Source organism: Scomber scombrus, chromosome 10 (genome assembly GCF_963691925.1).
Source record: "Scomber scombrus chromosome 10, fScoSco1.1, whole genome shotgun sequence".
NCBI lineage: Eukaryota > Metazoa > Chordata > Actinopteri > Scombriformes > Scombridae > Scomber > Scomber scombrus.
The window spans coordinates 21,735,260-22,023,617 of NC_084979.1; the positions used below are offsets into that span (position 1 = coordinate 21,735,260).

General features: G+C 39.8%; 1 protein-coding gene across 1 annotated transcript; it reads right to left on the bottom strand.

The window, feature by feature from the left end:
* Nucleotides 1-2,383: 2,383 nt before the first annotated feature.
* On the bottom strand, nucleotides 2,384-237,596 carry LOC133987214 (cadherin-4-like). Its single transcript, XM_062426509.1, has 17 exons — nucleotides 237,422-237,596; nucleotides 236,034-236,145; nucleotides 135,612-135,635; nucleotides 78,423-78,649; nucleotides 66,645-66,842; nucleotides 44,287-44,442; nucleotides 38,315-38,459; nucleotides 35,820-35,992; nucleotides 27,564-27,701; nucleotides 22,989-23,174; nucleotides 17,422-17,678; nucleotides 11,371-11,513; nucleotides 5,581-5,820; nucleotides 5,090-5,326; nucleotides 4,126-4,265; nucleotides 3,862-4,026; nucleotides 2,384-2,590 (listed from the first exon to the last, which is right to left on the bottom strand). The coding sequence occupies exons 1-17, from the start codon at nucleotides 237,476-237,478 to the stop codon at nucleotides 2,384-2,386; spliced, it is 2,805 nt and encodes a 934-aa protein (XP_062282493.1). The 5' UTR covers nucleotides 237,479-237,596.
* Nucleotides 237,597-288,358: the final 50,762 nt, after the last annotated feature.

Sequence of the window (288,358 nt, forward strand, 5' to 3'; positions counted from 1 at the left end):
TCATGAGATTCCTACCCTGTTAACCTGGTTAATTATACTATGAACCTCCTTATCTTGTTTATAGTCAAATCACACTCTCATCCATATTTGTTTTATAATGAATATTTGTATTAACAGCTATACTCCAAAAGTATAGTTAGGTGTTTTTTGGTTTGTTTGTTTTTTACAGTGGGCTCCTTTTACCATTTTTATTACAATCATTAAAAAATAAAGATTTTTTAAAATCTAAATATATTCAAATGAACAGCTGAAAAGCATCATGAGAACAAGGAGCATGTGTGGAGGATCCTTTTCATAAAATTACTCATTGAACATAGCCTTTAGATTGAGACTTCCTCCAAGCATTAATCATATTCACAATTAAATGAGGCTCTGGTGAATCCACATCAAGTTGAAGCTAGCAACCACAGACAAGAGTTTCAGTGGGCACTCAGAATATGAGGAATGATTAAACCTTTCTATCATTCACCAGCATCTTCCCGGATAGTCAGAGGAATGTTTCGCACATTTAAATAATTTTGTACAAAGACTAAAACTCTTTATTTCACTTCTCTTTATGCAATGCTGGGGTATATTCTGAAAGATGATTACAAAAGCCCATGGGTAGTGCTGCTTTTTCATTAAGTGGCAACATAACTGTCTTTTAAAATGTCTGTCTTTTAAAGCTCTATTACTGAAGCTTTAGTTTTGCAAGTCTGCTTTGATAAAATGCATAACTTCATGACAGACTTTTGCTTTCTCTACCTTTAAAAAAACAAACAAACAAAAAAAAACCTCTTGAAGTTGCAGCCACATTTTTTTCAGGAGAAAATTTCAGATGAATGAAATGCTGCCTGAAGAGAGACAGATTGTGAAGGCGCTAAATCCCTGGCTGAGGCTCAATTCTCCCAGTTTCCATGACAGGGACCAGCACCAAAGTTTGTATATTAAAAGTTTGTGAAGAAACAACAGTAAATCAACAAAAAAGGAAAAAAAAAAGAAGAAAAAAAAGACAAAACAACTAAGAATGGGGCTCACACAAACTCACAACTCTGGATATAATGCTATCAGAGCTATTTGAAGTCATCTAGTATTTTCTTCGCCCTCATGTTTGTACAGTTTATATAGTTTTCTTTGACATATTTACCACACAATAACTGGCGATGTTACTTTTGGGTGTAGGGATAAACATGCAAACCTTAAATGATCTTAAAGGCAAAGTCTCCTTAAATAACCCTCATGTGTACTTCATATACAGTAACATTATAGGGGTAACACACTTGACTTGTCAATTCTTAAATTTGAGTAACAAGCCTTATCAAGTTTTAGGTGCAAATACTGGAAAGCTCAAAACAAACACAGCTGCTATTGAAGCCACAATGAACAAAGACAAGCAATGCAGTTCTTCTCTACGACAGTCCCATTATGTATTTTTGTGATTTCAGCAATCACATTCAAGTTGGCTGTGGTCTAGGAGCACAGATATGCCTGACTTGAACAGTTAATGATTTGTCCATAACTTACAGACACACTGTAGGCCTATGTACAGTACGTCTACATAAAGCGCCCTCTTAAGCCAGTGCTCCTCTGAAACCAGCACTGACATCTCCCGCAGCTACCACAGCCCTGCAGGACAATAGAAATGACAAGGGAAGGTCTGAGTTAAAGGGTCAGGGGTAATATGGGGGCATGTTAGCCCAGAAAATGGCAACCAATCCTGAGTTAGCGGGAGTCTGCTAAAATACGCACCACTGAAGGCACTTTTTAAACAACAGTGCTTCTGTTCTAAGTAATTCAAGTTCAAGAAAGAATAAACCAGAGCCCTCCATGCAGGAAGGACTTTCATATCATATCTGTTCTGTTCTTTTTTCCCCCCCTCTCCTTTTGTTCCCCTCAGACAAAGCAAGCAGCTCAAACCTAAAGCTTCTGCAGAGAGTCAGGCGGGGGCTGACAGCGAGGGAAAAGTGAAAACCCTCAGGAATAGGGAACGTCTCGAATCGAAGGGGAGTGAGGACAAAAAAAGCTGCACAAACTAAAGGAAAACAAAATCAGACAAAACTAACTTAAGCCTACATCTAGCATAAAACTGAAAATGAAACAAAAGCACAAGAGTTTGAAAATACAAATTATGAGAAGCCTGCAATTCAGAGCTTCTGTTTCAGTCTTAGACGGGCTTAGAGCAGGAGACGGTTGAGAAGAGCACCCAAAACTGACTCATGGCTCCGGTCCTCTGTGGTGGGTAATTTGATTGGTTGGTTGGTCAGTCAGTTGGTCAGTGTGAACATGTCATTGTTAACTTGTGTTCAGTAAGGGTGTAACAGCCCCACGTGTTATTAGGGACAGAGCATGGCAGGCCAGCTGACGGGACGAGGGTGTGTGTGTGTGCATGTGTGACTGGGTAGATTTAATCATCATCCCCTCCTCCGTACATGTCAGCCAGTTTCTTGAAGCGGGGGCCCCAGTCATTGAGGTAGTCATAGTCCTGGTCCCCCGTGCTGGAGGAGTTGAGGGAGCTGACAGAGCCGGCGGTAGAGCCGCTGCCCTCGTAGTCAAACACCAGCAGGGAGTCATACGGAGGGGCTGTGGGGTCGTTGTCTGCTGCTCGCAAACCCTGAACAGGAAGAAGAGGAGGAAAGGTAGAGGTCAGTGTTCACATGTCTATACAGTGTGATGGAAAAGCAACACATTGTTAGTAGTAAAACAACTACAAGAACAGCAGATTTTCTATAATGCATTAGACCCCCCTTTCTGGTAAATGTCTCTATCTTTCAAACTCCATGCCCCAAGTTTTTTCATGCAGGAGCAACAGAAGACACAACTGTGCATCAAAACCTTCTTTGTAACATGCCAATGATCACTGTGTCTGCGTAAATTAATTATCAAAATGCATAAATAAGGAGATTCCAGTTATTGTTTCTGATATTAATATTTATCAATGTGTGATCAAACCCTCATCATCAATATCTGTTAGTGTTTCATAAATTAGATGTGAAGAGGTCTGTATGTTTTTTCTGTCAGTGCTGAAACCCGCGCTTGTTTCTAAAAATGACAAATGCGGTCCATTAACCTGAGGGTTAGGCAGGTGAAGAGAATGGACTTCATCCACTTCACTGGAATACAGAGAGAGGCTACTGACAGAAACCTAAAAAGCCTCAACCCCCAGGAGTACAGTGAGTGGTAGGAACATCATGTGTTTGTTGTGCTTGTGTTTTACCAGACTGCTGGAGCGAGATCAGGTGAGTACATATGTGAGAGAGGGAGAGGCAGAGAGGGAGAGAGGGAGAGAGAGAGAGGGAGAGAGAGAGAGAGAGAGAGAGAGAGAGAGAGAGAGAGAGAGAGAGAGAGAGAGAGAGAGAGAGAGAGAGAGAGAGAGAGAGAGAGAGAGAGAGAGAGAGAGAGAGAGAGAGAGAGAGAGAGAGAGAGAGAGAGAGAGAGAGAGAGAGAGTCAAGGCTGGATGGATCAAAGCTGAACAGCTGCCAACACCTCTCGAGTGTGAACGTGTTGTTACGAGTCTGTCAATCAGCATTTTCTCGCATCACTGTGCCAGCGCTGGAGTTATGTGTGTGACAGTGTGTGTGTGTGTGTGTGTGTGTGTGTGTGTGTGTGTGTGTGTGTGTGTGTGTGTGTGTGTGTGTGTGAGAGAATAATCCTGGCACCGTGAGAGAAGCTGTAAAGTAAAACAAAACTCTATGTTGTTTCTATCACCATACTAGAGTTTACATATTGAACAGCATCCAGAACGAGTAATCACATTAAATGTCAGATCAATGGAAAGTGAAAGTGAGAGGCCAGGTCGCCGTGGGGGAAACAATCTAATGACTGTTGAGCTCTCATGCATGCGAGATGTGATGTGTGTACATCCACGGCCTTGTTAAATTCACCTCATGGATGAAGTCCCCAATGTCTCCAGGGTGGGGCACGACAGGTCTGATTGGATACTGGGACTCTGGGATGATGGGACGTTCATCCACCCTGCGGACACCAGGCGGCTTGCTGATGATGTGCTCCAAGGAGTCAGGCTGCTGCAGCTGGCTCAGGTCGTAGTCCTACACAGCCACAGGGGTATACAGATGTAAGCAGGGCACAGTTGGGTCAACTCAAAGTGTGTGCAATTGTGTGTATATGTGTGTCTCTCAGGATCTCACCTGGTCCTCCTCTCCTCCTCCCTCTTCATCGTATTTGAGTATGTTGTCTCTGACATCGTCTTCAGGGTCAATAAGCAGCTGCTTGGTCTGCCTCTCCTTCTCTCTGCGCTTGATCCACATCACAAACAACAGCACCATACCTGCAACAACACACATTTTTCAGCACTGTTTAATTAGGGGGTGATGTTGTACAGACACATTGAAAACACATTGTTGTGCTTTTGTTTTCAGTAAAACAGTTTTAGGGTTGTGTCTGAGGGAGAATGTTATGGTTGAAGCTGAAGTACTGTTATCGACACAAATCTGTCAGAAAACATGGCAATGTGAATATTCTGTCGTTTAGTTTGGAGTATTTGCTGCACTCTTCCTTTTGGTTCCCATCTGTCTTTCTTTTCTTTTTGAAATTTATTTGTATTATTTAACTTTATTCTTTGTAGCTTAATGTTTTGTGTGTAACTTCCATTTCTGTTAATAATAAGAACAACAATGATAATAAACTTGTAAAACTTGTAGTAGTATTAGACAGTTGTACTAGTAAAAGGATCATTCACATACAATATGACATTTTAAAATACTTCAGTTGGAGGTGAATTTGTCTATAAGACTTATCTGTGTGTATGAACAATGCAACCCACAGCAAGAAAGTGAGCCAGCAGCATAAATCACAGGCTTGATAGCACTACCAGGAAAAGAAAAGAAAAACCTCCCTGTCAAGAGATGCTCGAGAGGAATCCAGCAACCAAGGCATTCATCCATAATACAAACTATTGTTCGTGTTGTTGTATTACAGCCTGGTGAATGTTTAATGAGTGTGCCCTGAACTGCCCTTTTTTGTCAGAGAGGCATATCAAAGCCAATCACAAGCAGCTAAACCTCTTATGTTTTATATGTGAGCTGTATGTGTAATATACTATACATGTGCATTAGTGTGTCAGTGGATGGATGTGAAACGGCTGACACTTACTGAGCAGTATGATGATACAGATGAGGATGGAGATGATGGCTCCAGGTCCCAAACCAGCGGCTGCCACGGCCCCAACAGTGGTGCAGTCTCCATTGTGATCGCACGGACACACCTTCACTTTGATGACCGACCTGTTGGACAATGGAGGGTTCCCCGAGTCCGACACAATTACAGGTACCTCATACACCCCTGGCTCTAAATATACCTGGTACCGTAGACCCAGACGGCCGTAGTTGCCTGTGTAGAGTGAAGAGAAAAGTTACTACATGTTACTAATAACCTGGGAGCTGGCTGTTACTAGTCACAATTATTGACATCTGGAGCCTAAATTTGTTTATTCTGACCAAAACCTTAAAAATGGCTGGTAATAAAGGACTAGACTAGTGCTACACCTTTTGCTATACATTTATGCAGGAGTATGGTAAAACCTTTCATGGAATGATCATGAATTCATTTTTATCTATTCTGTGGTATTGCTGACACATCCTCACCACTGATCCTAGAGATCGTCCAGTTGCGTCGGATGCTGTTGGGAAAGTTGGGCAGCTCGAAGACAAAGGGCCCAGCATTGGGGTCTGTGTCGGCATCAGCGGCAGTGATGTTGACACCGTTGGCGTTCTTGTTCATCTGCTCACAGATCTGAGACTCCCTAGGTATGAGCACTGGGGGGTTGTCATTAATATCTATCAGATAGATCTGCAGCGTGCCTGTGCCGCTGGCTGCAGGAGATCCTGAGAACGGAAAGAAAGGAGAGAAATAGTATCATGACAGAAGGAAAAGACGACGAGAAGATGTGTGTAGCAAAAAGGAAGAGGGACAGGAATTGAAGGCTGACGGAAAAAGAGGCAAATAATGAAAGAGAATATAAAGACAGATTAAAAAAGGGATCTGAAGAGGTGAAAGGAAGACTGTTTATCTGCAATGGTGATGTTAGAGGTAGGGTGCTGGAGAATATCTGTCCTTGACTGAAATACTTTTGACAGTTGTGCTCTCCAGCTCTTCTTTTAGCCTTACAGCCAAATCAAACCCATCACAGTTGATTCAGATGCAGGCACAGCTCATCCAATTGCCTAAAGAAGGCTTAGGCACAATAATGATGACTGTAACACAATCAAACAAGTCCTTGTCTTTGTGTATTTACAGATATCTATGATTCTGTAGATAAAGACACTTCTCCCTGCAATATTAACTATGTATTTCTGAAAGCTGAACAGTGCATTTTGATTGTGGTGCACTCAGTCCTCCCTTCTTACATCAAACACACACACACACACACACACACACACACACACACACACACACACACTGGAAAATGCACATACTGCGGGCTTAATCATTAAGAGGATACCTATACCGCACATTCAAATACATAAATATAACTCACTCTTCCCAGATAATCAAGCACCCTTGAAAATAATGTGCGATGCTTTCCATGACCTTTAGAAAGATCTGCAAAATTATTTACATTGTTACCTGAGCAATTCAGAGCGATGTGAAAGCAACTGCTTTTTTCCCCACACTTAGAGGCTATAGAAAATACAGGCTATAGAAAACCATCTCATACTGTATCTACTTATTTGACAATCACTATTCTGTGATGGAAATGTGTCACAATGAGCATAATAGAACATTTTCGTCTGCTCTCCTTGGGTACAGTAAGTTGAAGTTAAAAGTAAGTGGATCCAAACTACACATCCTAACAAGTATAACAAGTATTTTTCTTTGCCAGTTCAAAAATAATAATTTGCAGATATGGAAAGATTTCTTGTTAGGCAGTTATTAAAGTGATAGTCTCTAAAAGGAAATCCTGAAACAGATGTTTCACCTGAGTCTATATTGTATGTCTACAGTATGGAAACTGTTATGGCGATTGGAGAAACTTGGTCTGATGTGATTTTAGGCAGATATTGCAGGTACTGGATCACTAGAATATTGTCAGCCCTGGACAGTAATAACATGCACTGGTGCACACAGACACACACACGCCTCATCTGCAGGAACAATCCTGAAGCCCTTTGCATTGATTGAACAGAGCAACAGACAATCTGCAACCGCATTTATAGAGAATTGGGAGTAAGGAACAGGCTTTAAACAATCAGAGACTGAGATTGCAGAGCCGAGAGAAGAATGCATGAATGTGTATGTGTGGTATGAATGTGGCAAAGACAAATCTCAGGAAAAAAAGAGTGCTTAGCAGTATAAAGCTCAGAGCTGTTTATTGAGTGTGTGTCAAGGGGTGACAACCCTTAGCTGCCTCCAATTACGAGTCATTTCCTCGCCATGCCCCACTGGCCGAGCCATTGGGTGGAATCAAGCAACCCCAGGGCCCATCTCTGGGATGCGATAAAGGCGATGTAATTTACAAAGATTTATGCAAAGCTGACAGATCTGCCAATTAAACATGGCAACAGAGCAAGACATTTGCCACAAGAAGAGTGAGACACAGTTAAAGACATGAGGGGCTGTAATGGAGTGTGTTGACAGTTTGAGCTCTATCCAACTGGTAATGCTACGATTAGTATTATAGATCACAAAATAAATTGCAGCTGATTGATGAAATCCCATCAAGTGATCACTCATGAATGTGTCACCAGAGTCTCATGGGATTTGAAAAATAAATTGCAAATTTTTAAAGTCTGGTCAGTGTTGGGACAAGAATAAGTTTAAATTTTCACAGTGAAGCAATAAATGAAATAGACAAGTGACATTTGTCATCTCCTTTAAAAGTCAAAACTGTACTATCCCTATCCACAATACTGTAATGTAAGCAAGAAAGTCTGTTAAACTGACTGGTTAGTTTATCAATTCACATTACATAAGGGGAAAACTGACAAAATAATAGACAAAAAATTAAAAAACTTACACATTCTTCTTATATAGTTACACAGTACATATTATCCAACAACACCTAATGGCACTAGTAACACATTATCCAACAGCTTTATCGTTAGTGGCTACTTGTTATGTTATACACGTACATACTTAATATACAGTGTTCAATGCAATAAAGACACGCACGCACGCGCGCACACACACACACACACACACACACACACACACACACACACACACACACACACACACACACACACACACACACACACACACACACACACACACACACAGTCTTTCTCATTCTGCTTGTTTGTTAATCCCAGCCATGTATGGGGGACATGTGGAAGTAGCTTGCTACAGCTGATAGGAGAATTATGGGGGTTTTAACCAGCTAAATAAATAATTATGTTTGTGTAAATTCCTCAAAAGGATTTGTATTAACTCCTTTTTTTGATGGTGGCTTAGAGATGTGAGGCATGGTGAAAAGACTTGTAGAAAGCCTACCATATGTTCTTTGATGAACACATAAGCACATAAACAAATGCATAGGTGTTTGAAAAGGAGTTAAAAACAGTGTGTCGGAAGGGTCTGAGGCAGTCAGATTGTGTCAGGGGTGAGACATAAAAATATGGTAGAAATACAAGTGTACTTCTCACCATGCTGTCACTGCCTCCTCATGTCCCATCCTACTATACTTACTGTCTCATAGTACTTCTTACCATAATCCCACTCACGTTATGATGGCTGACACTCCAGCACCACCCACACAGTTGGAATAAACCACAAACACAAACACACAAACACACAAACACACACACAACCAAACCTTGTAACATACCTGTCTAAACTGTGCTCTTTACAGAGGCCAGGGGAAGAAATCATAAAATATAATTATGACAATAAAATTTTACAACATCCACAATAACTGCACACCCTTATAGCTTTGACTGTATTCCGGGGAGCTGGCTGTTGCTTGACTGGCAGGTGTAAATGGAGGTTTATGGAATCATATATTTCTAAAGTGCCTATAGGTTCTTGTAGCAAATAGGTAATATATTGAAATGATAAAGGCCCGCAAATAACAAGGACAGAAAAAGAAGGAGGTAAATAAGATGTTTGTGAAGTCCAAACAACAGAAGTGTGTGAACCTCTAATCACTCTGCCTCCTCTTTCCTTCTAACCTCATAGCAGGTTGCACATCAGGGTGTCTGACATTGTCAATCATAGTAAAGAAATGTACAGAAATACACACGTGCTTACATAAATGTGTGACAAATGAGAACATTCACACATGCTCACACCTATAAATAAACTAATGCCTCAAAGCCAACTTAAGGTAAACACACCAGTGCACTGCACGTCACTGATAAGGCAATTTGGGAGGGGGAAAAAACATTTCCTTTTTACTTTACACTTCCACTGAAGGAAAAAGGGGAACTTATTTGTTTGCTGTGATTGAGTTTGTGCTTGGTTAAGCTTGAGTTTCAACTTTGAGGCAGAACAAATAATATATGCCACACGGATTGTGAAGGAAAGGAGAAGGCAGGCATGGACAGATGATAAGGAAGAGAGGAAAGAGGAGGAGAGGAGAGGATCAACAGTGTGACCAGCTGTGTGAATCCTAGATTTCCTCTAACTCTAACATAGCACATGAATGCTGCCGAACTTCTGTGTTCTTATATGCCTCAAAATCCACATTTTTATAATATATATTTAACTAGCTTAACTAAGATCAACTGAGATTTTGTTTTCAAAATAAACCACATACATTTTATATATTTTTTTTCATTCCAACCTGTATATTTTTTTTAATGATTAAGATTTACACCATTCCAAACATTCAATTGCAGCTCCACTGAAATAAAGAATAAAGTGCCACTTTGACTAATTATTGTTTGAGTGATTACTGGCACTATTTCACTATGAAAGAAAAAATGTGGTACAAATTAAATGTATTATTATTATTATTATTGTTATTATTGTTTAATTTTTCCTCCTTGTCACAAGTCATGAATATAATAAACATCCATGATGTTGCAGACAGTATGATATTACCTCAATTTTCTGTGTAGGTCTATACTGTAGTACCCAAACAGTCTAGAAAGGTCTGAAAAGTGAAGCCAATGCAGAAGTGCCTCATACCTGCATTCTCTCAAATGACCAGCAGGGGACTAATCCACTGACTCCAAAAAGAAGTCCAATTGTACAGAAGTGAGAACATGACCCTAAAATGACTACTTTTCATTTGATTTATTACCTCAGTTAACACTTTCCTAATGAGTTTTCTTCAGTACAGCATGATGTTCATTTAGTTAATTATGACACCTTTTAGAGTAAAATAGATGATTAAGCAGGATATGCTTTAGGGCAGTGGTCTCCAACCCTGCTCCTGGAGAGCTACTGCCCTGCATGTTTTAGGTATCTCCTCACTCTACCTCGTTATCAAGCAGCTGAGGCTCGTCAAAGGGCTTGATAACGAGTTGATTATTAGAATCAGGTGTGTTAGAGTGAGGAGATACCTAAAACATGCAGGGCAGTAGCTCTCCAGGAGCAGGGTTGGAGACCACTGCTTTAGGGTGTGTCTGCATTGTGATTCACAAGTCCCTACCATGGCAGTGCATGAGTTGCTTTAGTTGGACCCTGGGGAGCTCCTCCCCTGCTCCACACTCTTATCCAAATATGGTCACTTCTCATCACTTCTGGCTCCAAAAAAAAAAGATGGCGAGGGTCAAAATGCGAAACTCAAGCTTCAAAATGCGAGACCACAAACCCATGGATGACGTCACAGTGGCCACGTCCATTATTTTATACAGTCTATGGTAGTACTAGATAATTTTGTAACAATTCAGACTTCTTTCCTGTTCTGTTTCATATTGTATTTACTTTCTTCTTTTTGTTAAAATGATTTATTTTAGGGCTTTTTTGTCTTAATTTGACAAAGGGTAGCATAGCGGCAAACAGAAAACAGGGGGAATGACCTGCAGCAAAGGTCCCAAGCCATAATCAAACCAGGGATGCTGCCATTATATGGCATGCACCTTTACCACTTAGCTACCAAGGCGCTCTGTATTTACTTTCTTGAAGTTTAAGATCAGCCAACACTCTGATTTATGATATTGGTTTATAATGTATTCAGTAAGAAGGGCAACATTTTTGATCAAGAGGTCTTTATAATAAAGAGTAGATTGGACAATGTTTTTTTTTCACTTTTAGTAAATCTAAGATTTATATTAATAGTTTTATTTTAATTCCTAATACAATTTTAACTTATCTTATAGTATTAGCTGTTGGGGCTGTAAAATGAACCATGCAAGAATGCATGGATGAATGTGGGAATAAATAGAAAGGATAATGAAAACAATACATGAGACTGAAGCAACAACTTTGATCACTATGATTTTGAAGTATGTAAGTGATAAAATATGTGCATAAAAACAGGCTCTTACCATTGTCTGTTGCCAGGAATGTGGCTTCATACATGTTGTTTTTGACGTAGACAGACTCTCGGTCGAGCATTGCTGTGGTCACTATCTGACCATTGGTTCTGTTGATGGACAGCCAGTCCGCAGGGTCGTTAAGCTTTGAATACCTAAAGACACACAGGCACAGATCGATGGAGAGGTTAGCGCTACCGTTTCCATGTTTACAAGCAATTATAAATTTTCTCTTGCATCTGTGCATGCATAGATTGCCTACACTTACACACAGTCACAAAATCACAAAAGCCTGACCTTCACACAGTTTAATTCTTCATTGACTTCTCCTCTAGAGCCTGCAGCCTACAGTCAATTTCACCTCATTTTTCACTCCTGTGTATCAAGCATTGAAGTCAATTACCTCCCTTGTTAAGCACTGCTGCAACTGCTTGTATGTGTGTTGAATGCACATATTCTAGAAAGTGTTTGCTTATGTTAGAGAAGGTTAAACTGCCTGACAGTGTTATACAGTATGCATGTTTTAGTGCTTGTATGTTGGCAGTGGGGAAGCTGTGCATAGGGTGGAGACAAGATTCTGTCAGACAAGAAAGTGGATATGGTAGCAGGTGGTGACACTCCCTAGGGATAAAGAGCAGGGAAGGAACAGGGGATCATCTCCAGGATTGAATCCCAATCTCATTTTGATCTAACTGTTCTTGTTTCTCTGGATTTTGTCACTTTTGGCTCATTCCACACTTTCAATTCTATCTGATCTCTTTCAACCTGTGGTGTCTCGACCTCATCTTGCTGTGCTTTTGTATTCATACATTTTCTTATCCCTGTCTGTATCTTCTCATCCTTGTCTCATTCCCTCTGTGATACAGAGTTCATCAGCTGCCACCTTGCTTGGCTGCAATCTCACTTTCACATGTGCATCATCATCCGTTGACATATGACACTTTGGCCTTACACAACAAGCTTTTTACATCAATCCAATTTTTTCCCCCAATGAATGCCAGTTTGGGCAGTAAGGTCATGTTGCTATGTGACAAGCACTTCCAGCTTTTAAATCCATCTAAAATGAAAAGGATTTGACCTTAACGTTGCTTTTATATTCTTTGAATTCTAGTGTACTTAATGTCAGTATACAGCCCACTTGTTTATTTGAGTTCGATTAAATACTGCATGTGCATTTCTACTTACAGTACATGGAGGAGAATGAAAGCCTGGAGGGGTGGGTGGTGGTATGGAGGGGTATGGGGTGGACAGAGAGTATAATCTCTCTCCTGCAGTGAGGGCGGTGGGATTTTCCCAGCAGGCAGTGGGCATGATCCCAGGCGTAGCGCAGTGTGGGGAAGGGGATCACAGAGATGACATTCCCACACTCTAAACGGTTTCACACAGACTAGCCAAGCCCACAGCCACTAAGTGGTGGACTGTGAAATTACCACCAGGACTACAGTGAGTCCATCACAGTGGGAGGGTGGGATAAAAGGGTGAGGGAAATGATCAGGACTGGGTGGGAGTGGAGAGAGGGACAGGGAGAGGTGACATTCGGAAGTAGCAGCATGGCTGTATGATCTGGTTTTAATCGCCTCATTAAGACTAACTTGATACCTACTGCTATTGTGTGTCCAACTGTATCTCTCTAGGCTTTGCCATGCCAAAAGTGTTCAGAGTCCTCCCATTGAAGGCCAGACAAACCAGTTCTGTTTGCACTCAGCAGGTGGGAAAAAAAGTTATACTGATAAAGAATATATATATTTATATCCATATATAGTGTATGTTTAAATATATATTTAAAAAGATCACTTAGCCTCTCTGGTATCTAGCTCTGCAGATAATTGTTTTTTAGATATCCGTGTCTGATATTTCTGCCATACCTGCAATACAATGAGATGAATGGAATTGCTTTTGTTGTACTCAAAGCATTGAAAAACCTACATTTTAAATAATCCAACTTTTCCAGAAGCAGTGCGCCAGCCGACCTGTAATAATCCACATAACACACTGTTGTCAAAGGGGATATTTCTTCAGGTGTAAGTACTTCTAAACAACTGTCATGTCGGGTTGGGTGAATTATCCAGAGTAACAGGACATTGTCCCTGGAAAAAACAACGACAACAAAAACAATGTTGCTGTTAAAGTTATGAATATTTCAAAATTTTGAGAATTGCGTTTATTTGATGGCTTGTAAAGAGCAAGAGCAAAGAGATAATTTGGGCTTCTTCTTTAACTTTTGGCAAGAAAATGAATAAATGCATTTCCCAAATTGCGAAACTATCTATGACTAGACACCACTGAGTTAAGTGACAGCACTAAGTAAATGAGAAAATACTTTTTTTTTTTTGTTGGGTTAGCTGACCCTGAAAATTCAGGAACAGAGTATTTAAAAGACAGTGGAGAAATTAGATAGTTTTTTTCCTTCATAATGGGCTATAAAATACCACCAGAGTCTATTCTTTCCCAACCACACCGCATGATAACACAAGTTGCATGGCCTCCGATGATAAAAGATGTAACGCAAAGGTCTGCTCCCAAAGCAGAGGGCTCTGTCCACCACCCCATTTAATTAAGTCTCCTAAACACTCCTCACTGCAGATATATTAAACCTTATATAAGGCAAATTAAGTCTTAAATTAACAATCTTTGCAGCCAAGCTAATTTCCAACACAGTGAATTGTCCTCTGCATTATTAATCCTTTTCGTAAGGAAAACTCCAGATAAGTTGTGCTTCAAACAGCCCTTTTTGCTTACTTTTCCTGATGGTGCTCAGTAAACAATAAGGCTACTTTGGCCATTAGAATGATGCCTCTGAAAGCACCCACAGTGTTTTTGATTACAAGTCCCAACTGTCAACATTACTGTTGGCAATTGGCAAGACCTCATCACTAGCTTTTTAATGAAGTGCTGTGCCAATTTATTCTCTTGGTAAACAGTTCTTGTTTACTCTAGTGTTATTTTGAAATGATAAAAAAAAATGTTATACTCTGTGTGAAAGTTTTACTAGTCCTTATTTCCAATGCTTTTCCGAGCTCTCCTCTATCCAAAGGTTTCTCCCACTTGGGAGTAGGCTGGTGTGTGAGTGTAGCTGGATGTATGATTAGGCCTGGCAGGTTAGTGATCTTAGCAAGCAGCAGGGAGAGGTATGACATTTATTTTTCAAACCCCCGACCCTGAGGATGAAAAATGCATGTCTCAAGCTTAGCCAAGGCGGTTTGGGTAATCATTTATGCCAGTGTCTCCAGTCCTATGTCTCGACCTTCCTGGTCGGATATCTGACAGGTGATGCATGATGCCTCACTCCTCCCATCTCCCCCTCACCTTGCTCCTGTCCATGTTGCCTTCTTCCCATCCCCAACAGGACACTGTCAGTCTGTCCCTCCTTTGATAAGCACCTGTCAACTTCAAACCTTGACCTGGAGTCAGCTCACCATCCTCAGCCCCCACTCGTCCCCCTCCATGGTGCCTTCAGTCTTTTTTCAGCTTACTCTCTTTAACGTCTCCCTCTAAATCTTCTCCTCATCTCTCTTTGCTTTATGTATCCCCACCATCTATTTCTGAAGACATACAGCTCTTTGTCATATGCAAAGACGTACGCCATAAATTACATGTAACACAAAGTGCACTGTCACATTTAAATGTCTCTTCCAAACTCCCACACAAACAGTCGTGTCAGCTTACAACTTGATTGATGGGATTTGAAGGTATCTACACTGAGATCAAGTCCGTGTGATGAAAGTTTGATGGTGAAAGTTTTATAAGGTGATGCAAACATTTTTAGCTCATTGGAAAGAATGAGCCCACGAATGTTTCTTCATAATAATGAGGATTTAAGACACAGAGGGAGCAGCTGCGATCAGTGTCCTTGCAGTATCGCTATATTTTGCTGGTCCTTTGATTTTGTACTAATTTCCTGGAACGTTTCTGAGTTGTTTGCAGGTATTTTGTCTGACTGTTTAGGTTACAGAGAGGTTGGTGCATCTGGCACAAATTAAATGAAAAAACAGAGAAAGTGGTTGAGTTGGTAAGTACCCGCTGAGTTTTGTGTGTCAAACTCCATATTAGCATATTAGGTTGTTTCTTAAACAACCTAATATAAACAAAAAAATACAATCTCAATAATGAGCACATTTCCAGTATACTACCTAGTTAGATAACCCTTTCAAAGAAATGTGTAAAGATTTGACAGTCACACAGCACTTAAGAAAATATTGAAAAAAAATCCCGGAAATTACTAGAAAAGTGAAAGATCCGTAAAATAAAGTGTTACCGTGCACATTCAATCATTATACCAGTCTAATATGCCAACATATCATTTGACATACACAACTACACACTATTAAGTATTTTCTGTCTGTTAAAGAACTGTTACGAATCAAATTAATAAATGCAAATTAGCAACAGTATGAACTCAAATATAATGAGTGGGTATTTACCAACTTTGCGCTTTTTCCTTTTTTTTTCTTATTATCTTTGCCAAATTGCACCACCCTCTCTGTAGAATATCCTAAAAAAATAATTGTTAAATACCTGGAAATTACAACACATATTTTAAGGAGAATAGGTATAAAATTAAAGGATTTCTAAAATTAAGTATTGCTGTCCTTGCATTAGAATAGATACCTTTTATGAAACTGGTGTAAAGCAGGGGGATTGACAGTGATCCTATCCATATGGATGCAAATTAATGTTGTGGAGGATTTGCCATCTCTACAGCCCTGCTTCCTCACATGGTCATCGCAGAGGAAGGAGATTGTGCTTGTCTTAAGGAGATTGTAATAGACCACAGCATGCTTGTAAAAGGCTAACTTAATTCCAAGATATGCAGAGCTGCAGTCTTGCACTGGTCATGGAAAAGCAGAGAGGAGACCAACGAGGTCATAGTAAATTCAATGGGGATAGAGAGAGCAAAAGAGAGAGAGAGAGAAAGAGAGTGAGAGAGAGAGCCCAGCTGGGGACTTTGGCGTCTTCCTAAATTATAATGTACACCCAATTTACTCTCATTTGCTGTGAAATTAACTGGGAAATTTGTTTAGATCCTTTCCCCAGAGAAAATGGGAAAGGAAGGGGCTGGTGGAGTGTGAGGGTTGAAAGGAGGTGGCATTAATGTCACACCAAACAGCCGTGTTATCAACTCAATTGCTGTACTATACTGTGCCAGTTATAAATCACACCAATAAACTCACTATAATCTATATGGACACTCTGCACAAGAGCATGAGTGGAAACACATGTGATCCTGCAGTGTGTAATGGCCTCTCTTTGCAGCATCAATACTAAGCAAAGCGTACTTAATAGATTACCTCTAAGTTTGCCATAATGCAGTCACTGCTACTGTCAAATTGACAGCAGGACTGAGGAAAGGTCTGCTGGTCATTTAAGGTTGGTTTACATTTAAAACCCAGAGAGGCTTAGAGCAGAGAAAGAACACTGCAGGTGGGCATAATGCTGTGTCAGGCATTTGGGCTTGAGCCAGATGTTCTCTTTATTCTGCCCCCTCCCTCCATCTCTCCTGTTCTCTCTCTCTCTCTCTCTCTCTCTCTCTCTCTCTCTCTCTCTCTCTCTCTCTCTCTCTCTCTCTCTCTCTCTCTCTCTCTCTCTCTCTCACTGTATGTGTATGTGTGTGTGTATGTTTGTGTGTTCACCTGCATGTATGTGCTCATGCAATTTACAGAATGCACACACTTCTGATTACACCAGAGGCTATTACTCCCTATTAACCTTCTTATCCTCCTTACTCAGAGTTCTCCGCTGGCTCGTAAACTTCGCACAGTAAGACTTTGAGGGATGGGTAATGCCAAAATATAGCCCCCTTGTTGAACTTTGACCCCTAACTACTGACATGGAACCTATCCAAGAAGCTCTTTAGCCTGCTGCTGGTGCATATGGAGGGATTTCTGCCAGAAGTGTACTCATAATGCAGCTAGCGAGACCTGAAAGCTCAATCAGAGAATCCGTTTTTTGGCTGACCATATGTATTATAACCTATTTAACTGGATCTAAATGACTTTGCACTAGAAGATTTAAGATTAAAATGTCAGAATTAACCCAAAATTTGGTCTATTGTATCCACTCTACCTGATTGTCTGCTGCATCTGTAGTCGGTCGGGATCTGAGGCTGAGAAGGTTGTCAGGCTGGTACCAGCAGGGACACCCTCCTCAAAGCGGATGTGTTTCGGGTTCGTAGGGAAGTAAGGGGGTTCATTGACATCCTGGACAGATATGGTGACCCCAGCTGTGGACTGAAGCGAGGACTGGATCCCACTGGCAAGGTGGGCCTGGTTGGACACGACCACCGTCAGCATGAAGGCACGGTTCATCTCAAAGTCTACTGGCTGGAGGATGGAAGGAAGAGTTAATCAGTGTGAGAGAGGAGAAGGTTTGATTGAATTAAAGTGGCTTAAACATTATAAAGCTGTTGGCCTTCAGTCCTTCTCTTGGTAAACAGTCAAGGCATTTGTAGATAATTTGATTTACTGTAGTATGAAGGATCAAATTGGGATCAAACCGTGTCATTAGTTATATGCGCCTGAGCACTGGAGCAACTGGAGCAAATGCATCTCCATTATTCAATTTTGAAGTTATGGTTTTGCTACCCCGCTTTTTTGTATCATCACACAGTCCCCACAATCAGGTGATTATGTTGAAGCAGTCTATATCAATGATTATTTTTCAAATTTCAGCAACGGACAAAAACAAGTAACAAGCCTGTAGTTAGTTCAGTATAACCCATCACTGATTGATCAGAACAGACTGGTAGCACAGAGAGAGACAGAGCTTTTCTTTACAGCCTGAAAGTGTCTGAATTAACAAACAATTAAATGTTCAGCAGTTCAGTGACTCATTTAAACATCTACAGACTACTTTGCTTTAGTTTAAGTTATAATCAGACTTTGGATGGAATTATTTTCAAATACGATTACGCACCTCTGTTTAATGATCTCTCCTTTCATCCAGGCGCTCTGTACTGTGCTTTCATTATTATGATTTTTCTCTAATTTTCTCATACAGGGTAAAGAAGTGCACGTTTACTCTACGGGGTGGTTTCACAGTAAGGTCTAGTCCTTGACTAAAATGGCCCTTTGATGTCTTGCACAAGTCCAATGAGTTGTGCATTAAAATAGCCCTGGATTTGAAATAATAAAGGTTAAAATGATCTGTTTTTGAAGTTATGATTAATATTTCCTGTATAACATTACAACTATATCAGCTAGTGTTGCTAGTGAGAATACTTACCACTAGAACCAGTGTGTAAAATAAAACAGATGGGATTGGAATTAAATAGTTGTTGTGAGACCATTTCACTCTTCCAAATTGTTTGTACTTTGTTGTAATTTGAAGATTAAAAAAAAAAAATCAAACATGAAATAGCCATTTTTCTAATAACCATTTCTTGTCCTGATCTACCCAATTATATACTGTTCTTGATGAATTCTTGGTTTTCATAGCACACTCAATCTAACTAATCTGGACTAACTAGTGCAGGTGGTTGTTTCTCTTCCCAGATGTTAAATGGTGTAGAAATGCAGGAAATGTGTTTAAAATTACATTTTAGTAGAGTATAAAAAATATAAAGCAGGTACACACAATAAGAACTCCTGTAATACAATCCAGTACTACTCCACCACAAATAACAGCGTTACAGAATATCGCACAGGTGAATAATCACCACAATGACTGTTTTACATTATATGACATTACATTATTATCTATATTTATATGTTGTTTATTGCATAATTATCACTGTATTGCATTGTATTGAGTATGTCCTCCTGTACACATAATTTTATCCAGCCTTTTTAGTGGGAAAAATATAACAAGAAAAAAATGTTCTTATCTCATTTGGACAGTGATTAAAACACCATTATTACCATTATTCCTTTTTATATGCAAAGCTTGTCAAGAATTCAAGCATTCAAGTGTGTACTGTGAATATTATGTTCTTTGTAGTGTTAAAACCCCTGTCAATGTTTCTTTCTCCGCCTGTGGCCAGGGAATCTATGTTGAGCCTTCTGGATGATACGAACAGATGCTATGTCAAGTGGTTCCCTGATGAATTGGACTCATATTCTTTCTACAAAAAACAACCAACACACACACATACACACATCCTGAGAAGAGTTAGCAGGGCTGAGACTATTCAGGTGCTGTCATTGCTCTGCTTTTAGAACGAGTCTGTGTGTGTGTGTGTGTGTGTGTGTGTGTGTGTGTGTGTGTGTGTGTGTGTGTGTGTGTGTGTGTGTGTGTGTGTGTGTGTGTGTGTGTGTGTGTGTGGGTGTGTTTAGGTGTAATCTACAGGGTGTTTTGCCAGCTGAGCCTAAACCAGAGTGACAGTTCCGTGCTCCCCTAATGAAGACTACACGATCAGGTTCAAATGACAACAACAACAAGCAAAGAAATAAAAAAGAGAACAAATATGCTGCTGGTAGGTACTGCTGGCACCTTTCTAAATAGGCAGATGATGATTACCGCCGCAAGGCTTGTGTCTGTGGTGTGTGATAGTGATGTTAATGACTTTGAGCACATCTGTATGGTGCATTGCCTGAGTGTTATCAGTGGACAGTGGTAGCATCGCTTTGATATTAAAAAGCATTTGTAATCAGGCAGCTTGGTTGACAAGGGCACTGGAGTGGATGTGTTTGAGTGCGTGTAAGTTAGTGTTATAGCTTGTATGTGCACGCACATAGGTATGAGTAAATGTAAGCACACGGATGTGTATTCATGTGTGACCCCATGGTGCACTGGAAACCCATTTGCAGGCTAAACACGCTCAAGGCTCTTTGATCTACAGCCAGTGGTATTCAGAGCACAGGGGGGTCTAGAGTATAGCTGTAGGCTAACCAAAAAACACATAGACACTCACACAGGCCCTGAGGGAAACCAAAGGGGTGAGAGGTCAATAACACAACTTCCATCTTTTGCCCATGCTACATCCTACATCTCCTCTGTATTGCTATACTCGTTCCTCTTTTTTCCTTTTACCTAATTTGCTCCACCATACTCCAACCTCCTATCCCCATGTCTTCTCACCTTTGCCCCCCCAACACTCACTGTGATCTATGCTCTCTGCCGTCTGTATCTCACAATCCTCGGAAATCTATCTTCGCCTCACTTCACTCTTCCCCTCCACACCCCCTGTCGTCTACTGTGCTTATCATAAGCTGTGATTTACATATCTTAATGACTCATTCGAAACAAGCAGCTCTGTTTGTGTGTTTTTTATTTATTTACGCATGCTTGTTTGTCTACTGGCTCTATTACCATGCGCCAAAATGAGAATGCCATCTCATAAACTCTCCAAAGAGTGATGTAAATGCGTGAGATGTTCTGGTTAAGACCTTAGCCCTTATTTACAGAAGAACTCAGGACCCTTGTGGGAGATTGCCACATACCTGGTTGTCAGTGTGATTCGATGTGCCTGTGCTACCACTCGCAGATACCTTAGTAAAAATAGGAATTCCAATGTAGCACCTTTTTATGGCTTCTTGACTTTACCTATCTCATGTTGTCTGATGTGAACCATTCCAGCTCCCTTTCCCTGAAGCGAGCCAAAGCCTCTCTGTTTACTTGTTGAGACAGTCTATTTCTCATTCTTCCCAGGGGGTGTCCTGTCTCTTATTTTATGATTCCCAGATAACCTCCCATGGGTCTTGATGGAAGCTTATGGCTACCCGGCTGCCTGCTGAATTTTACATCAGGGAGTGCGAGGAATGGATTATAAAAGGCAGTCATCTAGAGATAATGAAGAGAAGCAAAATGCCAATGCTCATTGCTCAGGGTGCTGTGGGAATTATAGGGAGATGTTATTGCTGTTTTTCAAACATTATTGTAGGATAGGAGATGAGATTTGCAGAAGTCACATACACGAGAGAAGAATACCCCCGGGTCCTCAGGGTCATGCCAATAAACAAGTTATTTCTACAAACCACATGTGACATGATGAACACATTTACAGTGAGACACTCATGGATGAACACACAAATACAAATCCTGAAGGCTGAGGCAACCAGTGGTGGTTCGTGGCAAATATTACTGCGGAAGCCAGTCACCTTGGTATGGAGATCATATCGTCATATAATGGCGATCATATGGTGATAAAATCTGAATATAATCACATGGATATATGATAGTTACTTGCCTTCACAAACTAAAATGAATGAGTGCCCTCACTGAGGTAATGCTTCACATGCGCCTTTATATTCTGTTCTTAGCATTCACAAGACTTTAGTGGAATAAAAAACTAAACGAGATGCGATTTATTTTTTGTCTCCAAATACTGTTCGACACATGTGTAGACTTCTCACAGCCATAGCCACTGGTATTCAGTTACAGAGGAATTATGTGCATACCCCTATGATGGGACATCTCCAACAATATGACTGCAATCAACAAGAAACAGTACGATTTGCTCAAAGACACATGGACTATCATACACAACATGATGCTGCCTCTGAGTTTCTTCTCATTATCTAAAGAATAAATACATAGCTGAAGGTTGTGTATAAATATTACAATTAATTGGATATTAACACATTGTTACTGCGTTATGTTGCTATAATGGCCCAGTGGGTGGCACTAGTACAGAAACTATGCACCTCTTGTGATAAGAGTGGATGCCGTTTCTGTACAGTAACAGAATTAAGTAATTAAGACAACAATTAAGTGATCATGCTCCCCAAATTACATATAAATTATGTATGTAACCTTTTTGCAAAATAACAATAATAATTATAACAAGAAAATATTTTTTAAAAACAACAACCAACATTATCAAAACAAAGGTTACTTACTGCTAAACATAGGTGACTCACTGATGTTAGAAACGTTTGCCAAATCAACAACACTTCGTTGCATGGGTTGTTTAAGGAACAGCTTGACTTATCAAACAGGAGGCAATGCCTCAATCTGTTGGCTAAAACTTCAACTATTTTTCACCAAGGGAAGCCAGGCAAAGCTGGCCTCCTTGGAGCAATGCATTTAACTGACCACTAGACAGAGCAGAGGACATCAACGATACATTGTAATGCACGCAGTAGAGGTTTACTGTTTCCTGCAAAGAATTGGCAAAAATCAGTACAAGACACGTGTTGGGATAATACATTTTGTTTTCTTTATTGGAATATATTTATGGGGAGGCCAGGCAACAGGACGCACATCTACACTCTATTACTGTCCATTTTCTGTATTTTTTCCTGTTGGTAAATGGATTAAAACCCTCTGGACATCTTCCGTCTGAGAGGTTGAATGCTAACATAGCGGTCTGTTACAAGACAAAGCTTTCTTGTTGCTGTCATTTACCACAGCAGCTAGAACATTATGAGTGAATAAAAACCGTTGCCTTTGTAATTGAGAAATCGATAACTCATTTGCTACAGAGGCCTCGCCAGCCATTGTGTTTAAGTCTGTGTGAGTGTACTGTATGAGCTGTTTCTAAAGGGCGCAGCAGCCTACAATTCCTCATTTGGACAATAAGGGGCATTTGAAAGGCACAGACCCCAGCCTGTCCCTATTTAACTCTGTAGTCTATTATTATTTCTTGACTAAATCCGAGGGGATCTGACATTCAACAGAGAAAAATAAATGACTTTTACAGTGACCTCTATAAGGCCAGAGGCTGAGCATGGTCTGATAGAGTGATGTCTTACCTTGACAACGGTCACCATGCCATCGTTGCTTACAGGGTCGGTGCGAATGGAGAAGTGCCCGGATGGGTCTCCACTGATGATTCTGTAGATGGCATTCCAGTTGGGGGAGTGTGGTTGGTCGGCATCTATTACAGTCAGATTAGCCACCACAATATCCACTCGGTTCTCTGGGACCTCACCAGAAAACTGTAAAACGTAGAGTAAAATGTTACTTTGTGATATATTGCTTCAAAATATCTTTATTGTGACTGTAGCTGAGGTCTTTGGGGATCTATTGAGCCATTTGAGTGTTGACATTTCTATAAAAAGCCACTGAGTGCCTTTCTCTCTTTTCATTTTTTTCCTCAATAGAGGCAGTACTCATTTCAGGTTTTCAGGTAGAGTAAATTTGACGATACTGCTTTCCCACTGCTGAGTAGTAAACACGCAATAAACACAGTTGCACACCAGCAAACACATGCACACAGGAGTGTTGTTCCAGTTTCAGTGTTCCCCATCCTTGATGAGAAATAATATTCTAGTTCTTTGAAAGCCAAAGTGACAAAGAAGGAGAAAGGGGATGAGCAGTAAGTATTCAGCAGTGGGGAGGGTTAAAACAGCTGTTTGAGGGTATACGAGTAGCTTTCAGTTGTCCCCTTGCTGTACAAACACATGTGCTTTGTCCTGATAAGCCTGATGAGGAGTGAGCCGCCGTCTGTCATGTGTCTGTTATAGTGGGGATTGATCAAAGCCACACAGGCTCAGGGGATAAAGCCCACAAAGACGAACCAACAACAGCCATGACTGTACAGCTACCCTGTAAAACACAAGTCGACTGCAGCTCCACCTACACGAGCAACCCATCAACTCCTAATTAATCATGCGAGGACAGAGGGTGATCATGATGCCGTACCTTCACCTCATCTGGAGGCAAGAGGCATGTAGCCTCATACAGTCACAATGTCACCATGGGTAACAGGCGTGGAAGAGCCACTGAGCCGCTTATGTGAGTGTAGGATATCAAAGAGCAAAGCCCCAGACCAAACACTCCAACGGACCATAATACTCTGCCTGGCAACCCTCACAGCAAACAGCCGACAGCAGCGGGAAGATTAGGGGGCTGCATCAGGAGAGTCATTCAGAGACTCAATGACATTCTTAAGACAACAGACAAGTCCGGGTGGTCCTGATGCACTGCCTACACTGGATAAGTAGGCAGGCTGTCATATGTTTGTGTCAGTGTGAGTGTATTATGTGTGTGCATGTGCGGTTTATTACTGTGGTTTTGTTGAGGGACGCCCCAATGCCAATTCAATAAAATAAAACTTCAGACATGGCTCTTGAGCTCCTAAGGGCCCTTGAGCAAACAGTATACAACTGGGCAAGTGTTAACCAGATCTGATGGGTGGACTATGAAGGGTCTATCACAGCTCTTATTGTCAATACCCCAGTTTATGATTCCTCCTCTCATTATTTCTTGATAGGGTTGGGGTGAAATATGTCTTTATTTATTTGTCCCATAGGCAATGTTTGTTCCACAGCAGTTTAAGCATCACCCACACTCCATCTTCAGTACAATCAATTAGCAAATGAAAGTGTTGAAAAAAAGGGTATCATATAATACTGTGAAACAACTTTAGGAGGTACAATAAGTCAACTATGACTCCCAAAGAGCATTGCAGTAAATTAACTTCAACCCCTAAACTTAAAATTATATTGTCTATTATATGATAAGTACATTGATAAGTGCCAGGTCTCCAGAAAAGCAGAAACTTTATCACCCTCACTCCCTGGATTGGCACATACAGGCTACTGTACATTCACTAGTTCTACATTATGTCTATATGACCAATTAAGTGTGTGCTGTGGGGGTCTGCTGACATCAAATATCACAACGCTCAGCTGTTAGAGATCCTCTGGTATTACGTTGCCCTTCAGCACCACAAAATAAGAACAGAACATGACAATTGCAGTTGACATGAACAATTTCTAAGAGACAATACGCTTTCCTATCTTTAATAGTATTCAGGCTATACTTAGGAGTAAACTGAGAAATATTAGCACCAACAGTTTCTTTTTATTCTCCAGTCAACTTTATAGTTTTCTCCTTAAGGGTTTGTGGGGTCAATACATTTTTGGAAAAAGCCTTGGGTTTTGTTCTCTTTCTTTCACTCTTTAAATGATTTATAACTGACTGCTTTGACTGCTATTTTTTAGTGGTTTTGGGGCTGAACTGCAGTGGTGTTTGTTTCAACAGTAGATTTTTGTACTGTGGTGTTTTTCAGCAGAGCTTCAGTTTTTCTCTGATCAGGTAGTTTTTCTTTCCATGATGTTGTCCCAAACTGCTGGACTAAAGGAAAGCAGTGGCAGGCTCTTTGATCATGATTGGCACCAAGTGCAGTTGGCTTTCTCACAGCACTTGACAAAACACCTCTTGCCAACACCCTCGCCCTTCTGTCACTATTTTGGCAGTGGGGCAAGACTAAATGAGGCAAGCGGAGGTGAGAGGAGAGAGAGAGAAGTGACAAGGAACTTCATCATAGGAACTTTGTGAGGACGGTGTAGGAAGGAGGCCAAAGAAACACTGCAGTAAATCCTGCACAGAGATCCCTCTGATTGCATGATTGTAGGTCTCTTACATACAAAACATCCCATACCGTATGAGATACAGTCATTGCTGCTGTATAATGTATGCATAAACAAAAGAGATAAATAACTTTTTATATTTTATCTCATCTATTTGCGCCACAGAAATAATGCAAGCATGTGCACCCTGAATAAGCATCCAAAGCCCTCACATCCGTACACAGACACCACCCTTTGCCGCCTTGAAAAATAGGCCAGCCTCTGATAGGCGTGATGAAAAATTAATCATCAACATTAAAGACAAATTCCCCAAACTTTATATTTCTATGTTTATTGCAAACAGTAAATATTTGCATAATGGCCTGTATTCTCAACAAAATGGCTTTTATGTTATCCCACCACTAAAATGGGTGATTTATGAAGGGAGTGGGTAAAAGTGCTTCGTTCATCATGGCTCCAAAACCTCCACTAAAGTTTATCATCAATATCCATGATAGTATTAACTTCCCTCTGTGGCGATGATGGAAATGCACTTAAACACGGTGGAATACAGTTAGAGAATATTAATCTATTACTGGCCACTATCATCAATACGCCACCATCAGTGGAAGACATCTAATGCAGAGAGGGGGATGCCGAGTCAGGAAAGGTCTCTGATTTACAACAGGGCATGTCTATGCTTTATCACTGCTGCTGGAGAAAATAGCTCACGAGACCAAATAATCCTTCATTCGTTCTCCTCTCGCCATCATTCTATCATCACTTTTTCTTCTCCCCATTTTTCGTCTTGCAGTCTGCGTGGTGGTCCACTCATCAACTCCTCTCCCCTCTTTGTTCTTTTTCGCCTCTGTGTGTTCTTTTTTTCCTGAACTGCCCTTTCTCTGTACATTTCCTGCTGTGTATGATGTAGCAGCTCTCTGATGAGCTCCATGGCTGACACATGCTTAAAGCCAATGCTAACTCATCATCATAAGGGTCTTAATAGCCCCCAGGGCAAATGCTAATGCTAACTCCGACCCTCCTGCACTGCTGATACCGCCTCATCCGCTATTCCTTCTATTGCAGAGCTAAGCACCTTATCTACCCAACAGGCCCAAGCTCTCTTCATTACAGACAAGAAAGCACACATATTGAATAATTCACCTGAACACCTGACGCCATACAGACAAATAGAGACATTTTTCATCATAACATGAAACTAGAATGCAAACAAATGGAGTCCACCATGGCACTTTTTCTTCACTTCCCTAAACAAATGCATATTACTGCCACATCAAATAAGACCTTTTTGCTCTTGAGAATTTCAATCAAAATTAACATATCTGAACCTTTCCACTCTCTGCTGTCAGTAAGAAATACTGCAGCCACCTCACCTGAACATTTTAAACTGCAAATGTCCAGAATAAGATTAACCCAAGAGGGAGTAGAATGAACAACAACTTTTAAACAACACTAAATCTCCTTCCTCACTAATTCAGTCAGTGATGATTCTGCTGAATTGTGATACATTACGTACAGTACATTACTTTGGACTTTTAATTTTTACCTCATTCTCAATAATGACCCTCTGTAATGTAATCATCATTCTAAATATCACTATCACGACAACAACCATTAACAATTTGCTGGCTCTAGTTTTCTTGCTGATGAAAGTCAATGACATGGATTAGTTATTTCCTTGTGTGTGTGTGTGTGTGCATCCCCTACAAGGAAATGAGTGAGTACCCTTTGCACTTCACAGCCCTCCCCCTAACTGTCCTTGTATAAATCTTCCTGTGTAATGAAATAACAGTGTTATCATTTCCTTTCTCCTTCCCTCCTTCCACCGCTCCCTTCCTTTTCATTCTAATTTCCATCTCCTTCTAATTCCTTCTTTCTTCTTTAATATCTTCCCCTCTCTACATTGTTTTATTTCTTTGTCTCCAACATACTCATCATTTCCACCCTCCTCCTACTTTCTCCTTCTTTGAAATGTTACCCTTTCCCATTCCCTTGTTTGTAGCAACTCACAGTTCTGGAGGTCAGCATAGGAGGATTGTCGTTGATGTCCGTGACAGTGATGATGGCAGTGGCCGTGTTGGAAAGGCCAAAGTTCAGGTTGCCCTCCATGTCAGTGGCCTGCACGATGATGGTATACTGGGACACTTTCTGTAAGGGCAAAAAAAAGAAAAGAAGGAAAAAAACAGTTTTTCATGAGTAAAAAGCTCTCTCTTCCTTAAGTCTACAGCACACCACAGACTATGACTCCCAGAGGGAAAAAAAGCCTGTGTGCTTTTCTATACCAGCTGTTCATGGACTTATTTGAAACACAGAATCATAAAGGTGAAGTCTTTCATTCGAGTGAGTTGAAACCTCCTCAGTCGATTGTAACCAGACTTCACACAATGTGAAGGCTACACTATGAAGCCTCCCCGTGGGTATGTCATCAAAGACATCACTTACTCAGTGCCACTGATGGACAGATGTGAAGACAATGATCCAACTGACAGAGATTAATAGACTATCTATGGAGCAATAATATGAGGGAATGATGAATGCGATTTCATCTTTTGAGATGACACAGTGTCACTTCGATGGAAACTGAAAAATATGGTTCTCTTATTTTATAGTTGGGTGCATTTTTGTTCCTCTTGATGTACATCTCCCTTGCTAACCCTTTTCCCTCCATCCCTCACTCTCTTCACCGCCATCCTCTTTCTCTTCTTCTGTCCCATGGTGCAGTTAATGGGCTGCAGGAAGGATAGAGCCTGGGAGCTGACTGTCTGGATAATGGGTTTTGTCTCTGAGATTCCCAATTACATTCCCAGTGTCTCTCTCACCTGCTAATTACTGCGTAAATATCCCAATTAAGCCAGGACGCCACATCGTGAGGATTAGACAGCGCCTCTCAGTTTCTCTCATCTTGATGCTAGACGAGATGCTGAACTCCAACCTTGTACAAACACCCTCATTAACACCCGTACACAAACAGGAGCACCCACAGACACACATAAACACACACATATCAGATAATAGTCACTTTTGGGGACATTACATAGACTCTCAATCATTTCATTGGGACTTACCTTAACCCTATCCTCTACTTGCTTTTGTCCCCAGTAGGACAAGCCATTCCCAATTGTCTGGTCTTAAGCCTTAAATGTGTCCCCAAAAGTAGCCTAAGACAGACCATACACACACGCACACCTCTCTTTCTCCATATCTTGTTTAGAGGCAGTGCTTGCTTGACTGTCCCATCAACCAGTGTACAGCATGTACACAACACTCTCACTAATTAGACAAGGGAGTAATTATGTAGAGCTCCTCTGAACCTCTCAGCATTGCAACAACACCGCAGAATACTCGGATTCCTCTGGAGGACTGAGGTCTGTTACTGTCAACAAGCTCTTAAAAGTCCACTGCAGACCGGTGGAAACCTTTAGATGAGAATCAGTGTGGGAGTTTATAAAGAAGAGGAAGAAGACATTTCAGAAGTGAAGAACAGAGGAGAGGATAAGAGACAGCAGGGGATGCAGCTTAGGCGCAAGGGAGGACTACCAAAAATAGATGCCTGTGTGGTTTTTTTTGTTTTTTTGTAGTTCCTAACATCTCCAGCACCCCAGCCAAACAGAGAGAGAGGGGAGACACAGTAACTTTCAAAGTTTCAAAGGGCCAAAGTGCTGACTAAAAGTAGACCGGGGAAGCACCACAGAGTGCTGTGTAGCATCTTCCTGTGAAAGTTGTGCACAGTATATAAGTTCTAGTTCTAAGTTTTCTTTTCTGCTCTCTAAGAAAAATGTTATAGGAACACAAAGTGAATGTATGAGTATATTCATAAAATATGTTTACAAATATAACTGCCAGGGGTTATAATTGGGGTCCAAGCAGATTAAGGCTTGTTCGATTCAATATGACCACAATAAGCGCTTGAGAACATACCACATGCATGAGCAGAACAAGAATCTAGTCAGTTTATACAAGTAAAGAAGAATTTGGTTTACCAAAAGATGTTAGTAAAGCATATGTTTACATGATATGTAGTGGAGTGATTTTTAAACTCCCCCTTAGTCAAATCCTTTAGGTGGATGCTGAGGTTGTGGTGGTGGAGCTGAAATAGTGGGCAGCAATACCAATGAAGGGCAGCAGTGGCATTGACAAGGCAGAGGGAGGGATGGTAAATTTTGCAGCTTAAATAGTAGGGCGTGTTTGGTAGATGATGTGGAGAGTGAGGCATATCATGTGTGTATGTAGCAGTGCAACTTGAGTGGACTTTCTGAGCTAGCTTGCAGGCGTCACTCCATTCCAGTCAGACAACTCATGTTTGAACTGTTTATTACAATAGCAGAACATATTTTGAGTTTGATGTCTAGGCTCCAATGTCATCGCTCCCTGAAGATATGTTTACATGAAATGTTGGGGAGTAATGATTAAATATCTTTCCCCCTAAAGGATTTGGAGCCTGACGTTCTTGACGTGAGGGTTCTCCTATGTGTGGGCCTAGGCACCAGCCACCGTGTGGCCTTTCCCCATGAGCTCCTCCGAAAATAACAGAACACTCTATCTAGTGAAACTGCTATGTTTGGGCCTGGCACCAGCTGCTGTGTGGCCATTCCCCATGAGCTCCTCGGCCATGAGGGGACTATGCTATCTTGTGAAACTGCTATTTGTGGGCCTACACACCAGCCACTATGTGGCCATTCCCCATAAGATCTAGTGAACAGCCGTCCTCCTGTAAGTGCAATGACAACAGATATGAAATAATACAATTAGACAACAAAATAGGTATAAATATGTATTAATGCATTACGGGGTGCAGGGGGCTCATGAACTTTTGCATGGACAGGACCTCTTTCTTATGGAATCTGACATAAAGTTGGTAAGCAGAGGATAACCAGCAGCCTGGGGATTTTAGTGTTGAGGTAGGCAGATGGAGAGCTGCAGTAGCTGTGCCAGTTCTTAGGGGGTTAGGGGAATAGCATTCATTGGGTAGGCTTCAGCTCGGGCAGAGATCACACAGCTTTGAGAAGAACCAAGACCTCAAGGGTTTGCAACCATCATTGATGAACAGGGCTGCTGACAGATGGGTCAAGAAGTGATAAGGCAGGAATTTCATCATGGAAGAGAAAGGACAAAAAGTAGTGATGATAATGATAATTTGGGTGCCTTGGCCTGACTTTGAGTGTTTCAAGAAAATAGAGTACATGTGCTCTTCTTAGGTTAAACCAGAGAAAGGGAGATCATGCTGAGGATTAACAGAGAGAAACCTGGTTCTACTTTCACCGCACCTGAGAAACTTATAGAAGACCATTTGCAGAACTGCTTCCAACATTATAACAATATAAACTGAAAAACGACCTTGCCTTAACCTTGACACCAACTTATGCACTATGAAATAGTGAAAGGAAGTATTTTATCATTGACTGGAGGATGCGCTTTTTCAAGGCTGTTGAGGAGCAGCTGAATGGTAAGATTCCCAAGAAGGCTCTCGGATGCTGGTTCTCGGCATCAAATTTGAATCTGAATCCCTGCTGCATGGTTTTGATACTTTGCATTTAAAGACTGCAGGATTCAAATGAAAGCACAATTTAAATGCACAACCTACAGAGATATCTACTGGTAAAAAGGAAGAGAAGAAAAACCATAATAATCTTAGACTTTAACTGTGCTTTTCACTAAACCGAGTCTCATGTAATAGGAGTACAAAAGATCCTGCAGAGGAGTGGTCATGCTTAATGGAGAGTCATCTGATGGAGTGGAGGATATGGCATGCTGGAATGAAAGTAACTCGCAAAATGACGTTATTGAGAATGCATGCATGACCAAGTTAAACGTTCCAGGCTGTGTATCATTAGTATATTTGAACATCCCTTATTATTTATTTCTACTGTAGCAAAATTATCAAAAAAGCGCCATAATTTGTTTCCTGGTCCATCTGCTGCTGCATAGTGAGTTCGTGACAACTGGGTAAAGCTCATAACGAGCAGTGAATTTGTAATCATTGTTAAGGGACAAAATTTCAGTTGGCCAGACATCTGCAAACCATTCATTATTGTAAAATCCCCCAAAGCCAACAGAGGGGGCCGCATCAGTAAAATACTGGAGGGAATCCAAAGCGTCCGTGAAGTCATTATAAGAGGCCTATGTTTTTGTTTTTTCTGAAAGAGGTACATCTAACTTCTTGAACAAGGAAAAATCGACTATAAAAAAATCTAACAAATGGGAATTTGCAGGTGTTGTAGAGAATCGAGTCAAACACTTCTGACAAGGTGTCAAAAGTTTCAATTTAACAGAGAAGTAAAACTTTGAATGCCAAACATGACATTGCGAGGGGTTGAGTGGCATGGCATTGAAGACATCTGCAATGTCTGCTTTTCCCAGCCCTGCAGCAACCCCTGCTGACTTAATCATTTGCACAGCATTGTCTACACTTGTACATGTGGGTACAAGTGTAGAACAAGGAACACGTTTCTTGAAGAATTAAGGTATTTATACTCTGATACCTTTTTAACCATTTTTTTGATTTGGTATTGAGTATATCTACTACTGGCTCCTTGAGGGCAGACATGGGTCACTTTTGGGAGCCAGCATAGACCTGATAAGGATCCTTAAACAAAACCGGTGATAAAGTAATTGACAAAGCATCTATAAGGGTGATTTGAAAGAGCTTTGGGAGAGCTGGGACACTCACTGGAGTCCAAAGATGATTCATATTTATTTCGCCAATTTTGCAGGACAGGACCTCCTGGGACACAGAGCGGAGGAGGCTGTATCCAAGCCAACTAGACACATGCATACATTTACTGTTAGAAAATGTACAAACATTCTCATTGAAATGAATGCAGAGAGGAGACATAAATCCTGAGAGAAAAGGCACCTGTTGCGTTGATGGATGACTTGCAGAATTTAAAACTGAATTTCTTGGCTGAGGTGGAAATTTCAAGGTGGACAGTTTTTGCACAGCAGTGCTACAAAAAGAGAGAAGTTGTGTGGGAGAAGAAACTGCAGATGGAGTAGGCTGGAATTTTGTGCACAGTAAAATGTCAGCTCATTAGGGGCAGGTCGGCTACAGACCAGTCTAGTCTCTGATTAAATTTTTGGATATACACAGTAGCTTTGGCAGATATATAGATGCTAAGGCAAAGGTTTCTTTTATGTATAGGCATTACACCTCTTTTCTGTAGCTTTAGCTCTGGGAGGAGTGCTGTTTAAATTAACGGTGCTCATGTTGAACTCTTGGGCATCAGCGGAGCTTTCTTGAAGGTAACTGAAGACCTCCTTAAGGTTAAGGCCAGATGTAACTGAGATATTGTGGGTAAATAACACTTCCAGGATGCTGCGCACAGGCCATCCGGCAAGTTGTTAGCAGGTGATGTGGGAGCTGTGGCAGACAAGGGGTGTCTGATTCATTCTTGGAAAAAACCTAGACAAACTGAGCCTAGGTTTTGGGGATGAAGCCAACTTCACATGACACAGCGACCAACAGAGCCAATAGATAGGATGGCAATCGCCAGAGTAACAATAACAGTCTGCACTTTGAGAAAACTGAAAGAGCAGGCAGCAATACCACAGCAGTTACAGCAAAAAAATGTAGACAGAAATGAAGTAAGTAAGAAGGTTAAGTTCAGGGTTGAGGATTTAGGCATGTAGTCTTAATTGTAAAGGACCAAAACATTAGAGAAACAAGCTGGTAAACACCCATTCACTTTCCCCAGGGTACAACCCCAATTTCACGCTGGTATTAACATTAAATGGATATGTGATCTGGATAAATACATTTGATCATAAGTCTTCGTGTTTACACCTGGTATTGACAAGCATTCTTGTTATCTCCGTTAAGCATTCATTGTGATTGGATCTCAATATGTAAATAAGGTAGGTGGGGCTGCATTATTTGTCAACAAACATGACACATCCCCAGTCAAGCAAAGTGATGCTGCTCTAGGAGCTCTATTTGTTCCTTGTCTGAGGCATTTAGCAAGGCTAGTTTGAGATATCAGATAGAGGCAGAGTTGATGACTTTTCAACTAGTTGCGCAGATGTTTTTCTTAAAAAGATCTCATGCACATTTCAGGTCTATATTTTTATTCTGAGGCTGTACTGGGATATTTTTGCATGATTTACAGTAAAAAAAAACAACCCAAAAAACCATAACACCATCATATCATCATATATTCAGAAACACATTTATCTTATACTGGCCCTTTATGCAGTGCCTCAGCCTCTGTTTGAATCTTGTTCTGATTGGTTAGGTCTTTTGGTAGACTTTTGCCGGCTCAGGAGGCTACATGAACAAATTGTATTAGTAGGATATTACTTCTTTTTCTTGCTCTTTACTTGAAATCTAAATTCTCAAATACATCTGGGCATGTTTGAGCCTGAATACACTCTGAAATATGTGAGTGGGTGAGTGGACAATGTAAACAACCTATCAAATAACCTTAGCAACAAAGGCTGTGGAACCATTTGATGGAGAAGTAGAAGTAACTTTTTCTTCTTTTTTTTCTTTTTTTAAGCTTTTTTACATACTTTCACCTTAAGTTTGGGAAATTTGATATTTGATGTTTAACATAGACATCTGACATTATAACAATATGAAAATAACAAAATCACAAAAAGCATGTCCCCTCTAAGAATGTGGGCAATATCTACATATTGCATTACACCTCCAGGCTGACATCCGGTGACAATGCAAGCCTGGATGTAATCTATCTAATCTATCCATTCTGATCACAATGCATTCTACATGCATTTAGTGTTACAGCAATTATTTTCATTATATAGATTAATTGAATCGGTTAATACAAATTTTATTTTTCAATGAGTAATGAAATAACCTAATAGAGTTAAATGAGAAAATGGTTAAAAAAGAAATTGTCCCCACAAGCTCCCAGAGTCAAAGTGGTGTCTTCAAACTGCTTATTTGGTCTGAACAACAGCCCTAAATCCAAAAATATTGAATTTACAATGATATAAAACAGATTAAAAGGCAGATAATCCTCATATTTGAGAGACTGCCCATCCCTCATTATCACCACTGAGGTGCCCTTGGCCAGTGGAGCTGCTTAGTGGTCAAGTTGTCACATCTGGTTGTAATGGCCAGCTTACCGATGTAAATGTGTGGTACTGTGTGTGACAATTTCAATTCCTGAAAAGGTGTGCACTGCTCTCACCGACTCTGGATAAATATAAGAAAATTGTTAGGGGCTAAATATGAATGTGTGTGTGTGTGTGTGTGTGTGTGTGTGTGTGTGTGTGTGTGTGTGTGTGTGTGTGTGTGTATGTGTGTGTGTGTGTGTGTGTGTGTGTGTGTGTGTGTGTGTGTGTGTGTGTGTGTGTGTGTGTGTGTGTGTGTGTGTGTGTGTGTGTAATCCTACATTAGGGGTGGCTGGCTGGATTAGTAGAGTACAGGTAAAACAGAGTAAGAAGCAGAAGATGAGCTGAGGCATTTTTATACCATGTTAAACCCACATTTCTCTGGCATCAACATTATGTTTCATCCTGCTTTCCTGTCTCCATCACTGTATCTCCACTGGCAAATTCACACTTACTTCCTCCCGACTCATTGTAAAGCCTGTCTGCCCAGCTCTGCTTTTGTTCTATTGCTCCTTTACCTTTCTTTCTTTCCCCTACATTGCTTGTGTTTTATCGAGTGTAGATGTGATTATATGGGCTTTTGTGTTTGTCTGACAGGTGTCAAGGGCATTCTATTTCACATATTTCCGCTCTATCTTTGCCACACAAACACACACACACACACGACATAACACTACGTAAGCAGCCCACTGCAGCGGGATGTGTTGCTAATAGGTCTGTCACTGGTGACAGTTTGGGGGGATGATCTGTCTCTGAGATTTCTTTGCACAGTTGTCACAGACACATCCATGTTGCGAGAATAAACACATTTGGATCTTGTCACAACTTTTATAGCTCCATAAACAAGGTGACCGCAGAAGAAGGCAATTTACTGTAAAAAAAAAAAAAGAAAAGGATGAGTACGTGTGGTGACAAATGGCTACAACACATTTGTAAGTCACATCTCAGTGTCATCAGAGTAAACAATGCTGATAGGAAATGTGCGCCATAAACAAAGATAAAAGTGCATCTTCTGACCAGCGATACCTCATTCAGACAGTGTGCACACTACTCAAGAGCGTTGAGTGTTTCATGATTAGAAGCATTGTGCTCTCTGCAGTTGTGTTTATTTGTTTGCTTAGTTTTATATTTTACAGCCATAAAACATTTGCTTGACAATCATTTTGTGAATGCTTTGAGATACAAAAGACTAACCTCTCGATCGAGACCGGGTGCCACTGTCACTATATCTCCATTCTCACTGTTGATGGTGAACATGTTAGGGATGGGGCTGTGCGGTGTCTGGGACAGGATTCGATAGCGCACCATTCCATTAGCTGTGGTGTTGTCGTCAGCATCGAATGCTGACACGTGCATCACATATGTTCCTGATGAAGACAAAAATATTTGTTAGTGCTTCTGTTCAAGTAGAAAACCATACTGTGATTGTTTATAACATTGTGAAAATCTTTATTTTAGCTTTAATTTGTTTTAGAGCCAAAGAGAAAATATAAAATAACACGATTTGACAGTTTGCTGGCTTCATGATTTTTCTGTTACACTATATTTCAATGTGTTACAGATAAACATTTCAAAGGTTTTAACACACAAGGATAAAAAAAGCAACTAACTCAAAAGAAGCTTGAAAAATGAAGGAAAATTATGTCATTTTCAGAAAAATGAATATACAGTGTCTCCCTTCCATTTCTTTTATCGAATTACTCTGTCCCTATGCAATTTTTCATTCTTTGCTAATGTGTCTTTTATTGGGTAGTTTAAAGTGACACAAAGAGAGGTACGGACTCTGAATGCACTGTTACATAGCTAATAAACCACCTGGTTATTCCATAACAGTTTAATGACTCTTACTATAATGTACACACTCACTGAGCTCTTCATATTTATGCCAGCAGAGACATTTTGGACAACTGTTCTGTAAATAATATTGACTCAGTAACAACTATACTCACTGGATAATTAAAGGTGCTGCAAATGTGGTGTATATCCGTTTTTCATAATTGACTAATGATGATTTTGGTAAGCCTTAATCACATTATTCTGATATTGATCAGTCGGTACATTCATTTAGCAAAAGAAAAACATCTAGATGTTTGATAATACTTTCTTAAATTGATCTATGCAGATTTATGTTGGCCTTGAAATAGTTGGAAACCTGTTCTGTAATGAATAATGACTCCTACTACAAGCACAAATAAGAAAAGTCATATATAGACACAGTTCTGTTACACAGAATAAGCCACTATCCCTCCATGAACGCATCCCTTGTTTGCTTTCCTGCCTCCACACACTCATATAACTCTGTCGGATCATTGCCTGTCACCCAATCTCTCCATCTCTCTCTCTCCTTCTTGCTCTCCCTCTCCCGTAGCCGATTCTAATTGTCAGAGATAGTGATATCATGCCAGTGACAGCCCCTGTCTGAGGATAATTGTAACCGCAGCTCCCATTTCAAACTTCATTACATTTCAAAGCAACATTTGTCAATGACTCGGCCAGAGGGAGCACTCTAAAGGCCTCTCAGCGAGACGAGAGAGAGAGAAAAAAAGCCGGCAGGAACAGAGTAAGGGAGAGGAAAAGAGAAATAGAGGACAGACATATTTGGTTTGATTCCAAGTGGAGTGACTATCAGTCCTCCACCAATCGCTTTTTTTCTGAAGATGGAGGGATAGAGAGAAAGAGATGAAGAATCACAATGTGTCACACATCGCTGGGGTAATTTCATTAAGCTGCACTCTTAGGGGGTTTAATGTGGACCCTTTGTACGGGCGTCCTAAGCTGTGCCTGACAGGATTAGGTCTCCATAATGACTCTTTAATTTGCAAACTAATTCAAGTCTGTAATTGGCCTTCCATTGAAACCACTGGAGCTCTAAATTCTAAAACTCTCTTTTCTATGATTATTGTTCAGCTGAATGTCATGCATGCCACAGAGAATTGTCTGCTGTATGGGGCAAGGCTGAGGGGTGTGGGGGGGTATTGGTATAGCAAAAAGAAAGAAAGAAAGAAAGAAAGAAAGAAAGAAAGAAAGAAAGAAAGAAAGAAAGAAAGAAAGATAGATAGATAGATAGATAGATAGATAGATAGATAGATAGATAGATAGAAAGAAAGAAAGAAAGAAAGAAAGAAAGAAAGAAAGAAAGAAAGAAAGAAAGAAAGAAAGAAAGAAAGAAAGAAAGAAAGAAAGAAAGAAAGAAAGAAGCATCTGAACACCTCCTGAGATCACTTCAGGTGCAATAAACTCAGGCTCATCAGGCTCACACACACGTGCATGCACACAGAAAGCTCATCTCCACATTTTTTCCGCTCTGAGGTTAGGCATAAAATGACCCAGTGGTGCTACAGTGTGGTACATTTAATCCTCAATCTCCTCTCCAGCCTGAGCACCCTCTTTGGTTTATGGCCACTGCTGCAGCCGGCTAAATGAAAAGCCACTGTAGGAGACGGATTCTCTGCCTGTCTGCTAAATCAAGGGGAATGGAAAATTCTCTGTTGCGTCAAAGATTCACTGGTGTAGTCATACTTTTAATGACACCGATCTATCCTGATATACTAATCGCTTGTCTTCTGTTCAGCCACGTTTAAACACCTTCACCCCCTTTAATCTTTAAATACATCCTTCTGTCGTTTGATTGTTCCTACTTCTATTTATTCGTGTATTGTCCATCTATCCATCCATGCATACTTCAATACCTGGTTTAGACCCTTCATCCACCGAACCATTGTAGACCTGGTTTTTGAACTCGGGTCTGTTGTCGTTCATGTCGATAACGAAGATGTATAGATCAATAGGGTTCTCAACTTGGTTCCCATTCATGTCCACGGCATGGGCTCGCAGCTGGAAGACAAAAACAAAAGCCACAAGAGGTCTGATTATGAGCCACAATTTTTATTTACATGACAGCAGAAAGCGATGAATTGTTAAATAATGAAGAGTCCATTTTTTTGTTTGACGTGAGGCTTATATGCTTTTGTGCTTGTATTGGTTGTGTAAAAGTATTTTTTAATATATAACAGGGAATGAACAAGGTAAATTATGATAAAAAAATGGTCTTCACTTTTACCCTGGTTTTTCCTGTCAGGTTACATACAGGCTATTCTAAATTTCTGATTGATGGAACTTGTTAGGGCAGCCTAACAGGAAGCTCTGCAGATATAACTCAGGACCTCTCTGTATCTTTTTGGAGAAAAAGAAAATTAACTATTGATTTTTTGTGACTAAAACTTTACATTCAGTATCTATTTTAATTAATTCAACTTCTTATATGTGTGGTTTGTGATTAGAGGTGTAAATACTCATATATCTCATGTGAATTATTTATCAGTTAAACTAAGAGTCAAATTCAGATTTAGTGCATGAATAATAAAAATGCCACGATTCATATTATTTTGTTTAACTTAAAAAGGCATAAGGACCAGTTTCATTATAATGTGTTATTTTTTTCCCCGGGCTGTTGAGGTCTTTTAGCATTGTTTTAGCACCTCGTAGCGGTAGTTTTGTTTGAACATGTAATGGTTCCCATGTGACCTGAAAGCAGCCATTTTTCCTCAAGCGGACTGTGGAGCAGACACACTTCTTCTCTGCAACCATCCTTTCATTTATGTAAAGTGCAAGTGCATTATCGTAATTAAATATACATTTGTAGTAGAAATTAAGACATTTTGGTTTATTTAAAATTCATGTAGTAGTAAACCATAGCTGCCTTTTCATTGTACCAGCTTCAACACTATTTAATTACTTGTGTTTTGTGTTTTTCTACAGTTTGACTCTTGATTCATGAATGCATCTACAATGGCATCTTATTAAAGGCATAATGAAGATGACCCCTCATATGTATTTACTGGACAGAGTTTGGCTTGCTGTTTTTTTTCTGTTGATTTTGGCGGCTCCTAGGGGACAACAACAGTAGTGTTTTCCCAGAATGAAGACTGCATTTCCCATGAGTGCCACTGCCTCATTTTGTTGACGTCTTGGCTACACTGTGCATTTATTTTTGAAGCCAGTGAAAAAAGCTTTTTTTTCATACACTTTTTTTCTTAATCTTTCTCAGCTGTTAGCAGGATGTATAGCAATGAGGTAATACAACTATTTGTGGCTATGGATGATTGCAATATGATGATGGTAAAGCAAAGTAAACTTTGCTTAGTGCTGTTCATACACTTTGATTACATGAGGCTGCATTCACGCCAAATCAAAGCAATGCAGCACATTCCTGCAGGATTGTGAGGTGTGGGCATGTTCATTTGTGCTTTAGATCATAACTGCAGTGAAACAATCAAAAAACAACTTTTATTTCTCAGTTTCACTTGTTTATTCTTGCTACACTGCCCCTCTGTTTCTCTTGTCTTTTTAAAATGAGTCGGGAAGCCGACAACAAGTCTAACTTTACTTATGATGTCCCAGTAACCTCTTTGTAATCCCTCATGCTACAATGCTACATGTGATGCAAACATAGGCTCTTCTGGTCTGTGTGCCGTAAATCATTTCATCTTATTTCGTGGGGAATCTGACCCGGTGGCAGTCATTTAGAATAACTATATAGAAATAGCCAATCTTCTCACCAATGGTCTCATTTCCTTTTGTAGGTCATATAGAGGCATCAGAAGCATCATGAGACTGTTTCATAACCACTTGAGAGTTCCTTGAAGTAACTTTAAATTCTGTAGCCACATAACGAGAAGAGCAGAGTGCTTGTAAAGAAACAGATAATAAACCAAACATGCACTCTTGGTCTATTAAATACAGGCTTATATGGCTCATTATAACAGCAATTCTTAAGTTGTTGGCATGTTTGAATGACACTCATCCTCTCAGTGTATTTCCAACTGAGAAGAAACAACATGAATAAAACACCCCCAAACTGAAAGCAAGTGTTTTTATCCTTCCAAACTGAATGTTTCCCCAGCACCTCTAATGCCAAACGGAAAAACCTCCAAACCTCCACAGTGTTTTCTGAATTTGTTATTTAACCCAGGTCATGAACACACAGACTGACTCAATCTGCATATACAATACAATCTTATTAATTATATAGTATAACATTTTCAAAAAGACTTCCTGAAACTAAACAACATTATTATGTAGGGTCAGAGGTAGAAACCCAAAAATTCTGGTTATTTTTCTTGCAGAGATCATGTATTTTCTCCAGACCTCTTATCTCCTAGTCCCCAGTAGTTTTTATCTCAGCAGAAACCAAAACAAGAAACATTTTATTGGAAGTTGGCTCTGTTGTAAAAAGCAAGATGTCTGTTTCAGGATCACTGCATCGGATCCCAGGCCAACATTCTGTCTTGCTTTTGTTTGAAAGAGAATTTTCTGAACTTCCCTCTGACTCCACAAACACAGCCAGTCCATCTCAAATTCAACTCAGCTGTGCTCTGATCAATGGAATCGCCAACTAGGATTTCTCACAAAGTTTGGACATGAAGTTGTTAATTAAATCAATACGTCCTGCAAAATGTATCCTGACTGCTTTGCCTCTTATGAAGTCTGGAAGACAGAAAAAGAGAGCTGAATGAATGACAATGAGAGCAAAGAAAATGACTAAATTATCAGAGATATTATGAGTTTGGGAAAAAAATGCTTGTGGTTTGTTTTTTCACTCCATACATGAAGGTCAACTTAAAAGACAGATATGGCATTATAAAATGAACTCCTCGGTTCTCTCTAAAGTTGTTCTGATTCAGTTCACCTTACCTGGGAATGTTTATATCCCCGCACATGACTTATTCAGTGATGTTACTGTCAGCTGGAAGCAACAGGGATGTTTAGTTTATATCATATGAGAGGGGAAAACAACTCAGATACTATCTACATCCTGCTCCTAATAATATAGGCTGGTAAATATTCATTCTGTTCAATTTCAGGCAACCTGTCTACGTAACACATGAAGGACCTTCTGTCTTATTTGAAGCTAGGGATATCTATCCAAAGGGAGGCCAAAAAGAGAGAAAAAAATGAAAATGAAAAATGACAAAATTGGAAGAAACTAAGGGAAAATTTAAAACATGTTAGGACGAGATAGTGAAGAAAGATGAAAAACTGTAACACAAACAGATTTTATGTCTCCATCATGTGTGGAGAATTGAGGGAATGGTATTCCTTCCATCTGAGCATGCCCGATGGGGAAAGTGCTACCTGGTCACTGCAAAAGCATAAGAGCCTGATAAGTGAAATAGCCTCCGGGCTCGTTGTGGCGGGAAATAGAATAAGTAGCATTCTCTGTCGGCTTCTTTTCCTCAGAGAGGTGAAGATCCTTTTCACTGCCGCCCATTCTCTCCTCTCCGCCTTCTGCTTCCATTCTGCACCTCCACTGAAATTGCGCCTTCAGGTCTCCGCGAGGTTAATTTGACTTTACTTTTTCCACTGCATTGTCTGATCTGTCCTGCACCCAATATCCGCACGCTGCCATCGCATATCGCATCTTGCTGTTCTGTAACAGGCTAGGAGCCAGGCCCCTTATCTCTACCCACCCTCATCCCTCCATCCCTCATGTACCCACACCCTAATTCAATAACAGCAGGAGTCAGAGATTACCGCCATGTTTAAAGAAGGCAAAATGTAATTCTGGGTCCACATTAAAGTTATTATCTTGAAAGGCAGGGGGAGAAAACAGACCATACCAGGCAGTGCTCTGCATTTGGCAGAGGCAACATCCTGATAGAGATAACAGCGGATGCTCCAAGGTGTATTCCTCATAAAAATGCATCTTGTTGCATGGCCAGTTTTGAATTTCAGAGTGCTCATTCTTTGGAAATAAAATAACCAGACCATAACTTTGTTCTGTTTTTGAATGAAATTTGAAGTAAACAAAAGAAAGAGCACAAAGCCACATTCTAACTTTGTGTGTGTGCTGTAGTTTTCCTCGATAATGTTGTCCAGCAAAGAAAATCCAAATTGCAAATCATTACAGTTCTTGGATTGAGGATGTTTTATTTTCATACAGTTGAATTGCTTTCCTGTAGCTCTCACAGCATCTAGTGTGAGAGGCCTTTAATTGATTTGCAACACCTTTCTTCATCTTTTAAAACGTACGTCTTTGCCTTGTCTCATCTGGTTTCTCCTTGCACTTTGTATTCCACTCCAACTAACACTTTTCCTCTACAACAAACACAGAGTTTAACTTAAGCAGCCTTTAGCAAGCCTCTGCCTTCCTTAACAAATCACCTCATTGATTGGAGCTTCCCTTGGGTATAAATCTTCTCAGCTCCCAGTAAAAGGTTGGGCTTGCTAGCTCCCCAGGACTGTAACTCAGACTATAGGTTCCCATATAAATACAGGGATAGGGACAGAGACAGAGACAGAAAACCAGAGATAGAAACTTAAAGTGATGAACCCAGTGTGGTTTCTCACTATATCAAAGTGTTGAGGCTCTATTTTCATGGCAGCAGAGGGACTAGCTCAGAGATTATCTCAAAGACTAGCACAAGCAGCAATACAACAAGTTAGTACATTTTGCCAGACTGTTATAATCAAGCACAGCACAAAGGTGGGAAAGGAGGTGCAACAAGATTTGTGTTTCAATCAAATGAGGAAGCAGCGAGAGGTGTTGGTATATGGGCAAAAATTGTTAATATGAAAATATACACTGCTTTGTATATTGTATTTTCCTACCCAGTCCAGTTGCAGAACAAAGGTGGCATTCTTACCAAACAGTGACAAAAAATTGTCAGTGTTGTTTATGTATGGGCTAAACAAACAAGATACAGTATATTCAATAGGAACCTTTGGAGGTGTTGGCAGGTTGTTTTTTGGACAGAAACATGCTAGCTGTTTTCCTCCGCCCCCTGTCTTTATGCTAAGCTAGGCTAAACTCCTTCTGGCTACAGCTTCATAATAAACATACATGAGATTGCATCAATCTTCTGATCTCACTCTCAGAAAGAAAGCAAATTTGTTCACCCACAATGTTACTCACACCTTGTTACTCTGCACCATCCAAACTATGGTATTAATTTCCTACTTACAAAGCTGTCTCTCTTTCCTATTTGGTGAGCTTTTTCATCATGCACCACTGCTATTTGCACAGCAGTAAAATCTACGATACACGTAATGTGACTGGCTAAGAGCAAAATGATTATTTAGCACATTCTCTGACTTAAGTCACCTCTATATGAGTAAAAAAAGTGCAATAACTCACATATACACACAGAAATGGTTTGAATTGCTATCTGTCAGCATGTTTATTCTTGATGTAATAATGTAGTATTTTGATGTAATGTTTATAGAATGGATTCAATTGAATATTTTCTCTAAAGCTTATTTGTTTTCTCATAATTTGTCATATTAAGCTAATAGGCTATATCCTAAAATAAAATAATAATTCACATATTAAAAATATTGTCCTACTAGTACTACATATCAGTAAGTTAAAAGTAGCAAACATAAAAAATTAAGTGAAAAAAATGAAGGGACCATGAGAATGTAGATCTACACTGGTTTTTATGTAGACCCCTTTATTGAAAGGTGGTAAGGAGATGGATGGTGTCAAAGGGTTAAATAGCAGTTTAATAATGCTTCTCGGTTTCATCTCAAAGGTCAAAGCACTTCTGTGTGTGTGTGTGGTGTGTGTGTGTGTGTGTGTGTGTGTGTGTGTGTGTGTGTGTGTGTGTGTGTGTGTGTGTGCGTGTGTGCGTGCGTGCACAAGTGAGAGAGAGAGACTCACATGGTAAGAAGACCGATGTTCTCGATCAAGAGGTTTGGTGACGAACATCTTTCCAATCACAGGGTCGATATTAAACACCTCATTGGGTGGTTGATCTGCTCCCACCCCGGTGATGCTGTATCGAATCGAGATATCTTGGTCCTGGTCTGAACGAATCTGCATCACAACAAACAAACAAACACAGGGACACTTAATCAATACAAGTTCATCAAAGCCTCATACTGTGTTTCAGCGACACACAATTTCCAGTCTCTATTCTTCTATTGTACTCAGAAAAAAACAAATCAAACACAGTTACCAACTTACGTCTTTTGGTGCAGTGAGCTGTTTATTATTCAAAGACCAGTTTGTGATATGCAGCCCTGGAGTTTAATAATTTTGTCCTTACACAATCATCTCAGAAACCTGATATTGCATATTATTCACTAGAACCATGCACAAACACACAAACAGAGATCGAGGGCACGCACTCTCACACACACACATTCATCACAGTTTGGCATTTCTAGCTACCGCATATTCAAGGACTCCATTAGTGCTGCCGCAGGGAGCACTATGCATTCTGTTTGGCAGAATTGGACTGCATCAAAAGAGAAATTTGAATTCAATATTTTGCAGTGGGAGAAATGAAATCAACATAATATATTTACTGCTAACGTTTACATTCAGATGGTGATTGATAAAGACTAGCTGGTGCCACGCTGCGAATACAGACAGGTTGTGAACAAAAATGACAATTAGATATGAAATGGAAAATATGAGGTTGTAATTGTTGTGAAATTAGGGAAGCAACAACAGGACACATAACAATAAACACATTTCCAGGTGGCAAAGATGGGCCAGAATAAAAATAATAGTCCCACAGAGCCCCAAATCCGGTGGTGCACACTAGAAGAAAATTGTATAATAACCATGGGGGATAAGGACCAGGATGTTCCTCAAGAAATATTCCTGTATTTTGGCTCAGTTTTCCCTGCCAGATAGACAGCTAATAGGTGCATTAAGTGCACTGCCAGGCCTGTGATTTGGACTGAAGTGCTGTGTAACTGGGACTCATTTAGAGGAGTTTTTCAATTTAGTGCCCAAATAGAGTCCAAACCACCAATCTCTGTCCATTAACTACATGACAACATGTGAACATCACTGGGTCTATCAAAATGACTCAATCATACACTTACTCCTGTATGTGGGTACATACTGTACACACACACACACACACACACACACACACACACACACACACACACACACACACACACACACACACACACACACACACACACACACACACACACACACACACACACACACACACTGGAATAGCCAACCTTTTTCTTCTAATCAATGACTATTTCAGTAGAGAGCCTGAGTGCACCAGAAGAGTAAGACTGTCCAAAGTTGTCTCCATCTTTCACCACTCGAGGAACCAATTTAGCCACACTTTTGACACACCAGGAATTCTGCCCTGCTGAGAAAATAGCTGGAGCAACTAACAAGGACGAGAGAAGGACATACAGTATGAGACAGGTGTCATCCTGACTCTCTCTCCTGGCGGAAACCCCCCCCTAAAAAACAAAACCTGTCACTGTTACTGATGCTGCTATTACCTCTATTTTCCATCTCCTCCTCATCATCAGCATCAAGATTACCATCAACCCTCAATTAGAAAGATCCAGTTGAGGTGTGGCTTTCTAATCAAACAAATGTGATCAGTTATAGACACCTTCCCTGTAAGAATGCAAGAGGAGCTGTCAACAACATCCTGCTAATGCTATTTGTGCATGTCTGTATGTGTGTTTTCTTTGGGGAATAGGGGGAGGAGAACATCAGAATGCTCTGCACATATCTCAGCGAATTACTGCTGACAGTTATGATAATTAACGAGCTGCAGGCATTGACTGCCATTACTTCAAAGAAACTCTACCCCTTAAACACCAACAAACTAACAAATATCCAGCTACCTGCCTAGTTGAACTCTCAGTGTACCACCATTACCCTCCTCTATAGGCAAAGCAAAGAGACTGCAGCATTCTGACTCCATCTACCAATCCTGTCGCATTAGAAAATACAAGCAATTATTACACATCTGACTGCCAAACTGTCTCCCCCTCTCATTCATCCCCATTTTCTCCTCCTCTCTCCTTGTCTATCCTTTCCGCTCCCCTCCCTTCTCCTTTCCAACTCCGTCTCCCTCATCTCTACTCCTCCCCTTTCCTCTCATCTCTCCCCTCTGCTGTACTCTCACATCACTCTGCCTTTCTGTCTCTCTCACTCGCTTTCTTTGCTTCAGGTCTCCTTTGGGACAGAAGGCATGCATGAAAAATGAAATTACTTCAATCCGTTGGCCTTGGCAGTGGCGTATAAATCCTCACCAGTTAGGAAGTGATAGCTCTTCATAATTCCATTTGGGGTTTCCCCGCCCCCCTGATTTCTCACCCATTTCCAAGTCTTCCTGCTTGGGGGGGAAAGAGATTCAGCTACACGTTTCAACAGTCATTCCAGCCAATTAGCTCTCCCTCCCACAACGTTAACGTAGACACTTTTAAAACTGCTGAGGGACAGCGCCAGAATCCTCATCCTCATCTGTTTCTACCAAATATTTGTGCATGGCTGCATGTGCACACAACACCGAGCATCCAAGCGTGCACATTTGAGCTTTCTCTGGCGCTCAGAGATTTTGTTTATGCCAACTAATGATTACAAGAAAGGCTTAGACTTAAACATTGTTTCACCACCACTTCTCACACCACGCTTGTTTTGACAGTTCAGAGTTGACAAAGAGTGAAGAGATGACAAACTGCTGCTCCCATGATCACTGGCTCATAATTAGGAATGTAATAAATCACATGCATATATACATGGTTATGCATTAACAGATCCAATAAAGGTTGTCAAAGGAAATGAATCAGCTAGCTGTAGTTGCGTTTATCAGTCTCCTCCTTTTATCATAGAATATAGTGACAGGCTGGATGTCATTTCAACAGTGAGCAGCTCTCACTGTAATTCTACCATTTTCGCTTCAGAAAAGGAGGGAAAAAAGATCAACATGTGAAGAACACAAAGGGCTTCTCATGACTGCATATAAGTACTTTTTTATTTCCTTTAATGAAAAGAGGGAAAGTCTCTCGCTTGCTACACTCCACTATCTTGCACCTCACACAAGAACACACAAAAGACACGCACACACACACACACACACACCCATAAAATGTCTCCATTGGGTAATAAATAACAAAGGAATTCATTTTCAACCGCAGAAATAATAATCAAAAACATTTTTTCTTTCTTTCTCTTTTTTGCTCACATTTTCCTCTATTGTCTTGATAGCATGAGTGTGAATGTGAGAGAGAGAGAGGGTGAAAGAGGAGATGAGAAGCGCTCAGCTATAGTGAAGAGAACTTGATAGTGAAAGAGAGAAAGGGAAAGAAAGAGAGCGAGAGAGAGAGAGAGAGAGAGGCAGAGTGAGAAAGAGGAAGAGAGAGGGAGAGGGAGAGAGAGAGAGTCATGACTGTATCATCCGGCATCAGAAACCAGACACTGTCTAAATGACCTATTTGTCGACAGATCAAAGCAATTCCCTTCATTACTGACAACTTGTCTGGTTCTTAAGGAGATCTTATCAGTGAGCTTAGCTCCCTTCTGCCAGGCAAAACTAAATCAAATGAGAAATTATCATGCCACCGGGTCTTCGGGGAAAACAGAGAAGAGGAGATGAAGAGAAGGGAATGAATAACACAGAAGCGCTGTTCTACCACCAACGTCACTGGGGTGCAGAGGAATTAAATCCCACTGAAAAATTAATGTTAACTAACACTTTTAAAAAGTATTCTATAAGTGATTGCACAGCATGGTGTAGCTATATGTTAATATAGTTAGATAATATATTCAAATTAAATTAATGTAAGTGTGTTGACACTGTAACATTAGTTAGAATATAAGTTAAAAAGAAGAAAAGGAAACGATAGAAAGGATACAATAGAAGAAGTACTGTTTATACTGAGTGACCATCTTGTATGGTGTAATGCAATAGAAATAGAGCTCTGCAATATTTCAACCACACCCATAAACACACATGGGGTTATAAAAACTACTACGAACATCTAAACTACAGTGAGAAGTTATCATAGTCTGACTATGATAACTGACCATCAGGAACACCTGAAGAAATAGAGGTGGGCCAGTTGCTATGTGAGCCGCTTGAGCAGCCCATTATACAAAAACAAGAGCGAGTGTGCCGCTTGAGCAGCCTGTTATAAAAAAACAAGAGTGAAAAGTTATCAGTTCAGCAGTAGCAACAACAGCAGCAGCAGCAGCACCCCTACCACCACCTACCACCCTTCATCCCTCTTGGCCAAGCTGGTTTGTGTAAAGGGCTGTTTTCTTTTGTCCCAATCTGGTCACAAAGTCTTGTTGGGGGTTGAGCTCATGTTGCTTCACATTAATACATTAAATATGTTTAATTTAACCGTGGCTAGCTCTTCAAAATGTACCTTTAGTTGTTATTTAGTTGAGTTGTTTTCTAAAGTTATTATTGGGTTTCTAGCAAATTACCAGTGTTTAGTTTGAGATATTTTAGGTATTTTGTTATGTCCACTCCTCATGTGTTGAAATGTTTTGGCTGGCCAGAACATAGTTCTCCCTGTTTGTCATTTAGTTATGTCAGTTTGCTGTATTTTGCACTTAGTTCTATTTTTCTGACCCATAGAATTTAGGGACCAAATTTAATTGTAATTTACTGTTTCCTTATGTATATTATTTTTATGCGTACATTAAAACCCACCTTTTCAAATGTTAAACCTGTATTCTTGTGTCTACCTGCTCAGTCCCTCAAAGCCTTACTCTTTAGCCTGGCTGGACATGGTTGGCTCTATCCTGTTGGTTTTTAGTTCAAACTCAGCCAACAGTTAGTGTTTCTGTTTTGTGTGATACCAGAGCGTTCCTGAGCATATTATCATTGCATTTGTTTGCCTCAGCATTGAAGCTTTTCCTCAGCCCACGTAACTCTCACCATAGCAGATTAGGAGAGAAAGGTGCTACATGTAAACAAAGGGGAGGGACATGGAGAGGCTTGTGGCCCCAGTACACAGTTTGAAATAACAATTGCCACGTTTACAGACACTGGCGATGCCAAAATGCTCATTGCTGTGGAGTTGCTGTGATGTTAGCAGAAAAACTTTTGAGGTGAAATTCAAACCAGATAAGACTGTACTAGACTGGACATACTACAGCTGACAATACAAGAGAAAAAAAAAAGTTGGTTGAGAAGCAGCCCTGCTGCTGTTTTCACAGAAGCACAAAAAGAGAGATGTTTGTTCTCTATATCAAACAAGGAGATGGAATAGAGAGGTTATTGTAAAGATGATTGATGGGGAGGTAAATGTGTGCCAGAACCAGTGACCCCTTTCATTTAAAAATTTCCAATCCATCCATCAATTATGTTAAAAAGCAGTCCCTTGAATTGACAAAAATGTAGTCATGAAATAACAAGCTCCATGTCACTAACTTTACTCTATTAGAAATGTATTTTTAACATTAGGAAGCTTCACAGTATTTGAGGGAGGCACAGAAGTCATTTTATAGTCACATGTTCTAAAACTTCAATCATGTATTTCCACAACCTTTCCCTTTCAATTATCAATCAATATAAATATATTGTACTCATTCATTCTGCATACAATGCTGAGCTCTGCATCCTTGCTGCTGCCTGATTTCAGGGATTTAACTCCCTCCACCTCCACAGCCTCCTTGTTGTATTAGCATTTTAGTTGTTTGCGAATTTAGAATGTTGTTTTTCATGTGTTCATGTGTGCTATGTTTAATCAGTAGCTGCATTTATATGCATCATTTTTCATTTCGATTGAAATTGCTCCATTTGAAAATTTTGGGCCAACTGTTTACATGGGATGTAATCTAATGCGTTCTGGTGTTTACATGCACCGACATATTTAATTGGAACCGTTTTGTGACATGCGGAAAAGTGATGAATACATCAGTGAAATATGTCAATATGTTTCTACCATCCACCATCAGCCCAACAAAAGAGGGGTGGGGGGAGAAGAGGGCTGAGTATAACTGGAGAGAGACTCAGCAGCCAGACATTTCTCCACTCTCTGTTTAGAAGCAACTGAGATTGTTATTACAATGAGAATAGCTGTTCCACCTGAACTGGTCAGGTTAGGCTAATCCATTGTCACTAACTTTGGTGCTAACCCTGCTTCACTTTAATCAGCAGGTGGCAAGGAGGACACAGGAACTTGCTGAGTTGTGGCATATACTCACTGACAAATAGCCTCAACACTATACACATTGCACTGCTACATTCACAGCTGTTGCTTGTCACACACATGCTCTCTCTCTGTCTGCCTCTCTCTGTGTGGTGTCTCTCTCTGTCTCTCTCTCTCTCTCTCTGTGTGTCTCTCTCTGTCTCTCTCTCTCTGTCTCTCTCTCTCTCTCTCTCTCTCTCTCTCTCTCTCTCTCTCTCTCTCTCTCTCTCTCTCTCTCTCTCTCTCTCTCTCTCTCTCTCTCTCTCCCTACCATCATATCACTAATGTTACCCATGCATGGGGCAAACGTGCACAGAAAGAATACATTCATTCCAACCTGAGAGAAATGATCAGATCAAATGTTTGCATGGTTATAAGGTGCTAATGTTTTCCTATTGAACATATTATGTGAGGTTTACATCACCCCTCTCAACCCAATTGAACATTTCTTCTGATTACTCCAGATCGGGCCAGTCTCTTCCGACTGATGATGGTACATGAGGCATTTTTATTCTAACTGGGCTAGTATTCCTATAATTAGTGGAATATTCGGGTCCATGCAAACATAACTACTGTTTTAATGAGTGTGTGAGTTCAGGGACTGTCTATGTCTGATTGCCATGATTTGTTCCAGAGCATCACATGAGCAGAGCCAAATAATGATTGAAATGATTGAACCCTTAATGTAAGTGTTTTAAGTTAAATGATTAACTTCATATTAGTGTATTCTGTACTTTTATATTGACTATACACAAGATTCAATTTTAGCTATGCTAGTTTTCTATATGCTAAATTTGATTAACAGTATGTGTTCTCCAATCTGCAAACTATCTCAAAGATACATAAATAAAAGAACCGACCAAGTGTTTTCTATTCTTTTTCTTTAGTGAGCCGGTTCATGTAGGTAAAGCCATTACACTTTACATCAGCAAAATACATATTATAATTGATATTTTTCACCAACTTGAAAGCTATTGTACAGCTGTTGTTGCTGAAGTACAAGTACTATTAAAGATAATCTGTGGTTTAGTATGCACAGAAAACTGCAATTACCATATGCATTGATATAATGTTGATGGGGTATTGTGAATGGAAGTGAAACAATTATCATAGAAATGATAAAATGTGAAACAGTCTTGGTAGATCCTTTAGAAAGTTGTTTCAGAAGATGAGTTTCTTTTTTAAGTTGGCTGGTGTTCAACAGGAAAAATGTTAGAAGCATAACTAATTACAGGCTTTTGTTTTAAAAAGTGCCGCTGACACTTTCATTTTTAACTCTATAGAGAGCAGCAGAATATTATATTTCTATTATTTACTGTGTGGAGGAAACTGTTGATATTTTGAGTGTAAACCTCAGCTAAGTATTCTCCTTTACTGATCCAAGTCAGTCAAAGCACAACCAGCCTTCATCATAGTAACGTTAAGTAAAACAAAAGCAAAGGCCATGTGCACTGGATTAGTTTCTGGCATTGCCTCAGCATTTGGATACATTTTTAAAACCATGAATTGATTTGTTAAGAGAGAAAAGCTTATGTCCTATGTTTATGTCCTATTTTGTTTTTACTTATTCTACTTAGCTGAAGCATATCAAATAAGACAGCAGATATATCAGATGTGGCTGACAGTGGTTTTAGCATGGAAACAAACTGGCCACATGTTAGAATTCATGTGCAAACAGAAACCACATTCAGACTCGTCTACAACAACATTACGCATGAGGCAGACATTTCTTGAAATCATTCTGCATTCAGCTGAACAAAACCTTCAATTTCAAACACATTAAAATGAAGGTGTCCTTTCAACTTGAATTGTCTTGCAGCTTTGTGCATTATATTTTACAGACAGCTTCAAACGATTGGTGAGCTGCCTTTGTGAAGCTCTGAAAACAGAAGACAATTCAAGTTTTTAGTTTTTTAGATGAATGTAAAGTAATCTTTACTCTAAGGTTTTAAAAACATAAAACAGAAATAATACCCTGCCAGAGATAAACAGTATGACTAAATACCTAAAGCATTCATATTTATTAGGGCATCTGATATTAATAACACATTAACACAAATGAATTTTAACAGTGTTATTTTTTTAACACACAATTAACACACCTGGCCAGTAGTTTGGAAATAAAGAAGTGATGCAGTAATGTTTTGGATAACAAGCAGAAATGTATAAAGAAAAGGGTCTTATGAATGGCAAATTCAGCTCCAAAGCCTGCCAGATGTTCTATCGACATGACCAGTTATTGACCAAAGTTATTTACTTTACGGCGTACCATAAGTCTCAATTACCAGTCGCTCGCCAAGCAGCATATACAGAGATACCTCCTCCTGCTCAACAAAGGTGTGTGTGTGTGTGTATGTGTGTGGAGAGAGAGAGAGAGAGAGAGAGAGAGAAGAGAGAGAGAGAGAGAGAGAGAGAGAGAGAGAGAGAGAGAGAGAGAGAGAGAGAGAGAGAGAGAGAGAGAGAGAGAGGGAGAGAGAGACAGACTATGTGTGTGTGAGAGAGAGCAAGAATTGGTGAATGAATGAAACTAGTTTCTAACTGATATCATAACTGACAGCAGATTTTTGGAGCATGCAGTATTTCATTGTTCTGGATTGTTTCAATAATAATAATAAACATAATAATAAGCATATGTATCCACTCCCATGTTCATGAGATTATTTAAAACTTGAAAAATATCCCCTTTAAAGTACATTTAGAAAAACATTTAAAATGTGTGATTAATTTACAATTAATCACAAGTTATCTCATGACAATCATGTGATTAATAGCAATGAAATATTTTAATCGATTGACAGCCAGCCCTAATATTTATACATTGATACTGTGCCACTGTGACAATGTGCAAGAATGACACTAAGCAAAACTCAGCTACGTGTAGTACTTCTAGATAATCTCCAAAGAATAAAGCACCACTATCTGGCTTTAGCATGTCACAAACTTAAAAAGCAACATACAGGCATACACACAAACACACAGAGTGTCATGACTGTGCCAATTAGGTGTGCAGTGGTGTGCTGGTGTTTCAGAGAATGACACTGGTTCAGTGAGCAGTTGGACAGTAGAAACGATCTGTCACTTGCAGACAGTGAAGTCACAGGATAGTACCCCTAAAGAGCTGAAAGCCAGGCCTTTCACGGCTCTAAAGCCCAACACACAGGGATAGCTACTCCGAACCCAAATACAGTAAAGCCTAATGGGCAGAAATACAGGTATGGGTCAAGAGGTCACAAACAGACTGGTTAACGCTGAAGAGAAGGAGCCTCTACAAGAGAAAGGGTTTTAGGTGGCATTGCATATCACACATACTCTATCTGTCAAGTGCACGTACAAAGATAAAAAGAAACCTTGTGTGTTTTGCTGTGAGTCAGCAAAATGTCTTTCCAAAGAGCAAAGAGCTTTCCTGTGGCCTTTTTAAAACACAGACTTTTAGGCTTTGATGTTGAGCATTGTATCTCTTCAAAAGGTAGGGCAGGATTGATGTTTAGTATCTTAGTCTGAAGTTGGGATTTTAAAAAATGCACTTACCACCTTCAACATAAAACACACTACAAAACATCTTGTATTCATCAGCTGGCCAGTATTTCATAGAGGATTTCATGAACAAATGCGAGAGTCTTTGACATCAAGGTGGCTAAATCTGAAAATGCAGTTTATGCGTGAGAATGGTGTGTGTTTACACTAGGGATGGGAATGTTGGTCTTTCGATTGGCCCTCTACATTTTTTTTTTTAGACTGAAATATTTCAACAAATATTGGATGGATCGCCATCGAATTTTGTACAGACTTTCCAGGTGCCCAGATGGTGTATCCTGACCTTTCCTCCAGTACCACTAGCTGGTTGACACTTGTGGTTTTTTGTGAAATGTCTTGAAAACTATAAGATGGATTGCCAAAAATGTTGGTACAGAAATGTATGTCCCCCTCAGGATCCCTTAACTTTCCGTCCAATGCTATAATCAGGTCAGAAATGTATCCAATGCTGTGGTTTATGACAAAATACCTGCAAAATGAACAACATCCCCTGCCATCCTCAGCTACATTTTGTAATTGATGCAATTAGCAAATGTTAGCATTGTAATTATGATCATTTGCATTCTGACGTTAGCACTTACCTCAAAGCACAGCTGCATCTAAGTATGGCTGGCTAAGCTGCTAGCTTGGTAGACTCAAATCTTTATTTCAATTGCACTTGTCACTTGTCATCAGTGGATGATTTGATAAACTTGGTGCATTTTGGTTTGGTTTGGTTTGTTTTGGTACAGAGAAAAATCCAAGCAAACCAAAATGCACCAAGTTTATCAAATCATGATGATTACTGAGCTCATTGGTCCGATGTGTCTGAGGCAGGCATAAAGAACTTGAATATAAGAAACTTGCTTATCTGCATCACAGTCAGGAATCAGACAAAATAAACATAAATGCAGCTTACTGACAATTGCTTCAACACTCAGATTTAACCTGTCCACACTAAAATGCAAGAAGGCTGTTTTCAGCTTTACAAAGTGGACAGAGAGGACAGAGGGCCAAAAATATGCATTTTCGGAATTACCCGGCTTAGTGGTCTATGTGAGTGTGTAACAGAGTGAAATTGAGAGATAGTGTGCTCAGTGTGCTTTTGTATCATTTGAATGATAGCTAGAAGTGACGCAGGTGAGATTATTAAAAGACCTTCCTCCACATTAGTGAAAATAACATGGAGTAATGGAAGTTAAGCAGTGAATGACTTTTCCAATTATTGCAGTGTGAAAGGAGTCTGGTCTTTAATAGTGCAGGCTTATGGCAAATTAGAGGTGCTATTCTCCCTGGAGGTAACAATGGAATGACTCGCCCTCCTCACTCCCCTGTTCCAAGCAGACAGAATGAAAATAAGGCAGCCATTGTAGTCGCAGACAAAGAGTGGCCGCACCCTTTAGCTTTGAGTCTGAGGGCCATCTCAATATTACCCCTCTCTTCCTCTCTCTCTCTCTCTCTTTCACTCTCTTTCATTAGGGAATTGATTAAATTGTGAAATCGGGAGTGTGATGGATGCATGAATGACTTCTGCAGTCGCTCCCCTAGGCTTTGACAAGGACAATATCAAGGACCCCCCTGTTACTCCCTTTTCCTCCCTTGTCGCTTCATCCCCAGAAAACCCAATCTGGGTAATTAGAGTAAAGAGTGTTGGAGACTTGTAGGGTAGAGAATAGCAGAGCAAGAGGGTGACAGTGGCACAAAATTTGCTGCTATTGCACTTTTCCAGCCATTTACTCCCCCACTCCACCAACACTGTCCACCTTTTATACACACTCTCTCCCTCTTCTTCCACCCCCTACCTTCTTCTTCTTATTCTCACTTTCTAAATCCGTCAGGCAGAAGTGAAGAGGAGAAATGCAGACTAGAGAGAAAAAGGAGGGAAGAAAAAGTGGGGAGAGTGAGAATAAGGGGGTTGGGGGGATGAAAGTGGTTGCAAATTTAATGCATCAGCAAGAACTCTGTAGTAGAGCATGAGCCCCTTTGGCTAGAAAAACTGGACACAGGAAGTATGGAGACGTTGCCAGACTTGTTTGATAGCACTTCAGTCTAGTGGGATGAATATATGTTGTGAGAAAGTAGGTAGAGTTTCCCCTCTTGACCAGACGTGAACTTTTTGGGATCCTATTCCGTTTGTATCGCATTATCTTTGTCAATCTAGTCAGAGAAACATCCAGTTACATCATCGTACAGACAAATTTCAAGTGGACACAGCTGAAGGACTGTTTGGAAGGAAAAGCATGCAGTACATTTCTCCCAGTCTACAGGGACAAATACTCTGGGGGTATCATGAGGTAAACAGATGTCTAAGGACACAGATGTGAAGAGCGAGGGGAGGGAGGAAAGGTGTTCAGGTAGAGCAGTATACACGTTTGATGTTGACTGGAAGCCTGACAAAATGGGCTGCTCCCTGCCAAGCCTGCTCCTGCCAAGCACAGGCAGGAAACTGAAGAGGGGCTGGACCTTGCCATGCTGCTGCTGGGTGTTTTGAAAAGTTGCACATTCACACGTGCATTCACACAAACTTGAAGGCACACACGCTCACTCATGTGAACACGCACACATACATACACAGTCACACTGCAGCCTCTAAATGTGTGTCAGAATGTTTCCCAGGATGTTCTGGCTCCCACTAACCAAGCGAGGGATTCTGCTTGGCAAACTCCACCTCAGCAAGAGTCCAGCTGTCATCTTGACAAATGAACCTTGGAAGAGTGAGGAGGTGTGTGTGTGTGTATGTTTACGTAGTCATGCATGTGTGTTTGTGCATGAACACCTGTGTGTTTTTGCTTGAGCATAAGCACATGTATGACAATGATGGCATACAGATGGCTAGCGTACATTTGCTTTTTCAAACTGGCCTGTCATGCCTTGGTTGATACAGATCAGAAAGTGGATCTGAGACAGCAGAGGTCAGTTTCTGTGTATCTCCTTCTTGTACCGATAGTCACCATGAAAACATGGCAGAAAATCTGGACATGCATCAGCCTCCCCCAGCTGCTTGGCTTGACACTGAGTCCTCTTTAAAGTGAAGTGACTATAGAGCAACCAGTACAAATCACCTTATGTAAAGAAGCATTTTGCAGGGCCTCAGATGAACCATAACATCATCTCCTGTATGCCATGATGCCAGGCACTGTGCATCACTCTGGTTTTATGAACAATGTGGGATGTTAAAGCTTTTATAGGGTGTTAGGAGGAAATGTTCTTTTCTCTTGAAAATGAAGAACAAATAAAAATGTGTGGAGCAGCATCGAGGAGCATCGGCTAGAAATACTCATAAGCGAAAAGCAATGAGAAACCTGCAAAGTTAAAAGGAGAGTTATAAAATACTGGCAACTTTTTATCTGGTACTAAACTGCTTATCTTAGGAGCTGTTTCATCTTGAGATGCTGTAAAGCATTTCACTGCGCAGTGAGGAACTTTATTACACACATACACAGGGATGATGTATGCTTGCTTATACCAGATCTTGTGTGAGAGTCGTGTGTTTGTGCTCTCGTGTGTCTGCGTGTGTGGTAAGGGGGTTTTACCAGCATACAAAAACATGATCACCCCATGACAGTATCCATTATACTTGCATGAAAAGATTCTGACTGAGGCCTTTCATTGTAAATGACAAAGTAAATAGGATCAGAATATTCTGGTGCAGGCCTCAATTTTGATTTCCCTCACATTTTAACTCCAGGAAAAAAGGAGCCAAAGAGGGGAAAATGGAAAAATACAGGCACATTAAGTGAGATTAGAATTTTACATCACATGACTTGCATCCGAAAACGCTTCAATTCAATTCAATCTCATGCCCAAGGACTTTTCCTCTTGCAATTACTCTTTTCTCCCATTCCTTCTAAATGCCGTGGCATTATGTTGAATTAGACTTTATTTTGTTAGGTCTGTCTCTCGGGCAAACATGCAAGCATTACTGAGCAGAAGCGAGAGGAGAGTATTACCTGATGGGACAACTGTCATGTCTGCGTGTTATTCTTCCCCTCTGTCTGTCTGTCTTTGCTTGATCTGCTTGTCTGTCTGCATGATTTCCTCTGTACCTACTTTTTTGGCTCTACTGTTGTCAATCTGTCCCTCTGCCTATCTGACTGTCAACTCGTCCTTTCTATTTGACCGACCTTGTCTCATATCACCAACAATCACTGCCACTCTCGCCCCCCACTTCATAACCGGTCCCTACCTCCCTGAGTCCCTTTCCGAATATCTGTCTTCCAATTTCACTGCACATTATTTTTTCATGTCTTCAGAGGAATTGAGATTCTTGGCTCTCCTTCATCCCACCGATCCACAGGGTCGCTGAGGCCAACCTCCAGGGGACCAGACAGAGGCTGTTTGTTAAGCTGTTATTTATCTCCTTCATAAAGTCCTCCTCATCTCCTATTAAAGAGCCCAGAACTGTTGCCCTTGACTCACACATAACTCTTGTGTCTTTTGGTGAGATGATTTACTGTTTAATTTAAGACCAACTGAACCCAGGAGGCAGCCCGCCTGGTGCTGCCTGATGTCATATCAGAGAAGAATGTGTTGAGGGGATTTGAGTGAACATGTGTGTGTTTATCTGTGCGTGTGTGTGCGGTCTGCGCTGTCTCAGTGTGTGTGAGTGGGTGGCTGGTTGAGGGAGGGTTTTAGTTGTTTGTTTTGTAAAGCCATAGTAGCAGCTCTGGGCCTGGGTGTGTGCAACAAGGCCACGGCTGGAACTCTGTTCTCTTGAAAAATAAACTGAACTGAATATGCCTGATGAACATGTTTACCGAGACTTCACGCCACTAATTTCAAAATAATGAGATATTAAACAGTGAAAATTACATTTCAGTCTCACTTCCCTGAACACAGGAGGAAACAAAGGCCAAATGCTGCTGACGAATACATGAGTGTAGTAACAATTTGTTTTTCTCGTCAATACCTTGAGAGTATAGGAGACTCCATTTCCTGGGGCTGATAAATGTAATTACATTGATCTCCCTAATTTCATTAGAGAAAGGGAAATGAACTTCATAAGGTATTTGCTGTATGCCAAGACAGGATTGCACAAAGAGTTGGGGGTTAGGCTCTTAGCAGTGGATCACTGAATAGGAACAATAATCAGAACTTCACATATAGAAATTGAGCTGTCAAAGAATCTATTAAGTGATTCTCTTCTTGTTTCATGATTGCCCTCAAACACCTCTTTGCATGAGATATTAATGTGTCCTCATGTGCTCAACCTTTCTCTTGAATATCTGAGTCTTATGCTATTCAGAAGATGGGCAAATTGCTTTTATGGTCAAATGTTTCATTAATGATCTGACCTGTCAAAAAAGACAGGAGGGAGCATGTTCTTCCATCACAAAGACTCCATTAGCAAAAGTAACAATGTAAAGCACTCTCCTCAACTTCCACTGGTGTTTTAGTCCTGCCATCATAACTTATGGTTATCTGGCTTTCATACCAGCTCTCACAAGAGGAGATATTGGAAAAAACACTTGTGTGCATCAAATGTCGATGTACCAGTTCATGACTACTATTGTTATTATCTGAGATTATATATATATTTCCAAATAAAGCATTCTTTTAATGACAAAAAATAAACACCAACAAAAAAGACTAATAGTCTACAGCCATCTACAGCCAATCTTACTCAGTGGATCACCAAAGCCATTAGGGTTGATCCTCTGGAAACCATGAATGTCCATATAAAACTTGGAGCCAATCCATCTTGAAGATGAGATATTTCACTGGATAATTGAAAACTTTGATGTGTCGGTGGCCAGCAAGTGAACAGGGGATCACCAAAGTCGTTATATTAATCTTCTGAGAAACATGCATATCTGTACCAAATTTAAAAGTAATCCATCAATTTAATCCATCTAATCAATCCAATAATCCATCTAATACCCAGTGTCACTAGGATTAATCCCCTGGGTACCATGAACATGGCAATAATTCCAATAGCAGTTGAGATATTTCAGTTTGGAATCACTGACACTGCTGTCCTTGATCCAAGCTTTTGGCTAACCAAAAAAAAGAGGATCAGTAAATATCAAACTTTAATGTGATTTGTAATGTCTCCAAACAGCGATTGCTTGTGCTGGAAGAAACTTCACAGCTGGGGTTTGGAAAGGAAATATATTGTGTGAATTCTTGAGGAGGTGAAATCAAACAGAAGCCTAGAGTTTAAAACTAACCAAGATGTGTAAAACAAAGTGCATATAAAATGCTGACATGACTGTTTGTGCAATACCCCAGAGTAGACATGAGGTCTCTCCCTTAATTTCCCCCCTCTTCATATTTTACAGGAGGTTCACCCATATCTGAAAGAAGTCTATTGTTTTTTCCTTTACTTCCCAGGTTTGATATAGTTTATGTAGTGTGTCCATAGTGAGTACATGTGTGTTGAAGTTGTATGCCTGCTAAGGACCTTAGTAGCGCAGAGAACACGAAAAGAAAACAAGAGAAAACATAGCCCCGAACTAAATATGCTTGAATATATATACAGCAGTGCACATCCTGTACCGTTCATGTGTTTGATAGACTTAGTGTAGCCACACATTTCAGTGTTTTCACAGCCTGAATTTATTTAGCCCTGAAAATGAGTTCTGTGCAGTTCGACATTCATAAAGCGTTCCATATGGGCAGCAATGTGGTTTCCTAGTGACCGAGCTCTGAAATGGACTGTGATCCTTAAATACTTGCATCCCTGTGTTTCACCATCCTGTGGTTTCTCTGGTGGACTAGGCTAAAAAAACAACAAAAACAACAAAAACAACACAAGATGGAGTCCTGTTTTTCTGGCATAGCTTTTCTTCTCTTTGTTCAGGGATAAAGCAGTAATGCGACCAAACAAAACCCCAAACAATGAGCATATACAAAAGCAATAATGCGGCACATGCGCTGCACTGATTGTTTGCTGCCTGTGTAGGACAACTAATTTCACTCTCTGTCTGTGTATGCATGTGTTTGTTTGTTTGTTTGTGATTGAGTGTGTGTGTGTTTGTGAGCGTATGTCTCAGCAGGAGGGAGTGGAAAACGATGAAGGGTGCAGGCTGGAGCAGTGCAGTGCTGGTGTTGGCCGGGTGGTGGGGTGGCAGATGCCAGAAGGCTTCATTAGACTCGAGGGAAGAGGCCGTGAAAAGCAGTTCTCCGGGAAGTCTATCAGACCTAAACACAAACACAGACGTGCCTCTAATCCCGGTCTAGCCCTACATTCCCTCTCTTGCGCCACTCATTTCTTTCCGTTGCTTTTTCTTGTTCTCAATCCCACCCACCCGTCTTTGTCCCCCCTTAAATTCTTCATTGCAATCAGCTCCAGCTCACTTGTACAGTATGTTGCTTTTTGTTCATCCTATTCTTGCAGAATTCTGTTTTGTCTGTCTTTCTGGTGTTTTTGTTGTTGCCGTGTCTGTCAGTGGAGCGGAGCAGTCATTAATCACTGGTAAATGTACACAGAGGAGAAAACAGACACCTCAGGGGGGTTTGCTCATTCTGCTCCGAAAAACGCTTTTCTCAACGTGCTCCACAGAGAGAGATATAGAAACTGGAGCACAGGTGCTGCAGTGAACACAATAAACATCACCAGATGCACTGCAACACACACCAAATCAGATACAAATGATATTTCGTGCACTATTTAACATGCAGCCTCCATTTTATTATTATTGGACATATTCTCAGGAGCTACAACCAGGAAATGCTTACAACAAACTACTGAAGTACAGGATATTTAACAAAACTATTTCTCTTCATATCAGTCAATAAAGGGCTTTAGGCAAACGCCCCCCCCCCAAAAAAAACGAAAACAAAACATTTATTTTGGCTTATTGCTCTCGCGGCTGCTGTACCCCCTCTAAGGTATTCCTGTCAATATAATGGCTTGTGATTATTGAGGGATGCAGCCACACTTTATTGGAAAATATCTGGCTTCTCTGTCTCAAGGACAGCCGGCAGAGAGAAAAAATGTCTTCCAAGAAATGTTATCCAATAAAACAACAGTTTAGCTGAAATTGTAGTCATTTTCACATCCCTTATTCCAGCTCTCAAAATAAATACCTACTCTCTCAAAATCAATTCCGTAAGACAAACACTTACACAAAGTCCACACTAATATGTTTTCAATTGATAACAAAAACGATCTCCATCCATAAGAGCATTTTAGCACCATTTCAGAAATATTTTCTTCCCATACTAAAATGCCTGAAAATGCATATCACATGACCATTCACTGGGCATGCACCTGCTGGTGTAAACAGGAAGCAGATTGTTTACTCTGCAGTGGGTTGCTTAGTTGCAGAAAATACTACAAAGGAAACACAGCAATGGTGAAAAGTAAGACATCTGTTTGCTTGGACTGACAACAATGTGGAACTGTTACTGAAAGTACCACATGAGTCGAGTTGTCAAGAGAGCAGAAAAACACAGATTGGGAGTTGTCAGGTGATAGAGGTGTGACAAATCAGTGAAGGACACACTTTTTAACTGATAAAACCCCATCAAGGAGTGAACGTGAGCGTCCTCGAGTTTTCAAACTAAAATGGGGTCAGAATCATTTTCAAAAGTTTCCATTTTAGGGTTTGAAGATCCTGAAGTAGTGTGGGCGCTAAGTGTAAATGTAGCAAAATGTATGGATTTTCAAATGAAAAGTAGAAAACGTAGCGTGTATGTAGCCTAAAATGTTACCCAGAGCAGGTTTTAGGAAAGAGATTCTGAAAACAGGAAAGTGTGGGGACAAGAAATGTTTGCGATGGGTGGAACATCTACCCATCCTCATTGTCATCCATCAACCATGTCCTTCTTGACCTCCATGCATGCTGTTATTATTATTATCATTGTTGTTGTTACTGTGCCTCTCTGCGTTTCCCTCTCTCCTCTCTCCCTTCCCCTCTTTCTCTCTCAACCCAACCAGTCAAGGCAGATGGTCAACCACCTGGAGCCCAGTTCTGCTTGAGATTTCTTCCTGTTAAACGGGAGTTTTTCTTTGCCACTGTTGCCAAGTGCTTGCACATGTGGGAATGTTCGGTCTCTTTAAATTAAGTCTAGACCTGCTCAATGCAAAAAAGCGCCTTGAGATAATTTTTGTCGTGATGTGGCACTATATGAATAAAATTGAATTGAAAATTGAATAGAAGGAAAGACATGGTGAGAAAAGGATGACAAAAGGTAAAAAATATGAACAAATATTTTTGCACCAACAGTAGATGTCTAGATACATGTGGAAGATATAACTAAAACAGCTTTAAGTCACTTTTTATGTCTTCGGTGTTAATAATATTTAGCAATGAACAGAATGTGTGAAAAGCCAGATTCATTGCATAACAGTATACTTTCCTTTTGAATGTGGTAGCATGACCTGATCTGCACTAGCAGATCTGACAGGCCTAAACCACATATCTCTCTACCCCTCTCTCTCTCACACTCTCGCTCCCTCTCTCTTTCTCTCTGTTATTTTCACACAGACAAGACTCAGCGAACAGTGCAATGAAAAAGGTATTTTACTGGACAAATATTTATTCATACCCCATCTTGCTCCTCGGCTAAATTGTTGTTTCATCAGGCTTTTGTTCATTTTTCTGCTGACGGTTGTTTTAATAGGGGGTCAAGGGAGTTGGGTGATGGTGGAGAGGAGGGGGGGCGGTTACGTTGAGTCTTTATTTACCCGAGCAAAAGAAATCGATGCCTCTCTTGCTGTAGGAGAAGTGCGTGGATCAATGGAAGGTTTCAAAAAGCCCCTGTGAAAAATCAATGTCCCTTACATGCTATTGATGGCTGTTTGGCCGCAGAATAAAGAGAACGATAGAGAACACCTGTTTATTGTGAAAAATTACTCCCCACATTCCTTGTTTTTGTCTTTTAACTATCATGTGTTTCTGTCTCTTCTCCATTGCTCTCTTTGCTAGCCTTTCAGTTTCACTTTTTGTTAAAAGTTATGTTCCAATCATACCCATCTGTTGGAAAGAGATGTCCATCATCTTGGAAAAAAAGAGGAGAAACCGGTGTTGTTACCACCACAGCGCTAGAGCTAAAAAAGGTCTAATATTAAGCCCAAGAGTTGCACTGTGCGCTCTAGATCTTCATGCACAGTCAAGGAGTCTGAAGTGCTGAAGCAATTATTTCAGCGCTGCTATTAATAAAAAGCAGTCAATAACATCTCAATGAGCTCTGACACTGTCTTGGCTATAAAGAGCGATGGGAGTACAGTTCTGCCAAGACTTTGCAGTCAACATTGCCCTCGAGCCACGTCAGGCTGCAAGCTCAGAGGCCAGTCGGTAGGGCCTCTGTCCTGACACCTGCCTGATCCTGTGCTGGCATGATCAAAGTGACAGTGCTGCAGACCTGCGGAGATGCAGGTGAGGGCTGCTGACACCCCGCCTGTCCAACTGATGGCAACTTGGTCGGTGCAAGGAGGATAGCGGCAGGATGGTGGGGAAGGCCGCTGCCTGCATGTCACTCAGTGCTGCGCTGGATGACAGAACAGCCCATTAGGAGAGGGACTGACTTCACAGGCCATTAGGGGAGGCATCACACAGCCACAGCACACAGAGCACTGATGGCACAGTTGGAGAGAGACGGAGGAGGAGTATACAGACAGAAAGAGAGACAGACAGCGTGTTTCATATAAAATAGAAACTGTGATTAACATATTAAATGTCATAAATAAAAACATTTTAAAAATCTATCTAAAATGTTCCATCTTCATGACATTAAATATTTATCTTTGGAGTTTTGATGGAGGGAAATGAAACAGACATGCATAAGCCTCAATTCTAGACAGAGGACAAAAGAGGTTATAAAAGTGGACTAAACACATAAACAATAAATATGGCAAAATCATCCCCATGCCATCCACCCCCCAGAGCTGTCTCCTTGTTAAAATCTCTAGTTCTCAGTATGGCCCTGCCTGCCCTCCAGTCATCATTAAAGAGAAAGACTGGAGCCGGAGAGCCCAACAGAGGCATCAACACGCATCACTTCTCTTCTCCTCTGAACGTTCCACTCTCAGCAATCCACCAGCCCCTGACGGACTTATTTACTGCACAAAGTGGATTGTGTTTGGCTGCCCACTATACTTCCAAATGTTCCTTTGATACCCTCTCTATTTCTCTGTACCCCATCCTCTCTGGTTCTGACCAGCTCACTGAAACAGCAGAACTGTCTGGCCAGTTTATGGCCGGTGTAGCACTACTGAAGGGCTCAGTGTGCTCATATGGATATGCCACACTGTGCCAAACTGATGGGACCACAGCTGTAAAAGTACTCCAACTCCAAAAACAAAGACAAACTCTCCCCTCTTTGACTTTTTTTTCTCACAGTAAAAAAGTAGAATAAAAAAGTTTCCTTCAAGCAGCTCCCCAGGCTTTTCCCTGGGGATTGGATAAAACCCTGTTGAAAAACAAAGAACAGAAACAAAAAGGAGAAAAAAAAATGCTTCTTTTGCACAATTTAAGACCAAAAAGAGATAAACTGTGAGAGTTTTGTAAACAGCGAGGAAAAGCTGATGGCTAGATATTCTAGATAAAGAGAGAAGGAAAGTGGGAGCAGGGAATGAAGCAGCGGTCTCCTGGAATGATGTTTTTTGATGAATTACAGTGCGCACCACAAGCTTAAAGCCTACAGCTTTGCAATGAGAGAGACAAACCGCGCATTCTGTTGTGACAGAATCTCTGAATTTTAAACACTCTGCAGCTCGAGCCTTTGCACAACAACACATTTACACAAACCTTTATTTATTCATGTTTTTTTTTTCTCCGACAGGCTTGTACAGGCTCAACCTCCAACCCTCTTCATGTTGTGTTCATATTTTGCACTTGTAGTTTCACAGAAATGAAATTTGCCGTGATGGGAGCCAGTCGTTGTTGCCACATTCCAATCTTGAATGCTAAATGAAGACAGGTTTGTTGAATAATGATTAGGTACCAAGAGCTGAGGTGTTACTACTTGTATATTCCTCGTCCTTTAGATACAGATTTACATAGGGACACACATGCAAGATGAGGTTATAGTCAGGACATTTTTCCTGCTGTCAAGGTTGAATAAAAAAAGTTACGTCTGATTTATTTAAGTTTTAAACCAACATGCTCTCTGAGGCCAGCTTTTTATACTTTGTCCTTTATATCTCACAGGAGCCCCAGAGTTATGACTTCAGTAAAGATTCTGTGACAAATTGTATTATTATAAAGGCTCTATAAAAATAGCATTGAATTTCAGCCAACCATTCTGAAATAGCCTGATAAAGGGAAGAATGAATACATAAAGGAGCAGAAATAATCATTAGTTTCACTGTGAACCCAATGGACCTCACACTGTGGGAGAGTTTGGCAGCTTAGCTGTTTTGGAGCCTACTTGGTGTCTGAGGGGGGAACTTCTTAGGGGCAATCAGGGCTGTTTAAATACCTTAAGATTTTGTGGCTATAATTAAATCAGAAGAACACAACATAATCATCTGCAAGGATGTGGAGAACTAACCAGTTATGCTAATGTGTTTCTGTTCCTTATCACCGTCCATCACACACCCCCAATCAGCGTGAACCATGAAGTGCCCTCAAGAAATCCCAGCTGCAAATTCAGAACAAATCAGTGACGCGGCCCATCAAATTTGTCACTTACGCTGACGAGCATCTGAGGGAACGGTCCTCGAGAATTTTCTGCCACGTTGATTGGTGGGATCACCCAGTCCCTCTTCTGCCTCCGTAGACCCTTGGAGCTGTTCAGGCCTGACCCTGAGAACATGATGACAGGAGGTGGTGCTTGGAACGCCTCCTTCTTCTCTTTTCTCTCAGCTACTTTCCCCTCTTCCTTTGTGACCTTTAAAACAACACAAGGCTTCGTTTAGGAGAATGGATGTGCTGTTAATGATAATGGCAAGTGATGTGATGCCCAAGTATCAAAGTAGAAATTCACAGAACAACAGTAATGACATTTTACTTTTGTTAATCTGGTTAAACAGATACATATTTTTTGTGAACAATTAATTCCAGTTATTTCTTTGTAGCAGTTGGTATTTTTGTTAGTCAATAAGTGTTAAGACTCTCTCAGACAGTGAATGGTTAGCACAGCATAAGCCACCTGGCTTTGCACAAGGGCACATATCACATACATTTGATCAACCTTCTCTAATCTAATCATGCAGCCAAATATAACAGGTTGCAGCTTAAAATAGAGGAAATGGTTTGATTGATACAACACGATTAATATAGCAAGTTAGCTAACTAATATCCAAAAGTCCTCCAAGTTAACCAAATATGTTGTTTGGTCATTGGTTAGAGAAACAAGTGGTGTGGGTTTGCTAAATTTAGGCAACCTCCATCGTCATGGGTACAATAATAACCATTGGGTTAAGGGAAGAACATAGTAGCAGACTTTTTTTTTTAAATGTCCTGACCCGCTGTTGCTGACAGGAAACGAACAGTTGTTTCCTGTGGTAAAGTCCATTGTTGGGTTATATCCTACATCCATCTATTCCTTTTCTGAATGAGGGAAATTGTTGACATACAGTACCAGTCTAAAGTCTGGACACACTTTCTCATTTGAGTGAATGGGAAGGTGTGACTAACCTTTTGTCTGGTATATTAACTGAACTGCACCAACGCTCTGGGGCATAATCACTACGGCTTCTAGATGGTATTTGGCACTCAAACGTAACAAATGTTGTTGCTTTTGGGCAACTGATATTACAACCTGTTGTGTCATTTTTCTTGGGAAGACAGTCTCCTAATATCATAAACCCCACATAATCAGACACTGAAGGTGATGTTGCTCCAAGACTGCTATTGTTCAGATGGTAGCGACAAATACAAATGCAGCCATGCTTACATTGGATAACAGTAGAAAAGACGGCAGCAGCATCCTCTCACTGTCTTAAAATGCCTTTACTTCTAATATTAGTAACTGTATTGTAGTAATAACTGATGTGAAAGGATTGTGTAACCTACAGTAAGTCATCACTATACAGCTGAAACTAATGCATAATGTTACCATGGAAACAAAGTGCATAATGCACATCATTTATTTTGAATGTGGATCACCTAATGGATGAACTCACACACTAATTCACTCTTTTACTCATTCACTCACCCGCTGGCTCACTCACTCAGCCACTTACTCACCCATTCATTCACTCACTTACTAACAGGTGAGTCTTTTAGAACCTACAGTAATTGGCACCTACAGTAATTGGCACCTGGAAACTTGGTAACTCACTTCCATACCAATACTTCGAATAATGCTCAAATACTTATATAAGTGCTGTCTACAGCAAATACACTATTTGTTTGAAATGATGCTGGAAAGGAGAACAGCAGGTGTATATAGCTAGAGCTACATAAATGTATGGTACTTGACCAAGTCCTTGACAAAAGGCATATATAATTGTTAATTGTTTTAATTATTTGACCACATTAATTGGAACTGCATGGAAATTAAGGAATACATTTAAGAAATAAAATAGAACCTAAATACAAATCACAACCTATTTCCTGTTTGATACATAATCACTGCAATATTTCCAAAACCATTGGAAATCATCTTAAATTACAGTCTCTCCAGAATCCTGTGTTCCATTATTTCCCCCCTCAGACTGGCTTGATAGAACTCCTCAAGCTAACCAACAGGGTAAAAAACACTTTTAGCAATTTAAACTCATAACTATATAATGAATGGTCTCTAGTGACCTGGATAAGCAACAAACACAATGTATCAAATCACGTTTGTTTAAAATATTAAACAAACATGATTCAGTTTATTTGTGCCATCATGCATCAGGCCTGAGCAGAACAGAGCTGTAAAGTGTGAGCACACAGGTACTGTATAAAGTCTTGAATCCTGTGTGTGTGTGTGTGTGTGTGTGTGTGTGTGTGTGTGTGTGTGTGTGTGTGTGTGTGTGTGTATGTGTGCATATATGTGACAGAGACCATAAACCTCAGACTTTTACAGCAGGAATAAAAAGCCTATTAACAGAGAACATGTCTGAGGTTGGATTTACAGTGTCTTTCACTAGACTGTGACAACTGAGTCACAGACACACGTTTCAGTCCAACGGTATGCTCCCATCATACACTCCCCTCACATACACCCTGCAGGCGGAGAGAAATGACCACCACAAACCTGTCTTTTTGAAAGATGCTCGAATAAGGAACATGAAAGGAGCACATTTTCAATCTCCTCATGAACATTAACTCACTCATGAGTCAGAAGAGATGCTGGGTCTATCAAGCATATCACCTATCTACATGAATGCCCTCATGTAGAAATATTGCAAAATACATTAATGCAGTACAGACATTCTGCTCCATTAGAGATGCTTCCAGAGTGGGTAGAAACAAACAAAAGTCATTGACAATGCAGTAGGAGAGTTTTAATTGTGTACCTCAGGGCTAGTTAAGGCACCCACGTGCAGAAAATGAGATACAGCATGTTGCTTCTTATGTTCAAATACATTACACATATCAACACGTCTATGTCAAGGTCATATAGGGTCCATCATCTCAGGGCTTACTTTTGAACAACTACACCACATGCTTAGCGTCCCAGGGGCTAAATTAGATGTGTTGTATATAAGCGATCTAAAGGTTATATTAAATTGACAATCTGGAGAGTTGTTCTACAGCAAGTTTACCAACATATCTCAGGGTTACAAGCAGGAAAAACATGTCAAAAATTCAGTCACGACCATCATTGCTGAGACAGAGCTGCACTCTCTGTCTCAATCACATTCCCCTGAGCTATCCCTCGCTCCCGTGCTCCCCTCCTTGCCCTTCTCCTGCAATGTTATTGTTTTTCTCCCAGTCAGTGGGTCCTGATAGCTTGTCTCAATAACATTGAATCCTCAAGCACTGTGTTGTATTGTGGCTGCTGGTGCAACAGCAGTTAAACAGCATATTGTATTAACATGTGTGATTGCTAAGAAAAAATGAAAATAAATAAATAAAAGAAAACATGTATATAGAGTAGAGAGTACATGTATGTAGAAGTGGGCAATAGATGACATATCTTTCCCCAAATAATGTTATCAATCCTAAAAGTTAGTTAATTATGCCCATCATTTTTTAACTATGATTACTGTGTGTTTGTTTAATTTCAGTCCTGTGCTACCCTAGTTACAGGAACTGTTTGACATTTTGGGAAAGAGGCTTATTCAATCTTTTGCCGAGAGTTAGATGACAAGATCGATACCACTCTCATGTCTGTCTGTTCCTGCAGTCTTGTCATCACTGTGAGGTTGGCAAGCAACCAGAGGAGACTCTAGGAAGTCATTGCTCCCAGCCAAAAAATAGTCTGGCACATAAACCCCTGTAAAACCAAAACCTGTCATTTTAACACTTCAGTTTTTGTATGGATTACAACAAACACAAAACATGTTAGTCAGTGAAAACATTTTTTTACCTTTGGACAAAAAACAAACTGTTAAAATGTTTCCTGGATCCAGCCTCAAATTTAATAGATATACGAATGGGATCAATCCTCTAATCCAACTCTCTGCAAGGAAAAAAATAAGCATATTTCCCAAAATGTCAAGTCATTCCTTTAAGGGAGAAGATTTGGAAAATATTCTACATGAGGTGAAAGGAACAAGCGCATGTTGATGTTCTACAAACAACAGGAAGTTACTTGTTGTATTTGGCCCAGTGATTTGACTCACTGACATAGTCAGCAGTTGTGGTAGCAGCAGCATTTGTGAGACAGCAACATGCATTTGAGCTACTTTTACCTGATTGTATACAGTACTGTATGTCAAAAATCACACTCCTTGGAGGCATAACTCAGTAAAATCTGTAACCCAGAGCATGATTATTCCCAAAGAATAATATTGGGTGTGAAGCTATCTTGATGGTGTTCTGGGAAGATCCTCACAGGGTCACAATTTGAATTTGCTTTAAAAGTGTGCTTTTTAAAATATCAAAATCAGTGCACCAGAACCAGCAATATAGTCATTTTTATTCTTTGTATTCTTCTTCTTTATGAAAACCTGACGCCTACACTAGACAACGTGCAATTCTACCACCAACAGTTTGGTCGTAAACTCAGTTTATGTGAGTGGTTGCTAATGTAACAAAGATGAGAAGCAAGTACAGTACAGATGGCAACTTCTAACCTCACTTATTTTAACGCCTAACTCTTTTTATTTATTTTATTTTTTAAATTTTAAACTTGTAGACTTCATGTGTAAAACTGATGGAGTTCCCCCTTAAGCTTTCTTTGTTTGCTGGCTGAGATCAAGCAACAAATAACTTAAAACTAAAGTGTTTTATTAAATGCCTGCAGTAAATAAAGGCAGTGCTTAAACTGAGGATTATGGTAGTGGTATAACTGTACACCTTCACAGTAATGTTGTATGGAAAGAAAATAGGTGACAATGTGAGACTGGATATGGGAAAAAACTAAACAATTTAAAACCATTCACCAGAGGTCATAATACTGTTCAGTTCCATTACAGAAAAGACAACAGTGCAGGCAGAGAGTGGAGAATATGTGGATGATCCATTTCTGAATCTGTGTGTGTGTGTGTGTGTGTGTGTGTGTGTGTGTGTGTGTGTGTGTGTGTGTGTGTGTGTGTGTGTGTGTGTGTGTGTGTGTGTGTGTGTGTGTGTGTGTGCGTGCGTGCACGTTAGTGTTCATGTCAGAGTACAAGAAAAATCTAGGCTTGTGAATTCAGGAGAATAAGAGAAAGAGGTTCAATCACCATACATTTACATATAAAGAGGCTAGAGTTTTTAATACCTCTTCCAGTTTTTCATTTTATATTACTTCTGTGCAATATGTTGCATTTCAGTCCCTCCCCAGCAGTTGACATTTGAGAATAAAAATAAAACACAACACAGGAGCAGGCTACAGTGTTGGAATATGGCAATGGCTTCTGGCACATATTGAAAGTTAAGGGTCCTGCACAATGTAGTCTATAAAAAGTTCTCTTTGTCTCTCTCTTCGTTTGTTCTTGCCTGGTCAAGGCCCCTCAGAGGGTTGGCTTGTATCTGCCAGCAGAAACAATGCTTTCAAAGCTGACTTCATTAGATGGACGCCCAGGAGAAAAAGCTTTTAAGGCTGCTTTAAAGGAAACGTGTCAAGCAACCTGGCATTTAGTGTGTATGTGTATGTGTGGGTGGGTAGGGCTGTGGGGTATGATGGAGCATGGGCGAAGGTGTCATGTTCAGTTTCATCAACCAAGTGGTATATTTGAGACATCATGTACAATCCAGGGCCCTTAACAGGGAAGAAGAGGTAGGCTAAAGGAATGCGGTAGTAGAGGAGATCAAATGTTGGCATTAAGCTGAAAGAAAGACAGGATTTAATGCTCCATCTAGGCATGAGGGGGCGGAACAATCTTGATTCTAAAGCCTTTAAAATGTGTAGTCTCAAACGGCTGCAATATTAAATGTTAACCAAACTGTGTTTTTGAGCTGTTAACACAACAATGACATATTAGCACATTATAAGTTAAGCATTTGCCAGATATGGTACACTTGTTACTTGTTAGTATACAGTTGGTTATTGACACATAAAGTGGACGCATGGAAAATTAATATGATGAAAGTGTGCCTATGCTTAACCTCCTTTAGCTCTGGTTTGGTCATTAACATTTTTAAAATCTACTCTAAGACTAGGAGCCAATTTAAAACCTGTATGATGTGTACCCTCCTGTTGGCTGTTGGACCTGATTATGAGTCTGGCTACAACATTTTGAATCAGCTGAAGTTTAATAAGGTTTTGATGTGTGAGGCATGAGAAGAGTGCATTGTGGTAATATAACCAGGACGAAATGAAGGGATAAAACACTGTTGTTACTTCTTGGCAGATCTGATTTTTAAAACTGTTCTTAGTTGGAAAAAAACATGAATGGACAACAGCATTAATATGCAAGTTTGAGTGGAGATGGTCATCAACGATATTACAAAGGTTTCTGCAAGAATTAGTATGTTAGATGAGAGGGGACCATGATGGGAAGAAATGTAATTCTGTGATGAGTCTGGACTTTTCCGAGTTTAACTGTAGGAAATTTGGTGCCATCCAGTTACTGATATCTGCAATGCACCTGTGGAAGTTGTAAAACCAAACCTGAAATGTTCACCCAAATTTTAAAACATTCAGTTAAAATACTATGATCAACAGTGCCGTAGACAGTTCCAACAGAAGTAATAAAGTGTATTGAGCACAGTGAACTGCTAAAAGATAATTTAAAACCAGCTATTTTACCTGACCGAAATTTCTCTAAGAGACCATTACTCTTCATGAAAGAAATGATCTGCTCTGCTACAATTTTTTCAGAGATCTTTGCAAGGAATGTCAGTTTTGAGATTGGTCTGAAATGATTAAGAGTACCTGGGTCTAGTGTGGGTTTTTTAAGAAGAGCTTGTACTACTGCTGTTTTAAAACAATCAGGAACAAGGCCAGATGAGCGTAAGGAGTTGAATACATTTAAAAGGAATTGACAGATAGGGTAGGATTGGAATGATATGAAAAGAACAGGTGTAATTCTTCATTTTGGCAATGGTCTAAGTTACATTTTCAATTGTTAGTTTATCAAAGGAAGTGAAAGCACAGTTGGTGCTAGGAGGAGAGGGTTCAGTGACAGCTTGGGCAACAAATAAAATGTTGTTTTTGATTTTTTGATTTTGTAAGACAAAAAATAAATTGTTCATATTTGTCCGTTAATGATTCAATGACAGCAGGGGGTGGACTTAATGTGCGACTTACAACGTTGAAGAGGAGTCTGGAGTTAGATCCATGTTTTTTAATAATGAGGTCATTATAATATGTTTTCTGCAGCTGTTTTCACTGCTTGATTAAAGGTCTTCATCAGATCCCTCAAACTCTGCAAGTCTACAGGCTGTCTAGAACCTCTCCATTTTTGTTTAGTCCTATGACAAAACTTCTTTACAGATCTGAGGTCTTTGTTTAGCCAGGGATGAGGTGTGTGTCAGGTTATATAAAACAGTACAACATAACAGCCATTTTTATTTCAACTAATTATATTAAAAGTGGAGGATGCAACAACATTCTTAAAACCATTAAAACTATCAATCAACACAGCCTGCAAACCACACGCATTTCTTTTTCTAGTCTTCTTTGCTGTGACAGTTTCAAGGCAACTCATGAACCTATGCCCCTACTGTATGTGCATGTTATATAATGATGTCTATGCACAGTTTTAATCTTTCAGGATTTCAGGAACAGGATTGATATTTCAAGACTCCCCCATAGCACCTCAAAGGTATGCATTTAAAAATACATTTACGGGTGTCATAATTGCTTTAAAATGTCAAAATGGTCCAAATATGACCAAAACAGTATGTCAGGGTTAAGTGCTTATACAAGTGCTAATACACCCTGGGGGTGAGATTCTTTTCCTTACTGCTACTTCTAAGGCCAAGAATGAACTTTCAGTCTTAACTATATGAAATGGGTAGAACCCTAAGCCTAGACTGTGAAGATCAGGTTCATAATACATTTAGTAATAAATGTTATTTGTATAGACCATTTGCAGCTGAAAATGCTTTATATAACATTGAATCAAATAAAGATGCTTTCATAATGCAGCGAAATATTGGCTCTGGTTAAAGGATGGGTTTACATAATGCACTTACAATGCAAGTGATGGGGGCCAAAATCCACAAGCCTCCTTCTGTGCAAGAATATATTTAAAGTTTATCTGATGCCAATACGAAGCTTCAAATGTTCAAATTCCTCAAATCAAGAAGATATTTTCATTGTTACAATATATGATTCAGATAAACTTTTTTTTTTTCTTATTTTCTTTTTTAAATATATGCTTTATTCTAGGAAGTGTATAATATGGCATACAGAGTTTAACATCTAGTACTTCCATTTTTTTCTATTTTGCAAATCACAGACATCACGCATAAAGCAAAACAAAATAAGGAAAACAAAAAAACAAAACAAACAAACAAAAACAAACAAACAATATATATAAGATACACTTTTAAATGCATTTTTGCACAAAATTACTCTGGATTTTGGCCCCGCATCACTTACATTGAATGCACATTTGGCGTTAGTATAAATAGGAAGAATGATTACAGTGAGGTGAACCTCTTTCAGTGTTTACACAGGCACCACGCTGTTGTTTTAAGACAGACTTGAATAACTGTGAACCTATCTTTAAAGTATGGACATATGCCAAGTGTGTGGAAATAGCAGTAAAATGCAGCATGTTTAATTTCGCTCTGTTTCCAGTTGCCGGTTGAGGGAAAGCAGCATATTCTAATCTGCATTTGGCCACTAGGGGAGCAATAACTATAAAAAAAAAGATCATGCTCTTTTTGGATTGTGAGCCTGAGCAGCTTGTTCTCATACTCACAGTCCAAAAAGCACCAGCTCTCACCCTATCCTCCACTTATTATGTTACCAGTCTGCACAGAAGACAGACTAGCCATTCAAATACACATGTTGCCATATTCCATGTTCGGTCTACTGTGTGACAAGTTCACTGAAACATGATCCTTTGCATTCAGTCCATATTCAGGAGACCAACCTCTGCCAAGCGCAACATTCCTGTGTGCACAAACAGGGTTTGTCAGCAGAGTGGGATGAGACAGATGTGAGCTGGGTCTGGACAAATGCATTCTTTTTCTTCAGAGAGAGGAAGGCTTAGTCGGGTTGACTGCAGGGTATGGTTGCCCCACATCCCACCAGTGCGATGAGGGGAGGAAGAGGTGGTGCGAGACATGTTTGGGATGGAATGAGAGGGATGACGAGAAGGGTTGTCAGAAGCAGATGTGACCCCCCAGCCCCCCAACCCTCCCTTGCCTAAATAAGTCATGCTCCAGATCCTTTTATCTACACATGCTAACAGGTACTAGTGAGTTCCCTGAGGAGAGATGTAGAGAAAAAAAGATGTAAAGGAAAAAAACACACAGAGAAAGAAATGCAGAGAGATAGAGAAAGAGTGGTACCCATCACTGCTGCAAGAGGCTTACATGGGCTTTTCTCTGGCCATGCTGTAATTATAATAAAACCATGCACTTTCTTATTCATACTCACACAGAAACAGAGAAGGAACAGGTGATGAAATTGATCATAAAAAAAGGTTAAGCGGAGATGTCTGTGCACTTACTCACACTATCATGAAAGATCGAGGAAGAGCAGAGGCAAACTGGAGTCAGATATCAGAATTTTTAAAGATTTAAAGGTTGAGTTATTTCCCTCAATCATATTGAGGGGGGACACACTTTCTGACAAGCAGAGCATGTCTATAGTCAACCTATAGGTTTCAAACCTAAGATAATATATTCCCTAATCAAAGGCACAACCACTCATAGACCAAACACAGCAATGCAAATGTATTGCAAAATTAGCATAATTCACACTTGATCCAAAATAATCTTTCCACCGAAAAAAAATACAAACAAGTAACATCCTCGCACACATACCAGATTCACATGCTTACACACCCTAATGCTATGTGAACAGGAGTCACTGAGTGTGAAATGGATGCGGCCCCCCAGCCCTGGTGCCTTCAGCCTTAGCCAGCTGGCGGTGGTCCCAGCTCTTCCCCTCCATGCCAGCGCCACCCCAAAACCCTGCACGCTTTGATATCAGCCAGCCCCTGGCTACCCAGACATCTGGAAGTTATTATTCAACAGAGCACGCCACAAAGCGCCATTTCCATAATGAAACATCACATTTTGTTTCAGTGCCCTGCTTTCTGCTCCTGCTCTTTCATACATGTTTGTTCCAATGTGTAGCGTATTTCTGACTTCTGACTCTGACCCTGCTCTCTCATCATTTGTCTGTTCATGGCACCTTAAGCTTGTCAAATTGGTTGACTCACTGGAAACTGAGGTAGAATAGCCAGTCATTTGACCTTTAACACTTTGTAGTTTAATAATGAAGCTCACACCATGCTAACCAGTGAATCATTTGAAGCAGTGTGAGCTACGGAAGTGTGAGGCCAAACTATTCAGAGCCAGAACAACATACTCATCCCTACACCCACTCCCACTAATAGATCCTTTGTTGGCTGATGTCCCACTCCGCCTCCCTATTTGTCTCTATGAGTCTAGGACTGACTTTGTGCCATCTCTTCTGTTTTCTGGGCATGCAGATTCCAATGAAAATCCAGCTGAAACTATTTATTTTCTGGTTTTAAATAGTTTCAAGTGTGGGCTCTAAAAATCCAAAATTCTAAAAGAAGTTAATCTAATTAGAGAAGTCATATATTTCCAGTCATTCAAACTAAACACCAGAGAAGTTTTGAAGTCTTTGTAAAATGATGTCAAGATCTTTCTGCAACAGTGACTTGCATGTGTGGGTGCGTTCGTCTGTTTATCTATCTGTACATATGCTTTGTATTACAATTAAGTGGCCACTTAAAACCATGTTTCATTTAATAATACCCTAACACTGGACAACGTGATGTTTTTCTGCAGTAACAGCAACAGATTTTTGGCCATAAAACACAACACTGCTCTCCTTATAAGTTGTGTTTTTGTCTACGTGATGAATGTGAGTCTAATACTGACTCTCCTTTTAGCTCTAGTTTGGTCTTCACCTCAGGGAAATTGCTGGTTAGCTTTGTATGTTTGCCCTTTGGTGTTGGGCAGGTATCATACAGTGTTTTTCTTTTTTTGCTGAAATAAGCTACCTGCAATGACCCAAAAAGACGAGAGCCATGATTTTGAATCCAGACAGTTAAGTTGTGGGCCAAAAAATCAAAACTACGAGCTGAAGAGACACTTTAGTTGTTATTGTTTAACAGTGTTCTCATTTTATTTCAAGCACAATCTTAAACTGCTACATGTTTCAGCAGGTTTCTATGGTCAGCTGATTCCTACTAAAAATCAAGTTTGCTTATCAAGATTAAGAGGTGGGTGACACATCTGACTCAGCTAGTTTTGATCTTGTCAGGAACTTCCTGGTCCATCTCCTCTATGAGATGTTGAAAATTTCACTGTGTGAACAAGGGTCCTTAATCACGTGTGTTGTTGTTACCTAATTAATTAACATTGATATGCTGATATCGATCACAGATGGTGATTATGTAGTCATGGAAACAGTTAGGGTCAGGCTGCAGTCCTTCCATGACCTCTGACGGCTTTTAAATAGAGGAGGAAGAGTCGAAGACCCCTGGGGTATCCAAGGCACAGGATGTTTTCCAATAACAGCTTATGGCTGAAGGGAATCATACTCTCCCCCTGTGGCAGTGTGATTCTATCACTTTTAACCATGTGCTACTGCTACTTCTTTATACCCAATCTCTCGCTCACTCGCTCTCTCTAAAACCCCAAGGAGTTTTGACCTGATTCTTGGCTGTTACTATCACCAGACCACTGGAGAAAATGTGATAGGAAGAAGAAACTCTGGGATGATAATTGAAACTTGAAGCATGTTATTTGAGTGTCTGTGCTCATACTCAGGAAGTGCATAACTCACCTCATTTTCATTTTGTTGGGGGGAAGGAGGGTCAATCAGTGCCAGTTGGACCACAGTCTCAAATACATGTGTGTGTGGACCACTTGCTGTCAGTTTAAACTGGACTGGTTCATCCAGGCTGGCTCCCTCTCGCTGAGCAAAGATGGACCCATCTGCCCGCACACTGAAGCTGGGGTCACTGCTCTGGAAAGCCACCGCCTCATTCCCCATGCAGTCGTCAAACTTCACTGTAGACAAAAGAATTGAGAAGATTTACATGATTTCAGTGATAACTAAGCAAAGAAATAGACACAACGTATGTAATGGCAAAGTGTGGATTACACACACAGACACGCAAACACACAGACACACACACACACACACACACACACACACACACACACACACACACACACACACACACACACACACACACACACACAGAGAGGCATGCAAACACAGACACACAATACACCTACAGTGCAACTCAGTATTAGAGATAGATAGCAGACCTACAGAGGCTATTGTGCCTGGTTTGACACTGGTGCATCTCTCCATTAGTCTCACCATTAGTTGTAGGTCAAAACATCACAAGGACAAGACTCTGAGGATTCTTCTCTACAGCTGCATGTGAAAAAATAGTCAACTGATAGTGTGGGGTGCTGTTATTTGTGGAGGGGGTGGGACACTGGTGTTAACACAGCTTGCATGACAATTTATTTGTAGGTGGACCAAGCAGGATGTATAGTAATTAACTGCTAATTAGAGAGAAGAAGATCTAAACTACAAATAAAACCCTTATTAGCAAACATAACCACAACTTTGAAAAACAACAAAATACCAGAGTGAAATTGAGGAGGACATACTGATTGTATTTGTCTTTAATGGTACTACACCCCCCCCCCCCCCCCCCCCCCCCAGTGTAAAGGTGCTTGAGGAAACGTAAAACCTGCTTGAGATAGATGTCAAGTGCACCTACATTTATCTACTGTAAAAGGCCTGTTGTTGTTGAATGACAGCCTGTTCATCTTTATTCAGGATTCCACAGTTTTCCTCCTTTGCTCTCATACCTGATGGCCCAAATCTACTTTTTTCCTCCTCATTGGCTCAGTCTTTTTTATGAGAGGATATAAAACCTTTTATCTTTGTTATTAGTTCAACCCACTACACAACAACTTTCTGGCATTAATACAATCGTACTAATCCAGTCACAGATAATAATAACTCTGCAGGGGATTGCTTACCAGGTGGCCTATTTATGTACTGTCTGTAACAGTATGCTACATTATTTAATGTAAACTAAAAATACTGCTTTGTGGTTGTATGCCTCCACCAACCAGTCAAGTTGCAGTTCATGTCTTTCCAGACTCATATAATATTTGTAGTGAAGACTTTGAGGGAATGTAATAAAACATATTAAAAGTTTGTCCTATGACCTCTGACCACCACATTCTAATCAGTTCATCCTTGAGACCAAGTGGACATTTTTGCCAGATGTAATGAAATTCGCTACAAGCATTCTTGAAATATTGCGTAATATCATGTGAGAATGGGACAGAAGTTAGGCCACAGTGCCCTTGACCTTTGACCACCAAAATAAATTGCGCAAAACTTAAAACATAATTTGCGAATGAATTCTTGAGGTATGGCCAAACATTTTTTTATGAGGTAGCAGAGACGTTGACCTTTTACCTATGACCAACAAATTCTAATGAGTTCATCCTTAAGTCCAAGTGGATGTTTGTACCACATGTAATGAAAATCCCTCCAGGTATTACTGAGATATTGTGCTCACAAGAATGGGACAGACCTGAGGTCACAATGATCTTGACTTTTAACCACAAATATCTAATCAGTTCATCTTCGAGTCCAAATGGATGTTTTTGCCAAATTTGAAGAAATTGCCTCAAGGCATTCCTGAGATATTGCGAGATATAACAAGAATGGGACGGACAGATAGACAACCCGAAAAAATAATGCATCTAGCCACGGTTGTCACCGGCACAGAGGCATAACAAAAATGCATGTTACTGTTTTTATGTCACATGATCGTTTCAAATGGTCATCTGTGGACAACAACAAAGACACACTCACACGTCACATAGTACAAAGAGCTATGACTACATTGAGACAAATATAAGTTTGTAGTAAGAAAAATAAACATGAATCGACCCATAATGACTATTTGTACAAGATGAATATTAACAATCATGTTAATCACTGTCCAGCTAGAACTCTTGAGAGAAAAGACCTACAGTATGTCTATATCAAGTTTCAGCAATTAGGCAGAAACATTAAACAGAGATATTTTGGGATGCATGCAGGGACTGAATGAGCAAGACTCTAAGAATCCTTACACTACACTCAAACTATTGATTTGCAACAGTAGCTAATATGCAATAAATTAGCTTGAAATATAAAACATGTCCTTGTCCACTTTCTTTTAAATGGAACATTACGTACAATAGGATGACATATGATGAGGTTCAGATACTTTAGAAACATCTGTGATGTCAGGGGCATTCTCCTGTTTGATCTATTATGAAACTCTAACACAGTTCATGGGAAGATGAGAAGATGACTCGCAGATAAGTAGCCCATATTGGAGTCCCATCCTAACTTCCTTCCTTCCTTCCTCATGGCACCCGCAGCCTTCTCTCTCTGGGATTACAACGTCTAGACAGCATATTGTACGAAACCCTAAGCTGAAGGCAGTAACTCACTTCAGTTGCTTCACTTTTTTTCTTCCCACGTCTGTATAACAGCTGTAACAGGGCTTCCATTACAGAGAATAAATGTGAGTAAATCCGGCCTTTTGTTTTGTCCGACCCTTAATATGTCTGTGATCATGTCAGTGTCCTTCTATCTAAGGCCAGTGAGACAGCCACTCGACGCTCAGTCAGAGGGGACAGCTCTTAAACAACACTTAGTCCACTCTGTGAAGCAGGTGTTGCACACAATGTCCTGGTCTAGACAGGAGGGTATGAGGCATAAGAGATGGATGACATCAACCCAAGAGGAAGAAAAGCCTCTGCTGTTCAGCAGATTGTGTCTTTCTTTGTGTAGCTGAACATCTCTAAAGACAAACCCCTAAAAATCACGCTTTCTGTTTTCTGTTTGTCTAGTCCCTTCTGTCTAATGCTAACTCATTTCTTATACCATTATTTTTTCTCATTTTTAAAGATTAGCTTTGGAAGTGTGGGGTGGGAGACAATAACAAATACACCAGTTGGCAAACATGTGTCTGTGCAAATAGATTTTTGGATGGCTGCCTGATTATATTAACAATGAGAAAGTTAGAAGTCGAACTCAAAGCAAGCATTGTTGTAATTCTAAGTGTTTGTATCTGTGAAACAGTCAAACACTGATAAAATAAACAAGCAGCAGGTGGTCCGTTGCCCCTTATCTTACTGTCCTCCAATCATGGTCTCATATCTCTCTGAGCTAGGCACGCAGCCAGCAGTGCAGCAGTACTGCGGTCATGGCTGTAGAGGCCTGTAGGCTGAGGCATCAAACTGAAGTAAAGGCATCTTTAATCATAACTACAACATAAAGTGTTCCATATTCATTTATTGTCTCAAAAGCTTGTTTGTCAATGATAAAATCAATCAGCAACTATTTTAATAACCAACATTTCTCTGGTTCATGCTTTTTAAATGTAAATATTTTCTGCTTTATTGGTCTTCTATGATAGGAAATTAAGGAAGACTTTTGTCCAACCACTGAACAAATGGTCGGACAAACAAGAAATTTGAAGATGTAACCATGGGCTCTGGGAACTTGCACTGAGCATTTTTTTGCAATTTGCTGATATACAAATATACTGTTGACCATAGACCGATCAATCAATGAAGAAAACAATAGGTAGATGAATCAATATTGAAAATACTCTTGGGTTCCATCCCTGTACCATTAAGTTTGTATTTCATTTTATTTCTTTTTTTCGTATTATTTTTTCTGATTTTCATTCTACAATGCTAAGACGCACTAATGATGAAAGGAAATAGAGCCGCCAAAGGACTAAAGACTTACTATGTAAGGGCAAACACCCTTACATACTTTTAATATGTAAAAGTAAAAGCAGCACATGAATCGAATTAAATCAGTTTACATCAATCAGTTGTTTTTCGGTGCGAATTGGTAAGAAAGGTAAAAATGATAAGCCAACAATAATGATCCTAGTAGTATACTGTAGGTGTATAAGCAATCCCTGTGTGTAGGCATTTATTTCCTATGATTGCCGGCATGTTCAACAATGACAAGCTGAACTAACTGCACCAATACCCACACACAAATAGTGACAAGCTGTGCATAGAGTACCCAGAGGGTCTTGTTCTTGCACCAATTAAAGAAAAAGACAGTGCCAATTTTACCCCTCCATCAACACACTCACGCACAAACCTCCAATAGCTCCTCTTTCACTCACTTGGGTCGATACTGCTATAAGAGAGATTATAAAAATCTGCCAACAACAGAGCAATGAAGCCCAACGGCACAGTGCTGCGCATTAACACGTCGTCTACAGCAATGGGCCCAGGTTGTGCATTGATCTGGCAAATAACAAAGACACCCCAGTGTGCCAAGCAGCCAGCCCAGTACTTCTCCACTGTCTAGTCAATGTGAGCAGCCCTTGAAATGTTATAAATACTACTGTGGTATGTGCATTCCCCCACAGCAGGATATATATATATATATATATATATATATATACTGTATTACTATATTATTTTTTATCACAGTTGCTTGGAAGTGGTGGTGAAATAGTGCTTTGTGTTGCTTGGAGTATATCATACCCCAAACCCATCTTCACTTTTCTAATTAAAGTTCCCTTCTCCGTCAACAGACAAGGACAAGGAAAAAGGGAGTGCTGAAAAGAGTTGTGACCTTCTTGTGGTGTTCTCTGGACAGCCTGACAGGAAGTAGGTGACAAGTGTTGAAAGGGAAGTGAGAAAGGGACACAGTCAGGGGAGAGGGAGTGAGCTTAGGAGTGACAGAAAGAAGGTGAGAGGAGAGGGAGAGAAAGGGCAGAGAGAGAGAGAGAGAGAGAGAGAGAGAGAGAGAGACAGAATGGATGAGAGGATGGAGAGTGAGTAGAGGAGGCATCAGAGTGACAGTGGAAAGAATGGAAGAACATTAAAGAGGAGAAATGAAACGGGAAAGAGCTCATAGGCAGATTGCAGTTGCTAAAGTGGGGATCTCCAGAGACAGCAGAATTTAAAGCTGCCTTTGAAATTGTTGAAAGTATGGTACATTGAATGCGTCATATGTCACCCTGCCCTACAAAACAGAGAAAGAACCACTCTAAGCTGTCCAGATCTCTATTACAATCAGACTCATTGAGGACAAGAGAGGGGTAAGTAAAAAAGGGGGGGATGAAGATGAGGAGGAAAAAGGAATGGGAGGTGCAGGTGGAGGCTGGGGAGGGCAGCGGATGGGGGCCTGGCACTGGGATCCTGGCTCTCTCTCACACAGCCACATTGGAATGGATGGGATGCTCAGATGGCTGTTTAAACAGGTTAATTGGGCTGGCCTCCCGAGAGATCGGGACAGATGGAAAGATGGATAGAATGAGTGAGGAGAGAAAGAGAGAGCAAAAGAACGACAAAGGGAGAGCGATGGAGCTCAGAGAGATGGAAACAGAGAGCGGGATGAAGAGATCGATGGTGAGAGACGAGTATGGCTGCTGATCAGAGGCACCACGGGGAGTGTGCAGTCTAATCAGAGTAGAGCGGAACTCTACAGTAGGCTGGGCCCTCAGTGACTGACTAAACAGAGCCAGGTCCACTGTCCACTACTGATAGAGTATGAAAGGAGAATAAACTTGTGATGGAAGGGTGTTAAAGCAGTGTTAAAAGCCCATCAGGGACGCTGGATGATTGAAGTCAATCATGGAGATGGACTCATCCCTCCATCTTTCCCAGAAACCTACAAAAGGACGATGGCAGCAACCAGCTCCCATTACAAACATGCTCACAGTGTGCAAGCACACACAGACACAAACTGAAAGGGAACATACACAGATCTGTTTCAAACTTTGTATGACCATTCAGAAATTTAGTTCAGTCACAATCCACCAAACATATTCTTTTCTGAATTGAAACAGAAGATGTGCATATAGCACAAACTACAAATATTAGAAGTATTAAACAAAACTGAAAGCTACTTATCTATCGAACATGCATCAAAGCAATGGTTGCATTAGCACAGCTTTTCAAACCTGCTTTTCTGTCCATAAGCCTTCAGGAGATTCAAAGAATGAACTGATGTTATGTTTGACAACTATAATGCCACAACAAATTCAAAATAACACTTTCAATGAGAATTTTGAAAGTCTTTTAAGTTACCAAAGGCAAAAAGTGTGATGTGTAATGTTAATCACAGCGTCACAAAGTTTGCTGTTTCACTGTTCTACTTCAGTGGTGAAAGAGACTGAAAGAGACTTTGTTTGGTTGGGAGGAAATAAAGAGCTTGTAAGTGAAGAAAAAATCGTTTGTGTATCCATCAGGCATAGGCTGAATATTCATTGAGAAAGAATAGAATTGGAATGAAAAAAAGTGCTATCTCATTAGTTTTCTTTTTGAAAAGAAAAAAGAAAAACACTTTATTGTGGTCACTTTATTATCTTCTTGTTTTGAATTTTGGTCATGTAACTAGTTTGTTGTTTCCTAGTTTTTGTTCCTCTAAACTTTCCCAGCCTTGCTTATACAGCAACACTGTACTGCTGCAGCGGACCATAAAGTGAATGTAAAATTCTGTGTCCTGGTTATGGATGGCCTGTGGTGTCTTACTGTATGTAAAATTAAGCAGCTTTACTCTGTGCTTTGTTTGGTTGAACACCGATACACTTTACTTCACCGTTCTGCTTTCTCTCTGTTAAAATCCAAAATGTCAGCCTGAGATATTAGGTTGTAGATAGAGTTTGGCAACTTCTCAACAACACCTCTCTTGATTTGCTAGAAAATCCTATCTGTTTTTATCACTGTCATTTTACATTAAATGTAACTGAATGAGGGAAGACTTGCATTTAAATACAGACTTGAGGCTAATAAAGATACTATTAAGAGTATGTGGGAGCACTTTTACAAGCGTGGAGGTCATACACCTCCTCACAACATCTGGCCTTATTTTTAACCTCTTTGTCAGCAATGGATTAACACCAATTAAAAGTTGCTGCTTATTTTTGGCTTTACCAGCTCTTTTTTGATGTAGATCAAGTAAAATATTGTTGTTACAGTTTTTTTTTTTCTTTAAATTTAATGTCACTTGAAATAGTGTTGGGTGTTTTTAATTGGTGTGAAATTACGACTATCAGTTGCCAGCCTTCCAGCAAAAATGTTACCACTATTCTGATCAAAATGTCCACTTAAATAGTGAGTATAGAATGTAAAATGATTTAATTAGCCTACCTAAGCACCTTTATTGGCTTTTGTCAGAGCTGAAGCACTGTTGGATGACTAATCATGGGGCTGCTGCTGCAACTGTAGGTGGTAAGTCATGGAGGATGGTCCCCTAGTGTTGATCTCAGAGCTGTTGGAGACTTGGCATGCACACTGCTGGCTAACAACAGACTGAGAGAGCAACATTATTTTTTATACACCTAGTTTGAATTCAGATTTGTGTTTCAGTTTTCCAACATCTCTGCTCTGTGACTAAGCAGTAGTCAGTTCAGAGTTGAATCAGATGCAATTTGACCATGTTTTGAAATGGTCACAGAAGTGCTTGATTGGCCTTCATCAATTCTCAGCCATCTCTCCCAGTGAAGGGAACTGAACTACTGCATGAGCTGATGTCAGGACTCTAAACAATCACAGTGTGCTGCTGCCTGAACAAAACAAAAAAACCTACATATCAACACACTATGCCTAAGGATGCCTGTGACCATGCATGGATTAACTCTTGAATGCTAAATGAATCATCAAACAAACATACAAACACAAAATATCAGTCACACAAAAAACTGCCAACCAATGTTTTACATTAACATAGTCATCTCGATACTCCCGTAGCTATCAAGATATAGCTACATATGTCACTGAAATGACACCCAAAACTCATAATTGCTTCACTCTGTATTAATTCTAACATTAATTTCCCTCTTTTTCTTTTAGTTTGCATTGTGTGCTTGTGGTAAGGTATGGAAGACAGACGAAGCAAGAGCTGGACAGCAAGTGAGAGAAAGAGAGACAGAGAGAGAAAATCGAGTCTTCTGGCAATTAGGGCTGGCTTTAGTGGTGATTAGGAGAGAAGGCAGTGAAAGAGAGAGAGGGATCAGGCAGAATAAAGCCTCTCCCAGGAAGAGAAAAGCCCCTTTGTAGAAAAAGAAAAGGAAATAACAGCAGAATTAAAGTAAGCACAAACTTCCCCAACTTTCAATGGTAGTTGGACCAAGCCCCCAGAATGTGCGCCAGGCTTTGAAGCTGATTTGACATAGAAGCCAAACCATGGACTTATAACCTCTGGTTCTGCATTGGGCCAAAAAGGTTTTTTTCCCACACACAATCATGGGAAAATGAGTGGCTGTAAAATGGTAGATACATTTTTTGAGTGTCTCAACTCCTGTGAAATGACTTGTTTCATGATAAGAATTTGATCCATTCGGACAGATAACATTAGTCTAGAGGAGCTGTATGATTGAATTATTATATTCAATTCAAGTTAGTGCAGGACTAAACTGGAAGTTAGCCAAAGTCTAAGTCTCTGGTGCGCATTCTTTATGGATGGACTGGGCCCATTGAGCATTCGCAGTATGCAATCATACATGTACATGCAGGAAGTGGCTTTTTGGCTTCATGCACCACTGAGCAACTTTCAGGGCCACGCCTCTGATGCTGTTTCCAGTTCTCTTTATACATTCAAGGGCTGGACAGTAAGTTATTATGGAGCTAACACACACACACACACACACACACACACACACACACACACACACACACACACACACACACACACACACACACACACACACACACACACACACACACCGACGTAGTAGACACAGCTAACACAATCAAAAGGTATTTACACAGCCAGCCACAGCTTATATCCCTATGCTCCTCTCGTTCTCTCACAGCAGTCATTTGGCCTTTTACTCTACCTTTCTGTGGTTATAGGGGGGAAAAAAAGTAATGTCTAAAACATTCTGGTGGTTGCTGTCCAGCCTACAAATTCAATGATGGATTTGATACGTAGAGTATAGGTTAGTGTTCCCTGGAGCCTTGGCCCAGATTTTGTATCACTATTGTATGTACTGTTATACTGCAATGCCCAAAGCCCTGCAGCAGGAGATCTGATACAATCCGACCAACCGGACTCAACACAGAAGAGTGCGGTAGACTTCAGTCAGAATGTGTGCGTGTTTGTGTAACATAGGCTGCCGTCTGCAGGACTGTTCATGGCTCTTGAGAATGAGAGTTGATGATGGAGGTGGTGTTAATAGTTATGCTAGGCTGGAGAAAGGCTGAGGAGGGATGATGGCCATCTTGTCTTTGAGAGTGTACAGTTTACTCTGAGGGGGTCTGCTGCTGTCAGCAGTTTGCATAAAATCAGGCTCTGCAGGATTTGGGTTTGCACTCATGCATTTTAATTTAGTTAATCTTTTTTTCACCCCATTTGTCTATTTAGTCTACCCTCAAGAGTCACCAAGATTCAGGTGCCATTTGTCTTGGACATAAATCTCAAGGTCAGTGCAAGGGGCACTTGCTGGACTGTAAATCTTCAGGGGCTGTGCCCAGATTCTTCTGCATCAAAAAATGTTTTAAAAACGTAATAGAAATAGACTGTTTCCATGCATTTTTTTGATAGCATGTGATGCATAGAATATGTGAAAATACTCTATGTGAAAATTGGAGAGGGAAGGAAAGGTTTGGATTTGATTTACCATGTAATCTGCATATGAATATTCCAGCCAATTTAATGTCTCAAACCAAAATGAGCATCATATCAGATAACTACACCATTATTACTTGGCCTATGTGATGGCTGGATCCTCAAAACTAATAATACAATGGACAAATGGGAAGTTGAAAATGGGTAACTACTCAAAGTGATTGATTGAACGGTCTTAATTTGGTTGCAAAATCATTGCTGACCGGCCTACTTGATATGAATCACAATTCCTCCCTCAATGGTACAGGTAGTAAAACACGAGAAAATATTGTTGCCAGTGGAAAAATGAAGACAGTGACTGAAGTCTGTCAGACATAAGACTAGGCTGTTTTGGTGTTACTAACCAAGGGTAGGCACAACTACGTTATAATTACTAATGGTTTAGCTGGCTACAGTGCATTGCAAAGTATGTTAGCTGTATATAACCTATGGTCTGCTCATATCATGTTCATGTAACGTGGAATTAATAAAGACATGTACACACCTTGTTCTCCTCGGTCAGAATTTAAAGGATGTTTGTGCCACTGCTTCACCCCCTTTTACTGGTAAAAATCTTTGTGTATTCATTTTTTCCTCACACTGACTGACTGACTGTGTGAGCTACTGTTTGGGATAGTAACCCCAATGAAGAATCCACAGAGACCTGTGAGCCAATAAGACACATGTATTTCCATGTATTTTCCTTTTAAACCCTGTCGGATTGGTCTTGCCTTCATTCAGTTCACTGAAGATACAAAATTACAACAAGCCATCTTATTTAGTCACAAACCACTGAAAGTGAAAAATGATCTGGGGTTAAAGAAAAAAATCTTCAGGGCTACAGCCCCAAGTGTCCAGGCAAGGTTATGCCCATGGTCAGTCCATATTTGAGTTCCAGCCTCTCCAATATACTGTATCACCTTTCCCTGAAAAATTTACCACTGCATCTCTGTATATCTGATGTCACACTGGAGAAGAAAAGGAAAAATGCAGATACACAAGTATAAAAAAGTAGCTTAGTAAAGGCCATGAAAAATACAGGCTTCAACTTTGCTTTTATTTCAGTGTTTGCCTCCGAGCATCAAATATGCTTGTTGTAAAGAAAAAGAAATCATTTTCATATTGTTTTCTCAAGCTTCCCCAAGGAAGCAAACAGCACAAAATTGCTTTCCCCAACTGCTGGAGGAAATACAGGCTGTATTTCTCAAATCTAATCAACATCTCTCCATCAAAACTTTAAGAAAAGGTTCTGTTTTTCCAATTGTAGGGGTCAGAGCATACACTAGAGAAATCCCTCTAGCCTTTAAACCATGGAAAAACATACATGTAATTACGCAATCTGTTTGGAGGATAAGGAACATGGTTTTTCAGCAGTACAAGGTTATAGCACTTCTTTTCTCCCTTGAAAGATAGCCATTGGGTTCTGATCCCTGAAATCCGGGGGCTGATGGTGGACTAGGATGGCTGAACCATGCAATTAGTGGTTCTGAAGTTTCACTGAGAAAGGAATTGAGCTGAAAGTTCAACAAATGGCCAAATTAGTGACACGATCAAACGCTACTTTTGAAAAAGATGGCTGTTCCTGTATGAACAAGAATATCCTCCCAAGAAAAACAACACAATAGATCATAATGTCTGTCACCCAAAAAGTGACGTATAGTTACGTTTGAGTGGCAGATGCCATCTGGCGGCGCCACTCAACCTTAACCCTGTAGTTATTATAGTAGCCATGATGATGAAGGTTGCCTGACTTTAAGGAAATAGTAGCTTTAACCCACACCACATGATTCTCTAACTTTATCAAAGTATTAATTTTAACCCAAACCATAATTTTTCTTAAACCAAAGTTTTTTTTTTGTTTTTTGTTTTTTTTTGTTTTTGTGAAACCCTCCCACTTCAGATGTTATTAGCCTTTTAAATTGACATTATCAGTTGTCATCAGGACCCATAGATTAAATGCAGTATGGGGACTTGTTGGTATGAAGCACTTAAACTTTAAAAAAATAAAAATAAAAATAAAAAATAAAAAAAATGAACAGAACTGATACACTCATGGAAATGAGCTATTAAATGTTGTTTGTTATTGCTAATGTAGCTGCAAATACTATGGCTGTTAGATTGACTTAAACCACCCTAGTAACCCCTACCCCCCTACTCCCACTCTTGTAAAGCGACCTTGGGTACCTTGAAAGGCGCTATATAAATCGAAGTCATTATTATTATTATTATTATTATTAACCCTAGGATTTACGTTCATATTAGAGAATTTACGTCCAATTCCAATAGTTCAGTCTTGGTACAATAAGCAGCGTGCCCTCTATTTAGTGAAGTATAAAACAAAGGTGTGGAGGTGCTGGATAGGTGTGTAGTGTGTCTGACTTTCATGCAGGAGAGTTTCTGTCCCATCATATATCTGAAATTAATGTTCAGCGTTTTATTCAATTTTACTAACCGTAACCATAATCTTTGCTTAACCTCAAGCAAGTAGTTTTTGTTGCCTATATGTCAGCATACTGCATCTGCAGGATATTTCAGTACTGACATTTTTGTCAACAGGATTGAACTAACCACTGTAGAAATTGAGATCCTGATAACAAACATTTACATCTCTATAGGTAATTGTGGTAAGCTATAATGGCTCAACAAATGACAGAGGTCACCAATGTGGGTGCATGTTTGAGTGCATTCAGGATTGTGTATGTGTGTGTATAAACCTTTAAGCTATAGTGTCATAGAGAAAGCTAAAGGAGAAACATTAGTCACTGATGATTACTAACATCTACCCGAGGGCATCTGTGTCATTATATGTGTGGAAGTACATGGTGTGATTCTATTATGTGGCAGCACTAAGCCTTCCTGTGGTCTGAATGAGCAGCATTTTACAGAGAAGTGAATGATGGGTCTTAAAACTGTCAGCTAAATGTGTCTTAAGGCTTGTAGACAATCACAGGGCACAGCCTAAGGAATGACTGAGCTGAAAATGGTGTATTTGTGTGTCCACATACAGTAAGTGTGCGTGTGTTTGTGTGCACACGTGGATTGCACACAAATATATCTCCTGTGGGTGAAAAGTGTGAAGTACAGGAACACTTTGCTGCAACTGTTGATAAGGTGCACACTGATATGACGGGCCTGTCAGGTAACACCCATACGCTGGCAAACACCCTTCTTCAAGTCTGTCTCAAAAACACACACACACACACAGATACACATGCACACATCCAGCATGAAGAGAGAATCACAAAAGCTAGGGGCTGAAGGAGGCTGGCAGAGAAGAGCTCCCAGAGGTGCAAACAGACAGAGAGTGAAACAACCCACCGTCTTATCTACCTCCCCAAAACAAATCCTCTCCTACACACAAACAAACACATATGCTTTGCAAACAAATGCACATATATCATTTGTCAGAGTGTCAGGGTTGCTGCACTAACATTCATTGCAGCTAATTGTTGTGCAATCTAGCAAGAGAAAGCCCTGGAGCTCTATTGGATCTGCCATGTGGTGTGTAGCTTTTATGAGAGCAGGGCACATGTGCAACGGGGGAATCTATGTGAGAGATATACACATAAATGTGCACATGTGATTCATCTTGAGTTGAATGTGTGTGTTTGTGGTCTGCTTATGGTATGTTTTGTGCATAAAGGGGAAATAAATTAGCAGTGCTAGCAGGTTGCTCTGACAAGTCCTATTAATGAGAACATCCTCCAGAGCCTTTTGGGTTGGGGAGAGAAACCAAAGGCCGTGATCATCTGTTCAGCCTGGAAAATAGCATGGAGGGAGGGAGGCTGCAGAACAGCAAAAAAAGAAAGGAAAAAAAGGCTTGCACAATTAGACCACACCATCTGCAAAAGTGGTGCTAATGTGTATTTGGAACTACAAGTGGAAAAAGGAAAAGAGAGAACAACTATGCTGTAGAGAAAGAAGACCTGGAAGAACTGGAATACAGTTTTGCATAGATGGCTAGTTGTAAACTTAACAATAATTCAGAATTATGTATTTAATATGGATATTTGCACTCAATGCACTCCTAAAACTATAAAAAACCTAAAAAAAAAACATATGATGCTTTGAACTCAGAAAGCCTCTAGGCAAACATGCTTTAGTGATGTACAACAATGTGGCAAAGTCATAAATTGCCAAAGGCAGGTTGTCCCCATGGGGTGCAACAGCTCCATTTGACAACGTGAAACAGAGTTAAACACATTATGACTAAGTTGTATTATACTGTTGTATTAAAAGTCTGCAAAGTAAAATAATATAATTTGAATATTGTTCTATTGTAGTGTTCTTAAATGTGATTTATGTACTGCATGTAAGTGTACTATATGTATCTATATCTATGCATCGATGTGGGTGTGTATCTATGTGAAGTGTATTTGATGGAACATGTGTGCATACAGTATGTGCACACACTCACGCATTTGTGATAGGTTGCCAATTTGGCCAGATTTGACTCACCTGCACCTGGCTTAGTGAGGCAAAGCCAACTGGCTCCTGATGAGTTTGGAGAATCAGAAAACCAAGTAGAGAGGTTTAGAAATGCATGAGGCACTTCACTGTGTAGCATTACCATGATTCATCTTCACAAAACTGCGAAAGCTTGTGATAATCGCTTTAGCTAATCCTTGCACGCTTTGGGCAAACACGCATGGAGAGAGTGAAGGGGTGGTTCTTTTACCCTAGGGGGAGGACTGAACTGGGTGATGGTGCCTGTGTGGGTGCAACATGGTCAGGGTTGGAGGTGTCTGTTTTTATGTATGTGCAGTCTGTGTGTCATAGCATGTCACCTATAGTCCTCACAAGCATGTCCAAAATAAGTTAAATTCAAAGTATGGAAATTGTCCAGTGGAAATTAAACCTAAATGCGAGATAATTTAGGATGTTGGTATTTTATTATTGGATGAATTGAAATGTGTGTCTGTATGTGTGCTCGTATTCGGTCAAAAAGCACACTTACTGTGTATGCGTGTGTGTTAGCATAGTTGTGCATCCTACAGTAGCATCTCTATCCAGGCATATCCATCATTATCTATCACTCTTTTGACAAAAACATCTCTCTCTCACCTCTCATTCTCATCTGTGTCTGGTTCCAAAGCCTCACCTGTGCTGCTTCTATTCCTAGGCTTTGGATGCCTCCAGTTGCGTGAAAGCACAAATGTTTACACCCTGACTGACATCTTCCTGGGATATGGCCTATAGACATGGCCACAAGATCACCTCATTAGCATCAGAAGATACTCTGCTCCCTGACAAGTGAGATTTCACTGCAATGCTCTCACAAAATAATGAGCAAATATAACCTCTAATGGCTAAATATAGGTAACTGTAGACTCAAGAGACCTGGAGCAGAAACCATACACTGCAAGACATACAGGGCCTTTCGAAGTTTCGTTGCGATGTGGGCGTGAGGAGTGCACAAAGTAAACAAAAGACTTTAAGAGGAGGAAGTGATAGTTGAACAGTGTTTGATGAGAGCTCTTAGCCTGTAGCTATAGCGCATTAGGCACAGATGAGCCACAGCCAGCTCCCACACTGTTAATGTGGAACACATTACAACTGCACAATGAGTTATGATTGCCATTAAAGAGCAAATGGTTCAGACTTCACAGCTGGATTTAAAGGGCTGCCACTGCTGTGCCCTGTCCTTTCTCATCCCTGCCCACGCTTACTCCAGCGACACTCCAGTGACAATCACTCCATTAAACTCACTTGCTGAGTTTGTCATATTTGGCAAGTGTTTCCACCTTTGTGAATACACATACAATTTGTTTGCATCACTATGTATGGAAATAACATTGAGCAGTGAAGTGCAGGACTACACTGACTGTGCAACATATATGGCTAGTTGTAAGTTGTAAGTGCTAGTAGTAACAAAATAAACAGCAAGCACCATATCAGTTTCAAAAACTTGCAAACACTCCAAAAGTCTCTAGTTTGAGTACTGGCTACTAGGTTAGCTTGACCTCCTTTTTCTCTCTTGAAACACCCCTTTTCTTTTGCTCTCTCTGCCTCTTTCAGTGCTAGCGGGAGACTTAATAATGGCATCATGCATTTTGGTAAACCACTAAGGAGCAGTAGATGAGGACTAGTGGCGAGAGAGAGGGGGAAGAAGTGGGAAAGCGTACAAGCACAGACGAAGAGACCTCTCTTCCGATTGCTCTCTCTTTCTCGCCCACATGATCTATCTCTCCCTCTGGGGCCAGGAGGCTAGCTGTGAAATGAATGAGAGGCAAAGCGTGGGCAGGCGCTAACGCTAAGATAATGACGGCGTTTTGTCAGCCCTGGCCTAAAGCTCCCTCTCTGGCACATGAAAGAGGAGGGAGATGGCAGGACAGTGTGATGGAAGAGAGGCTATGTGGTTGTAAGCTAACAGTACTGACTGTGCATTTCTCAAGTCTACAGGCGTCTGCTGTAGACAGGACAGAAAAGCATTTGATTCAGCCATTTGATCTTTGCAAACACAGCTAACAGGCTGAGAGAGCTTTCACACTGTGTCATGAATGTCAACAGTCAGAAACCTCAACCACTTCTCTCCATCTAGACCGCATTTAGGGAAAGCTGTGAGCAATTACGGCAAAGTTTCCCTCCAAGAACATGTAATGAGAAGTATTGAGTTAGGAGACAATTCTTACAGTCTGTTTTAATATGTGGACCCCAGTGAGCTGGCCTCGACTGCTGTGGAGAAAATAAAGAGAAGAAACCTTCGTTGTGTTATTAGGCTGCGATTCGAACTGTGAAAACCTAACCAAATGAAACCATCAAAGCAACTATTGGTACTAATTATCACTGCTGTTAAACATCAGATAAACAAACAAACAAACACACTGCAAATATTAAATGTGTTCTCCATGGGTTAGATTGAGCCTCATTTATTTTAAGTCCTGCTGGAATGTGATTTGTGGCTGCGAATGCCCATGCTGTGCTTCAGATACCCGGCAGATGCTTAGTTACGACTAAACCGGTAAAGACGACACTTAATGGTACAGACTTGAAACCGCGAGGGAGAGGGGTGGGGGTGGGGGGTGGGGGGGTGGGGGGGGGGGGTGGGGGGGTGGGGGGGGGCAGAAAAATGATAAGCTGAAAGAAAAATCATAAAGAGAAAGGCTTTGAAAACAGATAATTAGATCTGTAACAACAGAGCACAATAACAGTGTCAGCAGGGATGGAAATGCCTGCATTGCATGAGACACCAGCACAATGTGCCTGTCTGAACGATTATAACATATATCATGTTCAATGACGGGGTCACATTTTGCATTGTGTGACCTGATAATATGACTAACGATGCCAAGATAAAGAAGAGAAAAGTTTCTTGTTCAATAAATCACTGAGTTTTTGGCAAGTCTCCCTGAGTCTTGGGTCTTCTTCCTCTGTCACAGCTGATCACTGACTGAACAACAGCACTGTAAGAGACAAAAATCCTGTCAGTGCCTCATTAGGCTGCTCATTAGGAGGCTGGCTGTATATTCAAACATTCTCTCCGGCTGACCATTTGAGTCAAGGCTAAGTCATCTCTCTTGCTCTCGCTTGCAAGGCTAAGGGCACGGGGTCAGTAGGATCCATCATTATTAGTTCCGTTACATTTTCTCTGACTGGTTTGGATCTAACGACCTGATCCCAGGGTCGGACAGCCTCAGGCCCTGTCTGCACGCCTAACCTCCTCTACTCTAAAATACAACTTTGCATCAACTTGATGCTGTAAATCCCTTCCTTTGATTTTGTTATGTGACCCTTGCCTGCAGGCTCCTGACACTATAATTGGAACTGAACCATGCACTTCGACCATTCCACTGTCAGCACTTGTTTTCTGTTCATGATACTGTACATGGCTTTTTATTTATCTGAACTACAGTAAAAACAAGCTCAAGGATTGGCCTAAATCCTTTAAAAATTGAGAGAAAATCAAACATTATTGCTGGCTACTTAAAAGAGATAAAGACAACTGTCAATCATGACTGTATCAGGTCTGAGAGCATAAGTGGCTTGGTCTGGTGGGTTTTGTCCCAGATGCTGCATACTCCAGTATTGGCTGCAGTGAGAAAAGGACGTGGAGGAGGTGACACTGTCTGCAACTGCCAGAACAAGCTTTCTGCCCCAGTGTTTTGCACCTGCCTGCCTAGCAGCCAAACTACTGACTCAGCATAAAAGCTTTCCTCCATATCTCTTCCCAAATAATCTATATTGCTCTATATCCCTCACTATTTGTTACCTTTTCTGAAGGATGCTCACCTTATAGTTGAACACGCCTTTTATCAAACTATGAACTGTATGGAGATGGTCAGCTGTAAATGAGCTTTGAGAGGAGTGTTTATAGTTAAGTGTAAAGGGGGAGATGGTGGAGGTCTAGTTTTGTGTTTCTGACCAATATTGGACCTGATCTCATGATAACCATTTTTGATTTTGTGGCTGTTTTTTGTTTTTATCAACAGTGAAGGGAATAGGTACACCTAGTGCGCTGATTGGCAGAACATCTGAGTAGTTAAATAAAACATTTTAAGTTCTATATTACCTCTTGCTTCAACCAATTTCTATGGTCAACCCTTTATGTTCAATTTAAGTGTGCTGACTTAAAACAAAGCTACAACATTGTCTCTTTGAAACATTCATGTGTTTGTGTGCAAGCTTCTTTTTTTCCATGTGTACTGTATATATCCAGCCTACACACAGGAAAGTTACAGGAAGTGAAAGTGATAGCAAATTACAGGAAAAAACAATATATGGTGCTGGGCCAACCCAGTCCATCAGATCAGCTTCAATGCTCATTGGCATAGATTCCTCAGCTCTCCAGAACTCTACCAGAGGAATGAACACTATTCATCTAAAATACATTTAGTGCTTTAATGATGGTGGTGGAGAGCATTGTCTAATGTCTCAGTCCAAAATGTCCTATAGATGTTCAATTGTGGTATCTGAAGCTTTCTGCTTCCCAAAGACTTGCAACACTGTAACAGGCTCTCTTATAAATAAATAGAACAATGTTTAAAGCCCAAATTGACTCTTCATCAGTATCTATCTTTATATGGGAGCATTTTACTGTGTCGTAAGTCCTTAGGGGCAGAAAGTATACAACTTTTTGTGGGGACTCAGCATCCATAGGCCATAGCATATGTTTCACATCATTTTCAAATTCAACAAACCCCTCATGCCCTGTATCAGCATTTTTTGTGCTTCCTCACTCAGTTATTCTGTTTTTTCCTTTAATTTATCACCTGTTTAAAGAGAGAGAAAAGCATTGGAACTAATTCTTTGCAAATCAATATCAATTTGGCATTGCAGGACCCAAAACGCCTAATAATGAGGTAAACAGAAAGTAGTAAAACAAATCTATTTATTTGCGTCCGTCCATTTTTCCATCACGGCAGGCCAAAGACATAGTAGTAAGGAACACCAGGCAGGACTTACTTTAAATTTGAAGGATGAAAACCTGTTGAACAGTGGTGTTGTGTAGAAAAGAGGGGGTGGAATTAATAGAAAACAGGGGACTAAAACAGGACGATGAAATGCCAGCGAACCATCAGCTTGATCCTGTGGACAATTTGGCCATGTGGTGGAAGCATCTGAGCTGAGGAAAAACAGCAAGAGGCAGGAGTGGAACAGGAGGTGCGGATGTAATTAAAAGGCAGGGTCAGGGGTGAGAGAGGATTGTGGGTGATTAATGCCCCAAACACGACAGACAACCCCCTGACACATATACACACATACACACTCAGAGATAACGTCTATTTCAGTGCTTTGTTTTCATCTCCTTTTCAGCCCACTCTTGTATTTAAAAAATCTTGTAGGGCCTACTGCAGGACACTGAACGGAACTGTAAAGCTTTTCATTAAGTGAAAAATAAAAAGAATGAACTATTTTTTAAACATATTCACTGCTAACTGTGGACATTCAGTGGTGGCTTGTGGTTTCAAACCACTCTGGGAGTTTACTACAACAGCGATCTACTGTAAGTTGAAAAGCCCTTTCCGACACAGTCCATTATAAATTAAATTACATTGGAAAACCAAGTCCCCAATCACAGTGAATTGGTTTTTCACACTTAAATGGTAATATTGAATAGCAGAATAAAGAAGTGCAGATGCCTAATTTGTGTGCTCATTTGTTTTTATGTATTTTGCTTGCTTAATCTGCTTTTTCCCTTCACAGTGGGTTAGAGCAGTGGTACACACTTACAGAGACATAATGAGTGTATCGTTGTGGCATTGTGGCATAATTACTGGGTGCAACACAAACTGTCGATATACTTGAAAGAGTAAGTTTACACACACACACACACACACACACACACACACACACACACACACACACACACACACACACATAAGTATAGGGAAATGGACAGGCATACACACATGCTTAGGCACAAGCACACACACAGAAATACATTCGGAGCAGAATGTATAAGCGTTTTCATATGATCATTGATCTGTTCATTCAGCTGCCTCAGAGCCAGACAGGAGGTGAAAATAGCACTTTTGTTTATGCCGCTGTGAAAGGTGAGCTTGTGTAGAAAAAGAAAGGGAGGAAAGAAAGCCATGTCGATATCAGCCAAATGGCTATTTCTTGTTATAGCCCAGGATACTGTGTGTGAGAGAAGAGACAATAAGCCTTGACTTCTACTATATGAAAGTGCTGGAGGAAAAACGAGGTGAGGGGCAAAATCAAATTGATACAGCTCACAATAGGATTAGTCATTGGCTCAATTACTAAATGATGATTTAGTGATTTATTGTATGAGGAAAGGTAGGTGTGTTGCTATTCGGCTGGGCGAGTAACTTTTTTATGATATCCTGTGAAAATATTATATTTAATATACAGTCCAGTCAACTTACACAAACCTTCAATCACGCTCCCTCACTGGGTGAAGGGAGATTAGACAATAATATAAGTAAAAAAAAACATTTTGCATTTTGCATTTTGATCCTCCCACAATGGAGGCTGCAAGAAAAATATCAAAGATGTAGTTAAATCTGGATTGAAATCATACATCACAGCAAGAGAACATCTCTGAATTGTGGGTGTTACTGGTGCTCTAAAATAACCCAATATATATAATCTTATGTTATGTTACATTTAGTGCAACACAATTATTAACTCGTATAAGTGAGTTTGGACCAATTGCAAGTTCACTTTCAAACATTGAAGGAATAAGTGGAACTACTGTCTACGTTCATGGTGGGCAAAATATAAAAAAACTAAAATACTTTGGTAAAAAGGTTATTTGCAGTAACAAAATATATGTGATGTAAATGTTAAACCATGCTAAAAACAAACAAAACAAAAAACAAAACCCTGGCAAAGTCCATAATCAAGTCTGAAAACGCCTTAGTACCAAACCTAATGAAAGAACTGATTACATGGAAAACATGTAAACAATGGCAGCACAGTTAAATATATGCAAGTCCAATATCCATACTATCATCCAAATAAAACGTAATGCCATGGCTGAGCCAACTGAGACTGCTTTCCAATTAATGTTACTTAGCAGCACTCCAGTTTTAAGTACCAATTACAACTGGCAAAACTTGAAGATGTTCCCAGTGGAGCTCTTCTTTTCAAGTGAAAACACAGTTCCCACAAACACCCTGTGTGGACGGAACAATGAGTAGCTACAAGTGGAAGCTACTACCTATTAGTCAGTTGTCAGTGGCCTAAAGGAGTGAAGGATGTGATTTTGTCACAGCTCCTGTAGGGTAAGAAGTGAATCAAGCCCTTCTGGTTTCCCTCTGACGTCCTGGGAAACACTGGGTAATCCAGAATAGAGCTGTCACTGACAAACCTGCTGGACACTGCTGCACACCTGGAATAGAATCGAACTCCTACTACTGCCTCGTAATAGTGACTGATGAATTAAGAATGAGCCCAGACAAATGCTCAAAAAAGCCATCTCTTGTAAAGCTGGACTGCTGGAACGGTGAGGGTAAGGGAGGAGGGTGTAAGGTTTCTAACATGGGTTTGGTTGCATCGCAGGAGAAAAGAGGGTCAAAGTATTGTAAAGCTGTGTCTGTGAGGACTGTGCACAATGATTTTCCTGGTCACAATACAGGAAAATTATGCTACATTTTCTTATCTTTATTTCTACCACTTGATGATGATTCTGTTAAATGGACAGTGGTTCTATTATGATTAAGATTAACTTAATGACTGACAATGATAGTCAATGAAAGACAGAAAATAGCAGTGAGGAAAAACGTGGAGGAGTGCTGCAGTGGAGGCAAGAGATAGACGAGAAGAAATGTGTGGTCTGTCAGTGGGTTACTCTGTAGGGAGTGTAATCAGAGGGAGGGAGCGGTGCATCATTATTCAGAGTGAGAAGCCGGCGGAGAGACGCTGAGAGGTAAACCAGGTGATGGAGGAGCCTATGATTCCCCTACTCCCCTCTCTCGCTGCCCCCGAGTCCACCCCTGTTAAACCCTGAATCTGGAGCTGAGAAACGAGGACTGCGCAGCAGCAGGCACAGTGCTACCCATCACTATCACGATGGGGAACATGGTGCCACATTTACTCTTAAATCAGAACATGGCAGGGGGTTGAGTGAGCTCATTGGTTTGTGTGTACCATATGTGTGTGTATATATACAGTGTTTGAATGCATGGATGTGTGGAATGCCATCTATCTATCTATTCTATATCTATCTACTTATTCTATCCATTCTATCTATCTATTGTGTGTATTTATCGATCTATCCATGTCTGACTGTCTATCTATCTTCCTTCAAAGACAGGTAAGCAGTTGGGTATTCAGTGAAACGGTCTGTTCTCCATCTATATGATATGAATAGAGATTATTTGAAGAGATACTCTAGTCCATTCTTGAATTACCCTTGCACCAGCTCACAGAAGCCAAAAGAATTACAGGCTACACTAGAACAATTAAGTCTGCCTCCTGTCCAGATGCTATCAGATCTGCACACAGTAAACAAGAGCAGATAGCACCAGGCCCAAGGAACTGAAATGAATCACAGTCTAGGTCTGATACAGATGCTCCTCTCTCTCTCCCCCTCTCACTTTCGATCTCTCTCTTCCTCTCTCTCTTTCCTTCCTGCCTCGTGTGACGAAAGTGTGCACTGTGTATGTAAGCAGGTGTGTGTGTGTGTGTGTGTGTGTGTGTGTGTGTGTGTGTGTGTGTGTGTGTGTTTGTGTGTGTGTGTGTGTGTGTGTGTATGGATACTTGCATGTGCAAGCAAGCACAAAAAATGGAGATGGAGATTGTGGGCAAGTGTGCCTGAATATTTATTTAGGGTTCCCATTAGTGTGTGTCCTGTCAGTGTATGCCACTGTATGTGAGCTTTTACAGTGCGCACAAGCTGTACAAAGTACAAAAAAAGGGAGATAGAGATGACACATGGGCAGACAGACAGAACTGAGATAGGCTCTGTCAATCCAGAGGTGGCTATCTGCTGCTTCACAAGTCTTCTCAGCTCATCCCGTCAGATTGACTCACTGGCATGCACAGCCCAGCTCTGTAACAGACAAATGTGACTCTAAATCACATTTATGACATTTATGTGACTTATTTCTTAGGGTTCATCTATGCTTCCAAACAGACAGAAGCACAAGAACACCAACAATGCAACAACTCTTTTACTTTCATACTCAGTGGTTGGCTTCTGGAATTGAAATTTCTGGCTAAAAGAGAGAGAGTTAAAGTAATGCAACCATACACTGAAGAGGAGACAACACTGACAGAGGTCAAATAGCTTAGAGCGATAATGTCTTATGTTGGAAAAGACCAAGACTCCATGATTTGCTCTTCAACTGTTTTACTGTAATCACGCGAGCATTCCTTCAGCTATTATACATTTTCATTCATCTTTTTCTTGCATTGAAATATGTTTGCTTGGTTTGGCTAGCATAACATGTTCTGTTTCTGTGCTAAAAACAACATTTCACACAAATAACACAAAGCAATGGGACATATCTATGGTCCTATGATTTGCATGTTCAAAAACTTGCAAATTGACAGAATTGAAATGTTAGAGCACACAGGCAAAACATTTAAAAGAGTTGTTCACATTTTCCCCACAGACATCTGGAAAAGTGAACACAGTTTGCACCACATCATAATATCGTCCCTCACATCAGCAGCATTCAAACCATCACTTCATGAATAGAGTAATGTTTCATCGCTGTTGTGAAGAGGCACTCTGTGTGCTACATAATGCTGCTGCCTACAGTTGTGCAGGGAACAGGATGCAGTTGTAGACCTGTGAACTCTGTCATCCGTTATTGAAGATGACATGTACTTTTAGCACACATCGCTCCCAGGCTTTCTCCCCTGCACTGTCGGTTTTAAACACACAACTGGGAGTGCTCACTGAAAAACAAGAGAGCACTTCAGAAACACATAAAACACACAGGGGCTCATAGTCTTTGATTCTGCAACATAAAAAACACTTGGATGCACACACACACACACACACACACACACACACACACACACACACACACACACACACACACACACACACACACACACACACACACACACACACACACACACACACACACACACAGATTTAACTGTCTCCTGGGTCATCCTTTTCTGTACAATAATCCTTGTTAGAGATGCAGAGGCGTTGTAATGACAGCCATAACCATTCTGAAGCAGTTAGTCTTAGTACCACCTCAACCCCCAAGTCTTCTGGGAAAACTACTTCACACACTCTTTTATTGCCTTCATGACCATTAGTATTTCCACTTTATTGCTGTCATCGTCACCATTTACCTGACAAACGCAACCTCAGCAGGATTCCTCTTCCCTCTTTCTGTGTCCCTCTATCTTTTTCTCTCATATGAGTGCACACACACACACACACACACACACACACACACACACACACACACACACACACACACACACACACACACACACACACACACACAGATTCAAACTTTTCTTATTCGGTACAACAAACAGATTGCGCAAGTACTGATGAATCTGGTTGTATTCACAAGGATAAGCAACAATCAGTAACAGGTGTATGGTATTTTCACAGTTGTGATTAGTATTTGGATCAGACTAACCATATGATCCTGGGCGTTTCGTGCTCTACTCCTTACCAAATGCTTTGGTTAATGCTGAAACAAGTTATCATTTAATGGATTACTTGTTTGTCAGAAAATGTATCTGACAATTTGGAGAATCAATTGATACTTTAAGACATTTATCAAGTAAAATATAAGCTGGTTAGGGCCTTATTAAATTAGCATTTGCCAGCTTCCCTTCATTTCACACAAAAGTAAATTGAATTATTTTGTACAACAACAAAAGCAAATTTATGAAATTTCCTTAGGCCCTGGTAATTTCAGATGAATATTGTGATTTTTTACTTATTTATACATACTTCAACCTCAACAGCGAGGCATGTTGATTTCAATGTTGCCATGCAGAATGTACTATAAGCAAAATGTCTTGTCTCGACTGCAACTTGTGAACACTGTTTATCAACCAATAAATAGTTCACTAGGGTCAAATAGTCTAATTCTTACTGGAGAGTCTTGCAAACATCCAACCAGAAGAGCAGTCTTGATGTATTTCCATTGCAGTTGATTGGTGGCTCTTTAAGGACTGTGGTAATAAAAGATAGCAGTGCAGAGGTACAGTTTTGGGTCATGTAGAGCTGAGATCAATACTGACTGATCCTTCTGTGCTGACAGGCCACTGCACATTCCTCTATGGACACTTATGTCTGGCCCCTGGCCTGATAAATGCTGACATCCTGAAACATGACACTACTGTGATGGACAAGCAGCTGTGTGAGTGTTCCTGTGTGTGTGTGTGTGTGTGTGTGTGTGTGTGTGTGTGTGTGTGTGTGTGTGTGTGTGTGTGTGTGTGTGTGTGTGTGTGTGTGTGTGTGTGTGTGTGTGTGTGTGTGTGTGTGTGTGTGTGTGTGTGTGTGAAGGAAGATATATGCGAACAGCAGGATCTCCAGGACTGCTCATATCTATCCAGGGATTGCTCTGTTGGCGTGCATTGTACGGTGGCAGTGTTTAAGTCCAGTCTGGCTGTATTTCTCGGATGTCAGGGATATACTTTCCAGCCCTATAGCTCAATTTCTTCATTGGAGCTGAGATTACTCTTAGAGACAGCACATACACTATAATCCACAAAACACCTCTGTTCCCGTGGCTTTCTTAGGGCAGTGGGTTTTTAACTGATGCAGGTGTATGACTTGTGTTTGTGTGTGTGTGCGTGTGTGTTTGTGTGCATTGTACCAAAATGCAATTATAGAGAGATTAAAGCAGATGATGTGCTGGTCAGAAGTGACAAATACACACATACTGAATCTGAGGATTAAATCAGAGAGGGGAAAAGTGTGTATATTTCTGTCCTATGGTGCAGTAGTGTGTGTGTGTGTGTGTGTGTGTGTGTGTGTGTGTGTGTGTGTGTGTGTGTGTGTGTGTGTGTGTGTCATAGATTTGTGTAGTTTTATATTTGTGTGTGTTCATTCTTGCCTTTATCTTAATCTATCTTTCTTTCTCTGCCACCTCTGCCTCTCTCTCTCCATTTTTTTCTCTCATCATCCCTCCATTCTTCTGTGACACAATCTAATAAAGACAATTTTAAATTCAATTACAGATAACAGATATTAGAGATCTTTCGTGTCCTTTATCTTGTCCTCTTTATGCAGAAAATATTAAAACAATCAACTCAGACATGAATGATACCTATTTTGTGAGTAGCAACCCACTAAATGGACTTCATAAATGTATTTTTATTGAGTCAAAACATTAATTCTCTAATAATCATACCCTGAAACCTGTTGTTTTCATAGATGTCATCACATGTGTGGTTATATCAGTGATAATACACTTGGGAACACTCAGAGTTGTGGTGAATTCTCTGTGGGCTCATCATTACAAGCAACCCCTTTCATATACAGTTTGTCATTTGAGCCATTTTTAATGTAAGATATTGATTAGTGCAGCTGTGAAGATACATCTCAAGGCGTCTCTTGTTGGCTTTCTGCAAACATGGTAGGAATAATGAGTGAACTGTGAAATCTTAATCTGGGAATAAGCCACAGTTGATGGTTGCGAGAAATTGTTTTGGATGAGATGTGTTAAAATAAGTAGCTGAGTGTCATTCATATTCCATTGTAGCACACAGCTACACAGTACACGGGCTCAATCACAGTATTGCAAACTGCAGTTTTTTTATTTACAATCCTTGTATCTTTATGTCTAATGATAAATTCTAATGAGCAGATCAAAGGTCAACTGGATGTAAGGAAAAAATCATATTATACATGGTGTATAACTCCTTCATTTGGGGTGCATACGCCTAATTGTCTTTATTATGTCCAGCAGGACATGATCACTTCAATTGTTCAGTTCATTTCAGAGCCAACAGAGAAAAACAGGCTCTAATAAACAATGTTTTAGTTAAGCAAGAGGTGAACACTTGGAGTGGATAACCAGGGAAACATGCTGTTAGATAATAGATTCTCCATGTCAAAGAACATTCTGCCTCAGGCCATTCCCTGCTCTTTCTCGGCAGAATGATCACCTCCCTTTCCAGAGTTGGAAAGCCTTGGAAGTTCAATGATAAACAGTCTTCTGACAAGTTAGGTCTCAACAGACTGTCCATCATTACTGTATCTTACAAGTAACCTTTTGATCCTTATTGAATGAAATAAGATCTCACAAAATGTGTGGTAGTCAAAGTTTGTGTGCAAATAAATGTGAAGCTCCCTGATTCTTAAAATGAGAGTATCAATATGATGTTATTGACACTGAAATATGTAATTAGCAAAGTAGTTGTATTCATTTTAATTTATTTAAATTTAAATAACAGTTGATATTACTTTACTATTACTATTACTACATTCAACTATTATGGTGGCAGGAGTTGTGTAATCTTCTCAGTAATCACCAATTTAGTCCTGACTGAAGTATTCTAACAACTATTGAATGGATTGCCATACAATTTGGTGCAGGCATTCGTGGTTCCCAGAGAATGAATCCTGACTTTGGAGATCTCTTGATATTCCGTTATAGCAAAATCATTTTTAGTGAAATGTCTTGACTAGGGATGCAGTGAAAATTCGGCCACTGAAAATTTTGATACACTGTTATGTTGTAAGCCTACAGAGAAAATATTGTTATATCTTTCAGCAGTTGCACTTTTTCTACAGAGAAAATTTTAAAATGCACTTGACTTAAATGCACTTTGTGTTTTTATGAGAGAACATATTTAATTTTACAATCTTTCAGCAGGCCAGTCAGTTATAGGCCTGTACATTATTATTTAATGTACACATGAGTGGGGTCAAGTTTAACATTTTATTTTGAATTTTATTTTATTTTATATTGTGCATTGTTGTAATGTCAGTGCTAAATAAATATTTTCATACTTTTGTAATCAGTTTATTCTTTGAATTGCAATGCCTTGATTTTAGTGAGGTTAGTACACAGTCATAGCCATAAATGCAATGGTTCTAATATTGGCATAATAATTTATTTCGGTGTTTCGGTTTTCGGCCTTGGTTACCTCATTTTCGGTTTTCGGTTTCAGCCAAGAATTTTCATTTCGGTGCATCCCTAGTCTTGACAACTATTGGATGGTACAAATATACATGGGTCTTAATGACTTCGATAACCCCTTAACTTTTGGATGGATTTCCATTCAATTTGATTCAGACATCCATGTCTCTATGACAGGATGAACTGTGATGGTACCTGCAAAACAGCCTCAGCTGTGCTTTGTGTTTAGTGCTAATGTGCAAATGTGGGTATGCTAAACCACAATGAACATGGTATACAAATTACCTGAAAAACAACAGCATACTAGCATTGACATCGTTAGCATTTCAATGCAAATAAATAGAATAATAAAAATAATACAAAAATTAAAAGCATAGAACTGCTGTGGATAGTACACATTCACACAGAACTGCTATAGCGTCTTTTGGCCTTGCTAATCCATGACCCTAGAACTCTAATGTAAAGCTTGTATTGTACCTTTACTTCAAACTAAGTTTTATAATACATGTAAATCCTGTAAGCTGTAGCTTTCACATTTTGTATTATTACAGGCTGTTTCCCATTTTAGATCAGTTTTATATTTTTCATTTCAACATTCATTCATCACAGCAGGTCTGCTATGTGTCTACAACACTCAATTTTTTCTATATTTCCTATATTTTTTCTCTAAGGTATAAAGTTTTCTGTATTCACTGTATTATACAAGTCCACATCTATTACAAAATGTTGAATAGAAGAATGATAGATAGAAAACACAATGCAATGTATGAATAAATGTCTCCTCTGCTAACCTAAATTACAATATGAGAAAGGAATTTTAATTATAAAACCAAATTTGGAAAAAAAATAACTGAAAATTAGATTGAATTTATTGTATTTCATTTGAAATTGCACCTTTCAAACTCAATCTTGGAATACATTCCCTGAGCAGATCTTTTTTTATTCAATTTCTGAATGCAAAAGCACGATATATTAAAATTTCAGCAATTCAAATAAAGACTCTGCAAGCACAATTCGTTTTCTGTAGCATAGCAGGTTAGACTGGGAAAAAAAGACACTAATTTTCTGTGCAGTGCAACTCATCAAAGAGTTGGACAGGGGACAGATAGAGAACAGAACCTATGAACATGATTTACTTATCCATTCTGGAGCACTGTTGATATAAACTGTCAAGTCTAGAGAAGAAGGAAAAATTAAGCTAACACAACTCTCTTCTCCCCACCCTACCTCTGCCATGTCGTTGAAGAGAACGCTTTGTTCAGCCGTGTTATTACATTATCAGCTGACAGACAATTTGTTTGACAGTGCTTCTAGAGAGAACTGTGATGTGCAGCACACATTGCCTCATTCCCCCTTTCCTGGTTTCAATTAACAGTTTTCTGCTCTCCAAAACAGTCAGCACACTTTTTTCCTCATCTGTCTTTTCAGTAAGTCAAGGACAGGATATTAGGAGTCAGCAGAGCCGGCAAGTTCGCTCACACGTTAATTGCTTGAAAGAGGGAAAAAAAGTTAAAAAAATGTAAGATACAGTAGAAAAAATAAGCGCACAAATCCCTGCAAAACCTAACAGGGTTAACAGCTTTGAACAATACAATGGGTCGAAGGAAGCGTTGACTCATGATGCTTTAACACCCTTTAACAGACAGCAAACTCTAAACACAAACGCTGTGTTGGCATGATTACTTTTTTCCCTACTGTGTGTAGTAGATATCATATTCATTGGCAGATTGTCAGCATTAATATGCGGATGATAGGGAGCTGTTAGTGGAGTCAAGCATGTTGATTTGGTCTGACTGTGGCAAACAGAAAATGCAGCATGTTACATGTGAAAAATTCTCAGATGTTGTGCGACCAGGTGACTCCAAATTAAAGCTGAGTGAATATCAGATGTTGCAGTTGACCTATTCCCTCTCACACTGTCAGTGTAGCAAGAAGACATCCATTATTTATATTTCAAATGACAGGTATGTCAGAAGAATGTCAGAGACATACATGTCCAGTGTTACCACTGCTTCTCCCTGTTGTTTCCTCTCCTTTTGAGATGGAAATATCACGGAGGTGCTGGAAAACATGTAGCTTTACAGGTCTGCAACCATCGATTATCATTATCTGTTAATCTGTCAATTATTTTCTTGATTAATCAAGTAGTTGTTTGAGTCCATACAATGACATACAATGGTGATAGAATGTTTCCCAATGCCCAATATGACATTCTCAAATGTCTTGTTGTGTCCACAAACTGTCATAGAAGACTAAAGAGACCAGAAAATGTTCACATTTAAGAAGCTGGAATCAAGAGAACCCTAACCCTAACCCAATCCTAACCCTAACTGTTAATAAATTATCAAAATAGTTTCCAATCAATTTAATAATTGACAACTGATCTAGCGATACTTCATTATGATTCCTCACTTAAAACTGTTAACACTTCATAGGTCCCACCTTTCCCTTTGAGGTGTGCAAGTGCAGTAAAACACACATACACAGAAACACAAGCATGCAAACGCAGTGTCTGTATGCTCTGAATGACAGAGTTATACAGGCTTTGCATGATAATACAGATAATGCAGTCAGATGGCGAGGGGAAAGCGATGTCAAACAGACAGGCCTTCAAACACAGCACTGAGTCTCCCTCTCCCTCTCAGTGAACTGACAGCCTCTGGCCTGAGATTCAAGCAGCGTCAGGATGTCAAACTCCACTATGTTTTGACACCCATTGCTGTCCTCAGCAGAAAGAAAGAGGCAAAACAGCAATGAGGGCTTTTGTAAACATAAAATTCACAGTCCATTTGTGTTTTAGGTCCTATTGAATGCACAAACAGACTCCACAGAGGGGCACACACATGCACAGACTGAGGAACAGCAAGACACAAGTCCTTTCCAGACATTCACAGCAATTAGGGAACAATTTTCTGTAACATTTACATGACTCAGGCAGGAATAAAAGTACTAATATTGCCAATAAAGACAGACAACATTAAGATGTTCTCATGTATAACATTTTGCTTGAAATGTGCAAACCAGTTGAAATGGATGAGGAAATGATGCTATTCGGTGCCGCTCCTTGGTCACAGAGAGTTTTGAAATGGCAGATTGGACTTTGAAGTGAGAATCTGCTAGATACGCAATGCTGATGGCAAAACTACAGAACTGTTTTCCCTCCATGCCAAGGATTATATAGCAAGACATCTTGGCATCACTCTGCAGTAAACAATGTCTCACCTCATGCATTAAACTCAACCTCCGCCATTGCTTAGTCTCCTGTACCAGATGCCAAATGTCGCATGAGAATTGCAGCTGTTTCTGTAACGGTCCTCTCTGTTGCAGCAGAGTCAACATGTAACTTTATCATAACTATCACCTATGTGTGACAGCCTAAAAGTCATTGATGCATCCAGCAATGTTACAGACTCTATGACTGAAAGCAGTTCGGGACACACATGGAGGTAGAGAGACAGAGTGAGAAAGTGCTAGAAGAAAGGAGATAGAGGGGAAGGGTGACTGAGAACAAATCTATTACTGATAGTGATTTGGTGCTTGCTGGAGAGGATAGGAAACAGAAGGGTCCATTCATGTGTCTCTTGTCCCAATAGAAGATATAAGAGTGTAGTGAAGCTCAACTAAGTCTGTAATTACACTGCACACAAGTCTGTAGAGAGATGTTTCTTTTCCTTGTGCTAAGAGCTTCATATAACACACTCCAACAGTCACAAGCAAGGGTTAAAGGGATTTGTGGTTTAAGTAATAACAACTATACTGTATCACCTTTACCATCTGATATAATTTGTGTGTCCAGGAGGATTATGTTTCCAGCATATGCAGCATAACCGTCCTTTGGCCCCACCAGTCTATGTGAATATTTGTCTTCACTAGCTTTCATCCTAGGTCCCTGTGCAACCCTTTCTCCTCATCGGCTGTCATAGGAGCACTGACAGGAGGCAATTTTGTGATGTTATTTGGGTGATTTTATTTGCTCAGTAGGGCACCATGCCCCCAACCACCACTGACACATTTTTAGTTCTTCAGTCTCCCCAGCGCAAAGCCCACCTGAGACATGGTAAAATCAGAGTAATGAAGTATGCAGCACACTGGCAACGGCATCAATCAGATGACAGCAGGAGGACACACAACAAAGGAAAAGAGAGGTGGAGTAGCAGCATAGAAAAAGAGAATGGAAAAAAGAAAAGCTGAAAATCAGCCAAGGGATGAAACTGTAATGTGAAGCAACATGGGATGAAGACACCCACACATGGCTATAAAATATTACTCAGCCATACATTGTAAATAGTGAATGTAAGAGACAGAGAGAGAGAGAGAGAGAGAGAGAGAGAGAGAGAGAGAGAGAGAGAGAGAGACAGAGAGAAAGTGGAAGATAAATGTGAATGGTTCTGGAAAAGAAGAATAAAGCCAATCATTTGAGACCGGATATACCCTTTATGGACAGTGTCTGGTTAGGTTCCCCTTTCTGACAGCTTATTAAAGTTTCATGCTAAAATGAGTCAATATGACATTTTCAGGGTGAACTAGTCTGGGGCGGATATGGGAATAGGGTATGGTTCTCGTTGCCATGGTGGCCAACTGTCCAGTTCTGGTCAGAGGGGACTCAGACAAGAAGAATTGCACAAAGGTGCTTCCATGTAAAAAAAAAAAAAAAAAAAAAGACCTTGACCAAACACTCAATAAAAATGATGGTTCTTGAAACATAATGAGGATCAACAAATCTATTTATAAGCTCTGTTTCCATTTGAATAGCAGTTAACAAAGCCACTTTCTCTGCCTCTTATTACAGACACACACATGCACAAACAGATGAAAAAGCATACACACCTTTTGAAAAAACAAAGCTTTGTATGGTGTATCTTGACACTATTCTCCTATTCCTTACATTTGTAACCTCTGATTGCCATGTGCTTCATTACTTCCCTTTTGTCTTATTCTTGTCTTTAAAAAAAAAAAGAAAAAAGACGCTGTCTTGATCATAGGCAGCACAAAGTGACTTGGATCAATCTGTTCTCTGCAAACCTCCAATGTGAAAATCAGTCATGAACAGGGTTGTACAAAGGATCCCTGGGTATTTCTTTTCCTTTGAGAAGATGGGAAGAAAGAGAAGATTACATTTAAAGCTAAAAACGCTCTCAACCTGACACAGGCTTATAATTCACTGCATCGTTTGAAGATATTAAAAGGGAAAGCATACTCTCAAAAGACAAAGCATTATATAGAAAACAGTAAAGTGTGGAAAAATAATGATGCTTAAGTTGTGTGAGCGACAAATGTCATCCTCTGCCCTTTCAGCAGTGTCTCCTGCTCTTCCTGTCGAACCTTTATGGAGGTTGTTTAACAGACCTAAAGCAGGCCACACTGGAACCAACCAGCTAACCATCAAAGTGCCTAACCTTTCATTTCAGAGATAAGGGAAGTTAAAAGGGGGAGGAGAGAATACTTGAAGACAGGTGGGAAACGTGATTGACAGTAAAAGACAGAGGTGACAGACTCAGCAAGAATGCTCTTTATTCACTCAGAGTAAAAAAAAAAAGGTTGTGATGGAACAGAAGAGAAGGAGCAGGAAGTCAGAAGAATTGGCAGACCAATTAGTTGCAATGGTTCAAAGTTCAAAATCTGCTTTCAATTCACATGTTCTGCCTTGAGCTTTCTTCACTCATGAAAGAGCACACACATACTGTATCTTCACACACGATAAAAGCATAATGCACCAATGCACATGTACATGCTCAGGGACTCCTGTTAAGTATATACAAGCGACATTCAGTACGATGGGACTGATCAGAAAAGTGAGTTGTCTTAATTAGAGGATGAACTTATTTACGTGCTGTTTCTTTCATGTGGCATTAGGACTAAAAACAAATTAAACATGCCACATGCAAATGAATGCAAATCATGACCGGAGGTGTGATCTCATTGGAACAGTTAGCATATATGTGTGTGTGCACTCAGCAAGGACGTCTTTTTTCACTTTTGATACACTATCCACTCAACATGCTTTGATCTGCCAATACCAATCTACATGGCTGCCCACAAGGCCAGGACCACAAACTAAATCAGACATACGCGCTTCTTTTTCATCTCTTCTTGTTCAATCAGTATACATTTGAGGAAGTTTCTGGAAATAGCTAATGATAATAAAGTGAGTCAGTACATTGACAGCTGCTCCGGTTTTAAGTTAGAGAGGAGGAGATGGTGTTAGGTTTTAATTTCACACCTTAACTTGTATTCCCACCATTTAGTCTTTTTGGAGCTCTGGAGCAAATACAGAGAGAAATGTTTAATTTTGTTTCTGAGGAATTGGCAAATGTGGAGGGTAAATTAGAGTCTTACCAAAGGGGGGGGAAAATCCCATTTTGATTAAAAAAATTGTGAGGGTGTGTGTCTTTATATATGGATGTGTGTAACCACACAAGAAGGGGAGAGACTACACAGTTTCCAGCGTGTGTCTGCAAGGAGAACTGAGATGTTGGGACTTGGCATCTCTCCTCTTTAATGAGTATCTCTGGAGATGGCAGGTGCATGTTCAGCCATTATTTTACAAGCTCAGCAACAAACAGGCCAGTCCTCTCTCTCCCACTGCAATTACCACTGTCATTAGCAGAATCACATTATCAACAACACCAAACAAGCAATATTGTTAATAAACCCACACAAAACACTTTTGAAGTACTGTAATCAGCATACACACCTACAGTATCACAGGAGTAACAGTACAATAAGAATACATGTAAGACAAAATAGATTTTTTGGTTTCTGATGTGTAAGAATCCACAATTATTCAGCTTTCACCATCATGGGGTCTTTGCTTTATTCCTATTTTCCAGAATAATCTGCCTGATGAATTTGGTTGGCTCATTCAGTATCATCTGTTAAAAGCCATTATTAAAAGCAAACATTTACTGTAATTATCTTTACTTAATAGTCCTTGAAACGCCTTTTTGTGTTTTACTTTAATGATTACTATCATGGCTAAGTTGCTGTCTCATTTTTAATGTTAATTTAATTATTTGAGTTTTCTTTTACATTAGTTTTCAGAAAGTCACTTAATGTGCTTTCAAAATGGCCTTGCAAATAATGATGATGATGATGATGATGATGATGATGATGATGATGATGATGATGATGATTCATGGTAGTAGTAGTGTCATTTGAGACTTTTACCCTAATTTTAGTCTTACTCTCACTATGAGGTTAGTTAACAAAGAAGCGTTTAGAACTGTGCATCCCATAGTAATACTGAATGTGACTGGGCCCTCCGCAAAGCCCCAGACACCAACAGGTGAGGACTATTATTATGTTTACTTTTTAAAGCCAGAATGGTAGCAGGGGAAATCATCCCATCTTCTCTTTCACTGCCAATTTCCCTCTCTGTGTTTTCTCTTTCTAGCTCAACTTTGTTCCTTAGACTATAGATAACAAATTCCTCCTGTGAGGTGCAAGGAGGCATTTAAAAATCAAATAATGAACACATTTCGAACTGAAAACTCCAAAGGGGGACAAATCGGTGGTGGCATACAGAGGACTTTCATCAGCTATTTTAAGCTTCAAGGTTGAGGTGAGTTTGTGGCCCTTCAGGAAAACCACAGGGCGGGATAATTACTTGCTGTGCATCCTGAGGAGGTGTTTGTGTGTGTGTGTGTGTGTGTGTGAGAGAGAGAGAGAGAGAGAGAGAGAGAGAGAGAGAGAGAGAGAGAGAGAGAGAGAGAGAGAGAGAGAGAGAGAGAGAGAGAGAGAGAGAGAGAGAGAGAGAGAGAGAGAGAGAATTGCAGGCAGGTCTGTCTAGACAGATAAATGGTAATCAGCCCAAGGCAGCAGTTGAGAGATGGTGAAGATGTCACCTGTCATTATTGGTAAATTGATCTCTGGTTGGCTTTGTTTCCTGTATGGTAGCACATATGATGGTTTTGCAGACATCCCAACATGCAAAAAGTCATTTCAGGGAGGTCCGTTCCGGGGGGGGGGGGGGGGGTGGGGGTGGGTGCACTGGGTGCATCTGGTTATCTCATTTGCGGGCGTCAGGGAGCCGCTATCAATAAGCGGGAGACTACCAGAACTTCCGGGAGAGTTGGGATGTCTGGTTTTGCATGAAAAACAAAAGGGTAGAATCTACTTTGCTGACTTACGGATTTTTGCATGTTGCAGACACATTTATGTAAAGCCTTTTGTGGCTCCAGGGGGAGCTGTGCAAAATCTGATTCAAAACTGCTTCATATTATATCACTTGAATGAGAATCGGTTGCGACTGAAGGCTGCAAGTTTGCAAATGAAAAAAAATCTGGGGAAGCTTGCTCATCATCTGTGCTTGAGGCTATGGCAGCTTGAGGCTACATTAGCCGCTAACACACGCTAACACACCTGAATCTCTGGCCGAACTGTCAGCTTTTGGACTGCATCGTAGGTAATGTTGTCAGCAGACTTTGACAAGGAAGATGAATACCTAGAATAGAAAAGACAATATCTCTGGTTCTGCTGGATTGAATTATGATCATTTTTTCACTGATACAATACACATAATTAATACTTCATTGACAAACTAATGACGGACTGTTTGTACAGTGCTGTAGGTGCTAAATCAGTGGGGTTATTTTAAGGAATACTTAACGCAATGGGAATAGAGAATAAAGCAAAAACAAGTTTATCATGCCATAGTTGTTATGTGTTGGTTGGTTAATCTGCTCACACAGTGATGCAGAGAGCACAGGGACCATTAGCCTCACTTGGTGGTAACTTCTAGATGGAAGATTACACACTCCACACAAACACGCACATAGCATCTACCCACCTCCCACTACCTCCACTGGGTTCTGTGATTCAGCCAAGCAGGAGTGGAAGGGAGGGTTGAAGTTAGTGGGTCTTCATCCCTTTGAATTCCATGAGTGGCTGGAGTTGAAGTCTGTTCTGTGTTTTCTCCCGTCATAGCTTGCCTGGGGCTGCAGGGGAGCTTTATTTACTGGAGCTGACATGCCAGGGGCGGCGGTGAGCCCTAATTGCTTCACAGCCTTCTTGAGCTGTGCGATGCATTCACTCTGAACATGGATATCTCAGAGAGAATTTAAGGGGCCGTGGCGGAGGAACGTTGCCCGTGTCCACTTTTAAAGACAACCCTGATGCACGCATGCACACAGCGATGCACTGACACACACACAAAGACTTTGCTCTCTGAGGTGTAAGCAAAGAGGTCTCTAATAGCCTGACTGGACCAGACTGAGTACCGCAGAGGGCTAAAGCCTGCTATGCACTCGAGAGAGCAAGCAGAACTCAGAACAGACTCAACTCCCAAGTTTACAATGTGTTTTAATGCTTTATACTATCATAATAGACGCATTATTAAAATATCATCAGTTTTACACATTATGATGATGTACAGTGAAACAAATCACTGCGCATAATGCTGATCCACTGAAACTGCTCAGATACTGCATAGACCCTGTTTTAATCTAGCCTAATTGTCGAGATTATAAAGACTTGTGTATGTTAATGCTTCAACAAACACCAGAACTGGAACAAGTATTGTCCCTAAGGAGGGTTTACACATTTTCGTCTGCTATTAGTACATGTTAAGCTGCGAGTCAGCTACAGACAAATATGATAATAGCTACAGGATTAAAGTTGGCGCTGCCTCATAAAAAGTCATCTGGCTTTATTCATGACTTCAGCTTCAAATACTTTATTCTGGGTCAAAGTTGTGACTTAGAATTTTTCATGAGCATGTTATAAAGGATTAATAATTCAGACATGTTTTGTGTGTCGCGTACAAATATGTGTTATGAGCTAATTGACTGAATCAAAGACAGTATTCAGCACTCTCTAGTATGCACTGTGGAGACACCGGCATGTCTCCAATTACCCATTCACTTTCCATTTGCGCCATAGCTAAAACTTTATGCTGCAGCCACTTCCCTTTTGAACACTCTCATCCAAACAGATAAGAACAGCATCTGACAGGCTAATTAATAATGAAAGCCTCCCTGCAGCCTTGAATTCTATTCTCCCAATAGGGTTTCTATTAATGTTGATTGACCCTGGCTCACTCACTGCCACTCTGGCACAGCTCACTACTACCCCTGTGCCTTCTTAAGTGCCAGTGCAGGTTAGCTGATACATGAATAATTCCCAGTGGACATTAACATTAAGAAGTAGGGCAGAGGATTCAGTGGTGTGCTCCTCTTCCCACCCTCGCTCTCAATCCCCTCATCAGCAGGCTGTTAATATTTAATTATACAAGCTTCATTTCACACTCTCCGGCTGAAACCATGAGGTGGAGATTGAGGTGCAGGGGACCACTCTGCTGGAAGTGATGAAATAGAATACTGGAGGTTGATCCAGGATAAAAGAAAAGAAGAAGAAAAGAAACAGAGCGTGGAGGAGTAAGATGCAAGTGCCACTATGCCTGGAAGTTTAACCAGGCAAGTCAATTAAATGCTCTGATACTGTATCTTTGGTGCCGGACACTTGAGAGTCCTGTATATTTCTGTATTCCCATTTCATTTTATTTTTTTTTTAAACAAGACCCTCAATATTACCTTACATGGAAACACACAACTCTCCCAGATAATGTAATGATTTTGAAGGGTTAATATTATGACCATCAGCTTCAATTACTTCAACTTTGTTACTGAGAAATCAAGCTTTGTCCTTGATTTTGGCATGGTGGACAGCTAAAAATACTACAATACCCTTGAGCCTCTGAATTCAAAATGCTTTGTTATTGAAGTTGTGCCATGATCGTTGAATTCATTCAAAAGTAGTCCAGAAATAATAACCAAATCAGCTCACACTCAGATTGTAAAATTTGTTTTCTCAACACTGTAATAAGTTTCTTGCTGAAATGGACCTTGGGAGTCGAAGTTAAAAGGAATTAACTACGACTTTATTTAAAGTATTTTTACCAACCTGGACCCTATTTTTCCACCTTTTTGTGTAATCAAAAAATGAAAAAACAACAACACTGGCCATAAACCTGATGAAGGTTAGATAGACCAAAACATTACGACTCAATAAAACATATAAAAGTGAGCAAGACAGTGTGCCTGAGCTTTTTTCATTTTTTGATTACACTTCTCTCCTATGCACCTGCCAGTACCAAGGGTGTGCAGAGATTTCTTACTTTAATTTCTTAACTTCTTGTGTCTAAAAAAAACTGTCCAATATTGAGTGAAAGCACTTCAGCCAGCAGCCACTAAACGGGCTACAATGTAATCAACAAAATGTAATCAACAAAACAAAACAGACTGTATCAAGTGAAAGGTAAAAATAAAAAAAACATTTTTCTCTGTAGGGTACTTTCCAAAATATTGTCAGACATTTATAATAACAATCTGAGCCCATCAGTGGCAAAATTAAGCACTCTCAGCGGGCGTACATTTATAGTGCACATTGCAGCCCATTTAGCGGCTGCTGGCTGAAGCGCTCTCAATCAATACTGGATCAATTTCAAAAAAATGTTGTCACTTAAAAACAAAAGATGAGAAAAATAGGGCAGAGGTTGAAAAATGCTTAAATTTCCCTTTAACTTATATCTCGAAAATGTTCATGATGACAGCATTTCGTACCTTCAACTTTTTGTCAAGGAACCAGATATTTTCTAATGCAACTGTTCATCTTTTGTGCCGATGATTCAACCAGGAGAGTTTCATGCTGATCCAAGGTAGAAGTGCTCAAACTGATTGTAAGTCACACAATGTTGTCTATGGGATAAGTTAATGGTATTTTACCGAAACCAGGGGTTCCTGAAACTCTATTGATGGAAATCCAAATCCCAGTCCAATACCAGAAATGCCATGAAAGTTCTGTCAGTATCTGGCAGCTGTCTTTTATGTTCAGAAAACACTTTAAGTTTTTAAAAAAACAAAGCAACAAAATACATAACTCATTATTTTATCAACATCACATGTGCAGATTTTCAATATGAACATTTTTCATTTTTATCTTAGATATCATTCTGCTAAATCTTTATCTTAACCCATACTAATGAAACACATACTACTGCATTGTGACAAATGGTCTCACAGATTTGGTTCTGCTTATCATGTATCTATTCCTTTTATCTTCTAATATCAGGCTACATGAAGGCATTTCAGACCACGGGTGCTTCTGTTGCCCGCAGAATTTTTTTTTTTTGTTAAGTTCAAAGTATAGACTACAGATAACTCATTGACAGAATAGAAAGTTTCTAATCTTTGAACCATAATTAATTCTAATAACAGGGGATAACTGGGTGAGGGTTTTCCTAAAATGTTTCCCTGTTCATATTGCCTTTTTTGGCAGATAAGTGCTAGGGCTTTTCACAGATTATCTGACAGAGGATAGGACTAACGATATAAACAGACAAATTAGGCTGCTGTGTACATTGGCATTCCTCTCTGTCTGCCTCCACACTCTGTTTACATTTTATACATGACCAATTTAGACTAGTGGTCGCCTGACTTGTTCTACAAGCTAATGATGAGTAGGTTCAAGGCACTGCTAGAACTTTTCTAGCAATGTCGAGGTAATGTGTACAGTTTTAACAGAATTATTCAAGAAATGTGGATCGCACATGTAGAGTATTTAATGTTGAAAATTCATCCTAATATTAGACCTTTGGGTTATTTCCTTTTTAACAAATCTTGGAGGAGTGAGATCTTGCAGATGAAGTGGTAGGGCATTAATAATTTATGTGTGGGCCTTTTTATAGAGCACAGCCCTTGAGATTCATAATTCTATTCACATTAGGCCTCAGAAAAAAAGTTTAAGTTTTAATAAATAGGTATTAAAACTTTAACTGATATTAATAGCACCAATTAAAGGGCATACTGTGGAGTTATGCATCATTTCTGTACTGGTAGAGTGGAAAACCCACTCAGCAGAACCTCCCTTAGCTTTCTGTGTCTTTCATTTATCTTTCCCTGTCTCCCTCTTTCTAATTCCTACATCTCAAAATAAGAAATGATGCACATAATTGACACTCCATCGCAGGCATTGTGTAGACATTAACATCTGTGCAAATATTTTATGGCCATTATATATATATATATATATATATATATATATATATATATATATAAATCAGTCCACTATAAATGTGTGAGAGACAGCATTTTACTCCACCTCATCATTCCATAATCAATTCAATGAACATTACTACTACAAGATGAGAGCGCCTGACCATCCGTGGTGGTGATTGATGAACAATTTTCCTTGTCTCCCACATCATCGTTTCCTCTAGTGTGCCAGGTCAAATGGTGTGTGTTAGTCAGCCAATAGTCATTCATTTCAGTTTATGAAGTGGAACCTGTGCTGAATGGTCATGCCATTAAAGACGTTAGCATGCACGCCGTTGCTGCAGGTAGCTGAGTACATGCATATCAGGCAGTTTTAACCATAGCTCTATTTCACAGGTGAATGAAAGAGCCAGCATGCATGTTACTGCTGTTTGTCTCCACTGACTCTTACTGACAGTACAGGACTTTCGCCATTGCAGGCTTTAGTAGCACTGTAGCAATCTCTGTCAGATCCAAATTTTCTTGCTTTTTTTTCCTGACTGTCTCTTTTTGGTTTGCTCTGATGCACTACTCTGCCCAGGGAGATACGGTGGAAGGGGGGAAAAAAGTCTGTTTCTTTTGTTCTGCATTTCTGAACACAGAACTATAATTTTCCTTGCTGGAGAAGGGGTTGACTTAAATAATGGCTTCTATGTTCTAATTTGTGTAGGGATTTGTCCTGCTGCTTGGCTTGTGTAATGCTTGAGTGTCGTGTGAGCTGATCAGTACGAGCAGTCACAGAGGAATGAGATAGCAGAGTGGGGGAAATGAAGATAGAGAGAGACAGAGAGAACAGGACAGAGAGAAAAAGAAAGAAAGGGGAAAAAAGAGATGATCAAAGAGAGAGACAGAGAGAGAGGTTCTGCTTCTTTGCTCCAGTGATTCCCGATGAAATTGATTCTCGTACCTCTAGAGATTTCCCACTGTCCCCCTTCTCCCCGTTCGTCCCGCCTCTATTACATACCTGTCCACAGGATGAATGATCTACACATTACCCATGAGTATCGCTGACCGGTACACGCATCAGTGACTCCCAGAGCTCAGGGACCTCACAGACACGCTGAAGAGACAGAGGGAGAGATGGGGAGGGAAAGGGTAAATGGACACGGGACGAATAGATCGAGGAAAGAGAAATTATCAAAGCTGTCGATGGGGATGAGCAGGTGAAACAGAAAGTCAAAGAGAGTGAAGGGGAAACAACTGAAGTGACAGGGTTGAAAAAGAGTGGAGGTGTGATTAGGGCAGCAGATGGAAATGTGCAGGTGACGGCGGTAGCAGGAGAAGGGGATAATAAAGGCAGTTAGTGTATTAAAAGGTAGGCAGGGGAATGAAAAATTTAGTTAAAAACAGATTTAGGGATTCCCACTTAAATAATTGAGGGTGGGATGGAAAAGGAGGCACTGGGAACGGGTATGCAGTGTTTGTGAGAGGAGATTGGAGTTAGGCTCTTCTACCAAATAGCTCAGAGGGAAGCAATCAGGGATGGTGAAGGCTATGCCTGTGGCTTCAACTCTGTAGTTCACCGCTGCTCTCCCAGGGGATGGGTTTCACTCGTGTGGAGAAAGAGAGCAGCCACTTTAATGAATGGAGCTCTTTATCTGAGTCTGAACAGCGAGTTATTACCTACTGAGTATAGACACTACGGAGCAGGCTCTTTTTCCGCGGCAGTGATCCCCAGGGCAGAGGGAGAGGGGGAGCGGGGAGCGGGGAGCAGGAGAGAGGGAGGGGTGGAAAAGGAAAAAGGAAGTTCATATTTGGTGCCTTATTTGTAACAGGGTATGACATCTCTGGCCTCCATGCTATAACAAAGCCCCGAAGCATGGTCGGGCATCACTGACGAGAGGCGCATTAGTGTGGAAGGCTGCAGGAAAACCACACAATAATAACACCCACTGGGAAGGCCTCAAACTGTGTTGAATCTCTGTTCCTCCTTTCTGCATTTCTATTAGGGAGAAGGCAATGCTTTAAGAGTACTCAGAAAAATATCCTTATAGCACTGAAAACGTATTTTTTTAAAATCAACTATTTATTTTTAGTTAAATAAAATAAAGCTTCTTAAAGCTGAAATCATTCAAAGGCAACCGTTTCAAATGTTCTGATGATGGATCTCCTGCTTTTAGTCAATTCTTGTTTTATTTTTTTATTTTTTTATTTTAATTATCATTTTACTACATACACTTTATTATCCTTATAATAATATTATATCGTATTGCTGTACGATCACTGTCTCTGCTGCTGTATTTAATTTTATTTTTGTTTAATGTATAATTTATGTATGCACTGATGCACCTCATGCCCAAGACAAATTTCCCTGATGGGACAATAAAGTATATCTTATATTATCTTAATGAATTGGGACACGTGATTCATAATAAGGTAATGTACACATAATTTTTTTCTCTTTTGTGAAATAAATGAAATATACTGGAACATGTAGAATTCATGAAACAATCATCTACAGCCCTAAGAGGCTTAGTTGGAAATTGCCCTTAAGAATAAGTATGAGCAATCATTTGCAAAGATGTGTTAACTGTGTAAATGACTGACCTGACCTAAAATAACAACTATTATCATGATCTTTATTTATAAAGCATATTAATGCAAATAGATGCAATGCACTTTACAAGAGATGAGAACTAAACCAAGAGAAAAACAGATCCAAACAGTATTAACAATAAATGTATTAACATCCTTGTCTCATTTAGTAATGTGTATTCCTGTAATTGTCTAAGGATCTCCCTGTACTGCCTTTCTGCAGGCGGTGCAGAGCTGATCGTGGAGGATGGAGCCAGTCTAAACCCTCTGTTCTCCAGCTCCGCAGGCTCTGAGAGCAGCTCAGCTCCCCCGACGTTGCCTGATGGCTTTAATTGGTCTCCTCTGGCTAGGAGCAGAGCACAGGAATCCCTACCCACTAATGGAACGAGCTGCAACAAGAGTGATAACTCTCGTGGATGGAGTGTGCACATACATGTACAGTACATGCATCTACTTTTATCTGTGTGCACATACACACTTGCTAAAACATGCTTACACAGTTACACACATAGTAAGCATTGAATCCATCCAGGAACTCTTCAAGTCTTTCTATTTTACTCCTGCATTGAAACATAAATGCATACGCCTGAAAACCTGCCATGAAAATCTGATCCTATGTGAATATGCCTTCCCCCCCACATACTATGTTGGAAAGACGAGTCACTCCCTCCAAAACTGTTTGGTTTCTGCCAGTTAGAAGTTCAGGGACTATTTACCACATCCAAGCAGGGGTTAAGGGAAAATAATGAGTGCCACACATTCTAAAGTTGGAAAAGCACTATTGCAAAGACTTTCCCTTGTCTTGTACTTGCCTGATATGGTAATTCTCAGGTTCAACTCTACTAGAAATCCCATGTTGGTGAGCTGATAAGCTATGCTTCAAAAGATGTGGGGAAGAAAAAAATGTAAAATATGTAGTAAGAGAGTTTCTTACAAGAGATAATGTAAAATTTGTATCACTACTCATTTGAAACTGATGGATTTTACAGAATATCCAGTGTGTGGTGTTTTTAAATCATAGTGAAACTTTGAGATGCAGAGTTAAAAAAAACCAACAACAACAAAAAAACAGACAAGAAAAAAAATCTGTTTTCCACAGTTGACTCTCTGGGGAACGATTATAGATGTTATTATTCTCCCGGACAGATGCTGTTTGCACTGAGTAAACCATCTCCAGAGCATTGCAGGATGAGAGAAAGAGAGCAAGAAAGAGAGAAGTACACACAGAGATTGTAATACCACTGGTGGAAGTGCAGTACATGAACCTCCACTTTATCTAATGAGCATCTTAGGCAGACATAGACACAGACCACTCCCTATCTTGCGTTACTCAGGTGGGAATTACAGTGCTGAGGATCGGGAATTGCTAAAAGCTACGTAAACATACCACACAACCAGCAACTCCCAATAGCCTTAATATCACAAACAGACCTTGAAACAGCACATAAAAGAAGAAGGAAAGGAAAAGAATAACTGACTAAATGGGAGGGAAAGCCAGTGTGAAAATTATATAGCAAAAAAGAAGAGCAAAAAAGAACTATACAGTGAGAGCATGATCCTCTTTAGCATTTAATCTATGTGCATTTAGTGACTGAATAAAAGTGCAAGTCTGAAATGCATAGAAACAAAGCTGACAGAGAAAATCAATCCACAAAACTCAACACATCCCAGCACCAGCTGTCATTCTAATTGCCTTCCACTACTGTCATCTTTAGCATCAATTCCATGCTAATGCTGCACCAGGTAGTAGCTTACTGGCTATACGTCTGCAAAAAGCTTCAACTTCCTCTAATGAGCATTAGATTTCCATAAAGAGCACAAATATGTTTTTCCCGTAGTGACTACAATTCCTCTGTATTTGGAGTTAAGTCGTGTACAGTATTTGTGCCAATATGGCATTGCGCCAATCTGGATTCTTAATGGGCTAAGTAGTGTTTACTTTTCAAAGACTTCCATATGAATTATTGATGGTTGCGTGCTGAATTGTGCTTGAAATTAGCCTAGAATAAGCTATCTGGGTCTACCTCACTTCCGAGGTGCAATGTCTCTCTCCAGGGTAAACAGGGTGATTGCAAAGTTATATAGCTTTGCACAATAATTTGTTATCCTGATGTTGCTGAGTTTAAAATGGTTACTTTATGTGGTACAATAAGCTAAGCTTAAGAGTACCATGGAAGGGTGACCAAAGGGCTTTAGTTATCTCGCTGAACCTACAACGCTATAAGACATGCATGCAACTTTTTAATTAGTACAGTACCTGATCTCAGATCATTTTACAGCAGGTAATCCTTGATCCCATCAAGACATCAGGGGACATTAGCAACATTTCAGCAACATTAGCAATCTTTTGCTCCAGCGGAAGACTTAGTGACTGCACCAGGTAGTACTGATCATAGATCTGCAAAAGGTCCAACTTATTCTAATGAGCATTGGATTTCCCTTTAGAGCACAAACATTTTTTCTGTAGTGACTACAGATCCTTCATATGCGGAGTTAAAGTCTGAGTGAAACAGAGGTAAGACTGTGTTTAGTGTCTGTAGCTACTGTGACATATTTCCCAGTTAAATGGAATATTTGAGCACAGTACAATTATAAATAGGGTTTCAATCAAATCTGTTGCATTTGATTGGACCCCTAAAAAGTGGTCGGGGCTTACAGAGTTAAGCATGATACAGAGCTGCAAAGAGAAATGGAGCTACAGAGGACTGTTGGCTCCACAAACACACCTCCCCCACCTGTTGTTAGATAAGGTGGAAGATGAGCGAGAGATGAATAAATTAAACGTCAGCCACATTGTTTTGGAAATGAAATCAAAGTTTTTGCCCACTGATTTCCAAACACACATATCTCTCTCGATATTACTCTGTTAGCTACAAAGACCCCAAAACAGAGAAGTACGGTTTTAAATGACAAGTGTGGTCAGCTACTGACCCAAAGTCACATTTGACTGGATGAACGTTTGTAAACACCCCAGAGTGCAGGATGAGTCATCGAACATTTTAAACCGATTTACAGGAAAATACTTTTGATGTAAAATAGTCAGATTCAGATTTTTTATCATATATTTAGCATATATCAATAGATAAATTAACAATGAACACAATGACACATGATTAAAACAGGATATTTTTCATTTCAGGACTTTACTGTAAGTTTCGTACAGTATTCATGCTCTTATGGCACTCCGCCAATCTGGATTCTTAATGGGCTAAGCAGTGTTTACTTTTCAAAGGCTTCCACATGAATTATTGATGGCTGCGTGCTGATTTGTGCTTGGAATTAGCCAAGAATAATCCATCTGGGTCTATCTCACTTCCTAGGTGCAATGTCTCTCTCCAGGGTAAAAAGGCTGACTGGAAAGTTACATAGCTTGCACAGTAATTTGTTATTCTGATTTTTGCTGAGTGCAAAACTGGTAACTTTAAGTGGCACAAAAAGCTAAGATTAAGAGCCCCATGGGAGGGTGACAAAAAGGCTTTAGTTCTCTGGCTGAAACCATGATGCTATATGACATGCATGCATTTTTTTAATTAGTCCCTGGTCTGAGTTTATATGGTTGACTAATAATTTTGCAAATATTTTTCATCATTTTCCAGCAGGTAATCCCATCAAGGCATTGGGGAGCATTAGCAACATTCCCAAAGGGACCTTGTGCTCCAGTGCAAACCTCAGTGATCGCCCTAATGATCCTCTCCTCTCACCCATATCCCTTTTGTAACTTATAATGTAATTTAATGAATGATTCTATTGTCTCCTCTAAATCTTTAACCATTTTGTGTCATTTTTCTTGTAAGGCATCAATTTCTGCTTGGTAATTAAATGTCACATAATTTACTGTGGTTGTCTTCTCTTGCCCCAGTGGTCTCCTGTGGAGGATGCATCTGGAGCCTTTCATTGTTTGGTTTCAAAGAAGGGAGGGAGGTGAACCCTGGGGATTCTTCGATGTAGGGAGAAGGAAATATGGGGCCAGAGTACCTGATGCAGCAAATATACCACACAGTGTGATACTTTATTACTCTCTCTCTGTTTCCCTCTGTAATATAACTATATCTTATTACATTAGCCCAAAGGGAAGACAACACTAACATAACAATTTGCTTTAAAAGTATCTTTACAATAGCTTGCACAATACACTATATACTCAGCAGCGTCTCTGCATACACTGTGAATTGTAAAAAATAGAATAGTTATCAGAAGAATTCTGAAGAAATGCTGGAGAAGAGTTGAAGGAAGACATGACTTCTACATTTGAGTATTTCTTCCCATTGCGCTCATGTGAGTGATGCCAATTTGTCCAGAACCCGATTCATTTTCTTGGCCCTCTTTGGTGTCAAAAAACGAACAGGCTTTGCATCTGAAGTTCGATAATAAACTCTTGGATTAGATCCATCCCTCGGACAGAAATGAACCAGGCCGAGGAAAGAATAAAGACATGTTTCCTCAGCAGTCTGTCAGAGGCAAATGGCTCTGCTTTCTTTCCTGTTAGTGTGTGTGTATTTTAACCATTTCAACTTTCTTATTTGTGTTTGGCTTGAAAATACCCATCTGCCATTACTGTGGTGACATGCCTTTGAGCAGTTGACAGGGTTTGAGAGCACAGCACTGTAGAAGGAATAAGCCTGGTTAATTAGTGTGACAGTGGAGTCGGGAGAAGTGTTTACCTCATTATGGGCATTTTGAATGTCCTCACTCAGATTTTTATAGCCGTTGTTATATTCAAAAAAAAGTGTGAAAAGGTGCAAAACTATTTCAAATGATAATGTGGAATCTAATGTGGAATTTACTGCTGATTAGTGTAGCTCTGGTTGTATAACAAAGCACTGGCAGAGGTTTGGGTGTGTATTGCGCAACAGTGTATGAACTAGACTCACCATGATCTTCAGCAGCTCTTTCTCAGGTTTCTCAGGTGTCTGTGTACTGAGCAGAGATTGATGTACTCTGTCTTCTCCTCCCTGTCTGTATCCCTTTGTTTCACCCTGCTGGGCTAATCCCAGCTGGCCAAATCCCTCTGCCCTGCAGGCCTACACAGGAGCTGTCCTGCTGGTTGCAATATGCCACCCGCTTCCCTGGCAATGCCAACCCTGTAGAGCTTCAAGCCCAACTGTGGTGCTTTGTCAGTAAACAGACAAAGATGTATGAATCATCTAAGTGACTCGGAGCAGGTAGTCCTGTGACAATAACATGTTGTTGAATCATGACAAGAGTTATTTGGTCCATGGGATTGCCAGTTTCTGGAGGCTGCCAAACAGCTACACAAGCATCCCTGGGCTTGCGACCATGCTCTAATCTTCCATATACCTGCCACACACCATCAGATACAAAGTTGATGAACCTTTAAGACTGTCTGTTATACCAAAGAGAGAGCAGTTATGATAAACTGCAGTATCTCTACATAGTCAATTACATTTAGCTGGTATGGATGGCCGGAAAACTCCATCCATAGGTGCAATCAGTGTTGCACCCTACTGAGCAGAACACAGGATATCAAATTAAGTTCATCTGTCAAGGGAACAGACTGTTCCCGGATCTAATTGGCTGTTTAGGCTTAAGAACAGGATTCTATACGAAAGAGTGGTGATCAGTTTACTTCCGTCTCCATTCTTTTGGTTTTACTTGTCTCCGTTTTTATCTGTGCTCTGTCTCTGCCTAAGAAATGTTTCAATGCCCAGACAGCCTTAATGAGTCTAAGATGTGGGTCTTCTGAGGCCCGCTTTGTGTGGTTTAGTCTTTATCTCTGGCTAACACTCAATTGGACATGTTGCAGGGTTTACCCCGGCAAACAAAACGCATTATCAACCTCTTGTGAGCAATAACGAAGAGCCTTTGACACTATTACAGTTACTGCTTATAATTGAAATATTTGTGACAGGATTGGTGAAAAAAGACGTAGGTGGTGAGTACTCAACACCTACCTAACTGTCACAGAGATTACAACTATACTTGTCGGGGGGTCTGTCCTGAACCTACAATATCATCTGTTGGCATTTAAATCCCATATATGCTGAGCCTTATTAGTTGGCTTTAGGAAAGCAATGTAGACAAGATCATGTCAAAAATGACCCTTCTCCTGCAGAAAAGACCCAGCAGTAGTAGAAAAAAAAGAAGAAGGTCAAAATAATCATGGCTCTCGTCACAGGGATCCAGTGAAGCATGAGCAGGACGCAACACAAAACAAACCATGGCATGTTCGCACATACTCATTCAGTCATTACTGCCACATAGGAAGCCTGAAAGCAACTCCTGTTATTTGAGTGGACACATCAAGCTCTGAGTGAGTTCACTTCGTCTGATAGAAATGTAGGAGTGAGTTGATGGAAGTTCAAATAAATTAAATTAAATTAAAATTGCAGTGCGTTATTTGTAGTTTTGCATCTTGGACAGCCAGAGCAGAATTTTGAGCTGGAATGAAAACTTAAAAGTTAAATTTAAACTGGCTTAGTGATTGTATTTATATAAAAGTCATTTGAAGAGGGTTGTAAAAGTGGATTGTGATGCCAATCCATCTTCCACATTCAGTGGGCTTGTGTCATACAATATACTGTGTGGTGACGGCAAAGGGAGACTGTTGGAATAAGAGGTGGCAGATGGAAGACTAAGAGTATCTGTACTCCTTTCCAAAACAACACATTAATTTAATATATTTTAACACTTAGAGCTTACACAGTTGGGAAAACTTATGAATTGCAGTAAAACAAAGCACCACCTGTATCACCATATGATACTATGTCATCAAAAAGCTCTATAAACTTCACTCTGTTATGGTTAGAGATGTCTGAAAATAATTAATACCATTGCATTATATTATATTATTATCATTCTTGTCATCAGAATCATACAAAGGCAGTCAGTTGACTTTGCGTTATATAGATAAGTTCTATTTTTATGTTCATGTTCCAATCATATTATCTCTCAATTTTCATTGTGTATTAACTGTCACCCAATTAAGTCAGTAAACACAGAAATAAAACAAACATTGAACTATAAAAAGAATACATACATTTATTACAGGTCTAAATTATCAAAGGCTAAAGGCATCTGGCTCAATTCAAGAGAAAACTATATGAAAGATAATGAATTTGTTCAAATCATAAACTATGCTTGAAGTTGTGACGCTCAAGGCTATTATTGTTCATCAAAGTAACAGATCCTACCTACCTATTGATACTACTGTTTGGAACAAATGGGAGTGATGATGATTAATAACGACAAACCGTTCTGCACCTATAAAACAGGATTATATAAATAAAGTGGATTTCACATTATATGTTGGAATACACACGATGCTTGGGTATTGATTCCTTTATTATAAAAATAAGATTCAAGATAACTAGGCTACAAATGTATTCTGTGTTGCTTCTGCAGCAACTATTTTAGACAAATAAAGACATTTAAAAAAAGATACCCACACATTAATAAGGGCAGGTTATGGTCCGTGCATTAAAATGACTCAAATTAATTTAAATTTGTATTAGGTAAATGCAAACACAGAAAAGTGTGTTTTCTGTAGAAAGCATTGTTCTTGTAATGTTTGCTTACTGATTTTTAACATAATTACTGATGACAGAACCACAAATTCCATTGCAAGTGCAGTTATCACTAATGAAGATTTTGCTGTATTCTGAACTTTATATTGCATTATGAAGATTTCACAAGTGAAAGTAAGATGGAACATGAGGTTGACAGGCGGATCGGTGCAGCATCAGCAGTAACGCAGGTGCTGTACCGGACCGTTGTGTTAAAGAAGGTGCTGAGCCAGAAGGCAAAACTCTTAATTTACCAGTTGATCTACATTCCACCCTTACCAACAGTTGCAAGCTTTAGGTATTTACTGAAAGAATGAGGTCACAGATACAAGTAGCAGAAATGAATTTCCTCCAGAGAGTGTCTGGGCTCAGCCTAAAAGATAGGGTGAGGAGCTCGGACATCTGGGGGGAGCTTGGAGTAGAACAGCTGCTCCATTGCATTGAAAGGAGCCATCTGAGGTTGTTTGGGCACCTGGTTAAGAGGCCTCCTGGACGCCTCCCTCTGGAGGTTTTCCAGGCATGTCCAACTGGTAAGTGACCCTGAGGCAGACCCAGAACACACTGGAGGGATTACATATCTCTCCTGGCCTGGAAATACCTTGGGATCCCCCAGGAGGAGCTGGAGGGTGTTGCTGGAGAGAAGGATGTGTAGGTTTCCTTACTTAGTTTAATGTCGCTGTGACCCGGTTACAGATAGGTAGTTGAAAATGAATGGATGGAAGGAAGATATCTATTTCTATTTCACTGGACATCATGGAGCTGGTCAATTAAAATAACCCAGTCTTACTAATTGTGAGCACATGGTGTGAATTTTCAGGGCCATGTTCTGCCACATTTAACCCTATGACATCTATTGCTTTAGCTGGGGCTGTGTCAGTGCTGTAGCGAGTGTGTTAATCTAAAATTTTATATCAATAAGGTTCGAATTTAGCTCAGCAAAACCCACTAAAGTGGATAAAAAATGTTGTTGCTTGTGAAGCATTTTAGAGGTTAAGATGTCAGTTTTACAATAGCAGCTTTCAGGTAATGACCACAACTTCAACCACCTCATCAACTGAACATGTCTATATAAAACGGTGCCCAGGAAATGCATCAAGGAGGCAGTATGAGGTTTTAATTACATTATTTTCTACATGAGACCAGGCATGGTTCCTCAAACATAAAAGCTTGTACTCAGCTTAATGTTTATTATCTTGTCAGTGAACGGTATTGCAAACTCATCACACTCTGCTGTGGCAATAGTGTCAGGGAGGCTTTTTCACAGCCGAATTTATGAAGCTGTTAATAGCTGAGAAGATCACATGAGGATTACTGTATTGTTATTTTCAGAATTAAGCTCACTGGGCGATTCTAAAAGCTGAACAAAACAGAGAGACACTCATTTAGACTGCCAAAAATAAACCAGTAGTTTAACATTTTGTGTTGTGTTAAAGATTTGATTCTCAAATGAGAAGTAGCCTTTGCCAGAAGTAGCCTTTGACTATTTATCAAAGTTACCAAACCATCACAAGACAAGGCAAGAAAGATAATTTAATAATATACTTGAAATATAATTTAAGAGCCTCAGGCAAAAGATACAATTCCTTCACGATCATCAATTACAGTGAATACATCAATCATTGGACCACATGTGATCTTTTGGCTCTTCATACGTAAGTGTGCACATAAACATGTTGTGCATATCTCAACATACTGTATATTACATGCAGGACATGCCATAATTCCCCCAGTCCTCAGGATAGAGTATAGTAATCCAACTATAGCCTACTTCTCTTAATGGTAGCTGTGCTGTAATTGCACTTCTTTGGATGTGAAGAAAGTGCTTCCCTGTAAAAATGTACTTGGAATAGTTTTCCCAAGTAATTTTAAGGAGGCTTTGCAAACCCAGAGATACACGAGACTTTTGGAGCAGCAGCAGCAGCAGCAGCAGCAGCAGCAGCAGCAGCAGCAGCAGCAGCCACACACTAGAAGAAATGCACATACATTCAATTTAAATCGTACGTTTTAAGATTCCTCAACTGGAGCTAAACAGGTACTTTCCCATGAGGGAGAGGAATTACTGGTGTGAGGACAGAATATGTTTCCAATTTAGCAGCAGAAGAGAGATATTGAACAAAATGTAATGAGAGAGCGATCTGGACATAGAGATTTAGACAAGAGGGAGATGGGGAAGAGAGAGACAGACAGAGGGAAGTTGAAAAGAGTATAGGTTCCTTGTGTAGATGTAACTTGACAGGAAAATTAGCATGTGTGGCTAATAGGGCAAAAAGCGGCCAAGCCCTCATAGGCACCCTTTCACTCTCACAAACAGGCAGCTTGTTGACCCAACTATTGCCTCTGTCACTCTATTTTTCTGTTTTAGCATTTAAACACATAAACAAACACCCTCCTACTTTGACAATGACACACATACTGACATACTAAAAATACTCCCTACCAACCACAACCACACATTAAACTGCCATGCGTGGGCACAGACAAGGATAACTCAATTTAATAGGATTTGAATTAATCAGAGATTAATCTTGAAATGTTCAAAAAGGTTTTGAGATGCTGGCCTTTTGATTGATCCTCTATCATACTTTTTTAGCAGGAGTGAGACGTGGTGAAAAATCATGGATCACAGCATGCATCTTGAATAGGGCGTGTGGAGTTGTTTACAATCTGTTCATCAAGGCGAGAGGAAAATCTCTCTCATGCAGCTTACTTTTTTTCTCCACCTTCCTGCACATAGCGGGAATCAATAGCCAGATTGCTCCTTCTCTGACTCTCACTGTCATTCGTTTTTTATCCCCATCACTTTGCTGTGTATACCCTTGATGCTATGTTTGGGTCATATATCAATACCATTGCACATTGGGAGGAGTGGGAGCATATGTGAGCATGCACATGTGAGTGTGTGTTGGTACTGTATGTATCTGTGTGTGGCGAATACGTGCACATGCATAAATGTTTGTGGATCTGCCTAAGCGAGACCATGGTTGGGTATTACAACATATCAGTGTGCCTGTCTTCTCGTAGCGGGTGTCTGAATGTTTCATCTAATCATTAAACGCTGACGGGCTTCACAGAGTAGGGCCACTGATCCCCGTCAGAGGAATACGGGGCCTGACTTCATTAGCCCTGTTAGTACTAAGCTGCTTTACCCTCACTCACGCCTGGCTTAACCTGCACAACGATAAATGCTAAGAAGAGAAGGAAAGATAAGCAGAGGGAAAGAGGGGTGAAACAAAAGGAAAAGAGGGACGAAAGCATTTAGAGAGTAAGGCAAGGGTGCCAAAGTCAGGTAGAGGAGATGAGGGACTGAGAAATAGGAGGGGAATGGGAGGGCACAGAGCGTGTGAACCTGGAGTTTTCAGAGGCAAGAGAGAGGATCAAGCTCAAAGTGGTGTTTGAACTGAGAGGGATTTACAAATGCAAAAATGAGCAAAACAATCAATTAACTTGTACTGTCATTAATCAATTATTACGCTGCCACATTGACAGCCAAAGTGCTTAACTGAGATTCTAGCATGAGCCTCCTATGTGTTGAACAATTAGCATTGACCTCTATGCATGCATGCATCCACACTCTCGCACAAGCTAACACATGCTTGTGCATATGCATTTAAGCACATAAAGATATGCACACACATCTTTGTTCTGCGCATATTTCTCCAATACATTCATCTGGTTTCCCCCCTACCAGGAACCCCCTCCCCTCTCAACACTCTGTCTTTTTCTCCTGCCAGCAGAGGTTTTTGGCTGGCTTAAATACGCCCACAGGCCCCTGGGGGACAGCCCATGACGGATGGCACTGCGTGTGACTCCGATTCGATTCAGCCCATTTGATAAATTTATTGCTGGCATTTTGAAAATGAAATTAGAGGGACGACTCCTAGAGACTGTTTTTCCAGCACAGGTGCCATAAATATACTTCATTTGGCAGAGAAGAGGGAAGGAGAAGAAGAGAGTGTAGGGGGGTGGAGAGGTGTTAGATAAAGGATGTCACGGTAGGGGGGTAGATAGTGGGGATGTTCCACAGAAGCATAGAACTAAAGAATAAGGTCACATTATAATGAGGTCCTATATTAATCATGATATTGGTGTGGAGCAACAGTAAAGGTTATTTAACCACAGCCAGAATAATATCTGGACCTAACTGGTATGTCCTGCCCTTCTGTTTAACACATGTAGCAATGAACACTTTTCACAGACACCGAGACCAGAGACCAACATCTGTCAGTGCACAAAAATCCTGCTTTCTAGATCGTTCATGCTCACAAACACATGCAACACACACACATACAACATTGTAGTCTTTTGAGAGATGTACACACACAAACACATGGTTTATGTACATTATCTTTGCCTCAAGGTCCCATGGCTCTTCAGTACCGATGGCCCTGTCATAGCTGCATAGCCACCTATAACTCAGAGTGTATGAATGAATAGAGCGGGCTATTTTTCTCCCTAGCACTCTCAATGTGTGGGACCGAGAGACAGACAGGGAATGTTTTTGTTGATGCTTCAGACTAAACAGGTTTGAATTGGACATATTGAATGAGCAAGAAAAGAAAGACATACAAATACACTAAAGTCAGACACGGACATGGACACAAACAAGTTCACAAAAGTGAGCATTCATTCACCGTCAGGGTAGTGTGGCCTTATTTATCTCCCTCTAATTCAGAAACATATGTGAGTGTGGCTGTGGAGGGATGATGTACACCACGCCAGCCTCTGTTCCCCTTCAACATTCATCAAAGAGAGAGGCTCGGGCAACCGACATCACTTACCTTTATAGGCCTATCTGACAGCATCGTACACCCATAGTCATCACATACATAGGCCTCACAACAGTGTGTGTGTATGTGTGTGTGCATGCATGTGCGTGTGCATGGGGGGGGGGGGGGTAAGTGTAACCTGTCACAACCTGTATGCTATCAATGCCACCGGCACTGTATCAACAAGCAGCTTCGTTACATCTGAAGTTTTGCAAGGTGAAAAATGTTGTGCACATTATATCAGATCCAGGTGACAATGAAAATATTTTCACCTGCGTTCTGTTCTGTTCTGATAAGAGTTTGTGCAAAACAACAACTAAATTCTTATAAGCTCAGCAGGGATTCAAAGAAGTTTCAACAAAATCAGCAGGGAGTTCTCCTGGCTGATTGTCTGCTCGTGCTTTACAATCACTGAGGGTGACACACCCTCTGCCATTACTGTATCTTCAATATGAAGAGTAGAGGGATGTGACTGGTTGGTGCATACACCTGCAGGCTGCCACTCAGAAAAACACCCCTGGAGCTGTTTAGACAGTTTGACTGTCTGTCCCTATCATCATGCCAAATCAAAACAGCCTACAGGTACATTCTTACAAAACATCTTCCCCCCTTACTACATCTCCCGCCTCTCTCTGAAGATATGCTAAACAATCACCTCCCCCAAAACTCAACATTAACATACACATGAAAGTGTGGAGGAGTCAAAACAGAGCTGTGATTAGTCTGAACATAACAGAGACTGTGGGCTGTCTGTCATCTTGGGATAGCAGGATAATTTAGTCTAGGTGTCAGTGGGTGTGAGTGATTGACTTTGTAATCAAACTGATTGTTCTGTACCACAAACACTGAATGACTCAATTTCAAATCAACATCAACAACACCATGAAATGTTTTTCATCTCATTAGCGAAAACTGAGAGCGCACATAGCCACACAAAGTAACACGCCTGCATGCCACCCATCTGAAAATGCACATAGATCCACAGGTGACTGATTGAGCATTGTCTTACCTTTTTGTGATGACACTGTGGTATCTGTAGATAAAAGAGAGGAGACACACAGAGGAATGTGTTAGGAGCTGACAAGCTGCTGTATGGCAGACACACAAGATACAGGAGATGACAGCCAACAAGGCAGTGATTTTCCGGGTGTTGGGGGGGGGGTTGTACACAACCAGGGGGGTCTCTCATCTCAGACCTGCAAAGAATATCTATTTTACCACATTCATTCACGCTTAGTTGTTCCTGAATATGCAAACTCAAGAGTGTACAGTAGAAGTAAGCACAACACACAAATACACACAGCAGCGTTTCTCTAATCCACATGGAGAAACCAGATGGAAGAAAAAAACAAAACATCTGTAAACACATTGCAGAGAGGCCTCAAGTAGCAAGACTAGAGTCCAGACCCTTGGAAACACTTGATCTCTTAAACAATTTACTCTGAGTGAGCTTTCTGATAAGTAAAAATAATGCCATTGAGGTGCAGCGAGACAGAGCAAATCAAATCCTTTCAGGAAGCATTTTAGGTTTTTACTCAGAACCCACTACTCCTGGCCCACAAGATGTGGATCAAAACATTGCTTGGAGGAAAGGAAGTACTGTAGCTCTTTTTTTAACACAACAAACAACATTTTCCAAAAAAATTTAAAAAAGGAGATATATTTGTGAAGCAGAAAAATACTGTAAATTTAGCTTATTGTCCTCATTAAATATTTACCATGACAGTGTTTGGAAGCTCCCAAGGTTTTCATTTCTATTTAATAGACTTGTCAAACTTGCAAGAATAAAAAACAACAACAAAAAAACTAATAAAAAACAATGGAAAAGAATCCTTTAAAAAAAAAAAAAACTTTTTACTTTCAGCATTCCAAACCCTTGACAACAGTTCTCTGCTGGCCATGTGCCCAAAAAGCCCAAATGTCCATAAACATGGAAGGGGAATAATTGAATCCGGATGGATTTGTGGTGTGCTGGGCTGAGGAAGTGATAATCCTAAGCTTGGCCTAATTGCCAGAGTAAAGATGGCGTCCATTGTGGGGGTGGCGTCTGTGTTTATCAAGGCAGTGTGGCGTGGGATTGGACTGAGCATTAGGGCTTTACCCACTTTTGTTTTGTGAGGTGTTACAGTGGATTTGAGCAAATATTGGCCCTCTGGTTATTACATGGTCTGATTGTCTGCTATGCGACTGTCCAGAAGCTCTGCATGTCTACCCTAATCTGAGAGGAGGCTTCAAATAATTAGTTAGTGAAGCACTCTCACAGCCCAGTGCAGTCAACCTTATCACTAAAAGAAAATCCTTGGTCCATTTCCTTCTCACCCAAAAGGCTTACAGTCTCTCACCACTGTTAAAACCTTCGGGGTAGCCACATAGCTGATAAAATATTACCCAACATGTCACAATCACTGGCTCCTATCCTTTTCTTTTTGTCATTTGTGTAAATGAAAGACAAATAGATGTCAAATAGAAATGTTCTGGCAAGAGCTAAGAGTACATGCAGACTGCCTTTAAAAATGTGACAGCTAACTTCTCTATGTACAGGACAAAAACTTCCAAAGAGTATCAAACATTTGATAAATGTACCGACATGCAAAAATGGCCCTAATGTTTGTGTTAGACTACGATCTTTGAATGTACACATTGCTTTATGGCTGTGAGCTGTAAAAAAACAGTGATGTCAAATACTTGAAAAAACAATTAGATCTTTAAATGTGGTTTAAAACAACAACAACAACAACAACAACAACAACAACAACAACACACCTACTAATTTATCTTATACTGCCCCTTCAAGCAGCCCCTCAGTTCAGCCTCTGTCTGGAACAGGCCATTTTAGCTCCTGTCACTTTAAGCCCCCCATTGCACCGTCACAAACAAAGTGGTCGGAGTGGGTTAAAGTCTGACCTTTTAAATTGCATGGAGCATTTCAACATACATTAAATACAATTTTTGGAACCTTGACCATGTTTGACATTGATATCTGATATCATAACAGTATATAGATATCAGAAAACCACAAAAAAACACATGTCCCCTTTTATTTTAGTTAAAAACAGTTACTGGGTGAAATTTGATCTTTTACCCTAATTAATATACAGTTTATATTTATATAACAATATAAAGATTACGCATTGTGGACACAAGTTTGTAATGGCTAAACAAAATGCTGGAGACAACACAACTTGTATAACAAGGCATAAATTGAATGATGGATTAATTAATTACCCCTGTGTTACCTGAAGTAAACAGCAGGGCGCTACACCGAACCTCCCTCTCTGTGTGCACACAAAGATAATAGATTGGGTAGGGGAGAAATTTGTAGAAAATGTAGTAACATGCTCTGCAACACTATTTTAATAATGATAAACAATGAACAAACACTAGGTAGATGATAATAAATAGTCAAAATAAAGCACTTTTTTCCATTTGTTGAACTTGCTGTGTTGTAGCAGAGGCACCATGCTGATTGGTGTCAGTACACATAAATAACTGTTGTTTAGGGATGTAAAGAAAACCTCCGTCATTGATTCCTACATTCCTTCCCAGCTATCACTGGCTTATATGGATTTGGAGACTAATTTGCAGTGAATATGTGAGTGGCGTTTTGATATGCTCATTCACCCACAGCAACACTCCTGTGGGTTTGAGTATTATGTAAAGTAGGGCATATGTCAATACAGGTTTCCCAATTCCGTGGATGTATACAAGCCTAGCAAAGTTAAGGCTGCCTGAAAGCACGCCCAAGGACACTAAAAGCTACATTTTTTAAGATGCATTTACGAATTAAGGAAAATAAATGTCTCCCTTCTGTTTTGCTTTACCTTTCAGAAATGTAGCCTCTCATTGTCAATATGATGAAAGAAAGAGGAAGAGGAGAAGAGAACATGACTGATTCTGTACTCTCTTATCATTACACTTTAATGTAATATGATTTCTATAGTTTGGAAAGAAAACAAGTCAACAGGCAAACACCGGCCAAACCACATTTTAGTATTTCAAATAGCTAATTAGGCCTTGTTAAAGATTTTTTTTGTTGGCGTTTATTACATTCACTGTAAAATCACATCTATTTGCCCAATGGCAACTTATACAGAAAAGCAATAAACACACAGGTTAAACATCAAGGAATAAATAACTGTCAACTTGAAATAGCACAAAATGACTACATTTAAGTTTTTTCTGCAGCAGACAGTGAATGCTCCAAGAACAGCCAGTCTGTAACTGATATCTGCAAAAAAAGGGTTTACAACCAACCTCTGGAGCTGAAGAATGATCATAAATAAATAAAAGTATGTGTGGTGCTTGCACACAGCCAGCAGGTGCCACCAACTCTTTTACCCTGTGATGTTGGCTGTTGCCATTTTGACTGAGAGATGACAATGATGCTTTTGTGGGGCACATCCAATGACGCAATATTTACAGTGCTAGCTAAATAGATAATCGGTAAATAAAATACACACTGTTTCCAATATAAATAATCCAGCTCAGAGACTGAGGTTGCCCCAGATCTAATGTTTTAAACATTGTTGTTCACTGAGAAAGATGTATCACATAATTCAGGTTGTGGTTCCTATGGTTGCTATAGACATGCTTAAGTGGCAGTTTAGAAAAGATGAACAACCACCTAATCACTAACCTCTTTCTACTTGCCACTTCAGCCTGGCTCAGCGGGAGGAAGCTTATATTTGAAACACTAGATGTGGCAGTGGTGACCAACTGCTAGTTGGAGAAAATGTCTATATTATCTCATCTCATCTTATACAGCAGTACAGTCTATCTTTGTGTACAGTAATTTGGAGGAGACCCACATGCTTTTTAGAGAAAAAAGAAAAACACTTATATATCAGGTTGAAGCTGCATTTTTGTACTCTAATGTGCTCATATGACAAATACCACAAAAGTTGGTCAACTGTGCAAAAAGTGCTGTGATGTACAAGTTGGCAAACACTTTGTACCATAAATGATTGTCGGCATCAGTTTTTTGTCAGCACTTTTTTGCACAGTTTGGCACTTTTCGTACCATCTGTCAGATGTGAGCATCAAAATATAGAACATTATATGCAAGGCAGGCTTCATCTTGATTGAGAATGCTTTCTCTCGTTTGTGACCAATGAGCTGCTTCTTTCTACCTTTACCGCATGTCTAAATGAAAAATTGCCACACCTGGACAAGACTAGATTGAAGCCATAAACAGCATGTGATGGATTTGACTTTAGTTAATGATTATAGTGATGAAATGATGCGACTGAGATTGAGTCCTCTTCTCTTATCTTACCCTCTTCTTCCTCTTTTCTAACCTTATTATCACAAACCCTTACATTGTGACCCATTCAGTCTGTTGATGTGAGGACAGCTGGGTCAAATGCTGAAGAACAGCTGTTTCTAATTGGTAGGTTACATCGTTAAAAATGTAACATCTCTGAAAATACATTTATATTTGTTTATTTGGCCGACTACAAATTATCAATTTGAAAATGAAAAGGAAACCAAGTTTATTTTTTGAACTGCTCGCCAGCTTTTTTGAAGTCATTCAGTTGAATTTCAGAGGTTTTCAGATGCTCTCAGGTCATTAAACTCAGCACAAAAAAGATAAAGTGAACATGAAAATAAACTATTAAATAACTAGTGTAATATAACCACATTTTAGAGACATTTGAGATCAAACAAACCCACAGCAGTCACTGACAACCTGTAGTGTTTAATAATGTCCATTGCAGATAATAATTAGCCAGGCGTACAGGTGAGAGACTGTAGATGCATGCTGGCTCGTTGATACTGCAAATGTACACTCAGAGCATGCTGGTGATAAGAAATCCCTCCCTGATTCTTTATATACAGTATACATCCCAGACTGATTGAATTAGACTGCTATTGGAAACCTGTCTTCTATTGACCTCTTAAAGTTGTGGCCTTCCAGCAGTCCACTATGGGAATAGTTTTAATTATACAGCCAGAAATTGGGTTCGATTTTATCCTCATCATGAAGTGAGGAGTCCTTACAGCTAATCATCACTTCATCAAGACAAAATATCATTAATGGAAGGTGCTGCAAGAATGCATGTATGAATATAACGTTATGTGTGCGTATGCCCATAGATACATTTATATACTGTACATATGGAGCCACATGGAACGAAGTGTGCAGTAAAGTGTGCAGACTGCGGCGGAAACAAATGTGACTGTCTTCAGATGATTAAGCACTATTGATATATCATCACTATAATGTAATTAGGATAAATTCCAACACTGTAGCTGTTCGTCTCTTAATCACACTCACTGGTAGACAATGACAGCCCATCATTTAAAGTTACGAACTAAAGAAGCCACTATGTGATGGATAGTGACACCAGTCAGTTGTGACCATTGACCTGGATGTTAATGACTCCAAGAATACTAAACGATGATACAGCTCATCTCAGCAGAGCTAAATAATTCACATGAAGTCATATATGCTATAGACAAAATCATATGTTTTCTGCTAATCCAAACATTGTTCCCTCTCAAAATGTCCTATATGCCACAATGCCCATGGGCGATGTACATTTTAACAGTTGCTGAATTGTTGAATGGCCAGTTTTCACTCCTCAGGAAATTACATCCTGAATGTCCATCTTGGATTGTTTTTTCTCCACATCTCTTGAGGAAATAAAGAAAAAAAAAACACCACTACTCTTATTTAACAAGTGACAACAGGTGATTGGACTTAACAGGAAAATATCACGTTTAGGAGAAATTTCTAAAACTGCAGTCCTGATGAAAAGTCACTGACAGACAAAAATCATCATCCAGACAGATAGGGGCAGCTTGTCACTTCCTTTAATCACTACACTTGAACTTTTCTATGTTTAACCATTGGTGCAAGATGGATTTAAACTTCAAGTTGGTGGGATTTAAAAGTTTAGAGTAGCGACCAGCAGTGTAGAACTGAGCTTCAACTTCACTGAATTTCAGCTAATATTCAAAAATATAAACTGCAGACATTATAACTCAAATTATAACTAATAAATCCATTATAGTGGTTTAGAATGAACTTTTTTACCCCTGTTCAAATTTAAACTATTAATACGACTATATCTCTTTCATAAAAGAGACAAACAAATGGAATGAATGAAATAACAGTCACAACAATAGAAAACTTTTAATTGCACTTGTTGTAATTAACAGTTTGGACTTTAGTTGGAAGTTGTTGTAGGAAGTGATATACAGACACACATAAACATACTGCAGATGACTCATGTTATGTTTTCTCCTCTGGTAGGTAACACTTACATACCATGATTCATTAAGCTTATGTTTTAAAGATACATCCCTGTGCTCTTTCCAGAGCACAAAACAAGGAGACAGAACACAATTCGAGGTTTTAATTAGCTGAGTGTAGCGCATGCTCCTCTGCTATAGGCTACTGCACAGGGAGAGTGGGGACTACTGCCTTCTTGCTCATTATGTACTAATGAGTTGTCTATTAATGAAAATGGAAAGCATTTATTTTGTGAGCACAAAGGGTTCAGCTGGATTAATTACTGCACTACAGCAACAAAATGAAAACAGAAAGTGCAGCATCACTCTTGTGTGGCACATTACCCATTAACCAACTGTTATCAAGGCCTGGCGCATGGCGCTGCACGACACAAAGTAGGAACAGAAAGTGTTTGCACAGGCCATTAAAACTTCATGTGAACTCCACCGATGGCATATTCCACAGTACATGCCTTATGTGATCCATAGGCATGCCTACTCTATGAATCCATACGTGTCCGCCTCTTGTCAGTATCAACATTTTTAGCTAGATCATAATCAGTGTTGGGATCATTACAAAAAAAAACCAAAATGTTATGTATTAAACATTACTCATTACTTCCAAAAAAAATTAAGTAAAATTGAAAAGCATGATTTTTTAAAAATCTGCCAACAAGACTGATTTTTTCCAAAGCTCTTTTTTGTGTTGTGTTGTGTTTATATAAAAATATGTATAGTAAAATTCAGGGTATTCCACGTTGTGGTTCCTATTGTTGCCATGGACACACTAAGTGGCATGTGAGAAAAGCTGAACAACAACCAAAACACTAACCTCTTTCCACTTACCACTTAAGCCTGTCTCATTTGAAAAAAACTGCCATCAAAACATTCAGAACTGATCCAGCTTATTATTTGTGTTGTATGTTCTACATTTGTGAAAAACAAGATGTGCAATGGTAATACATCAGACAGTAATCAACAGTGATGAAGTAGTTAAACAAATACTTGCTGACCTCTGGAGGAGGAGAAACTTTGATAAAACTTGTCACTTCCCATGGAACATACTGAACCTGTGAACAGCAGCTAAGTGAACTATATCCTTTTTTTTTTTTTAAATTTGCTTTTTGGCACTGCTGCACTTTATTGTTAAATGTAGCTACATTTTCTTGCGTTGTGTAAAATTATTGTTGTATTGTATTTGTACTACATATTTTAAAATTAAATATTTTATTTTAAAAAGCAGTGGTAACCACCGGCTAGTTGAATAAAACTAATCATCTACAGCAGTAGAGTATTTCTTTGTGAATTTGATGAGGCCCACATGCTTGTTAAAGAACAAAGCAAAACATTTATAACTGAAGTTGAATTTTTGTACTGCGCACATATAGTAAATATACAAAAATTGACAAAAGGTGCTGTTGTACAGTTTGACAAACACATTGTACCCTAGATTATTTATTTTCAAATAGTGATCAGAATCATGCTAATAGCTTGATTTCCCATTGGGATCTCCTTGGAGAGGTCAGACAGTGGGAAGGGGTGCTGGAAGCGTGTGGGCTCTGGAAGCCTCAGCAGATGGTTCTTGATCAGATATTAGAGGCTGGGCAGCAGCAGGTCGTCTGGCCATGAGCATTTTGCCCTGCCTGGGGGATAGCAACCCCGTCTGAACCTCCAGCTCCAGCTCTGGTTCCAGCGCCAGACGAATATCTCTGTGTCCCAGCCAGACTGCAGGGACTTTGGAGCCATGACAGACTGCTGTCCTTAAGCCTTGTGACAATCTGGGCAAACCAAACTCAGAAACATGCTGTCTGCTGTAGTTTATTTTTCCTCCAGAAATTTGTCTCACCCCTATTTGGGCTGTATATGATTTGATGACAAATGGTTATGTAATTGCTACCATTGTCTGTTCTCTCTTGTAAAAAATAATCACACTGATAACCAAAATCCTTCTTAGCTGGATTTGAAGAAAAGCTATCCTCTCATCCCCATCACTCACGATCGCTATTGTCGCAATGTCTGGAGGAGAGACAAATCTTTAAATAACAGGAATGCATTTTAAAAACTGATCAGTTGGGTTGAATTAAACAATGGGAAACACTATAACAAGGAAGATCAAGTCTTTGTTATTAGAACTGAATATTAATCTGAGAATGTCAGTGCAAGAACATCTTTTGTGAAAAAAATACGTACTGTACGATAAGATAAATCCTACTTAGACAACTCTGAATCATTTATTGGCATTCCTATTTTCCATTTTCTTCAACCTGCATCATCTGTCGGTCTCATTCCCCTCCTTCGACAACGCCACAGAGAAAGCAAGGTGAATAAACACGACAGTCTGAGCTTTATTTATCCTTTCCCTTGCGACAGTGGCAGTCTAAAATGGCAAGACTTCGGATGTGACCTTCAGTTAGAGTGGTTCTCCATCAGTCATTCCTGCCACCCACAGATCATACAGTGGATGAGAAGTAGCAGCACCCTCCCTCCTCCTCTACTCGCTATCTACTCTCCCTTTTTAACCCCCCCACAGCTGTCCACAAGAGATTTCTTTCTGCCATGTTTTTTTCTTTTTCCCCTGTCCCCTATTTGTATTTTTCCCCCTACCCTTGACCTATCTTAATGTGGCACTGATGTCTTTCTCTTCATAACCTCGTCCCATTGTTTCATCTCTGAATGAAGTACAGTCTTGGCAGGTATCTGGTGTAAATGGTGAAATTAGTGGATGCATATTTTGCATATTATAGACTTCACTGCAAACAACATATACTGGAGTGAGATAATGAAAGAGTAAGCAGAGGGAAGGGGAAGTAGACGAATATGAGAACAAAAGGAAGCAGGGCGAAGCAGAGTGACATCCTCGCTTGTCCATTTGTCAACCCATTTCATCAGCCAGGATGCTGTTGAGGCCACTAACCTAATGTCTGATTATGTTATACTACAAAACACTAACTTATTATTTTTAATGGTTTGTGTTGTTGGACTCTTTTTTTCATCTGTGTGAATCAGCCATGATGAGCGGCTAAGCTGTAGCTTGTCTGATTACAGTATTCAGAAAGAAACAATAGTTAAGAGTGCCCATTTTACATAATGTAGGAATAAAACCCTCATTCTAATACTCTTGAATCTCCTCGACAGCCTGAAACCTCATCCTGTCCACAGTTTTCATAAATCTAACAGCTTGTCCTCCATCAAAGATATTGTTTGTGTGAAAAACAGTAATAAAAGAGTCCACTCTACTTAATAACAGATATTTTGCTGATGACACACTCTATATTGAGTTTCATAATCAGAATCAACACACATAAAAACAAACTCTCAAAGAAGCTTACACTTACACACACACACACACACACACACACACACACACACACACACACACACACACACACACACACACACACACACACACACACACACACACACACAGTTAAGAGACACAGAAAGCTTAAATGTCAGAACACAGACAGACAGCAGCAACAACAAAATGCTTGAAATATGTTAGAACATTGTTTTTTATCTGTCGCCCAGTTGAGGATAGAAGGTTTTATTGATGGTACAGGAAGTGGGATTTTAGTTAACTATACATTTAATTAGAAACATTCAAACTGATTATTTTAGCTTTCATGACTTAACATTCATTATGATAGTATGTGTATTATAACATTGGTGTTCTTTCCATGGTTACTTGTTAATTTATCAAATTAATTGATAGTACATGCTTCTGCTGGTGTTTGTTTTATATCTGTTAGGGTCTGTTCGAATTTTTTACAATTAATTTATGCATGTTGGGTTCAGGTAGGTTTTCCACAGATCCAGTAAGACCTCTACATCAAATATACAGTAGCTAGGAGAGGATGTAGACTTCTTTTTTTTATAATAATGCTGTTCAAAGCATGACCATAAATGTGTTGGTTTCTTCCATGTATATTGTGTTAATCTCAGTGTCATATTTTCATGTAATTTGGTGTCAGATACATCTACTTTAGCCACATGAAAGATTGAAAGAATTAAACAGAAGTAAGTAATTAGTCTCAAATAAATTAATCATCTTGTAAACCACATTTTCAGACCCCGTGCTGCAACTTTTATCAAATGTTTTGGAGAATTGTTGCACTCCTCAATAATTGTTAACTGTCATTTCATATATCCATCCACACAAATGCTCATAACAATTGTCAATCACTCTTGGTGCAGTTGTCTATAAAACAGTAGACAACAACAGTAAAGACTAGGTTGGAGCATGAGACAAGAAATTACACAGACTGGAGGATAGATTATGCATCTTCAACCAATTCATTCAGTCAGAGCACACATTTTATGGCTGCAGGAAATGAGCAGCTTATAGTTTATGTAGGACATTTTGGAATTAAATATAATGCCAGCGTTAAACATAAATACTGTCCTATTATTTTTATTATTAACTTATGACAAAAAGCCAAAGAACTACAGTTAGGTATAAAGGTCAATGCTTTTAGGCTGCCACTATAATATAAAATATGACTAAGAAAATGTTAAGATTTACAATGATGGTTATTGTTGAAGTATTCATAAAAACATGTAAAAAATGAAAGATTTTTTGTTAATGTTGCAATCCTCCATTAAAACTGCCCTGTTAATGCATGATAACACATGCATGGTCTAGAATATTTAAATTTGCAAATTGCAAATCAGTATTCAAAGCCTTGTTTCTTTTATTTATTTATTTTGAATTGTGGCATAATCCATAATGGCCTTACATTCTACAACTCAATAAAGCCTGCTATAAATCCTACAGCTATAATATTGAGACATTGATTCAACTTAACCTTGAGTAACCTTACTCAACTTAACCCCCTTTCATGCATGCATTATAATAACTTCTAACTCCTAATTTTTTTCATTTCTCTTAAAGCATGAATAAACCCATTTTTTCAATGTTCAATGTTCAAGGCTGTAGTTTGTGATACTGTTGAATTATATAGCATTTACTATGTGAACACAATAATGGCTGGGCTGCATGAAGATGGCAAATACTGTAATTCAGGTATTCTTGGGGAATTGAGTTGTTGGGACATTCTCTGCCTAAAATGAGGACTGTCTTGTTAAAACTGCTAAGTGTGCCATATTGATTAAAATATGTGATTGAAAAAGCCCTAAAGTGGTACTAGTTTCTGTACATTTGAACCAAAATAGATAATTAAAGAAAGACTTCTGTGGCTCCCAGTTCTGACAAAATACCTCCAGTGTGCTAACGGCTGCTTGTCCTCACATTCAAGGCAAGTGTGAAGGCAACAAGTCATCCATATTTATATATTTCTCTTTTTGTTGTTGTTGTTGTTTTCTGGGATGTTGGAGGATTTGACACCAACCTTGTGGATCTATGTCTGCCAAAGTACCACAATTCTACGTGATAACACTGAGTCATGCTTCCTTGAGTTGCACGTAATTCACAAGCCATTGAGGGTGATTCACATGCATGTTTGAAATTCGGTGAAGTGGCAAAGTCAAAGGTTACACTTTGCTACAGGTTCAAGGTCTAGTCTACTCTCAAAGCTTTAAACAATTTGCTCTCACGGTGCATTACTCAAGATGGGATGAATACAAACTGGAAATTAAAATTTGAGATGTAGGGTAGCTCATGAATGCTGTGTTGGATGGTGCAGCCTCAGCTCCATCATCACCAATCCCCTCAAAAGGATGCCAATAAATCATCAGCCAGTAGTAATCACTGTGTAGGACAGGTGTTTTTGATAACCTTTTCATACAATGAGAGATATAGAGCAAATAAGAGTAAAGAGTCAAGACATGCTTCCTTCAAGTCCAAAAATAGCAGTTAACAACAGATTGTCTGACTGTCAGCGTCCAATGAGACATTTCTGGAATTTGTTGTCTGTCAAAATGTGAAACAAATACTTCTAGTTTAGTTCTGTAGCATGAACATGAAAAACAGCAACACAACAGCTTCAGGCTCGACAGTGGCTGTTACCTGAAAGTCTAATTCAGAACCGAGGACAGCTCCCCAGGCTTGAAGCGGGTGGGGCAGTGCTGAAGTCTTGACTGTTAAAGGCCAGATTTAGTCTTCTCTGTCAAGGTATTCCACCAGTCACATGATGCACAAGCTTCCAGTATATGAATTAATTTTTATAGCTCAGCATACAGCATTAGATTTAATATGATCATGGTCAGATTACCTTTACAATTGTCATGCATTAGGCTACAGTGTGCATTCATTATACCTACAGAAATTGTGCTCATATTCTTTTATTCACTTTATGAAATAATGGGAAGGTTGGAACTGGAAACTCATATTAATACAGATATGAGCGAGGGAGCGATGAGAAAGTTCACAATGCAAATGGCTTTGTTAGATCACAGAACGCAAATTTGTCTAGCATTATCAGAGCCTTTCTTCGACTTACTTCATATTGTCTTCACTGTCAAGAACAGTCAACATTTCTAGCAGTGTTGAAAACATGGAAGAAAAAACATATTCTGCCCGAGCTGCCCCATCACAGTACCTTTTGGTCTCCAATGTGATATCTCTGCAGCATAATTGCACTTTATTTGGTGACACACTTTAGATCTGGCAGTACCTGCAGAAGCTTCTGTAACACCCTGATGCAGAAGAATAAATCCAGCTTTAGCCCTGGACACATCTGAGGCCCATCATTTTATCAGTGAAGCCTTAAATCGCCCAGTGTGTGGAAAGAATGGTTAGTCGGTTGGAAAGAAAGAGCCAAGCAGACAACAGCTCAACAAGTACAGATCAAGTGAATGAGTCCTGCTGAAGCTCAGATGTAGTATTTTATGAACTTGGAAAACTGGTGGGCCCCCTTGTGTTTTTTTGGCTCTGGCAATCAAATGTCTCTCTCTCGTATTCTCTCCATACCTCCTCACTCAGGTACAGAACCAATGTGCAAGGTTTAAGAGGAAATCCTAAAACAGCCGATCTTTCAGAGCTCTGCTCTCTCTGCTGTCCTCTGCAGGGAGAACTGTAGCACTCCCCATGGTGACAAGGGCTAGGGAATTAGATGAGACTGTGGGATTGCTAATAGCGATAAAAGACATTGAGGACAACACAAAGAAATCTAAGACATATTCACCCTGTGGAATTAAAAAGAAGACATACACAGAGAGATGAAGGGAGTGAAGTGATGAGAGAGGAGAAATGTTGTGATGCAGGGCCTGCCGAGGGATCAGCACACTCTGTCACACTGTCACACCCAAAAGGCACCACTGTCAATCACATACACATAAACTTAAGGAATAGTACACCCTCACAAAACACGCACATATATACCCAAAGTGCACACATTAAGTAACACATAACATGCTTATACTTATTAGAAGGGACACTAATACATTGACTGCCTTCAAGGTTTTTAGATTCCTCTTTTTATGCACATTTCAAAGTGCAGCAGTGTATCATGGCTTTTCTGAATCTCAGTTACCACTGATTAATACAATGTGAAATGAAGATATGTATCCATCATGCAAATAGAGAGTTCTTTTCTTTCATCAATAACCTAGAGAAAAACAGAATGATGAACATTGGATGAGAGAGGTGAGAACATGAACTGTGTCTTTCAAAGTGAACTTATCTAAATAGAGTGATAAAAGATGGAATTACTTATATGTGAGCTGAGCTGCTTTATAATTTTTATTGCACTGAACTTTAGTCATACATTTGATGATACAAGTTTTTACGAGTTAGTTCTTGTGTACGTGTTACTTAATTACTTGTTTCTGTAAGAGTTAGTAGACATAAACTGTGTAAATACTTTATTATCTGAACAATCTATTTACACAAAAAAATATTGCTGCACTTCATGGCTGAAATATATTCAGTGACGGTATTTCTCAAATAAAGTAAATCTCACACGATGTGAAGAAATATTCAGAAACCTCTTTAAATGCACCTTTGGTATTTTCTTTTTATCCCCACAAAGTAAAACTTATATCGACAAACAACATTGACACCTGCACACTTCATGAAATGATATGCGCTGCACCAAAGCCAAAAAACACTTGAAAATCTGCTCCCATAAAGACTTCTGGGAACTAATTTTATTCACAGCATTAAAACTGTTATCACATGCACATATTAAACTGTGCCAGCTTGTCCAGAAGTACAGAGGCAAAGCTTTTAAGCAAATGGCAGTTGTGTAAACTAAAATGGCAATGTTGAAAGTCAATTCAATAATAGCTGAAAGCCATTACAACATTGTCATTAACAAGGTTGCTGGAAATGCAATTAGCCTCCTCATATTGCTCACGGCAACAAGCAGGGAGACGTTTCAATTTGGAAAAAAAAAAAACACAAATAAATGAAAGAGGAGCCTGAAAGAATGATGATAATAGAGAAATTGAACAAATTCACAGGAGATAGCGTGAATCCATATCATAGAGATGAAGGAAGGGAAACCAACCTTCAATAGTCAACAATCCCCTTCCCACGAAAACCTTTTATTAACCTAGGAACAAAGCACTGTTAAAGTCCTGTGTCCTGAAGTGCAACCAATTATAATACATTTTAATACAAATGCAATTCCACTTTTATACACATGTACATACAGAGAGGCAGAGAGAGAGAGACAAAATGAGGGAGAAAGAGTGAGAGAAAGGCAAGCTGAAAGACACAGACAGATGAGATAGACTGATGGATATTACTTAATTTTTCAGATTTCTTGGGGTGCTGCTATGTAAATATATTTAGGTGTTGAAGGCCCTTGTTGAGTGAGAAGTCTTTTCTTTTCCCTCCTCGAGGGTTTAGATGCTGTGAGACTGCATTTGTTTAGATCTTAGTCAAGGAGGATGAGGTTGTGGCTAAATGAATGATAGGCATCGCTGTCACACGCCAGACTTCCAGCAGGTCTCCTTGGAGATAAGAACCAGATGTTTATCCCCAACACACTGTTGTCAAGGTCACTACTGTGCATATTATGGAAAAGCCACAGCTTTTTAATTCTGAATTACAAGAATATGCAGGTTGCTTAATGGCTTTCTTTTTTCTCTCTCTCTCTCTCTCTTACCTTTTTAAAAAAATGTGTATGTTAATCACTACAATATGGCTCTAGATCTTAGTTTGGCAGCAACACTGCTTTGTTAAAACATCACAACAGCCATTTTTACATCAGTAATATCCAAGGAGATGGGTCTAGTTATTAACACTTGTGCACAATTCAGCACCGTTTACACAACATTTATACCAAACTGTATCAAGGAAATTCAGTGTGTACTCAGCTTTTGATTGTGTGGCTACTTTTCAACGTCAACGTGGGTTTGTAAACATAGTAAAGCTATCTGAAATGGCATCAGTTCATAAGGAGTGCTCCTAGCATATAATATTTGGTGGTGTGTTGTTCTTGTATGTGGGGGGGATATTTGGCTGCCATTGATATCCCAGCGCAGCACTAAGGCAGCAGACGGGAGGGTAATGAGGAGGCAAATATGATTAAAACCATCTCTTCAGGCTGCCTTGGACCTGCCATTAAAGCAGCGGACATTCCTCATGCCTAATCCATCACACTGCTTAGCTCCCACTGAGAGCAAGGAGAGAGACGACTGTTTGTTACAGCACCCTCAAACCTCCAATCTCTCCTGTCTAAAACATAACTAACACTCCGGGAGGTTCAGTCTTTATTAAAGATCTGCCACTGAAGCCCCTGGCACAGGTCTGGTGGTAGAGGGTTGGTGACATCTTGGGTAGAAACTATGACATCCTACATAGTAGGTATAAATCTCTGTGGGGAGTAAACGCTTGTCTCAAACAACTTTAAAAGACCAAGCCTACTATAAATCTGACTATCAATATAAACTATCACCAACCCAAAAAAAAAAAAAAAAAATGTAAAAAGAAAAATACTCAGATAGAAACACAAACAGATCATTAAAGACATAATGTGTAATATACAGTAGTTGGTACCTCCAGCCATATGCCTTCAGTGAAGTGAAGACAAAACAAACTAATGCTGTTTAGAAAACTAAGCAATGTTTCCAGTGATAGAGATTTGCTGCCAAGACACCTAAGTGTGCACAACAGTGTGTTCCAGAAACAATAAATTACACAGGAATTTAGCCTGAGATAACCAAGCAAGCATCTCATCAACCCCCCCACAGACTGCATCTACTCCCACATAAAACACCAGGATCGACATAATGTGCTACTAGGCAGATGTGGTGAAATAGGCACGTGTACTGTGCTAGTGTTGGTCTATTTTTACTCTAGAAAATGTACAACAGACTATTTTGGCTATTGACGGTAATGCTGATGTGGATGTGGAAAATCTCATCTTCTGTTGTCCACAGCCCCTTTTAATTCATCCTCTACACCAGAAACTCCTGCAGTCAGACACTGAAACACCCTCATATAATCCCCTAAAGACACAAGAATCATGGATTACAGCTGGAGAGAATCCACAGGCGGCTCACTGTTGAGCAGTACATGTTGGATTGTTGTGCAAAGCCTGTAGGATAATTATCAGCGGGAAGCACAGCCTGTGGAGAAATAACGCCTCTTGTGCCCCAGGCCCTTTAAATGAGCCCTGCAGACCAGCTGAAAGATGCTGATGCCTCTTTTTATTGAGGAAACAAGAGGCAGTTCCATTAAATGAATGAGGACTCCAGGTTTGCACAATCTGAGTGGAACACAGGAATGCTATATGAGTGTGACTGCAAATGGAAGTAGCCATAACTGAGAATGCTATAGACTTGTGTGAATGGCCAGCACATTATACATTATATACAGTATATAAGGTTACAGCATCAATAAGAGTTACATTAACTCTTTGTAAAATGGTGAGTATTGATATACAGAGTCTATTAATACTCACTGCCTGTGGATTCATAGCATGAATACTAAAGTGCATTTGCAGCTGTACAATACTGCAAAGTGGATAATAATGCTGAAGCAACTCAATCGCCACTAATGCATATATTTGTGATTTCTCAATGACAAGTAATGTCTAAAGAAAAACATCTAAGGTGGAGTGCCTTGGTAGCCTAGTGGTTACAGTGCATGCCACATAATGGCAGTGTACCTGGTTCCATTCCATTCCTTGTTCCCCTCTCTCTCTCCCTGTTTCCTGTCGGCCTGTATGTCATGCACTCTCAAAAATAAAGGTAAAAAAGCCCAAAAGTAAGGTTTGAAGAAAAACATCAAAGGCATTTGAGTAAGTTTTAGTTTAATGGTTAAAGATTACCCTTTTTATTGCACTTACAATACTTAAAGGTTGTCGTTTGTCTGTAACCACCTTCCCCCATATATGTTAACACACTGAACAGCAGAAATCAATACCCCACTTCACTTGAAGCAGATAAGGTACTGTCACAAAGCCACTATGGCAGCCATAACTGCATCACTTTCCAATGTCATTAGTGTACAGAAAGCACCATTGAAGTAAGTTCATAACTTACAGACTTTTCTGCAAAGCAGAGCAATTACAAGGTGTGTAATGTTACAGCTCTCCTCAGCTTTATGGAGCATTATAGCAAGTTTCAGCTCATTGTTTGGCTGTCCGGGCCAGAACTTTATTGTTCTTACACACTAAGCTTAAAATAAGTAAAATCATTAAAACACCTTAATAAGCATATTTCAATTTTAAATGAATGCCAATGGTTCATTCCACAAACCCAAAGAAGTTTCAATATAAGTACACTACTCAATAGACTTTTCTAATACCTAAACAGTGACACATTCATCTTGTGAGACACAACTTAATTATAACCTGAGAATCAGATACCATGGAGAATTGTGAAAATAATTTGACAGTTACAGGCATTTTGCTTTTCTATTCATTCTGGTGTTCTTTTACCTTTCTCATAAAGACTTCAAGACATTTCGTTATCCCACAGGAATTAACCTTATCTGTCATTGCTTATGAAAAATACTGCAATTATAGCTCAGCACAGTACATTCCCTCCACTGAACACAGAAGCCAAGACTAGCAGTGTCATTACCATGTTTTCAAGGAATCAAGGAAGACAGTGTAGTTGGGGCTGGCAGAGAAGTCTGACCGCCCAGTTTAGTTAGGCACAGAAAATGGGGACTACACACTGTCATGGAAAATTTGGTGATCCAAATTCTGGCTCTTTCTTGTTCCTGTGTTTGATGGAGAGTTGAGAAGATGTAGGCGGTTTGTTTTACAGCTATTACTTGAACCAGAGCCATATGTTTGAGCTGGTCCTGATATTTCCCGTCATGTAAGAGGTTCATAATTCAATTTTTACTGCCTAATGATGACAAGCCAAGTATGTCACCTTTGTCAGAGTGGATCTTATGCCAACACCGGGCCAAGTTTCCCAATGAAAATATTTAGCGGGTTGAGCATGTGTGTTGCATTAGCACTCTCCCAGGGGCAAGTCAGTTTAGCTGGGACACAGAGAGAGATGAGAGCCAGATAAGTACAAGACCTTAATGTTTCATGACACCCAAGGATGCTTTCATCTCCTCTGCACTGACTCACACATAATATAAACACTCACACATGGAACACAGAAGCATATGTGCTCGTACACACACACACACACACACACACACACACACACACACACACACACACACACACACACACACACACACACACACACACACTTCAGCCGCCAGTTACAATTTAATCATTTCAGTCAAGCATTGCATTGCTTGTCCAACCAAGCATATCTCTCCATCTCTTTTTCTATTTCTTTTCTTCACTTGGAAGAAATTTCAATTTTATGTGTGTGCTCACTGCCACTCTGTCTACTTTCACTGTCTGTACTTCCTGATTCCGTTTCCATAGTGACTGAGACAGAACATTTCCTCTGCAGTGATGGATTCTAAACTAACGTAGCAGCCATGATGACACGCAGATCAACTCTGCTGACAGCAGTGATAACTTCTCCTCCTGGGCCTGAAACTCCCTCTCCCTCTCCCTCTACCCCTTTCCTCATTCCATCCACTCATTCATTTACATGTAAACATTTCGAGCACTGATGGATATGCATTTTACATGCTGAGCTGCAGCGCATGCCAGCCACTGGTAAAATATCTAGTTACAGGAAAGAGTATAATCATCAGGCTTTCTGGTTTGCCATCAAAACTTCAGATGACAGGAAAATAGAGTCTACTCATAAGTCAAAAAATGCAACATGCACAGCAATAAATAATCTGTAAATCTTGCAAGGGAAGCAATAAATCCCAAGACGGATTTTTCTCATACACCTGCTCTGTTGGAATAGATTTACAGCTCAATACAGTGAATGCTATAAGACATATTGACATTTACATGCAGCACTAGTATTCACCTACACCAGCAGACCCCTGGATGACCTATATGCTATTTGTTGCCAGCCTAATGAATTTGCCATTATTAATTATTTCTTGTGAGTGGGAACAGGTATAGCGCAACTGTATGCTGCAGGGCACTAATGGGGAGACTCCACTCCACTACCCTGTGCCTGTCCCTTTTGAAGTGGTAATGGGCTTAAGGTGCGTGTAATTTCCTGCCGATAGCGGATGTGGGAGAGGGCCACACCTGAGTGCGCAGGATAAGGAAGTAGGACTCGGGGCTCTCCCAGCGGCACTGCTCACCATCCCTGCTATCTTGTGGCTGATAAAGGAACAGGTGTGGCACAGAAGTAGGATACTGATAACACTAGCAGAAGGGGTGTCCTTTAAACTGTGACAAGATGAACTGCCTGAACACTGAAGCCGGGATATGTTGAGTTAACAGTTGCTGGGATGATTAGAGAAACCAGTGACAGGAGGTGAATGGGGGAATAAACGGTAATATTCTGAGGTCATGTGTGGCTACATGGGATTTTGGAGAAGCATGTACTGTATATAGCAAACTCATGAATATTTTTTTTAATACATAGGACATGATAATGATACCTCAGATATTGTGTACCGAAAAGTAAACTTGTGCTTTTATAATATTTCCTGCTGACACATCACATTTAAGGGAGACACAGTGATGCAGTGCCTTGACAGTCTGACACACCAAATTATAGATTATAATGAAATTGACCAAAAACATCATACTGTATAACATGGTCCAGAATAATACCTTTGTTGTGTATTCTAAGGTATGCCCGGATGCTAAAGTGCACAGTAGAAACTCAAGTATGCACCACAGAGAGTGCAATGAGAGTTTAGGGTTATGTAGGTGGCTAGGAGGATGGATGGCAGCCTCTGTGTCCTCTAAAGTCTCTTGTTGTAGGCCAGAGCTGAGTTCACCTTCATCTATCAGCAGCATCGCTGTGACCATTATAACTCATCTTCACCTACACAACAAGATATGGAGGGTGAATGCGGAGGTGGAGAGAGAGGACAGAAAGTAGAAGAAATAAAGGGAGAGATTGTGGAGAAGAGAATCGCTGGTGCCCTTGGTTGAATATTTTGAATGTCAGGTTTTGTATTAAATGGGTATGCAGATGTTACTGTCTGTATTTCATGTCACATAAAAAAGTGGCAAAAAAAGACACTTCATACATAGCTAGTCATGCCCAAATGTAAATATTTACACTCTCTCACACACACACACACACACACACACACACACACACACACACACACACACACACACACACACACACACACACACACACACACACACACACACAATGTGTGTCAGAGCTGGCCCTATTGGATTACCTGAGGACACACTGTCTGTCTTTATTGCAGAGGTCCTTGTCGATTAAAGTTGCTGATAAATTGATTATGCCTCAAGGCCACCTGCTGGGCACCGTCTGGCAACAATCAGGCTCAATAACAAATCAATATTGCATAAACTGGTTATCATAGCCCATATTGACCTTATCAAGGTATATGGAGATAAACATCAGGGCTTAAAATATGATCAAAATAAAAAAAAGGACAGGGTTAATCACGTCTGACCCATTTCTTTGTATAAATGCTGGAAAATGCTTGAATATAAAGCTAATGTACACCGAAAGCTTTGCCCACAGTGACAATTAACTGCATCTTCTGGCTGTGAGTTTCAGAACTCAAAGTAGAAAGATTTGCCATTTTTGATGTAAAGCAGACAGAAACACATTGTGTTGATGCTTGTGTGTGTGTGTGTCTTTCTTTCCGAGCAGGTGTTCCCCATCTCATGAGGAGCGTTCTACATACAGTCACCTTGGGCTGTGTCTGTCCTGGTACTGAGCACAGAGAAGCGGGACAACCTGACTCAATAACTGGGGGATTCCTGGTTATTGTCAACAACAGAGATGCAGAAAGGGGTGGTGAGAGAAAAAGAAAGACATAGGGTGGGAGAGAGTGAGAGAAAGAAGGCTAGTGAAAGATTTAGAGACAAAAGAACTAAAAGGCACACAAACTACCGGTTTACAGAAAGGACCATTCGGTAGAGGATAATACGTGCTACCTGTCAACATTTTGATGTAGTATGGCATGTTTGTGACTGTTTGACGGAAAATATGATAGCAGTGCTGGAGATTGTGTGTAGATGAAAATAAAAGGGACAAAAAAAAAAAAAAAAAAGGGCAGAGTGGACAGACAGAGGGATTGAAGGGTCTCTGTCCCTGTCTCCAACTTTCACCCTCCTCAGCATATACTGTCAGATGAGAGCAGGGAGCAGAGCTGTGAGTGAAAGTGGTTAGTGGAGCAGAAAGATGAGCAGAGGAAGCGAGATAGGGAACGCACTGCAAAAAATGTCCATGTTAACGACTCATTTAGTCTCACATACATTTTTAAATCTGTCGTAAATCCGGTTTTAATTAAGAGGAATGAAACATTCTGGCCAAATGGGCTGTGTTAATTCCACCTGTTTTCAATGCAGCTTCATTTGATTTCTTTTTTCCCCTACAAAACAAGTGTAAATAACCCAAGGCAAATATATTAAATATGACAACTAATTTACAAAAATCCCTCAATGATTGGGCTTGTATCAGTACCAAGTAAAGTCATCTTTCTGTTCTGTTTTTTTGTTGTTTTGTTTTTTTCACAAAAAAAATAAATAAATAAATAAAAATTCAATGCTATCTGACATTGTTTTGCAGTGTGGAGTGACAGCCCTTGGGTTCTTAAATCAAACTAAAGGTGGTGAAAAGAGAAAGACAGTGATAAGTTGAGACAAGTGTGACTAGAAGAAACAAAAGACAACACAAGGCATAGCAGAGGGATGGGAGGGGGGTTGGTGTTGAGGAAAGTGGGGTCCATTTTCATGCAGTGTGGGGATTAGGGGCATGACACCAATCCAAAAAAAAAGCTAAAGACTACAAAAGGAGTTAATGGAGCACAAACAGAGAGAGGAGTCAGTGCTACGCGGTCAAACATGTGTACACACACACACACGCACACGCACACGCACACACATACACACACACACACACAGACATCTGCCACTTGGAGGAGTGACACACAATAGTTGCTTTGGGTCACGAGAAAGAGGAAAACAAGGGGAAGAGGAATGCTGAAGGAAAGACCTTGGGTCAACCATGGAAGTGAACAGAAAAAATATGAGATCACGGACAAAAATCATATTGTGCTGAAGCATTTCATTATCATAGAGGTGGCTGCTTGAGAGGGAACACATGCACAGCAATAGTTGTGGGTTTCCTTATAGGGTGGTGCTGAAGCATCCCCTCATGTCCTCAACATGTGATTGGGTCTCTGAAGCTGTGATGATGAGTGATGAAATGATAACGTCGGCCCACAAGATATGCTCTCCTCCAAAAGAGAAAGGTGCTTCTGAAGATGCAGAGATATAGCAGTCGTCCAAAGAGAGCACAGAGATATGAGTGTGAAGATAACAGGTGTACAGAGGAGAATGCCCCTTTATCATGTTTTAGAAGGGTGAGAGATGAGAGCCCGCGTCTCTGTGATGAGACCTATCTGTTCAATGGTATCTATAAAGACTGACACACCTGTCTAGTGACGTCCTCTCCATTCTTGATCTTTCACTTACAAGTATCTCAGCAGTGATATTTGTTGCCAGTGCAAGAAAATATATACAAAAGGTAGACAAAGGGGTAAAGGAGATAAACTGCTTACATTAAATAATGTTTAACATATATTTTAAAAATATAAAAATCATTTTCTTTTTCTTCTCTTCTGTTCAAACATACAGTCTTAGTGCCGATGTGTGGGGAAAAGTATTTCTGGTTCAGGGGAGATCCTGCTTGTATATTAGTAGCAGCAACATATAGGCTAGCAGTTTTCTGTAAGCTTTCAGATGTAGCAAAGTGCAAAAACAGAAAAAAAGAAAAGTGAAGAGGAATAAAGAAAATGACAGAGAAGGGTTTTACACAAGTTTCTATCAGGTCCTGTAATTTCAAAATCCACAAGCCAGTCTCAATTACCTGATGACCCTGCGCACCCGAAGACTCGGCAGCAAGGGCAGGTGATTTTAGCAACAACTTTACATGAGTTATAGAGCAGCAGTGGGTCAAAACTTGACCCACTGCTACTCTACAATGACACAAAAAAAACACCATAAACAACATGGATAGACAAGCAACAAAGACAACACATCAACAACAACATCAGCATTGATATCAAAGGACAAGACAAAGAATGTGAAACAAATGTTTCTATTTTACACAGAACCTCTGGACCCAGACAGGGTGATAGCAAGCTATTCATCTGACCCTGCAAAGTGGAACAAAATTGATGACATAATGTGTGAAAATATTCAAAATCTTTCTGGATCACTGAGGAAATATGGAGACACTAAAAAATCTGAACACCTCTGCCCTGTTGGCATTATAGAATGGATTTACAACCTCCCTGGATCATTGAGGACTTCACCTCATTGAAAGTCAGGAGAAAGAATCTATAAATGTATATTTTTATTATCTAAATATCTAAATCTGAATAAGTAAAGACATAAAAGGTAAACTGCATAAACAAAATGTATATATATACTGTAGGTCTATACTTTCCACTATAATAAATTAATAACAAATTGCATATAAATAGTGGAATATAAATAGATAAGTTAAAATATATACCTAACTAAATTAATTATCATAATCACGTGGCAGTTAAAAGTCATTTCGTCTGTTTACCAAAATGTGTGTTTAAGAGCCCCTAAAAATACAGTCTACTGATGACATTTTATCAAACTGTTTAGAACAGTGATGTCAGCTAACAGGTAATGCAGTGTTTTAAAATGTTAAAAAGCAAACATGATGGTCTGTACAAGTGGAGTCCAAAGCCAAAGGGTTTTTTTGTTGACATTTTAACCTCTCTCCCCATTTCTACATTATTTAGTGCACCTCAGAAAAACTTCCTCTCCATTCTGAAATGACAGCTATAAAAGCAATGTCCTTTGCCTTGGGCAGAATTGAATGCCACATACCATACAAGCCCATAGTAAATGCCTGAATTGTGCCATCTAGCAAAAACACCTTCACTCTCTTCACTGGAATGCAATACAAGAAAACTTGCTTTTTGTTATTCCATTTCCATTTCCATTAAAACTGACATTTCATCTAAAATGAACCCTCCAGGGTAATATAAGAGGTAGGGAGGAGATGAAGCAATAAAGATCTATGTGTGTTCATATAGTATAGATATGTGTGTCTGTGTTCTGCACACTCTAAGAAATAAAATTATACATGTAATTACGTTATTTATGTCAATTGGTCCCACGTAACTAAGTTGAATAACTGAGAAAGAGAACAGAAAATATATCATTATTAAATACTGTCAAGCAAATCTTACTAAACTATATTAATTACATGCTACATCATTAAGTTATGTGGAATTAACTTAACTACTTATGTCAAATTTACTTAAGACATTTAAGTTGGACTTGTAAAATGTAGTTATGTTCAATATGCTGAATGAATTAATGTTGCTGTGATTGTATTAAACATGACTGAATACAACTTCAGTAATTGCACTTTACCTGACTGTATTTACCGGGTCAGAAAATGTAGAGAAATGTACTTCAAGAAAGTGACATCAATACATTTCCCATAATACATCAGGAAACCAAGGAAGCAAATGCAGAAAGATTTACCATTTTGTACCAATTGGCCCACGATCAATCAATCAATCAATCAATCAATCAATCAATCAATCAATCAATCAATCAATCTTCATTTATATAATGCCAAATCTCAACCAAAGTTATCTTAAAGCACTTTCCACATAAAGCAGGTATACATGATACTCTTTTGATGCCACCTTTTTGACAATGTCAATAAAAACTGAAAATGTATAAACTTTGTAAAAGTAGAATTTATGGCAGAGCTGTTACATTGTATTGCTCATTGAGTGTAATACATCAAATAAAATGGAGCTTAAAAACCCCCCAAAACTTAAATGCATTATTTGCACACCCTGGAGTAATGTTTCACATTTTGCCACCTCATTGTCAGATTTGAACTCTTACAAGACAAACCTGAACAATGGAAACATGTGAGAGTTAAGCTAGCTACAACAGTCTTTTCAAATCTAACATCAAAATATATGATCAATCACATAAAAGTAAAAAATACACATCGCCTGTTGTTGTTAAAACACCGATAAATTATACTGTTGAAATAACTCACACAGTTACCGACAAAATTGATGGACTGCTGTAGATTGCGACAAAAGTTTTCAATCAATGGTTGCTGTGAACACATGGTCCAGTTGCTAACCTGCATGTAGACTACTGCACATGAGCAGAGAAGTACTGAAAGCCTGTTAGGACACTCTTAAGTCCAATGCCTGCAGTATGTTTTAAATAACTTGATAATGTAGCTTCAAATCAGCACAGTTATTGTTTCTGGAACCTTACATTATTATGTTAATGCAACAAAATATTCTTGTTATGATGGTCAACACTGTAATTATTTAGTAGTTTTACCATAAAAACAACTTTGTAATGCAATCAACATCATAATTTCATTTCTGAGAGTGCATGCATGCCAGTATTTATTTAGTCTGTATCTAGGGCTAGATGGGAGGAGATGATGACCTGAATGTGTATGTAGGCAAATGTTTTGGTGTGTGTATGTGTGTACGCCTGTGTGATATAATGTTTTTAAAAGGCATCATGAGCTAGAGTCTAAGCGCATGTAAGAGCCTGTTCGTATGCCCTTGGGCCTCACAATCCATCCTGTTCTTCCTCTGGATCAAGAGAAATGTCAGTATTTGTAGCCATCAGTAAGAAATCAATGCAATTATGTTGTGAGTCTCCTCTTGGCTCTTGCCTATAATGCATAATTTGCAAAGTCATAAACGACATTAACACATGCTCCCTCCAGAGCTCTCCTCTCTTAACCCTTGATGGTATGATATCCTTTGATAGAAAATTAATTATTCTGTTTGCAGTTGAGGCTTGTGAGCCTGTTCTGCTTTTCTCCACAGTGGTGGGGACTAAGGATCTGACACTATGATGGCACTGGTCTAGTCAAAGCTTTTGTGCATTTATTCTTCCAGCAGAGAATGAGTGACAGGGGTGGAAATGCAACAAATATACGCAGAACCTCATAGTCAGACATGCACTTAGTTTCAGTCACACAAACCACTGCAGAATGTGGAAGTAGATATAGTACAAGCTCAGTGGCAATGTAACAAAAAGAGACATGCTTCTGTTAGCTTCAAGCAAGCAAAACTCAATCTGTAGTTAATCCTCAAAAACACCCTGGAGTTTGTTAGGGGCCGAAGTGTAAAGACACGATAGAGACATGCCTCCTGTATATACCCAAGGATAAGATCAGTGGAAGCTAATTTAGGAAAAAAAAAAAACGGAAACATTCAAATAAAGCCTGTTTCATTAGTTTTGCAGGAGAGTGGGGACAAAATGATATTCTGACAAGCAAGACCGAGGCAGGGAAATATTGATGAGGACATTCTTGTACACTCAGACAATAATTAATCATGAAGAACATACCAATTAACTAGTTGTGAATTCTTAGTTCTGTATTGAAATAGCATGTACTATCCTTATCCCACTCACTCATTAATAACATTGTGAATTAATAAAGTAAAGTAAATGTAATAACAACACAGCCCTTAAATGATTTTGTTAAAGAAAAAAATCCCATTTAGATCTTGGCAACATTATTGTACATGTTTTGGATTTTCTGTCTTTTGTTGTATTGAGCATGGAGATTCAATAGCAAAATATAAATTGTGATACATTTTTGCTTGTGTCACAGTAAACAGTGAACACTGATGTGCCACACTGAGTACTATATTGCAGCTGTGCATTCTGACAGAAACCCAAGGCAGAAGATGGAGGCAGATAAAAGTACCAACCAGTAAACGAGGAAACTGAGGCAAACCTTATTTAGAATGGCAGCAAAACTAATTTTGGCACTGCCTGTCAAGCAACCAGTGCTATGAATCATGCCAATCAGATCTTTTTATTTTCAAAAGAATGACAGCCTGTTCTCCCAAGAAAAATGACAGTATAGGTTGTAAATTCAGTAGTCAAAAACATAATATAGTTACATTTGAGTGACAGACACCATCTAGTAGCCATAGTAATTATGATCTGGTGATGCAGTTCAGATAACGTCTACTGTATATTAGGAAACCATATTTTGAGGTGGTGGATTGGGTGGAAAGGTGGATGGCTAGAGAGATAGATAGATAGATAGATAGATAGATAGATAGATAGATAGATAGATAGATAGATAGATAGATAGATAGATAGATAGATAGATAGATAGATAGATAGATAGATAGATAGATAGATAGATAGATAGATAGATAGATGGCAACAAGTGGACTTAGCTGCAGGAAAACACTATTTGCTTCCTATTTCCAACCCTGAGTGTCATGTTTCTAACCATCCAACCATCGATTAATGGTGCAGATGCAACCAACCTCAGAAGCCGTATTCACATAATACTGTAATTTGTGGTAGTTACAATATAAATACATCTAATAGCTCATATAATTCCCTAACCAAGCGCATTGTCTGATTTCTGGAATATCCATCTACTATCTACTGTAGACATTCTTAAAAAAGTCAGTGTCAGAGTGAGTATCCAAGCATTTGTTCACAATGCTGGTTTTGGCAGTAGTATGCCAACGAGTATATGCACTCCAGTATTTTTTTTATAATTTCCATGACACTCAATGCTGTCATGCAGTCCACCAAAATGACCATCAGCCTCTCAAATCCATCTCCCTTTCGGCAGAGAAGAAACGAGACAGAAATGAAGAGAAATTGTACCATCATTGAACATGTCACATAGCTGACTGTATCACCCTCCAAGGGAAGATGGGTAGAGGGTCCTAAGATGGGCTTTAGATCTTCAATTTCCCAAACAGAGTTGAGATGTGGTCTGCAGGATGCTGCCTCCTTGACATCTAGCAAGACTGCCTCTTGACAATAAGTCAGTCTTGCATCACCAAGCCACACGTGAGACAGTGTGCACAAGCCATACACTCCTTAAAAACATTGCTTATTCTGGTTCTCTATTCTCACTAAAGGACTGACAGGATCAGTCAGTTTACATGATCTTGTTCCCTCCAAGGGCAACACATTTACAGCTGACTTCAAGAGAAAAAACCCTATCTGCACTTCTTTATAGTTACCTAGTGGTTGAGATGTTAAATGAAATGGATGTAGTTATCTGGTGCTGGCTGTACCAACTTAATGTTGCGTGATAGATCAAGCCATCTCCATAACATCTTTCAGGGTTCCAGGTTTGGATCAAAATTGTTCTTTTCCTCCAGCTTATATAAATAAACATCAGGCAAGTTTCCTTGATCTGTGCTGTGGTTTAGATTCTATAGGTACACTGATTTGTCCTTGTTTACTCTGTGCCACTGAGGCATGAACTTACAATTAGTGTCCTTTGGGGTCTATGATGCTGACTTAGTCACCAGGATGTACCAATACCATATGCACTGAGGTTATTAGATTTAGTCATGACTATAGAAGCTAACATGGTACAGGTGCATCTAATTTTATTAACAAGCATACTGATTGGTAATTATCTCTCTGGTAGTGTGAACCACATCTGAGATGATCACCTTGCAACACAAATTCAGTATCATTTTAATGCCTCCAGTTTTCTTGTATTCTAGCCAATATCATTTTAAAGTGAAAGTTAAGAATCTCACTTTTGCCTCTGATCTCTCCCACTAGTCCTCAAAGAGGCAACTTCCCTGCAATTAATGTCTTTTGCATGGAGAGACACCGCAGAGCACAAACGATTACTCCTACCAATAAGGATGAGTCCTCATTTGGTGTCTGCAAAAATCAGCAACTGGTCAAGCGCAGATTAACAGCAGGCAGTAGGAGCCATCAGCAAAAACTTGTTGCTCTCAGAATGTGAGTGTCTATCACTGGTGAGGTGTGGCACAGCGCTGACAGCGTCCGTCTGTGGTGTGAAAACACAGCAAAGAGGTTTCATTCAATTTAACCATCTTTAGAATTGCATTACCAGAAGATAATGGATAGGGGGATTTATTTGCCCCTTCTGCAAAGAGTCGCTCTACTTGAGCAGCAGCTGGGATGAGGACATTGCCAAAACATAGAACAGCTGGACACCCAGCATTGGTGTGATATCTAAGCCAGGCTCAACAGCCTCCACCAACCACTGGAATATTTGAGCTGCTATTGAGATGACAGCTCCAAAAGACAATCATATCAAGTCACACAGTATTGACTCAGATAGTGGACAGGGATATGACATGACACCTAATTGTAGCAACAGCCCTAGAGGGTGTTTGTCTATCTCACCACAAAGGATGATAAATAAAGACTGTAAGCTAAAATAGATGTGTTGCCTGTCAGCTGCTGTGACACACATGCATAATAGCTCCAGGATAGTGGTCAGTGTTGTTGACCAATGCCTCTTAATGGAATATATTCCCCGGTAACTGGCAAAAATGCCTCCACATACAGTACATGAGGAAGTCATCCAGAAGGTCATATTGCCACCACCTGTTAATCCATTGCCCTTTAAAAGAAAAATAAGGTAAAGTATTAGGGTGGAGGTGGGGATTGAAAACTGTCTGAGAAGGAAGAGGTGTGGAAAGTGCACTTAACATCTCTTGCTATGATAAAGCCAACCAATAGAGCAGCAATGTTTAAGACAAAGTTTGATATTGTAGAAGAGGATCACTGAAGAATGTTCCATATCAATAACCCACTATTTTAACACAAGAAATTGAAAAAAAAGAAAAGATTATTTAAAAACATTTTAGTTATGGGCTGCTCACACATCTGACACATCCTGAAAGGCTCCATCAAACAGCTGTCAGACCATAATCTCAGGTCCTTCTCTGTGATCTAATTCAGACAAAGTTGGTGAGCTACATAAATCACGGGATGGAAGCTCTCAGTCACAGATGCCACACTGTGAAAGCTTTCTGCATGTTCACTTGGAGAAGATGACTGAGAGAAGATACATACAGATCCTGAGGCAAGTGATGAAAGTAGACACACACAGCGTAAAATTTACTATGGTTTTCCAGAATCAAGATGCTGTGCAGCTATTGTTTTTGTACAATATGTATTCACTGATAAATCAAGCGACAGAAAAGTAATCTATGATGATCTTTGTAAGGAATTAATGGTTTGCTGCATTTATCAAATACAAATAACACAAACTACTTGTGAGATACCTCGAATTGTTCGAATTTGTGACTGTCTGTTGTATCTTTTTGTAACTGTTTGTAGACTGTTGTTAGACAAACTAAGACATTTTCAGACATCACTTTTAACCTTATAAATTTGGGATGTGAATCTGTCATTATTATTGACATTTTTTGATTGACAGTGCAGTTCATAAACATGTTTGTTGTAAGTTGTCTATGGACTGCGAGGCAGCCAGAGTCTGGGATCAGTCAGTTGTGAGATTCACTAAACACCAGACATAGATGTCTAATGTATTTATGTGTATACAATTGCTTTATAATTCATTACCACATGCTCCCTTATAAAATCGAAATGAAAGTACACTCATAGGCTTATTGGTGTACTACACTGTACTTACAGGTCATTATCACAGTTGTAGACGTTAATTTATCGATTAAGTAAAACCTTTCCTGCCACGTCCCTTTAACTCCTAGCTGCTGCAGGTGAAGCCATCTCTCCTCTAGACTTTGAAATATATCCTTTCATCTACATCTTTTATTTTTGTTGGGATTCAACAAAGTCTCTATAGTGCAGTAAAGGGCTAACCAAAGTAAGCTTGCTTAAGACTTGGCTAAATTAGGAGTAGTTCAGTTTAGTGGATGGAGAAAAGCACATATAACCAGTGACGTCTTCTCGGCATGAGGTTCATTTATTTAGAATTAATTGAAGTGTCCTTGCTTTATCGTGATTATAGTTTCAATATTCATATTATAATATTCACTCCAAAAAAAATAAAAAAAATAAAAATATATATAAATGAAAGAAAGAATAAGATGGAGAAGAGAGATGTTGAATCAAACAATGGAAAAAAAACTGTAGAGTGACAGAACAGGACACAGAAGAGGGGAACACAAGGACTGTGGAGACTGCTGAGTCTTAGTGGAGGTCAGAGTTCAAGTCGTTCAATGAACCCTTAATGGAGGCTAAATTAGTGGACTGAGAGGTCAGCTAATTAAAGGTGACTGAGGCTAGCATAATTCTACCTTAATAATTCAACCTCTTTTGTAAATTATTCATTAAAAAACCTGCATGCATGCAGCAAGCCCCCTTTTTGCAAGGGCATAGCAAATACAAACACATACACACATACCTCGGTGCACATAAACATACACAAATAGTGCTGGAAGTGGCCAGATTTATTGGGGGAGCCACTGTGAATTCAAGGGCATTATTACCTTTAGAAATACTATAAATAGACTCATAACAGTATCATTTTTTATCAAATGTGCACCTTTGATGTATCTTTGTATTTTTTTCCCTTTAGTATAAATTCTGAAGGTCATTCAGTTGATAATAAGTCATATGGTTTATATCTGCATAGTATCAACAGGAGAGCTTTAGTGATTTGGGCTGACTTTTTTCATGCCTCATCTTCACCTTTTCTAGTAGTACTCAGATATTTTACTTAAGTAATACTACTTAAGTGAAAAATGTTACTGAATTATTATCGATAAAATGTACTCGCATTTACTTAAAGTCTTTTTTTAAGGTAAAGTTAATTTTAATCATTTTATAAACTGCTGGATCGTTGAATCTATCATAACAAATCTCATTTTATTTGTTAATCATACAGTTTATCTATAAAGCTGTGCAAAGTAACAAACTGTAAGATAAATGTGGTAAAATAACAAATACAATGTTTCCTTCTGAAATTTAAGGCACACTGCATACAATGGAGATATTGACGTATACAATTTATCAATTTTGTTCTCTTATATTATCACCATTATCTGCGTCTGTATTCATAGGGATAAGTGTGAGAAGGGGGTTGGTGCTCCCATCATTTAACATCTGAGTCAGTCTTGCAAGAAATCATTAGTAATTCTGGCCCTGCTTATTAACATTGGGAGTTTTGCAATCAATACTTTATTTTTCCTCCTTTTCCTCTCTTTTTTTAGTTATGAAATTTTCGATTGTGATAAATCTGTTACTCTTTTGAAGCTGTGTAGAATAGGGCATTACCTTTGGGCTTAAAACACTGGAGATGCAGCATCCTTAGCAATGTGTGTGTGTGTGTGTGTGTGTGTGTGTGTGTGTGTGTGTGTGTGTGTGTGTGTGTGTGTGTGTGTGTGTGTGTGTGTGTGTGTGTGTGTGTGTGTCTGTGTCTGTGTCTGTGTGTCAGTCGGTCACATTTTTACATGTAAACATTTATAAGCTTTGCAATTCAAAATGTAGCAGTTACAAAAAGAAACACCTCTGTTTTTGAAAACATATGTACTTGATAGGTTACATACTACTATTCAGTGGACAGCAAGTGTATATTTTAAAATTTGTTGTTAGCCAGTACACATTTTGATCATCAACTTAATGTCTCCTTAAATGCCCAATTAACCCAGCTCTGACAAAATGGCTCTGCTGTCAGCGAAAGTACATGCAGGCTAAACTGAGCAGGTATCAACAGTGAAAAGTTAGGATACAAGTTAAAGGACAATTGATTGCATCCTGATGTTCCACGCATGCAGACTGGAAAACAAGGTGGTGACCTCTCTTCAGCAAAAGAAGGAGTAAGAGAGTTCCTTTTTTGTTGTATATGGCAGAACAACAAGAATAATTTGAAAAGAGAAAATTATGTGTGTGACCATTTGTACATACTGTACAATACACAAAATAGGTGTTCAGTGCTTTTCCAGTTCATGTGCACTTGTTTTGCCTATGGTCCATGTGGGTCCGTTTGATGTTCATGCAGATTGTGCAGTCATGTGGATACTTAGGCAACTCTTTGCTCATTATGTCTTTACCTACACATCTTCTTTCTTTACAAAATTCTTCACCAAATTTGGCACAACTTATCACACAAAGGATATTACTTTTTTGGATTGTTTTTCTTGTTTGGTACTTGTCACTATGCAGCTCTGGCTCCAGATGCAGTTTATAAACTTTGAAGCATTTTGTATTATGTGTAATCATTCACTCTCTGACTGCCGTCTAGTTTGATCAGTGAAACTTGCTGGGGATGCTACACAATCAGACAGAGGAAGAAAGTGCCTCAACCAAACTTTGTTCTTCTTTGAGTTTTACAGAAATACACACAAGCGCGCGCATGCACACACACACACAAATGTTGATAAGTATAAAACTGTCCTTTCATCACAACCTCAGCACAACATTGGATGCTTTGTGTTGAAGTGTTAAAATGAACTAATCCAAACTACTTAAAATTCTGCTCTTATTGCACATAAAACATATTAAAAGCATCACTTTCAATTGATTCACCTTAATTTGACTGCACCAGTAAAGCAAGGCCCCCAAAACTCCATTCACATTCACTCTCTCCTCCTCATTTTCCCTAACATGTTGCCCCAGATAAGTAATGTAATCTTGGAAAAGGTTACATCTCTAAAACAGGGCAATCATATTAAAAGCTAATGGATACATAAAATCAAGAGCTCATAGGTGATGATTAATCAACTGCTGAAATGCACTGGGTTTAAATCAGTTTAGACTGAATTAATCCCCAGCCAGCCACTGTTCTTCTCCTCTGGGCAATTTAGTGAGAAAATACAATTATGGCCTATGAGTTACACCTCACTGGTTCATCTCAACTCTGTGTTCCTCCAGTGTGCAAACCGTTGCCTGTATGACTCAGTGTGTGCCTGCCACAGCCCCAGCTCAGTGGTGACATGATTAAAAAGAAAAAAATATATATATTTATCAAATCTTATGATGGAACCTTTTGAAGCAATGCATGTACAGGAAGTTTAGTGAGTGTCTCTATACTTAATTCAGTAGATTTTTTTCTGACTCTGCCTTTCATGTCCATATCTCGTCACTCAAATTATGACAGCCTCTGCTGAGTGGGAGACTTGAAACTATACTTTTTGGAGCATGATAAAGAAGGGAACACATGCTGGCTCTTTTTTTAATGTGACTTGGGTTCTGCTATTGCCTTATTTTAGGATATACCACATAGTTTGAGGGCTGGGGGTATTCTCAGAGTTCCTTCTTCATAATCAGACTTGTGCAAACTCTAACAACGTAAAGCCACACTTCTCACACTTAGTTTCCCATTACCCACCATACCAGCGAACCGGAGATCTTTCTCCTCTGGGCCTTAATGCAGAGTCGGTCAACATACATAGCTTTGCCCAAGGACAAGCTTGGTGTTTCTTTGATCCCACCCGTTTTGTTGCTATATGAAGAGTATAGGCTTGTGTGCGGTTGTGTGGTGTGTGCGTGAGTGTGAGTGAGCATGTGTGTGTGTGTGTGTGTGTGAGTGTGAGTGTGAGTGAGCGTGTGTGTGTGTGTGAGTGTGTGTGAGAGAGAAAGAGAGAGAGTATGTTTACAACTAAGTTACAGAACTGAAAGTATTAAAGCACTGAGTTGCCAAGGGAGAAGAGGCACTTCTACCTAAATCCTTTAGCTGTAAATCCTGATAGCAGCTTCAATAGTCTGACCATACCTTTATATATCAATTCTCCAGTAGACATTACAGTTTATGTGTCCCAAGTGTTAGAAAGTAAAATAAAATTTAGAAAAAATTAGAACTTGATCTCTACAACACTCTATCTTTCTATGAACTGAGCTGTCCTGTGAGAGGCACTGCTTACATTTCTATTCACCAAACCGCAAGCTAAATACATAAAAAAATAGCAGGTATGTGAGAATGGATATTTACCAGAAGTTTAGATAAATGAAAAAGGAATAACGTGATAACTAAAAAAACACTCCACTAAAGCTGGTTTGCATGACAGCTTGAAAATCTGTATTTGCATTTACATTTCTCATCCAAATTTGTTATCAAATGAATAAAGACTGGTTTAAATGAACCCACTTTGGTGTAGTAAACCCTGAATAGTAATTCTACAATTGGAAACTTTTACAATTAGTTTTTAGTAATTGAGAGGGTCTGCTGCTTTCCTCTTTTATATAGTGAAAAGCAGATTTTCTACAAAGCTAAATTTGGATTTTTCATTCACATCTGAGCCATAACAATGTCTGGAAATGACTATAAGCATTACTTACCTCCTCTTGAAACTGAGGATGGTTTTAATGTGTTCCTGGAGAGGGGCACTAGCATGATTTGTTAAAGAATTAATGGCAGCTAGACAGACTGTCTGGCATTCACACACTCCACACAGTATCACAATCCTTACAATTCAAAAATTTAAGTGAACGTCTCCACTTCAGTGAATAACCTCTCTGGTCCATCTCCATATTTCTTTGCACGTCTTTCTCCGGCCTTTCATCACGCTAACAACTACAAGATGTGTCACGCTTGTTCTCATCTCCCCAGGAATTTTAAAACGGAATAGGGCAGTGCTCGACTCCTTTAGTACGATTATGTGTGTGTTTTTGTGCACATATCTGAGAGTCTAAATCACGCATTCTGTTTATTGGTCGCTACTTGTCTTTTAAATGTGTTTCTGGGAGAGTGTGTACTCAAGTGTGTACTCATTCTGTCATTCTGGTTCCCCGTTCTCTCAGATGCCCACTGAGAGAAACAAATCCACTCAGAGAAACGAAAAGTTCCCCTGTTGTGAGTGTGAAATGGCCATAAAGAGAAAAGGCAGAGTGAGAAACAAAGGAAAGAGAGAGAGTGAGAGAGACCAGGTGCCTACAAGTGAGTAGTGTTGAGGCCAGGTACAATGTGTACTCTCGCTCTCCCTTCTATCATCTATCTCTCCTTGTCATTCTAGTTTCCCTTTTGCCTTTACCTCCTGAACTCATTTGCATGCTTTTTCATTGGAAAACATCCACACGTTTGACAGTGGAAATGAATTTCAGTATCGCTGAATATACTATAAAGAGTGAATTCTACAGTGGTTTGCTGAGGAAAGATCTTGCTTTGGAATCCATTTATCCTTAAGAAACCCCCATAACTCAGCTCCTGCTTGCTTTGAAACACACAGATAATAGCACGCAATGTTGTGTTAGGGGGTTTTCTGCCTTGGCTTACAGTTTAGTCCTGCTGCTGTTATTACTGTGGTCAGTCTCTTTGTATTCGGATCCATATTCAAATATTAGGGATTTATGTGTATTGATGTTTTTAACCTCCTTCTGCTGACATGTTAGAATTCAAAACAGCATTCCTGGGTAATGGCAAAGCAGTGATGCAGAAGCATATTTTATGGATACTGTTTGAATGTCAAACTGAGAAAACCACTAGCGCAGCACAAGAGACAAAAGCGTAGATAGAGAGCGAGAGGGAGATGCAGGAGTAAAATACTGAAAAGGGGAGGCAGTGAAAGAAATAACAAAAAAGACAAACAGAAACAGAAAAGACATAGAAAAGGACAAAAGAAGAATGAAAGATTGAGCAGATTAAGAGAGCATTGCTGTGTGTGAGCTTCATAGGCATATAAGCTGTATTCATGCAAATCAATGTGGATGTCAGCATCTAAGACATGACCACAATGGTCCTTTTATGCTAGCTAAAGCTCAGCACTCTTCTTGATCGCTACAGGGCAATGATTATTGAACATATCCCGCCATACGCCATGTCTCTAGTTACAGAAACTGTCAACCCCCACATTTAAATGACAGCGGCTCGATAATACTGGAATACCAAATAGAAACGTAGCTTTGGTTCATCAAGCCCATGTGCACACACACTCCCTTCTCTCTCATTGACTCCTATTTTGAATTTCATTCTGTCAGCTCTCTGAGCATGGCTAAACACCAGCAAATGAATTCAGTAGGTGGTGATGTGTGTCGGGTACTGCATGTAATAATGCATATTAAAATTCCATAATTGGAGTCTAATAAGATAGGTAATACAGTCAATTCAAAACTGTAATGCAGTTTTCTCTGAGCAAAGTAAGCAGACGTCTAACTTCCCTCCCAAGAGGCACTTGAAGGCAGAAAAGAAGGTGCTTCCACCATGCTGCCATGGTGACACAGCTCACCTCGGATCAAATTTTACTGTGGATGTTTCTGTGCTAAGGGTGAGTACTCAGTGTTAAGACCCCAAGCTTTGTTTTGTTTTCAGGAAGAGACACTGTAGCCACCAAAGTACCTGCAACAGCTGATGCAGAATGACCCTGGGTAACAGCAATCTATCGGCCATCACTTCAGTGCTTCATGTCTATCAAAAACTAAACTACAAAATAAACAAACACTCATGAAAAATATACAGCACCAGTCAAAAGTTTGGATGCACCTTTCCATTCATTTGAATGAGAAAGTGTATCCAAACTTTTGATTGGCACTATAATTCATGTCATAAAAGCTGGGTGTGATCACAGGCATCCACATGTCCGTGAGAAAGTCCATTGACTTTTAAAAGCATTATTAGCAGAAGACATTGCAGTAACATCCTGCACACAGAAGCCACATCCTTGTGAAAAGATACATTTTCCATCTCAAACAAATGTGAAACCAATGGAGTGACGCTGGCAGTGTTTTGGCTGTGTATGGACTGTACACCTCATATACTACTCAGCTCTGTTTCATCCTGTCAGCAGTAAAATGCTAACACCTTCTGCACCATGTCCCAGATTTGGACCATTTGCATAAACTGCCATCTTAAATTATTCACAGCTGCTGTCTTGGCTTTTCTGACTAATTATATTTTGAGCTCCTATGCTTTCTTTCTACCATTTAGACAGGGAGAGAGTCCCAGCACAAACTCCTGCAAAGCCCATCCCACTCCCTACACCGCACCCAACTTATACAGGACATGCATGTTAGCACCACATACTGTAACCACAAAGATGATCCATGGTTATTTAACGCTAATTTGTGTTTTAACGTTAAAATAAAAACCTGAGAGTTGGCAAGCTTGTGGCGTCTGTTTGAGGATGGAGAGGAAATCTCTAAATTATATTTCTTTTTAGGAGCTACATAATATCAAACATCCCATACGTTTGTAACTCAGTTATTACATTTTCATTATGTCTTGAATTAACGGCTACTTTCTCCCATAAAGCTTTGCCTCTTTAAGAAGGGAACATGACTGCATTTCAAATACATTTGCTTTATATATTGGTAGAAGAAACATAGTAGAAAACCTGTATTTTCTTGTGTAAATAGTCTGCCATTAAGCCTTAATTAACAGTAGCACATTTAAAGTTGCTCTGCTGTGGCTGTGCCCACTGTTGATACATACCCCACTAAATTAAAAACATGTGGCTATGTAAAAATTGGACTCTGAAGGTAATTTGCAGTAGGCTAAGTAAATCAACTCAGGCGTCTGAGTGCTTGTTATACCTCATAAACAAAAAAAACAAACAACAAAAACCAAAAAAAAACCTAGTGCAAACACACATGCCTTCACAGTTTGCACATTTAACATGGCTGGTAAACATTTATTCCACTTCTTAGCAACATATGCTGCAATTAATCAAACCAGGTTATTGCTACGGTAGCTGACAATCTGGCATACTTGTGTTGTCTCTAGAACCTCAGCTTTTCACCGATTTTTTCATTATCAACTAATCTGAGTTCAGTAGATGAATTCAACAGAACTTGACAATTATTTAATTAATATAAAGCCTCCTTATCCCTCCGAGCAAATACTGATTCATACTTTTATAAAAAAGCATTAGGTATATTGTCTTTCCTTCTCTCCTTCCTGCCCACTTTTATATAGTATAATCATTTTATAGTATAATGTGTATATAGTAGTGTGTCAGCAATAAATGTACCGCTGAAGGGCATTAGTCATCATCTTGTGGAAGTCACAGATAAACACTACCATGAAGATAACCAGTGTTGTCTCAGAGATTGCACACATGTACACAAACACTTAAACACCCTGTTTAAAGGTTTATTTTACGCACCACCTCCAATAAATAATTGTTTGTCAATTTGAGAATGCTTTCTGAGTACAGACTAGCTACATAAGAGCCATAGCAAGTTTGAAGAAAACAGAACCAGAGAAATGTTTCAAGATGTTTATTCTGGCATGTGTGATTAAGACTCCTCCCTTTATTTCCCTTTCCTTTCCCTCACTGTCTCTCTTTCTAGTCATTGTAACCTGGGGAGCTGTTTTGCTGAATAACTATTTCCACATTAACATATTCTAATGCCCGCTTACCTGTTTTGTTATGCAGGAGGCAAGCACTAATATTACATATTAAACTTAAGTTCCAAAAACGACGATATGTCGCCTTTCTAACTGTAGATACAGGTGACTTTTTTTTGGGCATATTATGACTCTGCAATCTATAAAAAAAATGCAATGGGGTGCAGAATAAAACGTGGCTTAAAGAGGTGAGAGTGAAAGCACAGCATGAAATCACCCTCATAAATCAAAGTGTTTACCATTGATGGCATATCTCATTCATCAGTCTGAATAAATCAGTTGATGTAAAATATGTCTGGGCGTGATAATGAAGCTGCTGATGTCGGAGTCAACAATAACCTTGTGTGACTGAGCATGAGTGAGTGTGTACTGTGTTTGGACGGAGCCATGTTCTCTGATGGTTAGAGCTGATGATAGTTCAGTATTGGACGATATGTTTTTTCTTAAGATATTAAAAGGGACACTGTTGTGAAACCCAATAAGATAACACATTTCACAGGGCCTTTTTAGAACTGAAAAATGTTGCCAAATATATTGATTTTGCTGAGATACTCAGTTTTCCTGGGGATTTGCGGTTTGACCAGCAGAATTTCCTATTAGAGCAGGAATTTGTGGACATGCTGTCAGTTTGTCAGCTGTAGCAGAGATAATACTGTAAACATCCTTTCACTCTAGTATGAATAGGAGTCGCTTTGCTCTCCACCAGCCCCTCTGTTGTCCTTGTGTCACAACATTGGTGGAAAATATGCTGGGTTTCTGTCTCCCTGCATGTATTGAAGGCTCAGAACATCTGTGACTGTGACTGTTTGTAACACTAGCAGACGGATGACTAGCAGCACATAATGACAAACCTTCATGCCTAATGTGGAGTCACATCATCATAATACATAAAGTCCAACTGCTAATTCACATTTAGTCATCATTTTTCCAGTTTGTATGTTTTTCTTTTTTGTTGTTAAAAAGAAAAAAAGAAAAAGTCTTTCAGGAAATATCAGAAATGCCTCTTTTCAATCTCAGTTGCTGTAGCGGCATGTTGGTTTCTTTTATTTATATAACCTATCTGCGTTACCTTCCTATTTGCAGTATTGTACACTGTATATGTTTTGTATGTTTTTAATGGTGTGTTATGCTATGCGTAATTCTTGTGCCTTTGCTGTACTTTTGGAGAAACCAAAGAAAAATCGATAAAGTCAGTCAATCAATAAATCAGTCAAGTGACACCATTTGGCAGGCTCATCTCTGGCAGGCTGATGCGAGACAAAACAAAACACTTGTGCTGTAGCTTAAAAGCTATGGGCAAATAGTGTCCATGTATATTGTGGTATGGTCCTTACTCCTTAATATATTCATGGCAACATAAATACTATTGCTAATAACACAAAAGTACAAATGTCAAATTAAGTAATTTGGCTGTATGGAGACAAGTTCTTAATCTGCGCAGACAGAAATGGATTGGAAATAATGCAAATAAAACAGGTAACATTATGGATTAAAAGTATGGAGTTCATTAATAATACTTTTTATCTGACAGAGGATCATAGAGTGTTGCCTTAAGCCAAATCCTTGAGACTGTCATTTATCTCGTGCACACACCAACATTGGTGGTTCAAAGAGAGAGGGGCTTTCTGGTCACATATGAAACATGGCAGCAAGACAGAGCTTGAGTAAAGAGGGAGTGCTTAGAAACTGATACAGTTACAAACACTAAATGTCTCATTCTTCATCCAGTTTATTTTCCATCTGTGGAGTGAAGTGTTCAACTCGCTGCACACTGTATCAAACTCTGTGATAAAGCACAACCAACAACAACCTCATGTGAAGTAGACTAATTTATACTATTATTTTTACTAAAATAAGTAAATATGAGCAGCCCACTTACTTTTTGAATATAATTTACATCACATACTCACACACTCTATGAGAGTAAGTAAGTATGGCTCTTGGAAGCAGTCAAAAATTATTTTCTCTGGCAGTTAGCATTTATAAGTCTGCCTATTTGTCTTTTTGAGCTCCTTATCATCTGTGACAGTGGTATTTGGCAGCTTGACGTATTCTGCAGTAAAGATGTGGGTAGAGACTTTGGACTTATTTTCACTCATGAATTTATTTCCTCCATGGCAGAAAAGCACAAAACAAGCCTTCAGAAACATCTGCAGGTCAAACTGGACTAACAAAACACTAAGTATTAACTGACTCTAATACACTGATGATCAGAGTTTAAGATACTTGCTAGCCTTGGAACATGTAGGCTACAAACAACCCATAATGCAACACTCTATGTAGGAGTCAGTTTTACACCAGTGCGTTATCTATTTAAAAATAATATCCGAAGTTGTGAACGCGTAACTGTCTAGCCATTAGCGGACTGTATGCAAATGAACCCGAAGACCAACATGTGTAACCAGTCAAAAATATTCTTGGTAATTAACAAATTAATTGTTGACATCCCTACTTTGAGTGTGGCTTTGTGGCTTTATTATGAATGAATATTCATTTTAGAAATACCTTAAGTAGTCAATGTTATTCAGCAATCATGCTGTGTTGCTTTATATAAAAGATGCTGATAATGTAAGAGAGTGAGGGCAGGAAAAAGAAAATAAAACATGCATTATAATGTCCCTCATTCCCAAGCTAATGACTATGCTGAATGTGGTTACTCTCAGGAGGCTTTCTAACCTTTACTCCTCCCTAAATAATAGATCTAACTGCCGCTAGTTCCAACTCTGTAATCTAAATATAATTGGAGGGGGAGCACCACTTCCTTAAGCGGGGAATATGAGTCTTTATAGCTATCTTCAAATTAAAGCCTCCCTGCTGCATATCAGATCAGTATTGCCTCAAATGCAGCTTGTGCTCGCAAGGCTGTGATAACATCCGTGGGAATTTGTCACTTTAGTCTGTGGATAGGCTTACGCATTCAGGCGTAGGCATTTTACTTTCACCTGGCATTAACATGCATCTTTGTATGAGTGTGATACAGCAAAATTGCATTTACAATAGATATTAAATTGCATCAGTAGTACACATATTTCTCTTTCCCTTACAAAACAGAGATTGGTATATCACTTCACCTCGCAAATACAAGCTTACTACATAATGTACAGATGCATGCAATCCCTGCTTGTTTTTAGTTCAAATATACCATTAACATAAAATAAATCACTATTTTTTGGATGATGACATTGTCACAAAACTGATTTTGTTGGCTTTTGCCAGACCACATTAGCCTGATATTTCAGAATCCTAAATAAAGACACCTATACAATTGTTGTCATACTGCCACAACTATAACCATGTGAAAGCACTGGGTGTGTGAATTGCACTGTGACTCTTATGAAGCAGGTGCTAAGATCTTCTGGCAGTGAAGAGGGGATTGTTGGAGCTCTAGACAGAGGCTGTGAATGCGACGGGTGAATACCAAATAGTTAGTAAATGCAAGCTAAGGCTAGGTGGTGCTCTATGACACTGATGAAAGAACTTCTAATCCTAACAAGGTGGCTGCTGCCATTTCACAGAAAGCCTCTGTCATTTGTCGTAATACACACACACACACACACACACACACACACACACACACACACACACACACACACACACACACACACAAAACTACTGTATATACAAATAAGACAAACCAACATGCATTCAGGCGCACAAGGAGTTCCTCTTCAATGATATCATAAAGGAGAATGGAATTTTTAGTTACCACACAGCTTTTAAAATTATTGTGTGTATTTTCCCAACTAAATCAATACATGATTTTTTTCATTGGAGGTAACGCTGGACATGTATATGTGCTCCTGTCAGAAAACAAGCCAAAACAAGACTTCGCCCATCACATATCTAACTATATAGGCTACGATTTCCCTCAATCAGTTCCTCTCCTTCAGCAATCATGCTGTGTTGAGTCAACACTTCACACTGCTGTTAGCCCTGACATCTGTTGGCCCTCACTTCCTTTGTCACTTCCTCTGGGGTACTTACTGACTTACAAGACAGAAAGAGCATGGGAAGAACACAGATAGCCAATTTGGATGGGGAACACATAATGTTATTCTTACCTAGTTTGGAAGAAGCCAACAAGGTGGAGGGAAAACATGTAAAAGAAAGAGTTTGTGTTAGAGATACATTTATAAATACAGACATACATCTGAAAAATACATAGGTATGTCAAAATGCTTCTAGTTCGATTCAGTTCTAAATATAGGTGTGCCTCAGCTTTGTTGTATTTGTTTTCTCTACTGAATACTGCATTGGCAGCTGAACGTTGGTAACATCAATACCGCAAGAGATCAAGCCCTGTGTTTTTACTTTTCTTTCTTTTCCCTTGTTTCCCCCTCTCACTCACTTTCTTTCTTCTTCTCTCTCTCTTGCACTATTACACAGATACTTACACACACACACACACACACACACACACACACACACACACACACACACACACACGAACACACACACACACACACACACAGAAGTAACTGGGAACGGTCCCACACCTCTCAAATATTCTTCAACAGATAACACTCCACAGAGGCTTTCCTCCAACAAAATATCTATGTGTCCTCTAGCACAAACAGCCATGCACCAAAACAGCATAAAGTACTGGTGTGAATAATTTACAATCTGTGATTGTAAAACTCGAGCATAGTGTATGCATTGTTACTTTTTATCTTGACAGATTTTTGGGGTTGCCCCATTAGCTGGCACTGGACAGATTGTGATTTACATTGTTCAGCCATGCAGCACTATTCTCAAGCCTGGACAGAGGGCTAATGGAGGCACACACACAGCTTTTATTAGCTGTGAAATCCAATGGCATCAAATATTAAACACTTCATTATGAAGCACTGCTTGTCTTGTTCCACAGAACAGCCACTTAAACCTACAACAGCCAGGAGAAAATAAAGAGAAAAGGAATATGCAATGACAGCAGTAATTACTGGAAATCTATTTTATAAGATGTGTTTGTCATGGGAAATTGCACTGTGTGTGTGTGTGTGTGTGTGTGTGTGTGTGTGTGTGTGTGTGTGTGTGTGTGTGTGTGTGTGTGTGTGTGTGTGTCTGTGTGTCTGTGTGTGTGTGTGTGTGTGTGTGTGTGTGTGTGTGTGTGTGTGTGTGTGTGTGTGTGTGTGTGTGTGTTGTGTATGTATATGTACTGCATGCGAGTGCATGTGCTTGTGCCGTTTTTGGTACTGCTCATCACCGTGTCAGGCATAACAAGCATAATGTTGTTTGTTAATAATTAATCCTTAAACATCAAAACAACAATAATTTTCTCAGTGGACACAGCGAAGAGTGTGTAATAAAATTAAATGTTCCCAGTATGTCTGACATCATAGCCTGTTGGAGCCTGACTTAGCAGCTATACACCAAGCATAGTGGGCAGCTATGGTGAGGGCTGACCAGATGAACAAGAGGAGAGAGACAGAGAGTGGAAGAGACAGAGAGAGAGAGAGAGAGAGAGAGAGAGAGAGAGAGAGAGAGAGAGAGAGAGAGAGAGAGAGAGAGAGAGAGAGAGAGAGAGAGAGAGAGAAGGCAATGTAAAGAAAGAGTGGAGAAGAATGGACAGACGGTGAGAGAATGAGACAGGGAATTGGAGAACAACCAGACAGACAGTCGTCCAAGCACATGAGTGACAGCTTCACTGATGACCTCTGAATGATTTATCCCTGGACATGCGTCTGTCTATCGGAGCATCAGAGGCCATTAACATCAGAGAACACACTGAGTGGGGACAGAGTGGAGCCTTGGCTCATCTGTCATTACTTAAAAGTTGACCCTCAGGATGCAGGGACGAAAACGTTCCCTCTCAACCAAAGCCCTCCTGTCCCTTAGTATGCAGACATTCTTCAGAGGAAAAGTTACTCAGAGTTAAAGGTCTCCTTATTTCTTCTTTTATTTTTTCCCGTAAAAATCCAAGCCTTTGCAGTGTAGAAATTTAATCAATTGTAATCTGGTCCATCTTGACCATTGTATCACAGAGCCTGAGGAGCTGTATTTGATTTTAAAGAGCACAGGCGCTCCCTCTGGCTCCCAAGTGTGATTGATATTCATAGAGGTTTCTTTCTAGCAGGTCTTATTTGTCTGCTACAGCAGGGGTTAAAGCCCACTTTTGAAAAAGCCCTGCAAAGAAGTACAAAGAGTTTTAACTTTGCTCGTGCTGAGACCGTGCTGGTTCTATTCATTAACACACTTTATTTTATTGAAAATTATTTAACTTCAGTAAGTGATTTGGCCTTTAGGCCCAACAAACTGCAGGAAGCTGTGGCAAGATTGAGATCACAACCCCAGCAGCTTTGGAGCAAACTGCTGAAATCCCACTTTTCTGTGAATGTACAAAAGAAGAACAGCGCAGTGTGATAGATGTGCTGACATCTGTTTACGCCAGTGAATGTTATGCAGTTACAGTTCTGCTCATACATTTTGATCCACCAAATTCAGTGCGAACATACGTGAACAGTAATAGGATAACAGCAATTAAGCCCTGGGCCATGGGAGGGATGGAACCACCAGAGATAAAAGTGATGAGGGGAGGAAAGAGGAGACGTGCAGATGGGGAGAAGGAACAAAGACAAATAAATGGAGAGACAAAAAAACATTAAAGAAATAACAAAGTCTAAAGAATGATGTTGTGTTAACCTAGTAGTCTGAGTGTTAACCAATCCCTCCAGTGGAGGTGGGAGATCCAGGGGTGATGGAATTAAAGACAGTGAAAAGCAGAAGGAGAAAGTGTTTAGGATCCAATTAGCCTTGCTTCTCCTCATTAGACTGGGCCAGCACTGACAGCTGGTGGGGAAGGCAGGGAGGCCGACAGGCACATACATTCTTTCTCTACTGTGGCAGGTGACATCTCAGCCACTTGTAGCATTATCATGTGGGAAAGTGTAAACAATATCTACAAAGGCTTGTTTACACCTATCAGCATCACTGATTGAATTAAGCTCTGTCGAAATGAACGCGTCTATCCGCATCTGAGTACAAGTGCTGACAGATCTGAAACACATCATATCAACTTGCACAGTCACATAAAAGTTATCTCACTGCACAGCATGTCAAATTATTTGTGTACAACTTCTCACCAGTCATGGCCATGAATCACAGGATCAAACCAGAATGTCAGATCACAAAGTTGTTTTTCCTCCATCTCCCACAGAATCAAAATAATACATTCCTGCTTTAGGGAGGTGAATCTTTTCATCATCTGAGCTTGGCTATTATGTGGACACGAGGAAGAAGACAAATCATTGATGCCAAAAGACCCTGCCAGAGTGCTGATGTTTTGCAGTTAATGCTAAAGTGAACTATGGACAATAAGACCTGACCCGAGGAGGCAGTGGATTATGATGGTGTTCCTCAATGAATAATATGGACAGGGCCAATAATGAAGTCATAAACAGGATCCATCTCCTGCCCTCGGATCAGTTAGGAGCAAGCAGAGATGGGAACCATTGATTTTTCTCCATGGCCCTGGATGTTCTGTGGATCTTGTCTGCAGACTGCCAACTATATTCATCAATACAGACGTGCCTTGCGTAGCCAATGGCACCCTTCAAAAGACTGAAGGGAGAGGAGGGAGCCTGTTTGTGTCCAGGGGTCATCTTAGAAGATGTAACTTGCCCCGGTTAGCAGTCGATGAGAAACTCACTGTCTCCAAGTTGATAAGGACAAGTGTGTGTGAGTGTGTAAATGTATGTTCATTTCAGAAAAGTGAGAGGTAAACATAACATGCCTAAAAGCCAGCGTGAGTCTTAATTGGGAGCATGATTTTTTAAATGTAAAATCTGTAAATCATGAGTGATAATTATGTCAAAATATGATTAAAGATCCCCTACAGACATGTATTAAGACATAAAAATACTCTGCTTGGAACAATAATGTGTGCCTGATATGGTTTTTCCCATTAAGTATAATTACTACGTTGAAATCCTTAAAATGTTATCTTCTTCCCCCTCATTAAAACTTCCAGAATCTATAAATATGCAAATATACTTCAATTCAGGAGTTTAACTGCTGGACAAAAGATGACTCCTACATCACTTCAGTTCATTCTAAGTGTTACTGTAACCCTGTGCACTGAAGGCTTCAAGTTTCAACATTGCATTTGTGTAACTTGTATACTAGACCAGAACTATCTTCAAAACTAGTTATGATGTCACAAATCATGCTCATTAGCCCACTCCTTTAAGTGAGATTTAGTGAACACAGATACACTTTCCACTTTCAGCAGATTAATGTGAAAACAGTCTTCTAGTGTCGTTTTTCACAGTGGAGCTAAAACATTCAATTGTAAGAATAAGAAGACCAAGAAGATGTTTTTGAGTGGAAGGGGACTTTAAATTGAGATAGTGACGCATAATACTGAATTATCACCCAAAACTAAATGACAAATAATGCATAGACAACCACTTGATAATAGCTACATCTGAGTGATTATTTGTTTCTGATGCCGTAAATTGTTTGTCAACGATGTTACCACTTGAGAAACAAACAAAATGTTTATATTTAATCTGAAACTCAAACTCTTCAGTTATACATTACTCATAGATTACATGTGTAATCTACCACAAATATTAAGCTAAACATTACTGTTAATACTGAAGAGCAATTAACAATAAATCAAGAATTATGTCCTTGGGATAGATTAATTACATTTTCTTTAGTTTTGATTGAGACAATTTTTATTGTCAATGTTAATTATATATATGACTTATCAGGCTATAGAGGCAGGTTGTGTGTGTGTGTGTGTGTGTGTGTGTGTGTGTGTGTGTGTGTGTGTGCGCGCACTTCAGTGTGCATGTGTTTCCAGCTGTGCCAATGAGAGACTGGACATCTTCCATTAGATATCTAATAAAGCTCAACCAGGTACGATCGAGCTGCCTAATCAACCCTGTCACTACACACATCTCCACCACTGTTTATGCTTTTAATTAGGCTTCTCATTCGCCCAGTGTTTTGTGTGTGTTTGCGTGTGTGCGTCTGAACCAATCACTTGTACAGGTTCCGGTGCACGGCACTCAGCAGGTAATCATGGGACTGTCACTGACATGCCATCTCTGATGGGCATCCACCATTAATATTTATGGTTCTCTGAATCAGCCTCACACTGAGCACTGTGACAGCAATCACCCCAGTTTTTTAATATCCCCATCCAGATCAATTCTGATTAGCATTTCAAGGGCTTGGTGTAGCCATGCAGTCTGCTGAACTTCGTATTGTTCTCAGAGATGAAGAGAGAGAGAGGGAGGCAGAAGAGCAAAATACAGCTGACACCAAGCTAAACCAGAAATGAAACATTTGCCATGGAACAACCAAAGTGGAGGGAAACTGATGTCTTGTTCTTATATGAAAAAAATGGAGATGACAGCGTTGGGATTTAAAATATGAATAAAGAACCAAAGCAAACAATAAAAAATATATTCAGGCAGTGAAGCAGTCACATGGTGAGTCTCATGCCAGCAGCCAGATGTAAAGCCATGACAAAAGTACCTGGTTAGGAATTTGCATGTCTTTATTGTCGATATGGGAACTGACATTTTCTGGCATTAGAGGTAGGCTTTGGAGGCTCCTGCGAGCTTGGTCTCTTCTCTACTACTGTGGTGGTGCCATTTTATAAACCTTTGTGTGGACTGAGCTCCTTTTGTCTTCTCCAAAAGACAAACCAATCTGCTTATCTCAGAATCCAGAGGGAGCGAAGGCGTTTGTTTCTGCAGATCGAAATAATACGCAGGAGAGGATAGTAACCTTCTGAACAACCGAATGGGTGGGAGGAGGTGGATTGTGTGTCAATGTGTGTGTGTGTCTCTGCATGTCTCTGCATCTATGTTATCAAGAGTGTGTTTATGTGTAAGAGAGAGCCTCTGCTGGCCTAGAGGCGCCCCCACAGATGTTTATTTGTAGTGACAGCAAGGTTTGTTCTCTCTGTGTTCCTATTTATCACACTGAGCTGATTGTATGGCTATGGCCATATCCCACAGAGAGCACACAATCACCGCCACAACAGATATACAAGCAATACAGCTCTATGAATTCACAGACATAATCTATCAGCTTGGATCAGCAGTCCTCACTGCGAAAAATGAATATAAGCAGAGAGGGGCAGTAGACCATGAACTGAATATGGAATGTTAATTTGTTCCTTTTTACAATGTATTATTTATGAGGAATACACTGAAAGGTTTGAGGTAAATCATAAAAGATCATAGACATTCCCTGAGCTCCAAAAGTGGAAAAATCATCTGAAAAACAAACAAATGATAGACACTGGCATTCTGGAATGAAGGAATGGGAAAGAACAGGCAGGAAGGAGGAGTGGGTAGGAGCAACTCCTTTGGGGAACAAAATGCTCTTTGCGGCTTTAGTGAAAATAATGACTCACCAAATGGAGCACTTTAAGGAAATTCACACTCAACTCTCTTGGCTCTCTTCCTTTTCCATTCTCTCTCTTCTCTGCTTCCCTCTCGATCCTCGCTTTACTCTTACATTGTCTTTTTGCCTCCCATGAGGAATATCACAGGGCTTCCAAAAAGCAAATACAAGCACTCTCATCACTGCCACTCTGCCGTTTGCTAACACACACACACATGCAAGCACCTTGACACACATATACAGGTAGTTGGCATACACCTGCAAATCCCCAGTGTGTATCTTGACCTTTTCACATGAGTCATGTTTCCCATAAATATCTTCTTTTGTGCGCTCACTTTTCAATGTGTCTATATATGTGCTTATCTCTGTCTATATCGTATATGTGTGTGCCTGTGTGTGTGTGTCTATCTCTCTGTGTTTACTGCAGAGTTGACCTTTCCATCCCTGCTTTGTCCCAGATTAGAACTGACACCGCCCTCTGCTACAGACCAAACTGATACACATACTGACACCAACACACACACACACACACACACACACACACACACTCACACACACACACACACACACACACACACACACACGTATAGTAACACACACGTAGGGAATAAAAACACACACACATTTAGACACACAGAAAACTGTTGACAGGTAAAAAACCCTGTATCTCCAAAATGTCAACTGTTAAGGACCTTCTTTAGAGCTTGGTTAAAAATGCCTTTTGACATTTTAAAGCTTTTTGAATCGTTTTCTCAAATCACACAGGGAAGCTTGTATCTTTCATTTTTTCTGGAAACAAAATATGGAAGAAAAAAAGGGTTTTCAATAATGATATTCAGTGTGTGTAGTGATGCAGACAAGCACAAGGACACACAATCAAGGCACAGCAAAAATACATGTGTGAACACATTTAAAACACTGCAATGAAACCCATTACAACATAATTTGCAATGGCTCCAAAAGTTACTACAGAGTGAACTAAGTCAACTGGACTTGTTCACCCGTGAGGATGAGGATCTATGTGGTGTTGGTGGTGGACGTGGCTCTGTGTCAGTGGGAGAGAAACCAGAGAATAAAGCTCAGTCTGAGCTGAGCAACACTCCATTTCACTGATCGCTGAGCAGCCTCTCAGCCACTGCCACAGGGGGATAAGCTCACTTACCTGCCCCGAATATGTGTTTCTGGTTGTGTATGTACATGCATGTATCTCTCTATCTCTGTCTATATCTGGTTGACTGTGTGATTTTCTATCTTTCCATATATGTGCGTGAATGTACGCACACGTGTGTGTGTGTGTGTGTGTGTGTGTGTGTGCCAGAGGTGTTCACAAGTCAATTTTTACAAGTCCGAGTCAAGTCTCAAGTCTCTCGACAACACTAAATCAAATTCAAATTCTGACCTTAGAGCTTTTCAATCCTTCATCCTGATCCTTGCGAGCACCTGCCCATGTCTGTTTTTGTGGTGTTTTAACTGTCTGCTTTCACTATGTATGTATGTTGAGATGCCCTCTCCTGAAACTGTAACCAAATCTACCTTCGGGTATTAATAAAGTTACCTTGACCTAGACCTTGATATAGGACAGTATGAAAATTGAACAATTGTAGGTTCACTATAGAGAATCTACTGCAATGTGATGTGAAGAAACATACAATAAGAATTATTTCAATTCCATAACTGTATTTTCTTCAACAAAAAATAATTATTTTAACAATGTTTTAAAATATAACAAAATGAACAAAACATGAACATCACAGAAACACTGCACTGCAGTTTAACACTGTGGTACAAACACATGTTCATTATTTCTTTCTCCAAGCTACCTTCTGCTGCTTAACACAACACAGCAGGAAATGTGTGGGGATATTATAAAATATATATATATATATATATATATAAAATGACCATAGTTAACGCAACTTTGTGTTTTTTTATTAATTAGTAGCGGAGCCACTAAGTTAGTGGCACTAACTAAGAGGAGGAGTCGCGGTGGTTTCCTGTCTGAGCTTTCAAAATAAAACCTTTGCTATTGTGCGCTTCTTATTGTTATTAACAAACAAATTTGGGGCTTGTCAATTACGGGAGAAATGACAGGAGGGCGGCGGGAGATGGGTTCGAAATATGGGAGAACCAGGGAAAAACAGGAGTGTGAAGGCATTGTATCCAAACGTAATGATCTGAGGCACTCCTGGTGAACTTGTCGCACTTGCCATTGTCAATGTCTGATACTGAAGATGCGCGTTTCACACATGGCGCATGCACGTGGCATGACGTTGGTGTTTACATCTAGCTCAGAGCCAGAGATTGTACAAAAAGATGAATGACAGATAAATAATGAGAATAATAATAATAATAACATGAAATAAAGGTTGTTCACGAGTCTTGGGCCTCGAGTCGAAGTCAAGTCTGAAGTCTTTTGAGGTCGAGTCCAAGTCGAGTCTGAAGTCACAGTTTAGTGAGACTTAAGTGCAACTCGAGTCCGAGTCGCAAGTCCGAGTCCCCAGCTCTGGTGTGTGTGTGTGTGTGTGTGTGTGAGAAAGAGTTGAATTTGACTGGCTGTGGGTGTCATTTTGGTCTGTGGCAACCGTTACCGAGTGACTAGCGCTTGGATGATGGGTTTAGAGCTTGGTCATTTAACCTGAGTACTGACCCTCATCGCTCATTGCTCCGGTGACAGGAGAGAGGACAAAGAAGTAAAAACCTCTGGATCACATGAGGTTAAGGATGCAATATGGCCTCTGTGTGTGTGTGTGTGTGTGTGTGTGTGTGTGTGTGTGTGTGTGTGTGTGTGTGTGTGTGTGTGTGTGTTTGTGTGTGTGTGTGTGTCTTAAAAAATAAAAAATAAAAATAGTTCATGAATTTAGTAAAAACACACATACAGCGAATAATGATGAAGAGGCAATTCCGAGTGAATTCTGCTTGCACAAACACACCTGTGTCGCTTTTATCTCAGACACATGAGCTTTACTGCCAACCTTGTCTAGATGCTTCAAAAAGGTCTGGGGATTTTTCAAGTTTTGTTAATATAAAGTTTGTATGGAGTCACACAAGGACAAATTAGTCAAATAAACAGTTCATACTATTAAACAGTATATCCATCTATTCTATTCCAAAATCGTCTTTTATAGAATCTTATCCTGGCATGCACTGGGTGAAAGGAAAGGAAACACCATGTTACTAGTACATAACAAACCATATTTGTGGTAGTGACACTTATGTTCAGGGTTTCTACTTTACTTAAGGTGATTGTCTTTGCACTATAAATGGAAACATGAGTAGAGCAGCAATGATAAGTTGATTATTAGTCTGTTAGTATAAAATGTAATCAGCGACTATTTTGATAATTGACTAATTAGTTTAGTCTTTTTTCAAGAAATACCAAATGTTTGATGGTTGCATCTTCTTACATGTTAGCATTTGGGGCTTGTGTGTGTCATAAATGATGCCACACTAAATGCCTTTGTCAGAACAAGACACAAAAACATCACTACTTTACTATTTTCTGACTAATAGACAAAACAATTAATTAATTGAGAAAATACGCAGATAGATCATAATGAAAATAATTTTTAGTTGCAGCCCTAAACATATGAGCATCTGGAAGAAATGGACACAAACACGAGAAAAGCTTGAAAACCTCCCACATAAAAAGATCAGGAAGGGTATTCAACCCCAGAACCTCATTAATGTGAGGTGACATCATTTTTTAATGACATGTGTAATGATCCCAAACACATAGAGGCTTAAACAAACAAACAATATTTCACTGACAGCCACACACACACATACAATTGCAGACAGTCCCTGCAGAATAAAGTCAAGAGAAAAAATGGATAAGAGCAATGAATATGTAATATGTATGAAAATGAGACAAACTGATTTTTGTGAATATCTCAGGCAAGATCCATATGGGAGGAATATTAAAACAGCTGTCTCTAGTGCATCTCCTAAAAAATACGCAGAAGACAGAGAGGAACAGTGTATATCTACCTTAAGAAGAGGTTAAGAACTGATACTGAACAAATCCAAAGTTCTAGATGGTTCACTGAGCAGTGATTTGAGTCTTCTGCTGGTCCTCATTTTACCACGACTATCTAAAGCGCATGTCTCCGTTTCCTTTTTTAGAAACAAAAGCACAGTATCATTTCAACTTAAATCCTCCCCAGACACTATATTGAGTTCAGCTAATGACTGTTTTGTATCATTGTGTCAGGACACCACAAAGACAAAAAGCAAAGATTAAAAAAGAACAGAAGGAACAAAATGGTATGACTGATGATGAGCTCTTATAAACATGCTGATTCATTCATCTGCAAGCGCCGGGAAGCACTTCCTTTGGGAAAGAGGGGTCAAACACATTAGCTCCCTGCATTGAGCGAGTGCAGTGCTTTTAGAGAACTGCTAGTGCAAACCTGTCAGGGATGCGTCACCTCTGCCTCCTCGCCAGCGTCTCTCAGGACAGAGTGACAGAACTCCAGGGAGCATGCTCGGAAAAATGCAAAGTGAGCTTTCAGTTTACTTCACCTTGATTAAAGAACTAACCTGAATATATAAATAATTAAAAACAAAAAAACTAGTTTCATGCATGTATTCAGGTGTCACAGGGCACTCATCACACCACATGTATTAGAATAAGTAAACAAAGTACACAGGAGAGACTAATAATAAAAGCTTGTAAAATAACAAAGAATTCCAAAGGGATGTCAAAGTGTTTTTTTAATTACTGTAATACTGTTTAATCACATTTGCGCTTGGCACTGGAATATTTAGAGTTAATAAACTTTTCATATTACTTTTATGTTTCATGCATTTTTCAGAAATCCCTACAGCCTTCTATCAAAGGCCTGGAGGTCTTACTAATCAGAGCCAAGCTTTTTATGAACACATCAATATTAATACAAAAAACAGAAGGGTGGATTAACAAAACTTTAATGCCTGCTGATACAAGTGATTTTGGGGTCTGGTATAATTAATGGAAAGGATTGTAGTTTATATTGCATGTTAACATTTCCCGTAGGAGTCTGCATGAGCCAGAAAGAGACATACTACAAAAGAAATCCTACAGTAGATTTCCCCCCATGGTCAAAATATTGCATTTGCTGCAAGCAGGGTTCCAACAAACAATTAATAATTCATAGATCAGTACGTTATTTTTTTCCGTAAATTGATTAGTTGTTCAGAGTATAAAATACCCCAAAAAAAGTATATTGTAAAAATTGCCCATTGCAATTTATCAGAGCAAAAGGTATCTAATGACCAATAGTCTAAAACTCAAAGATATCAGTTAACAATGATATAAAACAGAGAAAAGTAACAAATCCTCACATTGGAGCAGTTGGAATCAAAATAATGATTGACATGTTTGCTTGATAAATGTTATGCACAATAAACAACAGTTAATTAAAAGCTCCACGTCTTCCAGTGTTGCTAGTCAGTAGCCAACTGAGACTGTAGCACTGGGCAGCTCCCTTGTGTATTTTAAGCCAAAGTGTTTCTTAATACTCCCTGGGTATATTAATCATTCTTATATTTATTCTTTACTAATGGTAAACTTTTCCCACATCCACTATTTCCCTGCCAGTCAAACAAGACCACAGCCAGCTAAGCACTTGAATTAGGAGGAATCATGGCGTGAAATGCACACTTCAGAGCCATGCCTCAGCATCGAGGCCCCCGAGCAGTAAACTGTGTCAGTGGTGAAAACCATCCCTTTGCCATGGCCAAGTGAAACGCCATCCCCTGAGTAAATATAGATCTCATTTATTACTTCTTATGCAAATGTGTCATTATGCCCAATGGGCAACTATAGCTGTACTGTGATCTGCTGCTGGAAGTAGTACATAAATTCACCAGCTAGATTGGATATTGCTTTCAGAATGGCTCTCTGGAGTGATTTTGAAGCCATTCTAGGCGCAGAGGATTCATTGGAATTGCACGTATGTTTCTTCTGTTTTTAGTATGTGTGCAAGCATATATGTGTGTATGGGCAAAGGCAGATCATGTGAAGAATCAAATATGATTCATATTTTTCCAGCACAGCATTTGAGTGCTCGTTAAAAAACCTGACAGGCTCAGATGAGGGTCATGGTGCTAAACTTCATGTCACTTCCCATTTCCTACGTAACAGGTCTATGGGCAATGTTATCACAAGGCCTCTGGAGCTCAAATGGACTTGTATAATCAGCTGGCAAAAATGATTTTGGAAATTGCCTTTTTTTTTAAATTAGAAACACTCCATTACATCCTGATATAAATACATTAACTGTATTATATGAAAGGTGCTAATGTATCCCTGTCCTCCTCCTTCTCCTGTTGGCATCCTCCCGACCCCTCTCCAAACGTCTGCCTCCAAAAAAAAGCACACATGCAAAATTTATTGGATGCGTTGACACCCTGTGCCTTGTCTGGGTTGGTGGCTAAATGAAAAGGTATGAAATTAAACAAATTAATTCTGCTCTTTGACTGGCTGACAGCCTCACTGCCTGTCGATGCAGCTTAGTGTGACGCTAGCGGAGAGAGGAGGATGAGAGAGCCCTGTGGTGGAGAAGCCAAGCCTGGACGTCAACTGTCAGGCCTGGACACGACATTCAGCAAGCCTGGGGGATACCAGCAGTGCAGAGGTGCTCGAAGAAGGGAAATAGACAAAGGAGAGGAAAAAAGCGGGGAAAAGAAAGACTGAAAGAAGACACATAAGGGACCTAGACAGGAAGGGAGACAATGGGAATAAGAGAAAGGGAAATAGGTGGAGGGAAGTGAAAAAAAAATCTGAGGCAAAATAAATGGTAGGGAGAGCAGTGGTGGTGGTGGGAGGGGGGGCTTCAAAGTGTTGAAGCAGTTGAAATTTATTGCAAATAACTGCTCCTGATGCTCCGCCGTTTCAATTTCACACAACACAATTCCACAGCTCTGGAGCAAATGTGTCCCTGTCAGCATCGCTTAGGCTTCTGCTGCTCTCTGCCTCACACCTCTGCCCCTCCCTTTGCCTTCTCCTCCTTCACCTTTGTGCCTTCATCTCTCTCACTCTCTCTCTCTCTCTCTCTCTCTCTCTCTCTCTCTCTCTCTCTCTCTCTCTCTCTCTAACCTCTCTCACTTTATCCCTCCCATCTATTTTTAATGTTCTTTTTAAATGGTTAGGCCACCACAGACAGACAAAGAAAGAGATGGGAAAGACAAATGAGAAATGGGAGGGGTGGGAAGATTGAGGGAAAGGATGTGCAAGAAAAAGAAAAGTTAGCTTAGAAGAAACTATTCTGTTATGAACTTTACTGTGACTTAGAGAGAAGTGGAAAAAGACAAGAGCAAGTAGGATGAAGGGGGATCTTGATTGTGCCAGCCAATATTCAAACCAGTGTAGAAGCACAAATGAGATGTGCAGCAACCAGAGGAAGCCTATTAAAGCTTTGGTAATAAAAGACTCGCTGTTCATTAGTGGGCTGACACCAAACTGTCCTTTATTCAAGGTTCTGACACAGGATACTCGCTGCAGTCCCTTTCCTACAACCTCACCACAGTGGGTGAGGCAGGTTGGAGGGATAGAGAGATAAAGGGATGTACAGAGGGTTAAGACTAATATTATTCATTTGGGCCATGTTGTGAATAATTTATCCCTAGGATGAGGAGCAGCTCTGGATCCATAATGAGGCGGAGGCCACTGTTTGGAAGTCTTTCATCTTCCACAGTCTGAAGACCCCTTATCCTGGCATTAAAATTGCCAAATAAAAGCTTCGGTGTAACTTTAACTGTCTCCCAATATACTGTGTCTCCATATGCCCATGCACACAAATCACACTGATAGAGACCCTATACAGCAACACTAAGCTGCATCAGTCAAAACCTCACAGTTATCATCATCAGGATGAAAATCAGCAGATCTCTCGACGTGGTGCACCACAGCTGGATTACCACTGTATGCTTCAACATCAGCATCACGAGCACTGGCAGCGGCATCTGATTGGCAGGAAGAATCAGTCAGGGAATCAGCCTGAGAGACGAGTGCTGAGGCAGAGAGACAAGCAGCAAAGACAAGGAGGCAGAGACGAGAGAAAGAGCAAAAGAGAGAGCGCCACTCAGTCTGCAGTGGTTTGATAAGAGTTATTATTTCATTATCTCTCCCTAGGCCTAGTCCTGAGCTGGCATACACACACACACACACACACACACACACACATTATTATTATTATTTTCACTTATTCAACGTGTTTAGGAGGAGTACACTAACTGTATATACAGTACACTTTGTGGTTGTCATTACAACCTCAAGTATTGGGATTTTGATAACTGCAATGTAAGTTTCATATCCACCTCACCAATTTTACAATTTTATGTTATTAAAGTAGTGCTTTAAGTCCATAGTGTGCTGTGAAACATAAATGTCTAATATGTAGTAGTTGAAATAGTTTTTTGTTAGAAAGAAAACTCAGGAGGTCAAAAAAAGGAAAACTCAAGACCATTACAGTCACCTCCAGCTGACAGACCAGTGACAGGCAAGGACCCCGCTCCTGTCATGCTAGGGGCATGTCAAAACAAAGGCATGACAACAGATGTGGAATCACTGATGCATATTAAGAGCAAAAATATGCACTGACAGGTATGTGCTGTAGTGCAACCTGAAACACATACACACTGAAGCGTACACACAAATATACACACACAAACACACCTTACACCACCAACAGTGAAGATTGTACATGCAAATGTCAATAGCTCCTCTGGACATGACAGCTGACACACATAGACAATGAATATCCTGGATCCTCCTGTTTCTCCTTGATGTTGTCTTAGTTTCTTCATTCTCAACATTTTCCTCCTACTCTTAGAGTAAGACATGAATTGGAAATGCACTGAAGAGACGTGAGGAACTGAAGAAACGCATACAGCATTTTGTGAAATGAGACATACTTTCCAGTCATGCTCTTAATTACTACTACCTGGATCAGGTATGCATTTGCACCCCCAGTCTGCAACATTTTAAGGTCCTATTCACATAAGATTTTGAGCTAATGATATGGTGGCACAAACACGCCCATAAAGTTTTGCAGCTGAGTGCAATTTGCCCTTGTTTCACATCTGATTGAGTGAGCAGAGCTGTTTCCAGTATTTCAAGCTTTTCTACATATTACAGAACACAGATCAAATTCTGTGTCTAATTAACAGAGGTGCACACACACAGAGCTCTCCACAATAACAAATCAACTTGCAAGTACTTTGCTTTTTTTTCCTTCTCTAGTATTTTACATCTATAACATGATCTTCTGAAATGTCAAATGTCAAAACACAACTACTAATGTGATTTAGGCAGGTCTGAAGCGTGTTAGATGTCTGATTCTTACAATTAATGTTGTCCTTGCGTAAGTGAATGTATCCAAGATTTTGAAGAAATATCAGTACTGATGTTCTGTTTGTTGGCCACAGCTGACTTTGTCACAGCTGGCTGAAGCATCACACAGCAGCTGAAACGTTCTGAAGCATCTCCAAACTGACCGTACGGATGAATCCTCCATCAGCACTGTTATTTTTATTTTTAGGTCCATAACCTCACTTGATTCCACCCCACGTCAGAGCGTATATTTCGTCTTTAATATCATTCAATATTAATTTATTCAATTTCATTCAAGCCTCACAAGCTTAAACAAAGAAAGAAAGAAAGAAAGAAAGACAGAAAGAAAGAAAGAAAGAAAGAAAGAAAGAAAGAAAGAGATCGTGTGCAGTTAACACCAACTATCTTATCTTAGGATACTAATAATGTCACCTTATTTGCATTTGGCAATTAATGCTGGTCTTTGTGAATTAGACCGTTTTTGAAATGAGGCTTATTTGCATAGAAACCGGCCAATTTCGGCGGCCAAACGTGTGAATATTACCCAATTTACATACACAGCATGACGCTATTTGCTTGGCAGCACAGTTTTGTGGTGCACTTCACCCTCTGCGGGTGCTTTGTGAATTACACGCTTTCTTTTTGTCTTATTTCCACAGGTTTAACTGCTGCAAAAGCCGTGAAATACTTTTGTTGATTTAGCCCATAATGTGATGTACTGTCAAACATTGAGTGACGTTGCATAGTTAGCACTAGTGTTATTATTTTTTTCAATAATGCCCTCCAATAGTAAGACAACTATCAGTGTGGACTAGAAAAATGAGATTTTAAATAGCGGACAAATCAGAAAACAAGTAAAACCATTAGTCCTCATTATCTCAGTGCAAAAACTGCCTTGCGCAATAACGAGCAGTTATTTTCACTTTCACTTGTATTTTCTCCCTAAAGCCTCCTAGCTTCCTTGCTTCTTTCTTTTCCAAGTACAATTAAGGGAATTGTAATGTGTTTAATCATGGGCCTGATTAATTTACTTCACTTCCTGCTCAACTGTGAGCATACATTAATAGAGCAGAAAGGGGACAGAAAAGGAGGTTGGAGAGGATGAGTCTGGACTCTTCACAAAATAATTGTGCTTAATACACAAGTTATAGTCATGCCACCATACACTTGGGTGGACTTGAGTGTGTGGGCACTTAAAGAAAGACATGTTTAAATAACAGGAAAAGAGCACAGTTGAGAGCAGGTTGGTTGAGTGATACAGTAATAGCTTTGACATTTTTGCAACACCATTTTTATGTAGCTCTACCGGGTGCAAAGTACAAAGGGATGAGGAGGGATGAGAAGGGAAGATATTTTAAATCCCCCACTTTGATGAAAAATGCAAGATAATTATAATAAAAATGCTCAGAATATAAGGGGTAATTGTTAAAACAGTTTTTGCCTTTTTCCTATTCAGCATGAGATTTACAGTCCTTTCTCTCCAGAGTGACCCACCTCCCTCTCTGTGTCCCTCAGGCAGGTAGAGCTCAGGGAAGGGGGGAAGGTGGTGCTTGGCAGGAACCATGCGGCCATGCTCAGCCCTTCATACTTCATTAGTGTCTCCTGTTTGCTCCCTACCCTTTTTTCTACATCCCCTCCCATTCCACTGCCATCCCGACCTCATTTATCGCCACAGTCTCCCGTGGAACTAGCTCGCCCTCAGGGACGTCCAACAAAGGAAAAGGTGTTTGTGTGTAAGAGGAAAGGTGCAAGTGTTTGTGTGTGCCTGTGTGCTTACACAATGCACCTGAGCTGCAGAAACACTGCACAATTTTAAAGCCCATACAGGTTGTGTTTTCTGACGTTCCCTTGATCATGTTTTTTCTGTTGTACCTTTCTCTTCCTTCAGTCTCTCATATGCAGTACACCTTAAGTCAGAGGTATGAAAGGTATGATGATGCATCATTCCTGAGCCAGTAATTATGAAATGTTTCACTCTACTACTCCAACCCAAGCACTGCACTTCAAAAAGACAGTCCCTCCAGGATTTCACCGTTTTTTGGGGGATTTTTGTAATCAAAAATACTTACAAATAAGAAAAAACACACTGCACATCACTGAAACAACTATATTTCAGTGCTTTTTTTATTCAAAGTTATATAAAAAGAAAATACTGTACTCGAGTTGCATTTATAACCCTTTATTGAATAACCTCAACATTCAGTCAATAATGCCATTAAAATAAAATAAATTAACATAAAAATATAGTTTTATTTCCAAAACACCCATTTTTATGTTTAAGGTAGATTATGTCCAACTTTGTTGTCTGAACGTGTTGTTCAGCTATCAACTTCTGACTCATTTGGGAACATTTGGGAATTGTTTTACACGGTCTACGGCAGTCATTTTTGTTGGCAGGTGAGATCTTCCACCTGAATGAACACCTGATGCCTTGCTGAATGGGCTGCAATGATGCAAGCTACCATGACATGAAATGTGACAATTTGTCCAAATCACAAGCGGCCTGTCGATTTAATCATTTCATGTGGAAAAGTTGTGGTAATTGCCAAGAGGGTGAAGCTATCACTCTGATATGGTTTAGTTTGATCTGCTGCTGAAAAGAAAAGAATGAATTTAACACACACATATGTATACTTTACATCTAAAGGGGAATCATACATGTGCATATGTACCTGCAAAAGTTGGTTGGATACACTGAGCCCACTTCTGCCTTGATAAAAGCAGCAGATGCACTCTCTCTCTCACACACACAACTATAAATAAACCAGGACAGAAATTAATAAATTGTTTTTTTTGAAGACCAAGCTCTGTGACCCTTTTAGCATTTCCTCTACTCGCTCCTCCTCTTTCACTTGCAGTTTTTCATGCTGTGATTTATTTAAAAATCAATCATAATATTAAAATACTCAGAAAAAATAAAATATAGTTTTCAAATGGCAGATATTCTTGGCCTGCTGATATTTCTATTCCACGTTTAATTTCCTGGAAAAACAAGCTCTTTAGGGTAAATCCAAAAAGGAAATAGATCTCCACAAGGGGCATTATGTATCGATGTATGTGTGAAAATTACATTCACACCAGAAAATGAGGTAGAAATTCACTTGCTATCTCACACTGATTGGATCTAAAGTAACGGTTTTCTTGACCTAACTGAGCTTGAAAAGGCTGATAATTGAATGAATTTAGCTACTGCTATCTCTACACAGGAAACAAAAGGAAGTGTTTTTTTCAAAAAGACAGATCACGCATGGTCTTCCGACGACATTTGCTGTAAGTACAAGAAATGTCGCAATATCCACTGTCTTTGTATGAATTATTTATACATAAAGATTAATTAAGCCAAATGTGAAAAAGTCTAGTGGTTTGTACCCACAATGTTTCCAGTTCATCTAACCATGGGAACCATCCTACAGACACTACTATTTACAGAGCAGAAAATAATCCCACCACTTGTCCCCAGGAGAAAGTGGTCATGTTGGCCTCTCTATCACATCCACACAGCGCAGAACATTTCCCATGGTCCCTCCAGGAAAATTGAACACCCACAATGTAATTGCAATGGGAAGAAAGCATGGTCAAAAAAACAAATGTTTACATGCCTTGTTAGGTGACTGTCCAGTGATGCCTATGCTGGCCAGGAGCATGAAACGTAAAGAATTTACTCAATACATTTGCTTGCATTTAACAGCTACCTACACTGTGGAATTCATGCCAAGGCCTTGTCACTGAGATAGATCTGTGATTACTGTATAAAGAAGACCAGGGAGTCTTTGCCCACAAGAAACAAAGGCAGACACAGAGGGAAGATCAAGGATGAGAGCAATAATGGAGAGGAGTGAGAGAGCTGAGAGGGAGGGACGAACACGAAGCCGAACAGATTGAAAGTGTCAGCGCCCCACTTTAGAGCAGATGGGGATTTCACGATGCACAGCTCTCCTCTCGTTCTCTATTTACTATTCTCCCACTTAGGCTTAGCAAGAAGAAACTCTTTAGTGAGACTGTCATGGCTCTTGTCTAAATACATTCATATTCTTCTGCACAAACAAGTGCAACACAATTCAGTGATGTGAATTTGTCAGCAGTAACGTATGGTTACTTGTGTCTATAAGAAAAAATAACAGCAAACACACAAGCACAAAATATTCTCTTTAAGCCAAAGAAACCAGAGGCATTACAGTGTAATTGGGCTTGATACACACGCACGCACGCACGCACGCATGCACACACACACACACACACACACACACTCCTGCTGTCTCCATCCTTAAGGACTGCTGTGGGTTCAGGCGTGGAACACCCAGCTTGGTAATGAGGGAGAAAACTAATATTTGGAGTGCATTAATATTGTTGATCTGAGGTGGCGCTGAGGCTAAGCACACCAGCCAGTGCTTGTTTGTAAAATACGCTGGTGTTTGTGTATTGGAAATGTAGTGAAGACCAGGCGGAGAGCATCACTCAGCCATACGCTTGGTAGCTGAACCTTCCAAATTCGCTCATATGCACTCAACAGCAATCCATCCTCAACCCTCCATTACTGCACAGATGGACACTGTCACACATGCAGGCACACACAAGCAAAGTCCATTTACAGACTAATAATTAGAAAACAAACCCGTTTACGTTGGTTCGTTCATACAGTACACCCTAAAACTTTTACGTCTGCTTCACTTGGCGATGAACCCTCACAGTCAAACTGATTCTGTTTTTTCTTTACAGTAAGAACATCTAACGACTGTCTAATTTGCAGTTTTTAATTTGTGAATTCAAATACAATATTCAATATTTACATTTAATTTACATAATGAAAAGATCTATAACACACAAAAAAATGGGTGAAATATTTGATAGTATTTGATTTATATTTTTTAATTAACATGTGCAGTTTTCACTGTTTGTTTTTCCATTACTGAACTTTGATGAACTTTGCCTAATCTGCATCATCATCAAGTGTGTTTTCTCTCCACTTTATTTTACCTGAAGCATTTCCTGAGCTGCCCTCCCAATGAGAGGCTCATTCACTTGCAAAACAAAGTGAACAGCATAAAATCCATAACAAAAATAGAGCCATCATTTCACTACCAAAATCAAATGCATATTTATAGGCAATTTTAGCATACAATAACCCAAATATATTGTTAATAGTCTTATCACACTAAGGAATTCTACAACAAGACCCCAGAATTAAACAAGCAACAGTGACAGATATAACCGTGAACTTGACCTTTCCTACACAATATCTTAGAATTTCAATGATGTATGAGACTCATATATCATTAGCATAAGCATATCACAGCTTTTCTGTGGTCTGTTAAACAACAGAGGATTTGAAAAGCGCTAAAGTACAGCAGTCTCCCTGCTGTGACAGACAACAGAGCAGTGGAGATGCTAATACTCTGTAGGGAATTTGGCCCGAGGTCACTTGAAGGAATCCAGAAGGATACATGGGGTGTCACTTCCATTTATTCCTAGCTCCAACTGTCTGGTTTATAGTGTTATGGTGAATCTGCTGAGCGGGGGAAAGGAGGAATGGAAGGAGAGAGACAGAGGAATAGTGTATTTGAAATGTTAAACTGCAGCTATCACTCCTTTACCTGAAGAGTGAATACTTGTGACTGAATTCAGAAATGATTTCTAATGATGCTTCACTTTTTCTAATGATGCTTTCTCTTCTAACAGAGGACCTGGGGATGACCTGTTAATCCCAGTGTTTCCTTGTCTCAATCACCAGTGTGTCAATGAGCCCAGTGCCAGGTCACGCACACACTGATTTGTCCTATGCCTGCGCCAAAGCAAAGGTGACAGCACCATAACAAGGATGACTCACCCTTTCAAGCTGGGCTTAAAAACATCAGCCATTTGCATTTGCCAGTCCTAGGTTAATTTGTTTTGACAGGACAAATTTTTTTTTTTTTTTTTAAAAACGAAAAACACACACAACACATAATTGCATTGCCTCTTGTTGTTTTCTCACATGGCTCTTCCCATACTTTTTTCCTACTACTGTAGGACATTCAAATCCTGGTGGACAGCATGTGTCTCTATTAATAATTGTTATTTTAGCTCTCTCACCTCACTGGACTGCCTGATTAAAAATGAAAGGAAAACTCTAATGAAGCTGGTATCTTTCTGGCCACCAACATTTCCCTAACGTGCTAAGGAGGCCAAATGAGGCCCATTCCCTAACCTCCTATAAACCCCCCCACACACACTCCCTATGCCAGAGACTCCAATAACACACTATCTCACCAGAGCCATCCTGGCAACCACAGCTTTCATACAGATTGTATCTCAAGCGCAGCAGTGTCATGCTGCATCAGGGCCTGGTGCAGGTATTAACACATGTGGCTAACCAGGGAGGCTGCAGATTGAGTTATGGCTCAGCCTCATGTGGGCAGAATGAGCAGAAACACATGCATCCCTGTCGCTGATTTAATGAGCATATTAAGCAGATCAGCACACATATCAAAAAGCGTCTGCACAGACATCTGCATGTTGTTTGAGTAAGGAATCTCCTACAGGATGCAAATGAAACTAAGGCATTTCATTTTTTCTGTGAGGAGATCTCTGGAAAGATGCGCAGCGGATTGATGTTTTAGAAGCAATGTTTTCCTGTCCAGACTTAAACACATCACAAATGTAACAATTTTGTAAGCCTACATTTATGGACCCAAAAACACTTTAACCCACATGGACATACAGTTAAAATTTTGAGGAAGAGACATATTTTCAGTTCAGCTTGCTTTGAAAATGGCCACAGAAAAGAGACCACAGAAACTGTCTAAAAAAATGAGCCTGATCTCTCAGAAATACGTGACGGGGGCACGACTTCTTAACACTGAATTTCGTGATGGGGACACGTAATGTTTCAAATTTACGTGTCCAATACCAATGTAAAATCAATGGGAATCCTTTCGTGGTGGACACACGGATTCCCTGGTTCAACAATGTCACGTAGTGGGCGGTAATTAATACCGTTTTCTAATCTATAAATCTTTTATTTAATTGTTATTTTTAATAGTCATTTAACTGAATTTATTATAGTGCATTAAATAGGTTTTTTTGTTGTCTAAAAAACAGGTTGTGTATGATATAACTGTCATTTTGGTGTAATGAGGTAGTTATTATATTTATTACCGCTGGACTTTACCTTTACGTTATTAAAAAGGGAAGTGTCCTCTTTTAGCATTTTACCACATGAATAATAATATAATCAATAGTTTTATAGGCTGTTATTAGAATGAACCGGGGAATCCGTGTGTCCACCACAAAAGAGGATTCCCATTCCATGATGGGGACACGTAAATTTGACACATTGCGTGTACCCACCACGGAATTCAGTGTTAACAGGGGTCGTGCCTCTGTCACATATTTCTGTGAGATCAGGTTGAAAAAAATAGCTACTTTTAGGCTTTTAGACGTTCATGGTTCCCAGACAATGTATCCTAATCACTTTGGTGATCCCATGCCTTTTTTCTCCAGAACAAGAAAACGTTTTTGTAAGTGAAATGTCTCAATAACTATCTACCGGCATCAACAGGTCAAATATTACATTTTTCCAATACCTTGGTTCATGACCAAATACTTGCACAACAATTGACATTCCCATCAGTCACTGCTGTAATTTGTATTTAGGGGTAATAACATGTAGCTCAAAGCACTGCTGTTTTTAAGTACAGTGTCAAAAAGCCACTAGCAAGGATAAGGACTCTTAATCGCAATGTCCTTTCAACAGATGCATTCTACAAAAGCACAGAATTATCAATACTTCCGAGCAATCTCTATAAAACTGCGAACTGGAGTTCATAAGGAACATACCCAATCAAAACAAGTGCTATACACCAGGGACAGCACACAAAGGGAGCAGTTAGCACAATAGCATCTTAGCTAGCAAGCTTCGGTTGGCCCAAATCAATAGTTATTTACTCCCTCCAACTGGCTGGGGACAAAAAAGGAGAAATGGAGAGAGAGGGAATATGTGTGAGAGTGAAAGAGAGATGCTGAATAACAAGGCAATCAATTTCTGTTGTAAAAAAAAAAAAAGAATGTAAGTCCAATACTGCAAGGAAATGAGAAAATATCTGAACTAAAAAGCAACTAATAAATGTCAAAGCATGTGTTCTTTTATAATCACTCCATCCATCTTGTTCCACATGCTGCATGCGCTCTATTGTATGTGTGAGCAGCCTGGTGAAAACCAATCAGGTAAGACGTAGTCTCTGGACATAGGTGATGCTCCCCCTTGATAGGCTGCTTTGCAGAAAAAATGCCAGTTTTGTCTCTGGAGCAAAAAAAGAGTGGGAGGATGAATGGTGAAGAAAGATCATCTAAAGCTGTGTGTGTGTGTGTGTGTGTGTGTGTGTGTGTGTGTGTGTGTGTGTGTGTGTGTGTGTGTGTGTGTGTGTGTGTGTGTGTGTTTCCACATATGTGTGAGTGTGATTGTATCAGTGAGTGTGCTCAAAAACCTGTGTGAAGAAGTGTGTTGGAGAGGTGAAGAGTTGTACAAATGAGGGACTGTATTGGCAGGCCTGGACTCAGAGGCTGAGATGGCGAGGGCAGGGAGATAAGAGAGCCACAGCAAACAGCAAGTCAGTCCAAGTAATGGAAAAAGGAGGGGTTCATGAGAGAAACTGAGAGAAGCATAGCGTGCTTGGTACCTGGGAAATTCTGTGAGGAAAAGCAGGCTGTCTAGCCATAAGATACAGCCTCACACTTGTGAGGTTTGAGCCAGTGTTGCTGTCTGTCTCTGTCGTGCTTGGCTCAGGCAGAGACAGAATGGACAGACATTAGAGGTCACATCTCATCCTACAGCACCAACCCTGTAATTGAATCTAAATTAAAGCTAGTGCTCAAATAATCCATCCCACAGATCATTGCTGAGTATGTTACAACCAAAGTCGGAGTGCCTTGCTGTACAGTACATTAAAACCCTTCATTACCATGAATAAATCGCCTAACAAGATATGAAGTGCCACTCCACATTGGATTCTCCTCTATACAAGGAGAGCCCAATGTACCCTGTGATATAGAGGGAAAGGGAAAAAGGAGAGTGGGAGGAGGCACATAGAGAGAAAAATAGAGAGAAGAGAGATAGTCCAATCACTGTCAGTGACTATGAATTATACATGAGTTGTAGTTTTAACACTGTGTGCTCACTCCCCCGCTTTGTCACTATTAAATATTCACACTAACATCTTTGTAGGCCATTGTTAATTACTCATCACAACAACAAAAGGTCTCAACTGGAAATTGCCAATGCCAACACCCATTAGCGTGTCTATGAAGCCTACAGATAACACTAACAGGTCTGATCGGTGGATGAGTAAGTCTTCCTTTTCTCAGAGACTGTTTGTCTGTTCAGTTTTGTGCTATAGTATTGTAGTACACATGATACCTTAGACAAATTTAGTAAACATTTTCTAATTCATGTGAATTGATAATGCTGCAGTACAGTAAAACAAGACTGTCAAACTGGCGAAGGTAGACCTTGATTTTGAGGAGTTTTTATGCACATTTCTGGCTCATCTACAACACAGAACAAAAAAGCAGTGAACACACGACTAAACCGGTGTGCTTGGCATGTATACTTTTGGCAGGCCAACATTCAAAGAGTTTTTGGAAGATCAGGAAGAAAGGACTGAAAAATGTTGAGATACTTACAGTATAAATCAAATTTTGCTTACCCCTACTACAGATAGCTTTGGTATAATATAACAATGCAACAATGCTCTGAGATACCCACGTTAGGAATATTTGCTATTCAATGCCATTTATCTCATTTTTATACATTAATCACGTTGCACAGCCAAAATATAGTCAGGTTTTTTTTTTTTTGGGGTGTTCTTCTTCACGTGATATTTTAAGTTATTTTACGGTAAATCTAATGGTTTTCTTTTGTACTGTTTCTTGTTTCATATTGTTAAATCAAATATATTAGTCTGGTTCAATACCTCTAAATCACTTTCCACATCTTTTATAAATTTGGTAATCCATATAGGTCATACAGGTGCTATTCAGTTTAATATGCACCATTAAAAAGGTTGATGCCATCTTAAATAGAAAGTTAGCTCCCCAACAACATTTATGAAAAATAGAAACAGTATAATTATGACACATATGGATGATATTGCAGGTATTGTTGACTTACATAAATCTTAACCCCTTAAATCCTTATATGTATAGGCTTAACTTTTTTTCCAGGACAGATTAGGCTATTGAGACACAACATCATTTTGCATGTGAGTATATTATAAATGCTTTTGAATACTTTTTTATGGGGGTTCACAATCATATCTTACATTTCACATCAGACCTTTCACCTGCTGATATGTACTGGGGTCAAACTTGCTTCTGCAGTTGGTGTAATTATCTAGATTACATCTCAACTATAGATGTAATAAAATCCCCACCCTTGCATGTACACATATTGTGAACATGAATACAAAGTTAACAAACACTGAATATCAATAATATTGACATAGGTAAAATCTCACTGTGTCTGACAGACACCCTTTGAAAAACATTGTTTTTCACCAAGGGAAAGAACAAAGTGAGCAAGCAACAGGAGGTTTTGCCCCCAGAAGCTGAAATGTACACACTTTAATCCTGAGCTAAGCGCCAACACACAGGAACCTTGAGCTGTGTGGCCTGGCTAACAAGGCTACTGGGACATTCTGGAAAGTCAAAAAGGCAGAAAAAGCAGTCATGGCTTTAAAAAATGCAATCTGTATTTTGTCACACTGAGTGCTGCAAGCATATCCACACATGTAAAATTGGGTCTGCACCAATGTGTGATAATGTTTAATAGTGCTCCTGCATGATTCCGTTTCTCCAGTCAGCTACTGACCAAAGTGAAGGAATGTGTGAGTGTGTATGTGTGAGTTGTGGGTGGTTGCAGTGTGGGGTAGGGGTGGGGGATAGATGGTGTAAACACGCCAGCCTACATGGATTGGGCTAATATCCAGTTTGTTCCCTCTCGCCTCAGCTCCACGGTGGCTGCAACGCAATTTCTTCCAATTGACCTCCCTGCCACCGGCACAATCACTCTCCACCGGAGACACAACGGCCCCAGAATACGGAGCAGCCAGCAGTGCTACCCTGACGCTGGAGGAGCCAGCACTGAAAAGAGGTGGGGATTGAACCAACCACGAGGCGGAAATGAGATGAATTAGAGACGAGAAGGAGGAGGCACGGGGAGGTGAAAGAGTGAATTTATTCTGTGGTGTAGTGGCAGTGACAAAGCACAAGCATTTAGAGATCAGCTAAGGAGGAAATTAGAAGCTTTACAGCCAGCCCTGGTTGTTCCCATGCTTTCTTTCTGTTTGACTTTTAGTTGTTTCATTCTGAATAGCATTAATAAAACTGTCAAACTATAAAGCAACTGATAAAAAAAAAATCACATTAATGGCTGACCTCAGCTGGAAACTTGTAGGGGAGAAATACAAGCATTATGACACTATAATAGAGTTGGATTCTGTCTGTATACAAATGTCAATAAGTAATATTGCAATAATAAAAACATGAGGGAATCGCCTAAAGGCCAGGAACTACATTTATGAGAGCAATAGCCCAGCCAAAGGCTAAAAGGCTTTATAACGGCAAAGGATTTCCAATAAAAGTGAAGTTGGAGCCCTCTAAGAGCAGCACTCTCGAGTAATAGGATTAGTAGAAGTCAAGAGCACGGCCATCTTAACTCTTTATGTTGCAGAAATCACTGAGAAGAATCTCTGCCACAGCCAGTATAGCTGTGCTGATGGTGCAAGAAAAATCCTGAACCTGCACCATGACGCTGGGCTACAGCCCTTTCAACTCAAACACACACATGCACACGTGTTGTCTGCCATGCCAATGAACAGCAAGCAGGAAATAACTGCTGAGTGTGATTAGTAATGGATCAAGTGCATGTTCACTAAGGAAGAAATCAAGGAAGAGTTGATTAACTAGAGTTCAAGAGATGTAAAGGGATAGTTAAAAATGAGTAATATGTGGAGTAATGAACTGATGGCTCAAAGCTTATCTCTCATTCTCACTCCATTCAACACAAACTGCTGACTGCACCATGTTTCCCCCCAGCTCCTTTCCTCTCCCTCCCCCTACCTCCACCTCGCCCGTGGCAGCTCTCTTGGACCTGTTCTTCTCATTTCTTTAAATGTTAAATGAAATTAGTGCAATGCATCAGTGAGTTCATTTTTCCTACTGAAAATCACTTCGTAATCTGCTCTGCACATGAAAGGAAGGCGCCGGGGCACCTGAAGGTCGACCACATCTCTGCGCTCACCATGCACTTCCCCTTTTCAAACAAAAGAGTAAAATCATTGATTTTTTTTATCCACCGCCCTGTCCTGTATCCCCCCCTGCAGTTATATTCGTGTGTTCTCTCTCTCTCTCTCCCTGTCTCACTCCCTCTGTCTCTCTGTGCTGCTCAGCTGAATTTGTAAGAGGCAGTGTGTTTGGCTCCCCATTAAATTTAGTAAGCCAGCAAGATGAGCAGGGCATCCTCACTGTGCCAGTTTTTATGTGAATGTGTGTGGAAGCATGTTGGCATGTGTGCATATATACAGTATGTTTTCACACATGTGCCTGCGTACACATGAAGCATGCTGCTCTTTTCCGCTGTGAGTCCTGGGAGTATGCCTAGGTGCAGCCAGCTTCTTTACTTCTAATGCCCAGTAGGCTCATTTCTGCACCTTTTCCATACTCCAAAATGGCTTGATGGGTCTTCCGGTTGCACTATCTAGCTGTCTAAATCACCACTGCCAGAATCCCTGTGTACCACTGCAAAAAGAGCACCCCTTTGTGTTCTGGGAGTATTCACAAGGCTGATGGCTCTCTGCTTCTCTCCCCTACAGAGACAAACTCTGGCGCGGAAGTGGTAACCACTGCTGGGATTTCAGCAGCAGGAGGATAAGGCAGAGGAGAGCAATGAGTGATGGAATTGCACAGAGATTTAATTCACCTCTAAGGAGATGGCAGCTTAATGTATATAAATGCACTATATGGAGAAGAATGGTAGGAGAAAGAACACTACTGCATGGGGGATCATGGCTATCCCAAATCTTAGCAGCAGAGACATAATACAAGATAATTCAATATATTACTCCCCTAGTATAAATGTACATCCCCAAAGCTAAAGATGGAACGCTCAGGCTGTTTGTTTGTTGCTGCTGCTGCTACTGCTGCTGCTGCTGCTGCTGCGGGGGTCGTTAGGAGCTGATTTCTTGTGATAGGAAGAGATAAGCAGATGAATAAAACCATTGATTTTTTTTCTTTGATAGAGTTATTGTTTATAAAGTCTAAACAAATAGTTTTGCTGAACCTAAACCGTCTGTTGTATAAGCTTTAAAACCAGAGGCCAAGTCATTTCAGACTCAAAGGTCTACTTTCTTTTTGTGTGTGAGCTTGATGGACTAAATAGCAAAGGTCTGTTAAAAATGAGCTTTCTTCTGTGGAGTTAATCAGTAGTGATGGCACTCAGGCAGGGGGTGGTTGCTCTTTTGCTCTCCCTGCCCAGTCGGTCTGCCATATGCCCAGACAGAGCCCACCGCCAACTGGCTAAGTCTTCCCTGACCACCTACTGTCCTCACATCCCTATTGGCTTTCCTCTCACTCCCCATGAGGCTTACGTCTACAAAGTTTGGTCTCATCCACATCATGCAGACAGCTAGCCACTGTCCCCAGCTATGGACTCTAGAGTGTCAGATCTGGGGCACACTATGACACTCAGGGCTGGCTTTCATCCCACCCTCACACACTGACACTTTGTTCGCTGTCACACTCCGACAGAACGTGCTAAGGAAACAAAACTTAGACTGTTCAGTCACCGCTCGGCCGATGTACAAACAGACACATATATGTAGACACAAATACATACAATTTCAAACATGCAAAAACACACACACGCACACTCATTCCCCATCTTCTGTAAACTACTCAGCTGGAAGAATATTGTGTCAGCTATTGCTCAGTGGGAGAGGGAAGCAAAAAGATAGACAGAGACAGAAAGAGAGAAAAGAAGCTCCGATAAAGAATATGTAGGAGAGAATTCATGAGGAAGGCGGCATGAAAGATGCACAGCGACATGAAGGAATATAAAGAACAGGAATAGAGTGAGAGCTTAGAAATAGACAGAGACAGAGCAACAGACAAGGGGAAAAGGAGAAAGAGAAAGATGGACAAAAAAAAAAAAAAGCAAAGCGTCAGTCTTTGCTGGTCCATTTGGCATTCTTCTCGCTGTCCTGTCTGTGTCTTGTCCAGTTACTCAACTGTGAAGCTCAGCTATTCAAAAGCCTCTCACATAGACTTTTGCATTGGGCTCCAACGTTTTCTTCCCCTCCCTCCAACTTCATCTTACTCTCTCTGTCTCTCTGTCTCTTAACCCCCTACTGCCACATCAGTTCCTCGTGTGTGACTGTCCAACAACATTTTTGGCACAGGGGAAAGTTTCTGCAAGTGGGAGTGCTTTCACATCTCCTCCTACTCCTCCTTCTCCTCCTCCTCCTTTCTTCACCACTTCACCTTAGTAAGGAATGGTTTACAAGGACAGAAGCATTTGAATACAATGGAATATATTCAAAAACATGTACTGCTATTGACTTTACTAAGTGCTAATCGTGCATAAACATACAGTATTCCTGTCCAGCCATTATCTCTCAGTTCTACTATAACCCCATCCAACAACATCTAATGAAGTAGGGAAAGAACACTCCTGCGTTATAAAAAGCATGGGGTGAGTTTAATAAACAATGCTAATGAGCAACTAATTAAAAGCTTTCCGATCAAAACAAGCCAGTAATTGGAGCAGCACCTGGAGCAGAGATGGATAATGAGCACACTACAATCACCGGCAGACAGGCAAACCCATGGAGACCTAAGTAGATCAATTCCCTTAGTATTAATGACCACTCTCTTTTCTCTGCCTTCCTCTACACAATGTCGTTCTCTGCTCCAACTCTTTCAATATGTCAGAGCATAGAGAAGATGAGTGAGGGCTGACATGACACCTACAAAGGAGCTCTTGAGGAAATACTGTAGCTTGAGTGTTGACAGAAACATCAAACATGTTTCTTATGCCAATGCCACTCACTCACGGTCTCTCTCTCTCTCTCTCTCTCACACATACACACACATACAAACTTCCTCTATCTATTGATTCTCATCTGCTTCTCTTCTTCTCTAGTGGCTTCACCAATCTCAGATTTTCTTTCTGAATGGCAATTAGCTGTGCGGAGGGAACCTCTCTTGAGTGATTCTCTACGGTGACAGAATGGTCTTCACTTTCTGACCACATTGACAGGTACAGGTAGGTGTCCGTGACTGGTTTCCCTTCCTGGAGAACCTTGGCTGACAGGGTCACTTCTATAGAGACTTGGGCAGTCACCACATCTAAACTATTCTGGGATATAACCATGGCATACCTCGCACAGTATCCGAAGCCAGCTTGCAATAAAAGAGAGAGAGAGTGTAGAAATGGCAGGTGAGAAGAGGGAGGGAGGGATGAAAGACTGGGAATGATTTGAGTGTGAAATTCCACTGATAGAAAAAAAAGCCCAGAGGCCTGTTAAATAAGACAGGAAGACAAGAAATGGTGAAGAGAAGAAGAAAGGAGCAAGACGGGAAGACAAAAGAGCAAAGAAGCGATCAGAATGCGGTTGGACACACGAATGTGATGAATGGCCAGAAAGAATAGGGCAGGGCATGTGGGATATGCAGAGATGGATCCTGCGATGGGCAACAAGGAGAGATAAATAGCTAGATAGCGATGCCCTCTCTGCATTTTTCTTCCTTTTGATCCTCAGCTTGCAACTAAAAAGATTATCAGTTTCTCAGAAACGCCTCAGTCAACAGGGAACAGCCAGCATCATCGGTTTCCTGTTGTCTCAAACAACTTGACAGAAAGCTTTTGAATGTGTATTATTTTAAATCTCTGTATGACTGGACAGTGGTGTATTACATGAAAAATGTGTCCATCTTCTTCACATCAAATGAAAGTGTTGACTCTTCAGTGAATCTGTTCCTGTATATATTTAATACTTCCCAAGCCACTGGCATTATTGGTATCCTTGATGGATTTTAGTCAGTTAGCCATGAACTCTGCATTGCAGCACATAAACACACAGAGGTTGTGGAGCTTACTGCTCCATCTGCCTTGCACTTCTTACCCTGAATGTGTGAACTGTTTAACCAGGTGGGCAGATCAAAACAGCACCTGCTGAGGCCTATGACTGCAGCCAATACATATTAAACATGTATTCTACAATATATTTTAACTGAAATATTAACTAAAGCGTTGTAAAAACACCAGATAAAGAAAACAAGGTCAGTGCAATATTTAAGTACATTTAAGCAATTTTTACATATTTTTTTTATTGTTTAAAACATGTAAAAGTATTTATTATTGATGAGATGATTGATACCATACTATTAATGCATTTATTACAATTTGATTTCAAAGAGATTTCTCTTTTGTTCCTACTACGCAGCCAGAGAGGACGAGTGGCATGCAAATTACCCAGCTAATACAGCGACCTTCTGTAGCTTGATGAGTTTCACTGATGAGGCCCAAATGATCAGATCATGTGGTGAGGCATATGAAACTGCACAGCACTTAAATGTTATGCTAATTCAATGGACGTAAGCTTCCATCTAAATTAAAGAGGTGGATTAAAAAAAGCCACAAAAAAAAACAAAAACGTGCACACGCAATTTTCTAATAATATAGTTTTTGTTTGAGACGAATAAAATGTTCTGGGCATCAGAGCCTCTCCGACAGAATAACCTCTTGATAGGGGGGGAATGTTGAATTGTGGGAACTCCATGCCCGCAGCTGATGCTACAACCCAATCTCTCTTGAACAGAAAAGGGTGTGAGGGGACAAGGTCACATTCAGCCTTCCATTTGAATGTCACACACCCAAAATGCTAAAATAAATCATTTAGTGGATTTTGTCAAACCAGTGCAGACAAACCTAAGCCAGTTATACTCGCCTGAGTGGTCAGGTACTAAGTACTGTATTAATATTGTATAGGGCAGACTGTGATAACAGGTCTTGAGGGCGACGAACTTTAACAAAGCCCAAAATTCTTTAAGAACAGGCATGCAAATGGACAATGGATTAGTGTCAGTCCATGTTAACACTAAAGAGACATGTACATGAGCATACGAATTGGCTTTCCCGTGCATTAGTATTTAACAGTAATACTATTGCAACGTCTGTGTTAGAGCTGTAACGTGAATAGGGCAAATTATCTATTCTGAGCTTGTTACATAGTGGGTCATAGAGAACACTCAAACTCACTCAACACAGATTTGAATTAAACAGAGAGGTTTCACTGTGCCCTTCCATAAAGCATCCCTTCAAATATGTGGCCGCATTAACAATCAGAATGTATTTTACAAACAAGCTTTGACAGATGTTCACTTGAGCTTTTGTGTGGGCAGCTAGTTTCTTTCTTTCTTTTTTAGATGTGTATATCTTTAACAAGACATATTAAAGTTACACATTTTAGCCAAATGGTTTATATAAAGGTATATACAGATATACGTTTGTAAAAAAACAATTCTACAAGTTATACAAATGCGTTCTTAACAAATTGAGACCGTGCAAGTGTAAGTTTCCACTATGTCACTTATTTCTTTATGATTGTGGTGATTATGATTTTATTATCATCAACTTCTTAAAATTGTATCCTCCCCTAAATACTACAGCAGATAGATAATCATTCATTATTTATAATAGGCTGTAATGGAGATTCACATCTCTGTTTGATATTTGTGACATGGATTCATGTTTGCAGCTGTTAACGATTTCCAGAATGCGTCTGAAGCTTCAGCCGCTGCAGGACAAAGTGGCAGACTTTGGCAGACACCTCGGATCACACTACATATATCTACCTCCTCTCTCGCCTCCTCTCATCTCCTGTCCTCTCTTTTCCACTTTTCTCCTCTTCTCTGAGGAAGGGGGAGGAAAAGACAGATAAGGCTGCTTCCTCAGAAATTACCTATCACAGCTTGGCAATGTGTTTGCCACTGCTGTCTGAGAAATGCTGAATTTGTCAATCCGGTTCAACTGAAAGGAATGTGTGAGCTCAATTTAAGCTGTCGTTTTAAATGAGTCAAGTACTGTAGGTGTATGGATATCACAGCGCACACTGCATAGCTAAAATGGGAAACAAATCATGTTCTGCAGCATTTGTTCACTTTTTTTTTTTACACCAAGATTAACCCAGAGTGAAAACCTTCACAACCTATAATCAGAGGGCATTCATCACCAGCAGCAACGCATACAGGCAAGATTGCTCCATGGGGCTATATGGCAGTCTCCCTCAGCTATGCACTTCAGTACAGTAGATTTATAACTGCTAGTTTTCTGCAGTGGTGCTGGGAGAGGCTGTCATAAATTATAATAAAACAGCATGGCAAGCCCCACCACGCTGTTATTACCAAATCTGCAGTTATAAAGCACAGAAGTAATTCTGGGTAATGTGTATTTATTACTTACAGTGCAGAGGGTATGCTTATTTATTATCTCTCTGTAGAAGAGGTACATTTCAGCTGGAGTAATGAAGGATGTACACCAGTTATCTAAAGATCCTCCACTTGAATCATGCACCACCATCAGCTAGCACTACTCCTTTAACCCCGACTACAGATGATGAAGTGATCTGTCTCAGTATCCATCTAATATTTTTTTTTTCAAGTGAACCTTAGGCCTACAGGGGCCTCTCGTTCACAAAGGCAATTTCCATGATGTTCAGAGGCGGTAGTCACTCTCCTATCCAGCGTAGCCCTTACTTTGGTTGACTAAGTGTTTATGAGAAACGTCTGCCTGCTTTACTCCGGCTCTGTGTATGCCTGGGAGAGATATAGCGCTGCCGTGTTGCGTTGATGTTTTATGCTCTATCTGGGACGCATCTCTTCGTAGCATGCCACAGCCTAACTGGATCACAGATGAGGTGATGTGATTGGAACAGATGGTTCTAGGTTCACTCGCTACCACTGAGGCTTCTTGTAAATGCCCAAAATAGACTTGAAAGGACAAAAATGCCAAAGGTGACAATCACCTAGGTGTGAACAGTTACACAGGAAATGCCCATGTAAGTTGTTGAAGGTGGCACATCTTTGAACATTTCACAAGTCCTCTCACAACAGTGGGACACATGATCAGACCACTGAATGAAGAAACCAAAAACAGATTTCTGAAGAGGTGGTTGAAGTCTGAGGTTTGGGTTTACCACTTGTTGCCATCTTGTGAGTTGCTACAGCCAGAAAATCAAAATGTGGGCAATGTTGTGTGGGGCTGTGGTATTGGAACAAGCAGTTTACTTATCCTCTGATGGGACGTATCCTCTGATGGGAAAATAAAGCAATCACTTAAACTGAAATGAACTCTCATTGACTTTTTATTTAGAGAGAGAAGCCTTTGCACATTCACTTCCATACAACAGAGGAATCTACCATTGGCTCTTGCTTCACTACTCTATCTATCACTGGTTACTTTTCAGAACACACACATCAAGCTCCCATGACATTATTCTGATTCTCTCTGTTTATACCACTCTGGTCTTCAGCCTGCCCAGGCTAGTAGGAAACAACCCCCAATTCTCTCTCATCAAATACTGAAGAAAACCTCTACATTGATTAACAAGACTGACTGGGAGTTGAGTCCGCAACATCCCTGGTAATTCTAACAGGGCATGAAAACTTACTGCAGAGCAGAGTGGACAGAGTGACTAATGTAACATCTGGTACTACAGGGCTGATTGTGACACCTGGGAAAAGACGGCTATGCTGTACACGTTGCCCCTCTCCAATCAGGAAAACATTCCTCTCATCACATGAGTGAAATACAATTCTCCATTATTACCCGCCAGCATCCTAAATGTCAGGCCTGATTTGTAAATGATATGCTACAGCTAATTACACTGGTATTTCCAAGAGCAAAACAAACCTCTCTCCTTTGGGGTAAAAGAGCATTACCATTAACGGGTAGAGCATTTAAATCATTTAAGACCTCTTCTCGAACAGGTGTCCTTTCATATCTTGGTACCAGTGTCCTGAAAGTTAAAACAGCCATCGATCGGAATCAGGGTTATCAACTCAAACACCCAGAATTATTAGGAAAATCTATGTAGTGGAAATTGATTAGTAAAAAACCCTACTCCCTAAAGAACCTGAGAAAGGCAGTAAAATTCCAACTGCTCTAATGGATCTGCCAAATGTTAACCTACTGTACACACTACAACACAGCGGCAGCACAGGGAAATTTGAAGTTTTACAGTAAGTCCCTGAAGATGTGAAATCCTCCCCTCATGCAATTTTTCCACAACGCCTATAAGTTACGCATTCAAAAACAAATCCTCCACTGTGATGGGTGTGTTAAAACTATGGCCGCATCCATTAACCTCCAGTGTCACAGTGGCTGTGAACGAGAAGTATTTGAGTGCTGCTGTGTGATAATAAAGTTTTCTGAGAATGTGCAATGGTGATATATGAGTGTACAACGGGGGTTAAGACAGCTTTTACAATGGGGGTTAAGACAGCTTTTGGCCTATGTCAAATGAGTCTCAGTGCTCAACGTAACATTTTTTCCCACTTGGCCAGTGGATCAGAGTTGTACTGCCCCTTGTATATCTTTATCAATTCTAAGAGATCTGCAGAAATGTACTTGTTGAAAAAAAACAGTGAGAGAAAGAAGATAATGGCGTTTGTTTGTGAGCATGTGTTCCCTCCAGGCTCCTTGTGTCTGCTTCCACGAGACACCTGTCCACTACAGACATGGAGCTGAACTGTAATGAACGAATGAAAAAGGAGAAATGCAGAGATAATCGGTTGAGTGTATCATGGTTATTTCTACTTTAGAACGTAACTGCTGTGAAATGATGAGAAAAAGCCGTTTTATTGTTCTCATTCGCCAGCTTTGTTCTCACCACCGCCGCTCGCTCTCTTTGCTCGACCACCGCTGCTCTCTCCCTCTATATTGCTCCCTTGCGCTCTTTCTCTCTCTGTTTTTCTCTTTTTTTAAATGAGTCGGGAAGCTGACAGCAAAACCTTACTTTACTTTTAATGTTATCAAATGAAGAGAAATGTCCTCCCTTCATCCTAAACTGTATACACATGACTCTGATTGGCTACTAGCACTGCATAAACTTTAACTGGCCTGGGGCCATCAGTTATGTCGGACCTTGAGTCTTCTGGCTCCAATAGGCAGCATTGCCCCGGAGGGTCAAAGAATAGGTCACGGTAAGACATCTCGCGGGAGATGAAAGATCGTTCCAACATCTTAACCCACTGGGTATTGCTATCATCATTAGAGATGTTTTTCACAACATAGCCTCGGGATAAAATAAATGAGCCTTTAGACAGAATAAATGACTGGTCTGAAGAAGGCCTTGCTTTACCACTGTAAGGGCAGAACTCCATGAGTGCCTGGCCTCCATTAGGGGAGACAATGTGATTCTCTTTCGTGGCCTCCCCATGGCCTCCTCAGTTTGAGATGAGCTGAGTCTTCAGCTGCAGCCACCAGAGAGACTCACAGACAGCCACACTGACTTCAACTACTACCATTCAGACCTAGAGACCAAATGAAAAGCCTGGCACATCTAAAAGACGCTGCGTCTGGAGAGAGAACATATTAGGGCTCCAGACAGTCTGAAAGAGGAGCGTGGGCTAGTTCGTCCTGATCTGAGAACCCCGACAAAGAGCCAGCATGCACAGAGCAGACTCAGGCATCCCATTAGCCTTTGAGTCTAAATGTCAGTGTCTCCACTGGCCTAGTTCAGCAGGCTATTCCCCTTCGCCCCCCTGAGAGCTACAGCGCAAAAACACAATCAGAAGCAGGGAAAAATAAGTCAAATGTCATATGAAACTATTACAATGAAGTACAATCGTCTCATTAAAGCTTCCTGCTGATCATGCAAATGTGTCATACTTGAGACAACACAGGCTGTCTAATGAGGTGCAAAGAAATGGTCAATATCACCATTTCATTACAGACTGTTGAAAGCGAGTATACAAGAGATAAATACTGTAATGATCTTTAACAGAGTAACTTAACATAATGTTTAGTCACCTCTTCTAACCCAAACAACCACTGTTGATGCTGAGCCGAAGTCTTTAGGTATATTCTGTATGTTATATAACATGTACTGTGACTGAGTCCCTTGTGAAATCGTGTGTGTATGTGTGTGTGTGTGTGTGTGTGTGTGTGTGTGTGTGTGTGTGTGTGTGTGTGTTAATGTATGTGTGCATTTGGATGTTTTTGTATTTTTGCACTGTGTTCATCTTGGTTGCTGTAGCCTGGGGCCCTGCCCTTAGAATGGCCCTTGATGTCTGAGTGCTTTGTGTGACATTTCCTGGTAAAGGCCATTGTAAACAAAAGCATCTCCACAAGGAGGTAACACCACACATTCGGTACCTTCCTCAATGAATGAAAACCTCATCCTAATCTCTCCTTCATAAATCTCTTTTTGCAGCACTAGAAAACCTCTTCCTCCTTCTTGCATATTTTCTAGACTAAAGATTTGAGTGGACTGTGGATTCTCAGGCTCCTATTACTTTTTCTGTAAGCTCTACTCTCAGTACTATTAACTGCTGAATGACTGTCCAGACGTTATGCATGCTTGAGGTTAAACAGACTGCTGAAGGGGGGAAAATCTTTTTACTTAGCTTTAAGTAAACCTCTGCAAAGCAAGCTATTTAAGAAAGATGCCACAGTTGGTCTATTAAGGAACCATAACGATGGAAACAAATGGACACTGAGGAAGACAGTTTGTGAGCCAACACACAACTGCGGACCAATTTATACACTCAAAACATGGCAACAGAATCTAACTGGTGCCTAAAGACTTGCACAGCACGCGACTGGCATGCAAAGCACTTGCTCTCTTTCTCTCTCTGTCTCTGCACTAATTGTGTGCATGCGGTTTTAGTGGGCATAAGTATACTCTCGCCAATTTGTTGGACAATAGAATCACATTAATGACATCTGCATTGTGCTCCCTGCCCCAATCCATACCCGGCTCCCTTTAACTGTAACACACGCTCTCTTTGCATCATTACTAGTAGCACACACTGTGTACAATAATGGTTTAAATTTAAATTCCCCAGCTATATTCAGTTTTGTATTTATTACATTAAATACTCTAGACCTCCTCTCCCCTTCTTCCCCCCATCATACATACATTGATACATTACACACAGTACCTACTGATTCTGCTTAAATACAAGAAAAGGTAGGAGAAAATAATGACTAGTGTTGTTGGCTTGTGTTTTTGCCATGGCAACATTTCACTCAGTTTCCATCAATGTTCAGAAAGGGCAAAAACAGTTGGCGTCAGCTTCCATCCTCATGTTCAGAGACCATCCATTGCACTCCATCTTATCTCATCCTATCCCAAATAGCAATTAGCTAACCCAAACCACCATGGTCTAAATCACATCCACCACCTCACTCTGGCCTTGGTTCACCAACCCATTACACACATTCCTTGCAACTAACCTCCTTTTTATGACACACACCCCATCCCCTCTCCCCTTAACCTCACACTCCGCTCACACACTCCCAATGCCGCAGTTTGAGGCTAACCTATTCACTGTAGAATGTGCTCTGCAATGCAATGTAAAGGTTGAACATTACCAAAGGGAGTCTGGGTTTTACAACTACTGGCAATCATCCATTAAGTTGCCAGTGTGGTCACAGTGGTTTTAGCTTTAGTGCAATTAATGATAACATCTCCTCTCCTTTTCAGCAGCACTGGGACAGAGTTTCTGTATACACAGCCATCGGGAAGCTAAGTGTGGGACGCATTTTTTAAAGAAAGAAGTCTTCAAAGAAATATCACTTATGTTTAATCCATTTTTGAAAAAACATTATAATTTCACTGAGATGCCTTTTGGCTGTTGTTGTTTGGAAATTAGATTAAGCTGCTGTTAGCAACTTTAAATAGACTGCATGATTCAAATTAAATACAGAAATACATACATGGAAATTAAATAACAACACTCTTAAGCTCAATTACCACTGCAAGAACTCAATGGGATGTGGAAAAACAACCCCATACACAAAAACACACACAAGAGACAGAGGCAGAGAAAAAGAGACAAAGGACAAACTGAGACACATTGAGACTGATAAAAAATGCAGGAAGCTGGTTTAGCAGTGGTTGCGATGTCGCCAGGGAATTCACACAATTGTTGACTTCCATGTAGAGAAAGACAATGAGTTCAGCTTCATTGACTTCTACAGAGGCAGTGAAGCACAGTAATTACCATGGCTCAGACAGAGGAGGCGCTACCACCACAAACATTCAGCACTGTGACAGTTCAGAAACACAACACACACAAACAAGCTGACACACATGTTGACCTTAACTACATTTTTAACTAATGCACACTGGTGCACAGAGAAAGTATACAGTAGCAAGGCAGAGATTATTCTTTAGGCGGAAAGGCTGAAGGGGAGTAGAAGTAGTTGCAGTTGCAAGTGATAGAGGTGGATAAACAATATCACAGGGGTAAGACTGTGCTACAGGATAGGAACACATAGAACGAGAAGTATGAAAAAATGAGGAATGAGAATCCCCAAACAATCTAATCTGTCCTTGAGTGCCCTCCTACTGCAGCATTGTTCTGTCAGAGCCAGATAAGTTGGGAGGCGCTGCAGTGAGTGAACAGAGGAGAGGAGAGAAAAGAGAAAATCAATGATAAGAGTCTCTACTTGCCACAGTAAAGGACTGAGGTGAGTAAGAGGGGCAGGCTGAGGCGGGTGGTGTTGGGGCAGATTACAGGGGATGGAGGGAATAGGGAGAGGGGTGTGCTGCTAAGAGGCTGCCTGGCATTGATCCTGGTGGGGGCATGAGCATTGTGTCATCCCCCAAACAACCATTAACAACTCAGACTACCCTAAGATCACTACAAAACGCCCAGTGTTGTAAACTTGTTTACTTGCCCAAATGGTCAAAAGCACATAGTACTCCCTGTGTGGGTAATAGGTGACAGTGAGAAAAGAAACCCATTTTGTCGAGTTCAAGATAAGCAAATCCTTTTTCCCTTGATGATGACATGAGAATACTTTATGCTAAATGTGCAGACATCCCATCAGATAGGTGTAATATATACAACCTCTTTGTCTTCCACCTCAGGTCACCCATCCAGGGCCTGCTTAATTCATTAAACGCTATCTTAAGTGGCTGAACTGATGGACTTCCATTATTCAAAAAGTTTCAGAGCAAGGCCTCCAATACAATTACCTCCGAGCACTGGTATCTAAATTAAAGTTAAATATTTAGAAAATCTATCTAAAGCTGCTAGAGGTATGTGTGCTGGATGTGTTATGTGTTCATTTCAAACAAATGAAGAAGAAAATAATTTGCCATGAGTCTGTTCTGAATTTTCTGAGCGCTGTGGTTTTCTCTGTCCAAACATTCGGTGGTTTGGAAAGGAAACATGTTTGTACATGTTCATATTCAAAAGCACACACACACATATACATCAGGACCTGATGCTTGACTTCCAACAGGACAGAGACACCTGTCATCATTTCAGGAGGCTCATACTGACTAAACCAGTTGATGAAAAGGTTTCTCTAAATCATTTATAAAGTAGTGAAAGAAAAGATGTTGGCACAACTGATGGGGAAGTGAGGACAATCACTCATCGATTCATTCCATCAATAGTGCTTATTTCCATCCAGTTCCTTACTTTTGTCAACTGGGAGGTTGTTGATAGCCTTGCATAGTGAGTCCACACATTTTTCTTCTCTCACTGTGATCTGACAAGGCATTTGCATCTTTTAGGGCACTGTCAATAAATGTGGACCAATTTTACTCTGCAGGCAGTAAAATCAGACACCTGCAGATGACTGACAAGTTATTTCTCTCACAAATACTTCCTGTACCTGACCGGACAAATGCCCAACCTGCTACTAGTCTGTCCTTGGGTTGTGCTTCAGAAAACAACAGGGGGGAGTCAACGCTCAAATAAAATAAAACATCGCTCATTGTTGTCATCATCTAAAACATTCCTGGAAGCTCACTCATTGACTTGGCTGCCGCTGCCAGACTTCATCAATTATCAGTGGTCGTTTTACAAGACTAATTTCTCATCTTAAAAAACAGGGCCTTCCACAAGGACATGGAGTATCCAGCCAGTGGGGAAAAAGTGGCCAGCTACCATCCCCATTCCCCACAAACACTTTTGTCATTTAGAATTGACGGAAAGTTTTAGTCAGACATGCCATGATGGTTATTGTATTGTTTTACTTGAAACATTAATGCAAGAAAAAACAGATTATTTTAAGGGGAAACATGTTGTTAATAATGTCTTATCTAGCCTGTGTTACTGCTCTATAAAACAAAAACATGTTTGTTTAATTCATGTAGCCAATTGTCAGGGATTTGCAACTAAATCACATACTGCACAAGTAAAATAACTGAATAGTACACATCTAACACAGTTCTAAAGTAAAATATCTTAAAATGAAAATTCACTTTGTTACATAAAAAGCAGGAGAACATTACTTAATGATGGGGTAACCAAAACTGTAAACCATTAATAACATGTATGATGTGGAAAAACATATACAGTATACTTCATCATATATATTACTGCAGGAAGTTCCATTACATCAATATTAGTTTGCAGCGTTACAGTGTGAGGCTAAAGCATAGCCTACATTTTCCTCTGACAGGCCTGTTTCATTGACGACACTGCTGCTTTAGTGTATGTTTTCAATGTGTTAGAGATGGCTCTGCTGTACAAAGTGCAGTGTAAATAAAGGCAACTCATTCATTCGTTCATTCATTAAGCCAATAACCGTCTGTATAGTGTATGTCATTCCTCCTGTCCTCCGCTGCTGATGTGATTCACTAGTTTGTCTCTGCTAGTAGCCAAGTTTACAGATAATGTCATTAGAGAAACAGGCTACATACATACAGCTTTCATTTTAGCTTGTTTGTAACACAATTAGCCTAACAAGTGTGCTGTGGTTGTGTAAAACCTGATGGTAGACTGTGGACAAAACAGTTGAAAATATTGCTCTTATACATGCTTGCTGAACAGGTGGTTTCATTAAGTATTTATTGGCCTTTTACTTTTTATTGCACTTACAGAAACTAACATAGTTGTTGTCAACTCGAGTTATCTTTGAGTTATCCTTACTCCACCTGGTTCACTGAGTCCACTGCAGCCTCTCTACTATGCTGTGTTTGCCCCGTGTGTGTGTGCGTTTGTGTGTGTGTAGAGCATGCACTAAACATGCAGCCCCACCCCAGGCAGAGAGCAGAGCAGAGGACAGCAGAAGCAGCGCAACCATAAATGATAAAATGGTAAATCAATTTGTGGCGGTCAAATGTTGATATTGCTGGCATTGTTTTGAAGCAGAGGTTAGTGGTTGTACTATTAATGTATACACGTAGTGAATCACAACACAATAAAGTAGCTGGTTCGACTTCAATGAGTAGTCGGCTGTTTATGGAAAGCTCTGAAAAAAGCTTACAAAAATAAGGGTAGCTTGTTGAGGCTAGATCAATGAATAGCTGAATTATTTTAAATTGTGAATTGGATCTGTCAATCTACAGTATCAGTCTATATGTCTTAAACACCTGTACACACATACACGCACACACAGGGTACATACACACATACAGAGCTACATATATGTTCTGTTAAGAAGAAGGACTTTCTTTGTTTTTTGGCATAGATTAGTGCTTCAGCTGTGAGGAAAGGACAGCCCAATTTGTCAAGAGAGTGCATGGAGCTAATCACATCAAAGGAACTGCTACCCAGGCTAATATCAGCCCACGAGCAGGACGCCTCATTCATTAGTCTGCATCTGCAGGACAAATCATTTCTATGCTGACATACAAAAGCAACACACACGCAAGCCAAGACCGTGCTTGGTAAAACTTAATTGTGCTACTGGCATGCGATAAACAATGCCAAAGATATCTGATTTGATGAATTCGATGTGACACCATATTTAACTTTCTGAATTGTTTTCCGTGCAATGCCTTGCACCGTAACTTCCTGCATGGTAAAGCGGTACTGGAATGCACACTGCAGCAATCATGCGTATGCAAATGTGTGTGTGCTTCAAAGAAAAATGGCCTTTTCTCTACGGCACACTTCCATTTAGAGCGCCTTACCCTCTCCGCTGCTTGAGTGGAAATACGGATCAATTGGATGAAAGATGTTTCCGCCTCTTCTCTATAAGAAGGAGCAACACAGCATCGTGTGAAGAATATTTTACCTTCTTCTGCCATAACACAACAGAGTTGTGCCCTTAAATGCAGTATCATTTGTCTCCATTTTCTCTGTCCAGTGGGTATCACATCTGAGTCAGCATTTTTACACGCCCTCCTCTGAGAAGACAAACCCTCCTCAAGGGCTTTTCTGGCCAGAGATGAGATTACAGTTAAGGTAAAAGACCACAACTGTTCAAACTCCTGGTATAAATGTTGCCATTTGCTGGGGGGAACCAAACCACTAAGAGGCTTATTTATTTGGTCATTATACTGCAGCACATCAACCACAAATACTTTGTAGCCATAGTTTGCATCAAGCCAGCGAGAAGCAATACAAAATTCTACTATTTGAATATTTCACATCCATACTAGTCCTGTCAGCTCAACTGTCTTGATTTTAAGAAAATGCCAACTTTGCTTTTATTCAACTCACAAAAAAAAACAGCATGCCTGAAATGAGCATATGTAGACTGTTACGTTTTTACATACCTAATGTGGTGGTCATAAATGAGGATGAGAGTGTGTGAAGCTATATAAAGCCTCACTGACTGGCAGTTAATTCAAGCTCATACATGTTGCCTGTCACATGGCTGAGATGGTGTTATGCTCTGCTTCTGTTCCGTAAATCCTTTTCATCATAGATACAACAGTGTTTTTGTTGTTGTTGTGGTGAGGTGCTGTAGCATGATGAGACCAAGTCTTTTATCACCGTCCCACTGAATGTCTTTATTCTGCTTTCCTATTTCATTTTCTTCAGTTCATCTCATTCGGTGGAAGAGAAAGCCAACTTTCTCAAGTTCAACATTCATCAACCAGCATTCCCGATTTTACACACATTTGCACTCACGCCCGTTTGCACACAAACACACGCACACACAGTGATGCATGAAGAAACAAAGAAAACCCTGATTCCAAACCTATTTTCTTAAAACACAACAGGAACTGTCAAATAGCTGTCGCTAAACTTTGTGATTTACCAAACTATGAATAATTTGTGCATAAATTAAGTGAAGGGATAATGAGAAATGCCATGCTTCTGTGATGAGAGGAAATGGAACGCAGCAGTGGCCAATCAACTCATGAAGATTGGAAATAGAATCAACAACCTCACCTGACATTAGAAACATGTAGGGATGGAAAACCTGACTGGAGAGTCAATACGTTTTCTTGGCTCTGGTGCCTGACCAGCTGTAAAAGAATGGGCAGGGGCTTCTGTGTGGACTTGGGGAAATGAGCCACTAAAGATAAGATGCACTGCCCCCTTAGCCGTCTCTCCTAGCCGGGGGGGGGTTCTGTTTCTCTGTTCTTTCCCAAGCTTTGAAGCTGTAATGCCTCTGATCTGTCATCTATCTCATGCCTCCCATGCTGTCCAGTGCACGTCTGCTCATGAGCAGGACGATGTGACAGCACCGCTGCCTATGCACAGTGGGAAAGGTGGCCAAGCCTGTCTTCTGGAACAAGCAGGGTATGGTAATGTAAATTCATTAAACAAACCCGGTTCTGATGTGACAGTTAAATATTAGCTGGCTGCTGTGCCAGTGCTGTCATTTTGACCAGATTACCCCTGCCACAGCCTTCTAAAGCATATGCATTTATAAACATGAGAAATCAACAGTTTCACAGTGGGGTTTGCTGATGTTTTCTTCAGAGTACTTTTCCATTTACCACACAGCACTGTAAAAAAGGCTGCCAACTATAACATGTATAAGGCCACAAGTGGGCTAGAGGCTGAACGATAAGCACGGCTGAGGATCAAGATTTTGTTAGGTGTTGGTGGTCCATCAGCTGTGGTCCTGAAATGCACCCGATGTAGACACCCAGACAATATCACAATAATCTCCCACGCCCTCGCCCCATCTCCCAATCCCCCCCACCTACAGCCCGGGGGTGTCTGCCTGGGAGGCACATCAGCGTGTATCTCCCTACGGTCTGTCTCTCTGCCACCATGGCAAATCAATTCTTAATAAACCATCTGAAGGCTTCCTCTACTATACCTTTCATTTCCCCTCCTCAAAGCTGCAGGGCAAATTAGCCTGCCAAGAGGATGAGAGGGAGCAAGCGGCAGAAGAAAGCAAGAGAGAGGGGGATGAAAAAAAAAACGATCCGACACCTAAATTAACAAATCACTGTTCTTAATTAATCAGGGAATTACAAGCAGATCTGTGGGTTTGAGACGTGACTGACATGGCTAGCGCTCTATGCATCTGCTTTTGTTATAGCTGCTGGCATGGAGAAGCAGAGAGAGGAAAAAGAGGAGAGGAAAGGCAGATGAAAGCTTAATAAAAACTCTCTGCAGAGCCCCCTGAGCAGAATAGCGAGGCAGTTACCTCTACTCCTCCTCCCGTCCTTTCTTTGGTTTCCTCTTCCTCCCACTCTCTTATATCCTTCCTCATTCCTCCCATACTTAGTTTCTCTCCCCTCCCACTCAAACTATCTCTATCCCCTGACTATTCCCCTTTATCCACTCCCTGCCCCTCTCCTCCCTCTATACCTTTCACTAGTTCTGAAACCTATGTTTGCTAATGAGGTGTGGGATTGACAGCTGGATTACACCGTTGCTGTGTAATCCTTTCCTTTCTGTGTTTAGGATAATCACCCCCCCAGACCAGGGCCTTGCCTCCTGTCTCTAAGGACAGTCAACAATGAATGTGCGTGCTTGTGTGTGTGCATTTATATGAGTACATGCATGTGCAAAATTCAATATTGTGTGACTAACCTTTCCTAAAGCCCAGTTCATAGGAGGACAATAAAACATTAATTATCTTCACTGTGCGCTAAAGCTAACAATATGCCAATCATTATACAGGACCACCTGCACTCTGCTACATAGTTCATAAAGCATTGAATGGTACAGAGTTAACCCATCTTTCTGTCCATCCAAGTCCTACCTTAGAGCAAAGAAAGAAGACCGTCTGCCTGCTTGCCAACCTGTCTATAGCTCCTCATCCCATTGTACCCCAGAGATGAGCAAACACTGTCTTCTTTTCTACTGTAAGTGTGAGTGCTCCTCCAGCCCTTCTCCTCCTCCTCCTCTTCCTCCTCCTCCTCTGTCTTTCTTCCCTCCTTTCTCTCTCCCCTTCCCTTCTTTCCCTCCCTCCCTCCCTCCCTCACCGGAGCTTGGTCCCTCAGCGGCCAAAGGATTCACTTTGTTTTTGATCATTCTCAGACTCAGAGCTAGACAACTTATCTGCTTCTCTACATTCTCCCAGGCCCAGAGGAGGAAAGCAGGGCCTTTTATTACCCTCATTCCTTGCCTTTTCCTCTGATGTGCTGAAAAAGACAATAGACAGATAAGGAGAGCGAGAAGAAAGGGATTCTGGCCAGTGTGCTTTTAAAAGCATATTGGTCCCAAGGCTTGAAACGGCTGGCTCACTAGCCTACATTTAGTCATGGAGTTTGACCAATAGTATTACAAGGCCTTTTTAGCCTCACAGACAGAAATATGCTGCAATGTCACACAGCAATCTTCAGCTTCTGGTTCAGAATATCTTTGCAAAAGCAATTATTACAATTCTCCAAAGCAGAACACTCATCCACAGTAATTTAGAATAAGCATGTAGCGTTAATATTAAGATGAACTGTGCCTGTGATTGTTAACGTTCTGAGGAAAAGCAAGCCAGAAAAACGTCAAGGCTAATGGGTTATTGAAAAAAAAAAAAAAAATTGAAAAAAATTGCTGTTCACACTCAAGATTATAAAAAGTCTGTATCCTGTTATATCAATGTGTTGGCAGAAAATAATTGAACTTTTTCTCACATCAAAGCGAAATGGTCTTTTTACAGTACATAACTATATTTGAAATGATCAGTCTACAGTAGCAAGTGCAGTAGGAATCTGAAACAGCCTTAATACACAATAAAAATCATCATAATCCTACATTCAACCATAATTTCATTAATTTATACACGTATATTCATAGCTCAGTGGAGTGATAATGTTAACGGAGTATATGCAAGTTCATAACACTTCATAAAACTGTTGCCACAGCTACAATTTGCCTATGATGTTTATTTATTGAGAAAGAGGCACATCACATAGTTTCACACCACAACATGTGATTCCTTTTCGGACATATCTTGCTGTCTTCCATAACAATACAATAACAACAACAACGATAAAATAAAATAAAATTAACTAGCAAAACAAATGGCAGAGTTCCTACAAACAGCATCAAGCACAAGGTGTGTTTTACTTTAGAGGTGACTGTTTCATTGTAAAACAAACTTTGTTCTGAAATGTACAATACCATTCTACAAACACCTGCCTCCACTTTAATAGAGGTAGTTTAACAATCCTGTAAATTCTGTTCTACCAAGAATTGTCTACTAATGATCAAACAGTATCTGCTCAAGCTTCCTCATTCCTACTGCCTGTAGCCTTTTTTGTGCTTTACTTACTATGTGCATTGATTTTTTGCCAGCATGTTAACTTTCCCACATTACATCATAGACTCATAGTATATAACGTTTATACATATAGCCAATGCATTACACACATATGGAAATATATGGATGCCCACATGGATGCATGCTCTGACACAGACACCCTCACACAGACACATTTTAATCATTCACATCCCCTATCTAACATTTTTTTTTCCATTGGATGATGGATTAAAGTGAAGCTATGCATCCAAAAATCAAAGCATCATGTCCTCTGATCTTCTGAGACACAGTTCATTTCTCCACTGCCATGACACTCACAGTCACAATTCTATTACCTTAGTGGTATATAATATATTATCATATTCAATCAGGACATGTAACATTACATGTAGTGCTGGAATGACCAGTCAATTTTAATTAATTTATCTTCTAAGTAATTTATTACAGAAAGTATTAACTTGTTCAAGCGTCTAAGATGTTAGGATTTGTTGCTTTTATCTGTTTTTTTCTTTATGAATTTAATATCTTATTATTTATTGAATGTTGGTTCCAGCAAAGAAGCTTTTTTGAAGTCATACGCTTGGGCTCTCAAAACTTGTGATGGTAATTTTTTAACCACTTTCTGACATTTTATAAATGATTCATTTATTAACAGGAAAAAGTAATTGACAGATTCTGATGAAAATTATTGTTAGCTAGTGCAGCCCTAAATTAATGAGATCTAACTAATGAAAATATGATTTTGAAGTTTTCCACATAAACCTGCCAAGGTCTGGAGAACTACATTCAACCCCAACCTCAAAGACCTAACTAGCCCGATAACACTGCCCCCAACCAAAGGGAGATACAAAAATTCCCCCTTTGGGGAAATCAATAGTCTGTCTAAAAGTCAACACCTATCTTGACATGAATCATCAGACACTGTTTTGCAAAGACCAGAGCTCCTCTGAAAGTGCCTTTGTTAGCCCTTTATTAGCTTTTAGCCTGTTGAATAGCGTCGGCCTAGACACCATGGGACTCATCATTGTCTTCTGATTAATTAACATTACTGGCACTCTGTTTGTCGGCCCCCAACTCCTCCATCCTTTTCTCCCTCTGTCCCCTGTGTTCCTGCACAAGGAAGCCCTTGTTCAGAGACGATGATTCGACTGTGTGCTAAACTTAAGAACTTAATGGGGAACATTCACAGGGAGTTTGGGACACAATTAGTGATTACCAGACAGCCATGTCTTCTGAGGGCTTCCATCCTTCGTTTCATCCTCCCTTAACAAAGAAGATGGATCTCCAAGCAAAGGGAATAGCATATGAGGTTGTAATGCTCTTGGATGTGTCCTGCCCACATTCTCAGAGAGATCATACACTTCTTCTAGTTGATTAGAAAAGAATGAGAAATGGACAGAAGTCTCTTTAATTAACAATAATGATCTGACCTCAGTTTGAGGAAACCAGGCATGGTGCAGAGATAATGAAGGTCTGGGTTAGAGGTGAGAACATTTTTCCATGTTCTTTTTAAGGAGAGTTTTCATAACAATGGCTGTAAATTAGCTTTTTGCCCACTTCTCGTTAATTATGTTTTGTCACAGGAAACCTGAGTTCTGAGAAGAGGAAGAATGCATCTTTAATTTGCACGATGCTTATACAGTTCAGAAATCAAAAGTTGAAATAATACAATGCAAGAATCTCCAACTGCAAAATGGTGTCAGCTATTTCCCTTACACTACCACTGCCTTTGTTTATCATCAACAAAATAAAAAGCAATTAAGCCGTGATACAATAGCTAAATTATCACTTTGTGGTGCCTTCACAGTGGCTTCATTTCTAACTGAATCAATTAGGCTGTAATTAAAAGGAGTGGAGGAGCTGGGAGTGAGTGGGCAGGAAGAGGACACCACAGAGTTTGGGCTTAGGCCAAAGTTATACTGGAGTAGTGGGCGGCCTGCGAGGGGAAATCTGGATTCCATTTGTTTTACAGTACCATAATGGATTTCTGTGTTACTTTGCATGTGTGTGTTGCCATGAATGTGCAATAAAAGTGAATAACACTTCATATGATAATGTGTTAGCTGCTTCAGGGTACAGAGTGTTATCTTATACTTTAAGTCTTTCTCCCTCCACTTCTGCCTCCATTTCATCCTCCCCCTGACAGTAGCCTAGCTGAAGGACATGGCCAGTGTGACTCTTGAGCAAAGAGAAAACAGCCTTGCAGGCTTATCGTTATCCTGCTGGTGTAATCCCTGTCCACCACATCCCAGCAAATGAACAGCCCTGGGAGTGCCTTGCATTGCTCTTGCTCCTCATGACAAACTATTTTACCAAAGACAGCAGGGACACCTTACAGCAGCCGCAGTGTAGTCTTAACACCACCAACAAAAACACCTCTCCTAACCTCTGACAAAATGTGCATGTGTGTGAGTGTGTGTGTGTGTATGAGAGAGCGAGCTTGTAGTGTCCCCTGTCATGTCACAGCCTTCACAGCCCATACAGACCATCTGTGCATTAAAGAGCTGGAGTCCAAGCAAAGTATTTAAATGGGTTTAATGTCTTCAGGAGGGCCATAACCTTGGTCCTGTAGGACCCCAGAAGGCCCATCATACCAAGGCAGGAGGTCTCTTAATGTACCAAGCAGATGACAAGGATGCAGAGTTCACACACACCACAGAGAAACTCAATCTGCAGGAAGTCGGCCTCCCAATTTTTTTGTATCCACTCTCCTCTTCCCTCCCTCCCTGTCTCCTTTGTCCCTCCTCTCAAAACAACAGGAGAAGATGTCAAAAATCTCATTAAAAAATAATGGCCTCCACCTGCTTGCTTTCTTCTTTTTTCATCCTCTCCCGCTTGCCTTTTCTAATGACCAGCTTGGAAAAGCCTGGAGGATACCTGCTATCCACAGAGCGCCGGACAACTACCTCAGTGCACACAGCACATTCAACCAGAAAAAAAACATGCACACACATCAAGCACACAAAAGCACATAACTGTTCCTCCACATGGGTTCCCAAGCTTAACAGTATTAATCAAAAGGAACTCCTGCAGGTGTAACGCCTGCCCCCCTTGCTTATCTCATAAACCACTCATGTCTAGACCTAAACGGGGGATAAAGAAATACTCAACCATGTGGCCAAATCATCTGCAGTATATGAGCCTCACTGGAAAATCTACACACAATTCTTTACAACTATTGGACACATACATCTGGCCTGAGGTTACACGTTAAGTAAATAGATGTCATCTGGCTATTTGTAATAGCTCCCTGAGGTCAGATTAACCTTTGGCCTGAAGAGCATAAACCAGCACCTCAGTATGTCTGTAGTGTCTTCACCACTTCACAAGACATCTAACAAATGTCAGCCTCATGTGTTTCTGTAATTAATAACCATGGAAAAATGGATGTGTCTGAGCCTGTCTCCGTGACTGAATATCCCCACAAAAATTAGCCATAAACCATGTAATGGTTCAAACAGATGGCAGAGAGAATGAGGATTTGTGTTATTCTGTGATACAACAGAAATTAGATGTTTATACGGACGGGCTGAGACCAAACATGAATGATTCAGAACAACGGCAAGCGAGAATCAAAGAGAGATAGGACTTTTCAAAAGATTAGAATAAAATAAGACACCACAATCCAAAACTAATAAAGACAAAAAGCAAACAATGAGAGCGATTTAGGCAGAAAAAAAGAAGAAACAAAGGAGGCTATATTCCAACCATGTCTAATCTCCATAAGGACGCCTGTCTGCTATCGACCCAGATAACACTGCAGGCTGTGTGTCATGAGATTTGGGGCAAAAGGTAAACAGGAAATCAAAACAATCTAATTCTCTTTGAGAGTGAGGGGGAAAGAGAGAACTGATGTATTGTCCATCCCTAAGGAGTGTGCAAAAAGAAATGACATATTTTATTCAGGCTCCTGTGAGTTGCTGCTTCGAAGCGGACTTCTGTCCCCACATCCCCAGCTCTCTGAACCATAGAAGACTGCGTGTCATCAGCTCTGATTTTTGGTAGACGGGAAAGTAAATTTACACTCACTCGTGATGTATTATCAATACCAAAGGCAGAAGATCCTGTGAGATTTGTGATACTGAGCTTTTTTCATAGTAATGTGCATTAAGCTGAGCATGACATGATACTCACTGTGTATCAACTAATGTGCTTCAAGTTGCAAACGGATGTTCATAACACAAAGCCTACAGCAAAGTAACAGCCTGGCTATTGGACTTTGAAAAATCACCTTAAGCGTAACAGGAAAGCTTCAATAACCAAGGCAAGTGAGACTTATCAACCAGGGCCTTCTGAGTGCCCACTGGAAGAGATGTTTGGAAATATTATCCTGAGGAAAAGTACAGTACAGCACAGAACAATTTGTTTCATTCAGAATGCAAAGCTCTCTACCATTTTTTTCCTGGTTTCCAGTTATAGTGGTGAGCAACAGCCAGCATATGCAAGAAAATGATATGAATATCACAAAAACAAGGTGGCACTGAAGGGAGAGAGAAGTGATCTAGGTCACAGAGGGAAGGCACAGATTTAAATGGCATCCACTGCATAGTGAATCTCTATAGAATGGCAGCATATAAAGAAGTGCAGTAGATATAGAATATGTGTATGAGGGTGAGAAAGAGAGAGAGAGCGAAAAAGAGAGAGAGACAGAGAGGAGACAGAAAGAGAGAGGAGTGCTTACAGTGCTTCAGAAAATGTATTTATGAGAACAATAGCAACCCTGAGCCTGGTCAGGAAAGGTTAAAGGCTGATATGGTCACCTTAATACAGACATTCAGGCCATTCATCCTGCCTGATGAGTTACTGGAGGGATATAATTTTCAAAAAGGAGCCAAGCATGAGTGGAGTTTCTAAAAACAAAGTGATGACTGCAGAGAAAATCTAAATTTCTCTCAGAAGCAGCACCGTGGACGTCAGCATCCTTATAGCTCAGGTACCGACTTCTCCAATAACACACACACACACACACACACACACACACACACACACACACACACACACACACACACACACACACACACACACACACACACACACACACACACACTAACTTAACCACAGTCACACAGAAAGTGAGGTCTGCCCAAAACCACCAGTAACCCAAACAAAGTCCAAGGTCAGCAGAGTGGGCTCACTGAGCTGAAACCACCATCCCTGGCTTTCATTACCAGGAACAGAATCAGCAGAGGGATACAGGGACACATGGGATGAGGTTACGTTAGCCGGCTCTGTTTATCTGTGTGAGTCTGGCCGTGTCCCAACTCATACCCTCTCATCTGTGGAACACAAAACACTCCAAACATCGTGACAGCATTGTTGATCCAAATATCAAACCCTTAGATTATTTCAACAACAAACTGTATTTCTCTACACTTCTAAAATGGACTCCAACTGAACAGGAACATTGTTAACTGTTTTTACAGCAGGGGAAACTGTTTTGTGAGTGTGTGAATCAGTCATTCGGTGAGTAATGTTAACCAGGCCCAACGAAGCTCTACCTCTAATGGTGCCTCAAGTGTCTGAGTGGTAAAGAACCTGTCATAGCTTTAATGAAAACCAGGCACAAAAGACAGTGGGTGTCCTCAGCAGTGAATGTGTTATATGTACTATCTATGCACACACACACACACACACACACACACACACACACACACACACACACACACACACACACACACACACACACACACACACACACACACACAAACAAACAAGATGAATGAGACCTCTCACCCCTAAAACCTATTATCTCACCTCTTAAATCCCTGCTGTTTCTAAGCTGTTCATGAAAAATGCCTCTTTTTTGGGGGGAATTTTAAATACTTAAACTAAAAACATCAATACTCTGTGTTGTATAAATGAAAGTCAAATTTTAAAACCTTCCTGCTTATAATACAACCATATAAACTAAGCAGTCCCATTTTATGTGTGTTTCAGCCATTAAGTTTGGTAACTGGCAGGAGTATTCCTGATAAATGAAGAGAACATCAATTCACTCAGCAGGAAAAATAGAGTGTGTAGACTTTATATTCATATGTATTGTTATTATATTTTATTGAACAAACTGTGTTTATCAATGAAAGTCCCTAGTTGTCCAGAACAGCCAGAATTATTTTGAAAGTGATCTAAATGAGCATCACTGTTAAAGTAAAATGTATCAAAAGCATAGTCACAGAATGCTGGAAATGACTTCAGACAACAGAAAAGCAAATTAATTTGTTTACACACACTTACATTTACAAAAAGGGAAACTAAATGATTTTTATCTAAGATGGCACCATTATAAAACGTGCAATGTCGCAAAACCTCAGCCTTTGCTTTGTTGTCAGCTTTGACTTTGTCACCATGTTTGCTGTGATCGTTTTGACGACTGCACTTTATATTTTTGGCAATTTGTAACATCAGAGTGACTCAAAATGATAAAATGTGAAATACAGCACCCTCCTCCTCCTCCCTGCTGACCTCTCGTCTAGACCCAGGCATCTTCCTCATCATGGCCAAGGTCCTAGTTCTGTCCTTCCCATTATTCCCCCAGTGGCTAACGTGAATATATAGTATATATGTTTGTGTGTGTGTGTGTGTGCATTTGTGGGTGTCATTACTCCTGTCCCCATCTGACGGTTTTGGGTTAAACAATGTTATTATTAAAGCCTTTCCAGAGTAGCTTCCTGCCTCCCCCCAGTGACACCCTTACCAACTATAAATCAAGTGCCTGAACCCTGTAAATCACATATGATGTATGTGTGTGTGTGTGTTTGTGCAGATGTGTGTATGCCTGGCCACTGCAGCTGTGCTCTCAGACACACATGAAGGCGACATTGCAGCTGTGAGTGTGCCACGGCAAAGATGAGGTTGTACAGTATGACTTCAGCTAAATCGTTTCAAACACCACAGAGGAAAGAAATGATGAATATTATATTAAAACATATGCTTGTGCTGTGATTTAAGGGAATACTGTAAATGTATAATGAGTCTATATGTTTTATGAGTGGAGGCTGTCATGGTTTATTTGGTCTGATAACACATCAATGCTTGAAGCTGACTTTAGTGTGGCTTATGTTGGAGAAAAGTGTGCAGTAAAATCAAACGTATGTTAATGATAAACTGAGTTCCTAACACTGAAAACAACCCTGTTAGTCCACTGAAGAGGAGTTTATATCTGAATGGAGACACAGAGACAATTTCATCTCCCTGAGGACAAACCAGATGACTAATGCTCTCTGAAACACATGGCTCCCGAGCAGCAGTGATTGTTTCTGATTGTATTGACACCCCCTGCTGGGCTGAAGACTTCACTACCACATGGAGAGTCAACTCTCTCCAAGTGACAATGTCCCTCATCCAATCTCATTTCAAGCCAAGTTACAATACACTAAAGTTAATGAAACACAAAAATCAAGCCTTCCTCCAGACTCTTACAACTCCAGCAAAGAACAAACAAATATAGACACAAAAGAGTAAACAACCAAAAAATAATACATTGTAGGCCTACCCTTGTGTTGTATATATCCTTAGTCTAAAAAGCCTGTGTGTGCATGTGCATCTGCGTGCACGCTCACACTCAAGAGAGAGTCTAGACAGCTGTATCCCCGCCAGGTCTCTCACGGCTAAGGAGAGTGAGAAATATATACTGTGCAGCTGCTGAAGACACAGTCGACCCACAAAAGAGCTATTGTGCGCCCACAGCAAAACAATACAGCTTAGCTGAGCTATGAGAAAAACCATTGGGATCAATAGAGAATTGCAATTAGCCCACATTGGCAGGAGCAGTGCCAGATTAGACACAGGATGTCGATTCCATTTCCTGCACTATCGGGCCCCCAAACTTGGTTGGCTCACTGTGTAATTGGAGCAATACACATACAACTGGGTAAGACGTAGCGTGATGGTGACAATATCTAAGATTATAGTGACGGAGATAATGATGATAATAATGTTGACGAGGTTGAGCAAGGTCAAAACAGCATGCAGGCAAGCATTTCGAGTGTATATAATACACAGCATGTACTGTGTGCACAAACATTTTGGCTTAAACTTTTTAAAAAACATGTCAATCTGTGCTTCTTTGTCTGAAATCCTCAGTTACTACATTGCAACACCACACTACAACAGAAGACACATGTACTGACTTTATAAGACTGAGTTGCTCCTCATCAGTTTGATAATGCATGATGTCATCATCAGTTTCAAACACATGCATCAATGTGACTGATTTTTTTCAGTTTTCTAAGTTTAACATCAATTTTCCTAATTCATAAATCTGAAAAAGATATGTCCTGGCTCTAAAAGAAAATACATCACAGTACGCATTTCCTTCACAAGCTTGAGTGCAGTGAGGGAGCTCTTTCACTCACACTTTAAATCTTCCTGATGAAATGTAAAAGAACTGACTTGCCAATTAAAGGCCTTACCTTTGAGTATGCCTTGGCCTTGCAGTACATCCCTTGAAATCGGCACAGAGTAGAAGCTTTGTGAGAAGCCAGGTCGGCAGGGACCCTTGGAAGCATGCTCCCCATTATTCCTCTGCATGGGAGAGAATACAATGTAAGACATCGATAAACATGGATTCCATTGATTTCTGGCTTCTCTTTGGCCCTGAGCTTTGGTGGAAAGCAGCATATAGCTCAACAGCTTGCAGAAATATTTCAACAAGTTTATCAACTATATGCTCCTGAGTATAGGCACATTACTGAATACATTCTAGCACACTGCAATATCAGTGATAAAATGTGCTGAGTGACTCGCCATAAGGAAAGCAGCCTGGATAAATTAGGACGGCTCTCAGATTAGTATTGTTCTCAGGGTTAAGTGAGACACACAAACACAGACTACATTCACATAAAGAAAAACTGAAGGGAATGCAGCAAAATGTTCTCACTCTTCATACTAGCTACCAGATGAGTCCATAGAACTATAAAAGGACTGCACGGTGTATGAGTGCATGTGAGGTGTGTGTATACACAACTCAAGAGGTCTGCAGAAAACTTTGCACCCAGCATTTAGTGCTCACTGTCGGTTAAATTGAACAACCTGACCCAAGCCACTACAGGCGCACAACTGAATGTACGCAGACACTGAATGTGCCAAGGCTGGCTGGAGTCTGAATGTAGAAAAGGCATTACCCACCAGTGCTCTCCTCTTAGGAGAGAATACTAAAGGAGTAAACTGTCGTCTCATTTGACTGACTTACGTTGAGCAATTGCTTTGGTCTTAAAAAAGGATGTGAAACATTTGGGAGAGCTACTTGATGCGCCGTTTGGAGTCCCGCACCGGCGGCGACTAATTCAGCTTTCATTTATTAACTGGCGAAGAGGTTGAAAAGCACCATGCAACTTTAAAACGCACAAGTTAAAATTTAATCAGAAAACCCTAAAAGAGAAATGAGTGCGTATTACTAAAATAAGCGGTTTGGTAACATTAGTTTGGTATAGAATTAACCCTGGTTTTACCCTGGGTGATTTGTGCAGTGTTTTTGTACTGTATTGCAGCTCATTGATGAACCCGCAACGATCCAGGAAAACCTGACGACAATAAGCGTGGACAGCGCTTGATCTTTCATTCACTTTCTTTATTTTTTCCTCTTACAAATTTAAATTCATAAGGGAATCAATTACCCTACTTGTAAGGATATAACGACCAGCGCTGCGTTGCTGCATCAGCGCGCTGGACTCTGACTACATGACTTTATTTAAGCTTCTGTGCCATTTCTTTGCCACCCTGTACCTCAGAGATGCTGTATCTCACACTCTTACAACTCCCCTACATATCTCAAGCTATACTAAAGAATGAGAAATCTCACCCAGAATGTGTCAAGAAGAAGGGCTGCTGTCAGGACCAGAGCGAAGTCAGTTCTCATCGTGGCGAGCAATCGAGTCAGGGATGCCTGGACGAGGAATCAGAAAGAGGGTCGAATCGTAATTCTTCTCCAATAATTGGGTAATTTATCCCCCTCTTTGGTAAGACTGTTCGTTACGTCCCCCCTTGCGCTCCGTGAGTGTGCTGCAGCTCTGCTCCGAGTTTCCCCGGCTCTCATCTGCAGGTGAGCGCTCCGCTCAGCACCAAGGCGCAGCCAGCGTCACTCTCCAACCCCTCCTATCACCCGGTGCAGGAAAACTCCACACACGCACTTAAAGAAACACTGGTTGGAGCTTCGGTTCAAACGAACACGTCTGTCCTACGACCCCAATATTTCAATCCCTTTGACGACCTAAAGGGCTTTGCCTGTTTTATGTTTGCGGATGAAAGGGTCATTAGACCATGATTAAGCCCAAACATGGCAAACGCATTAACTATTGGCCACGAAACTTCCAACGCTGCTTTAAAAGCATGGCCTCAACATGACACTGTATCAACATTATTAGATCGGTTTAGTAATTGCAAAGGTGCGTAATTTGTTAGCATGAAATAATGCAGGGTGTACTATAATGAACTTCCTTTTCTCGCCATTAACAAGTCAGTAGGCTATGACTTAGTTAACACGTACACACTTTATCAATTAGTGATTATTAATTTAGTCACTTGAAACATTAATTAACACCAAAACAGAAAGAGTGTAAAACATGTAAACACGGTGGGAAAACAAATGTATAAAATAGCCTAGATATACAATAAAATCTACAGGCTACATCCTTCTAGTGTTGCTGGTTTTAAATGAAAACACTGGGTCATGCACCAACATGCAGATGTTTGATATGGTTTAATGAGTTTTTATGCTCCTATAAAAAGAAAAAAAAGTTACTGAGCTGCCTCAGAGGCTGATGAAAGGTCTGATATGTCCATTGCGGCTACATTTCTGTTTGTAATGAGGGTCCTCTTCATTACTAGTATTTTGCAGTACTAGTATTTTGTAGAGCAATTTGTATACAGAACTGGTAAAAGCAATAAGGAAAAAAAACTTTAAGGGTTGAATGTTTTTATTGAGATTGTTGTATATTTTAATGAGGTGTGTCTTGCAGATAGCTGGAATTGATTGAGGGCCCGTGGAGACAAACTTCAGTGTGGTTAGTTTAGTTACCTCAACATAATGAGCTCATTGTTGTATAATCTTTGCCAAAATGATGGTGGAATGAATGTATTTCACTGTTTTTTGACTGTGTACCATTTGTGTAGGTTACTCACCTCTGTTGTGCCTCCTCTCTAGTGTGTTTGAGCTAAAAGAGTCCTCTGGGTAGCTGAGCACCAATTTAGAGGTTTTTGGAGATACCATGTGGTAATTTGGGGTGTGAGTGTACTTTAATCTACTGCTCAGGTTTCTATGATTGTATGTAATGTATTGTAATCTATTGTAATGTGTAACATAAATTCAGAATATATGATATTAGTGTAGGAAAACTGTAGTTTACTGTGTGTTGTGTTTTGTGTAGTTTTGATGTTAGGGGTGGGACAGATGTAATGGCCAATGGCAGGCTACATAAGGCTACCCGTTTCCAACAACTGCTGCTGCTGTCAGTATCACATGCAGCCCATGGTCCAAAGTATTTTATGTGCAGAAACCACCTGATTTGTCTGCACCTAACCTCTCCATCCTTCATGTTGTACAGTTATTATCAATCTTGCTGTGTGTTTTAATTCTAATAATAAAGGATCATTTTCTGTATAGCTGGCTATGTTGCACTACCATGTTTCAACAGCTCAGCATGGACAAAGTGAACACTCGATCTAAAGAGGGCCACTTGCCGTTTTTGTGGCCACTATAGGTTCTCCTACAGCTTGGAATTAGAGGGGGAGGGGTTTTCAGTTGGTTGCGATCTGCAACTTCACCATTACATACACTAAAACCTACACACTGATCCTTTGAGCATTAATTATGTTTTGTACTCTCATTATAAAGTGTTACCTGCTTTGAATACGACTTGAATATTTGCTTTCCATTATTACAATTGTTTAAAATCCTGCAAGTATGACATTTAACTTTACAATCAGCACAAATGAACGAGTATTTAGAAAAGCATGCTAAAGTCCTCATCCCAATCCCCACTATGTTCTTTGTTGACCACTATAAGGCGACTTACTTCTCTATAGAAATGCAGATCATCACATTGATGGATTCTGAGCTTGTCCCTGTATGATAAGACCATAACACTCACAGTTATGTGAGACACCTGCCTTCTTTGAGAACATACACAATTATTATTTTTCAACACAAGGATATATTAAGAGCAATTTTTTTTAAATTGATTAACACATCATGAGATGTGTTGATTTTCCCTCCAATCCAACATTTTTTGTAGATTACTTAGAATTATGAAATGCCATTATTTGATACTTGTTACATGTTGTATTGATACACGTCTGTGGTATATCATAATTGTATTATATTTATTAATATAGTCACAGTATGAAATGAAACAGAAGTTTTCTTTTTATAGAGATGTGTCAACTGTGTTAGACTTTGATTATAACATGCTTGCTACACTTGCTTACTTTATGAACTCACCCACTAGCCTACCCTTTTCTACAAATCTAACTGTGTCTCAGACTGAGACCATAAAAGACAAATTTCATCAAAAGAAAAGTTGAACAAGGTCACTTCCAAAGGTTTTCAATGTGAATCCAAATGGCTCAGAAACTGAACTCGGCTCTCTTTGAACTGAATTTCCTTTTCTTTTTTTAAAAAAAACCCTCATGACTAAAAAGTTGAATAGACCCTTCTAACTATTACCTTGCATCTGTGAGCATGTGGTTCAGCACTATCTCTTACCATTAGCAATTTGTCCACCTGCACAGTAGATCATGACTACATAAAACCACTCCCAGAATAAAAAAAAACCCCAGCATAATATGGGGGTTGGTCTGCATTTTGAGGAGGCGTCCCTCCAAAAAAAGAAAAAAAGAGAGAGAATCAGTTTTTTCTGCAAGTGCCCAAGTGACTAAGTCTTGTAGTAGCCGTGATTATGACGAGAGTAAAGCAGGTAATGGATGACATTATTACAGAGTTGCAAAGTCAGCCTCAGGAGGAGGTCAAAATGGATGTGTGAGTCAACAAAACAGACTTCATGGCCGCATTTACACTGGGTATTAACATCTGATCTGTTACATTATCATGACAATCATTCAATCAATCAATCAATCTTATTCTGTAGTGACCTTTCATGTTACAGTTACTGGGATGATTTTTTTCTTATGAATGGTGTCATGCTATACAGATCATATTTACTCCTGGCTGAGATCCAATTGAGTCTGACTACTTCCAAATGTGATCTGACCCATCTGATCACAATGCATTCTGAGTGTATTTACAACTTTCATTAACAAGCATTTTTCCTTATCCAGATACAGATTGCATTTTAAACTTAACCAGACCTTAACTATAGCATTATTTAATCCAAAAAAAACAAAACAATCAACAGTAATTTGTGACGGTTTTGGAGGACAAAGACAAATTATCATCAGATCAGAAAATGCTTCTTTGTCATTTTGGAGTGCATGGACCAACAATGTATTTTGTTGTTCAATCTTGAGTTGTTTCTCTTGAGCTACTAATGACCTTTATAGTGTGCTGTCTCTGATTGACAGACTTGTCTCCATCTGATTATTGAGCCAATGGGCTTTAATCCTGTTAAAAAGAGCCTGACTCTGCATCAGAGGGCGACTGCTCAGCCAATTTCCTCTGTATGACATGCAGGCTTTTTACCACCTCTCTCATCCCAATCCCTTAGTCCCCAGGATGAGCTCCAACACTCCAATCCAGAGTATTTTTATTCCTGATGGGCTCTCTGACAGGGTTATGTTTTTTTGTCCTGTTCAATGCTGTCATTGGCCTGTGTGTGTGTGTGTGTGTGTGTGTGTGTGTGTGTGTGTGTGTGTGTGTGTGTGTGTGTGTGTGCACATGTGTATGTGGTGTATGTTTGTGACCCAGAGTAGAATTAAATTTCTCAATTGTCTCAATTTCAGAAAAAAAACTGAGCATTGATAATAGTGATCCTGCTAAAATCCTGAATTAGACAACAAGACAAAAACTTCGCCTGAGATAGGCAACCAATCACAGAACGGGGAGGCGGGCTCAAGACGATGACGACCGTAGAGTGACACTGTTTACATCCAGCATGGCGGCCACGGAGGTGCAGCAACCGTTCGAAGCAGCAGTAGATTGTGTGCTAAATAAATTGGAAGGCAAGTTCACTTTGAAAAAAGAACCAAAACTTACATGATTTCTTTCATAAAAAGGATGTGTTCGCGCTGCTCCCTACAGGTTCTGAATACGTCATTGTGTATCATTGATATGATTGGCTGTAAGATTGTCCCGTAGCGTACAGAAGCATTTGATCGACATTCGTTGATCCTGCCTCAAATACGAGGAAATGAACGGCTCCTTGCCAGACCTGACCTCAATCTCACATGAGATTGAGACGCAATCTGGTGTTAGCCAGGCTATATTTTCACAGCACTGTATCACCAACTTCTTAAGGCTTTTCAGAGCAAATTTGAGGTGGATCTGTTCATCCTGCTAGGCACAGGTCATAAAAGTACAGAACATGTAACTTCCTATCGCCAATAGGTGATGCTATGAGTATGACTTAATATTGACACAAAAAATGTGCTCAGGGCGGGAACCTCATCATGCAGGAAAAATTTGGGTCAGATTGGACATTGGATGTATGTTGGAGTTATAAGGACTTCCTGTTTTATGGAAAAACATCAACATTTACTGCATTGTTGCGCCAACCTTGTATGACAAACTAAAAAGATTTCAAGATGGCACTGAGCAAATTTGAAGTTGGTCTGATTAAATCTCTAGGGGGAGTTTGTTAGAGTACGAGTTTTGGAAATAGCAGCGCTAAAATCACACGTTGAAATCAAAATGGCCAACTTCCTTGTTGGCGTTAGGGTATGCTTCCCCTGAACTTTTTGGTGTGTCTGGACATGATAATGCATAGAGAATTTTGTTCTTCTACGTCAATCTGGAGGGAAGAAATTCAAATTTTAAGGTGTCCTAGGGGGCGTTGTTGAGCCATTTTGACACACCCATTTCTGGGACCCATAAAATATCAAATCTTTCACCAGGACTGATGTGTGTGCACATTTTCATGACTTTTCGTGCACGTGTAGGCCCTCAAAAATGCATCCGTTTTGGACAAAAAAAAGAACCTTTCTTACAGATATGATAGGGCCTTTGCACCGCTAGGTTCTTGGGCCCTAAAAATAATACATCTTCAAAAATAATAAATAAGTAATCTAAACAACAAAAATACAGAGTATGAATCTATAATATTAACAAGTGCCAAGGTGTGAGTCTTTTTTGTCCGATGTCCAGTGTTCTTTGTCTTTTCAGTTCAGTTATTTGGCTTGAAATAGTGTTTAGTGTACCAGGGGCACAAAGTAGTTTTTAGTGTACCAGGGGCACGATGTAGTGGTTAGTGTCCCAGGGGTGTGAAGAAGTGGTTAATGTCCCAGGTGCACAAAGTACTGATTAGTGTATAAGGGGCAGGAAGTTGTGGTTAGTGTACCAGGGGACATGAAGTAGTGGTTAGTGCAACAGGGGTACAAAGTAGTATTTAGTGTACGTGGGGGTATGAAGCCTATGAAGTTTGACGTTTTTTGACTGGAAATAGAGAGTGAATCTTAGCCCATTGACCTTAAATAGTGTTTAGTGTACCAGGGACACGAAGCCCTGGAAATTTTATAAGTTTGTGCCTTCATTTTTGCCTTCGCACCTCTAGGAGCTCAGGCCCTAAAAATGGTAAGTTAGAGTGATTTATCGAACCCCAGACTCTTGACATTTTCAAGATTAAACTGGATGGACGTTTATATGGCATAAATGAATATAATAAAAAGTGTTTTATTCTTGGGAATTTTAACATATTTCTAATATATTTCTAAAGAGGTCACTGCTAAAATTTATTTTATTAACACACAATATTGTTCATCCTTTTTTCGGCACAATAAATACATGAACTAGAATAAGAAATTATCAAATCATCAAATAAGAACATCATTACAAATATTCAAAACGATAGTATTGATTTGGGTGCAATACTTTCGTACATTACAGAACATTTTCCTATTGTACTTTTTAATTTTTATCTTGCTGAAACAATTGATGATTGATGTCCTAAAACAAAACCTTGCAACAACCAGTATCTGCAAGCCTAAACATGGGATTTATAATTGTCAAGATCCAGACACCACATACAATTTTCTAATTAATGACCTGATATACCTGAAGAGTTCATTGAACGTGGTGCTGCAGATCAAAAATTATGGCTTACTAGAGGTATCTTAAAATCTATCAAAAGAACAAATGTTATAAGCACTATATCAACATTTCAAATGATGCAAATAAAGGATACTGATATTAGCTGGAGTAATAAGAATTAGTAAGTGAAGACACAACACTTAACTTAATTAAGCTTCTTAAAATGATCAAAAGCAATCCTGGGAGGTGCTCAATGAAGTCCTCAGCTGGGGTCACAAAGCCACTGTGCCTCCGACCACCAATTTAAAACACAATGCCAGAAATTGCAGTAATGATTTTGACAATGCAGATCTTGCTTACAGTTTCAACAAGCATTTTTACTCCATAAGTGAAAAGCCAGAGGGTGCTACTTTCGGACAATATCTTCAAGGCAATTATTTGAATTAAATCTTATTGACACCAACTGACAGTCTCTAAAATCATTATGAATATGACTATGACTATGACTATGACTATGAATATGAATATGAATATGAATATGAATATGAATCTCATACAGCTGGTGCAGATAAATCTGTAGCAAAATTGTTAAAGGTATTATAAAGTAAATTATGGAGCTGAACCAATCTTTCTGTTTTGTGTTGTTGTGTCTAGAATTTTATCAGTCTCTAAGTCTGGTGATACAATTTATGTGCACAACTACCGACCTATGTCTACGTATATTGACTACTACACCCTAAATAATCTGCAAAATAATCTAAATCAGGAACAGGTTGAGATAGATACATGGACAAATTCCTTTGTTTTTTGCCCTAATATAAATTGACATAATATGGAACAGGTTATTATGAAAATAAACAGTCAGATTATTTAGAGCATCCACCAAATTCCCCAAATTCCCAGGGCTTCATATTGATTAATTTTTCAACTTTAAGGGCCATATTGATTAATTGATAAAAACAAAAAAAACAAAAAAAACTGCCTCCTGGTTTATTTTTCAAATTGAGGCTATTGCTTCCACTTGAAGCACTTCTAACCTTATATCAGTCTTTATTTGAGTCTCATTTAAATTACTGTAATGTCATATGGTACAACACTTTTCCTAGTTATCTTAAGAAACTACAAATTTTACAGAAAGTTATACGTACCATATTATGGTTCAAGATATTTGTTCTCACTGACCTTTTCTCCACAGCTACAGTATTCTGAAGCTTTCCGAATGTAGTAATGTTCAAAATGCTTGTTTAATGTTGCATATATGCTCAACAAAAGACTTGTGTGACCTTATTCTGACTTACATGCTCATACTGTAAGGCTAGAAAAAAGCATCTTGTAAAGTGTCAAAGGTCCACAGGTGTGGAATAAGCTTGATAATACTATTAAAAGTGATTATCTGTGTCTATTGTCTATTGTCTGTGAGTGTCTATTTTCAAAAAGAGCTCAGGGCAGCACTTTCTGCTTAAATATGTACCATTACCAGCTGGGGAATTAACTAGATAGTCTACACTGAAATCTATTTTGAATTGTTATTTCAACTTTACCATAGATCTCTAATTACTGTGTCTTACTTATTGATTTCATGTTTAGACTGATGTCTTTGGACCATTAAGTATTAGTTTTTAGTCACTTAGGTTAATCTTAGGTGTTTTTTAGGTTGTAAATATTACTGTATAATACATGCACTTTTCAACATCTAGACAATGTGTTAGTAAACATTTAAAATACTATCTGCTTAGTGTCTGGGCCACTATTCTAAAACCTCAGTCAGCTCAGGCTGTCCCATTTCATTTATGTCTTTATGATTGTACTGGAGTGTAAATGTATACAATACATGCATGTACGGTAGGGACAAGGGAACAATATGTGACATTAGAGAATAGAGGCGTAACAATCTGGAATCTTAAAAATAATTTATATTGTGGCTATTTTTTTAAACTAATGAATACTTACTATTATTACAGGGTAGAGTACTGTAACAGAGCTGGACGTTTTGTGAAACCTGGGGAATGAGTTATGTAGCACTTTATAAGTCTGCTATGATTTATTGAGAAATTGCACTAGTTACCAACACTGAAGGGGTACAGATGAAAACAAAATAAGGAACTAAATAGTTCTGTTTTTAAACTTATGGTACTTCTACAGTGTATATACGTGTTTTCATTTTGCAACAAAAACAGGTCCATGTAAGAGTATTGTAAAAGGGACATACTATGGGCTTGTAGCCTATATGGCTTTTTTAGATTATTATTACTATTTTGGCTTTTTGACTTTATTTGATAGTCAGCGCAGAGAGGCACGAAGCACAGGGAAAGAGAGGGGTACGACAGGTCCCCTGGCCGGGAGTTAAACTGTGGACTTTGTGGTTATGTGGCATGTGCCTTAACCATCAGACCACTGGGACATTTCTCACAGGGGAATCAGAGGCCTGAAGTGCTACAGTTCTATGTAGGCTGTTGTTACACAGAGTGCTATTCATTGTTGTTGTTATGGAGTACAGTGAGTAGGAAATATTTTTTTATGATGAGGTTATATAAATACAGCTAAACTGAAAATTCAGAAAACACGTTTTGCTGATGTATGTTGAGAAGCAGAATTTGTTCTTGGTGTGAAAGTACTGCCCATCCACCACCATGACCTTGACTTAAAGTTCCTACTTTTGGTTCCGCTTACTCACTGTACTTCCTGTGTCGTTGTGAATGTTGGCATGGGATGTAAATTGTGCGCTGTAGAACTAACTATGGACATAAATTCTCAAGACAATGGACTGTGTTGGGTTCTGACAGAATTCACAGTTTAAGCAGTGAGACATCAGTGAAAGAATAGTTTTCAATTTGGCAGAGTCACTCTTAATGATATTTATGTTAAGGACACTTTTAAAATGGTATATAATCTTTTTAAATGGTATTATTATTATTATTTTTTTTTTTTGTTCCTGCCATACAGAGAAAAGTGTGAAAATTGTATAATTTTATTGGCTTTTATGTTTTAGCTTGTTTTATTAAACCAATTTTCATGACTTAAAAAATGCATGCTTGTTGAGCAAATATAACCGATATTTATGTCTTGTAAACATGAAACATTGTAACATTTTGCAGAACCAGTGTGTGTTTGTTTATGGTGTAATTACAGTAAGTATCATCATAAAGGAAAATTACATTCCAAGTAGGGGCACAATTAGAGGCACAAAAGCAATATGTTCTACGGTTATTACTGTCTCTTTGGCTACCATTAATGAAAAAGACTGGACATGCTTCTTACCTACTTTAATCATTAATGAAAAAATATATATTCAAACTGTTCATTTAAGTGTGCTGCCAATTTTTGTTTTGATTCCATGAAACGTAGATGTTAGTTTTTTGGGTGTTTTTTTCATTTTCCAGTAGGTATTAAATAGAGAAAGAAAAAATTGAACCAGGCACCAGGCATTTATTATTTTAAGCCCAGCCATTCTCAACAGAAGGATCTTTAATTGATGCTTTAATATTTACTTTTAATTGTTCGGGGCATATATGTATTTCCATCATGGCCTTTTCTTCAAGAAAGAACAGCAGAGGGTAACAGGTACAGTATGGCTAAGGGGGGAAAAACTGTTTTCCAGTGCTATTGGACATTAATGATGTACTATTGTACTATTCACTACATGGCCCAAACATATTAAAAAATATATATTTAATCCAGATAATATAATTGAGAATGACATAATGGCTGTAATTATTGATAAAAAAAATTACTTTAATAGTTTGCAAGATATTGGTATACTTGAGAGAACATTCGGTGCAGTTGATTAAAAGCTATAGTGAATTAATTGTAGTGTCCTTGCATGGATAAGAGCCATCAATGTTTCAAGAGTAGGTAGCTCAAGGCATTGATTGAGCAATGCTTATGTGCATACAGCAGTGAGTTATCTCCCATTAGAGGAATCTTACTGGATGAGTTTTCTTTTTAAGATGTCTTATGTCTTAATGAATGTTTACTGTAATTGTGCAGTAAGAGCAAATGATTTTAAATAGGCTACACCGAATATTGTCAAATATAAGAAAATGTAATTTTCTACTTTTAGCCCTGTCAAGTTGAAGGCTTTTTGTTTTTACCGTTCCCTACAATTTAAAAAAGTGATTAAACACTGCATTCTGACACCATGACACCACCTGACATGCTAACGTTTGTGTCAAAGCATTAGCTGGCAAAACTGGTTAACATTAGCAGCAATGTAAACTATGTTAGCAACATTGGCAACTACATAAGCCTCGTTTCCACTGCAGGAATTTCGGTGTAATTTTACGGGGCCGGGGCCGTTGGTGCTTGTCTCCATAGCAGGAACAGGGGCTAAACAAGTCCCTGTCTCAAGGTAGGTACTCAGTTCTGCCCCAAAAAACTCCTGGGTGGGGCTTGAGGTTGACTCGGTGCTGATTGGGTATACTCAAAGCAGGATGAGGCGTCTGAAAGCGTCTACACTGCCGGAAAAAAGTTCATAGCGTCCACTGCCATGTACACGAACACACAAACTAGAAACACGGCAACCACCTCAGCTCTCTGTTTACCTCCTCGTTGTCGTTGTCACTGTTATGCTTTCGGCGAGTAGCCTCGGTGACGTCACGGTCAGAGTTCGGTGGGTCCTACTCTGCTATGGAGAGTGGAGACACAACGGCCTAGAGGGCCAAGTGAGAGGATGTTCCTGTAAAGGTCCCGCCTCCTAAATTTTACCAGGAACTTCCTTAGTGGAAACGGGGCTATACTGTAAGCACAGACTATGAAAAAAAAAATTACATTGTTGGATAAATACAAAACACATTCGGCACACTTACTCATTCAGTGGTTCCCTTGTGTCTGCTGTCATTCTGCTTATCTTTGGCTACAGATTCAGAGAGATTGTGTCTGCTTTTTTCAAACTACCTGCTCTCTTATCCACAACAGAATTGAAAATAAACAACCCACAGTGAAAGTTTTGATTTGCACTCATGGCTTTAGACCTTTTTCACAACTGACATTTTGACTTGACATAGTAGTAAGAGCACATGTGGAGCTAATAAGATTAATGATGGCTTAGTTCCATTAAATATCCTTGCCATGTACAATATCTAAAAGGAAAATGAGCGTCCAAACCTTTGACTGGTACTGTAAATGGAACACAGCTATCATTAATGTTGTTAATTCCACCTGTCCTGTTCTGGCAATGGTAAGCCAAAATGTCTGCTGTTCAACTCATAGTGTGTCCCAGTACCATACCACATGCTAATTCTATAGGCCTATAGTGTGTGTGCTTTAGTGTGTTCACAATGGGAAGGTAAGTCATTTAAGTATAAAAACATTTTTGCACATCAAATAATAGTACTCGTTAGTTCAATGTTTGACTTTTGAGCATACTGTTGATGTGCGCTATTGTGCCACAATACATTGCACAAAGGAAGTGCAGGAGCTAAACACAACTGGAAAAAATGTAAACAAATTGCAAATGGTGATGAGAAAGCTTCGATATGAACAAGGAAAACTAGGAAGGTAGGTATTAAAACTTTAAATCATTGGGAAGTTTAATTGGTAATCGAGTCAGATGTCAGATTGATTGACATCACATGTAGAATTTAACTTAAATATAAAATGTGTGTATAATAACTACTATAACAGCATGCTACAAAGACTAGTATATAGTTCATAGCCTGCTGTGTAGACTAAAGTATCTATTATACTGCATCATGAATGTATGGAATTGAAATATTTTCTCTAGAAGCACAGCAAAAAAACAAAAAAAACACTCTAAAAAACTGGTATGTTTCTCAGGAATTATTTCTAGCTGCAGCTCCAAGACTAGACACCATTTGACAGTGATGACAGAAAATCTACATCTGAATTTATATTTGAAGACATATATTGTAGTTCAAAGTCTGTTTGAAGATAATTAAATTTCTGCTCTGAATGAACTGAATCTTTCTGTATGTACTTTACATACCACCAAAGCTTATTTCTATGTGAGAGAATTTTATTTCTGACTCTTTTCTCTCTTTTATTTCTGACTGACCATTCGCACACACAAACACACATTTCAGAACATATCTCTTGAGTTGCCAATTTTAAAACAGGAACTGCCCAGTACAAACACATGGAGAGGGCACAGTTATCCAAATCTGTCAGCCGAAGGTATAGGAGCTGGGAGCAATGGGAGCCCTTATTTCCTCAAAAAACAGCATCTATCTGCCAAACTCCCATAAAGGGCTTGCCACTGTACTGACTATGGAGTAGTTCATTATGTCATCTCTTATTACTGCATTCAGAATAGTCAAATAAACTCAAGCCCAGGGAGTAGTAAACACCCAGGCAGCCCGGGTGTAATGGCAGTAAAGGAAAGTAGGGGAGACAGGCGGCATCGCTCTAAGTCGTCTCTAAGCATATTCTAAGGGGCACAGTCATCTTGCTCTCCTGATAATGATGCTTTCATTAGCCATCGGGATGCCAGGCATGTCCCATACACTAAAATCGTTGGGCTCTTTCCCTCTCCCCCTCTCTCTTCCCCCAGTGAACTGATTTGGTCACAGTTTGGGTTACATTCCTATCTCCTGTTGTATTCCTGTGTCCACTTAACTCTGAGCCCATTAATGCAAATTATACTGAGAAAAGAAAGAAAATTAAAGTGCAAAGGGTAAAAAGTAAACCCGCTGAGTGTGGTACCAGTCTTTATAAAAACTATTGAATCATTCTCTCTTTATGTGCCACCAGGGACCTTCCTCTGTGTCAGAATAGTCACTCAAGACATAGAGATTCTCTTGTCATACACCCACTTGCTTGTAAGAAGACTGATGCATTTTTTGGAAAATTGTATTCTTATGGAGGGCGAGGATATGATCCCATCCCATTCCTTTTAGATTATGCGGCCACTGGGGTTTCCTCGTCCTGGCCCCAGTATCCTGTGATATTGCGTATGGTTGACACAGGAGGCAAGGCACTCAAAGGTCGATGATGGATTCAAAGACTCGTTGACAGCTCTGGAACAATGACCCAGGCAGGGATCAGGGAAATTCTGGGCTTGAAGAAATAAAGAATACTATTGTTTGATTTCCCATCTTTGATCGAGACACAGTGGAAAGAAAACGCAGCTGAATATTCCCAGTGGCATGGAGCCTTATGATATTTGGACATCACAAAGCCAGCTGCAAAGTGGTCAGCTGAACAATGTGGAGCAGTGGGCCCCACAGCCTGTGAAATTCACATGGCGAGTGAATAAAAATGGTAAGGGGAATGCGACATTGTGCCATTCAAATTTATCCATCTCTTAAATGAGTGATTCAAATCCTGTTGATGTGTTTAAGAGCCACCTCAAAGTCCTTATGCTCTTTTAAAATGTGTAAGCTACTTTATGAAATTGTAAATGTAGGCTACATATAGATTCTTTAAAACTCCTATCCCAAATGTCTCAGACAAAAACTCCAATATGAATGGTACTATGAATGGTATTATCTACCATAGTTTAGCATTGGCTTTCATCTGCAGCTGTCAATCATAGTTCTACCCTCAGTGCAGCTGGACTACAAGTACTGACCTATCTCTCAGACCATCTGAAAATCATCTCCCTTTCTTTTCCATTAGTAAAAGCTCATATAGTGTTGCTGATGTGGGCTTGTGGAAACCCTGGAAACATGTGCAGGTGTTTTCATTTGCAGCAGGCAAGAAGCTTGTATTATGGCCTATGAATGGACAAATATGTGATGGCTATGAGAGGAGAGTTGGTAAAATTATTCCTAGGCAGGGTGAATTTTTAGCAGCTATGGGAGGCACTCAGTGGAGATGCCCCTAAGGCTGATAGGATGCTTTGATCAGAGATGGAGGGACACGCCTGTTAAAAATCAGCAGCCGCCCGTTCCCCCTCTATCTCTTTGTATTCCTCTCTTCCTCTATCCCTCTATCACCCTCTCCACTGCTCTGTCTTTCTGTCTCCTCTCTTTATATCCTTTCCTCTCTCATTTTCCTACCTACCTCTCTGCCTCTTCTATCTCTTCTCTTTCATTCCAACTCTCTCATATGCAAACATACACATACCTAAGAGTCAGGGGCACTGCCTTGTCTCCACCATGCTTCAGCTCTCTCCAGCTCCCCAGGTGGTTGCTCAGTTATGCCTACAGGATGCACTAGCATTGGGCAGATGACCCACAGCAGTATATCCTTAAGATAGGCAGTGTTAATAAGCATACGGCACACAAAAAGCAGGCACACGCACATGTCTTCCTCCAGTATGCATACACTAATAAATCATACAAATCTAATCCAGATACAATAAATGTGCAAAGACCGAGACAAACGCACAGCCGTAGCTTTAGACTGATTGCACCCATATTTCTGTGTTGTTCAATATGATATTTCAATTGCTTTGATTTCACGGGAGCATATTTATTTCTGAAAACACTTTCCCAGTGATTTGGTTTAGTGGTTCACTTTATGTCTTTTCCAGGGTTGCTGCAGTGTGTGGATTCTCTGACACTGAGCAACAGTAGTGAGTAAATTATTCCATTCAATTATCTGAGCATTTGCTCAATATAAATACCATCTGGGTGCTTGAAATAGATTAGTTTAAGGCCATACTAAATTATTAAACTATTCCCAGTGAACGAGTCCCCATTCCCCTTTAAATGAGGCAGACTTATGGGGTTCATACTAAGCCTTTGGTCGTCTGACGGGTTTGGCACTTAAAACGTGTCTGCCTGGAACACTGCGACAGGATTCCCAACAGGAACATGAAAATGGGGTCCACCACTTGACCCTCTCTTCTTTCTACTGCCCAAACAGTTAACCCATTTCCCAGACTAACAGGCCTGGCCTAACTAGCATAAGGACAGAAAAATAGAAAAGTGTGCTTGGGCTAACTATATCTCAGACTAGTGTGCATGTGATATGAAATATTAGCTTTCTGATTTTGGTATATTACTCTAGACTATAATGTATTTGGCAGGAAGAGTTCCCCATCACATTAGTTCATACTTCCACATGACCTCAATCACTCTCTTTCTCTCACACACATAGATTTAACTATGTCAAACAACAGACCCACAGCAAAGTATTTCTCATTTATTTGACACACTCCCTCCGGAGGTTCAAATCAAAATGTGAACATATGGCTGCGTTGCAATGTGCAGACACTGCTATCCTCTAAACTGCCTTAGCTCAGTGCTTTGGGGGCTTGAATGCCCTGACAGTACACACATCAACAAACATACAGTACATTCAACATCCCAAAAGCTTTCAGCTTTGTGTCAGTGGACTTTTATCCATCTTATCACCTGTAAAGCATCAATAAAATGTCCTTGCCAGGGACATTTTCTTTTACTATCTATACCAGATTCCCCAGACATCAAAATAAATATGAGCCCTCATGCTTGAGAATTTCTCTTGAAGGAAACACTCAAAGACAGAATTCTGATAATCTCTAAAAGACTTAAGAATATTAATGTAATAACTTTTCAGATGTTGTGTCCACTTAATATTACGCCTGCTGGATGAACCATAATATTTTGCTTTTTTAAGTCTCCAAACCAAGGAAACAGCCTGAAAACAGACAGCATGCGAGATTTTCATTGAAATTGGTATGCATTGCAATTGGATATCACATATAATCAGACTGCTCACATAAACACATCACTTTCCGTTGTCCGTCCGCTCACTGGTTTGCACTTAGATTTATGATTTTCTACCAAACACTACATTTTCCTACACACAGATTTGCCTTGAAGTAAAGATTAAATGTGCATTTGCATACTGTGGGGAATCCAATTAATTAATATCAACCTCCCCTACTTCTCCCCAAGTATACTTTGGTAAAAGCAAACCTTTTCTTTACTGCACACAAATGAGATCTAGGCGATATGTGGTTCCCTGGTGTGGGTATGAGTAGTAGCTGGGGCTTAGATCAAGATATTATATCATCAGATGTATGCTGCTGGATGCTTCTTCAAAGATGGAATCTCACAGGAGAAGGCACAAATTTTCTAAAATCAATTATGTGCAACTGCCAAATTTATCCAGTAGCCACAAAAGTTGATTATACACATTTTCAATAAAGAAAGCAGCATAAACAAAAACATCACTCATTCAAATCATTTTTTGTTCAATAGCATAACATTTCAAGTACTGATCCAAATAGTTTGCTGGTGCCCTGAGTGAGCATTCAGACACTTTATTTACTTTTCACTTTGCAGTGTAAAAGGCTTGTCAGCAGGTGCTTCACTGCACTTCTTGTGCAGATCATGGGGCTCAGGTGTCCCTGATCAAGGTTCCTTCACAAAAAGATCCTTCACTTCCACCTACCATAGAAATGAAAAAAACAAAACAAAACACTGTAACCAGCATTTTGGAAACCAGGGCTGTGACACTCCATCAAACAGCACATCATCAAAACACACTTTGACGGAAAAATAACTTCCTCTATCTTACCAGAGATCGTGAGAGCCATTTTTCAAAGACCAAGTATAATGGAAATTATGAAAAGGCAATTTCACGCTTGGGTAGAATTGGGGCGACGCAATGCTGGCATTGTGCTTTATAATGTTGGGTTGTAAACACTGAGATACGGCCATGCGAGTTGTTGACACATCTCCTCGGTTCATGGTAATGTTAGCCAGAGCGCCAAAAAGTCCACAGTTCAGAGAGCAGAATAGGTGGCAGTGCTGCAGCATCTTTTCATTTGTATGATGACAGTATCATTAACAGCAATTTATGTTTGCCCTTCACTCTTTCTCTTAACTTCTCTTAAATTATGTGAAACCTCTTATTTCATGTTTGCGCTTTTCTATTTGGAGAAAATATATGAAAATCAATGCATGGGCATTATGGCGATATTGTCCTACCGTGGCCTTTGAAAGAATGCAAGGGTGCTCAAAAGGATTTACCTTTTTTGTTGAGAGATGGACTTTCCCTTTACCAGTAATTTAATTATATTTTTTTTCATTTAGCCATTTATGAAAAGGCACAGTTTGACAGACCAAAATTATGTAGTAGGAAATGGAAGAAAAGAGACAAATTGGACAAACATTTAATTTTGTCAAACTGTGCCCTGCCTTGCATGGATCATATGGACAAGCCATTGCATTAGATGAGTTGTAAGGTTATCTTGTCTCAGCTCAATTACTGTTACAAATGAAAAATGTGAAACACAAGGTTAGAATTTGTGGTACCTGCATACCATCATGGTCTCTGTTTTATTCATTAGAGACACAAGCACCATATTAACGGAGCTCTGTATTATGTGCTGGAATTCATTATTTGTACATGTTCTTGTTAAAATATGGCTGCATCTCAGAAACTGTAATTCCAATAGCAACTGGCTTTATAACTCCCTGGCAATGTGACACCTTTCTCATCACTCATGTTTCTTAACTTCTACTTGCAAGTATAAAAATTCCAAAAAGGAGCATGACAAATATTTTCCCCCAAAAAAAGGTAGAACACAGATACATATCACAATTTCAGTAAGCACAACAACTTAGCACGTGTGTCTTATCACTTAACAAACTCAATCAATCAATCAATATCTGTAAGAATTGGTCAATTAGGACACATTTTTGCCATGCTGGTACCTGTCATGTACAGTACCTTCCAATTTACTTGATGTTTGTACATTCAGAAAGCATTTTTGTGCAAGAAAAGAAAGAGAAAGAGGGCTGTCAAGAGGGCCATTTGAACATCCCACTGTTGTGGTAGTCACAATTATATAGTTTGATAACTCTCTAGTAGTTCAGAGTTTGACTTTGAGATCTGCTGAGATTTCTACTACAACAACAATGCAATGACGAGGAATGGGCTGTTTCATGTGGTTCTCAAAGCATTTGGAAATACTTTACTCACAAAGATAATGCTGTGATGTGATGACTGTATCTCAGTGGAGAAATGAGAAGATTTTTAGGTTTCAGCTTTTTTGGGGGTGGGGGGCAGCACTAGAGGAATTTCAGCTTGAGGCAGTTCCACATTGGATTCAACATGTTTCAGTTCCTCACAGGGATTCATATTCATCTCTGTCATGTAAGTAATATATTGAATTATACACAACTTGAAAAAACACACTTACTTGAAATATTGATGTCAAGGTTTATTTTGTGAATTCTGTAATTTTCCTGTTTTGTATGCACAGTGAACTTTAATGGCTGACTGAAATTCAGGCAGTAACATCATTGCATGTGTCTATTTTCATTTGCCCAGCACCCCAGCTCTGACTTAACATGCTTAAACTTCCTGTATCTGCCAGGGATGTTGGATTTGTTTATCTGCTGAGCAATCAAAATCTTGGCGCTAGTGAAAATAGTGTAGCATTTATGTCAGTCCCTGCTCCACAATAAGAGTACATACAGTGGAAGTATTAAAGGGTACAGTAGCTACTTATGGGCCAGATCCTGACCAGCATATGTTCTGTGGAAAGCAGAGCACCCATAAGATGCCTGAGCAAACATGGGGTTAACCTAGAAAGCTTTTGGAAATTCACGAGTGCAATTCAGTATGCTTAAAAAAAGGTTACAGCCATTATTCCTATGTTGTGATTGCCATTCAGTTCATAAGTGTATATCCTCTTATCAAATACTATGCATTGTCTATTAATCAATGTTTTGGAACAATTCTTTCTCAGGTTTTGACCTATCAGCACAATGTGTACATTCTTAGACAATCAAGATGCATTATGGTCTCTAATTGGCCTTAATTGAATAAAACATGATGTCATGGCATTCATAAACCAGAGGATTAAGAGCAACCTTACAGGCAATAATAGGCCATAACTCATTTCCCTGTACAATCTTCACATGCCTTTGTACATACTGTAGTGCACTTAGTAAAAGGGCACTACAGTTGGAAAACTCAAAATACTCTAAACTGCATCTGTCCGAAGGAGCTCATACGGATCCAGATCCTAGTAGAGAGGATCACACAAATTACTGTAGTCTCACAGCAGGTGAATACCAAATGTACTCTGTTGTTTGGAATTGACACATAGAACGTTTTTGAGAGACCAAAATAGTTGTGTGGACTATTCTACACATTCTGCACCTTACTCAATATAATCTTCCCTATTGTTTAATGAGATCTTATCATTGCTGAAAGCATATGTCTTTTTATTTTGACCCCTCAGGCCTTGCTTAAAGAATGTATAAATAATACATTTAACAAATTGCAAAGAATACCAATAAAGCTGAAGACCACAGTACAGTACGTCAATAAACCACAAAAATATACATGAGATAAAACTTGAAAATGAATAAACGAGGGCTTATTCATTTTCTTGTCAGATTCTGGAGGTCTTATTTTCACCTGGGAAAACTTGGATTATAATTTTTGCGGTATTGCCACCTTGAGGTTAGAATCTTCTTTCTCCTCACTAACCTTTGGCTGATAAGACACGAGTCTGGAATTAAGGTGAAACTTCGCCTCAGCCTTGGGTTAGATTTGATATATTGTACATAAGCTCCCTCTGCTTATATTTGTGTGCATACAGTGTATGTGTGTAGGACTGTATTTACACAAATTGCAGATCCATGCCTATGAATTATGCATATGGTTGTGCAGTTTTAGGGCACTGCCAGATATTCTGCACTTTATTGGATAGCTAAAAGAAGTTAAGCATCTGGACCTGGCACATTTTCCTGCCAACTCTGTCTCCCAGTCTGCATGTGAACTTGCCTGATCTATTGTCTTTACACAAAAAAAACCTGTTAACAGGTGTACTATCTGTTTAAGTCTAATTGTTAGGGGGAGACATAAAATGGACTTCTCAAAAGCTTATTGTACAACAGGCTTGGGTCAGTTTTGTTGTCACTGACTACTCTGAAAGCCGACAGGCCAGGTGTTTCATAAGGTCAATACTATGTCTCTTTGTTGTGCTTGTGGTGTGATTAACCTGTCTGGCACCTGTAACTCTGGCTGAACTCAGGTCAGTGACACTGTTGGCAGGGATTGTTAACCCAGCTGGTGTCTGTGACTCCGGGTACTTAATGCCTGAACTTGGATCAGTTAGACTTATTAGTGCATTGCAGCCCACCTAGGAAGCTGAACTTAGGTCAGCTGGACAGTTAATAGCAGACTAAGGTCCATTTCCCTCCGTGTGCTGTCATGTAGCCCTGATAGTGTGTTTGACCCCATACAGTGAGTTTTATGTGTAGACATCCTGATCTAGTACATAGGGTTTAATGCACAGCACTTTTTGAGACCAGTATAGGGTGGATTCATGTTGAATTTCTACTGCAATGTACAACCATACACACTGTTACTGCACAAGTAAACTCATAAGGGTGTATAGAGCTGAGATGACGACAAGCAAGATGAATTACTCCCGTAACATATTGGTACTGTGTGTATAGTTTCTACATAAAACTTCATGGTCTTTAAGACCATCATTGGATCCATGATTGATTATTTTACAGCATTAAACACTGTAGAAGAATCAACTCTCTCTTTTAGAGTTTGTCCTGATTTGTTTTCATAATGAGGGCATACATGTTAAGAAGCACATCAAATATAAGAATGATATTTGCTTGTTGCTTTTTAATATGTGGTTACTATATGAATAAAACATGAGTCATCCTTAGAATAATGTTGCTTCATAATATCTTTATGCATTCATGCATATTGTACAAACATTAAAGCAAAGAACTACACAGACTGTAGTGTTGCAGATACAAGGCATTGCTCATCGATCCTCTGGCACCTTTTAACTGCTGTGTGATGGCAAAGACACAGGGGCAAATTCACAAAGAATTAATTGTGCATCGTTTTCAACCGAATCTGCCCAATCTCAAGGTCAGATTCACAAAAGATACTGCTCTAATGATATGATGGTGCAAACACAACTATAATGTTTTGCAGCTGAGTACAATTTGCCCTTGTTTTGCATTTGATTAAATGAGCGGAATAGTTTGCAGTGTTTCAAGATTTTCTCTACATTTCAGCACACAAATTGGTCTATAATGAAAACTGCAGTTAGCACGAAAGCCTCAAATTGCATGTTTGCAATTTCAGAGGTGCACACACACAGAGCTTTGGACCATCACAAACCAACTTTCATGAACTTTGCTTTTTTCACTACCCTAGTTTTTCAAAAACTTTAGTATAATCTACTGAAATGTCAAATGTCCAAATACAGTTATTAATGTGACCCAGGCAGGTCTGAAACTTATGAGATTTCTGAATCTTTCAATAGGCCTAATATTGTTTAAGTGTCACTGAATGTATTTGGGAATTTTGCAGAAACATCAGTACTGATTTTCTGTTTGTTGCCCACAGATGGCTGCGTGTCACAGTTGGCTGCAGCATCACACAACAGCTGAAACAGTAAGTGTGTCTCCAAACTGAGAAAGAGGCTCTGCACATTTAAGCATGTGGCACAGTAGCGGTAACTTCATTAACACCGGATCGGTCAAAATCTGACGGTAATTAATGTTATGTGTTCTGCTGCACATCTTTTTTTTTTAACAATATATTTATTGGGTTTTTTTTTTTATATACACATTAAACATAAAACATACAGTCACAGGGACAGTGACATTATGAACATCCCTCCTCCCCCCACCCTCAACAGTATAAACATTCAAGGAATGAAAAACAAACATAATAGATACATAAATAAGTAAATAATAATAATAGTGATGATAATAATAATAGTAATAATAATATTAAATAAATAAATAAATAAATAATAATAATAATAATAATGTGAAAAATAAATAAAACAAAATCAATAGTGGTCCTGTTTATTCATACCGCAAGCGCAAGTTTAATCGTTGATACCTGTCTGATCACTCTCCAGAAACTGCATAAAACCATCCCATATCTCTCTAAACCTGTTTAGTTTCCCTTTGGTCAGATACGTTAATTTCTCCAGTGTCAAACATGACGCCATTTCCTGTAGCCACATTCCATATGTAGGGCTGTCCAAACTTTTCCACCTCAGTGCAATGGCTCTCCTAGCCTGAAGCAAGGATAGATCAATAATGGGAGCATTTTTGCGACCCGGTACAAAATTATCAGGATAAATACCTAATATACAGAGCTTTGGCTCAAGTGGGACCACCATGTTAGTCATACGTGATATCATGCAAGTTACATCTTTCCAAAATGATTGAATTTTTTGGCATTCCCACATGCAGTGCAGCAGAGTGCCAACACTATCATTACACTTAGTACAGCTGTCGGGAATGTTGGGGTTGTAAAGATGTAGTTTTACAGGTGTCACATAAGTTCTGAATAGCCACTTGTATTGTATGAGTTTTAGTGCTGTATTTATAGTCTTTGTTTGTGCCTTTAGACAAGCATTTTCCCATTCATTTTCTGTAATGTTTATTCCTAAGTCGCCTCTCCATGCATTAAGTCTACAGTAAGAATTGTCCTTCGATTTGGTTCGTAACATAACATACAATGCTGACAGTTGACCTCGGCCATCCTTATTGCTTACAATACACTTCTCTATAACTGACATGGAGGGTCTATCCAGGGAGTGGGCCTGTGATTTTATGAAACTCCTTAATTGTAAGTATTTAAAGAAATGATTCCTAGGTATGTCATATTTACAGACCAATTGATCAAAAGTCATTAGATTCCCATCTATGTATAGGTCAGCTATTTTACATAAACCTTTGTTAGCCCATTGTTTAAATCCACCATCCGCTCTACCAGGTAAAAAGTTTTCATTACCCCATATTGGGGCAAATTGAGAGAGTTTAGGTGCATCTCCAGTATAGGCATGTGCCTCATGCCAAACAGAGAGGGTATTTTTTACAAAGGGGTTTTTTGTCTGTTTCTTGAATTTTTTAACATGAGTAGAATACAAGTATGACTGAAGAGGTAGACCGGATGTTGTTGCGCGTTCAATAGCTAACCATGCTGGAGGTTCAGAAGCAGAGAAATAAAACATTGCTGTACGTAATTGTGCTGCCCAGTAGTACCATTGTAGATTAGGGACTTGAAGTCCACCACCATCATAGGGAAGATATAATAAGGAGAGCCGTAATCTTGGACGTCTGTTGCTCCATATAAAATTTGAGAACAGCTTTCTGAGTTTACAAAAAAAGGATTGTGGAAGTGGGAGAGGAATAGATTGAAATAGGTGGAGAAATTTGGGCAAAATTGACATTTTAAGAACATTAATGCGGCCCAACATGGAGATGGGCATGGGCATCCATCTATTCAGAGATTCAGTAATGGACTGTACTAAAGGATCATAATTAGAGGCAATAATATTTTCAATTTCTGGAACAATATTGACCCCCAAGTATGTAAAACCCCTTTGAGAAGCTGAGAAGGGCGAGATAATCTGTGGGTTTTGTCTCTCATTCTTATTCAAAAATAAAATATTGGATTTGGATTTATTAACTCTATAGCCTGAGAATTTTCCGAAGGTCTCTATAACTTTAACCAATACTGGTACAGATGATGCAAGGCTGGTCAAATAAATAATAACATCGTCTGCAAAAAGTGAAATTTTATGCTCTGTTTCTTTTATTTTCACCCCTAGGATTCTTGGATGTTGCCGGATGGCCAGGGCTAGTGGCTCAATAGCAAACAAAAATAAAAGAGGGGACAGGGGGCAGCCTTGTCGCGTGCCTCTGTGTAATCTAAATGGTTGGGATATCTGATTGTTTGTCAATATCTCGGCTGTTGGATTTGTATATAGGAGCTTCAGCCATTTAAGATAACTATCCCCCAATCCAAATCTTGCCAGGACCCCCATCAGGTATTTCCATTCAATCCTGTCGAAGGCCTTTTCGGCATCAAGCGACAGGATTGCATTATCTTTAGCATCATACCTTTCATATAATATATTTAATACTCTGCGTATATTATGAAATGCTTGGCGTCCAAGAACAAAACCGTTCTGGTCATTGGGAATCAGGGATGGAACATACTTCTCTAACCTCCTCGCTAAGGCCTTACAGAGTATTTTGGTGTCGCAACACATTAGGGATAGAGGACGATAAGATCCCCTTTCTGTGGGTGGTTTGCCAGGCTTTGGGACCAAGGTAATTAGTGCAGTTCGTAGGGTTGGAGGTAGGATTCCTGACTCATATGCTTCCTCAAACATTTCTAGCAAGGGGGGGAGCAGTTTATCTGGGAACAATTTATAGATTTCTATTGGGATCCCATCTGGACCTGGGGTCTTTCCACTTTTCATGTTGCGGACGGCTTCTGACATTTCATCAACCGTTAAACGTTTGTCCAGTTTAGTTTTGTCGTGATCTGTCATAGTTGGAATGTCTAGTTTGTCCAGAAATTCAGACTGTAACTGTGTGTCGTCTGGGTATTCTGATCGATAAAGGGATTCATAAAATGTTCTAAAGGAGGAGTTAATTTCAACTGGATCCACTGTATGCTCTCCATTTTCTAGCTGAATTGAATTTATAGTTCTATGTGACTGCATTTTTTTAATTCTCCATGCAAGTAGCTTGCCAGCCTTATCTCCTTGGTCATAATAAGACTGTTTCAGCCAAAGGAGATTTGCTGCAATTTTATTAGTAGACAGTTCTTTATACCTAGTTCTCAACAAAAGGAGCTCCTTATGTTTCTCTGGACTGTCATTTTGGTATAGGTCTAGCTCCAGAGCTTTAATCTGAGTTTCAAGGCTGGTTAGTTCTCTATAGTGGGACTTTGACTTATAACTTGTATAGCTTATCATTACACCCCTAACATACGCTTTAAATGCCTCCCACCGCGTGGCCGCACTGGTCTGGTCTGTGTTGACACAAAAGTAGTTATCTATATTAACACCAAGAAATTTGACAAATTCGGGATCTTGAAGCCATTTTGTTTGGAGGCGCCATCTGGGAGGGCACCTGGCAAGTCCTGGTATATTAAGAGTAAGTGATATGGGAGCATGATCAGATAATACTATACTGTCGTAAGCACATTCCTTCACATGAGGTAGTAGACTCATGGAAATCAGAAAGTAATCAATACGTGATGAAGTTTTATAAGTACTGGAGTAACATGAAAACTCCTTTTTATTAGGATGGAGTTTCCTCCAGACCTCAATTAGGTTAAGATCATTTATAGACTGAAGCAGAACCTTTCTGGCTTGCGAATGAGAAGCATCAACACTTGTGGAGCGGTCCTTCAGTGGGTCCAGCACACAGTTACAGTCACCACCAATTATATATTGTCCGGGAGTAGAGGATATAGTGAGAAATAAATTCCTAAAAAAGGTGGGATTATCCATATTGGGTCCATAGACATTTACTAGGGTAATTTGGGAAGTCAATATTGTTCCTTGTAGAATAATGTATCTGCCTGCTGAGTCAACTACTTCATGGCTGAGCCTAAAGGGGACTGATTTATGAATTAAAATAATAACCCCTCTAGCTTGGGAGTTAAATGGGGCTGCAAAGACTTGTCCCGGCCATCTTTTTTTAACTTTAGTCATTTCAATCAAATGTGTTTCCTGCAGGAAGATAATTTGAGATTTAAGTAATCTAATTCTGCCTAATACCTGTTTTAATTTAACCAGTTTATTCAATCCTCTGACATTCCAGGATGTGATCTTAATCTCTGATTCACCTATCATTAAGCTTAAAAGTAGCTATGCAGCAGGGTATTCCATGAAAACCAACATTCCCTCTCTTTTTTATCAAACAGGAAAACAGTATATGAAGAAAGTAAGAAAAAACAAAACAAAAAAAACAGTGACCACATAAATACAGTAAGGAAAAAACCCTGAGAACCCCTATGCATTTCCCCAACTGAAATACATTATGACCCCTTAGGTAACTACAGACTTCGGTTATTTTAGACACCTGATCCTCATAGTGAGGAGCAGTGTGGCGTGAGAACTTTATGAGCCCCATTCCCGCAAGGGCTCCAGCCAACTATTAAATAATCTGACCATTTGAACATTTCTGAGAACATGTAATGGGCCTTGCCTCTTGATATGTCAACATAAGACTGTTATCAAATAAGGAGATAAGAAATGACAGAGTAAAATAGCTTCGCTAGAGAGAGAAAAAAAATAAAATAAAATAAAATAAAAAGTTCAGATTAAACCAAACTGAGATTTATCATCATTATTATAAGGCAGATTAATTTGTATATTTAGGCGTCAGGTCATTTTTACGCAGCCGTTCAGAAACGAATAATTTCCAATATTGCACCGCATAATTGGACTGGCAGTTAACATTACAGGGTACTGCATTGATAGCTTGTCACAACCTGTCAGTCACTATGAAGTTATTCAGCCTGCCAATCATCCTGACGTTACTCTGTCATGTTTACCTCTGGCCACCTGGAAGCAGTAAGTGTCGGAATAGCCCCGGTGCAGTATTCTGTTCAGTCTACTCATCATCCGGCGCCGACGTGGAGGCGGTATCTCTCTTGATGCTTTGGACAAACTTTTCTGCGTCGGGGGCTGACGTGAATGAATGTCGCTGGCCGTTGTGTGTGACTACCAGGATGGCCGGGTAGAACATGCCGTAGCGCAGACCCATGGATTGTAGCTGTCTTTTCACTGCGTCGAAGAGCCGCTGCTGCCGGTGAGTTTCCGCTGAATAGTCTGGGTAGAATCGGACAGTGTGGTTTTCAAACTTCACGTCTCCCAGTCTTCGGGCTGCTCGCATAACTTTTTCTTTTTCTCTGTAGTTGAGGAATCTCATAATTACCGCTCTTGGTTTTGAATCCTGTCCAGCGATAAGTCGCCCTATCCTGTGCGCTCTCTCGATGACGGGAGGGGAGGGAAAGATGTCTGTGCCAAGAGCTTTTTGTAGCCATATTTCTAAAAAAGCGCACATATCTTGACCCTCAGCTTTTTCGGGGATGCCAATGATTCTTAAGTTGTTGCGTCGTCCTCTATTTTCCTGCTCTTCCACTCTGCTTTCCAGCGTAGCACATTTCTCTTTCAGCGTTTTAATAGTGCTGTGCATAGCGTGCAGGTCATCCTCAGCCCTCCCAATTCTGTCTTCGGTTTCTGTTATCCTGTGAGCTTGGGTTTGTAGTTCGTTCTTTAGTCCACCTATCCCGGCGAGCACATCTTCGAATTTCTCTGTGAAGTCCTTTTTCATCGAGCGTATGGCGCTGAGAACCTCAGTGTTGAGCTCAGCTGTTGCGGCGTCTGTCTTCTCCATGCTGGGGGTAGACGGGCTAGCTGTAGCTTTCGAAGTAGCTTGCGGAGTTGCTGGCGATTTCAAAGTCGTTGAACCTTGCCGAGCAGTTCTTCGAGATCTCCTAACCATTAGACTGGTCGGTGGTGTTGTATCGTTTCAAATTATGTGAGGTTTGAACTGTTTGTGGTCTCGTGAATAATTGGTTCAATAAGTTAGCTTCGGAGCCTCACCAGGGCGCGTCTCACCAGCACCACGCCATAACCGGAAGTCCTTCTGCTGCACATCTACACAAGTCAGCTGTTAAATGCAGACTCCAGGTTTATGCAGTGGCATTGTTTGTAAAAAAGCAGCCCTTAAGGATCAATCAGTGCTGTCAGGACATTTTTATTGTTAAGTAGCTGAAAGTCAGAGATAAGCCCACTACCCCATACCCACTTGACAACCCCCTGTGCCAATTGAAGATTTTGCCCTTGATATCATCCAATATCAATTCAATATCATCAAATGCATCACAACAAGCTTGACGATTTGGAAAGACAGAAAATGAGTGAGTGAGTGAGTGAGTGAGTGAGCGGGTTTGCTTCTATTACTACCAACTCTCTGAAGACATGAATAATTTGCTTCCAACTGCATGTGGTCATTAGCACTTTGTGACTTGGATAGCTGAGGTGGAATGCCGATGCCCCCTGTCCAGATCTGGTGTCCGCCAACCCCCAATCCGGGCCTTCATGGACGATCTAACGGTCACATCGACATTGGTGGCAGAATGCAGTTGGTTCCTGCATGGATTGGAGAGGCTCTTCACATGGGCAAGAATATCCTTCAAGCCAGCGAAAACTAGATTCCTGGTCCTGAGGAAAGGGAAAGTGGGGGACAAATATCGCTTTCATGTGGATGGAGCCCCAATCCCATCAGTGACCGAGAAGCCCGTAAAAAGTCTGAAAGTGCTGATTTATGAAGTCCCAATATCCACCATGGAGGGCTTCCGAGAGAAACATCAGCCAGTTCCTTCATAGGTGGCTAGGCCTGCCAAAGAGCCTCAGCAGCATTGCCCTTTATGGGCACACCAACAAGCTCCAGCTCCCCTTCACCAGCCTATCAGAGGAGTTTAAGGTCACCAGAGCCAGGGAGGTGCTACTTTACAGAGACTCAAAGAACACCAGAGTTTCCCCTGCAGGCATTGTTGTGAAGACTGGTTAGAAAGTAGCAAGCTAAGGAGGCAGTTGAGCAGGCAGAAGCCAAGCTGAGTCACAATGTCCTGCTGGGCTCTGTGGCGGTCGGACGAGATGGGCTGGGGACTCATGCAAGACCACACTTTGACAAAGCTCAGGGGAGAGAGCAAAGGCAGCTGATTTAGGGAGAGATTCCGGCAGAGGTGGAGGAGGAGCGCTACAGCAGAACAGTGGCCATGCGTCATCAAGAAGCTTGGATGAACTGGGGCCAGGCATCGGCACGAAAGATCACCTGGACAGAGATTTGGAAGTGGGAACCAGCAAGCCTTCGATTTCTGATCCAATCGGTGTACGATGTCCTGCCAAGTCCGTCCAACCTGCACTGTTGGGGTCTTGCAGAGACCCCAGCAAGCCCACTGTGTCAGGCAAGAGGTTCCCTGGAGCACATTTCTGCTGCCCCAAAGCCCTGGGAGAGGGGAAGGTGCACATGGTGCCACAACCAGGTCTTGAAGGCAGTAGCTGATGCCATCTGCACAGGGGTTTCCATTGAGGATGCTAACGTTACGGTTTGTGCTGCAGGTGATATTAGCAACCATCCTCAAGAGGGCCCAAGATGGCCAGTCCTTCAAAAATACCCCACATGGCAATTTGGGAATCAGCAGAGAACTTTTAACAAAAGTTGGATGGATCAGTATTCATGGCTGGAATACGGCGTGGCCAAAGATGCAGCTTTTTGTTTTGAGTGTAGGCATTTTCTGAAACAAGGGCACGGATTTCATTTAGAGCCAGCATTTACCCGCAACGGATTTAACAACTGGCGGAAAGCATCAGCATTTCTGAAGAGCCATCATGAAAGTATGGGGCACAAATTTGCTATGGAAGGATGGAGTGAGTTCAAGCAAAAAGAGACAAGCGGATCTAAAATAGCAAACATGCTTGATAAGGGACATTCTGCGTTAGTTATGGAGAACAGAAAATACATGAAAGCTGTGGTGGAGAGCCTGCGCTTCACAGCCTGCCAGGGGATCGCACAGCGAGGCCACAGAGAGGATGAGGAGTTACACAACTTGGGAAACTTTCGTGAGCTGCTGCATATCATTGCTTTAATTTGATCCAACAGTGGACAAGAAATTAGCTACTAACCCATCAAACGCCAAATACACTCACCATGATATTCAAAATGAGATATTTGCTGTAATGGCAGAAATGATAAGAAAAAAGATAAGTGATGAGGTGAGCGATGCAGAGTGCTTTGCTGTTTTGGTGGATGAGAGTAAAGATATGAGTAAAAAGGAGCAGATTTCTGCTATCGTGCGGTATTTGCAGCCAGAGTCAGGGGAAGTGCATGAGGAGTTTTTGCATTTCACTGCCGCAGATGGATTGGATGCAGACTCTCTGCTAGCCAGCATTAAAAACACACAATCAGTCAGTGTAATATTGATATACATCGCTGTGTCGGCCAATGCTACGACGGAGCATCTGTGATGTCAGGATGTAATAATGGTGTGCAGGAAAAATTCAGAAAGGAGGTGCCGCAAGCCATCTATATACATTGCCATGCACCCAGGCTGAATTTAGTGTTAGTGGACTGTGTACATAATGTCAGTGCTGCAGCAGAGTTTTTTGAGACACTACAGATGCTCTACAAGTTTTTTTCCGGATCGGTGGTGCACGATCTATTCATGAGAAAACAAAAACAGCTCGACCCGACAGCACAACGCGTGGAACTCAAGAGACTGTGCGATACTCGCTGGGCTTGCCAGTATAATGCAATCTGCGCTGTCAAGAAAACTGTCCCCGCTATCCCAGCCACCTGAGGAACAGCAGTGGAGACACTAGGACCAGTAATCTGGCACTTTCGACTATATACACGGAGAGAACGAGGACCCTAGAATAGGAACACTGCTGATTCATCATTAGACTAGTGTTGGTAACTGGCTGTGTGATTTCGTGATCTGAGCATTTTAGGCCGAAGCGTGCACAGTCTCTGTTGCTTTCTGTTGCTGCTGTTTGCTGCACCGTTGTATTCAGGGCTCGACTGTGACAGAATTGTGTGAAGTATTATTTTCAGAGGTTTACATTGGCAGGCTTATGTATGTTACTTTTACATATATATGCTTATAGTCGCGGAACGAGTATTGTTAATGCGGGCGTGTACGCGTGTGTGTATATGCCAAGGGCGGTCCGATGTGACCTCCATAATGAAACACCCCAAAATTCAAAGCACCTTCTCTTAAGTGTTGAGCATCCCCATAGCACCTGCAACAGAAAATCTCTGGAGCCGCCACTGCACGCGCTGCATTTATAGTCACACATACGCACAGTCACTCTCTAGCTCTTGCTCGCTCACTCCAGATTCCGGGAGATTAGATCTTATTTGCGGGCGTCTGGAAGCCTCTATCAATATGCAGTAGAGTTAGGATGTCTGTAACAATGACTGTAACGATGTGAGCATCTGCACTTGAACTACAGCGATGTCAAGCACGAGCTGCACGCTCCAGCTGTCTGCAATTGATTACTGATGAGCTACTGCTGTACGATGTACAGATAAATAAAAAGAAAAGCAGAAAGGTTCACATGCAGGTGGTGATTCAGTGTGTTGAACAGATGTATTTCAGACACTAGTTGCTGTGATGTTTCAATATTTACAGACCAAACTGACCCCCAGCACATGTTGAAGCGTGGTGTGTAAGTGCAGCGCTGCAGCAGTGACACACGTTGTGAGCGAAGATCTGCTAACTTTGTTTGTTTTTTTAGCCTACATTATTATAATAAGTCTTATAAAAGTAACTTTTTGTCACATTTGCTAAGACTGTCACTATGTAAAGACAGCATTACATGAAACTAGTAATCTGTAAAAAATACAAAAAAAAACAGGCTCATTTAGCCCCACCTACTGCTCCTACTGCTAATTGGCAAATTGCCAGAATCCACCTCGGCTGGACAAAAAGAACCAATCAGAGCCAGGATGGTGTCTGATGGAGTGTCTGACAGCTGTCAATCAGTGCTCACGCATACAGCCCCCTCCCCCTTCCTGCTCAGCTCGGGAGAGCAGCTTCAGGGGCGTAGAGAAAGTAATGGCGCAGCAACAACCATCAGTGAGGACAAAACTACCTATACCTCCGTTACCAACAACAGCATACATGGCACATCCATGGTCGTCAGCCTTCTCTGGGGGAGGACCTTTGGAGGCAGGGCAGGACTGCAGCGGAGAGTTCTTTCTCTCCTCAAAGTTACCAACTGTAGCTTTAATGTGGATAGCAGCATTCTGATATAATATAAATTTTTTGTTTGATACACTGATGCACTGTGGTCTCCGTTTTGACATTTCCTCCCAATGCAATATGTTTTAAATGAGTTACTGAAAGCAGTGTTTTGAAAATGGGATCCATACATAATTCCTAAACCCTTGTTGTAAATAATGGAAAAATATCTTTAAAATGTTCTTCTATGTGGCCTATATGGATGTTTTTGTATTTTGTATCATAATTTAACTTAAGGTTTTAACAAGAAAATTAAAACTGGCACTCTATGTCAAAAAGGTTGCCTACCCCTGGTATAACTGATCAACAGTACATTGTTCGATGTTATTTTTTTTTTTTTTTTTTAGCAGTTAGTGAACCAAACCTCACAAACCCTGTGCAAATGGCATGCAAACTATAATTCCAGCCTACAACATTTATACATTCATGTATTCATGTATGTGTATGGGCTTGTGTGTTCTCACCTCTTAAAATTGTCACAAAAGTCTCAGTACATTTGATGAAGAGGGTAGTGAAAAAATATAAGAACAGTAATGCTGGAGAAATTCATTTGCAGTGCTGTGATAAGAAACATCAAGAAACAGGATATAGGTAGACATAAGAGTGGGTTACTACTTTTGATTAGACTTAGTGGTGGTTAAAATGTACATTTGTTGGTCTAATGAGAAATATATTAGAAACATCAAAGATCCTCTTAAAGCAAAGTAACAGGCAAACTCACAACCACTGAATTTTGACCACTGAACATATTACCTCATTCATTCTGCGTCATTCGTTGACTGACTTAAAAAGAAATCAAAGGCCCATTTCTGATCCTTTGTTGAAGAAAATATACTTCATATCCATGTTAATAGATATGGTTCTCTTGAGAATGATCTTTCCTTTGATTGTCTTATTTTCAACTAAGCCTATCCACTGTTTCCTTTAATGATTGATTCACATTAAATTCTTTACTTTGTCTTATCTAGATGTTCTTTCATGAGAAAATGAACATTTGAGAAAGAAAGTTGAATGTTGCAGTGTTTGTCATCAGGACAAAAGCAGTTTCATATATAATAAACATACTGCAGTGTATACAGACGATTTATTGAAGGCCAAAGGAGTTAAGGTTAGGTTTAGGGTTATCATCATGACATCTTTGAACACTAAACATAGACTGTACATACATATATTGTCAGTCCCACTCCATTATCTGAACATAAGAATGACACTGCCCTTCTTTTGAGAACAATTAATTGAATTCTTAACAAATAAATAAATACAAGCAGTTACCTAATGAATTTAAAGTTGATTGGGGTCTCATCACTGATCTACAAGTAATTGCCAACAATTTTAATAGCTTTTTGGCCTTCAAGATTCCCCCTACGAACCACAGTCCTCTTCAGTTTGAACTCTCCAACCAGTGATCATTTTTATTTTCTTACCGTTTACAGAAGATGAGGTTCAGGAGATCCTAATCAATGTAAAATATTCCTGTCCAGGTTATGATAACACTGACCAGAGCCGGATCTATGCACAGGCAGGCATTCTGCATGCCTTGATCCTCATTGCCACTAGAGGGTCCAGACAAAGGAGTAAAAAACATTATCTGTATGTTTAAAAATATACAATTCTGATCTAAAACTTTGTTTCAATGTTCATTTATTATTCATTTATTATTCTTTTAAACATACACAACGGTACATTGTGGGGGAAAAGTAGTTCATGCTAGTATGTTGGCATGTAGGTGCATTGCATCACCAATGCAGAAAGGGTGTTAAAAGCAAACAAAACCTCACTGCATATATCCATGTATGAAAACAACTCACAAATACACTATTCTGAAAACAACAAACAACAATGGGGGAATACAGTTTTCCTTGTGTAATCTATCCATTTAAACCGGCTCTGACGTTGACAGTAAACTACTGATATCCATTCAGGAGTATATTGTGAGACCTCTACCTCACACTTTTATTATCTCATTAGAAAAGGGAATTGTATCTCTTGAACTAAAATAGCCAAAATTATTCCTATTTATAAAGATGATGACCCAGCTGTCTTCAACCATTACAGACCCATCTCCCTGCTGCCTGCAATATCAAAAGTGCTTGAAAAACTTGTCTATCAAATATTAATCAAATAATAAGTACACTTAATAAGTACAATATTATACACATCAGAATGGGTTAAGGTGTTAAATGAAGAACTTAGTAAGCTGTCTATTTGGTTTAAATCCAACAAACTATCACTTATCATTAAAAAAACAAATTTAGGCTTCTTGGTCTTAAATTGGGGATATTTAACTCTTTGTTCAAAACTGTAATCAATAACTTCCTCATAATAATGTGTGTTCTACGTGATTCCTTGGCATTCTGCTTGATGAATCCTTATCATTATCCTATCCAGGGAAACCTCATATCATGGCCATAACCATAAAAATGGCCAATAGTATTAGTATACTATAGGCAAAAACCCCTCACTTGACCATCACTGAGGTAATTAACCACTATATTATATTATTCTGTGGCTTAACATATGGGCTGCCTTTATAAACTGGGTCCAATATTTTACTTGCCATAAGTCCAAAGGCCTATTATGAATTCTGACTGTCATTATTTGTGTTTTTATACTTCTTTATTTCTTGTCTTATGAAAACTCCAAGCCATGCCAAATGTGTGTGTACTATCGGTCTGTTAATGATAGTGTTTGTGCATACATGTATGTATTATGAAGTATTCTGGAGCTCTGTGAGATGGTTATAGTTTTTGTTCTGTTCAATGCTGTGATTTTGATCTGTGTGTGTGTGTGTGGGTGTGGGTGTGGGTGTGGGTGTGTATGTGTGCGTGCCTGCCTGCCTGCCTGCGTGCATGTGTGTGTGTTATGACTATGTCTGATTATTTATACTTGTACAACAGATGGGTGGTTATGGGATGCATTGTTGTCAAGTGCTATGCTAAACTATGTCTCTGTCTAAACATATTGATAGATGCATTAAAACGGTGTATTCTACATTGCTGTGATTATTTCATGCAATATGCTGCCTATAGAATGGCACTGTTCAAATCCTTTTAGGGTTTAAGTCAATTCTCCTTCACATTCTCTTGCAAATTCTATATTTTATCGGGTTTTAAAAAAAGGGAAAAAACTTATCAAGGTCCAATTCTTTTGAGTGATGTAGACTTTACTTCCACCTCCCTTAACTTAGAAATTGTATCAAATATCAAGTTTAATTCTTTCCATGCGTATTCAATTGGTATCAACATCTTCATGGTCAGAAGCCTGAAAATGACTAATGAGCTGTCTTATGTACTGGCAGTTGTACTATGAACATGAATTACATTTCTGAAACACCTCAAATCTTACAATTCCACAGTGTTTTATAATTGAACAATGCAGAAATATATTGTGTCTATATCAGAGCCAAATCATTTAACTCTTAAATGCAGCATACAATAACATCAAGTCAGTGACACTGAATGACTTTAAAAATTTGTATTTGTAAATACATGCTCCCTCTTAAAATGATGAAAAATCACAAGCATAACCTTATATAGTCGAACTTCTCCAATATTCAATGATTCATCCTACACATCAAACAGGGAAAGAAGAAAATTGGATGAAGAATAAATGATTCACAGAACAGACAAATGCATACACTCAAAGTTTGCATTATTTGTTGAGCGACTTTAAAGACAGAAGGGCTTAACTAGGTTTACTCTGAACTGTAATCTCACTGTTTTTCAGTTTAGTCTGAGCACCTGCTCTCCCTCCAGGTATCCTCTCCAAAAAGCAGGGAAATATGGGTGTGTAAAAATAGGGGAAAAAGTAAAAAGAAGTAACAAACATTGATTTACATCATCCTTTGAGGTTATGCTTTTGAAATATATTACAACCTGGAATAAAATTTGCTAAATATTTCATGGTAAATAAATCCAACCCATGCTCATATGTCACAGTTCCCATACAGAATAAAAAAGCATTCATCACTCAGTGTCCATTCAAGGTTTTTGTCAAACTAATGTCTAAAGCATTGACAAAAAGGTGTTTTTTTCTTTACCTGCAGTCTGGAAATTCACCATCTGCTTGTGCCTTGTAAGCCTTCTCAAGGTTAAATGTTTTGTTCTCTTTAGAAAAGTAGGCAGAGATTGTTCTGTCCTCTGACCAAAACAAAAAACAGATCAGCGTACTGTAAGATTACTGATGATGAAAATGATGAAAATGAAGATTAGACTAGAAATGTCTTTGGTGGAGCTGCTAAAAACACATACCACAACTCCACATTTGAAATGTAACAAGGCAAGGGTTCACAAGCCAAAAAGCAAATAAAGTATGTATTTTTTAATGTTTATCTAACAGAGACCATATCAGATAAACATTGTCATATAAGCAGAGCAAAATATGTAATGTATAAAGGGCTGAAGTTAATTTACAGGCCCAAATGTCAATCAATAGGTAACGTAATCTGTAACTATAACTGTCAGGTTAATGTAGTGGAGTAAAAATTATCATTTTTGACTCTGAAAAATACAGGAGTATAAAGTAAAGCAGAAAATGGAAATAAATACAAACATGCAAATACCCCAAAATTATATGCCAATTCAATGGTTACTGTGGAAAACCTGAGAGGCAGGTGAGAAAAAAATTATGTGATCCATTTTTTAAGTCTGATCTAATTTGTTTTTTTCTCCTGTGTTTATGATTTAAGAACATATGGGAAAAAGGTTTTGCCGGGATAATCTTTCTAAGTTCCTTATAAGTTCCTTAGAAAATGGTTCACCAGAATTCACTTACCTCTCAGGGCTTCCGTAAGTTACCTTCTGCCACTGACAACAGAGAAAGAGCTTCTCAGGCAACATACTGTAGAGAAAATGAAAACTGTATGAAAATGGGAACGCTACAGTACACAGTTGATTTTGTATTACATTACTTCAAATCAGTGTCACAAACACTCAAAGTACTGGTAGCAGATCTGTGAACTATCTTTAATGATTTGTCACTGTTAAGCACAATATGTGCATGTGATTACTTATACCTACAGTACTTACTGCCTAATATATGTTTTTGATAAACCACTCAGGTTTGTCAAATCTGATGAACTATGTCATACTAATAATGCAATCCCGATCTAAATTCAAAAGACAGAGGAAAAAGAGAGGGAGAGAGTGGCAGGGATGACTGCAGGAGGCAGGTTGGGTGGGGCGGGGGCTGCTTTGATGTCAGGAATATGTCTTTGAAGCCTGTTAGCTTTGTAATGTGCTTTAAACGTTTCCATACCAGGGCAAAATTTCTACAGGTACCTGTGCCTAACCACAACGTTAGAACAAATTCCCATAAGTCCTGTGATCCCACAAGGCCTTCAGATAGCGATACCGCACTTGCAAAATTATATCTTCACACTGATGTTGTGAGGAAGTCAATTTGGCACTAAACTGTAGGCTATCTCCTCCTTTCACTCCGCTCTCCTGTCTTATCAGATCACTAAGTCTCGTAGTCCCAGGTTTCAGCAGACACCAACAGCAAAGACGAGATGTTTCATTTCTGACACATTTTCAGTTGAACAGCACCACAACAAGCTCCAGTGTCTGTGCTGCTTCCTGTCACCTCCCTTCCCCTCCCCATGACCTAAACCAAATACAGTGTCACACCTGAGGCACAGGGACCATAAAGAGCACTAATCGGCAGATGCCAGGATGTTTTGCACAAAGTGCTCCAGTTTGACAGTCTGTTCGTTTTGTAATTACTGCATCTTGGTTGGGATCATTAAATATTCATACACCATCAGCTGGGAGCTGCTCCAACTCTGCTACTCCAGTGGTAGCTCTCTTCACATAGAGACTGGTAACGCACCCCTTTCTTTTGTATTCCCTTCTTATTCACATTTAAAATTTTTGCCTTTAACTTTGCATAAGAGTTTCACAACTATAACGGAATTTCCTCTGTATTTTCTCATAATGTTCCCTTTTGGTAATTCCGAGCCTAACCAACCTATTTTTGTAAAGGAACATATCATGCATATTTCCAGGTCTATATTTACTTTATATTTTGGTATACTGGTACTACTGGAATATCTTTGCATGATTAACAGTTAAAAAACTCCTTATTTATCTTATTCTGTTGCTTTATGCAGCACCTCAGTTCAACCTCTGTCTGAAATGGGGCGTTTTCGCTCCTGTCTCTTTAAGCCCCCCTCCTGATGAGCCAACTGTTCTTCTTCTTTACTTCAAATATGAACTTCTGAAATACACTTTTACATGTTCGAGACCTGATCAGATCTGAAAAATATATGAGTGGACAATGCGAACAATCCATGGAACAAATTTAGCAACAACCTTAGTAGCAAAGACAACAGAACAGGGCAGGAGGAAGCCCTGGCGTTTGACTTCCAGGGAGCATTTTACATACATTTACCTGAGGTTTTGGAACTTTGGCCACGTTTAACACAGACATCTGACATCATAACACACAGCAAAATCACTAAAAGCAAGCTGTATCCCCTTTAAATGTATTAGATAACTTAGGATTTCTGTAACTTCACACACTCTACAGCACATTAGAATAACATTATACATTTCAGAATGCTTCATTTATAATTGATATTTAATCTGATATTTTCACAGTCTGCAGAGGGAAGTAAGAGACACAGTTGTGATGTTGCAGACAGACATGAAGAGGAAAAGGGAAGGGCGGTGTGAACTCTTACAAATGCCAAGGCAGCTCTCTTCTCTTCCATGAATCACACAGCAGCAAAATGTAAGAGGCAGCTGAAAAACACCACTATCCGACAGGATTAAATCTGAGAATTACTAAAGCATGGGTAACATTTGGGTTAAATCTGTATGAGGGAGGTGCATTTAATATGAGAGATGGGTCAATTCAATATACTCTGTTTTATTACTCCTGTGTGTTTTTAAAAAAAAAAGACCAAAACCTACAGTCTAAGCCAAGGGACAACTGGAAGTTAAAGTTCAAAATGGTATTTGCTACTTTTATGAATCTGCAAATCCTGACTGACAACACTCAGAAACCTATTATTTTCCCAGATATTTTTTAACAGTCGGCAGGCCCCTCTACCAAATCCCATTAAAAATGACAAAAACATTTTTAAAAAAAAATATCACAGCAATACAATGCTGTGATATGGTGTTGATAAAGACAGTTCGCTCAAAAGTCCACTCATAGTTTGGCATTATACCAGTTGTCACAAAGACTGCAAACCCTGGGTTTGAAACTAAAATATAAAATATAACAGAACTCGACATCAGGTAGAAAGAATGACATGAATCTACATTAGAATATATTTTGTGGAATATTTTATTTCCCTTTTCAACTATCTTTAGAAATTCTGTTTGGTTCTAAGAATCTGCCACAGACAGAAAAGGCCTTGATGGCATGGCATCTGAATAACACAAATGTAATGCAAAAGAAAGGTTTTATTTTTTGTATTTTTTTTTTTAATAGGCTTACTTAAAGACCTTGGCTACATAATAGGTGTATTCATATGCATCAAACCACCAGTTAATAAGAAAACAAGTGTGACAGCAGCCTACGTCTAATCATAACAAGCTACATACAGCTGCACTGACAAAGGTTTAAAAGGTCACAACAAGCACATGGCACAAAAGCTGACACAACACAAAACAGCATGATGCAAATACGAATGACTTGAGCTTACTGTTTGTAGGTGCACTGAAACTTTAAGTCTATACTCTTGTAGCCTTGACTTTGAGCTGAAAGTTGTCCGGGACAAGTCTAACAAGTCTTTTTCGTAATTTGTATCAGTTTTGTAGGCTGGCATTATTTTACCAGAAACCAGAAGCAGTAATAAATTTAGTTTCCCAAAGTGTCACGCCAAGTGTCATGTCAGGGGGTTCAAATTTATGTGTTTTATTTGCTGGCTTGCCACATTCAGGAAGGAAGGAAGCTTCTTTGTGAGAACAGGGCTTATCTTGATCATTATAGTCAGAAAACACCTCCACCAATTTAACCACATGTTAAATACAGAATATATGTAAGGGTGTGGCAGATTTGGAGTCAATATTTGATCTGATTACTTCAACTGTTGGTAAAGCAATGAAATTACTTCTAATGAACATAACATAATGAGTAATTGAGTACATTTGCCCAACACTGTGAATGACTTTGGGTCTGTCCGAATACCCACATTCGTGGTGTTTGCAAGTAGTGAAGTGGTGACTTCTATGGCCTATTTCCAGCAGCTGACACGGTGTCCAAGTATCTGTTAAGACCGCAGTGTGGAGGTTTATCAGAGCTCACACAGTACTTTATATGGCACAATGGAGCTCAGATGATTTGTTGAATTTGTCAATCAAACAGTATTACAGTTAGAGTCTGACGACAGTAAAAAAATAAGTAGAGGACATTCAGTAGAAATACAAAGCAATTAAATAGTTAGGCTGATTAGAAGCATGTAAATTTACTGTATATAAAATAGTATTATTATATTATTTTGAATGGTTTCAGTTTGATTATATTTTCTAAGAATGGAACATATTTTTCAAAATCTTTGAAAATCAGTATGATACTGAATTTATCTTTAACAGATTAATTAAGCCATTTCTGGAGGCCATAAAAATGCCACAAGTGTTTGGATATTATTTAAATTCACACAAAATCCAAGTTCTCTTAACTTCTTGTATGTTGATTATTATTATTGGTCCTAAAACCAGCCAAGTGGTACACTACTGCCAACAACTGGACTGGTGTTATGCAAAAGATTGTGGTGAATTGTGAGATACGCTTGGCTTTGAATTCATCCCTTTGAAGAGGTATTAAGAGAAGTGTGCATTGAGTGTTGGTTAGGTGTAGTGTGTTGGTATATTTTAGCAATGACATGCTTGCCTTACTTGCAGTAGAAAAACTATATTATAGTTTTTGAGGTCATCAAAATCTTTCTCTGGGGACCATGTATATCCATTCTTAACAGTATGACAAACTGATTAGCAGTCACGAGATGTCTTGTCCCACATCTTGATGAGCAAAAGGATGAATTATACCATAATTTAGTCATGCGTCGAACATTTATATGACTAATATCTGCACTTTGTATTCACAAACATTTGTCAAAACAACATTGACAAAATGTCAGCCCAACTATACTGTTGACTGTTGACTGTTACCAGTAATTACCAAAATCACTGGGGCACCCGTATTGCTTTAGGACCGGCTTGGTCTGGCCTAGGGACCTTTGTCATGTCTCTCCCTCCCTCATTTCCTGGCGTCTCTTCACTGTCATGATCTAATGAAGGCATAAAATATTCAAAAGCAGACAAAATAGAGTCACCAATCTTACCAGACTTCTTACTACTTTCACTATATGGAATTTCTGTTTCTATTACTGAACATTTAAAGGAAAGCTTTTGCACACATACTGTATGTAGCTTAATTTGTGTAACAACACTGAAAACTAATTTAGTAACACACATGTATTCAAACTTCTTTTTTTTAATTAAACATGAATTATTTGTGACAAATCATTATGGCACACAAAATACAAAGTAGGACAATATTATAATTAATGAAGTTGATATTTACAACAAAATCACTCTGATAGTAGTTTGCATGCAGTACACTTTCTTGATTGTCTGTTTTTTTTGCCCTGTGCCTTCCTTGTAAAAAGTCAGTTACATGAAAACTTGAAAGTGTATAGTTTCTTAAATTAATTTAATACAATGATAATAACTCAGTGTTTCCTTTAGTGACAGATTCAAACTGAGACTTTGCTCAGCACTTACCATCGCACCTGGGTGTCCCAACCTTGGTATCACCTTGGCATTCATTATTTAAATCCTTCCTCCTCCTATTTTCATACATTTCCACTGTAAAGTAACTCCTCTTGCCTACATTTTACTGGAGTTTGTCCACAGGTGTACCAAGGATGTTTGTATTATCACTAAAAGCTGCAGTAAAGCTATAGACCGATATGTGATATAATATAATAGTTTATATAATAGTTTGAAATCTAACACAAATTATAATGTAAAACACCAATTATTTTGACACATACGAGGAAATTGACTGTGATTCTCAGTAGCAATATACTATACACCAAACTAACACAAGGTTACAAAAACAGACACAGAGATGAACAAAAATAAGCACATTTAAATATGCAGCTAATATAAACAGAGAGGAGCTGGAAAACAAACCATTCATATTGTTACTATGCACCATTCACAAACGGTTGTGTTAAGGTTGCGCAAGGCAGTGAATAAGAGCTAGACAGTGAATGCTTTGAGGGCACAATATACATGTATTTTGTTAGCTAAGTTGCTGAATGCCTTCATACCCTGGTGAATTTAATTATCTTGTCATAGATACAGTTTAAAGCTTTGAATATCACTTCACTATAATGATAAAAATGGTGATGGCCTCAACTGAAAGACCAACATTAGAAAATGTTGTTAGAAAATGTTTTAACTCTTTGTCAAGAAAATACACTGTATTTATATTTAATACACTGTCTGTTCTCTTTTCTTACCATATCCAAGGTATAACATGCTTCAAATATTAGGGAAAAAAATGTGTTTTACTCGTTTTCTATTTGATTGTTAATGTTGGCAGTTAAATAAACATGTAAAAATCCCCAGAGTACAGTAATAAGCACTTCTTCCATTGGCTGTTGGGAAATGCTAGAGACTGCAGCAGCATTCAGTGAGGAGCACTCTCTGAGGAAGCACTGCTCTGCCGGCTGTAATAAATTGGCTGTTTATTACGTTACAGGAAATTAAACAGTGGCCCAGGAAAGCCTGCATGTTCAATTTAAACTCCTGAAGAGAGGAAGAGGTTTAAAGGACCAATAAAGTCACTCCACAATTCCTCCAAAAAGGGGTAGGATGTCTCAGAAAAAGCCTTTGTCTTCCCGATTGCCTTTGGTCCCCTATTTCTTTAATGTCAAATTTGTTCTCTTATCTTCATCCTCATTAACAGTGTTCTCTTGCTCAAGCTTGATCTCCACTAATGACTTAAAGGAGCAAACTGAAACAGTTAGACTTACCGTGGTGTTTATAATTCACCGCTCCGTTTGAGAACTACATATCAAGAAGAACAAACAATATTCATTGTTATGGTGATAACTCGCACTTTAAAGCACCCACAGCACTACTACTATAAAATTACATTGTTTCCTGTAGTCAGGCACACACACTTAAAAATAATTTTGCATTTCTGACATACATTACCAGCAGATAGATTGCTACACATAAACAACAAGAATGAAATGCTTATAAGTTGCTTAAAGGTAAATGAAATTATGTGAATATATGACAGAAGTGAATGCTTTATTGCAGAAATGGAGGGAGAAAGAGAGTAAGTCATCAGAGGAGGCACTGCATGTGTATTATCTACTGAAGCAGGTGTCACAGTTGTTCTATAGCTGCCCCCTCCTCCTCCCTCTCCTCCTCAACCTCCTGCAGAATAAACTATTATGGAAACAACACAGGGAAACTTAAAGAAATATTCTCAACACTTTCTAAAAGTGTGTTAGTCTTCATTTGAACAACAGTGTTATGGAAACATATCAAACAGAGGAGTAAAAATATGTTGTCACATCCAATCAGCCTCTGAACTACTCTGTCTATGTCAGAATGAGGAATCAGATTGTCTAACTTTGCCAGAATGATATACCGGCAGAGAAACAGAAAGCAGGCAGGAGAGACTGAGTCAATACAAGACAAAAGCAGGCAGCTGAATATCATCATTTCCGCACAGTCCAGGTCCAGAGTTATTTTAGTAAAAGACTGACGCAGACAGACTTCTATCACTTTAAGCTTGGGTATGCTTCATCAGCCTCTGACAACTTTGCACTTAGGACAGTGTGGATAAGACTGTTCAGCAAACAAACTGTGTATGAGACCATGAGTTGGTGAATGCTCAGATGAGGGAGAGGTCACTAACAAGTGATAGAGACAATGGATATACTGTACAGAGCCTAAAATAATGGGGTGCATGGCTTTAGCAGGCAACACAGCACAGCATTTTTGTATTACATTATTCAAGCCACTCTTACACACCTTTTTGCAAATGTCCAGGACCAAACTGGAAAGCAAGTAAGTGATCAGTGGAGTACAAATCATTAAGTGGGTATTTCAAATGGTAGATTGGCTAGAATTTGTGTCATGGTTATTTTCTCAAACCTTAGAAGGCTCCCTTCAGAGCCACAAAAGACAGTCCAAGTGTTTTCATAGGATGTCTATTAGGCTATTACTACTATTGGTGTGTCCCTTTAACCCATCAAATTAATTCCTGCTGCTGAGCCACTATGTATTGTACAGTAGTCGCTGTCAGCTCGCAATGCTAATGCTAAAGATGCCCAGCTTTCAAATTGTTTGCCAAGATTAAATTAGAGCTATGATTTAATACATTTGCACTTGTTTCTTTATTATTCTGTCTATTCTCCCTCACTTTCTCTTTTTACTAACTTTATTTACAACTCCCAGTCATCTTTTTTATTCCATCCTTCTATTTTCTGTTAATATTGTCTCCAGTTTGTGGATTTCTCAATTTACCATTTCTTTTTTCTCTCTTCATCCCCTCCTGCCATGATGAGAAAATGATTGCCTATCCACAGAGGGGATCCTCATCGGCTTTATTACACAGGTGAAAAAAGACAGGTTACTCCATCACTCTTCTCACTCGACTCCTACAGACCAAAGCAAAAATAATAATGATGATGATTTTGTTATTTTTTTAGATAGAATAACAAGAAAGCCATTCAATATTAATCTGTCTTTTATGGTGGTTGTAGAGTGGGCTGTACATGCAGAGCCTCAGTGGAGAACCAAAAGAATGTGGAATTGAAAAGCTGGTCATGAATAAATATGACACCACATTTTTCCTTCTCCTTATCGAGGTTGCCCAGAGAGAGGTGGAAAAGGAAGCACACTGATTACTGCAACTGCTGCTGACTCTCTGACAGCAGATGTCTTGTTGATGATAGGGCACATAAATACATGAAGGCAACATACAAACCTGTTGAGAGTTAGCATACAACCTCACAGCTGTCGTTACAGTATGAACCAGCCATTTAGGACTATAATTCTGCTTAAGTATAATGTTCAACGTCCCAGTGAAAACCTTGAATACCATCTCTGGATTTTGAACTGCTGGTTGTGTATGTGTCTATATATTTTCTAAGTGGTTGAGTATTCCTGGTATGACTGGTGTGACATGGCGTTTGTGCTGAATCCATCAGAACATAAGTTAGTACGCACCACTGGGCGCATTCTTGCTGAATTTTCAATTAACATACACATCACATCACATTCTTTTTTCACAGATGTCAGCTCAAAATGCAAAGACAGTCAGATTTAAATATCCAGATTTAAAAAAACAACAACCACCTTTCAAAACAATGCATCACACTAATGCTCATGTGCATCTGGCCATTGCCATGATGATCTCCTGCTGCGTCCGAGAGGCTTAACAGGAACTAACTGTACTTTGTGGAATTGAATGAATAAAAAACAGATGAGGAGAGAAATGACACAAGTACACACATGGAGATAGGCTGCTACTGGTGAATGAATTGTTTTGAAATAATAGTGGTGTTTAATGCTCAGGCAGGTCCTTTTGTGGAGGGGGGTAATATAAGCCCTGTTGGGCCTTGCAATGTTTCTCTAAGGGTTATTCTCAGCACACTGTAATGATCATCAGCTCCTCCGACTCCTCTACACACACCCACAAACAAACATTAGCAGGCACTCCCACACACCCAGCTCATGCATTCTATTGCTTTATGTTTTTGTATTTTGCTGTCCTTTTTTTTCTCCCCCCAATCTCTCCCAGGTGATTGAACAAAAGATTACAGATCGCTGTCTTTAGCTGGGAGGAGCTAAGGGAGCATTATGCAGAAGTCACTAAAACTAAAGAAACTGTGATCCAACAGTCAAAACAAACTGGGAATGGGGGTATTTTTCTACCATGCAGAAAAATCTTGCTTGCTACAATGTAGACAACTAAATAAAAGGTGTTGAATATTCTGATGGCTTTCACCTTTGAGTGATGTTTACCAATTGTATAACATACTGTCTGATTGAGGGACAGCAGGAATACCAAGCAGATGAACTGACATCTCATTGACATTAGTGTCAACTGGTTGACACAGCTGGATAGTGAGGCAAATTGTGTATGTGTATTTTTACTGAACGCACTGCAGGAGCATGCCTGCAAAACATTCTGTCGCCAGCCCTGCTTTTTTGGACATCAGAAATAAATGAGTGTTTATTTTAACTCTTGCCCCAGCTGATTTTGAATTTGTGCTGTTGTTTCCATACCTGAAGAGTGGTTGCTCTCTTCCATACCCCCACACCCAATCTGTTACTCCTGGCTTTGATGTTTGGTGCACTCCAGGAGGCTGCTCGTGGTTATCTGATCACTTCTCCATCATCTGGCTGAGTCTCCAGTTTGAATGACACCTCTCTTACTCCAGGGATGAGGGGGGAAAAAGGGACGATGTCTCGACTTTTTTTACTTCTACCGTCAAACTTTTGGATCAGTCACTATTAAATTAATTACCTGAACTGTGTAATTCAGCATGGTAAATAGGTAATAGCTGTCTTAAGTACCATGATACTGTGATGGGCATCAACTGATGAGCATTATTTTCAGAATCACAAATCCTGATATTTTTTCAGCAATACAGAAAATAAGCTATGTGATGCTACTTTTTTTTTCTATAACAGTTTAGGCTTCAAAATTGCCTATATTCTTTGCTTAACTATGTTGTGCAGCCCACTGCACATGTGCATTGCTGTTTCTTTCCCATTGACCTAACATTGAGATGACAGCATACAATAATTGCCCTTGTTTGCAGTTCAAGGTCCTGTCATCAGTTTTAAAAATATCTCTTGTAATAACTCTCTAAGTAAAAACTGCAGGGGATTTCTAAGAAATGACTTTGAGAAATACTGTATATATAGATGTATATATGCTGTAAAACTACAAAGCACTGCTCCATTAATTTTACAGCACTGAGTTGGGAATGAACCATGGTTTTAAATTTGCATTTATTAAATTTGAGGTTTCTTGAGGGCAGCACTACAAGCTGTAAACATATTAACACCTTACCGTAATATCATGGAGTTGTGTCCACCTGAAGAATATAAGTCCAATAATCACATTCCTTCTAGCCCTGTTTTAGGGTCTAAGAAATGTTGAGGGACGTGTGTCATTACTTGCTAAAGGGTCAGTCCCCCCAGGAAACTGCAATTTTGCTTTCAAATAATTAATGCAAATTCAATAAATCTCTGCATGATTTGGACCAATTGCTGCATTTTTTGTCATGGTACCTTACATCATTGCAGTGTGCATTCAGCAAGGATTCAGGCCTCACCTGCCAACAAAAATTACTGCCACAGACCGTGCAAAACTATTCCCAAATGTTCCCAAATGAGGTTTGCATTCACTTAGTCAGAAGAAGTTGATGTGTTTTTCCTCCAAGATGGAGGTAATCTGCCTCAAAGATAAAAATGATGCTAGTTGGAGACCACGTTTGCCCAGTAGATACTGAAAAGACCAATCTGAGTGCACTGGATTTGATGCCACAAATCATACTTGTCCACACCTTAAAGTCAGACTTAAGGTGAGAGCAAAGAAACTTACTCCCTTCATCAGATCAATGAATCAGAACAGCGTTTTAGTGTCAAACTCTGCACATGCTTCATCCTGCAACTCTTCTCAAAACAACTTTATTAATCCCACTCTGGGCAATTAGTTACGAGGAGCTTGTTGTACACAGAAAAACTCAGTAACATACAACAACATACAAACAAACAAATACACCAAGGAGCTAAAATGTGGAAATAAAATCTATAAATGATGTTGATAAATAAACAATGATACTCAAACATCCAAATGAAGTAACAATAAGCAAAACATATTTTTGAGCGGAGGGGGACTTTAAAGATGCATGAGCTCCATGGGGCCTAGATGAGGCATATAGTTATTGTGTATTCAGGATGGCTGCTGCTGATGTAACTACTATAGTAAGCCTTGATTTTAACTTATACAATTAAGTGCAACACTTTCTTTGGTATTTTCAAATACTCATCTCCACTTGGAATGTAAATCTATAAATCAGTGCTCCTAATCCTTGATCTCAACACCAATGTAGAGTGCAGGTATGTCTTATCTCTGATCCTAGCAGGCAAACTCAAAGGATAGTCTTAATCATTAGCCTGCTAGCTAGATTAATACTGATGTAAAGCATTACCATCCTGAAATTCAGATGAGAGTGAGAGGATGGTTCCCCTAATGAGGTATCCATCTAAGTGTACCTGTTATATCTGTTTTATCCATTTTATCTGTGGACAGGAGTGGAAAGAGAACAGAAGAGAGGAGAGAAGAGGAGGTATCCTCTTATATGTCCCCTGTGAATTTTTCAGGTAAGATTCATTGGATATGTGTCTGTCTCTTCCTCATTAATGGGCACACTCCCAATTAGTGAAACAGAGGCTAATCAAAAGCTAGATATCGGACTGTACTGTGGTTCCTTTCGTCTAATGCTCCACTTTTCTTTCTCTGTCTTTCTTCTTTCATTAAAATCTTGACATCATTTTTATAGACAAAGCACAAACCAGTATTTTTTTTTAATCTAAACACTTGCATCAAAGTGACACTTTTCTTAATAGTGTATTGTTGAGAGTCAGTTTTATTGGGATTTAGCTGAGCACCTGAGACTAATGCCATCACTTTTGATACACAGACACTTGACTCAATGAGTCACATCAAGAGAGAGAAATAAGAATTCTATTCACAATTGTTGTCCTTGCTCTTAGTGCACCTTATGTGTTCTAGAAAATAAGGTTACATTTATTTATGTAGAGGTTATTTTGTTTTGACGTGCAGTGTATAGATAAACTCTAATGGACACTTGAAAAAAGTATTTTTTGCAGTTGTTGTGCAGTTTATGTGTACAGTATATGAAACTGGAAAAGATACACTAAAGAGAATAAATTCTCACCTCTAACAGTGTAAAACTAGGTAGACAACGTGCCGGGAAACGTAGCGTTTGTGTTCGTTTAATGTATTGTTTTGAGGAATGTCACAATCTTCTCAACTGTCCACACATCTCTATTGTTTTTTCATCCCTCCAGTGGAGTGGACATAAAGTAACATGCATCATGTACGTCAGGGTTTATATGCTCTGTTGATGCACTTTGTCAGCTTTTCCACCTCAAGCAGGAATAAAAACCTGAAAACAGGCGCATGACTCCATCAACTGTGGCACAACATAATGTTCTATGAACGTTAACAACTGGCAAACTAGGCTACTTTGTCAAAAGTATAACTGTTATACTGACAATCCTATTAGACAGTACTAATTTCCTGTTATTTCAACAACCACTGAGTTATCGGCAGCACCTGCATGCTCACTGCTGTATTTGTCCTGCATTATAGACAGTTCAGGGGCTAGTCAATATTAGCTGTCTCTTTTTCAGTCCAGTTATGGTTATGGTGTTAGCAGACTTTCAAAATTCACATCAATAGGCATCAGCCTTTGTGGCTGTTGGAATTGAGGTGATATCATGAACAATGTTTTGTGCCCATCCATTTTTGGGCTATAATGCTAAAGCTCTGTGCTGTGTCACCTTCTCGAAAAAATCTCCAATGACATTGCCAGCTCATAGGCACGAAAGGCCTAGTTTTCCCAACCTATCCAAAAGCTGCAGACACCCCCAATCATTTACTCCTTGCTCTTGTCCTGTGGGACAGAACTGGGGAGATGGAGTGAGATCTGCTCTCTCAGAAAAACTGGATAGCCTATTATTTGAACAGAGCAGAAGCCATTGGCGGTGTCTGGGAGAAGGGGATGAGATTACGAAGTGCTGTGTGACTTGAACAACCCTTGTCCTAAGGCTTGTTCAAACTGATTTGTACTGCTCTGAAGAGATTGGGCTAGAGAGCCATTTTTTGTTTGGTCAAAAATCTATGTGTCATCAATATCAAAACAGAGAGCAGAGACACAGCACATGGGAGGGAAATGTGTCCAGTGCAATTGGTGCAAAAGGTGTTTCTGATAAGCCTGAAGCAAAAAATATATATACAGCCATTAGATAGTAATAGATATTGGATATCTGGAATAACACCGCAAGGAGAGACAACAGAGTACTAATGTAGCAACATACTGTATGAGAGACTCCAAGAGTAGTATTTCAGCCAGTGCTTTTTGGAAAAATCCTGTCGATGTGTACAGTATATTAATGAAAAGGAATCATTCTAATCAGAGCTAAACAGAGGATCTTATCGTAGCCCACTGAGAGGCTTATCAATATCCCAGCTTCAAAGGCGAGGGCTAACAGCATGGGCCTGAGAAATATCTCCAATTTACTGCAGTTGTATCAAGGAATAGCCCTCCTAATGAAGGATTGAGGCATAATTATAGGGTAAATAATAAAACTGGCTGACATCAAATAATTCTGAAATGGATTTCTCACCGCAGGCATGATTTTTGGCATTTTTCCGACATCAGAATATACTGTGTAATGTCTGACTTGCAAATGTGTTTGGCCTTGTCCATATTATCATTTTATTTTCTTGAGTGAGCTGAGAGCAGAAGTGAAGAAGTGAAGAAATAATATATGGTGTCTTCAGTATGTTTGCAACAAATTCCTTTGACTGCTCACACATACACGTTGACAGTCATATAAAGATCAGAGGATAGCTTAATTGCCCATCCTTGAGCATACTGCAAAACACTTGATCCCCAATTATGCCCTTTTTTGTTCTGTCAGTGTCAACTGTTAATAGCTTAACTTATTGTTCATTATAACCAGAGGTTCAGCTTTCATTTGGATTGAGTGAAAAGCTGATTTAAACGTCTCATAACTGCATAAATTCACTTTGAAGCAAAACTCCCATCTTTTTTAGCAAGTAATCTTTTTGACTTAAATACACTCACACACTTGGTGGAGCTGGCAAGATGAAAGGTAAGGTAGCTGCTTGTCAAAAACCATTAATGTGGGAGTAAAAGTAATTATATTGGCATCTCTTTGAAAATCAGACACATTGTGCTCCAGTGCTTTCAGTACATTCAGTATCCTGTTTGTACTTGTAGGGTGTTGCATCCAGTTGAAAAGTTAATAAAGCGGCCAGGCTGTAGTATGAGGTAAAGAGTGAGAAGACGGTCAAATT

Excerpts from the sequence above, each read along its gene's own strand:
- LOC133987214 (XM_062426509.1), bottom strand. The coding sequence starts at position 237,478 with ATGAGAACTGACTTCGCTCTGGTCCTGACAGCAGCCCTTCTTCTTGAC. Across the intron at positions 38,460-44,286 it reads AACATCGGTCTTCTTACCAT|CTGCGAGCCCATGCCGTGGA; the intron begins GTGAGTCTCTCT and ends TTTGTCTTCCAG. Across the intron at positions 27,702-35,819 it reads CACCCGGTCTCGATCGAGAG|AAAGTGTCCCAGTATACCAT; the intron begins GTTAGTCTTTTG and ends TTGCCCTTACAG.